This window comes from Gopherus evgoodei, chromosome 8 (assembly GCF_007399415.2).
Source record: "Gopherus evgoodei ecotype Sinaloan lineage chromosome 8, rGopEvg1_v1.p, whole genome shotgun sequence".
Taxonomy (NCBI): Eukaryota; Metazoa; Chordata; order Testudines; family Testudinidae; genus Gopherus; species Gopherus evgoodei.
In genome coordinates this window covers 84,153,037-84,406,226 of record NC_044329.1, presented here as the reverse complement: position 1 = coordinate 84,406,226, position 253,190 = coordinate 84,153,037, and the positions used below count along the sequence as shown (strand labels likewise).

Genomic DNA, 253,190 nt, shown 5'->3' with positions numbered 1-253,190 from the left:
GGGTCCTCACTCTCCCTACAACAACACACCTGAAAACATCTGAGGAACAAAGAGTGAACTGTGAGAAGTGATGGTCCCAGGCTAAGATCTTTAACCTGCGTATGAAAACCTGGGAAAGCCAAGGCAACTTATGCCTTAAGAATCTGCCAGCCTGTTTATCTCTCAGGGTGAGAATTTGCTAATGTGTATCCTACCTATCTAGTGTGTTAAATTCAGTTTGCAACTTTTGTTTATTTACTAAGGTAATCTGCTTTGTTATGTTTGCTATCCTTTTAACCACTAAAAATCTACCTTTTCTAGTTAATAAATGTATTTTGTTTATTATTGAACTCAGTTTATGTAATTTCTAACTGGGGGGGGCAAGAAGTTGTGCACATCTCTCTTCACATTGAGGAAGAAGGTGGATTTTTATGAGCTTGCGCTGTGCAGATTTTTCTATACAGTGCCAGACAGTATTATTTGGGGTTTATCTCCCAAAAGGGGTGTGCCTGTGAGGTGCTAAGGGAGTCCTTTCACAAAGAGCTTACTTCAGTCTGTGACTGCAGCAGGGTATGGCCCTATTTCTGTGTGTGTGTGTGTGCGATGCAAGAGGCCCTAGAGCCTAATTCAGAAAGCAGGGAGAGGAAACTCAGGCTGACTGAGCAAGAGAGGCTCAGCAAAATCCCAGATCCCAGTACGTCAGGTGGCATCCCAGAATGGGGCTCCAACCCATCACAAAGGTATTCAATGTGAGTAAACCTGATGGAATTGTGTTATGGTGTATCCTCACCTCTCATGAGCAACTGTTGGGTGGACACAAATCTGCACTCTCTTTTTTTGCAATGTCCCATGTAAGCTGTTGCCCTTATTATCCTTCCAGCTAAGTCACACAAAATCTAAAATGGATGAACCCTTTCTGGGGTAACACAGTCCAACAAACAGTTGGCCCTCTTCAGGGTCTTCAGCCCCATCTCTGGGCCTGTTTAAACTCTAGCCCCTTTTTGTCTCCTTCTCCGTGCTTTTCCACTCCACTCCAGTGGCAGGAGTCAGCACCACCAGGTCCTATCCCAAGGACCCTATAAATAGCAGTAATGTGCTGCTTCCTATAATAGTTGCTGCTATAATAGTTCCTTGGGCCACTTCCCACATAGCTCCTTCCTCTTCCTTATCTCAGGGCTGAAGTTCTCTATCTGTTCCCTGCCTGAGCAGGGCCTCACCCAGGCCTCCTCACCATAGCAGCCTTCCAATCTTTCCACATCCTTCTGGTCCCAGCCAACGCCTGATCTGCTCAGCTCCTGCAGCTTCTTTTAACGGACCCTGCTGAACTCTGACTGACTGCTTCCTTGCAGCCTCTCTTGGCAGGCCTGGAAGACCCATCTATACTGCTGCTTTTCTGGGGTGGGATATGGTAGGACTAGGAGGACTCCAGCAGTGGGGCTCAAAGTGCCTGGTACACCCCATCACAAATTGGATCTATAATTCTCTTGAAGTGAAAACACTTCCAGTCCACTGAGTCCCTCAAAGATGTTGCACAGGAATATAGTTCTAGAAACACTAGCTATAACTGCTTCTAATTTTGAAATTTTTGTGCAAATCTTCCTGGAGTAATTTATATAGGGCTGGATTTTGCCACCCTTGGTGTTGAATAGTAACTGTTACCTGGCTTGATCCATTGATTTCAATAGGACTAACTACAGAGTAAGGTATTATTCAAGGTGAGTAAAAGTGGCAAAATTTGGCCCTTAATGTGTTGAACAATTTTTCTCCTACTTTTTTATCTGGAGCTGCCTATTACTTTGCTATTTTCTCATTAATACATGAGAGTTTAGAAAACAACCTATGTGATTTTTTTTAACCCAATAATAGTTGTAAATTGTGAGAAACAATTTCCATAGTTTTTTTTTTTAGTTTTATGTGAAACAGACTAGAGTCATTAAAGAATCCTTATTATCAGTCTTAACGTTTCCCCTCAATTCATTTCTTCCTTATTATTTAGTTATTTGATGTCTCACTAATATTTGAAAATTCTTATTGTTCTTACCATTAGTATCTATGCTAATCTAATCCAGTGTGTTTCTAATGCATCTGTCATTATATTATCCAAGCACTATTAAAAGGAATTCTGGTTTGGTACAGGTTGAACCTCTCTAGTCCAGCACTCTTTGGTCCAGCAACATCTGTAGTCCAGCATGATTTTTTTTATGCTTTATCTACTTATTTTCTTGTGCCAATACAGTAAAATTGTGTAACAACACTTAACACTTTGTTATGAAGAGAGCTGGTAAGCCTTGGCTAGGTGGCATTGCAAACATTGTTCTGTTTATTTGCCTCGGCGAGATAAAAATAAAAAGAGACCTGCTTGCTACAATATTGATCTCCTGTGGTTTGGCAAATTCTCTGGTTCAGCACCAGTCAGGTCCCCAGGGTGCTGGACTAGAGAGGTTCAACCTGTATTTTAGAAAATAAAGAATAATACTGAGTAAATGGAGGAAAAGAGAGATTTGTTTAAATACTATTTTTGCACTATGATTAATCTTCATTCTCAAATAAAAGGTGAGTGAGGCAGAGCTAAGCTATAGTAAGGGCAAACAAGCATTAATTTTCAGCACCCCAAAGTGTGACAGGCACTTTACAATACAAATAGACATTTTCTCTGTCCCGAAGACCTTATCATCTAAGATCCTGATTCTACAGACAATTATGCATGTGATTAACTTTGAGAATGAGTGTAGTAGTTCCCTTGAAATCAGTGAGACTACTGGCTGAAGTTAAGCATGTGTTTGCAGGATTAGAACCTATTAAATATGACTCAACAAATGGGGAAACAACCATAAGCAGAGCCGCTGGGGGGGGCAAGTGAGGCAATTTGCCCCAGGCCCCGGGCCCCGCAGGGGCCCCCATGAGAATGTTGGAGGCTCCCCCCACCTCTGTCTTCCCACACCCTCCAGCGCCTCAGCACGCTGCATCCAGGAGCGGCCCTGGACAGAGCTAAAGCGGAGTGGCTCGGGCGGAGCCTGAGCTCCTCCCACTCGGAGCTGCATAGTAAGGTGGCGGGGCTGCGAGCTCTGGTCCCACCAGAGCCAGGCCGCTGCAGTGCTGTCCAGGGGCCAGGGCAGCTCCTGGACGCGGCGCGCTGAGGCCCCGGGAGAGGTGGGACTCTGGGAGGCAGGCATAAACAGCATGGTAAGCCCCTCTGAGCCGGACACCCCCTGAACCCTTTCTCTGAGCCCAGCCTCTCTGAACCGGACACCCCCGACCTCATCCCCCCACAGCCTGACCCCCAGCTCTGAGCCTAGCCCCTGTGAACCGGGCACCCCCTGACCCAGACCCCAGCTCCCCACCCAGCCCTGGGCAACAGCAGCGCCACTCCCAGGCAGCAACAGCCCATTGGCACCAACCATCATCATCACCCAGCAACAGCCCATTATGTAGTTGCAAATGTATACTTACCATTAAAGCATTTAATGTTTTTAAATCATGTATTTTGTGTACACCTCAACTCCGATCTAACATGACCCAATATAACACGAATTTGGCTATAACGTGGTAAAGCAGTGCTCAGGAGGGGTGGGGCTGCACACTCCAGTGGATCAAAGCAAGTTCAATATGACACGATTTCACCGATAATGTGGTAAGACTTTTTGGCTCCCGAGGACAGCATTATATCAAGGTACAGATGTATTCTCAAATTATTAAAAATTAATTTTTGAATGTATTTCAATGGTTATTTTTTACATTTCCAAATACATGATACTATAGTATTGCAACTTTTTTTTATGGAAGGGGCCCCCGAAATTGCTTTGCCCCAGGACCCCTGAATCCTCTGGGCAGCCCTGACCATCAGGGAGTAGATGGGGTGGGAAGAATAATGGTTACAGCAAAAAACTAACATGCACATGCACATCACAGTAATTCTACTTAGTTTTTTAAAATAAATATTATACAGAATAGTAACCGCTATTATAATGCATGGAAAGTAATAGTGATGTAAAAAGTTGTTTCAAATGTGCTAACAAATTTGGTTTAAATTTTGCTTAAGTTGTGACAAATTCCTTATCCAGCACTTCAAGTATATTGCTGAGCTAATAAAAATACAACAACAAAATATGCAAAGCAGTTTTAAAAATTGCTTTGTGTCTACTTTATCTACTATTAATTCTAGGCAATCAATTATTGTGAAGGAAGACAGATGGGAATATTAGGAAATATCATTATTATGGGCATCAATAGCAATGGCTATAATTAAAAATACTTTTCACTATAGCCCCTTGTTTTCACATGTTCATAATTTTTGAAAACATACACCATTTATTTTTCCATACTTGGTCTCTGTCCAAAGGTGAATTCTTTATAAAAAGTTTTGATAAAATTCATTCTATTATTTTTGACTGAGAGAATGACATACACTTTTCTTAATTCAAACAATTTTTTAAAAACATATTTTGTATTTAACACTGCCTTATCAAAATTGACTGAAGGTAAAAGTTGACATGGAAATAAGCCTTAACAACAATTAGCGCTTTTTGGGGGGTCGAAAAACATTGCTTTTTAACTAAAGTTTGAAAGCTGTGTACTGAGTATGCATGGCATATTTTTTTGTTTTGAAGTGTGCACTTAAAAAATGACAAATGTGTGTGTATTCATGTTCAGAAAGCATAAAAATAGTTGGAAGAGTAGATATATTAGTGCCCTCCCACCAGCTCCCTCCTCAGCCCTTCAAATTGTGGGGGGAAAGAGGTTAAGAGGCATAATATGATCTAAGGCCTTTGATTGGTTTAAAATCTTGAATGTAAACAGCTACTGTAGATGCCACAAAAACATTATACCATCACAAATGGAAACGGGTGTGCACAATTATGATTAAGTTATGTGGTGAAATGAGGTCCACATGAGGAAAAGGTTTGAGAACCCTTGCTCTCAGAGAAGCTTCTTTTGCTAAGCTTTCTTTAATTAAGACTGTAGGTTCCTTGATATGAAGCTATTTAGATTGTGGATTATACAAGTTCTCTCAGCTGTGCCACTGACATCTGTAAGCATCTTCAACTGGAGATACATACCTTGAGGAGTTTACAAACTGATTCAGCTTTGCCAGTGGAGAAGAATGTTCTTAACTAGGACATCCTTAATTGGGGGCATCTAACAATAAGCCTGGGGGAAATCTGCACCACTGTGCACACACATATTTCATGTACCACCCATATTTTAAATTTTTTTTCAGGAAACAGCTTCTGCTGGAAAGTTGCTGCAGTCCCGACTTTTACCCAACAGAGAGTGCTATGGTGCTAGAACAGAGCAGCCGCACCCAAAAGAAAATAACTTCTGCAGTTCTGCCTTTTGCCACCAGAGGGCATTGTGGTGCTAGAACACAGCAACTGCTCCTGGCCAGCCCCTGCTATGACAGGGAAGAGAAAGAGCCTGCCTTTTTCTATCGTTGGGCCACATTCTGAGACAAGGGATATGGAGAGACAGACAGCATGGGGCTGCTTGTGGGTCAGAAAGGGGTTCATAAGGGCTAGTGGAGGACAGACTGGGGCAGAGGCTGAATGGGAGTGGAGGCGCAGGGCCACATGGGCAGAGGGAAAGTGGGGACAGAGCTACAGGGGGAAGGGAGATGGCTAAGTGGGTGCACAGAGATGCATGGGGACAGAGGGTGCAGGGACACATGGAAATGAGGGGAAGGGGCTAGCTGAGGGGTGCAGGGACACATGGGTACATGGGGAGGGGTGTAGAGCCATGTGGGGACAGGGGATATGGCAGAGCAGGGCACAGGGACACATGTGGACAGGGGAGAGGGTGCACGGACATTTGGGGACACAGGAAGGGGTGCAGAGCCACATGGGAATGGGGGAGTGGGTGTCTGAGTGGGGCTGGAGGGACACATGTGGATAAGGGGTGCAAGGATACATGAGGATGCAGGAACTGATGTGTGTGACTGAATGGGAGAGGCTAGCAATCAGCCAGGGTCTGCATGAGTGATGCTCCCTAACAATCCCTTCCCGCCCCACTAAAAACCTATTCCATACTTTTCCCACTGATACCCAACAGCCCTTCAATTTCAAACCCACGCTCCTTCCGAGCAATTACTTTCCTCTCCCTCAGCTCCTCCATTACCCCCAACTCTCACAAGCCTTTGCATAGCTTTTGAAGGGTGTGGGAAATACGGTTCTGTACTATAGTTTAAACGAATTATTACTCAGAGTTCTGTATTAATATGCCTAGTAAGCATCTATTTGTCAAAAACATTTCTTGACTCTTTTTTGTTGTCTGTATTGTTACATACTTGCTGACAGGTATTTTGAAATAAATTACCAAAATAATTTAAACGGGTGTGATTATATTGTGTTATTTTGACAAATAAAATATGCAGAATTTTAAAACATTGGCAGCAGAATGTTGAAAATTTTGGCACTGAATTCCCCCAATAGTATAACAAGTATGTAGACAAAAACTGAATAGAAAAACTGTACTGGCCATGACTGAAACTGCTGATGTTAGATATGCATAACTCTAAAATAGCTGAATGGATTTTCTTTGAATTTAGCTATCTTTTACTTTGATGGAGATTACCAAAACAAGCTAAATTTGAGGTTTCTGTCTTTTGCTGTTATTGAAGCACAACTTTCTGCTGTAAAATATGGGAACAGTGTGTTTTTTATGTTAATGTGACTCAAAAACAACTCAACTAATTAAGCTGAAAAAACTTAACCCTCACACACACACACTTTTGAGATCAGTAGTGATATGGGCTATTTCAGCACAAAAGCAGTTTGTTTGAGAAAGCCAGAGCCAACGGAGGAGTAGGGGCTAAAATGAAAGTTGTCTTTCTAGGAGCTACTATAGTCACTATAATTTTAATTTGTTCTGCAACTAATGCATATAGAAAACTTTTAATTACAATCTGTTTTGTGTGTGATGAGACTGGTGCATGGGCACAGCTTGACAATGCATGCTCCTGCAACCTTCATTCAGGTGAGCAGTCAGTCTTTCATAATGAATGTTGTACCAAATTGAGTGCTTTGTGTTAGCCTGTGATAATATGCTGTATTTGTCCTACAAGAGTGTATATATGTATGTGATAGTGAGGTGTGAGTGTGTGTTCAAAGTGCATTTGGCTGGGAATTTGGTATGTATGTTTGTATATGTATATGAGAGTAATGTGTATGTGTGTATATATATGATACAATTGGAGTACATGGACAATGGGTCCAATCATTTCTCTCCAACAAGACCCAAAGAGTGGTAATGGGCAACTTGTCCCCTCAAAGGTCTTCACGTGAGATCTATCTTATCCCTTTTCCTTCAGTATCTATGTAGGACCAGTTGGGCAGGTGGTGAGAGCACATAGGCTTTGCTACCAAAAATATACTGATGACATCCTTTGATATAACTCATTTTCTTGTGATGCCACCAATGCCTTCTCAGGGATATCAAAAGGTCTGCAGAAGATCAGCACTGGCTGAAGATTAGATGGCTCAAACTCAATCTGGACAAGACCAAAGTGGTGGTGACTGGATTGGGAAAATAACTTGAGCTGGGAAAATATCCTTCCCTGACTTTGAGGGTATCTTCCCACATTTCTCAAAATACTACAGAGCCTAGGGATCCTATTAGACTCTTCAAGCTTCAGTAACCAAGTACTGTCCAGGCAACACTTTCTTCTACCTCCAGCTTGCTGGGAAAACTCCAACTTTTCCTCCTGGAATGAGGATTTGGCCACAGTACATCACCTCCTGACTGAATTACTGTAACTCACTGTACCTAGGAGTGGAAACAATAGAAATGCTCCATTGTTATGCAGAATGTTTTGGCCCACCCCCTTAACACTACACCACAATGAGCACATTATCTATGTGATCCACTTTCCCCACTGGCTTCCAGTTCACGGCCACGACCAGGTCAAAATCTTGGCCTTTATCTTAAGAGCAATAAAAAGGTCACAACCAGATTACATCACTGCTGCCTCTCTATACATAACCCAGAAAGACATTGGTGCCCCTCTGGGATAACGCAGCTCAGGACAAAACATGTACAAATCTGAGCAAAAGCTCCTATAGAGGATGGACTAATTCAAAGTCACTCCACCTTTAATGCATACTGAACAAACTTCCTGTTGCTAAACCTTTCCCACAATAACTAGATTAGAATCTGATGTGATAAAAATATACATTTACAGGGACATCAATTTGAAAAGCACATTTTCATCTAAAGATATCATAGCTTCTGTTGTTATCCACAGCATTCCCAGCGCAGCAAGAGATTAGAAGAATTACTGTTGTTCCTTTTCCCGTCAGGTAGCTTCCTTTGTGAATTTTTCAACACTTTGTAGAGAAATGTAAATATATCTTAGTACGATTGCTATAAAAGTGCTAAGTAATACCAGTCTAGGTTGTCTATGTAGGAGTGTGTTAATGTGCTTGTGAGTGTGTGCTACCTGTATGTGGGTGAGTACTGCATCAGGCAAGGGTGCACTCTGCATGGGGAGGCTCTGAGTGCTCTGGGGTGAGGGGGGCATGGGATTGGGTTAGCTCTGAGGGTGAAGGGGCACTCTGGGGGAACAGGATGGGAACTAGCTGTGTGGGAGAGGGTAGCAAGATGGGAGGTAGCCATGGTAGGGGATGCTCTGTAGGGTGCGAGGAGTGGGATGGGGGTAGATGTGGGGTGATGGGTCGCTCTGTGGGATGGGAAGAGCAGGATGGAGTAGCTGTGGGGTGCGGGGGTGCTCTGTGGGTCACAGGACGGCGGTAGCTATGAGGTGAGGGGGCATGCTGTGGGATGACAGGAGCAACACAGGGATAGCTGTGGGGTGAGTGGGAGGAGATAACTGTGGGGTGAGAGAGGCGCAGGGTGGGGTAGCTGTGAGATGAGGCGGCATAAGGCACGGCAGGGAATAGCTGTGGGGTGAGGAGGCATGAGGCACGAGACGGGATAGCTATGGGTGAGGGGCACGCTGTGGGGGGCACAGGACAGGGATAGCTGTGGGGTGACAGGATGTTCTTTGGGGTGGGAGGAGAAGGACGGGGATAGCTGTGGGATGAGAGGGCGCGAGGCACAGGATGGGGTTAGCTGTGAGGTGAGGGGGCACGAGGCACGGGACAGGGGTAGCTGTGGGGTGACGGGGCACGAGGCATTTGACAGGAGGTGGCTGTGGGGTGACGAGGCACGAGGCATTTGACAGGGGTAGCCGTGGGTGATAGAGCGTGAGGCACAGGATGGGGGTAACTGTGCAGTGATGGGGCGCTCTGTGGGGTAGGAGCAGCAGGGCAGGGGTAGCTGTGGGGTGACAGAGCATGAGGCACGGGATGGGGGTAACTGTGCAGTGACGGGGTGCTCTGTGGGGTGGGAGCAGTACAGCGGGAGTAGCTATGGGGTGAGGGGGCACGAAGGACGGGACGGGAGTAGCTGTGGGGTGGGAGGAGCAGGGCGGAGGTAGCTGTGGGGTGAGGGGGCACGAAGGAGGGACGGGAGTAGCTGTGGGGTGGGAGGAGCAGGGCGGGGGGAGCTGTGAGGTGAGGGGCGCGAGGCACGGGACGGGAGTAGCTGTGGGGTGGGAGGAGCAGTGCAGGGGTAGCTGCAGGGAGGACGCTCTCTGGGGTGGGAGCAGCAGGACGGGGATAGTTGTGAGGTGAGGGGGCGCGAGGCACGGGACGGGGGTAGCTGTGGGGGGACGGGGCTCTCTGTGGGGTGAGTGCAGCAGGGCGAGGGGAGCTCTGCCCCGTGTCACACAGCTGCGCGGCTCCTCGCCCTACGTAGCGCACCCCCGTGTCCCCAGCCGCCCTGGCCGCGCAGGACACCGGCGAGCGGGCCGTTGAGCACGGAGGAGGCGCCTCCTCGGCCGTCATTTCCGCCGTGTGTTTGAGTGGGGGTGGGGGGGCAGAGCGCTCTCCGCCTCCTCCTCCTCCGCGGCGGCCGGAGATACAGACCCAGCGCGGGTGAGGGAGGGGAGGCAGCCGAGCCAGCCGCAGCGCCCGCGGGCGGAGCCGCCAGACACCCCCTCCCGCCGGAGCGACACCGCACCCTCCCCCCAGCGCCCGGCCCGGCCCGGCCATGGGGAACGCAGCCACCGCCAAGAAGGGCAACGAGATCGAGAGCGGTGAGTGAGACAGACCCCGTCCCCTGGGGAGGGGGCCCAGCGGGCTTGGGCCCAGCGCGCACACAGGGCCGGCCCAGGCCCCGCGGCCTAGCGGGCTGCAGCGCGGAGCCCCCTGGCCAGCGCAGGCCTTGCAGCCAGGGCTCTGCCTAGCCAGGTGCCCGGTACCCTGCGGGGGAGGGAGGGGGGAGATCCAGGCTGTAAGGTGCCCGGGTCCACGTCTCCTCCAGCCTCGTAGCTGCTGGTGCATCGCCCATCCCTGGGTTTAGTGTTTTGAGCAGCATGGTTGTAAGCGGCTTAAATCGCCTTGTCCCAGCCTAGCGTAGCGCCGAGCCAATGCCGCGCCGACCCGCTGTGCCAGGCTGTCCCACAGCAGGTGTCTGTCACACTCACAAGCTGCTGCTCTACGAGCTTCTCCCATCTTAGTTGGCTTCCCAAAGAACCAGCCTCTGCTTCTGGAGGAGGAGGGGTTGATCTAGAGCAGTCTGTCATCCCCCTAGCCTTCAGCCTTTCAAGTGTTCCACAGCGTTTATTTCTCCACCCCTGTACACACCTTTGATTGCAGAGACGACATTGAGTTGGTATCATTATACAGCTTTCTGACTATGCTGTGATTTATCAGTGCATATGTATTTTTATCCTACTGGTGTGAATGTAGGACAGAAACTCCCCAGTCTTCCTGGATTGCTGAACATTGTCATCTCCTCCCCCACAAACTATGTAGGAATCTCATTTAGTGTGTCTGTATTGTTGGGATGTATACATTCTACTCATTGAAGTATTTATTTAGGTATATAGGTAAAACGTTTATTTTAAGTTTCTTTTGGTTTTTACAAATGAGCGAGGTAGCTCAATATTGAACTATGTGAATTTGTGGATTTTGGGGGTTTGTTCCAGGTATATCATCATGATCGTTAAATAATTTAAAGCTGATTAAATGCACCAAACTCTTTTTTGTTTAACTGGCTCTCTTACTACTTTATAACCTTGGATAAGTTTCTGTTGGGTAAATTGCATGGTAGGGTCCAGTGTAAAACTGCTTATTTAAAGAAATACTGAACGTTTACAAATGCTGTATTCTTACAACAGTGTCTTACCTCTATCACTAAAAACACCATTGGATTATTATAAATGAAGGAACTTTAAATTTGCTGTTGTCATTGTTTGTTTGTTTACTTTTTCCATTTATTTATCCCTTAAACGTAGTCTTGCAATCAGATTTATGCAGGTAGACCCCACCCACCACCACCACTACTCACACAGAGCTCCATTGATTTTTCTGGATTCATTTGCAGGATTGGACCTTTGCTTGGACAGTGAAACTAGACTGTTCAGTTTTAGTTTCTGGTTCAAAAGCACTAGTGTGTGATGGTAGAGTTTTTTGATTTACAAATATTTTATGAGATATTTAAAAACTATTTTGATCTTTTTAAAAGATCATATTTGTTTGGTTTTATAAACATAAAAATACCCTGCACCTGGACAACTTCTGAAATGCTAATGATAAAACATTGCATTATACTTCTTTGACAGCCATATTTCTGCTGGTTTATCTTGTTAAATTAAATCTTTGGTTAATGGGAATAATAAAGACTTGCATTAGTCTTTTACACACCACCAAATAAAGCATTTAGGAATTCTGAAGCACACAAACAGTGTATTTCAGAACTTCTCTCTCTCTCTCTCATTTTTGAAGTGTTTACTTATAAAATGAAAGTCCTGGATAGATTGCTGTAATTAGATTTGTAATTTGTCAGCATACTTAACACTAGGAATTTCTGTAGTGACATTACTTTTGTAATTAGGGGATGAAATAGTCCCTTTCTTCTCTACCACTTGTATAAGACCTGGATTTGTTAACTGTGTGGGATCAAATAATTGTAAATTTGTATGTAGTAAATTATTGGAAGCAAAAAGGGATATTCAGACTTGTTTATAGGAGTAAAAGTCTCTCAGGAAAAAGAGTGATTTGGATTTGTTGTTAAAGTCTGGTCTAAATTTTCTTTGATCCCCCAGTCTTTATGCTTCTTTTCTGAAGAGTATATGATGCTTGATTTGCATCATATACTCTAAACTCTAGAACACTTAATAATGTGGAATAAACTATGCAGGGTGGCAGCAGAAAAATACCCAGGGATTACTAAAGGGTGATAATATGCCCTTAATCCATGCATGCAACTCATGGCATTATGCATGTCAAGAGCATACTGAGGTTTTTGAAAGAACAATGGAGGGTAACTTGGCTTGTACTGATTACTACTTGCAAAAGCAAATGTAGTTTAGTTTAAGAGCTCTTTTACTGTCTCTGGTCAATTTAGATTATAACCATATGATTGAGTGGTCCATTTATGTAGCAGAACCTGATATGCTGAAATGTAGTCTTGGTGTTTTCTTTAGCTTTTTGTCTTTGTTACAAATGACTTCAGTAACTAATAATGAGCTTTGTATGGTTGCAGAATAAATAGTTGTATGTTAGTCGAAATAGTAGAATGCAAAACATAATCTTAAAAACTGCATCCAAACAAGACTTGCAAGTGAATGGAATCAAAATGGTAATTTCCAATCTACTGCACTATGTTGTAGAAGGTAGCATAAGATACCTTTTGTATCTGGGACTAAGAGGGAGTCATAAATTGGTGTGACTTACATCATATTGTTATCTAGTATGTAAGCAGGTGGATGTAAAAGTGGGATGTAGCCTACTTCACTTGATGTTTTATACTGTTAGTTCCTTTTTCTGCTATCCCCCTCTCTTCCAGGCTATCATTGCATATAGTAAACTTATGCCTGGTATACATCTAAAATTTAGGTTGATCTAGCCACGTGGCTCAGAGGTGTGGAAAAACTATTACCCTGAGTCACACAAACCTAAACCCTGCTATACATATCACAGGTCAACAGAAGAATTCTTCCACAGACTCAATCTACCTCCTCTCAAGTAGGTAGTTTAACTGTAGCAATGAAAAAATTCCTTCTGTTGCTGTAGCAAGTGTCTACACCAGGGGTTCTCAGGACAAATTTTTTTGGTGGCCTCAATGTGTGGCTCCCAGCTCTTTCTGGTGGCCACTCTCACAGTTTCCTGAAATACTTAATTAGCTTTAAGAAAAACAATTAAATATAAACATCCAAATCATTATAACTTATTTATTGCTAGCTAGTAAGTCTGTTGTGAAAGGTGATATTAACATACAAATATCACTTTTCACAGCAGACTTACTCAGCGCTGCCAAGCCTGGGGACAAATTAAGCCCTGGATAAGGGTTAGGGGGGGGTGGGGAGTGGAGCTAGAGCCTGAATCCTTGCTGCTGGAGCCTAGGGCCTACCACTGTGCAGCCGGAGCCTGGGATTGGAGCCCAAAGCCCCGCTGCCAGAGCCTGCCAGCCCACCACCCCAGAACTGATGCTCAAAGCCTGAGCCCCACCACCCTTGGGAAGGTGAGGAACTCGCTGGCTGCTTGGTCCTCCAGCATTGTGCCTCAGGTGTCTCCAGAAGAGGGCAGGGCCCAACCCCTGTTGGCAGCCCCAGCAACCAACACCAAAGTGGTGCATCCAGGAGCAACAGGGAGAGGGAGGGGCTGTTATTCCCCCACACACACACACCCCAGGGGGCTGTGGCCAAAAGAAAAGCCCCTGGTGGCCACGTTTGAGAAACACTGGCACACTGTGGTGCTACAGTTGTGCCACTGTTAATCTGTAGTATCATTGGGCCAAAATCAGAAGTGAGATAGAAAAAGTAAGCTGCTTTATCTGGGTGGACACCATTGACTTTAATGGGGCACCACATAGTATAAAAGTCTGTGATGGTTGAGAAGCTTGCAGGATAAAAGCATTCATAACTTGCATATTGAGTGGATCAGAAGATAATGTAAATTACACAAAGTTGGATTTCCTTAAATGCATTTCTGCGTTTGGCCTTTTGTCTTTGTATACGTTTAATAGGACACAATGGACTAAGTTTTTTTTTTTTTCTTTTTTTATCTATATGACCCCCATTGAATTTCCTGTATATGAGAGCAAAGTTTGCCCCACTGTCTAAATAGCTGAATCTGGTTTAGCGCAATTTTAAATATAACGTGGAGCAAATTAAATTTAAAAAGAACCCTTTGTTGATTTACCGTAACTTATAGCTATCTGTGGAAGAAAAGAGTTATGTTTTATTTATATTTTAACGTTAGTTTTATTAAGATGAATCTTTATCTTGGGTGCAGTTTTAATAAAGGAAATATGACTTTACTGTAGACTTCTAAATTAGAACAAGAACAACAAATGACATTTGGTCTCATAAATTGATCTCTTGCTCTAGAGCAGGGGTTCTCACAGTGGGGGTCAGGACCCCTCAGGCGATCACAAGGTTATTACATGGGGGGTCATGAGCTGTCAGCCTCTACCCCAAGCCTCACTTTGCCTCCTGCATTTATAATGGTGTTGAATATATTTTAAAGTGTTTTTAATTTACAAGGGGAGGTTGCACTCAGAGGCTTGCTATGTGAAAGGGGTCACCAGTACAAAAGTTTGAGAACCATTGCTCTAGAGTACATGATCAGTTTGATAATGTTTTAACATTATCTGGCCAGTCTAAATAGTGTTGAATAAGTTAACCACATCAATTGCAAAGTTTATAGGAAGTATTTGTTCTTTCTATAAATTATGAGAAATCTAGTGCTTTTGAGTAATATGTAAAGCTCTGCATTACTTGCTCTTTTTTTTTATCTGTGAAATAGTGCACACATGCAGTTACAACATTAATTAGTTTGGAAATTGGTTTTTAATCTTTTACCATCTTCTCTGAGGGAAGAAAGTTGTTGCAGTTTTGAATCTCAGAATAAAATCTTAAACTTACCCCCCCGCCCCAAAAAAAAACCCCAACTTTTTTTGGTTATTCTAATATTAGTTACTAAATTATATTAAAGAACACATAGGTGATTAGAATACTCTTTAACTGCTATTTAATTGAAAGTTTTGTACACTTTTTCTGTTCTTTATATTCATTTTGAAACAGCTCAATTTCAGTAGCTTTTAAGTTAGTCACTAGTCTTTGTCCTTGCCACTTTTTTTTAACAATAATGTGAGATATGGAGTTGCTTGATTTTTTTTTTTTTAACTTTTTTAGAGTTGATGTGGAAGCTTTGAAGATTAGGTGTAGTTTAATTTTGATTCCAAATACCTCCTCTCATTATCTGAGAACCATATATTGCATTTACAGGAATGGTTGGACTATGCTCTAACAGGTCTTACAAGCTCAAACTTCTGTGATCTTTAGATGTACACGTTTGGGATGGGGGGAGATGGATAGTGGCTCCTTTAAGGGTCCCCATCTCCAAAAGTTAGGAAGGATTGTCTCACTGGGGGTGGGATGGGAAGGTATCACCTGAGAGGGTGCTTTGGCTGGTTTGCTCAGATATGTCATTGGCCCTTATACAACTGAGAAAGTATATATAGACCCTGTGCCTCCAGCCTGAGCGCCCTCTCATTGATTAGCATAGTACCAGGATTTTAGGTCTGCTGTGGACATTTTGTTAGTAGCCTTTTTTGGGACAGGGAAGGAATTTTCACCTTATGGTGAGATTGGCCAGAATGGGGTGACTGTTCAGGTCTTCCCCACAGCTGTTCGGGGATACAGTGGAGTTAGGAGATAAAGGTCAAGTTGTGACACTTTAGCAGGTGTCTGATGCAGGTGTTCATTTCTTAAGGAGTCCTGTTCCCTGATTAAACTAGAATTATAAATAGACTTAAGGGAAGAAGCTGGGAAATGGGGCTGGGATTCCTAAGGTCTGGGGCAGTGAGGAAACAACCCAGTTCTTTAACCTTCATATGAGGGGAGGACATTGGGATCCTAACAATGTTTTTGGGGACCAGCTATGGAGAAGTAGGGGTTGAGGGGCATCTCTCCACCAGGTTGAAATTATTCATAATGTTGAGTGCCTGGTAATTCCCAGATGAATTAAGGTGATAAGGTTGTCATCAAATTAAACTATGGGCCTTGCATCTTGTGTTTATTTTTCCATGTGTCTGGGACAATGCGCGTCTGTCACATGCTCGCTCTCCCTCTCTCCAAACTAGTAACACTGCAATATCTTCTGTATGAGGGTGCGCCTATTACTGTCAGCCCTTCTTTGCATTCCCCTGAATTATTTGATGCATTGTTGTTATGTATTTGTTAGAAGTGCTTTGCCTTACCAGTCAATTTCAACAGTTCTGAAGAAGCTATCTTTGGGGGTGTGGAGGGTTGTTTATTCTTCATGTCCAGTCATTATTTGGTCCCTCCATTGAGGTTACCAATACACGTTAGTAATATAGTTGGCAGTTCCTGTAACATAGATGTTTGTTTACTAAGAATTGGACAGGCCATCAGTTCATTTCATACAGCCATTGGACAGCCATTCGCTGATACACGGCTGTGTCACTACTCACCAGTGGTATAGAGGTGAACAATTCTATACTCCATTTCTAATTTCCTGAGTCACTCAGTCCCCTGTAACGATAGTCTTTTGGACATTGGGATGTGATATTTAGGGTTTGACTGTAGTTTTGTTCAATGGTAATAATCCTTTTGTACAGTGAGTTTATGCTCTTTGACTTTGAAATTGCAAATTGACAACTTCTGAAGTCTTGTTTACACATTTAAATACAATAGATATAGGGAGTATATCCTGAAGGGTACATAAAAGGAAAATCTTTACTCCAGTGATGTTTCTTGTACATCTACCATCCACAAATAATAGATTTAAAATTGTAGTCCTATATTTTGTGCTCAAACTGATATTTATTAATGATTTTTTCAGCATTACTATTTCACCTTCTCAAAATCAATATTGGTTCCAGTTACTTGCTGAACTAACATTTGAAAATATCTTTAGTGGAATTATCCTAGTTAGTGTTTTGGGGATGGTCACATGTGAGAATCTCCTTTCAAAAGGGACTCAAGATTAGAGGAGCAGAGGTCTTACAGGTTAGCATTGAGCTAGATTTGCTGAAATGTGTGGGAAATCTTGTGCAATGCCAATTCATAGTTTGCCTGTCCATAAACTACAATTTATTTTGTTTTAGTGTAATTAAAAAAAAAAACCCAAAACTTTTCACAGCTCAAAATTCCCTAATAGCAATTTAAAATAATACATAGAAAAGATAGTCCTACAGCAGCATAACAAATTTATGTTAACATTTTGGAGTTGTTCCATCCTTTTGAACATTTAGCTACTGTCCGTTGTTCCTGTTTGTGGGCTCAGATTGTTTTCCACTTTAAAATATCTTAAGTCATTTGATGCATTGTTATGTATTTGTTAGTAGTGCCCATTCATTTACCCACCCATCCACTCTCAGAAGCATGTCAGTATCAAAAGTCATGAACATGTTTTGAAGAATCATTGAATACTTGGCTTTTGCAATTTTTAACGTAACTAAGGCTTTAGGCTTGTCTACACTTACATTTTATAGCGCTCTAACTTGCTGGCTCCGGGGTGTGAAAAATCACCCTCTTGAGCACAGTCAAGTCTGGGTGCTTTCAAGTGGTAGTGTAGAAAGGCACTGAGCGCTGGGAACCGCGCACAGAGCTAATCGCCTTGGGGAGAAGGATTACCAGGAGCATGACCATACTGCATTTCAAAGAGCTGTTGCAGGAGCGTTCCTGCGACAGCACTTTGAAGTTTCCAGTGTAGCCATGCCCTTTGTCTACCCTGCACAGTTATTGCAGTAATTGGTACCAACCACTGGGTGATTGAGCAACCAATCTGAACATCTAGATTAGCCTAGCCCAGGTGTTAGTATTCCTACAGCAAATCCCTACCTGCTTTCCTGTGTCCTGACTATTTGTACACTCACTGGCATGTACCTGTGGGCATATTCCGTGGTTCTTTGTGCTAAGACGCTTCAGTATTCTTACCCAGTAAAATGTGTCAATTGCAGGTCTTGCTGTAGGGATTGACAGCACAGTAGATGTAATCATGCCTTCACGAGTTAGGTTATCACAAGTTGATTAGCCCCATGATTGCTTACGCCATGGTGTATCTTCTGGCTCAGATCAAGTGCAGTGAAGATGCAGTCTAAAGGTTTGTCTTCACTGCTGTAAAAGGATGATGTTTTGCAGTGGGGTGACATTCATGAATTATCCTAAGGTAAAAATACAGTGAAGATAAGGTATTTTAGTTTTACTGCAAGATAAACTTGCTGAGGCCAAGTTCACCTCCATGAGTTTACATAGCAGTAAAACTAGAATGCCTTGTCTTCACAAATTTTTTTTTTTTAGGATAGCTAGTGCATGCTAATTACCCCAACATAAAAAATTCAGCTTTTTTAGCAGTGAAGACGGGCCCAAGGAGAATCTCAAGTACTGTAAATCAGTAATAGGTATTCTACAAGAAGACAATTGTCACGTCATAACACAGAGAAACATAAAATATGTCTCCTATGACATTTGCAGTGTTGCTGTAGCCATGTAGGTGCCAGGATATTAGAGGGACAAGGTGGGTGCGGATCCAATAAAAGGTATTTCAACTTCTGTTGGTCAAAGAGACAAGTGTAGCTGAAAAATGTCTCTCTTTCACCAATGCAAGTTGGTTCAATAAAAGAGATTTTCTCACCCACATTGTCTTTCTTCCATGACATGGTTGTTCTTTACCAGAGTAAATGTGACATCCTGATGATTATCCTGAACCAAGTTTTCTCCATAAGAACAATAGAGGAACTGTTGTTGTGCTTTGTAGTGGCTGTTTTTTTTGGTAGGCGTTGTATCTGCTTGATAGAATAAGGTAGGCTAAAATAATTAACCATCTTATCTAAGTTGTTGAAACAATCAAGAAAGCTAGAAAATCCTTTTTCAACTTGAAGCATCATTCTCAGATATACTAGCGTGTTCGGTCTATTTGATTGTTTGTAGGGGTACATTTTTGGTTTGTTATCACACTGTAGCTGATAAATTTTTATCTTACTGTTAAAAATTTAGGAATGTTTAACCACAGGGCGCCAGGAGTTCTGATTTCTTACTGCCAATAGCAAGTACATACTTGGTAAACTATTGCACTTGGGGTAAGCCTGTGCTACAGCAGCCGCACTACAGCTGTGTTGCTGTGGCACAGTAGTTTTGACATTTCCTACATAGATAGAAGGGGTTTGTCCATCAATGTACATCTCTACCCTGATATAACGCGGTCCTTGGGAGCCAAAAAATCTCACCACCTTATAGGTGAAATCACGTTATATCGAGTTCAGGCCGGTACAGGGTGCTGGACTGGACCGGCTTCCCCATGGTGATTTAAAGGGCCTGGTGCTCCAGCCGCTGCGGGGAGCCCTGGGCCCTTTATATCACCACCGGAGCTCTGACAGCAGGACTCTGGCGGGGATTTAAAGGTCCCGGGGCTCCTTTCAGCGGCTGAAGCCTCTGGCCCTTTAAATCATCGCCTGAGCCTGGCTGCCAGAGCCCTGATGAGGATTTAAAGGGCCTGGTGCTCCAGCTGCTGTGGGAAGCCCTGGTCCCTTTAAATCATCGCTAGAGCTCTGGCAGCGAGGTCGGGCGGTGATTTAAAGGGCCTGGGGCTCCACACAAATTCAGATATAATGCGTTAAAGCAGTGGGGCTCAGGTGGCGCTTTAAAAGGCCTGGGGCTCCCCGCTGCTTTACCGCGTTGTATCTGAATTTGTGTTATATTGGGTCGCATTCTGTCGGGGTAGAGGTTTAGTTAATCCACCTCTCTGAGATGTGGTAGGTTGGTCAACAGAATAATTATTTCCTTGATTTAGTTGCATCTACACCAGAGGGTTAGGTTGACCTAACTACAGAAATCAGGATGTGAAATTTTTCACGTCTGTGAGTGACGTAGTTTCTAGGTTGATTTAATTTTTAAGTGTAGCTCACGCCTTGCTGTTAGCACTGAAAAACAAACACACTAATTGTGGTTTTAAAGAAGGATGAAAGAAAAACCTGGCAGCCTGAGTAGCTATTGTATCAAAGGAGCAAACCTGAGATTTAAACACGAAAAATACTGTTACTTTCTCTGCACCTAGAATCCGTTTTTTGTTCTTGTCCCTGAGAAGTGAATTGGAGATGACATAATTAATGGTATATATGCATAGATGAATAGACAGATAAACTCCAGTAGTATTTATGGTGACTTTTGATTAATGTGATATTAAGCAGTTTGAATTTCTTTGTCTGTGTTACAATGGGTAGTGGAACAGTAGGTGATACGTTTAATTTAGGGCTGTCAAGCGATTGAAAAAAATTAATCTCGATTAATCGTGCTGTTAATAATAGAATGCCATTTATTTAAATATTTTTGGATGTTTTCTACATTTTCAAATATATTTCAATTACAACACAGAACACAACGTGTACAGTGCTCACTTTATATTTATTTTTATTACAAATATTTGCACTGTAAAAAACAAAAGAAATAGTAGTTTTCAGTTCACCTAATACGAAAACTGAAGTGCAATCTCTTTATCATGAAAATTGAACTTACAAATATAAAATTATGCATTAAAAAATAAAACAGTTTTTTTGTACAATGTAAAAGTTCAGAGCCTGCAAGTCCAGAGCCTGCAAGTCCACTCAGTCCTACTTCAGCCAATCGCTCAGACATACAAGTTTGGTTGCAATTTGTAGGAGATAATGTTGCCTGCTTCCTGTTTACATTGTCACCTGAAAGTGAGAACAGGCATTCACATGGCACTGTTGTAGCCAGTGTCACAAGATATTTACGTGCCAGAAGCGCTAAAGATTCCTAAGTCCCTTCATGCTTCAACCACCATTCCAGAGGATATGCGTCCTTGCTGATGATGGGTTCTGCTCAATAACAATCCAAAGCAAAGCGGACCGACGTATGTTCATTTTAATCATCTGAGTCAGATGCCACCGACAGAAGGTTGATTTTATATTTTGGTCGTTTGGGTTCTGTAGTTTCTGCATCAGAGTGTTGCTCTTTTAAGACTTCCGAAAGCATGTTCCACACCTCATCCCTCTCAGATTTTGGAGACACTTCAGATTCTTAAACTTTGGGTGGAGTACTGTAGCTATTTTTAGAAATCTCACATTGATACAGTCTTTTCATTTTGTCAGATCTGCTGTTAAAGTGTTCTTAAAACGAACATGTGCTGGGTTATCATCCGAGACTGCTTTAACATGAAGTATATGGCAGAATGAGGGTGAAACAGAACAGGAGACATACAGTTCTTCTCCAAGGAGTTCAGTCACAAATTTAGTTAATGCATTAATTAATGGAAGCATGTCCGCTGGAGTTGTGGCCAAAGCATGAAGAAGCATACTAATGTTTAGCATAACTGGCATGTAAATAATTGTAACGCCAGCTACAAAAGTGCCATGCAAATGCCTGTTCTCACTTTCAGATGACATTGTAAATAAGAAGCAGGCAGCAGTATTTCCCGTAAATGTAAACAAACTTGTTTGTCTTAGCGATTGGCTGAACAAAAAGTAATACTGAGTGGACTTGTAGGCACTAAAATTTTACATTGTTTTGTTTTTAAGTGCAGTTATGTAACAAAAAAATCTAGATTTGTAAGTTACACTTTCATAATAAAGAGATTGCACTACAGTACTTGTATGAGGTGAATTGAAAAATAGCATTGCTTTTGTTTATCATTTTCACAGTGCAAATATTTGTAATAAAAATAATATAAAGTGAGCACTGTACATTTTGTATTCTGTGTTGTAATAGAAATCAATATGTTTGAAAATGTAGAAAAATGTCCACAAATATTTAATAAATTTCAACTGATATTCTATTGTTTAACAGTGTAATTAATCGCAATAAATTTTTTTAATCACAATTAATTTTTTTGAGTTAACTATGATTAATCGACAGCCCTAGTTTAATTATTATAGTTTAAGCTTGCAATAAGTTTAATGTATTCATCTTCTAAATGGGTTTTATAGATGAGTGTAAAATATAACTTAATCACAGATAAAACACTTCTGTCTATAATAAGACAATAGTTTTATTCAAATTAGCAAGGTTCAGGCATTTCTGTGTTAACTGACACTTGAGTCAGTCTGGTACACAGAGGTTCTAGTCATATAATTCCAGTTGACAAAAATAGGGCAGGAGTGGAAAGGGAGAAGGTGTTGCAGGGCTAGAATCAGTGTGGGAGGTGGTACCAGTGTGAAGGTTTGAGACTCTTTTAACATGCACCAGTATGGCAAAGGCAAATGGTACACATTGAATTAATACAGTTGACAAGTCTATATCTTTAAAATGTCTGATGACTTCTGCTACAGCTTTGATATTTATTTTTTTTTAAATGAATATAGTTTTTAATGGCTAATTTATGTTTAGGTAATACATGCATTGATGGGAAATACACAAAGCTATAGTAGATTTATTGGACAAATAAACATTTAGCTGTACCAAAATAGCTTAGTGTATGTATGGTAAGGGTACAAGCTTGTGAATGCAGGTTATTTACCTGATTAAAATAATTGTTTTGAGCTTTGGAAGTCCTTTGAGCCTGATTGTCCCTCGCTTTCACTGGTGTGAAGAGAGAGTCAGGCCCATTTTGAATACATCTATATCGTTGTACTTTTCTACAGTGTTCTCTGCAAATCGGAAAAATAGTATTGTTCTTAGGGCTGCTGTTTTTAAAATTCTAGGCCTCAGTGACACAGTTGGATTAGTGTTGGAGCCCCATTGAAATCTGGCACAAGGGTCCATCCAAGCAAGGTGGTTTCTGAGACTGGAGCTCCAGTTTGTAAAGTTATTGGGAGAATAGATTATCAATAGTGCATTCCAACATTATAGCCTATCATCAAACTGGCTACTATGCATGTTTACTAAGTCTGTGCTCCAAATACTTTAGCTAAGTTACGTTTTTAAAAGTACTCATTTTCTGTAAACTGTATTTCAGAGTGAAATAATTTAAGACACCATTTCATATTACAGATTAATGTCCTGCATAAATATCAAATTGCAAAACAAAGCAGTTTTAGTTCCAGGAGTCTTCAATAGCTTCATATACAGCTAGGTGTCCTGGAAGGTTCATTGTGGATAGTGCTTCTGTAGAGTTGAACAATTATTTTTATATTCATTAGAGTTATGTTCTCCTTGGTGAATTTTTTGTATGCCAAGTTAATGATAAAACTTCAGAAACTAAAATGAAAATTGAATTTATCTTAGATATCTGTGCTGAATGCTCTTAATTATGGTGAAGAATGGTGTAATATTAGGTACGATAAGTTATGGCATATGGTACTTTATTTAAGGTAAATGTATCTCTCTGCCAAGTGATGGCCCCCACCCCTAATTGTCTACACTACTTTAAAGGCTATAAGTGGGTATTCAGTACACAAAAATGGTCTTAACTCAATATTCATTTCAAGTTGATGGCTTACTTTTAAGGTGGAACACTATTACAGTTTTAATCAAGAAACAATGTTAATGGGGAATGTTCAGACTCACAGTTTATGCCATCAGCTTCCTGAAAGTTTGCCCAGCTATCTGTACACCCCTTAACAGAACGTAATGCTTTGCGTCGTTACTCTAATTAGCTGCTATAGCATGGTTTTTTATTTGAGGTAGCAAATAATAGAAAATAAACTTGTAATCCAACAACATATTGTAGAAATGTTTTAACAAGTGAACTTCATATTGTTTTTTAATTACATTTATAAAACAAGAAAACTGAGGATTCCTCAAAAACCTGAGAGATGGAAATCCTACCAAGTGTTGTTATAGTACAACAATAATACTGCATTCTGACCTGTTTTCCCCTCTAATTTAATATATGTCTATGCTGCAAATAAACACAAAACAAAACCCACCCCATGGCAGCGAATCTCAGAGCCTGTGTCAACAGACTCAGGCTTGCAAGACTCGCTATTGGGCTGAAAAGAGCAGTTTAGATGTTCCCACTCGGGTTGGAACCCAGCCTCTGAAATCCACCCCACTTGCCTGGTTTCAGAGCGTAGGCTCCAGCCTGACAGGCTGCTCTGCTATTTTTACTCCTGTAGTGTAAGCCCCGCAAACCTTAGTCAGTTGAGCCTGGCTCTGAGACTTGCTGCTGCAGTGGGGGGTGGGGGCGTCTGTATTTTTGCAGCGTAGACATACCCATAGCGCTGATCTACACTACTGCAGCAAGTTGACCCAAGTTACGCTACTTCAGTTACGTCAATAACGTAACTGAAGTCAACGTAGCTTAGATTGACTTACCATGGTGTCTACACTACGCTGGGTTGATGGGAGATGCTCTGCCGCCAACTTCCCTTACTCTTCTTGGGGAGATGGAGTACCAGAGTCCACTTGCTAAATCGACACCACTGCATCGATCTACCAGTAAGTGTAGACATGGCCTTAGAAACATCTCCCTCTTTGTTCAGAACTGATCGTTTGCCCTCACTCTAAAATTAAATGTGCAACATTGAGGGGCGATTAAATGGCTTAAGCAAGGCCGGTAGTCGTCATCGTCTTCTTAGTGTACGCGCAATGTGCCTCAGGTGGCATATGACCAGAATTCATCACTGAATTTGGTCCCGCTGGTTGAATCATTAGCTTCCCTGGCTTGAACTGGGTACTGACGGGGAGTGCGACGTGTATGTTGATCTATGCCAGTAGTAATTGAGTGTCTGGTAAGATATGAAATACATTGAAAATTTTGGTCTAGATCACATTACAAAGCCATCCGTGCATTTAATCTAAATTTGTTAAAAATACATTATTTTCACCCAGGGAATTCATGCAGAGTAGCAAAAAGTCTTCTATTAGCAGATTGTCTCCAGATATTTAAGTAATACAGTATGGTTCCTTGTTAACTTGGCAAGCAAGCAAACTGGAAGAATAGAGAAAATACATTCCCCCTCCCCATCTCTTCAGTTATGGTAATTGTAGGTGTTTATAACAAACATAGATCAAATAGTTTCAGACAGAAGTAATTTTTTTTTAATTGACAGTCCCTTTAAAATCACGTTGTTTTCAGAAGCTGATAAGTGAATAAAAGTTTGTTTCATCTTCCAAGTGTAACCCCCAAAGAGATTACCTATATTCCTGGGGCTCTGTCTGCTGGCAGGTCAGGGAGAGGCACACTGTCCCTTGTAGGGAGGGGGAGCCAAGGCAGACTCAGTCTGCCCTGCAACCAATAGGGAGTGAGATGCCCTTCCCAAGGAGCTCAGGAAAGGGGAGAAACCATTTTTTGAGGCAGTCTAGAGCCAGCCAGGGCAAGGGCAGGACTGGCTGTGTGCGGAGCTGGTGAGTCCCAGGTCTGCAGGCAGCGTTCCTCCTGAGAACTGGCCTCTAGGGACCTGAAAGCAAGTTCTCTCAGCTGGGCTTTTCCCTCTCCACTGATGACTCCCAGTTTGTAGAATTTTGCTGGGAAGCTTCCCCAGCCAGGCTGAGTTAGCTCTCTTGCTCCCTAGGTGAGACCAGTCACCACATGGTCAACTCTGCTCTCTCTGCTAGTCCAGTGCTGCTGCCTGCTGTGAGTGTGGCCGGACACTGGGGTAGAAAACTAGAGTTTAAATTTTAGTATAGTTGTGTAATCTACACCTTGAGCCCTGCATCCGTTTGTGGTGAAGGGAAATCCTGGGACGAGAAGCAGTCTGACTCCTTCCTGAAGAGGATCCCTGCCAGCAGAGATCAGCCCCTCTGCAGTGACCGAGGAGTTCAGAGTCATCTCTGAACCTGAGGGTCACTCATGAAGTTTGTGAGCGCATCATCTTTTAGTTAGTCAGGGAAATTGTTTTGGGGACCCCCTGTTCCCTGAACTGTATCCTCAAGCCAGGAAGTAAGGGTTTGGGGATTTTATAACCTGCTGCATATTAAACCTGTGGAGGGACTTAAACCTCCTCCCACTTGTGAGTCCTTTGACTTGTACTGAAAACTGTCAGCCACACTGCTAAACCACTGCAAAAAAGATATGGTCATAGGTCATTAGGGCCTCAACAAAGTACATGTGCTAACAGGACACTAATCTTACATTTTTCTACCTCAGATCACATGTCTGGGAAAAGTCACGGGTATTGTCAGCATGGGCACCAGTGACCCTAAGAATAGTGTTTTTACCCTGTTATGTTATGTTTGTCTCCTGTTTAATATAATTACTGTGTCGAATATATTCTATGTGTTTGTTATTTCTTGGGAGTCTTCAACTATCTGTCAAGTAAGTGGGGGTTACCCTTTGGTTAGAATTTTCCGCCCAAGCTACCCTAGTAACCCTGCCAAGAAGGAGCAAGAGGGGTGGAGGCACCATCAAATAAATTCATAGGGGAAAAATAAAGAAGATACACCCTGCTGAGTGGGTTGCGGGATCCAAAAAACCCCAGACGTGTCCACCAAAACTTGTAAGCAGATTGGCATTAAAAAAGGTAATTGGGTGGAGAGAGGGCATTACATAAATTTGTCATATCTTTTTTCCTTTTAAAGCAGTTTTTTTCTAGCAGATGCTTAATACAATACATTTTTTGATGAAAAGCACCTACGTAATTTACAGCAGTATTCTAGGACCTGTTTGTTTGTCTGCATCAGAATAATAATAATAAAAACTGTGGCTATAACTTACACTGTTTGAAAAAATTGCTGTACCATTGCACTATTATAGTTTTTTAGCATGCAAGACTTGTGCTGTAAGAGCAGCTCCTGATTTTGCTGACAGTAGAATAGTCCCAGATTGTTAATGTCTCAAAAATAAGGTTTTAGCATATAGGGGGCTGCTAAATGAGATTCCTTTCAAGGTATTTCTCATTTAGTTTTGCATTGTAGAGAGGGAGAGATATTTAACACTCTCTCATGTTCCTCTGACATATTCACTTCCTTGATCCATGAAGCAGGGAAGATATTGATAACGTGAGGCCTTTGGGGATTTTGGGAGCTCTCCTAGACACTAATATGTCTACGCCTGCTCAGGGGAGTGAGATGAGGATGGTAGGAAGCCTGCTTCCCTTTCCAGCTGGGACCAAAATATCTCTAACTTTTTGTTCCTGCAAGCCTTATCCTTCCCTATAGTCAGGGTGTTGGGTGGGGATATTGTCTTCAAGGGATAACTTGGGCAAGGTCTTACTAGTTTTATTCTACAGTTAAATTAACTATAACCTTTCTTTTAAAATATGGATGAAACTGATTGTTTTCTGCAGCCAGTGGGAGCTGCGGGGGTGGGAGAGTGCAGAGCCGCCTGCCACACCTCTGCCTAGGAGCAGCAGGGACAGGTCAACATTTGCATGGAGTCACCTGAGGTGAGCGCTGCCCAGATCCGGCACCCCCTCCTGTGCCCCAACCCCGCACCTCTTCCCTCACTCTGAACCCCTCATGGTTGTTCCTCCACCTAGGAGCAGCAGGGACATGTTGCTGCTTCCAGGGAGCCACATGGAGCCAGCTAGGGAGCCTGCTGGCCCCGCGCCAACCGGACTATAAACTAGACTTTCTAGGAAGATTAGAAAGGTCAGTTGTTATTAGAGCTTTCTGGTTGGTACAGGGATGGATAACACAGCTTTTACTGTACAAGCTTTCCACATACTTTCAGTGTGCTTCAGTCATGCTGTGAAGAAAATGTAGTTCATTCTCCATACGTGGCATTGATAATGGCAATGTATTTGTGTCTCTCCTTTAATTTTCTTCCTTAAAATTGAGCTATCTTAATCTTGCAAAGGATTAGCACAATACTTCTGCATAGAAATACTTCACTTACGTTGCCTGGTGATAGACAAAGTTCATTAAGATCTCGTTATCTTAATCCAGTTATATCTCTCAGGTATGGAGATTATCATTAATTTAATTGGGCTATTGCTGATCCTGTTTTGAGGGGGAAGGAGTTTGTTTTTTATACTTCCTTTTACGTTCTTTTCGGGTTCTGTGGGTAATAAGAGACTGTATGCATCTGTGATATTAAGGATCTAATGTGGTGGGGAATCCTATGAATTGTGAGCAATGTCTAATAAGATGTTTTCTTTAACAAGACACATGCATCTGGTGCCAGCTTCTTGAGCACGACAATAGCAAATCTGTTGATCTTCAGAGTCAACTTGTTGTTTGTGGAACACTTGAGACAGGTTTATAGAAGTTGACTGTAATTCACAGTCAGGGGTCTGGTTCATTTATAGGAAATAAAGCAGCAGGTGGAATTTAGATTTCTGTGGGCAGAAGACAGAGTAGTATTTTCACTGAGGGAAGGTGTTAAATAGTATAGTGATGAAACCAATCTGTTCTTTGGGTAACCTGACGATGGAAAAAGCTTATATTTAATGAATTGCGGTTTAGGTAGAGTCTGTGCTTAATCATGCAGAAACTGGGTGTAGTAGAATACATGTTGTCATTATGGGAGTTGGAGTACTTTAAGTGCATTCTTGACCCCAAGTCATATACTGTAGGCTTTCTGGGAAAGCAAGGTAGTAAAATATTCCAGAAGGAAAAGCTCCTTTTAGAAGATGGAGATGCGCCAGCATTGGGCCCTATTTAGCATATTATTAGTGGACTAGGTAGTAAGCAGTAATGTTACATCATTAAGAATTATGGCTGTTGATTAGTTGCAGTTAACTCACATGATTAACTCAAATTTATCGCGATTTAAAAAAATTAATTGTGATTAATCGCAGTTTTAATTGCACTGTAAAGCAATATGTCCGTCCCTAATGCGGGTTCGGTGAATTTTTTAATTGAGAGAGGAAAATTAAAACCAGACAGACTGAAAATTTAAAACACCACGTGGCCATTTATTAACAGGGAGAAAATCACAACTTGGACTGGGGAGGAGCACTTCTACCAACTAACAGTACTATTAGAACAAAACATTCACACAACTTGAAGCAATCTATTTACATTCATTAACAAGGAACCAGATAATTCAAAATGAACTGCTCTTTAAAAATTAAGATAAATACACCAAATTAAATGAACTGTGTGCACACTAACCAAATACTACTATCAAATACACCAGTTAACTTCAGTAGCAGTTATTACAATGACTCAATTCTTATATACCGTATATACACAACTTTACATCAGATAACAATATATGCAGTTCTGTACCAAATAAGAGAGGGGAAAAGAGAAGAGGCTAAGCAAAGCACAGAAAGAAAAATTAGAAAGCAAGTACTGTATTCCAGGCACAGCTGACCAGCAGTGTAGACACCAGAAGCATACCGAATCCGTAGAAGATAACGTTGAAAAAGCAATAAACGACACGTCTCGAGCCGGCTATATCCGGAGGAGACCCCTGGCTGAAGGGTTGATCTGGTCCTTCAGTTAGTACATGGATACTCCCGCAGATCCTGGCACGAGGCATGGTTTTATTCAAAGGCCCTTTTACACTTGTTGAAATCTGATTGGTCCCTAGCTCCTTCACATTCCAGGCTCCGAGCTGGCGCCCTCTACGTAGATAGAATTTGCACACGGCACACTAGAAGCTGCTAGAAGCTGCACTCAGCACACTAGCATGGTTTTGCACACAATCCTAATCTGACCGTTTGAACTGAACTACGATTGGTCAGATTGAGCCCCTTTGCTCACGGCACCCTGGTGTTATGCACACAGCACTAACCTGACCCCTGGGTGGCCAGGCAAAAAGAGCGGGAAACTGTATATGGCACTATAATGTTGCACACCGCACCTTAAGATTGCACACAGCACCACGGTGTTGCACATGGTACCAGTGTGACCTTTAGATGACCGAAAATTGGCCATACAGACACCATGTTAGCTTTTGGGTTGCGACACAATAGAATACCAATTGAAAATTATTAAATATTTTTGACATTTTTCTACGTATATATTCTGTGTTTTGTAATTGAAATCAAAGTTTATATTATTTTTATTACAAATATTTGCACTGTTAAATGATAAACAAAAGAAATAATATTTTTCAATTCACCTAATACAAGTACTGTAGTGCAATCTCCTTATCATAAAAGGTGAACTTACAAATGTAGAATTATGTACAAAAGAAATCTGCATTAAAAAATAAAACTGTGTAAAATTTTAGCATCTGCAAGTCCACTCAGTCCTACTTCTTGTTCAGCCCATCACTCAGACAAACAAGTTTGTTTACATTTGCAGGAGATTATGCTGCCCGCTTTTTGTTTACCATGTCACCTGAAAGCAAGAACAGGAGTTCTCATGGCACTGTTGCAGCCGGCGTCACAAGATATTGATGTGCCAGATGTGTTAAAGATTCATTCTTCAGCCACCTTCAGGGGACATGCATCCATGCTGATGATGGGTTCTGCTCAATAAGAATCCAAAGCAGTGCAGACCGACGCATTTTCATTTTCATTATCTGAGTCAGACGCCACCAGCAGAAGGTTGATTTTCTTTTTTGGTGGTTTGGGTTCCGCAGTTTCCTCATTGGAGTGTTACTTTTTAAAGACTTTTGAAAGCATACTCCACACCTTGTCCCTCTCAGATTTTGGAAGGCGCTTCAGATTCTTAAACTTTGGGTCAAGTGCTGTAGCTTTCTTTAGAAATCTCATGTTGGAACCTTCTTTTTGTGTTGTCATTGAAACAACATGAACAATGTGTGTTGGGTCATCTGAGACTGCTATAACATGAAACATATGGCAGAATGCGGGTAAAACAGAGCAGGGGACATGCAATTCTCCCCCAAGGAGTTCAGTCACAAATTTAATTAACACAGTATTTTTTTTAATGAGCACCATCAGCATGGAAACATGTCTTCTGGAACAGTGGCCGAAGCATGAAGGAGCATATGGATGTTTAGCATATCTGGCACATAAATACCTTGCAGTGCTGTCTACAAAAGTGCCGTGCAAATGCCTGTTTTCACTTTTTGGTGGCGTTGTAAATAAGAAGAGGGCAGCATTATCTCCTATAAATGTAAATAGACTTGTTTGTCTTAGCGACTGGTTGAACAAGAAGTAGGACAGAATGGTCTTGTAGGCTCTGAAGTTTTATCTGGATTTGTTTTTAAGTGCAGTTATGTAACAAAAAAAAAAATTCCATTTGTATGTTGCACTTTCATAACAAAGACTGCACTACAGTACTTGTATTAGGTGAATTGAAAAATACTATTTCTGTTTTTTTACAGTGCAAATACTTGTAATCAAAAACACAAAGTAAGCACTGTACACTTTGTGTTCTGTGTTGTAATTAAAATCAATATATTTGAAAATGTAGAAAACATCCAAAATAGTTAAATAAATGGTATTCTATTATTGTTTAATAGTGCGATTAATTGCGATTAATTTTTTAATTTAAATTTAAATTTAATTTAATTGCAATTACTTTTTTTAATCATTTGACAACCCTATTAAGAATATTTTTCTCTCTCTCCCAAAATATTAACACTAAACACACAAGATTCATAACATGGAAGATAAAATTTTGTAATTTATTTCCACTCAATTTTTTTTTTTAAGATATTGTTACCAAGGGGAATTTCTTTTTGCCTTGGGTGAAAAAGATGTGGTTGATCATTTATTATACAAGTACCATAATGTCCCTCAACTTAAATCAGTTTGTATCCTGTAGTGGAGCCAAATCATTCCCTCTTGTGTAAGAACAACTACTCCCATTGTGGAATTTCTACTGTATTATCCCATTGTAGGGTACAATTTGTCTCTGTACTTGCTGTGACCCACAGCAGTGCCTTAGTAGCATGGTTATGTTGGTATTGCCCTAGCAGAGACTCCTTTTGGTTCTGGTTGCCTCTGAAACTGCCCAGGGGGAAACAGAGTAGGGTATATTATCTTTTCTGGTGATTTGTCACATGGTGGTAATATTGATGCTATTCATGTCTGCTTCTTTTGGGAGAGTCCTTCTGTGTGTGAAGCTTTGGGATATGTTCTGAGATTTTTGTTGCGGTAGCATACAGCTTCTTTACACTATTCTTTGGCAGCAGACAATCTTAAATCTAGGAGCACAAAAATAAAATATTTCTTATGTGATTCTCTCTTCTAATCGGTATGGTTCTGCAAGTATATACTCAGTTTAATTACCACAGCATTGGATAAAACCAAACATCCAGAATTGCTGTTTGAAGTACCAAAACACTGTATTTAAAGTCCTATTTAAAATCCTATATTAAATTTCTGTTAAAGTATTTTTAGAAATTAGTACTGTACAAGTAAGAGAGGCTAACTATTGGTTAGTGATGGTAGTTTTTAAAATAAAAGAATGATATTCATCTTTTGAATGTTGAATTCTAACAAAACAATTTGGTCATAAAAGATATTTTATTGTAGTTTAAAAGTAACCGATTAATAATAATAATAATGATGAATAAACAAGATCTTAAATTTTTGTAGCTTCTTTATCCAGAAGGATACTAAAGCACTTTACATACTGTATAGACAGGAATCACTTCATCAGCAACTGAAGGGCAGTCTCCATTTGAACAGTTAAAGAGGTAACCATGTCTGTAGTTTCTATTCCTATAATATGGCTTTTAAAGTTGGAGAAAGAGAGGTGAAGGAGAAAGACAAGTTTTAGTTCTTCATAAACAAGTAAAATATTATTTTAATTATCTTTTCATAAGAAATCTGGTTATTAGCATTCTCCTGTACTGATTTGTGTGAATGACAAATATGTTGCTGCTGTTCATTAAATGATCCATTAGAAGTTGGGAATAAAATAATGAAAGAAATTTTCAGTGAAGGTACTGAATATCATAGATAGCGCATATTCAGTTTTTCTAGTTAAAATGTCTAGTTCAAATATTGGTATCTTAGAAAACATGTAATATACAAAGTCCAAAACGAGGAAACTGCAAACCATGTTTTTTGGAAGTTTATACTTTGGTAGGTATGTGCATGGGACTGGAAATAGTGGTAACTGCTGTCCTGTTTAAATTTTGGAAGTATTGTTGTGTTTTAGTTTAGTATGGTTTTCAGATAGAGGTTAGACATTGTCAGTGAACAGACTTTTAACTCTATAGTGAATCAGATATGTAGGTTTATATATAAATGGAAGAAAAAAATAAATTTGAAATAATTATATTCTTGTTTAGAACAACTTTATTTATCTTTTCATTGGCTTCAAATGGATGCAGAGCTTGTAGAATACAACAGTCAAATTCATTTTGCAATGCATGATACCAGTAATATTTTCTTCTACTTCATATAAATATATTACTAAGACTTAGATATAAATGGAATGGCTTTGGAAAAGCAACTGAAAACCTACCTGTATGCATGTGATGAATTAAAGGCAAAATTAATCATGGGCAAAAAATTACATTTACTATATTGGCAGTTATACATTCTTGGTTTTCTGTTGAGCCATGTAAATAGAAAATTTCTATTACGTAGGTAATAGGATGCAGCACTATTTGGTTAAGTGTGTATGAATTACCATCTATTTTAGAGAGAAATGATTTTACAAATTTACAAGGCACTGCACTCCTAATATTTGTTTATATTTTGGCAAGATGACAAAAGATTAAAAATTATGACTTCATACTTATTTTATGAATGTACACTATTAAATTCTCAGATAATTTTTAATTATCTACAAGACTTCAGCAATAAGTCATTATTGTCAGTATAATAAAATTTACCAAGTTTAGGATTCATGTCTGCATTCTCTCTCTGTATTTTAATTAATAATGTTTTATTCTTTTCTGTGTATGGTGTTTTTCACCTGCTAAATTGTCGTACAGTACTACTCAGAATGTTGCTTCTTCTGAACCTGGACTCTTATACTGTACAAAAATAGCTGGAAGGGATTCCCAGTTGCATGGGGGAAAAATATTTTTTTTTGAGTAGAACACCCCTCTAAATTGCCTTGTATTTCTAGTCTCTCTCAAGATGCAGAAAAAGTACGTTATGGTGTGTGTGTGTGTATTTTTACTGCATGGACTATAGATTACATTAAAAAAAATCTGATTTATTTAGTGTTGAAGTAGGCATTACTGCACTATCTGATTTAAGAATAACCTGGATTATAACTTTATTCAGATCTGTGGAAGATCTTCTGTTGCTGCTTCTTCCTGATGCTGTATTTATTTAGTATGAAATAACAGCATCACAGTCCCCTTCTTACCCAGCTGACCTGAAGCTCCACTGGCATGTGGTGCCTCAGGACAGCATTACTGCTCTATTTTAGTTGTCTTTCTCAGGCTGTGACTGAAAGGTTTACTACTCACAAAGCAGGTTAAAAACTTTTCAAATGATGTATCAGGTTACTTTGCATGAGCAATTAACATCTATATAAATTTTCTCGGGGGGGGGGGGAATTAGCTTCTGAGAGCTCAGGCATGTCATCAGATAAACTGAGGCACAACATATATCATGCAAAATCAGGCATTCTGCTACAGCTAGGATTTGTTCAGGTTCACTTTTTAAGAATCGTGACACTATTTTTGTCAACCAGGACCAAAAAGAGAGCTTGCAAATTTAATTTTTATGGTCTTGGGGTCTTTTGAACTACCAGAGGATTCTTCAGAGTAGTTTGGATCAAGCAGTAGCTTATTAAATAGCCCTTTTTATTTTAACAGATTGAACTCACTTCTCCTATTCCTAAATCTCATGAGATAAATATTTTTAGTGGTACTGTTCTTCTAGGTCTGCCTTCAGATCTAGTTGTCTATTTTACTTTTATACATCTTACTTCAAGGTTCTTCCTGTCATTCTTCCTGATTCTAGTTCTCATCAGATAATAGGAAACAGTTTTGGGGATTTTAAATGTGTTAAATAGTAACAAATTATAAGCAAGATATTCCCTTGCAGACACTATTGGCTTTTAAAATTGCAAGCAAGTTTCCTTGGTTTGGTATTTTTACAAAAAGGATAGTAATATTGTGTATAGCATATAAACCAAGATCACTGGTTTCCCCTTTTTTACTGTCTTGGTAAGCTGTGTAAGCTTTATGTGGAGCAACAGACAATTTGATTGATGGTTCTGCACAGATATAATTGTAGGTTTCAGCACACCTACAATTGTGACAGTGAATGTTCTTATGGTCTCATAATCTACTCAATCAGAAGATGAATGAGTTCCTTGAATTAGTGTTTGTTTGCAGTTACTTTTTCTTATTGTCAAGTATCAGAGGGGTAGCCGTCTTAGTCTGTATTGACAAAAACAGCGAGGAGTCCGGTGGCACCTGAAAGACTAACAGATTTATTTGGGCATAAGCTTTTGTGGGTAAAAAAGCCCACTTCTTCAGATGTATGGAGTGAAAACTACAGATGCAGGCATAAATATACTGACACATGAAAAGAAGGGAGTTACCTTTCTCCATTTGTATTTATGCCTGCATCTGTAGTTTTCACTCCATGCATCTGAAGAAGTGGGCTTTTTTGCCCATGAAAGCTTATACCCAAATAAATCTGTTAGTCTTTAAGGTGCCACTGGACTCCTTTGTAGTATCCAGTGGAGGGATCAGGCATCTTTGAGGCCTTGTTTATTTCAGAAAACATTAAAGAATTCTTAAACTGGAATTTGTTTGGATTTTTGTGCTATGCTTTTTTATATTTTGGGAATATCTGATCACAGTATGCCATTTAAATCAGTACCCACACTCCAAAAATAATTGTCCTCCACTGTGGAGGGAAGCCAAGCAGTAATAAGACATATACACTGAAACTATTGGTACCATCTAGCTTCTATAGATAGTCCTTTCTGGTCAAGGTTGAGACATGTTAGTAAGGCCATGTGGGAAAACTTGCAGTCACAGTGAGTTTAGTCTCCAGTGTCTTCAGTAGGAAAAAATGGTGTTGTGATTTAAAGTACTGAACTGGGACTCGGGACATCTAGGTTCAGTTCCCAGCTCTACCCCAGACTTCTTGTGTGACTTTGGACAAATCATCATCTTAATGAATCTTAGTCTCTGAATATTTGTACAGTGTCTACTTCAATGGAGCCTTGATTGCTCTTTAGACCTCTAGGTGCTGCTGTAATCCAAGTAATACTAGTTTATTGAGAACTAATTTCATTTTGAAAAATAATTTAAATTTAAATACTTTTAAATGGTATGTTCACTTTATTTATGAGAATTGACTGTGAATCAGACTGTAATGAGCAAAAAAATCAACAGATGCAAAGAAAATAAGCAGAACTACAAATCTAACATTAAAAACATTAGAATAGTGACAATATGCACTTGGATGTCTTGCATTTGGTTGTTAAATTCTGTCCATATCTATCTGCAACAAATCTTGCTTTTAAACATGAATTTTAAAACAAATGATAGATAAAGCCTGGTCTACACTTAAAAGTTCGGTTGACGTAGCTATAGTGGACAGGAGTGTGGGGAAGAAAATTCGGACTGCCTGAGCACCACAGATGTGTTGACCTAACCTAGTGTGGAAGCAGCTATGTTGATAGAAGAATGCTTCTGTCTGTGTAGCTACTGTTGCTTGGGGAAGTGGGTTACTACAGTGGTGGAACAACCCCTTCTATTACTGTAGGAAACATCTACTTTACGGAGCTATGACACCATGGATGTGCAACTGTAGCTCCAGTAACAGCATACTTTGATAGTTAGATCATCTAAATTCTATTTTACTTTATTCATATATTTATTTTTAGAAACATAAGAATACCAATCTATAATTCTCATTGTCTTTGACAACATATGAAAACATAAATGCAATTACTGCATCAAATCTATGATTGTTATAATAGTTATGCTTAAGTAGTGGGAGTTGCACCCTGGTTTGTCACTCACTAACTTGCTGTGTAGCCAAGTCTTTAGTCAAAAGGAACTCCTTAAATTCTACCTAGAACACAATCTGTAAGCAATGCAGTTCATACAGCCACCACCAGTATAACATGCTCACAGTAAAATATACCACTTGACAAACAGGTAGCTGAATTCTGCACTAACATCAGTTTCTAGGGGGATTTAAAATGAATCCCTAAGGGAAGTAATCTTGTCTTGAGAAACAGAGACATAGATTACTATAGTGGTATCTGTATTTTAAAGTAGTAGTCCCAACTTCCATGTTTATATATAAAGGATTAAATACTGACCTTGCAGCTGCTGCAACAAAACCAGCGACAGTAATGGAAGAAAATGTTAAGAAAAAAAATCCTAGCGTAGACAAGGTCCAGGAAGAAGTGTATCAATGTGCTTGCCACAAATTTTCAGCATATGATCTCTTAAATAAAGTTGAATTTCCTCAAGATTTTTAAGTAAATTTGTTAGCTTTCTAGTCCTAATCAATTAATTAAAAATTGGCCTATAAAAAGTTAGAACCCACAAAATTATATTTTTGGGCCACTTTAAAAAAATTCAAATTGTAGAAAGTAATAAAAATTGGTACACCAGGGCAGGGTATCTATATGTCTAAACAGAGTTATGTGATTTCATTTTAACAGAAAGAAACAGTTATTAGTGTTGTTCATTGTAACTGAATCCTTATGTATTTCTGTTAACTGACAGATTGTGATTAAAGTTGGCTGCTTCTTTCTCTAACTCAGTGTGTGGAAGACTATATGAATAATGTAGGAGAGGAGAACCACACTAGCTTTTAGCACTTGCCCCCGATAATTTTCTCTGCATCTGAAACTGGGGACTAATTTGCTAAGCCAGAGGCTTTCGTGTTTTGTTGGACAAGATATTTGACAAAGGAATGGCTACTCTGTCTGAAACTAGGATCTTTGAGGAAGAAACATTGGTTTAATGAAGACCAGGGCCTCAGTGAAAGTGTGCAGTCATAAGACTCCAACTACCATAATAATTACATGAAGACCAAAGTTGTCAACAAAGTACCCTATTTTTTTGAAAATGTTGTTCTTTGTGAAAGCGTTCAGTGGCACTGTTAAAGAAAATGAACAAATGAAAAACAGATAAGTAGGTCCCCTTGTCAACCCAGGATACACATGACAATTGGTTCCCAAGATCCTCCTGGACTACATAGGCCACATAAGAAATGACAACCAAACATGAAGACCAAAAATGGAAAGCACAAAATTAAAACAATCTCACCAGACTTAAATTTTCATTTAGTAGTTTTTTAAAAAGTTTGAGACCATAATGGGTTTCATGGAACATACTTATTGTGGGATGAAAAACTCCATTGCTTGATAAGTGTTTTGTTTTTAAATGATTGAGATGAGCTCTGTTGTTCAGGATTGGATCTCTTGAGCCAACTGAACAGGTTCATAAAGGGCTACATCTTCAGTATAGCAGTGATTCCTTTCAAGAACGGGATCTTCATCAAAGAGACTTGCTGGCTTAGGAGCAGATCCAGTGGGGATTCTAGTATATCCACCCTCCTTTCTTCCCAAAACCTAAACGTGTATGTACTGTCACTGAATTGAACAAAAGAAATTATAGTGGGTGATGGGGGGAGTCTTTTCTGTTTGTGATGGTGTTGTTTAGGGAAGAAAGTGGTGGGAGGCTAGCATCTGTATTTGAAGCAGAGTTAAGGTTGTGTTCTTCGAGTGCTTGCTCATATCGATTCCAGTTAGGTGCGCACATGCTGCGTGTATGATTGTCGGGAGATTTTTACCCTAGCAACGCTCGGTGGGTCGGCTGAGGCGCCTCATGGAGTGGCACCTTTATGGCGCCGGATATATGCCCTGGCCGACCCAATGCCCCCTCAGTTCCTTCTTGCTGGCTACTCTGACAGAGGGGAAGGAAGGCGGATTTGGAATGGATATGAGCAACACATCTCAAAGAACAACAGTTACAAAGGTGAGTAACCGCCTTTTCTTCTTTGAGTGCTTGCTCATATCGATTCCAGTTAGGTGACTCCCAAGCCTTACGTAGGTGGTGGGGTCAGAGTGAGATGTCGCGGAGTGAAGGACTGCTGAACCAAATGCAATGTCACTCATGAAGGTCGTTGGAACTGTGGAGCGCAGCTTAGCTGACCTCCACTCTCCCTAGCATTCGCTTTAGTACCTGTTAATAGTTTCTAATTAATTGTTAATAGTTGGTTATAGTTGTTAATAGTTGTGAACTACTTAGTATTGGTATAGTTAGTTTAATTAGTGGAGGGGGAACAGGGTCTTCTCCCTTATTCCGGTACCAGGCCTATGCCTGGGTCTCAGGGCTTCAAACCCTGCTCAGCTTGCCAGAGGCCGATGCCAACAGGAGACCCCCATGACTCTTGCCTAAGATGTCTGGGGGAATCCCACCAAGCAGACAAGTGCCGCATTTGCAAAGCCTTCAAGCTGAGGACTAGAAAGGAGCGGGACTTTAGACTGAAGCAGCTCCTTATGGAAGAGGCACTTAGCCAGGTCCCTTCCTCCGTGCGCCGAGACTCGGCACCATTGTCCTCAGTGGGGAGTTTCCCTGTGGCACCAACTGGTCCAGCACTGCGTTCGGACTCTACCAAAGACTCGTGGCACCAGATCTCCCCAGCACCTCCACCACCCTGGTGCAAGTCTCTATCTCTGAGCCAGAAGAATAAGCATCCCAAGCAAGTGCCTGCCACTTCTTGTTTGTTGGTGCGAGAGCTGCCGACGCTTGCCACACCACAGTTGGAGCCACGTCCATTGCCGGAGCGGATAGGACAAATATCGGCTCCTGCTCCATCGAGCAAACGAAACCCTTCGGGAAAACGTCACAGCTGTTTGTTGCTGTGGCAAACCGGATGAAAGGCCTTCCGGTCTCCTCCCAGTGCATTTCGTCCCGGATCACATCGTGCATCCGTGCGTGCTATGACTTGGCTGGTGTCCTATCTCCGCACCTTACTGCCCTCGCCACGCGGGCTCAGGCTTTATCCTCTGCTTTCCTGGTGCACCTGCCCATTCAGGAGATATATGTAGGGCAGCGAATTGGTCATCAGTGAATACCTTTGCCGCCCACTATGTGATAGTGCTGCAGTCCAGGGGTGATACTGCATTTGGTTCAGTGGTCCTTCACTCCACGACATCTCACTCCGACCCCACCACCTAGGTAAGGTTTGGGAGTCACTTAACTGGAATCGTTATGAGCAAGCGCTCGAAGAAGAAAAGATGGTTACTCACCTTTGTAACTGTTGTTCTTCAAGATGTGTTGCTCATATCCATTCCAAACCCGCCCTCCTTCCCCTCCGTTGGAGTAGCCAGCAAGAAGGAACTGAAGGGGCGCTGGGTTGGCCGGTGCCATAAAGGCGCCATTCCAGAGGGCACCTCAGCTGACCCACCAAGTGTTGCTAGGGTAAAAATCTCCTGACGATCATGCACGTGGCGCACCCATACCTAATTGGAATCGATATGAGCAACAGATCTCAAAGAACAACAGTTACAAAGGTGAGTAACAGTCTTTTCTGTCATGTATGATGGTTGTGCCAGTGCTCAGGACCATCTCTCTGGATAGAAGAATAGAAAGTATGGGCTGTAGCCATCCTTAACTTTTCATTTTCTTGCTTTTTAGGCTTTCTGTCAGATTATAGGTGGGGGGATTGTGCCACCTATTATTAAGGCTGCTGAACATTTCCTGTTATAAAATATGGTTTTCAGTTGCTTACAAATTTGCCAAACGTAAATTGTTTTACATGCTGGATTTCTGTCTAAGGCTGATTTTTTTTTGGGGGGGGGGGAATTGTCAACCAAAGTAGTTCAGCCATTTCTGAGAATGAGGCTGGCAAAAAATATTTTAGTGACATTTTCTTTTAAAATCTCTAACCCCTTCGTGCTTTGGAGCAAAATCTTGAAATTTGGCCTTGTATGAAGGAAGTACCTTTTGCTATCCCGGTGAAAATCTGTCTAAATTTGGCCAAACTGTAAGCCTTTGAAAAATTGTAGTTTCTACATGCTGAGTAGACTTCTGAAAATTTAGCCGTTAAAAATCAAAGGTGATTTTGGCCTTACTGAATATGCTTGAGATTCCTGCATCTCCTTGTGCTGACCAGACTGTGCATGTGCCATTCCATCATAGCTCCTGCATATGATTTTGCCTGTAATGGTCGCTCCCAGATGTTCTGGACTGGGTTGGGGGTCTGGAAATGAGAACAGGAAGTCCGTCTCTCTAATGCTGTCAATGGCACTTCCCCCTGCTACACGACACTGGCCCCAAGGCAGTGTGGCAGAAGAAGTCTGATTTGAATGCAGAGAGGACAAACGCCAGATGAGGGAAAGGAGTAGATTGAGACAGGGAATCTGGCTTGCTGGTGTGATGAGGGCAGAACCTGAGATTGGCTGGGTGTGTGTGTGGTTGGGGAGGGGGAGAGAAGGGAACTGGGATTGGGAGCCAGAGTGGGGGAGGAGAGGTTGGAACTGGTTGGGCCAGAAGATTGGAGCTGAGAGCACCTGAGGGAAATGATGGGGAAGGCAACTGGGAGCCAAGTGGCTGGCAGGAGAACACTAAGATTGGGCAAGGAGCTAAGGTAGAGGGAGAGACTGGGACTAGATGAGGAACTTGGGGAGGGAGACTAGGACTTGGAGACACTGCAGGGGTGGGTAAAGAAACAGACAAGATTAGGAGCTGGCAGGGAGAACTGGGACTAGTCAAGCGAAGAGGGAGAGATTGGGGAAGGAGGAGGAAGTTGGGACAGCAAGGCCAGAGAAGGAGATCGAGGCTGGGATGAGAAGCCTGCAGAGTGGATACTGGATCTGGATAGGCAAAAAGAATGACACTGGAACAAGGAGCCAGGTGTGGAGATGAGACAGGACTGGCAGAGGGACAGGTTGGAGGTGAAGTGGTCAGGCTTTAGGGTAGCGGACAAATGTATCTGTGCCCACACACTCCCCTCCATTGGCTAGAAGTCTAAATACTAAGAAGAGTGAAGTGGAGAGCCTGTTGTTAAATGAGGATATTGCTATAATAGGCATTGGGAGAAAGTTGGTGGAATGAGGATAATCAATGGGATATGGTAATACCAAGGTGCAAAATATATAGGAGCAACAGAGTATGTCGTGCTGGTGGAGGAGTGGCACTATATGTGAAAGAAAGTATAGAGTCAAATATAGTAAAAATCTTAAACGAATCAGATCTCTATGAATAGAAATGCCATGCTTGAAAAGTAAGAGTTTAGCAGTAAGAATATACTTCTGACAAGGAGGAGGATGGTGACTGTGAAATGCTTATGGAGATTAGAGAGGCTACAAAGACAGAAAACACAATAATGGAGGATTTCAATTGTCCTCATGTTGCCTGGGTATGTGTCACCTCAACGAGAGATGCAGAGATAAAAGTTCAGGATACCATAAATGACTGCTTCGTGGAGCAGTTCATCCTGGAAACCACAAGATGAGAGGCAATTCCGGATTTAGTCCTAAATGGAGCACAGGATCTGCACCTATTGGGGGCTTGCAGTGGGGATCTCGGGGGGCTCAGGGCTGGGATCCCAGGGCTGGCAGCCAGGATCCTGAGGAGGTTTAATCGTTAAAAGAAACCAATAAGCATCAAGTTTATCTGTTAACTGGTTAAACTTTTACATACCTAATGGAAACTTTTTAAAAGCACCATAATAGGGCTCAAACTAAATGTATATCCCTAATAATAATAATAATAATAATAATAATTAATAAATAATAATAACAAAAAAGCCACCCTGACTAAACAGCAGAGTGAAAGAGGTGGCTATTTTTGAAGGATGAGTTTTTTGTCTCTAATGTCAAATCCTAGTGAGGAAAACAAAGGAACATAAACTCTGGCTAATCAAATGTAAAATATCATAAGGCAGGCCAAGAAAGAATTTGAAGAACAGCTAGCTAAGTACACAAACTAATAGCAACATTAAAAATAAATGGAAGCAGGAAGCCTACCAAACAGTCAATGGGGCCATTGAATAATCAAGGCGCTAAAGGAGCACGCAAGAAAGACAAGGCACTGCACAGAAACTAAATGAATTCTTGGTCTTCACTGTAGAGACCATGGGGAAGATTCCCACATCTGAGACATTCTTTTTAAGTGACAAATCTGAGAAACTGTTCTAGATTAAGGTATCAATAGCGGTGGTTTGGGAGCAAATTGATAAACTAAACAGTAATAAGTCAATAGGATAAGAAGGTATTCACCCAAGAGTTCTGAAGGAACTCAGATATGAAATTAGAGAACTACTATCTGTGCTATATAAGGTATCACTTACTCTCAATTCATCTGGTGCAGAGGTTGATTTATCTAATATAATGATGATTTTATTTTTTAAGAGAGGCCTAAACATTATTCTGACAATTACAGGCCAGTAAGCCTACCTTCGGTACCCGTCAAACTGTTTGAAGCTATTAGTAAAGAACAGAATTATCACATACGTAGGTAAACATGATATGCTGGGAAGAGTCAACATGGCTTTTGTAAAGGGAAATCATACCTCACCAATCTATTAAAGGATGGCAACAAGCATGTAGACAAGGGTGATCTAATTGCTATAGTGTTCTTGGAGTTTCAGAAAGCCTTCGACAAGGTCTCTCACCAAAGGCTCTCAAGTATACTAAGCAATCATGGGATCAGAGGTAGGGTCCTCTCGTGGATCAGTAACTGGTTACAAGAGCGGAAATAAATGATGGAGGAATAAATAGTTAGTTTTCACAATGCAGAAAGGTGAATAGCAGGTTTCCCCAAGGATCTCTGTGGGGACCTGTGCTATTCAACTTATTCATAAATGATCTGGACAAAGGGGTTGAACACTGAGTTAGCAGAATTTTCAGGTGATGCAAAATTACTCCAGGTTTGTTAAGTCCAAAGCAGACTATGAAGAGTTACACGTGGATCCCAATAAACTGGGTGACAAAAATGGCAGATGAAATTTATGTTAAGTACAAAGCAATACACATTGGAAAATGTAGTCCCACTACTCTCACTATATACGTACAAATGATTGGGTCTAAATTGGCTGTTACCACTGAAGAAAGAGAGAGTGTTAAATTCTCTGAAAACTACTCAATGTGTGGCAGCAGTCAAAATATTGAACAATGTTAGGAACCATTGGGAAAGGATAGATAATAAGACAGAAAATATCACAATGCCACTATATGAATCCATGATACGCCCACACTTTGATTATTGTGTTCAATTCTTGTTGACCCATCTCAAAAAAGACATTAGGGAACAAAAATGATTAAGGGTATGGAACAGCTTCTGTATGAGGAGAGATTAAAAAAAAGACTGGAACTGCATCTAAGAGATGATTTTAAGGGGGAATATGATGAAGGTCTGCACAATCATGAATGGTATGGAAGTAATGAATAGGGAATTATTTACCCTTTCACATAACACACAAATTAAGAGTTTTAGGGTGAATTTAATAGCAGGTTTAAAACAAGCATAAGGAAGTACTTAACACAACACATGATCAACCTGTGAAACTTGTTGCTAGAGGATGTTGTGAAGGCCAAAAGTGAGAGTTAAAAAAAGAATTTAGATAAGTTCATGGAGGAAAGGTCCATCAGTGTCTGTTAGCCAACATCGTCAGGGATGTAAACGCATGCTCTGAATGTTCCTAGCCTCTGATTGCCAGATGCTGGAACTGGATGACAGAGGATGGATCACTTGATAATTGCCCTGTTCGGTTCATCCCCTGTGAAGTATCAGGCATTAGTCACTGTTGGAAGGCAAGCCACTGGGGCAGATGGACCATTAGTCTGACCTAGTGGGGCCATTCTTATTTTCTTAACCTTCATTTTTGTCACTTCCTAACTTCAGAGTACTTGACCTTTCCAAACTGAATGATGATGTTTTAATGAAGGTGGCTTTTGTTTTTTTGTTTTTGTTTTTTTTTGTAGGTAGCATGTTAGAGTTATGTGACTTATCTAAATCCATACTTCTCAGTCACTTCAGTGATCTATTTGTGTATTCAGAGCAGGCAGCTCAGTCAATCTCTTCAAAGATGACATAGTTTTGAGACAATCATCCTTCTGCTATTAACTATTTCTGAATCTCCTACCAGAGAGAGCATATCTTGTGGAGAGTTTAATAGTAGCTTTTTTTAAATAATGAAGATGATGGCTGGCACTTTTTAATAGCACTTTCCATGTGAGGATCTTGAAACTCATTGCAAATGTTTATTAAACCTGTTAAGTAACTATTATGAAGTTGAATATGCAGAGACATACAGAGGAGACTTCTTGAGAATTGTATAGCAGTGTAGTACAGTTGCCAAATGACAGTGTGTATTTTGATTTTTGGCTCATCATATATTTAAAGTGGCAAGCCTCTTACAACAGAGAAACATAACTTCTTGTACCTCAATTAGGATATAAATTCACTTGACGTTTTTCTAAGTGCTTATTAAGTTAGTGCAAAAAGAGAAATTGCCCTACATGTGCCACATGCTAATAATAGTGATTTTAAAAAAAATTAAATTGCATTGCAAACTATTGCCTTTTTGTCACTATGTATTTCCAAGTAAATTGCCTCCAAAAGGGATCATAAATTATCCATTGGTCTCCTTGGCCCAGTTTCAAACAGTTGAAGTTGAACTGAAGTGACTTGTATAAATCCTTACTTCTCAATTACTGCTTCTGCAAAGTAAGCAAATTAAAGAGAATTCCTCTCATTTGTCATTTATGCTTTTGGAAGTATTTTGATATCTAAATGGAAATGGAATATACACTACTTTATAGTGAGCTCAGAATTACTTTGTGGTATTTCATTTTATGTAAACACTTCATGAGTTTTTCATTTATAATCTATAATGAAGGGATCACTATCACAATTTTCATTTTTATTTTTTTATCTGTAGATATATAAAGTGTACCTGTTGTAAGCACATACAAAATTTGTATAATGTATCTGTTAGTAAACAATAAAAAAACTTTAGCCAATAATAAAGAAACAAAACAAAACCAATTTATCTTACCAGCCATTCCAGCATAGTAAAACAGTGGGCCTTACAGCATTCCCCTGATGGTCAACAAACTGTTGCGCTTTTGAATCTGAAAGGGAAACAGATTCCATAACTGACACTCTTCCATTGAGCTCCTCCTATCCCCAGGAATCCAAGTTCAAATTTTGCAACTTGTAGCAGAAGCTCAACCCATTTGATCTCAATGATTATGAATGTATGTAAGGAAAGGCCATCTCTAAGGTAGCCAGGACCTAAATTATATAGGGCTTCCCAGATCAAAGTCCGCTCTGCACTTAGGAGCCGGTGCAGTCTTAGGAGAACAGATGAAGTGTCTGCATGGCTGGCACCGTGTTAGCATTTGAGTGAGCAGATATGTTCTACACTAATTTAAATAGGTTTATTCTGGAAGGATAGTCAAATGTAAATAATATTGTAGCAGTTTAATATGGGAGTCAGAAAAACAGGTATACTTGAGCTGAGTACTGCATCAGAGAGACTTGTTAACCACCTAACCCAAGCACATGATAAAAGGAATATTATTCACCCCAGGAGTACCTCTAGATTGCAAATATTTAGGTGAGTGTGATCACAGACCCCTTAATACAGAGTGCTGCCAACTGGTGTAGTTTCTCTTGCCAAACAGCATTAACACCCAAGTCTATTTTTTTACATATTTTTTTTACCTCCTTTGTGCTTCGGCCCTATGGCAAGAAGTTTCACAATTTAATTACACATTGTGTGAAAAAGTATTTCCTTTTAGTGGCTTTGAATTTCCCATCTTTAATTTCATAGACTGTCACCTTGTATTTGTGCTATGAGAATGGACAGTTCTGTTCTCCCAATTTACTTTCTCTATACCATTTAGTGTGTGTGTGTGTGTTTATATATCTATAAAAACAGATATAAATTTTCACATCTCTTGTCTAAGGTAAACCATCCCAAGCTTTTCAGTCTCTCTTCATATGAGAGTTTTTCCATGCTCATAATCCTCAGCAAAGGGGACTGGACTTGAAGATTTCAAGGTCCCATTAGCGCAACATTTCTATGATTCTGTGATTTTTTTTTTCAACTCCTTTCTGTGAATTCCCTCTAATTCTGTAATATTTCTTTTGAGATGGGGTGACTAGTACTGGATAGTGTTCAGATGCACCATTGATATATATGATATTAAAATATTGTCCATTCTGTTCCTTATATATTCTAACACCTTGTTTGAGTAGTTTGATTGATGTACTCATTTTGCATGCCATTGCACAGAATGCTTTTTCAGCTTGTAGCTATTTCATAATGCAGCTGTTTTTTAAAGCTCTGGGAACAAACTAAAAAATATGTTCCATACTAGGTGTACATGCAGTTCAATGATATTCTTTTGAAAGGAATGAATACAATCTATCTTGTGCACAGAAGTCAGTTTGGGGGGAAGTTACACCACACACAAAATAAACGTTTCCCCCATGAGGAGTCACTCAAATAGATTGTGCAGAGGTTGAAAAGATACTCGTGCATCCTTTCTGGCATCCTTGGGCTCAGGTCCAGCTCACTGGAGGAGAAAACATCCATGCAGTCGGGTGATCTCCTTGTGTTTGGCTTCCCCTTGGAGAAGCATGTATGCCCTTAGGAGCTGCAGGGATATATCGGTCAGAGCTGAGTAGGAAGCCTGCCAGCCCCACCAATCCTTCCCCCCCCCCCCCATCACCAGCAGGGGTCCCGGGCTGTGCGCTGCGGCGTGGCCCCCAGCCAGCATGGGTCCCAGGCCATGTGCCACTGCCTGCACCCCAGCCCAGTGTCAGTGGAGGTTCCAGACCACACGCTGCCTCCTCCCCAGCACCAGCAGGGACCCAGGCCATGCGCCACCACACATCTCACCTCAGCACCAGCAGGGGTCCAGGGCCACTCCTCAGCACTTACTGTGCCCACAGATTGCTCCCGCACCGAGCACCCTCAGCCCAAGTTTTTGTTAGGGATATATAGTAAAATCATAGACAGGTCACAGGCCATGAAGTTTTGTTCAGTGCCAGTGACCTGTCCATGACCTTTACTAAAAATAGCTGTGACTAAAATATAGCCTTACTGATGATTTACGAGCTTTCAGTACAGACTTCACATGCTATCCTTCATGGATAAATAACATGAAAATGGTGTATAGTGAGTCTGTCAGGTTTGAGACAGGAGTTGCTTGTAAAAACCTTTTGCCAACCACCTTCTCTCCCCCTCTCTCTGCTCCTTTTGGTATTGCAAAATGTTTTCTTTATTCCAGTGCAACGTCTTAAGGAACATTTAAAATTGAAATACCAACTCTGTAAGGGGCTTGTTAACAGCAGTATCTGATGAAGACCTGAACACCCATTTGTTCTCCAGAAGGAATGCAATCTTTGGCTTATTACAGAATTTTACATTTTCTTTCCCTCTGAGAATGGTGCTCAGTAAAATTATGATAATATCTTCCTTAACTTTTGTCCCCCAACCCTCTGCCAAACAGGAAAGAGTTTTTGCTTCCTAAGAACTCGAAGAACCCACAATGTGATGTAGTAAGATATAATTTAACTTTCCAGTCAAAGAAAGAAAATTCAGGGACACATTTGGTCTATCAAACCCAGGATGGCCAAGGTCCTAGATTCACTTTAGCTCCTGTAAAGAGATTAAGGTTTACGTTGCCCAGTTGTACAAATTAATCGGCAAGTACCCTATTTTGTTTCACTCTCCAAAACAATCAGGGCTTTTTTTAGCTCGTTTCTATGTCCACCTCCTGGAGTGTGGAAAAGCATTTGTTAAAAGACAATCCACATGGCAGTTGATTCACACCTTCACAAAACATTACAGAGCTAACATATTGGTAGACATCTCTGTTTGCATGCAGAGTCTTTGGGCGGTTGGTTCTGCTTTGATTTGGTAGGGTCGCACTCTTACCAGTCCATGCCTGATCTGCGGGGTTCATGATTCCACCCCCCACCCGTCAGAGTACTGGTAATAAGAACCTTTCTGCACAGACAGCAGCTGCACCATAGGAAAAAAAAAACAGTTTCTTAACAGGTACTTATTTTCTGTAGTCTGCCTATATCAGTGTAGACATCCACCAGATCATACAAGTTAGGATCAGAGATTTAATCTCCTTTTCACACATCTCTTATATGCAGAGAGGCTGCTTGGGGAGGTAGGTAGCCTTTTGTTCAAATTCTGAAGGAGATCTCCATTTTTTTTCTCACTCTCGCTCTTTAATCTCTAAGGGCGATAACATTAGTAAGAATGAGTTGTTACGCAGTTTTTCCAGCTATGAAATCTGTGGGCTAAGGACCTATGAGTCTGAGTCTATGAGCTGTTAGGAGGAGCTGAGTCAAAGGCATAGAAAGTATTCTGGTAGGTAACTGGCTGCCATTTTTCTAAATGTTACTCCTGGGGGAATTTTGCATCACTGCGTGCACAGAATTCATGTCCCCCACAGATTTCTTTGCGTCTCTGCAGAAAAATGACTTCTGGCGGGAAGGCAAAGGGAAGCCGCAAGAGCAGTCCCATTCCCCTCCCTGGCAGTGCAGATAGGTTGATTTGGGTGCCCAGAGCAGCTGGTAGAAATGTAAATTACCACTGGTGGGGATGGACAGTCATGTGTTTGAGAGAGTGACACTCTGCCCCTCTCACTCGCTATTGCGGCACGCTCGGCGTGGAGGGGCAGGAGTTCGGGGTGTTTCTGAAGAAGTAGGAGTGAGGCAGGCTATGTTCCCCTCAGAAGAGCAGAGTGTATACTCCAGAGGGAATTCTGCACAATGCAGAATTTTGCGGAAATTAACGTGTACACAGAATTTCCTTTCCCACACAGAAATGGACTGCAGTGCTGCTAGCTGCCACTAGACCTAGCAGAGCCCTGCTCACACATAGAAAACACTACTGGGGGAGGAGGGAGAGGAAGCAAGAGGGTTCCTGTGAGCTGCAGTTCCCAGCATGCCCTGATGAAGGGCGATGGTGGTGCGCAGGAAACTCTAGGCAAGCCTGGTACTGCATCAGGCTGTTTCTCCCTCTGGATCCCTGGGCTGTAGTAGGGGTGGGGGTAGGTATCTGGGCAGGAGTGTCTGCAGATGGGCTCTGAGGGGGACAGGGTTCAGGTGTATCGGCTGGGGGGGCGTAACTGGGCTCTGGGGCAAAGGGGTTGTGGGTGTCTAGCCCCCTTGGCTGGACTTTGGGGGATGGGGGGAGGACAGAGAAACAGGAACTGGGTTGTCATAGGGGTTTGTCTAACTCTCTACTCCTGAGGGAATTTTTGTGTGTCTATATTGTTACAGACATACTTGCTCAGAGGTATTTTGAATTAAATTACCAAAATAATTGAAACTGGCTTGATTATGTAATGTTATCTTGACAAATAAAATATGCAGAATTTTAAAATATTGCGTGCTGAATTTTGAATTTTTGATGCAGAATGCCCCCAGAAGTAAAATGTCAAAGGAATGCACTGCTCACTTTGGGCTCAGTTCTGCAAATCTTTGGTACTTGTATGAGTGCTAGAAGTCCCATTGAAGTAACTTCTCCACATGACACCAAAAGGGGTAATTATGCTTGCATGAGCAGTGACTAAGGTTGGCAACTTTCTAATCACACAAAACCAAATATTGCTGCCCTGCCCCTTCCCTGACACTCCGCCCCCACACGCTCCATCGCCCCTTCCTCTGTCACTCACTCTCCCCCACCCTCACTTTCACTGGGCTGGGGCAGGGAGTTGGCTTCAGGAGGGGGGCTGAGGGCTCCAGGTGCGGTCTGCGGGAGAGGGCTCCGGGCTGGGGTAGGGGGTTGGGGTGGTGGGGTATGGGCTGGGGGTGCGGGCTCCGGGTGGGACCAGAAATGAGGGGTTCAAGGTGTGGGAGAGAGCTCTGGGCGGGGGGTGCAGACTCTGGAGTGAGACTGGGGATGAGGTGTTTGGGGTGCAGGAGGGGGCTCCCGCTAGCGCAAGTGGTTGGGATGTGGGGGGGTGGGAGGGTTCCGGCTTGAGGTGCAGGCTCTAGAGTGAGGCTGGGGATAAGATGTTTGGGATGGAGGAGGAACTGAGGCAGGGGGCTGAGGTCCTGATGAGGGTTTAGAGTGCGGGGTCCTGGCAGCGCTTACCATAGCTTCCACAAAGCAGCTGCCAAGTCTCTGCAGCCCCTACACATATGGGGGGCTCGGGAGACTCTGTGTGCTGCCCTCGCACACACAGCTGCTACCCCCGCAGTCCCATTGGTTGTGGTTCCCAGCCATGGGAGCTGCGGAGCTGGCCCTCAGGGCAGCGGCAGCGTGCAGAGCCTCCCTGGCCACACATGCATGTAGGGGCTGCAGGGACCTGGTGGCTGCTTCCAGGAACCGCTTGGAGCTAGGGCAGGCAGGGAGCTCCACTGTGCCGCCGAGTGGACTTTAGCAGTGTGGTCTGTGGTGCCGATCAGAGCTGCCAGGGTCCCTTTTTGACCGGGCTTTCCAGTCTAAAACTGGACGCCTGACAACCCTAGCAATTATTATTTGAGTAAGAGTTTGCAGAATCATGCTCTGTATAACTAGTATACAATGCGACAACAGGCTGTATTTTCATTAAAAGGGAAATGGGGTTAGTGTTGACAATACTGTGAGATAACCTGTACTGAAAAGTTGTACACAGTGTGATGTAGGATGATTAGCTTTACAACATGAATTTTTAATTATTTTAGCCATGATATGCTATTGTGTTTTAAAAAGTGAAACTAATTATAAATATAATTTCAATTACTATGTGTTCTTGCAATTTAAAGAAGTGGGTGAATAGTTTCAAGGTTATTTGATGAGACCTCTCAGCTGAAAATTTAAGTTTTGTCAATTAATAACTGAATTACTTTTTGAACCAGATCAAATGCTATTTAAATAATTATGGAAAAATCAGTTTGTACAGTGTAACTGAAATAGTATAAATAAAAAGCTGTTCATTACAAAGTAAAGCAATGTTTTTATTTTAAAAAAAATAGATATTGTTCAGATTCCTTACTTTCCAAACTCTAGTAAGACTTGTAAAGTTCAAATACATGACCTTGTCGTGAAACATTGATCATCATAATAGGTTCTTTAGAATAAAACAAAATATTTATATTAATTATATAAAAACCAAACTTAATTTATTTTTCTCTAAACTGTGATGGAAAACACCAATAATCCCCTTTCATTGTTGCTAAAAACCTTTCATTGGCATTCTACAGGTTTAAAAGAGTAAAAGTAGAAATAACAGTTGATAGCCGTGGAGTGGGTAGATGCTGGCAAATTGTCTCTTTGCTAGGCTGTCATTCCATGTTACAGGATAAACTGACTAAGGACTGTTGTCTGCTCTCATGGTGAAGATATCAGCAGGGTTTCTTGAGTGAACTGCCTTAGTTTTGTAAGTTATTTAATACTGCTTGATATAAAGATTTTTACTTCAGTATGGCTTATTTTATGTGCATAATATGAAGATTTTTACAGAATCTTTTAGAACTATATTTTTATAATTTGTATTTATTTTCTTAATGTAAGCGCTGAAGCAATAGATGCTCTTTATAAATTAAATTACAAATGAAATATATAGTACCACAGCACCTTGGGCAGTTTACATTAAAGAAAAGAGATTAAAAATTTACAAAATATAAGTCTAAAAGATTCTCTCTATATTTGTATCCCTTTCCTGTACTAAGAATAAGTGACAGAATAAATTAATTACCCATTTTTGAATTGATTTTTTTTGTATTTTTGAATGAGTTCAAGAAAGAAAGATGATGTGTTTTGACTCTTGTAGCTTCTCCTAGTGGCAATTGAAACTTCCACTCAGAACTGTCTGACTTTCAGTCTATGGCTTTACTTGACTCCTTTTCAGATTTTACATAGCACTTTCTAAAAGCAGCTCTGACAGCCGCTAGTAGGAGCAAAAAAGCTGAAAACTTTAAATGCTTATCTTTCCAGTGAAGTCAGTAGCAGATAGAAAATAACATTCATAAACAGGAAAAATAGGATGTAAACATTTTTATGCTTTGTTTTTGTTATCTTAAGCTATTTCTTTAGAATAAATAATATACCTGCAAATACTAAGTTTAAATGATGAAAAGCCCTGTTTTGATTCTCCTTTATGTAATAAGCCCATGTAAACTTCACACTGAAATTTATTTTAACAGAAAAATCCCCCATTTTTGAAAATTGTAAGATTGATTACTTCATTTATTTTCGTTTCCTCCCCGTTTAGAAATTATTGAAGAATGTACTTAAAACATTTTACAAATGCGAAGATGGGTAAGGGAAAATGATGGTAGTGGGTGAGCGGGAAGGTTAGACCAAAGGCCCATCCACCTTTCTAGTTAGTATCTTATTAAGGAATATTGCACCCAAGTTGCTCATTGAGCAATTAGAAATTTCATAAGTGTTTCTGCCCTGTGAGTAAGCTGTTTAAATGATTGCCTAGCTGGTGTTTGTATAGGACTTTGAAGACATAGAATAGCAAATCAAAAATACATAAAGATTTTATAATAGAATATTGTTGACTCACACTTAATTAAATCATAAACCAAAAGTTAGTAGTAATAACTATTTTTTAAATTTTTATCTAAGTGCAGACTTGTAGTTGATTTATACATCCTAGAGTTGGGGACAGCAGCAACGCAAGTCAGTTAGCCCTGCCTTTTAATTGATCGATGTTGTATTGGGATGGTGTTTGTGCGTGTTAAGTGGCACTACCCAATTAGCAGGCGTAGTGGTTATTTTTTTCGGGCATGTAGAACCTAGAGGTGGCCTTGTTCATACCTATTATGTGTCAGGTATAGGTCCATAAAGCCACACCGTATTACAAGGAACACTGTCCAAGTTTTCTCTTCCACTTCTCAGGTGTTGGACAAGGTTGGATTGTAACAGCTTTACCTTTACTTGGAGAGAGCTCTGTTATTGTCACACACAATACCTAGAAAACACCAGTGGTGGTCAAAAGGGAGAGATGACAGTCCTTTCTAGAGGAGCCTGTTATATAGGGGTTAGGGTGGTGGGATAACAGGTTCTCTTTCCAATAACAGCAGGGAGGCCCAGATCTCCAGATCACAAAAGTAAATGTCCCGGGCTTCGGAGCAGTGAGAGACATGAGTGTACTTTCTAATGGGTGAAAAAGCACGTTTCCTTCCTTTTAATTTATGTACAAAACCCTTGTGAGCACCGACTTTTTCCTTTGGGTAACTTCACATTTTAATAGTTAAGTTTTTAAAAATGCCATATACATTATGGATTTCATATACATCATTCTATCATGGCATGCAGATATGTACAAATGTATGAAGGACGTACTCAAGTTTGAAAGAAAAACAAATTGTTTTTTTTAAATTATTTGGTCATAAACAGCTACCCTCTTTTCCTAGAGAATATGCCAGGGATTTAGGGTAATTCACAAACTAATATGCAAAAGCAACATTAAGGATCCTGTAGGACACTTTTCAATAGTATTTTGTTTCTTGTTTCTGGAGACAATAAAATGTTTACTCTGGCTGATGACACGATAGTTCTAGTTTATCTGGAATTTATCATGACACTTATGCACAAGGTTTAAGACTACAATTATAATTTAGTAGAATGTAGGTAGTCACTACTTCTAAACCTGGGAATTTTAGAACATTAAAAAACTGTTAAGACAGTTTCTTAATATCTTTTCCATTCAGCAGCTATTCAGACATTTGAAGTGGTTTACTGGATTTTGCTTCCCTCTAGTCCTGTCTTACGTACGCACTAAAAGTGACTGTTTCAAAGAGCAGATTATCTCCGTACAGCAGGTGAATTTCATGTCCTATTTCAAATTCTTATATTTAGTTGATTATGTTGGATAAGTATGGTTGCTTGAGTAAGATTTATTGACTGCTTTATCAGGAAGGTCTGATTATGACCTGAATTTATGACCCAAATTTGTGACCCAGTATTATTTCTAACTCCCGCTTTCACACACTTGGTTATGGAAACAAAACAATCTTTTGGAGCTTAACAGAAAAAAATACTGAAGATGATATGACAAGTGTTGCTTCACATCAGAGGTGGAGTACTCTACTTATTAGGATTTTTAGGAGACTTCAAATCAAGATTAAATGCTATTTCAGAATGTGTGCAACATGTTTTATGACAGAAGTCTGCATTACACCAGTTTCATTTTCAGTGCTTGTTAGAGGAGCGGACTTAATACAATGGACACAAAATATTACGACGAGTCAGAATGGATCAAAGCAAGCCATTTTTCACAGTTTGTTGCAGCTTCATCCAAGTTCTGCTATGCATTGAGAAAGTTCCTCCTTTTTATTATTGTACTTGCATTTCTTATCTACTTTGACTTGGTTCCACTCCACAGACTAATCATTCATCCAGTTTCAGTGACTTTTGCCAACTCAGAAAAGTCTGATTACCCACATGGCTTCATGGCTAAGCCTAATAATTAGAGCACTACCAAATTCATAGTCCATTTTGGTCAATTTCATGGTCATAAGTTTTTAAAAATGGTAAATTTCATGAGTTCATCTATTTAACATTGAAGTTTCACAGTGTTGTAATCGTAGCAGTAGCATAGCTGAGGGGGAGCAGGGCAGTGGCCTCTCTCCCACTGAGCCCAAGTGGTGCCTTTTCAATTTCTTGATGCTTTTAATTTTCTTAATTTTTATTCACTCGGCAGCACTCTGGGTCTTCGGTGGTGGACCCTTCACTCTCTCCGGATATCTTCGGCGGCACTGAAGGACCCACTGCTGAAATGCTGCTGAAGACCCACGAAGTGAGTGAAGGTCCCATTGCTGAGGTGCCACTGAAGACCCGGAGTGCCGCCTCATCAGTAAAATCGCCACTGGGTGAGTAAAAGCGCTGCAGCGGGTGGTGTGTCTTTTTTTTTTTTTTTTTTTTTTTTTAAATCGCTCCCCCTGTTCCCTCCACCTGGCTACTCTACTCCAAAGGTCCTGGCCCAAAAAGGAGTTGGGAGGGGGGTTACAAGGGTTTTTGTAGCTAGGGGGTTGCGATACTGCTACCCTTTCTTCTGTGCTGCTGCTGGCAGTGATGCTGCTGTCAGAGCTGGGCAGCTGGAGAGCAGCGGCTGCTGACTGAGAGTTCAGCTCTGAAGGCAGTGTCGCCACCAGCAGCAGCGCAGAAGCAAGGATGACATGGTATGATATTGCCACTCTTACTTTTGCACTGCACCCTGCAGAGCTGGGCCCTAAGTCATCAGCCGCCACTCTCAAGCCGCCCAGCTCTGAAGGCAGCAGTGCAGAAGCAAGGATGGCATGGTATGGTATTGTCACCCTTACTTCTGCACTGCTGCTGACAGGGTGCAGCCTTCAGAGCTGGACATCTGGCCAATAGCCATTGCTCCTCTCTGGCTGCCCAGCTCTGAAGTCAGCACAGAAGTAAGGGTGGCAATACCGCGACGCCTCTACAATAACCCTGTGACACCCCCTCCCCACAACTCTCTTTTTGGTCAGGACCCCCAATTTGAGAAACACTGGTTTCCCGCTGAAATCTGTATAGTATAGGGTAAAAGCACACACAAGACCAGATTTAACGGTCCATGATGCATTTTTCATGGCCGTGAGTTTGGTAGGGCTCTACTAATAATATCTGGGTTCACAGGTCACCTGACAGGACCCATAGTAGTTTCATTAAATGTACACAGTACTGTTCACCCACTTGTAAATGTTACACATTTTGTTTAAATATTAAAAACATGTAAATCTCTTTTGATAAGAAACAGCGCAAAGCAGAATGAAAAATGGATTTAACTTTTTATATCAGACTCCCATGTTGCTGAGTCACAAGCATCTTTTCAGAAATAGGCTCTGAAATGCAAGTTTTAATTAAAACAATCCTTTATTTTAAAATTTCAGTTTGCAGATAAAAGGGAAGGCTTTGTATATTAATTTTGTTTACCTTGTTGAGCAAAATAGGTACAGTTTTCTGTAGAAATTGAACCACTGCCAAGAAAGGTCAATAGTTAAGCCTATTATGCTGCACCACATTCCCTATAAAACCGTATCTAGTTTATATTATTAACTGATTTTAAGGTCAGTTTTAAAGTTTTGTATTAATTTTATTGACTCTTATTTGAATGTTTGTGCCACTTGTAATGCTTTGCGTGCCATGGAATGTGGCACTTGTATTCTTAAATTGTCAGTGATAATCTAAGAAACAGAAATGTTGACTGAATATTGGAAATCCCAAGTATTTAAACAATTATTGTGGAGGTATTCTGCTACCTCTTTGATGACTCTGAGAATTTTTCTTTTACAGTGTGGATATGCAAGTTTAAGTAGTTAAATTTAAGATATCTTCCTATGATAAAATTTATTTTAATCCTCCTGACTTCATCCAAACTGAAGTAATCCATCTGAAGTTTCATAGGCATGGTCGTCTTATGGGGTAGAACTTCTCTGGAAAGTTGTGGGGCATTGTACAACGCATTGGTAAGACCTCATTTGGAATACTTTGTACATTTCTGGTCATCCATGTTCAAGAAAAATGAATTTAAACTGGAACAGGGCAGAGAAGAGCTACTGAGATGATTGGGGAATGGAGGGCCTATTTTATGAGAGGCGCCTGGAAAAGCTTGGCTTTCACAAAAAGAAGGCTGATAGGGGTTATGATTGCTCACTGTAAATACACTTAGGGGTGAGGGGGTGGGAGGAAGGAGTAAATGCCAGAGAGGGAGAAGAGCTATTTAAGCTAAAGGACAGTGTTGGCACAAGAACAAATGGGTGTTAGCTGATCATGAACAAATTCAGGCTGGAAATTAGAAGAATGTCTCTCACTGTTAGAGGGTAACATTCAGAAATAGATACCTGATAGGAGTTGTGGGGGTAAATAGCTTAATTATTTTTTAGAAAAAGCTGGAAAAATTTGAGTGCAGTTGTACAACGGCATTGGTCAACAACACTGCGGCTCGCTTCCAGTTTATATCTTATGTCCCTAAAGCTCGTGTCATAGGGTACGTCTACACTACAGGGTAATTTTGAATTAACTTAAACCGATTTTATAAAACAGATATTATAAAGTCGATTGCACGCATCCACACTAGGCACATTAATTCAGCGGTGTGCATCCATGGTCCGAGGCTAGCGTTGATTTCCGGAGCTTTGCACTGTGGGTAGCTGCCCCTTGGAATTCTGGGTTGAGATCCCAGTGCCTGATGGGGCAAAAATCATTGTCGCGGGTGGTTCTGGGTACAGCCTCACCCCTCCCTTCCTGAAAGCAGCAGACAACCATTTCGCGCCTTTTTTCCTGGGTGAACTGAAAGCAGATGCCATAGCACAGGAAGCATGGACCCTGCTCAGATCAATAGCACAATCGTGGACGTTGTAAACACCTCGCGCATTCTCGTGCAGTCTGTGGTGAACCATGAACTGCAAAGGCAGGCAAGGAGGAGGCAGCTACGACAGCGCGGCGACAAGAGTGGTGAGGACATGGACACTGATTTCTCCCTAACCACGGGCCCCCGCACTTTGGAGCTCATGCTGGTAATGGGGGAGGTTCTACCCATTGAACGCCGATTTTTGGTCCCGGGAAACAAGCACAGACTAGTGGGACCACCTGCGTAAGAGCACTTTCTTTGAACTTTGTGACTTGCTTTTCCCTGCCCTGAAACGCCATAATACCAAGATGAGAGCAGCCCTCACAGTGAAGAAGCGAGTGGCAATAGCCCTCTGGAAGCTTGCAACGCCAGACAGCTACTGGTCAGTCGGGAATCAATTTGGAGTGGGAAAATCTACTGTAGGGGCTGCTGTGTTGCAAGTAGCCAAAGCAATCATTAAGCTGCTGCTACAAAAGGTTGTGACTCTGGGAAACGTGCAGGTCATAGTGGATGGCTTTGCTGCAATGGGATTCCCTAACTGGGGGGGGGGGGGGGCGATAGATGGAACTCATATCCCTATCTTGGCACCGGAGCACCACGGCACCCAGTACATAAACCGCAAGGGGTACTTTTCAATGGTGCTGCAAGCACTGGTGGATCACAAGGGACGTTTCACCAACATCCACGTGAGATGGCCAGGAAGGGTTCATGACGCTCGCGTCTTCAGAAGCACTGTTCCGTTTAAACGGCTGCAGCAAGGGACTTACTTCCCAGACCAGAAAATAACACTTAGGGATGTTGAAATGCCTGTCGTTATCCTGGGGGACCCAGCCTACCCCTTGATGCCATGGCTCATGAAGCCTTACACAGGCAGCCTGGACAGTGGTCAGGAGCTGTTCAGCTACAGGCTGAGCAAGTGCAGGATGGTGGTAGAATGTGCATTTGGCCGTTTAAAGGCTCGCTGGCGAATGTTACTCACTCGCTCAGACCTCAGCCAATCCAATGTCCCCTTTGTTATTGCTGCTTGCTGTGTGCTCCACAATCTCTGTGAGAGTAAGAGGGAGACCTTTATGGGGTGGTGGGAGGCTGAGGCAAATCACCTGGCTGCTGATTACGCACAGCCAGACACCAGGACGATTAGAAGAGCTCACCAGGAAGCGGTGCGCATCAGAGAAGCCTTGAAAACGAGTTTCGTCACGGGCCAGGGTACGGTGTGACTGCTGTGTTTGTTTCCCCTTCATGAACCTCCCCCCCTTTATTGACTCCTCCTGTAACCAACCCACCCTCCCCCTTCGATTACAGCTTGCTTATGGAAATAAAATCACTATCGTTTAAAAAGCATGTATTCTTTCTTAAAAGTCATTCCCTGTAAGCAACCCACCCTTCCCCTTCATTTAAAAAGCCTGTAATTATAAAAAGAGGAAGAGAAATAACAAGGTATCCCAGGAGTGGTTTGGGAGGAGGATAGGAGGGAAGGAAAAGACCATTAAGCACATTTCAATGTAATGACAGACTTTTGGTTGGACTGTCCAGGGGGCTGGTGCACAAAGCCTTCCCCCACGCGTTCTTACACGTCTGGGTGAGAAAGACATGGAACATGGTGAGTACTGAGGGTGGTTAAACATGGGCTGCAGCGGCACTCTGTGACCCCACTGCTCCTCCTGAAGATCCACCAGACGTCGGAAGATGTCAGTTGGATCACGCAGCAGCTCCAACATTGCATCCCGCCACCGCTGATCTTCCTGCCTACACCTCCCAAGCGTCCCTCCTATCCTCACGTTTGTCCCTCCTGTCCTCACGTTCACTGGCATCTTTCCTGTACTTTGCTACTACGTCCTTCCACTCCCTCAGATGAGCTCTTTCATTGCGGGTTACTTCCGTGATTTCTGAGAACATTTCATCTCGTGTCCTCTTCTTCCTCCGCCTTATCTGAGCTAGCCTTCAGGATGGAATAGGGAGGCTTGAAAAATGTGCAGCTGCATGAGTGGGGGAAAATAGTGAGAGAAGGATTATAAAAGATACATTTTACAGAACAATGGTTATATTCTTTCACAGTGAACAACACTATTCACCTTACATAGCACATGTGATTTCACTACAAGGTCGCATTTGGATTCTTTTAGTATTGAGTGCCTGCGGCTCTGGTGTAACAGATCAACACAGACGCAGGTCCAGGCATCACAATTCAGCTTGCATGCTGTCATGGTAAGGCATATAAGGCATATAGCTTCTCCCTGTGCTGCTTGTTTCCTGTTAACAAGGAGCAGCAGACACCAACCCCTCCCATCCACAATCCAATTCTCTAGAATTGCTTTACCCCTCCCCCCACCGCATGGCATTCATGGTATCATGGAAGATCACTGCTAATCACCCCCCTTTCCCCCCCCCCCACCGCGTGGCTGGTAGCTGGGAAGATTCCTGCTGGCCAAACGCTAAAAAGCTCAGCGCTATCCTTTCTCCCCTCCCCCATCTCTCTGTCCCCTTACTTAAATTCCTTAATTTCAACCAGGTTACCATGAACAATATCACTCTGCTGAGGATAACAGAGCGAGATAAAGAACGGATGTTTCTTGAATGCCTGCAATCACCGGGACCATACGCAGCTAGGCTTTGTCATGCAATGATACCCAATTACTTGCTACATGCATGGCATGGTAAAGTGTCCTACCATGGTGGACGGAACAAGGCTGCCTTGCCCAGAAACCTTCTGCAAAGGCTTTTGGAGTACCTCCAGGAGCGCTTCATGGAGATGTCCCTGGAGGATTTCCACTCCATCCCCAGACATGTTAACAAACTTTTCCAGTGACTTTACTACCTGGTAATGCATCACAAGCCCTCATGGCAAATCAATCATTCAAAAACTCTTGCTTTTAAACCGTGTTTTATATTTACAAAGATACACTCACCAGAGGTCGCTTCCATGGCTTCACTGTCTGGGCTAGTGGCTTGGGAGGGCTGGGAGGATAATTCCGTCTGGGTCACAATAAGCTCCTGGCTGCTGGGGAGAATGGAGTGCTGTGTACTCTCTGCAAGCTCTTCCTCCTCTTCCTCTTCCCCCTCCGCTGAATCCTCATCCATGGTTGAGATTATAACCCCCACCTCGGAATCCACGGACAAGGAGGGGGTAGTGGTGACACAGCCCCCTAAAATTGCATGCAGCTCAGCGTGGAAGCGTCATGTTTTTGGCCCTGACCCAGATCTTCCGTTTTGCTGCTTTGGTTTTCTGGTAGGCTTGTCTGAGCTCCTTCACTTTCACTCTGCACTGCACTGAGTCCCTGGTCTGGCCTTTTCCCATCATAGCCTTGGAAATTTTTTCAAATATTTTTTCATTTCGTCTTTTGGAACGGAGTTCTGTTAGCACTGAATCTCTCCCCATACAGCAATCAGATCCAATACCTACCATGAGGCCATGCTGGAGCTCTTTTTCTATTCCCAGGAGACTGCATTGTTACCTGTGCTGATGAGCTCTGCGTGGTCACCTGTGCTGATGAAACACCACGCTGGCCAAACAGGAAATACAATTCAAAAGTTCGCGGGGCTTTTCCTGTATACCTGGCCAGTGCATTAGAGTTCAGATTCCTGTCCAGAGCGGCCAGTGCTGCACTGTGGGATACCACCTGGAGGCTAATAACTTCGATTTGCGGCCACACTAACCCTAAATCGATATGCTAATATCGGTTTTAGCGTTACTCCTCTCGTCGGGGAGGAGTACAGAAATCGATTTTAAAAGCTCTTTAAATCAATATAAAGTTCATTGTAGTGTGGACGGGTACAGCGTTAAATCGATTTAACGCTGTTAAAATCAATTTAACTGCGTAGTGTGGACCAGGCCATAGTGTCAGCTGGCCACCAGCAGGGGTCAGGAAGAGACTCCTCTTCCCCAATATACTTTGGGAGGCTGCAACAGACTGTACCCCTGTATTCATGCCTTGCACACTATTGTAATAATTTTTGTACAAAGTATGCCTGTGAGGTATCATTTGAAAACTCATTATTTGCTGGTCACTATTGTCCTGGTAAAACGTGTAGCAACACTGTATGTAATGTTATAATATTTTATTGTACAAGTATTACTAAAACATGTTCCAAGTCTGGAGAGTGGCCTCACCAGTTCCTCAGGGTATGGCTACACTTGAAATTTGGGGGCGCTTTGAAGTGTGTGTGTGGTCGGAACGCCAGCGCTGGGAGAGAGCTCTCTCAGCGCTGCACGTAAACCACATCCTCTACGGATGTAGCTTGCAGCGCTGGGAGCCAGGCTCCCAGTGCTGCGGCACTGATTACATTGAGGCTTTACAGCACGGTATCTTGCAGCGCTCAGGGGGGTGTTTTTTCACACCCCTGAGTGCGAAAGTTGCAGCACTGTAAAGTGCCAATGTAGCCAATGCCTCACCAAGGTGTAAACAAGGTCAATGGGCCATTACCTGCTAAATGGCCATTCTTTGGCAGGAAATGGGGAAGGGGGCCTGGGAGGAAAATCTACATTTTAGAAAGAAACAGCATGGTGTTCCTATCCAAATGGACTTTTGTCTCCCAAATCTCAGTTGGAGATGCTTCTCAAAGGACATGGAGGACTATAAACATGAGGTGACTATACATCCCATTTTTAAAGGGACAGTCCTGCATTTAAGCCCTCCTCCAAATGTCCTGACTTTTTCTTAAAAATGAGTAAATTGTCCCATATTTTCTCTCTCTCTACCCTATCAGTGCTGGCAGTTCCTGCTGCTGGCTGGATCCTTGTTTGCCAGACGCCCACCCACCAGCAGTGAGCGGGGAGGGTCCAGTGGCCGATGATGGGGGTGTGTGTGCAAGGCTGGTGACAAAGCAAAGCTGCAGCATGCGGGGCCAGGCCTCTTCCCCTGCTGGTCCATCAGCGCAGCTCCTGCTGCATGCTGGCTCTTGGCCAGCAGTGCCCCACTCCCCCACTGGCTGTGCACTGTGAGCTGCAGTGGCTGATGAGTGCTGGCAGTCGGCATCCGGTTAAGTGTTGCCTCTGCTGCCCACTCATCAGCCCTTTATGTGCTTTCTCTCTCCCTGTCCTCTCCCTGCTTTGCTCCTTCACCTCCCCAGCCCTGCTGCTCTTCCATATCCCCCCAGCAGGGCGCATCCCGCTCCCAGTGCTGTGCGGAGAACCAGCCACTGGTCAGAGCACTCAGCTCACCAGCAGCCTGGCTGATAGGCTCTTTCCTTCCCCCACTGTCTCTGGCTGGGCCAGTGCCATGGGAAAGCCCAGGACCCTCTGGCCTGGGGCACTGGTCAGGAGGAGTGTGTGCCAAAGTAGGTGGTACTAGGCATTATCTCTTTCAGGAACTTGGCTGGCTGCTTCTTGCTCACATTCTCAGGGTCTAATTGGTTTGCCATATTTGTAGTAAGGAAGGAATTTTCTCCTAGGTCAGACTGGCAGAGTGCTTTGGGTTTTATCACCTTCTCTTTAGCATGTGGGTGCTGGTCACTTGCCAGGATTATCTGGATATATCTTTATCATAACCTTATTCCCAGATTTGGACCTTAGCGTCCAAAATATGGGGGTTAGCATGAAAACCTCCAAGCTTAGTTACCAGCTTGGACCTGGTACTTGCTGCCACCACCCAAAAAATTAGAGTGTTTTGGGGCACTCTGGTCCCCCTGAAAAACCTTCCCTGGGGACCCCAAGACCCAAATCCCTTGAGTCTCACAACAAAGGGAAATAATCCTTTTTCCCTTCCCCCCTCCAGGTGCTCCTGGAGAGATACACAGACACAAGCTCTGTGAATCCAAACAGAGTGACTCCCCCTCTCTGTTCCCAGTCCTGGAACAAAAAGTACTTTCCTCTTCACCCAGAGGGAATGCAAAATCAGGCTAGCCACTTCAACACACACAGATCTCCCCTGATTTCTTCCTCCCACCAATTCCCTGGTGAGTACAGACTCAATTTCCCTGAAGTAAAGAAAAACTCCAACAGGTCTTAAAAGAAAGCTTTATATAAAAAGAAAGAAAAATACATACAAATGGTCTCTCTGTTTTAAGATGACACAACACAGGGCAATTGCTTAAAAGAATATTGAATAAACAGCCTTATTCAAAAAGAATACAAATTAAAGCACTCCAGCACTTATATTCATGCAAATACCAAAGAAAAGAAACCATATAACTTACTATCTGATCTCTTTGTCCTTACACTTAGAAACAGAAGACTAGAAAGTAGAAACTACTTCTCCAAAACTCAGAGAAAGCAGGCAGCCAGAAAACAAAGACCTCAGACACACAATTCCCTCCACCCAAAGTTGAAAAAATCCGGTGTCCTGATTGGTCCTCTGGTCAGGTGCTCCAGGTGAAAGAGACATTAACTCTTAGCTATCTGTTTATGACACGCCCCTCAAATTGCAGACAGTGGGGAAGCTCACTGGCGGCGATTTCCTTCTAGAACTTGAAAATAAACAGATTAATACAACACATGCACCTTTACATATACTACTAAGTATATAACTAACAGACTTTTACATTTTAAGAACACTTTTTAACTACTGAATTCTGGGAAACTCTCACGGGAGAGTGTATCAGCAACTTTGTTAGAAGCTCCGGTGATGTGTTGAATTTCAAAATCAAAATCTTGGAGAGCTAAACTCCAACGAAGAAGTTTCTTGTTGTTCCCCTTGGCAGTATGAAGCCACTTTAGTGCAGCATGGTCAGTTTGTAGTTGGAACCGCCGTCCCCAAACATATGGGCGTAGCTTTTCCAGGGCGTACACAATGGCATAGCATTCCTTTTCACTGACTGACCAGTGACTTTCCCTCTCAGACAGTTTCTTGCTGAGAAACACGATAGGATGGAAGTTGTGATCTGTTGCTTCCTGCATGAGCACTGCTCCTATACCACGCTCAGATGCATCTGTGGTTACTAGGAATGGCTTGTCAAAGTCCGGGGCCCTGAGCACAGGGTCAGACATGAGCATCGCCTTAAGCTGGGTAAAGGCCTTTTGACACTCATCAGTCCACTTAACGGCATTTGGCTGGGTCTTTTTGGTCAGGTCGGTCAATGGGGCAGCGATTTGGCTGTAGTGTGGTACAAATCGCCTGTAGTATCCGGCCAAGCCTAAGAAGGATTGGACCTGTTTCTTTGACCTTGGGACAGGCCACTTTTGGATAGCATCCACCTTGGCCTGTAGGGGGTTTATGGTTCCTCGACCCACCTGGTGCCCCAGGTAAGTCACTCTGTTTTGGCCTATTTGACACTTTTTGGCCTTAACAGTTAGTCCTGCCTGCCTGATGCGCTGAAAGACCTTTTCCAGTTGTAGTAAGTGTTCGGGCCAGGAGTCTGAAAAAATGGCCACATCATCGAGGTAGGCAACTGCAAATTCTCCCAGTCCAGCTAGTAGACCATCTACCAGCCTCTGGAAGGTGGCGGGTGCATTTCGAAGGCCGAAAGGAAGGACATTGAATTCATACACCCCCGCATGGGTGACGAATGCTGACCTCTCCTTGGCAGGTTCATCTAGCGGTACTTGCCAGTACCCCTTGGTTAAGTCTATTGTAGAGATGAACTGGGCACGTCCCAACTTCTCCAATAGCTCATCGGTGCATGGCATTGGATAGTTGTCCGGACGAGTTACCGCATTTAGCTTACGGTAGTCCACGCAAAAGCGTATTTCCCCATCTGGTTTGGGTACCAGAACCACTGGAGATGCCCATGCACTGGTAGATGAGCGGATTATACCCATCTGTAGCATGTTCTGGATCTCCTGTTCTATAGCAGCTTGGGCATGAGGAGACACCCGGTAGGGTGGGGTTCTGATTGGGTGAGCATTACCTGTATCAATGGAGTGGTATGCCCGTTCAGTCCGTCCTGGGGTGGCTGAGAACAATGGGGCGAAGCTAGTGCACAGCTCCTTAATTTGTTGCCGCTGCAGACGTTCCAGGGTGGTTGAGAGGTTCACCTCTTCCACGCCATCGTCTTTTCTCCCGTCGTAGTAGACACCGTCAGGCCACTCAGCCTCATCTCCCTGGACTGTAAACTGACAAACCTGTAAGTCTCTGGAATAGAAAGGCTTGAGAGAATTAACATGGTACACTTTAGGCTTTAGTGAGGAATTGGGAAATGCTATGAGGTAGTTTACAGCTCCCAGGCGCTCTTGGACCGGGAATGGCCCTTCCCATGATGCTTCCATCTTATGGGCCTGTTGCGCCTTCAAGACCATAACCTGGTCTCCTACCCTGAAAGAACGTTCTCTGGCATGTCTGTCATACCAGGCCTTTTGCTCTTCCTGAGCATCCTTTAGGTTCTCTCTAGCAAGGGCTAAAGACTGTCGGAGGGTGCTTTGTAGGTTGCTTACAAAGTCCAGAATGTTAGTTCCGGGAGAAGGCGTAAACCCCTCCCATTGCTGCTTCACCAACTGTAATGGCCCCTTAACCTCGTGACCATACACAAGTTCAAATGGTGAAAACCCTAAACTGGGATGTGGTACAGCCCTGTAGGCAAACAGCAACTGCTGCAACACTAGGTCCCAATTATTGGAGAATTCGTTGATGAATTTACGTATCATGGCCCCCAAAGTTCCATTGAACCTTTCCACCAGGCCATTGGTTTGATGGTGGTACGGGGTGGCAACCAAGTGATTCACCCCATGAGTTTCCCACAGTTTTTCCATGGTTCCTGCCAGGAAATTAGACCCTGAATCTGTAAGGATGTCGGAGGGCCAACCTACCCTGGCAAAGATGTCTGTTAGGGCCAGGCACACAGTGTTAGCCCTGGTGTTGCCTAGAGCCACTGCTTCTGGCCATCGGGTAGCAAAGTCCACTAAAGTCAGTACGTACTGCTTTCCTCTGGGCGTCTTTTTTGGGAAAGGGCCCAGAATATCCACAGCTACTCGCTGAAATGGGACCTCAATTATGGGGAGTGGCTGGAGAGGGGCCTTGACCTGGTCTTGAGGCTTACCCACTCTTTGGCATACCTCATAAGACCGGACATACTTGGCAACATCCTTGCCCATCCCCTCCCAGTGGAAGGACTTCCCCAACCGGTCCTTGGTTCTGTTCACCCCAGCATGGCCACTGGGATGATCATGGGCTAAGCTTAAGAGCTTCCCCCGGTACTTAGTTGGAACCACCAACTGTTTTTGCGGCTGCCATTCTTCCCGGTGTCCACCAGAAAGAATTTCCTTGTATAAAAGTCCTTGGTCTATAACAAACCGGGATCGATTAGAAGAGCTGAGAGGCGGTGGGGTGCTCCGTGCCGCCGCCCAAGCTTTCTGAAGGCTGCCATCCGCTTCCTGCTCAGCCTGGAACTGTTCCCTTGAGGCTGGGGTCACCAGTTTTTCCTCAGACTGTGGACTTGGGCTTGGTCCCTCTGGAGCGATGTAGGTGATGGGGTGGTTTCCGTTGCTGGTGAACCGCTCTCCGCTGGTGCACCTGAGGATATTTCAGGCTCTGGCTGAGCCTTTTGGGTATGGTTGTCTTGTGCTTCTGCCAGTTCTGGCTCGCTGGCGCCCTCTGGCGTTGAGTTTGAAGATGTGGTTGCACTTGCTGGTACTGGTTGCTGTTCCAGTTCCGGGCCTGGGACTGGAGATGCTGTGGCTGTTTCAGTGGTAGGCATGGAATCCGGGTCCACTACCTCTGTCTGGGTCTCTGGTAACACAGATGGTGCCTCTGTGGACGGCTCAGGAACAGGAATGGGTCTGGAAGCTTGCCTGGTTTGGCTACGGGTAACCATTCCCACTCTCTTGGCCCGCCTCACCTGATTGGCCAAGTCTTCCCCCAGTAGCATGGGGATAGGATAATTGTCATAGACTGCAAAAGTCCACATTCCTGACCAGCCTTTGTACTGGACAGGAAGTTCAGCTGTAGGCAAGTCTACAGCTTGTGACATGAAGGGGTAAATTGTAACTTTGGCCTTTGGGTTGATGAATTTGGGGTCTACGAAGGATTGGTGGATAGCTGACACTTGTGCCCCCGTGTCTCTCCACGCAGTAACCTTCTTTCCGCCCACTCTCAAATTTTCCCTTCGCTCCAAGGGTATTTGAGAGGCATCTGGGCCTGGGGATCTTTGGTGTGATGGAGGGGTAATGAATTGCACTCGCATGGTGTTCTTTGGACAGTTGGCCTTGATATGTCCCAGTTCATTACACTTAAAGCATCTTCCATCTGATGGGTCACTGGGCCGAGGTGAGTTACTGGAGACTGGTGAGGTTGAAGGGTAGGGTATCTGTGGCTTTACTTGGGTGGTATGTGGGGTCTTTGGCTGTCCTCGGTTGTAGGGTTTATAGTCTGTGTGCCCCCTGGGGTAATCGTTCCCTTGACAGTAGCTTTCTTGCTTTCTGCCAGTTCCATCCATTTGGCTCCAATCTCCCCCGCCTCAGCGAGATCTTTGGGTTTTCCATCTTGTATGTACCGTGTGATGTCTTCAGGAACACCATCCAAGAACTGCTCCATTTGTATGAGGAGGTTCAGTTCTTCCAAGGTTTGAATGTTGTTTCCTGTTATCCAGGCCTCATAGTTTTTTGCAATGTAGTAGGCGTGTTTGGGAAATGACACCTCTGGTTTCCACTTTGGGTTCTGAAGCGCCGACGGGCATGATCTGGGGTTATCCCCATTCTGTATCTGGCCTTGGTTTGAAAAAGTTTATAGTCATTCATTTGCTGCTTAGGCATTTCAGCTGCCACCTCTGCTAAAGGTCCACTGAGTTGTGGCCTTAATTCTACCATGTACTGGTCTTCGGGGATGCTGTATCCAAGACAGGCTCTTTCAAAATTTTCCAAGAAGGCCTCGGTGTCATCACCTGCCTTGTAGGTGGGAAATTTCCTGTGCTGTGGAGCAATAATTGGCGCCGGGTTGTTAGGGTTGGCTGGAGTCTGTTGCTTAGCCTTTTCTAATTCCATGGCCTGTTGGTGGGCTTCCCTCTGGAGTTCTATCTGTCTTCTGTGGGCTGCCTCTTCTTCTTCGTGCTTTCTTCTGTGGGCCAACTCTTCTTCTGCTTGTTTCCTTCGGTGGGCCACCTCTTCTTCTTCTATTTTTCTTTTGTGTGCTGCCTCTTTGATTTGTTCTTCTCTTTCTTTCATCTCCATTTGTCGCCTGTGTTCAGCTTCTTTGAATTGCTCTTTGGCCTTAATTTTTGCCTTAGAAGTCATGATTCCTGTTTTCTTGTGTTGGGGTGCCCTCCGGTGTTTATCCTCTGAACTGCAGGTTCTCTGTTGCCTCCTGAAGTCTGCCTAGCAACAGTGCCTTTAGCTAATCTTCAATGTTACGTAAACCTGAAAAACCACTTTATTTGCATTTATATAGTGCTGGTATGACTCTCAATGGGAGTGCTATTGTGTGACAAAAGACTGTTAATAGTCTGGTAATGGCTTCTTGCTTAACATGCAAGCCACAACTGCCAGAGAGAGCAGAAAAAAAAATTCTCTCTGGTTCCCTTTTAAAACCAACTGTTTCTCTCTGCTAAAAAGCCCTTAGCAGAGAAAAGAAAAATATAATATTCCTACTGGCTTCTGGATTCTGTCTATATCCCAACCGCTGCTACACCATATCATAACCTTATTCCCAGATTTGGACCTTAGCGTCCAAAATATGGGGGTTAGCATGAAAACCTCCAAGCTTAGTTACCAGCTTGGACCTGGTACTTGCTGCCACCACCCAAAAAATTAGAGTGTTTTGGGGCACTCTGGTCCCCCTGAAAAACCTTCCCTGGGGACCCCAAGACCCAAATCCCTTGAGTCTCACAACAAAGGGAAATAATCCTTTTTCCCTTCCCCCCCTCCAGGTGCTCCTGGAGAGATACACAGACACAAGCTCTGTGAATCCAAACAGAGTGACTCCCCCTCTCTGTTCCCAGTCCTGGAACAAAAGTACTTTCCTCTTCACCCAGAGGGAATGCATAATCAGGCTAGCCAATTCAACACACACAGATCTCCCCTGATTTCTTCCTCCCACCAATTCCCTGGTGAGTACAGACTCAATTTCCCTGAAGTAAAGAAAAACTCCAACAGGTCTTAAAAGAAAGCTTTATATAAAAAGAAAGAAAAATACATACAAATGGTCTCTCTGTATTAAGATGACACAACACAGGGCAATTGCTTAAAAGAATATTGAATAAACAGCCTTATTCAAAAAGAATACAAATTAAAGCACTCCAGCACTTATATTCATGCAAATACCAAAGAAAAGAAACCATATAACTTACTATCTGATCTCTTTGTCCTTACACTTAGAAACAGAAGACTAGAAAGTAGAAACTACTTCTCCAAAGCTCAGAGAAAGCAGGCAGCCAGAAAACAAAGACCTCAGACACACAATTCCCTCCACCCAAAGTTGAAAAAATCCGGTTTCCTGATTGGTCCTCTGATCAGGTGCTCCAGGTGAAAGAGACATTAACCCTTAGCTATCTGTTTATGACAATCTTATTTAATAATTTCCCTGCCATGGCAGGTGCCTCAAGAAGTGGTGCACCTCAGTTCCTCCTATTTTCTGCTTGTGGCACATAATAATCTAGCCTCCTGTGGGTGTCTCTTACTTTGGTATTATTTCCATTGTTGGGTTTAGTGTGCGGATGCTAAGTGATGCTGGTGACCTATGATATACAGGACAAGATGATTCTGGTGGTCACTTCTGGCCTTGAACTGATTCTGACTACAAAGAATTGAGAAATTCCCAAGCAAAAAACAATTTTTAAGCTTAAGTTAAGGTTCTAGATGTCTGAGTTTCTTTTGGGGGTGAAAAAACCTTGATCGTGGAAACTTTCTTAAAATAAGTTATCCTGGAAACAGACAATTGAAGGATGCTGAATAGCCTTAACTTCCCCCTACATCACTGCTTACAGGTCAGTCAGTTACAAGGAAGAGAATCCTGTCCTCAGAGATCACATACTGTCTTCACAGCACTGACTGCATACTAAGAAATGATCTAATGGTAGTACTTTTAGTCATTATTAGGTTGACTGTACACTACTATAACAGTTTAAAATTAATATTCAAAATAATAAATTTGAAGTACTTATTTGCTTTCTGGGTCTTGAGTCTAGGGTTCATGTTTTCAAGGTTTCACCACTTGAAGGCTATAAATTTAAATGTATTTTAAAATGAATGGTTGGATTCTCATGTAATTACTTGACTCTAGTAGCAGGGGTTTTAAGAACACCAATATCAGACGAAAAAGTTGCAGAAGTTCGCAGCACTGTTAGGGACTAAAAATTAAATGAGTTGATGGTATTAGTTCATTTTCCAATAGGTATGTGTCCATACCTCATTTCATACAAACTAGAATTATGGACAACCTCAGTAGAGTGTCGGATGATTGAATTGTCCTGGAGATGGAACTGATGCCTAGAGCAGATTTCTCAACTTTTCTCTACCTGTCCACCCAATTCTTGTTTTTTCCTAAAACCCAATTCCACAATACTTTGTGATTGCATTCCACAGTCATTTGGAGTTGCTGCAGGAGACAGTGCTGTAGGTGAGATATTGGATGGTGCTGGAAAACGAATGCTGGATTTGTGCTACTAAGTGGGTACTGGGTTGTGGTATGCTGCATGCAATAGATGCTGGGTTAGGGTTTGAGGAAATACTTGATGTGGAGGTTACTAAGTCACAGGTGGTAGGTGCTACAGGTGGGGTCAGAGTTCATGGGTGCTGGGCGTTTTGGAGAGGAGGAAATAGGAAGGACATCCTAGCTTCCGTCTCTTGCCAGAGTTGACTCTTTCAATTGTAGATTTCTTTTTCTTCTCCATCCTACTGAAGTGTGAGGAATGTATCGCTTAAGTAAGGTGTAGAGCAGTCTTCAGTGATACTGCCACAGGAGCCAGGCATGGTTGGGGGAATCATGTTAAAGCTGAGGTGGCAGTTTTAAGAGGCAGTGACATTCTCGTTGGGTGCTAGTGGCCATCTTCTAACAAACAGGTCAGGGTTTTTTTCTTTTTAATGGGGGATTTTGCCTACAACCCAGCTACCCACATGTGACTAAACTTGGGATCATGATTCCTAGGTAGACAACCTCCGTCTTAAAGGCTATTTCCTTCAAGACAGAAGTGAAGCCCATTAGTAGAGCTGTGGATGAGGAAACTTATACTCCTGCTGTTTGGGTTGTAATGTTCTGTGGGCAAATGAAGAGCCTAATTGTCTTGGATTGTAAATTTAGCAAATTCTTAAGAGCTAAACTGAAAGGGAAAATAATGCAAATAACTATTAGCTTGCTGTTTATTATCACATCCTGAACACTATACAGTTCAGGTTTTCCTTTTTTTAGCTTCTGTATGTTCTTAGCTATTCAAAATTATCTTATTCATTCCTTCTGTAGTCATATGTAAAACCGAAATGTTTAATGCTACTGGAACATGGCAGCCTGTATGCTCCCCTAGCATAAGTGGATTTACCAAGTAAGCATTTTTTGTCACTGACTGCTGTAGTTAAGCTTCCTTGCAGTAGATGCCAGTAGAGCTCTTCCAAATTAAAACAGAAATATGATCACCATTTCCATAGCAACAGTTTCCTCTGAGCATTACTATTTGTAGAAGTACTGCTTTACATTACTCATCACAGTGAAACTTTCTAACAAGGGTTAAAATCTTTGTGGAAAAGATACTTTTTGATCTAAAACTGCATGGATTTAATCTCAGGCATGATTAAATAGTGGGATTATTTATTTTGCTGTATGTATTTTACTTTATAGGTATTTCTGTACCACTCATTACTGTAGTATTTTTATTTTTATATTAAACAGTCTTTTAAAAACCTACTTGAACAGATTAATAGGTTGATTATAAATCTTGATTGGAGCTGAAATTTGGCATGTTGTGTCTAAAAAGGGGAAAATATTATGTACAGATAATCTTTGCTAGGATTTGGGTTTTATTACCATGTTTAATTACTAATACTTTTATAGTATGCCAAAACCAGCATGCCAACTTTGGGCATTATTTTCATGCATTTAAAATGGAAAACAATTAAAATGTAGAGTGTTAGCAAATACTGTCCATTTTGCATACAAAAAAGCAAACTCCACTCTCTCAGAAATGAAGCACTCTTTGTAGATAAGCAGTATCTGCCTCTCCAAAGAGTAGCCTACCTCTTCCCCCCTACTCTCTCTAGTCTCTTTTGTAAATTGACAGCTTTGTTAAGCATAAGGAAGGTTGCACTTGTTCAGATACTTGCTACTAACACTCACCCAAATTTTCTAAGAATTGTTATTCTCAGTTATAAAACAGTAATGTAACTATTTTGGCTTTATATGACTTCCTCAGGGCTTTCAAACACAACTGGGAAGAGATTATTACATAAAGACATGAGTAAACATATATTATCGCACACACACTTTAGTAGTAGTATTATACAGTATACAAAATGTTATGAAATTAGGGCATATAATATTGCCTATGCTTTAACAAGTTGTGATTGTGTTAACGCTGCTTGTAAAGGGACCCCACAGCATTTCGTAATTCAGGGATGTTAAACAATTTCCCCCTTTTTATGATTTCCCATTATTATATAATTCGGTGGTGATAAGTGTTGATATCTTTTAAGCAATAAAATGTTTTATCAGTCAATGGGAGATTTGCTAAATTGGCAAGATTCATGGGTTTTCAAAAATTCATGAGCCTTAACCAACATAAATTTGATTGTGTACATGAACTAATATATTTGAATCGTTGTTCTACCCACATGGCTTTTTTGTTTTGTTTTGTTTAATGGAAAGCCTTTGCCCTGTCCTGTAAGGCCTAGGAACAATTGTACCTTAAAGTGAAGAGAGAGATGCTTAATCAAGGAATAAAACTATTTATCTTCAACAAACAAACAAAAATACAACCTCAAAACCGTCCCCTTTGCAGGAACCCTTCAGTATGAACAACTGGACGATTCACCTTCCTCAAATTCCGGGTATAGGATAGGTCCACTTGAGAAAAATGCAGATATCCAAGAAGTGCCACAGTATCTCTTTCTTTACTTGTGGATGAGGGCAGAAGTTGACAAAAGAAACCTAATGATTTTAACTGGAAGGAAAAGAAACTGAAATGGGTATACAGTTTCAGTTTGAGGGGAAGGGATAGCTCAGTGGTTTGAGCATTGGCCTGCTAAACCCAGGGTTGTGAGTTCAGTCCTTGAGGGGGCCACTTAGGGATCTGGGGCAAAAATCAGTACTTGGTCCTGCTAGTGAACGCAAGGGGCTGGACTCAATGACCTTTGCTCCCTTCCAGTTATGGGAGATAGGTATATCTCCAATTATTATTAGTAGTAGTACTTCTCCCCTACAATAAAACTAAAATATACACAAATAACGTAGGCAGTCATGTGGTGATTCAAAATGTTGTATGCATCCACCAAAATAATAAGATTCAGGAGCAGACTAAAGATCTACAGATCAGTTAATTAAAGCTGAACAGAAATTATTTTACAGCCCTCACTGTTTAAGAACCTGACAATTAACATATACCATTTTTCAAAGTAAACTGGAGGATATTTCTTATTGGAGGATATCACAAACACCTACTGGAGCAAAGAGCTGCCTTTATCACATAACTTAAGTGTTTGCTATGTCAGCTGTTCTTGTAGATGAAACAGTGAACTTTGAAATTAACTCCTGGCCAGTAAAATACCTTTGCTGGTTTTGATTTATGGATGTATTTGTAACTGTTAAGTCTACTTGTGTGTTCTGTTTACAATTTAGGGCTTTCTTTTTTGACAGTGTTGGTATTTATTGAAAAAACATTTTATATCGTTTAAGATATGAGTACGTAACAATGAATCTTAATGTTTATGTATACTTTTATGGTGAGAGTCTGCGGATGGTGCTGTTCACACATAGCTGTACAAGTTGCTGCAACTATTATATTGTAATTAAGATTCGTTGTGGGGAGCTGTTGCAAGCATTAGGAGAGTTTGCTGTCTGCCTTTGTCTTTAATTGGATTCAGTTCTTGGGGGAGATCTGCTCCCTAAAATTGGGCATTGTATTTTTCGGTTGAGTTACCTGAAAGAAAATTGCCTGTGTGTGTGTCTGTTCAAAGGCTGGGGTATTTATAGTGGGAGTAAAATAAACTAAGGAAATACTTGGACTCCTTGTCACTGATTTCTCCTTCAACAGGAGACTGACCCTGCAAAGACACAAAACCCTTTACCATTCAGAAGATGGGGCAACAATATATTTGTGAGTTGCTTGGGGTGTGTGTGTGTGTGTGTGTGTGTGTGTGTGTGTATAGGCTTTGCAGAATTCAATTCATATTTTTTATAATTGTGATAGTTAATAGCAATGTTTATTTTTAAACATTTTTTTTAATTTTTATCAATTTAAATTTTCACAGTTGCAGGAAATTGAGGAGGGTTAGACAATAATTAATTATTTAATGACAGGCATTGAGATACAATAAATTTAAAGCTTTATAACTATTAAAACACACATTGTCAAAATATACAAAGTAAATATCGTTAAACTCTTAGGTTAGCAGTTTCCTTACTTTGCCTGTCTGTACATTTCAGTTATCATCAATAAAAATTTTGTTTTGTTGGTTTGTGAGTGCACAGCAAAATCAAGGTATAGTAACAAAAATCTAATCCTTCCAAACGCGCACATATGCAAGGAGGTCCCTTTAGTCATCTACTGGACGATGTTTGGAGGGAGTTGGGTATAGGATCAAGAAAGGTGCAAATAGTTCCTGACTTCCTTCAGGCTAAATGAGCCATTGATAACTTCCTCCTACAGCTGTTAGCATTGTGAAAGTTTTGTAAAGACCTAAAGAACTTTTGCCTTAGATCTAGCAGAAATTTTTATTTAAAATCTCATTAATGCCAACAGCTTTCATTTTCAGTATTGATAAACCTTTTTCCCATCAATTTTGGAATATGTTAAAAATATTCTTAAATGCTCATAAATAGAGCTGATTGAAATTCACAATTTCTGTCTCATGGGAAATTTTGACATTTCAATATTTGTTTTCCCACAATACAAAATGTTGGAATTGAGATTTTTTTTTTAAAATGCAGATTCTCAAGAATTTTGATTTGGAAATGTTGAAACATTATTGTTGACATATTCAATTGCAACAAAATATTTTGACATTCCTGAAATTGAAGTACTTTGTTTTATTGATCCAGGTCAACATTCAGTTGCATTTCTCTTGCTTTACTGGAGTTATAATTCAGGCCCTTGTTGCTTCCTGTGGGCTGGACTCCTTGGAGAACTATATCTCCCACAATGCAGTATGGCTCCAGGTGACCACATCAGGGGAGTTGTGTGTCCTTCTAGGTGCATCATGGGAGATGTAGTCCAGCCAAGTAGCCTGTCCCCATTCTCACCTATACACCAGGCTCTCTGTTAAATTTCAATTATTTGTAAGGAAAAAGTGTTGATTGACAAACTGAAATCCTGGTACAAGCAAAGCCAAATATGTTGCACGTTCAGGAGAGCACCACCTCTTAAGTAACCTATTGAAACCCAGTGCCTGCTAGCCAGAATCGAAACTATCTGTGCTACCAAGTTCCCCCAAACCCTGTCCCTTCTTCATTCTCCATCAAATAATTTTAAGGATTTAGTTGTGTGCCACTTATTAATGTAACACACTGGTGTTGAACTTTCTCTGTAACTTTAAAAAAAAGTAACATTCTACATAATTCTTGGGTTTATTACGCCTTCATACCATTCATGACTTCACAATCTTTCTTTTAAAATACATTAATCTCATTTTAACTTGTGCTACACAATCTCTTTCTCCTAAATAAATCCATCCATCTCCACATTCCATCAATCCTCTCCACTGACAAATAGTTTGGAAACTTGAGCAGAGGACTAAAATAAATAATTAGCTCAAGATTGTATGAAAGATGGGCTTGTAAGGTGGAGGGGGTGTCCAGAAAGGAGACCTGGGAAAAAAACACTCTCCCCTAGTTACTAGGAAAGAGAAGGATGCTGGGATTTCTGCTAGCTTGCTGATCTAGATTCTTTCTGGGAGCACAATAGGTTCCTGGAATATTTTAAACCAACCTGTTGTATTTAGGTATGTGCAGATACAAACACAACCTGGGGTAGCTAAGTTTGTTCCTAGGTGGTTCCTTTAGCTTTGAGTCCAGGAATTACAGTTCTCAGGATGCACCAGGGGAGTGGGAGGAGAGAGAAGAGGAGGAGGAAAGGAAGAATGTGAGCTCTGTAGAAAAAGTGCAGGGAATAAACCTTACCTTTGCTGTTAATCAAGCTTTCTGAGAAGGACTTCCCCCATCAACCCTCAAATGCCACCTGTTTCTGTTCTTCCCCTCAATTCTAGAGTCACTTGGTTACTACAGTAGCAGATAGGATGTCTTTACTGGTTTACCTTTCCTTGACTGCTGGCTGCTTTGAGGAATGTATAAGTTTATGTTCTTGAAGTTGATGATAGTCACTCAAAAACTCGTCTTACTTACCCGGGGCCAATGGAATTTTCAAGCTCTATGCAAACAGCCCTCCAAATATCAAACCAAAACCCTTTTCCTCCAAATGTTTGGCTACATTGTCTTGATCTTGTTTTGTTAAAAATATATCCATTCTGTCATAGATTGTGTTGTTCAAAAGTTGTCTGATATTATAAAATGGATTTAAAGCAGGGGTGGGCAAACTTTTTCAACGGAGGGCCACATCGGGTTTCTGAAACTGTACGGAGGGCTGGGTAGGGAAGGCTGTGCCTCCCTAAACAACGTGGCCCCCATCCCCTGACTGCCCCCCTCAGAACTCCCGACCCATCCAACCCCCCCTGCTCTTTGTCCCCTGACTTCCCCAACCCCTATCCACACCCTGCCCCTTGGGACTCTCATGCCTATCCAAGTGCCCCCTGTCCCCTGACTGCCCCCTTCCGGGACCTCCTGCCCCTTATCCAAGCCCCCCACTCCCCACCCCCTTACCGTGCCACTCAGAGCAGCAGGACTGGCAGCTGCACCAGCATGGCCAGAGCCAGCCATGCCGCCGTGCTGCCCAGCAGGATCCCACAGTCCTGCCACCCAGAGTGCTAGCGGCATGGTGAGCTGAGGCTGCAGGGAAGAGGGGACAGCAGGGGAGGAGCCGGGGGCTAGCCTCTCCGGCCGAGAGCTCAAAGGCTGGGCAGGACAGTCCCACGGGCCGGATATTGGTAGTTTGCCCACCTCTGATTTAAAGTAAGGTCCCAGAATGTGTCATAGAATCATAGGACTGGAAGGGATTTGTATATCTGCAAACATTTGAAAGCTATAGATAGGGCTTTATGGGGAGAAAAATAGGGGCAGATCTTTTAACAGAGTTGAACTAGAAGTATGCAGTGCAGTTGTAGTTTTGTCATTCCCAGGATAGTAGACGAACAAGATGGGTGAGGTAATATCTTTTATTGGATCAACTTCTGTTGGTGAGAGAGACCAGTTTTCAAGTTGCACAGAGTTCTTCAGGCCTGGGAAAGGTATTCTGAGCAGGACAGCTAAATGGAAGGTGGAACTGATTGTTTAGCAGAAGTAGTTAGAGTGGCCCAGAATATGTGCTATCTTGAATGGTCCCTTAAAACAGTGGTTCTGGGTACACAGAGGTCTTCCAGGAGGTATGTCAAATCACTTATATTGTTGCCTAGTTTTACAACATAGTACATGAAAAGCACTAGTGAAGTCAGTATAAACTAAAATTTCATACAAACAATGACTTGTTTATACTGCTCTATATATTATATCAGTGTTCCTCAACCTGGGGGTTGTGATTTATTTTATAATTATATGGTTAAAATGAGAACGTGAGCAATTTTTTAGTAATAGCGTCCTGTGACACTTGTGACTTTGTGTCTAATTTTGTAAGTAAGTAGTTTTTAAGTGAGGTGAAACTTGAGGTACACAAGACAAATTAGCTTCCTGAAAGAGATACAGTAGTCTGAGAAGGTTGAGAAACCACTGCCTTAGAATATGTGCTAGCTACTTATGCTAAACAGTTTGTTCCATCTTGCATTTAGCTGTGACGCTCAAGGTACCTTTCACAGACTCGTAGAAGAACTCTGTGTAAGCATGAAAGTTTGTCTGTTTCACCAACAGCAGTTGGTCCAATAGAAGGTATTACCTCACCCACTTTATCTCTCTGAACTAGAAGAGCATTTTGAGGGAAAAGTGGAAACATTTATTTATTTATATCTTGAGCAATCTACATCATCTTTCCTAAATAGGGACATTTGATGTATGAATTAGACATTGAAAATACATTCTATTCTGAGACTTGCCTGATGGATATCTCTTATTTCTCTCAAAAATGAATTTCCAATATTGCCTACCTAAAGTGTTCAAAAATTGTATGTCAGGACACAAAAATGTGAGATTAACTGAATAAATAATTATTTGGTTTTAAAAGTAATAAATTTTGGTTGCCTTGGTTTTGGTTCTCTAGGGATCAGATTTTTCAAACTTTATACACAACCAGGAATACTAAAAACTCCTTTAAAATGAAAACTGAGATTCCCATGTAGTTCTGGGAGCTGGGGCTTTAAAATAAACAATGTTATGAGAGTTGGTAACATTACATTTCTGATTGTCCTTTCACCTATCTTGTGAGCAAATGGAGAGGATAGGGAAAGTTGACCTGGACAGCATAGGGAGGAACAGAAAGTGGCTGGGACCAAGAGTGGGAAGGTGTGATCACTGGCCTTCCAGGGGAGGTGGAAATATTTTATACCAGGGGCAGTTCTGGGGAAGCCTTCTCTCACTGAAGTTGAGCTGGTTAGCACCTGCCCTCCCACCAATGGAATTAGAGTGGGAGTGGATTTCTTCTTCATGATCTACTGTGGGTTTTATACTAATAACCTTTTTCTTAGGGCCTAGAAAGGAATTTTCCCCTCAAAGCCCGATTTGTCTAAGGTGGAGTGGAGTGTGTGTTTGTTTGCTTTCCCCACAGCAGGTCAAGATTCTGGTAGGGTAGGCAGGGAGTTTTGGTTAAAATATTGCAGCTTAGTAATTTAAAAAATGTGGCAGATGTCCAGTGCAGGTATGGGTTATGGAAGGGGACAGCAGGAAACCAATCCCATCCACCCTCCTTTTACAGTCCCCTGAACTCTCATAGAGGGGAGAGCGATGGGGTCTAGCTAGGACCAGGTGTGTTTCAGGTGAAGACTGATAGCAGCCCTCGCAAATAAGTGGAAATCACTAAGAAAAGAACTATGACCAGCACTGTACAACTTATTGCCTGGTATTCCCAGATATGTTAAGTGTATAAAGTTTCAGGCTAACTAAGTCATTCTATTGCCTTCTGTTTTTCTTCTGGGATGGCTGGAAAATGGATTTCTTTCTTTACTAAGGGCTGGGATCTGCCAGCAGTACTCTGACTGGGTAATACCTTACTCAGCAAGTGGCCCCACTGACTTGTTGATAGACACTTGGGATAAGGTAAAACTCAGCATGAGTAAGATTGGAAGAATCTGGCTTCTTGTTCTTATATACACAAGAACTATTCTGTATCATACTCCATTCTGGCTTTCTAAACGTAAAAGGAAAAAAGTGGTGACTTTGTTCAGTTTTGTTTAGTACAAACCATCGTTTGTTTTAACAAGTAACCTCCTTGCTTAGAAAATTATACTCTTGTAGAAAATATAGGGATACCATAATTTAATTAACTACCTATAATGTAATTACAGTAGTACTAAAACTATCTTAAGAGAAGGATGTATAGAACGAGTCATTTGCTTTTTTCCAGCAACTCACTTAGTTTGTATGTTTATGGTAACTATTTTTTAATTTTATCTGGCTTCTGATTCTTTCCTCCACTTTATATCCCATGCGTTGTGTATTTTCATTATCTCATCATGTGTTTTTATATGAAAAAAGCTGTTAAACTGAGAGTTTAAGGCAAATATTGCAGCTCTCCTAGTTGCCACCTTTAGCTGATACAAAATAGTTTTGCAAAGAAAAACACTATAATGTGCTGTTTTATATTAACAGGAAGTAGAACAGCAGTAGTGGTTAGAAAACATTGCATTCAGGAAGTTTGACACATGCATAGCTCTTAGCTTCTGTGTAAGTTGTTTCAGCTCCTTTTTAGATTTTCTTTTGGTTGGTTGGTTGGGTTTTTGTTTTTTTTTTAAAGTAAATTATCAATGTATATAGATGGCAGCGCAGCGGGAGTTACCTTGTAACCAGTGCACAGGAACATCCACAGCTTTGCAGAAACTTGAAGGATTTGCTAACCGACTTTTTCATAGGCACTCTAAGGGTGCTTTACAAGAACAGAAAGTGGCTCTGGAAAATGAGAGCCATCATTTCTCCGAACTAGCTGCCCTGTGGGACAGATCAAGTAAGTGTTCTGTAGATATTCAAAATTCAGTTCATATTTCTAATTAAAAGATTTTATGTAGTAAATAGACAAACTAGAGTATATTCTATCAGACTTTTTGTAGTATAACACAAAGTATTGGTTTAAAGAAAGAGCTATTGCAACATGGAGGTGGAAATCTGATTCTCTTTGGCAAGGACTTGGTATCTGGTAACAGAGTTTCACTTGTGAGTTTGCTTTCCTTTTTGCTAGGCAAATGTTAACTTAAGTTAATTTATGTATTTTTTGTGAACTTCTCTTCCCAGTATTTCAGATCTAAATTTGCTAGTTTTAGCAGTAATAGATAGTTAGTTTGTTTTAAATTGTTGGTTTTCTTTGCCGTAAACTTTGGAAGCATGGCTATTATGTTTTGCTGATTAGGTCCTTAATTACATGGCTTTTATTTAATATTTATAGTGTCCTTTTATTTTTAATGGATATTTCAAAATCCATTTTATGATGAGAGTTTGAACACTAAAACTGGTGCAGACATTTACAGTTTACTATTTCAAATTAATTCAGTGTAGTAACTTTGATTTATAACACTAGTTATCAATAATTTTGATTTTAATATATTCCTAATTTGTGGGAGAGAAAGGGGCAAACTTATTTGTATTGCATAAAACACGCTTGATCAGAAATATGGCTCAGGCGGTGCACCCTCTCTCCCCATTACTTTCTAAATTACACAAAATATGCAAAGTTCATAATTATAGGAAAAAAATAATAAAGTTAATGAGATCAAAATCATCCTCACTACTCTGTACATATTCCACTTCAAAACAAACAGTTAATTTAGTAATTTGTATCCATACTTTTTGCAATCATATTTTTGAGTGAGTGGAGTTGAGAGGTACCAGGTATTTTGCAATCTAAGTAAATTATCCCTATTTCCTATTTTTGGAGCAACTTTTTATAATTAATGTAAGTAAATAATGTGTTATCTTATTATTATATACCTTAAAATTGTTTTTTAAATATAACTTGTATTAATTTCATACATGAATTTGGATACAGCAATAGGTTGGAATACCACAAGCAATTTTGACTATTGAAAGTAATAGGCCTTAACAAAAAATGCTTGTCATAATATTGTATCATCATGTGAAAAAGGCCAAGTTAACACATGTGCCTACTGTGAATTTGAATTTATGAATGTGTCTGATTAGGAATGTCCCTAACCTCAAAAGATGGAAAATGGAAGATAAATATGGAAACCAGAAAGTTGTTTATGCTTGTATTGAAGATAAATTAAATCAAAATCTCCCAACTCAGGTGGAGATGGACAGACTAGTTTTGTGGGGTGGCAAGCAAGAGGATTGGTGTTGTGAGGGCGGGGAGAAATGGCATGACCTCAGATGCCTAAAACTTTTCAGCTCACCTTTATACATAAAAAGTAAAAACGGTGCATAAACTAATTTTTTTTCTTTACAGGTAACTTCACAGGTTCTTCTCTGTGATATGAAATTCACTGTGGTTCCACAGGCATTGGGGTAGGCCTTCTCAGTATTGCTCTGTCAGAATCATGCTGCTGTTTATCAAGGGAGGCAGAATGGAAGCGTAGGACCTTGATATTAATGGTCCTTGATTCTGTTCTCTCCCTGAGATCCGCGTGATTTGGATGGGCCAAATGTCTGACACTTTGAGATGGAAGGATAGCTTTGTCATTAAGGCACAAGAATGGGAATTGGGAGGTAGGGGTCCCATTCTTGGCTGTGCCATAAGCTCTCTATGGGAACCTTAGCAAGTCACTTGACTACTCTGTGCCTCAGAGTTGCCCTTTGCAAAATGAGGCTACTTCTTCTCTACGTCCTTACACTTCCCTCGCTTGTGTTGTGAGGCTTTATTTATTAATGTATATGGCACAGTCAGATACTCGAAAAACAACTTAATATGAAACCCCATCTATTGATAGAAGAATGAGTTTTGAGGGAAACTGAGTAGAAACTACCAAACATAATGAACCACTGAGCCCTAGGATCCCTAAATGTGTCTGTACCACTCCAAACAAGTGTGTATTCACAAGAGGGAGAGAATACATTTCATCAGACACTATTTCAAGCTTCCAATAAATTATTATAATGTTGAGAACACTGCTTGAAAAATACTGCAGCACTGTCATTTAATAAAATGAAAAAACGGTATTGACCTACTATCTTCACAAACTGGGTCCTGTTTGCATACAAGCCTGTATTTTAGGGCAAGCTTGATTGCATGACTTGTTTGAAGAGGAAATGGAATGTCATGTCTGATGATAAACAAAGTGAATGAGTGCTTGTTCTTAAAGTAATATTTTAAGCAATAATTATGCATGTTGGTTGTAGCATTTTTGTATCAGCAAAGTTTGTGAACTAGTAGCCAAGCAGTCATGGATATGTGTGTCATTTTAAGTTGAAATTTGCAGATATTAATTCTAAATCTTTGCTCTCAGTTTAGATCATCTATAGACAAAGAATAATGCCAAGCCACGTATGGGTTTGTGTCTATATGGTAAATTTAGGACTCTTAATTCACTACTATCACTACTAACAGTGAATGCAGTGGTGTAGTCAGAATGCCTGTCTACACCTGAGTAGAAAATTGTCTTGCTTTTCCTCTTAAGAGTCAAATATTTTTAGTATTTTCTTCTCTCGTTGTGCTTTCACAGAGTACAGCAGAAAGTAGAAGAGGAGTAGTCTTGATCATATCTGGCTGCATAATCACTTTCCTTCATGTTCTAGAATAATGTAGCATAAAATTTAAGTTTATTGATAAGCACTTATCTAAATAAGCAGCATAATGTAATTTTTTGATAAGGGATTTTTAAATGTTCGTAAATGTCCTCCTACCTGTGTCTCTGCAGTTGTAGTGTTCTTATTAACTGCTTAGGTGACACCAAATTCTGCAGACCTGGTAATTTGTTCCTGAACTCTCCCAAGCAAATATACTCTATAATTCTAGAAAGAAACATGAACAAGAGAACCCTTATAAATATATTAAGTACTGAAGTGGCATCAATTTTAAAGTACATTTAGTTAATATAATACCCTCTACTATAATGGAATGTCGTGAATGCTCTGTTTCTCTTGTACCTCTTTTGTAAAGCAATTTCTGATGCAACTACTGCACTTAAAGAGGAAGTTGCTTCTTTGTGGTTTTTTAGTGCCTTTAGTTATCTAGGCTTGTGGTTTAGTGCTATGAGTAAGGTAATGGGGTATGTATTCTGAACCCGGGTTTTCTTCCTGGCTCTGCCATTAACTCAGTGTTTGGCCTTGAACAAATCATTTGTCCTCTCTGTGTTTCAGTTTCTCAATCTGTAAAATAGATAAAATGTTTCTAAAAGCGTATTTAGATCCTCAGATGGTGTATGAGATTATTTTATGTCATTTTTAGATTCCTATGAGAGGAAATTTTGATTCTTCATACTGCACAGCTTTAATTTTATAGGGGAAAATTGACAGAGTGTATATGTGTTTGAATAATTTAAACTGGCCATTAGCCAACATTTATAATGATGTAAAACCTTCAGTACCAAATTAATATTATTTTAGTATTCAGAATTGTATATTTCATTTTCAGTTCCAGATATATTTAACATGATCAGTTGAGCATCTACTCTATATTTTTAATATGAAGATAGGAGTGGTTAAGATATGTCTTACTGCTGCAAATCCCAGTCTCCAAATCACCTACCTCCATTACTCACACTAACCTTCCATTTTCCAAAAATTATGAAAAATTAGATGACATTAGCAATCTTAGTAACACAACTCATTAGAAGAATCACTAACATTACATTGTTTTAATAGATGTGAATACTGGGATTCTCACTAAAATGTGAGTGTATGGGTGATTAATAGTGGAGAGAATTTAATTTAGGTTGCTGATTCAGCATGACACTAAATATATTTAAAAGACGTTATATGCATTAACGTAGAACGTCTTGTAAGCCTTTGGAAAAACACAATAGAGCTTCAGCAGGATAAATGCTAACTGTGTGGGGAGAAATGTTAAATCTTAAATATAGAGGTGTACGTTGTGTGGATTGATTAAAGCTTTAGAGTAACTACTGGTTGAGTAGAACTCAACAGATAATTCTGGTCTAAGGTTGCCATGGAAACAACCAGTGCTTGATAGAATTGAGAACATCTTAAAACATCCTGGCTTTTTAGTGCTTTTTCCCCCCTGCCATTTTCAGTTGCTTTAGACATGTAGAGGTAATGCTGGGTAGAAAACAAGTAGTTTAATGAGCAAACTTGAGCATCCACATCCTGAATATTGATCTGGTGTTCATTACTGGTATTTTGTATTTGATAGTTGTTTCACATCTCAAGGAGTTCTTAATGAAGACAAGATTTCTGGATTTCTGTGTGCTATCTATTACAGTTCGTGTGTGTGTGTGTGTTTACTGGATCAGTTCTTGTATTTCTAGAGATGAACATAACTTCCTCAAATGTTGGATTAATATTATGAGCAATATGTTTCTGAAAGCTGGCTTTTCACTATGAATGGTAAGTCTTTTTATTACCTGTGACATTACAGTCTGTTTTTATTTAATAATACTGTCTTCACAATATGGAAAAAATCTACCCTGTTCCTCAATCTTTTCCACATATACAACATTAATTAATATATTAAATTAATATATTAAGCTTTTTTTCATAATTGAGTCAGTATGAGTAATACAAAATGACAAATCATAAAGGTTTGTTTTGTATCAAACATGAGGATGCATCTTCTTTTCTTTGCATAATAGAGATTTAATTAATATTTTAAATTTTAATATTGCTAAAGCTTTCTTATTAGAAATAATCTGATTCCAAATCAGTAAATAGAAGGCATCAAATTTCAGATGAGGAATTTGTAATGTGATCCTGAATTAAATCACTTTATTTAAAGCTTATCTTTTCCTTTGGTATAGTTCATTAAGTTGTTCTATTACAATTTTATGTGAATGTATGCAAAGCAGTACTTCAAACTGCAGAGTCTTCTGAAATTTTTGTAATTATAATTTTCAAATTCTAGACATTTTTGGTCTTTTACTACTGAATTCCATGAACAAACTTGTTCTGCGATAGCTTTTATTCTGTCTAAATGGGACAGCAGAATTGTTGCAGTCATTCATGGAGGGAATGAGAGTCTGTCTTAAATCAAGGTATTTGGCACTTAGAATTACAACATATTTAGTAAATTAGTCAGGCAATATTTGTTTACCAAAAACTTGATGATTGTTAATATTGTTAATGATCTTTTATATAAATGTAAATTGAGATAAAGATTTGTGAAGCAGTCTATTCCATTTTGGCATACCAGTCAAAGTTGAATCAAAATATATAAACCCAAAATACACACCATTTTATTTCTCAGAAATAATTTGTTTTGAAAGTTGGAGAATGGAGGAATTTTTAAATAATCTATATCTTTCTTGAGCTTTTTCTTTAAATTTACCGTTTTTTTTTTTAAAAAAAGGGATTTTATTTACTCCACAAATTGAGATTACAGTAGAACTTCAGAGTTACGAACACCTGGGGAATGGAGGTTATTCGTATCTCTGGACTGTTTGTAACTCTGAACAAAACATTATGCTTATTCTTTGAAAAGTTTACAACTGAACAATGACTTAATACAGCTTTGAAATGTAACTCTGAACAAAACATTATGCTTATTCTTTGAAAAGTTTACAACTGAACAATGACTTAATACAGCTTTGAAACTACTATGCAGAAAAAAACGCTGCTTTCACTTTAATTCTTTTTTTTTTAGTAGTTTACATTTAACAGGGTACTATACTGTATTCCCCTCCCCCTCCCCTTTTTTTTTGTTTTTTTTGGTCTCTGCTGCTGCCTGATTGCGTATTTCTGGTTCCAAATGAGGTGTGTGGTTCATAACTCTGGCATTCATAACTCTGAGGTTCTACTGTATTCAGAGTACTAGTACTGCTGAGATTTATCCCACATAGATGACATAGGATATGGGAAAGACAGGTGAAGTTACAGTATGCCTGCCAGATATAACTTCAGTTTAGATACGCTGTGTAACATTATTTGTTTTGTGGGCATCTTCCCCGAAATGAAATGCTTTGTTGCCAGCTCCCCATTGGCATAAAGTTTTTTACAACATAAGGCCAGATTTCAGAACACTGCATGTGCAGATGTGAGACATATATTTACTGAGTTTGATCAGTATCATGTGGTCATGGTAATAATTATGTGTGAAATTGCCTGTGCTGATTTAACATACAAATGGCCAAACTGGGTCAGACCAATTACCATCTAGCCCAGTGTCCTGTCTTCCAACAGTGGCGAATGCCTGATGCTTCAGAGGGAATAAATAGAACAGGTAGATTGTGGAGTGATCCATACCCTGCTGTCCACTACAAGCTTCTGGCACTCAGAGGCTTAAAACACCCAGAGCATGGGGTTGCATCCATGACCATCTTGGTTAATAGCCATTGATGGACCTATCCTCCATGAAATGATCAAGTTCTTTTTTGAACCCACTTATAGTTTGGCCTTCACAACATCCCCTGGCAATGAGTTCCCCAGGTTGACTATGCATTGTGTGAAGAAGTACTTCCTTTTATCTGTTTTAAACCTGCTGATTATTAATTTGAGTGAGTGACCCCTGGTTCTTGTGTTATGTGAAGGGGTAGATGACACTTAGTTACTCCACAACATTTATGATTTTATAGATCTCTATCATATCCCTCCTTAGTCATCTCTTCACCAAGCTGAACGGTCCCAGTCTCAATTTTTCATCATACAGAAGTTGTTCCGTACCCCTAATAATTTTTCTCTGTACCTTTTCCAATTCTCACATATCTTTTTTGAGATGGGGCATCCAGGATGGCACACAGTCTTCAAGGTGTGGGTGTACCATCAATTTATGTAGTAGTGTGATATTTTCTGTCTTATTATCTGACTCTTTCCTTATGGTTCTTAGTTTTTGTTTTTTTTTTTGACTGCCACCATACGTGGAGCGAATGTTTTCAGAAAACTATCTGCAGTGACACAAGAAAGAGATCTTGGAAAAAGCTAATTTAGACCCCACGATTTTGTGTGTATAGTTGGATTATGTTTTCCAATATGCATTACTTTGCATTTATTAACATTGAATTTCATCTCCCATTTTGTTGCCCAGGCACCCAGTATCATGAGATACGTTTGTAACTTTTCTCAGTCTGCTTTCGACTTAACCATCTTGAAAAACTTTGTATCTGCAGATCAATTATGAATACGTTGAACAGCGCAGGTCCCAAAACAGATTATTGGAAGCCCAGGAAAATTACCTCTCTTCATTCCTGTCTTTTAACCAGTTACTGATCTGTGAGAAGACCTTCCTTCCTTATCCATTACTGCTTACTTTGCTTAAGAGCCTTAGGGACCTTGTCAAGGGCTTTCTGAAAGTGCAGGTACAGGAACTCCTCACTTAAAGTCGTCCCGGTTAATGTTGTTTCGATGTTAAGTTGCTGATCAATTAGGGAACATGCTTGTTTAAAGTTGTGAAATGCTCCCTTCTAATGTCATTTGGCAGCCGCCTGTTTTGTCCACTGCTTGCAGGAAGAGCAGCCCCTTGCAGCTAGCTGGTGGGTGGTTGGAACTAGGGTGGACCAGCAGCCCCTCCACCAGCTCTCCTTTCCCCTAAGTTCCCTGTGCAGGAGCTGTCCCTCCCCCCACTGCCATGTGCCGCTCCTGCCCTTTGCCTTAGAGCTGCTCCTGCTTGCTGTATGGGTGGAAGAGGGGAACTACTGTCAAGATGTCTCCCCCTCCCCCCTGCTCCTGCACCCCGCTTACATCATCTTCCATAAAGCAGGGGGGACACATGACAGAGGGAGAGAGCTGCTAGGCAGTAGCTGCTGTCTCAGGTCTCAACAAGCTGATTTAATTAGCAAGGCAGTGTACTGAGGCCTGGGGTCAGCTACTTAAAGGGAAAATGCACATTTTCTCTCTCCCAAACAGGCTGGGTGTCTGTCTTCCCTCCCTCCTTTCCTGCTGCCTTGTAGAGTGTTGAGAGTTAACCCTTGAGGGCTCAGTCAATTGCTAGTTCATTTAGCAGTAAGGCATTCCCTGGGAAATATCTCACCCTCACACTCCTCCACCTCAACCAAACTTCACAATCATCATCACTGTGTACCAGTATTAAATTGTTTGTTTAAAACTTATACTGTGTGTGTGTAAGTGTGTGTATGAGTCTTTTGTCTGGTGAAAAAAATTTCCCTGGAACCTAAACCCCTCATTTACATTAATTCTTATGGGGGAAATTGGGTTTGCTTGACATCGTTTCGCTTAAAGTCGCATTTTTCAGGAACATAACTACAACTTTAAGTGAGGAGTTCCTGTATACTGTGTCCACTGGATCACCCTTGTCCACACGTTTCTTGACACTCTCAAAGAATTCTAATAGATTGGGGAGGCATGATTTCCCTTTACAAAAGCCATGTTGACTCTTCCCCAACATATCGTGTTAATTTATGTGTCTGATAATTCTTTTCTTTACTGTGGTGTCAAGCAATTTGCCTGGTACTGAAATTTGGCTTACTGACCTGTAATTGTCAGGATCGCCTATGGAGCATTTAAAAAATATATATATTACATTAGCATACCACAGTTAACCTTTGCAATTTCACATTTGAGTTCCTTCAGAACTCTTGGATGAATACCATCTTGTCCTGATGACTACTTATTGTTTAGTTTATCAATTTGTTCCAAAACCACCTCTATTGACACCTTAATCTAGGCTAGTCCTTCAGATTTGTCACCTAAAACAAATGGCTCAGGTGTGGGAATCTCCCTCACATCCTCTGCAATGAAGACCAACACAAATAATTCATTTAGCTTCTCTGCAACAGCCTTGTCTGCCTTGAATGCTCCTGTTAGTTCTAAAAATCTTGCCCAGAATGTCCCTTCTATGTCTTTTAATACCCCGCCTCCCCCAGACACACACATGCACACACACACACATACCCCTTGTAGGCTGATGGGTAGCTCCTCCTCCTGTCTCCCAGTTTGATTTGTGATATCACAAAGATTAGATTGATGGAATCAGTTATATCAGCTTTGAATTTTGTTACTCAAGTACGTTATTTTATTGCATTTTATCATAGATTTTGTTGGGGTTTTTTGAAAAGTTTTGTTCATAAATTAGAATAAAAAAAGCTGCATATTCTGTTTGTGGATGGATTCCACAAACCTACATTTCCATATTCTTTTGCATCGGGCATAGAGAAAGTCCCAAACCCATCAAAAGAATGGCCCACAACCTCCACTAAGGCCATTTCCCCATCACAGCACTACACAAGCTGGAAGAACAATTTGGCGCCCAAACAGAGGTGGCAGCTAATTTCTCAAGCTCAAGCATACAAGTGCTACCGCAACTGTCTGGATGGTGCAGATACTTCCTGCATTTGCATCACCTTTTCTTTTCCATGGCTCTTTCCTTCTGAAGGACTTGTCTTGCCTACAACATTTAGCTTGAGTTAGTATGTTTTAGTTGCTCCACTGAAGGTAACCTAGCTTCAGTGTGTGGCGTTAAAATTGACCATACTCCGAAACAGCACTCAAACTACACAAAGTAATTGGACTAGCAGAACAAGGAGATTGGATTAGCATATTATGAGGTAATGTAACTGAAACTGCTGCATCACCATTGCATTACTAGTTCCAGCACTGACAGCACTCATGCTTCAATCCCATATTCTCACAAGGCAGTTAGCTTGAGTTTAAGGTAGGGCTGTCAAACTATTTAAAAAAATAAGTTATTAATCGTAAGATTACAAAATTGTGATTAATAGCAGTTATATCGCACTGTTGAACAATGAGAATACCAATTTTAATATTTGTGGATGTTTTTCTAAATTTTCAAATATACTGATTTCAGTTACAACCCAGAATACAAGGTGTACAGTGCTCACTTTAGATTATTTTTATTACAAATATTTGCACTGTAAAACTTCTGTAAGTCATAGCATGAAGGGGCAAACAAATGTTCAGCATTTCTGGCATGTAAATACCTTGCAACACTGACTACAACAGTGCCATGCAAATGCCTGTTCTCACTTTCAGGTGACATTGTAAATAAGCAGGCAGCATTATCTCCCGTAAATGTAAACATACTTGTTTGTCTTAGTGATTGGCTGAAGAAGTGGGACTGAGTGGACTTGTAGGCACTAAAGTTTTACATTGTTACATTCTGAGTGCAGTTATATAAAAAAAATTCTACATTTGTAAGTTGCACTGTCACAATAAGGAGATTGCACTACAGTACTTGTATGAGATGAATTGAAAAATACTATTTTTTTTTGTTTCTGTTTTTTAATCAAACAGAAGGTGAGCCAAGGTGAGGGGCAAGGTCACAATGTATTTTGTCAGTTTTCCCTTGGTGAGGTCCTGTGTTGAGAGAAGCAGAGGCCGGAAGAGCAGTGGGGAGGTTTTGAGGAGTGAGTTAAAGGTGGTATAGTAAAAACAGCTGAGATGGAGGACATGGGATTCAGTTAAGTTGAAGAAAGTTGTTTAGCTAAGAAGATAGAAGAAGAGAAGGAGGAGAGAACGAATTCGTAGTATAAGGAATCAGTCTGGTCATGGATTTTCACCAAAGACACTTTGCAACATAAGAGGAGGAGCAAAAGACATGGGTTTTGGGGGTGAACCTGGGCTGTGGGGTGGCAGGATGGACCTTGCTATGGGAGAGGGGACAAAGAATCAAGGGTGGAGAACAAGGAGGTGTGGAGAGAGCCAACAGCCAAATCAGTGGAAGAGAAGGCAGAGAAGAGAGGGCTGTGAACAGATGCGAAATCACAAGAAGGCTGATGACAGTGTGATGGACAGGGGGAACGCAGTAACAGAGAGATTGAAGGAGAGAGAGCAGAGCTTGGTGAAGACCAAATCAAGTGAATGTCACTTTTGGTGAGTAGGATAGTTGAAACAGCAGGATAGTTGAAACAGCATAACTTAGGCCCCTTCCAAATTCATAGTCCATTTTGGTCAATTTCATGGTCATAGCATTTTAAAAATCTTAAATTTCATGATTGTGGTTATTTAAATCTGAAATATCAAGGTCTTATAATTGTAAGGATCCTGATCCGAAAAAAAGGACTCGTGGGAGGAGTCGCAAAGTTATTGTAGGGGGTGTTGCAGTACTGTTCCCCTTACTTCTGCACTGCTGCTGGTGGCAATAATGCCTTCAGAGCTGGGCAGCTGGAGAGTGGTGGCTGCTGGGCGGGTGCCCAGTTCTGAAGGCAGAGCCGCTGCCAGCCTCAGCGTGGAAGTAAGGATGGCATGGGTATGGTATTACCAGCCTTACTTCTGCGCTCCTGCCTGCAGAGCTGGGCCCTCAGTCAGCAACCTCCGTTCTCTGGGCAACCAGCTCTGAAGGCAGCAGTGCAGAAGTAAGGGTGGCATAATATGGTATCACTACCCTTATTATGCACTGCTGCTGGCTGGGTACTGCCTTCAAAGCTGGGCACCCAGCCAGCCACTGTTGCTCTCCAGCTGCCCAGATATGAAGACTGCGCAGAAGTAAGGGTAGCAATACTTCTAGCAGCAGTGCAGAAGTAAGGGTGCAAACCCCACCTGCAACTCCCTTTTGGGTCAGTTTGAGAAATGCTGGTCTCCTCTGTGAAATCTGTATAGTACATGGTAAAAGCACACACAAGACTAGATTTCACGGAGACCAGATTTCATGGGTCTGTGATGTATTTTTCATGGCCGTGAATTCTGTAGGGCCCTAAGCATAACTTTTCAAAACTTGTAAAACATTTTAAATTCAAGTTCCTATCTATTCTTTTTGGAAGATTGGACAGTCATTTGGCACCTTTACTGAGACTAAAAAAAATCCAAAACTAGGCAAACGCTTATTCTGACAATTTCTCCTTCTCTGAGATGCACCCCTATGGGGAAGGAACATACCAGATTTAACAGCCAGTTTGGGCTTTGATCAGGTTAGATAAATGGTTATTTCAATACGAAAAAAGAGATATTTAATAGAATTCCTGATTGTCCTTCATGCATCCAGGATAGTTGTTTGTTTTGTGTCCCTTTTCAGATAGAGAGCTCTGTTTCTGGAGGTTGCTAAGTACTTCATTGCCGTGAAGGGGTCAGTTCCAGAGAAGCCAGGTTTGAGGAACTTGGTGCACGTACCTGCTATTGGACCTAAAATAGCTGAATCAAAACATATACTGTAGGATTCAAGATGAACTCTCAAGTGGATGCTAGGAGCAGTCAGCTAAGGAGACTACACAGGTGTCAGAGTTCCCAGTCATCAGATACTGAGATTCACTGCACTTAGTCTGGAGTATGAGAGAGAAAATGGTTACATTAAATAAAGTTATTCTTGTTTTCTAGAAAGAAAGGTACCTCTGTGGCATTCTTGTAAAGTCTAGGGCTTAATCAATCACTCATGCATCTCTTAAATATTCTCCATCAAAAGAGTTGTTTCCTCCAGCTTACAGTTTTTACATGGGCCCGTTTGTTTTTATGAATGCTTTGCCTTAAGAGTATGTCTATATGGGTATAAAAGCGCCACATCACGGCCACTGCTGGCCTGGGTTAGCTAAAATAATTTGATCTTGCGGGACTCAGGCTGCTAGGCTAAACTCTGCTGTATAGACATTTGGGCTTGAGCTCCAGTCCAAACTCTGGGACCCTCTGCCCTCACAGGGTCCCAGGGCTCTGGCTCCTGCCCAAGCCTGACTGTCTAGACAGCAGTTTTTCAGTCCAGAGCCCAAACTTCACAGGCCTGACTCAGGCTAGCCATGGGCTTTTTATCCCCAGGTAGACATACCCTAACAGTGCAGGTAATTACTTATTATGCTATTTAAAGGCACAATACATAACTGAAGTTTCCTGTTCCCCATTATTCAGATTCTTTAGAGCAGTCTTCTACATTAGACACCATATTATATCTCCTTGAGTCCCCTGTAGATAATTTGGTTCTTTCCTTATTTATATTTCACTTGCAAGATAATTTTTCTAACAGCAGTCATTTCTAGCAGGATAGCATGTGAGCTTGCAGTTCTTTTCTGTTCTACTCATGCCTTTCCTCTTATCAGGACAGTCTCATACTATGGCTTTATCCTATTTCTCTCTCTAAAGTAGTTGCTCTATTATCAATACAGTATAATAAGTAGCCTTGTCTAGTTTCTGCCTAACCCTTTCTCACGTAGATGAAGACAAATTGTGATGTGTACTTGATGTGCATAGAAATGTGAAAATTTGTTTATTTACACATGACTTCCTTCTTCAGGAAGTCAGAGTCCCTGTGCTATTTAAGGGCTGTAAACGGACCGCTAATACTTCTCAGTTTGTCACTGTAGGCAACCATTTCCTTTAAAGATTAAAAGTACACTCCACAAGGGATATTTCAGCATTTGGGCATGATGTGAATTGCTGAAACCCTACATAGAGGTGCAGAGCTTTTATACTGATTTACCCTGGTAGCCTAACCAGACTTGTCCTCTTAGCTTGAAGTGACATATGAGAGTTTGTGTTTATCTGAGGCAGAGGTATCTATGGATTGGGGGAGAGGGGTTTTCCAAGGAGCAACCTGAGAAACAAGCAAGTTCTAAAGCAAGTTCTGGCTGAATTTTTTCTCTCTGTTTAAGTTAACAGTCAGATAAATCCCAAGAAAGGTGTAAATTTGGACTGTATGTAATGTACTGTGTTAGAAGTGGGATACAAATGTCACCTGCTTTCAGGATGTTAATCAGTGAGTGACATACACAGATCAGCTACCTGTAGGTCTTTACACATGTTCTCTAATACAGTAACCTTAAATAATGGTCTCTGTGACAGCAGACCAACAAGTCCTCCAAGCTATAGTTCTTTAATTTCTGTATTTTCAAGAGACAGTCTAGCCCTTAGTACAGAGATGGTATAGTACTATAGAAAAGAAAAAGATTGCATTGGCCCACATCTTTTGGTGTGGGAAATTTTGGGGGATGGATGGCTCAAATAAATAGAAATTCAATCTAATTTGTGTATACATTTTATCTGCTAAATGCTTCTGTCTGTACTAGAAAACCTGATTGGCTTGTTTTGTATTCATATATATCTGGGATAGGCAAGCAGTTTAAACAACCTCCACCCAAGAGAGATCACCTAGCCAAAAAAATATAGCCAGTGTTTCCAGGGCATCACTACAATATGTACCTGTATTGTAGAAAAAAGTGCTTGAGATGTCAAGAGGATTGATATAAAGCTAGGTGGGAGGGTTGTGAAAACTGATGACAGTCATATTTCCCACAGGAAATCTTCAACTCTCAATATTCTGGGCTAGCTGCAACATTTAGATTATGAATGCCTTCCTTTTTTTAAAGCTAGGATTAAGTGACTAATATGATTTCTTTTAGATTAGACTTTTTAATATTTGATAAAGTATATTCATCCTGTTTGAAGTATTAATGTTTTTAGTTTTAGATCCTTTGTAATCTTAGAACTGAAGAAAATAATCACTTTTTCATCTTTACTGTTCATTTGTAATATATTTAAATTTAAATTTTTTATTAAGGGTAGTGGTTGAAACATACTGAAGTGTACAACAAATGTCCTTTAAGGAAAGCTGCCATTTTATTCTCCTTTCCCCCTTACTTCATCACTGTATCTTGCCTCCCTCTCCTTCGCTGTTCCTCATATTTTTCCGTTACATTTTCTCTCTCTGCTCCTTACTCCCTACCTTAGCCCTCTGTCTCCATCTGAGGTGGTTCAGAATGGTGTAATTAGATTAGTTAATATCGCTATCCCTTTACTATTAGTTATATGCAGTGAAGTATTCTTGGCCCAGCCATTCTCTTGCTAATTTTTTTGTTTTGTATTTGTATTCCAGCACATGGGTGACTTGCAGACATTCCCTGTATGTGTTTTGGTTTAAGAGTCCCATTCATCTATGTCAGAGCTTGAAATTGTGACTGGCAAGCTGCAAGTTTGCTCTGACTAGTGAGGGAAGCTACTCTGTTAATTACTGCAGAATTTTAAACAAATTCTGGCCCTTTATAGATTATGTCTTCACTGCAGAGTTAGCTCAGGCTCTTGCCTGAGTGGTTGTCCCTAACCCTTGTCCATTCACACAGAAAACCCTCCATCATGGATTTGAGGGTTCTTTAAGCCTGGGCTAGCTGGCACAGCTGAGGATATAGGCTTGAGCTTTGGTTTTACTTCAGCCCAGGCTTGCAACCTGCCTACTTTTCAGTGAGAAGGGAGGCTAATCAAGCCTGAGTTCTGTTAGTCCTCTAATTATAACCTACAATTTTACCTGGGCTGTGCTGTACTTGTGTACTTCCTCCCTTCTTCACTGGAAGTTATCCTCGCTGGCTAGTATTTTCATCTCAGATTTGCCTGCCCCATTTCTACAACATATGAACAGAAGGGCTATCCAAGAAATCCACCTCCCATGCTGACAGTAGCCTTTTGGTAAATCTGTGGTGTGATATCGATAAGATGCATAATTTTGGGAAATGTACCCCAAATGATACTTTTTTTTTTTCCATGTTTAGTGGACAGGAAAGAAACAGGCAGAGAAGTCATTTGAGTGCCCAACAAAACAGTTTGTGGTTTGAAGACTGAATTCCTTAATGACATTTTAATTAAAAGTTCTTGCTTCCAAATGCTATTTGCTTTCACCTTCAGAACTTCATTAGTAATAATTAACTCCAGTTATAAGTTTATTTACTTTAAGTATTGTTCTCACGTCACTGCCACAGCCTTCAGCACCATGCCAGACAGGAGAGAGAGCACAATCTGCAGATTAATACTTAAAGTGGCACAGTTTCATTGACTGCGAGAACCATGGGACTGGGAGAACCCAGCAGACTGTTTTAATACAGCACTATTGTGGAGACATTTATGCTGGCATGAGTAGGATTTTCACTGAGGATTCTTCACCCATGCTAGGCTAGCCTGGTTTAATTCTACAGTGAAGATGTATCCATAGTTGTGAAGATCTTAATTCAAAATGCTGAATTGATGCAGAGCTAGCTGTCTTTCTGAGACTATAGATAACCATAGAGCCCTGCCATTGCTTGTTGTTTTTTCAAGCAGCAACTGAATAAAATTAAAACAATACTATGGCTAATTTCACTGCTGCTGTTTCAAAATCTTGTGGGCAGCTCTGAAGCTTACCAGAATTATGTCATTTTCAGTCTGCTGCAGTTTGGGGAAGCTTGAGCACTAGAGCTTGAAAAGCGGTAACTCTAGGAAAGGCAGAGACTGAAGTATTCATGAGAGAGAGAGAGAGAGACCCCCCACTGCACCTCCAAAAAGGACTGTGGTACAGGAGCAATACAGGGACAGGGAGAGAGAGAGATCATAAACCAATTCTTCCGGCAGGCAGATTTGGGGATTAAGAAAGGCTTCAAATTTATGAGGCACCCAAAAGACCTAGGTTGATACGAAAGACAGAATTCACTAGCAGGGTTCTCAGGGAAGCATTCTTGTAAAACCCCAGCATCCTTTCCTAGCAGCCTAGAGTGAATGCTGTACTTCTTACCATGGTATTGTCTAAGGAACTTGCTGGTGTGACCCCTGCACGTCTTTCATAACAATATATGAATAGTAAGTGTCTTGTATATTTTAATTTTCAAGATGTGATTTAGGTACTGTATTTAAAGTGAACCAGTCACCATGGTGCTTGAGTGCTAAACCCACTAATTTAAGGAAGTCTATCATGATAGGACTAGGAACTCTCCGGGCTTACATGGCTCAAAGAGCATGTTTTGTGGATTGCGAAGTAGTTCAGTCTAGTGTTCTACATTTACAGGTTTGCCTAAAACTCTGTTACTTTTAAAATAAAATAATTTACTAACTTCAAAATGGCAGTATTTTTAAACAGAAGTTTTTCCTTTAGGAAACCACCATGTGTATATCACTTATTTCTAGCCACCCATTAAAATTTTGGATACTTTCCAGAAAAGACCACCATGGAAGACCCTGACCAAAATTCTAGAAGCCACAGAACTGTCTTTTCATGAGCTGACTAGCTTGCCCATACCATGCTCCAATCTGGCATTGGTGTTTTATTTTTTACCAACTATCTTTCACATTGTCAAAACTCAGATATTTTGCTTTTGTTCAGGTCATCAGTTGAGTGAGGTCATTTGGTTTCTATTTGGAGAAGATTAATTGAAAAGCTAATTCATCTCCTGGGACGTAGCACTTATGTCTGTTTTCATCTGCAAAGACTTTTACAGGGATTAACAAATCCACATTTCAGCCACATGCATTTTCGAATTATGCCCATTTCATAGATGGAAGACTGAGATAATGAGGTTATGACTTGGTCAAGACCACAGAGTGAGTGGGTGTAAGAGTTGGACTTAGGACTGGAATTCTCCAATGTTCTATATTTAGACCATACCGCTCTTCCAGTTATTAGTGTACCATGTTTCACTCATAAAACATTCATATTTATCTGTATAAAGGGTAGCTCTAGGGCTGTAAAATTAAGCATTCATTCACAGAATGAACTAAGTAAATATATTATTTTCTGAAACAAGATTAGCCTGTGCATTCTCTGTATGTATTTGTATATTGTGTCAGTAATTGGAGAGTAGAGATTTCATAGAGTATTTCATTTTATGACACTGATTATCTTTGCAGATTTTAAATTATTATATCACAGTCCCTGGAATTGAAATTAAATTGTGTGTTGATAAAGGGCATGCTAAATGCCAAACAGAAACTGGCATTTAGCACAGCAGATGGGATGTTTGTAGTAGTGCTCAGTGTTTAGGTTTGATCAGTTTAATTTTTGCTTTCTTTCCATGCATCCTATCCATAAAATTGCCTCCCCCACCCCACCCCCAAATTTCTGGCTTGTTGGCTCATGAGGGTAGGTGGGTTGTACTTGAGAAAAACAAATACTTATCTCTCAGTGTTTGTGTGGGGGAGGCAGGGGAAGAAAGGCAGAGTAATTCAGATTGTCATAGTTCAGTACTAGCTGTACCTGTGACCCCTTCTGTAGTGTCTGAGTGCACCCCCAATGTGTGAGACCTCAAGCCTTCATCTCTGAGTGAAATCCCCACAGTTCTCCCACTCTTACACCACGTCCTAGGATGCAGTACCCTGTGTATTAATCGTGCTTACTCCAGCAGGCCTGACTTGGCTCAGGATTCAGGAGCTTGTGACCAGCAGTGAATACAGAGACCCAGATTGTCTCCTTAAAACAGAATATTATTTAATCTTAACATGAGGAAAAAAGCATAACACAAGAGAAAAGGGATTTTAAAAAAACTCCAAAAGGTCTGCACACGTTTGTCTTACATAGAATCTTGGGTAGGTCTCGCTTACCTCGGACGCTTGACCTCTGGGAGACCCAGGTCTCAGTCTGTTCCTGTTAAGTGTCTCTGACAATTCCCACACCCCAGGAGAGAGCGTGTCCTTTTAAATTTAGTCATTCGTTGTTCTCTCTTCCCAGGCATTTGTTAGCCCTGATAGTCCAAAACCATTTAGGTGAATTCTGCAGTTGGTCAAGCATGAGCATCAAAATGAATGTCATTGTCTATGAAGTGTTGGAAAAATGTATATTAGGATCCACCTCCAACTTCCTGAGTGCATTTCCTGACAATTCTGCTATTGAATTAACTATGTATATGCATATAGTAATCAAACAGAACATATAATATTCATAAATTATTACAGAGCAACTGAATATCAGTCACACACACACCTCAAATTAGGTTCACTCATGCAAATCAGTGTGTTGAAGTAGTTTGTTGCTCTACTGTGCGATAATGGGACTGAAATTTTTATTATGAATTATTTTGGTGATATTGCCTTCTATTCTGTGCTAACCAACACCCACTGTACCATTCACATAAAAAGTCTTTAGAACAAGGTAAAGGGCAGGAAAAAAATCATATGCTTTAAGGTCAGAAGGGACCATCATGATCGTCATGTGACCTGCACATTGCAGGACACAGAACCTCGCCTATAGACCCACAAACTCTGGCTGAGTTACTGAAGTCCTCAAATCAAGATTTAAAGACTTCAAGTTGCAGAGAATCCACCATTAATACTAGTTTAAACCTGCAAGTGGCCTGTTCGCTGTGCTGCAGAGAAAGGTGAAGCTCCCTCCCCCTGCCCCCATTTCCGGAAGATTATAGTACTTGTAATCCAACAAAATGCAGTACATCTAGTTTTTATTTATTATTATTTGTTTGTTATATGATTGGGTTGGGACTGACTAACTTAAACAAAAACACTCAATCACCTTAGAAATTTTGCAAACAGCTTATTTCTATGACTTTTCACTTTCACTTTTTAATGCAGCCTTCTCTTCCTAGATGAGAGCATTTAGCTGTGTGAGTTGTGTTGTGGTTTTTTTGTGTGTTGCTTTAGTACCTTCTACTCAAACATTCATGATATAGCATGATTCATTTTCTCTATGTGAGGAAAGATTGGTTCTTTCTAGAGTCTATTCTTGGGAGATTAAGGGGGTAGGTTAGAATTAATCTGTTTTCTCCGTGTGTTTGTTGTGGAAATGCATAAAACTTTTTTTTCTTTCTTTCTTTCCTCTCTTGATCATCTCATCTCTGTGGGTGAATGTTCCTGCAAACCCTTGGTGAACGTATAGAGACCTTTGGTATGCTCATTCTTCCATTAGAGCCCAAAGTCACAGATTGTTATAAAAACAATGAAGAATAAAAAAAAAAAAGTCCAATCATAACATTGAAAAATGGCTAAAATGTGCACTTGAGGGAAACTTGGAAGTAGTCATTTGATAAATCTATCACTTTACATGGTCTTGTCACAGTTTGGTAGTCCAAAAAGTGATTTTTGTATGATATTTTCCTGGTACTGGCCACTGGTATCAACCCATTAACATGAATGTTGCTTATGTATTTAAAGAAGAATATCTACAAAACTTAAATGCCAGTGTTGGTGTTCTGAGACCAGGGTTAAAATTTTCAAAAGTGCCTAACTCCCATTTTTCCAAAGTTTCTTTGATATTTAAGTGGTTAAGTCACACTGACAATCATTTGTGTTTTACTGGGGCTGTGGAGTGTTGGTTGGGCTGGAAAATGGGACCTAGGTTATGTCTACACTAAAAGTGCTTTACCAGTGTAGGAATATCAGTATACTATGCTGGCAAAACACTGCTAGTATAGATGCAGCAATACTCATAAAGTTGAGCTCTTCACCTGTCTAGTAAAACCAACTTCAATGAGCTAAACAAGCTATATTGGTAAAAGCACAGCTTTGCTGGTATAGCTACATTTACAGTAGGGGCTTTTGTTAGCATGTTGGTCAGGGATCACCTCTCTTCTCTCCCCTGACCAACACAGAAGCCTGTAGGGTAGATATAGTCTTAGGCTCCTAAGTCACTTAGGTGCTTTTGAAAATTCTACCTCCAGATGTTTTTATGGTAGGGGCTTTTTTTTTTTTTCAGTTAATTATAACATACTATATGTAACACTGTAACATACTATAAACATGAAGAATGTTATAATATGCATATTTAAAGAATAAATAAGTGGGATCCAGAAACTTTGTTTAAAGAAACTATTTTTAACATTGCCTCTGAAGAGAGCAATAGATAAATAGATCAAAAGCAACATAGGGTAAGGTAGAGGATTTATATGAAGAAGAACTCCCATGGCCTCTTGGGTTGAACAGCATTTTTTTTTTTTTTTTGTGTTTCAGGCAACTTGAATCTCTCTCCAGAATGCTATATATTTTTTTAATATTTAGCATGTTTTATTTCATAATTAGAATAGAGTAGAAAGGGATGATTACTTGTAAAATGCTCTAATTCATAAAGTCTCTGTGACATTAAATATGAAAGAATTTAAAATATAATAATATATAAAATAAAGCCAAAAATGTCAATGAAAGAATATGATTCAGTGAAGAATTACAAAACATATAAAATTTTGTCAATTTTTTGGATCTGCTCTGCAGTAGAGGGATGAGGTGCTTTATGTAATAATGCTACGTGCTCCGTAAGTTTTTATGTTCTTCCACCTACTCCAAAAAAACCTAAAATAAAACAAAACCTGAACTGTTTTTTTTTTCTTATCTTTATTAACATGAAATATTTTTTCAGGTTACTTGAATGTAATTCAAAGTTAGGTTTATAAAACTGTCAAAAAGTGACTGCCTTATTCTTCTTTGCCTACTGGTTCAAAGACAATCAGGTGTGAAATCAGATGTTCATAGTTCCTCTTGTAGTAAGGAGGAGTTTCATGCCAGGGGAAGCCCTATGCATTACTCTCCTTAAATGAGATTAGGTGAAAGAGTTCTGTCATCATGTTTACATAATTTTAGTTTACACTAATGTGTAATTAGACAATACTGGACGTAGAAACAACCAATGTAAATACATACAAAACAAGCTGAACTTAAAATGTAAATCAACCCAGATGACTTTAAATCTTGTTAAAATATGTAGAATCTGTTTGCCCCACACAAGGTGGTGCTTAGGTTTACGTGGCCCTCCTGCGCAATAAAGTTGGGCAACACTGTTTTAAACATTGCTCATATCTTTAAGACTGTATCTGCTCTGAGGATTTTCTGAATTTCCCCCTGCACTGATGCCTCTCCCCCTGTGCCAACAGTGCAAACCAGCCACTGGCATTTTTATCCTAGTTTTGTCTGACTTCAGATCTAGGTGGCATGGTGGTAAAAATACCAATGGCTAGTCTGCTTTAGGGATCCTACCATTTGCTGGCATCGCTGAAGCTGCACCAGTACTACAGCAATGGTAGGGGAATTTTAAAAAATATTTTGTATAGATGAGGCATATCCTTTGAGTAAGCAAACAATAGGAACATCCTGACTGATCACATGATTGTTTTTAGCCAATCATAAAACAATGTTTTCTTTTTTAGCCGCAGAAATGACAATATAGTTGTTAAAATATGTTTCTGCATACTACTTGGAAAACGCTTGATTATGTTGCATTTTTTTAGAAATTACCTATAGCAAAACTTATCAATACAGAAAACCTACCACTGCTAATCTCGTGTTATGTGGAGTGACTCCAAGAAAACAAAACAAACATGAATTATTAATAGTGATTCTTTGAATGTTTCAGAATAACAATAAAAACTGAAAGTCCATTTTTCATTGCATCTATAAAATATCCTGCACTGATTTGGCTGATAAAGATGTAGGATTAAAATATCTGAAAAGTGATCCTGGATTACAATATGCTAGTGCACATTTAAAACAGTCATCCAGAACCGTACTGTTGCTACATTGCTTTAATTTCAAATGGGAAATTAATACCTTAAAAGTTTATTCTCTGACTGTGGGCATGTCTAATGTGCCGTGTTGTAGCCCTATGTTTTATCTTTGCTTGCAATAATGTTGTACAATTTGTACTTCTGCTTGCAACCAGCCTTTAAATAAAGGTGATGGGGCGGGGAAAAAGGCAATGAGAACTATTTTGTTCTCCTGTTATTGAAAGTATAACTTTAAAAAAAACTTTGCCTTAGGTGAATGTAGATTATTTGCAAAGTGCAGGTTTTTTCCAATCAATTTGAAAATGCTTAACATCACCTTAAAGACTGCTTGCGTGTACAGTATTGTGGGTCATTAGATTTCAAGTAGATTAAGTAATTTATATAGAAATATGTAGTATTCCAAAAGAATTAGGGGTCTACTGGAGATACTGTAGAAATCTTAGAGATGCTGGTGCTTGCTTTGTGTTTAGTAAAGGCAATTCTACTGTTTAGTGTACGAGAACTGAAGAGGAGTTTATCATGTACTTTTATTTAAAGAAGCCATACTTAATAGATACATGTTTCAAACAGCTGCGTTACATGTTTAGTGAATTGAACTTGAGAACATTTTTTGTATTTTCAGTGAAAGAGTTCCTCGCTAAAGCCAAAGAAGATTTCTTAAGAAAATGGGAAAGCCCCCCTCAGGTAAGGAATTATTATTTAAAATACAAATACATTACATGACTCTGACTAGTAGCTTTTCTGGAAATGAGTTCAGTATCCAATACTCAGATACTACGGTGGTGGGCACTACAGAAAATTGAAGATATTTTCAGTACAAAAACTGTTGAGGGAGTGTCCATGCAAAGAATTTAACCCTATTATTTGTAATTGCAGTTGAGATCAGCAATGATGCTTTGATTGTTGGTCTCAGAAGCTTGGGAAAGAGCATTTTTAGTGATTAGGTTAGTTGCTATGAAATTAATTCTCACTGACAATTTGATAGTTTGAATCTCGCCACTCCTATGTCCTATTGCAACTGGCTTTTTGTAACAGGACACGTTGGTATATCCTGGACATTTCCCTTGGAAATTTCTCTCCTGGTTGGTAATCCTGTGGCTTTAGGGAGAAGTTTCTCTCTTGATGAGTGAGAGTGCATAGTTTATGCTTCCTATTTGGAGAAAAAGTTGTAATTTTACTGACTTTTCAAATAGCATTCAAATATTGAGGTGATAGATCTCTTCTATAAATGTGTTCAAATATGAATTCTAGATAATATGTGGATAGTAGTTCCTCAACACTTTGCCACATAGAATTCTCTTTAGCACTTAATTTTGGAAACTTGATGATGACTGTAATCTTGCAGGTTTTGTTTTCTTTTTTCTTTTGTTAACATCATGATCTCTTTGCAGCTAAATTCTCACTGCTTGCTGCATAACATCTTGATAACAATATTTCTGTCATTTTTAAACATAAATTAAGTCCCTTTCTATTTTAATGCAAGCACTATTGCAATTCTCTCAATCCAGGTTCATTGTGTGAAATTTATATTACGTTAGTTAGCGCTCTAGTTTTTTCGTTTTGACAGAAGAAATTGAATCCATCTTCTTTGATAAATGACTACATTTCCCATCACTAAGTGTCTCTGTGTACCAAAACTGTAATAATTATTTATTAATCTGTTATACTTCTTTGTGTACGTGTAGAATACTGCTGGCCTAGATGATTTTGAGAGACAAAAAACCCTTGGAACAGGATCATTTGGGCGAGTTATGTTGGTGAAATATAAATCCACAGAACAGTATTATGCTATGAAGATACTGGATAAACAGAAGGTTGGAGCATTTTATAATTATAATAATTTGTGTGGTTTAAAAACTGTCTTTGCCAGCAGAGAGCATGCTGTTCATTGAAATCATTATCTGTGGTCTGAAAAAATGTTGCATCCTATTATTTTCACATTTCATGCTGTTACGGTGGGTTTTAGCTGGCACTTCTGCCTCTGACAGGAAAATAGAGTTGTTGCTTTTCTTTAACAACTCTGCGACAGAATTACCCTGTCCTAAGGATTTAGTTTTTTTTAAAAGGCATAAGTAAAAAATAAATCCTGTAGTCTAGTCATAGCATTCCATACTTGTATGTGGATGCTCATAGTTCGTTCCCTGGCTCTTTGGATTTGTAGTGTTTTGAAAAGAATATGTTTTGTTCACCCGTCTTTTTTTTTTTTTCCTTCTTTTTTTTTTTGGTCCATTGTCCTATTGTCTTTTCTCATGTTTTCTTTTTTTATTGTGTGGATTTTTTCTTTCTTTTTTATAACTTATTTTGATTACGGCTGTTAATTAATCACGGTTAACGCCTGCAATTAACTTAAAGCAAAATTAATGCATTAATCGCATACCTGGGGGCAGGGTGAGAGGCATCAGCAGCAGAAGGGCTGTGCAGTTCTGGAGTCGGGGGAGGGAGGGCTAGAGCAATCCCAGCCTGCAGCTTCCCAGGCAGGAGGGGGACTGGAGCAACCCCAGCCTGAAGCTTCCTAGGCCCCAGAACAGAATGGCTGGTCGAAAATGGACCCTGGCAGCTCCAGTCAGGCTGCTATAAGTCCGATTGGCCACAGTGACCGGCTCCACACAGCTCACGGAAGTGGACTGCATGTCCCGTTGGCTCCTAGGCACAGGGGTGGCCTGGGGGCTCTGCACATTGCCCTTGTCCATGGTTCCCGGCCAGTGGAAACTGCAGAGTCGGCACTTGGGGCGCAGGCAGTGCATGGAGCTCTCCTGGCTGCCCCAGTGCCTAGGAGCTGGTGGGACATGCTGGCCACTGTGGCCAACCGGGAACTGCGGCCAATGGGAGCTGCAGGGATGGACAGTGCCTGTGGATAGAGGCAGTGCATGGAGACCCTTGGCCACCCCTATGCCTAGGAGCTGGAAGGACATGTCACCGCTTCCCAGGAGCCGCCTGAGATAAGCACCACTCATAGCCTGCATTCCCTCCCGCACCCAAATCCTCTACCCCAGCCCTGAGCCCCCTCCCATACCCAAACTCCCTCCTGGAGCCCGCACCCCCTCACACACTCCAGCCCTCTCCCAGAGCCCGAACCCCTACTCCTTGTACCAGCCCACAGCCCCCTCCTGCAACCCAAACCCCTCATCCCTGACCCCACCCCAGAGCCCACACCCCACAGCTGGAACCCTCACTCCCCACACACACACACTAACACCCTGCCCTAGCCTGGAGCCCCCTCCCATACTCAGAACCCCTTGGCCCCACCCCCCAGTCAGGAGCCCCCCTCCTGGACCACAAACTCCTCATCTCCAGCCCCACCCTAGAGCCCTCACCCCCAGCCAGAGCCCTCACCCCCTCCCACACTCCAACTCAGTGTCTCAACCCGGATTCCCCGCCCAGAGCCCCCTCCTGTACCCCAAACCCCTCATCCCTAGCACCACCACAGAGACTGCATCTCAGCTGCAGCCCTCACCCCCTCTTGCACCCCAGCCTCTGCCCAAGCCCAGTTAAAATGAGTGAGCAAGGGTGGAGCAGAGCGAGTGAAGGAGGGAGGGGGGATGGAGTGAGCAGTAGCGTGTCCTGGGGAAGAGGTGGGGAAAGGGTGTTCAGTTTTCTGCAATCAGAAATTTGGCAACCCTAGTGTGTGTGGGGGGGGGGGTGGCTGGAGTCCCACTCCCTGAGTGGGGCTGAAGCCCAGAGCCCCCAGCCATGAGCTTATATTTGAAAATATATAACCCCCTGAAAAAAATTAAATAAATGGTATTCTAATATTATTTAACAGTGTGATTAAAACTGATTAATCATAATTATTTTTTTAATTGCTTGACAGCCCTAATTTTTATTATTTTCTTGGATTTTGCCCATCCTTGTTTCCCCACTCAACAGAAGGCTGCATGGACAGGTGAACGTAGTGCCAAGGGAACACAGATGAGCAGCATGGGCCAGTTGGCTGTTTGAATTTGCAGCTCTGTATGCGTGAGCTACTCCTATGTCTCTTGCTGGAGTTCTGACTGTTGGAAAGGCAGTCATTTTTGAAGGAGTTGTCTGCTGTATGTCCTGTATCCAGGGTGATGCAGCTTTCATGGCTTCACTGCTCCTACTCTGCCCACTAAAATAGTCTGGTATCACTAGATTGGGTAATCCTATATGTGTGCAAAATATATATTGTACTGGCACTACATTTTAAAGAGTAAAACTTTTCAAGTTCAGAGAATTTGACACATAATTTATTAGCTAGATATTACTAAGAGATTTTATTTTGGCTTGAGTCTGATTAAATATATACTATGTGTAAAGTACTCTTTGCTTACTACAATTAGTACTATCGACAGTTCAAATAGTGTGTAAAGAAAGTCTAATTAGTTGTTTCTTATTAGGTAGTTCCCACATTTTTCAATTATGATTGTTCAGGAATGTCTTTGCTTTATAGCAACCCTTAGCAATGATGTTTCACAGAAAGATCATGTTAAAAAGTACAGAAACAGCTGCTTTTAAAGATAACATTTTTGCTTTTAATTATCTTTTGCTCAGATGTAACTGACTAGGGTTTGGATGGAATCTGCTCAAACATTCTTGCATAAGCAAACTTATTGTGCATAGCAGTGGTTCTCAAACTTTTGTACTGGTTATCCCTTTCACATAGCAAGTCTCTGAGTGCACCCCCCAGTATACATTAAAAACATTTGTTTATATATTTAACACCATTATAAATTCTGGAAGCAAAGCGGTGTTTGGGGTGGAGGCGTAAAGCTCATGACCCACCATGTAATAACCTCACAACCCTCTTAGGGGTCCCGACCTCCCATTTGAGAACACCTGGTGTATATTGAGCTTCTAAAATTGAAAATTATCTTGCTACATGTTGGTACAATGTAGCTCAAGAACTTTGAAGGACACTGTGGATCAAGAGTCCACAAATTGTTCATAGCGTGGACCACAAGCTAATAGAGGTGGCCTAGTTGGATCATTTCATCTCCATTCTTTATACCATAGTCAACCTCCATATTCATTCATGATCATATATACATACCTGTAGCAGCTAAAATAATAGCTTAATTAGAGTGTCTACACTGGCAAGTTTCTGCGCCACAAGTTATGCCACTTTTATTAAAACACTGGAATTAAGTCACTGTTGTATGTCCACACTGTGGTCCTTGTGATGCTGGAGCGCATCCACATTAGCAGCTCTTGCAACGGCAAAGACAGCGGTGCACTGTGGTAGCTATCCCACTGTGCAACTGGCCGCAGGGTGCTTTGGGAAAGGTTTGCAATGCCTCGTTGGGAAGGCACAACGTCACATGCTGCAGGTTTCCCAATCCCATTGTTCCGTGGGCATCCTACTACATTGCCAGCTGCTTTTCAACTAAAGTGTGTTGCGGGGAGAGACTGTGTAACAGGGAGTGTACGTGTGTATGGAGGAGAGGAGAGAGACTGTGTGTTTGGGGGGACAGAGTGAGTGTCAGCATGCTTTCTTGTAAGTTCAGACAGCAGCAGGAAGCAACCAGTCCTGGGGGTGGGGGAAACCCCAAATCAGCCCCCGCCTTCCTCTTTCTACAGCTCATTCTCTCTTAATCTCACACACACAACATCAGCCCCTGCCTTTCTCCCTGGCCATGCGTGCTCTCCCCCGCCCCCACACACACACACTTAAGGGGAGGGGCGTTTATCTCCAGGGCAGCTGAGTTCAAAACAGTGAGCAGAGCGGTCACTTGAGGCATTATGGGACAGCTCCAGAGGCCAATTACAGCGCAGAAAGCAATCAACTGTCTACACTGGCAATAGAGCACTGGAGCCTCTGTGCAAATAGCCTTATGACTCTCGTCGAGGTGGGTTCTTTTGCAGTACTGCAACTGAGGAGTTTCTGCGCACAAAGTGGCTTGGTAATGTGTGCACGGCTGCAGTTTGAGCGCAAAAAGCTGCTTTACTGCGTAGAAACTTCTCAGTGTAGACAAGCCCTTAGGTGGAGCAGTAAATCTAGGAAAGAATTGAAAATATTTTTAGCTCTCTGATTTAGCGGCTGGAAATAAAGAGGAGAGCCAACACTATGCACAGTTTTCCACAGGCTACAGAGAGAGCTGCTGTTTTATACACATTTGTTATCTACTGAAAATTGAAATGCCTTGCTAAGGTTTGACTCACTTCTGTTATGCCACTCTACATTTTATTAATCGTTGTTTTTTATCACATCTGCTTTAGAGTCAATAAACAGTATCATTTGTTTAAATTTCATTTTAAACAAAGTTGGAATTTTAGGATGTATAGTAATATTGTTAAAATCTATAACTTTTGTTTATTTTTTATGGTAAAGCATCTTTTATGGTGACAGGGTTTTATGGTTTGCAGATAATTTTTCATCTAGAACTTGTTCAGGAATATAACACTTGTAATTCAGATTGTAAGGTCCTAAGACTAAGCCTTCTCATATTTGTTTGTAAGGCACCATAACACACTTATGATGCTGTAGAAGTAATTGAATGGAAAAAAATACATTAAAAGAACATTACAAAGTGAAGGGCTCCAAAATTAGGAAATGTCAGAATTAAGGTCGCCCATGCAATTTTAATTCAGTTTCTTGCACATACACATTATCTATATAATAAGATTCCAGAAATGTCAATCCGTGTATCACACTGAAGCCTAAAATGGCTGAGTCAGTGTGAAGAAATGGAAACAGCTACAAACATGGCTGAGAGCAGTTTTTGTTGAGCATATTACCAGGTTGTCATCACTGGGATTTGCAGTCTGTTAACTTAAAACCTGGATGGTCTCAGCCATTTTGACTTTAGAAATTACATAACTATGACAGCAGAGTGTATATCTGTGCCATGCCAACAGTTCTTAGATCATTATGATATTAGAGGTCAGTCAAACAATCACCACCCTTACTCCATGTTGAATTCTCATTACCATCTTGCTACTGTGTGTGATGTCCTGTCATCTAAGAGAGAGGGGAGGAGATCTGACTGATTAAAAAAGAGAATTGTGTGCAGTTTTCAGTCAGCTGAAGAAAGTTGCCCTCCATTCCACAGACAAATGAATTTGATATATTTCCTTCTCAAAAACTCCACCAGATTCAGCAGTTACAAATCCCTTGGAAGTCCACAGAGTTTGTGGTCATGGAAGCAGCTTTTGTCTAGAGCAGGGGTCGGCAACCCGTGGCACGCGTGCCAAAGACGGCACGCGAGCCAATTTCTAATGGCATGCTGGAGCCTGCCGGGACTCCAGTGTGCCATTAAAAATCCTGCCGACGCTGCAAGCTGCAGGGTCCGCGCTACCTGCCTGGAACGCGGACAGAGCGCAGCAAGCTTCTGGCCCCTCCCCCGCCTTCCCCTGGAGCCCTGCCACCGCGCGCTGCGCTCTGGGGGCCGAGGCTGCGCGCTCCTGCGGGGCAAAGTTTGGCTCTGTGGGGAGAGAAAACCGCTTCCTGCTCATCCAGAGCAACGCCACGGTGCGCACAGCACTCTGAGGGGCAGGGCGGAGCTGCGCTCGCGGCACTCTGAGGGGCACGGCTGTGCTCACGCACACAAGCGCAGCGGCAACAAAACTCCGGATGAGCAGGGAGCCTCATGGTAAGGGGTCCGGATCCGGGGCTGGGGTTGGATAAGAAGTGGGAGCAGTCAGGGGACAGGGAGCAGGGTGGGTTGGATTGGGGGGATTGTTAGGGGCGGGGTCTCTAGAAGGGGCAGTCAGGGAGCAGCGGGGTGCATGGGGCATGGGAGTCCCAGGGTCTGTTGGGGGTGAGGGGTGGATAGGGGACGGGGAGCAAGGAGGGTCCAGGGGGCGGGGGGTCTCTGGAGGGGGTAGTCAGGGGACAAGGAGCTGTGGGGGGTTGGATGAGTTGGGAGTTCTGGCCGGGGGGGGCTGTCAGGAGGTAGGGATGTGGAGAGGGGTTGAGGCAGGCAGGGAGTGGGGGAGGGGGGTTGTATGGGTCCAGAATTCTGGGGGTCCTGTCGGGGGCAGGGAGCAGTTAGATAGGCATGGGAGTCCAGGGAGTTCTGTCTGGGGGCAGGGATGTGGATAAGGGTTGGAGCAGTCAGGGGACAGGTAGGGGGTAGGTTCGTAGGGGGGCAGTCAGAGGACAAGGGGCAGGGAGGCTTAGATAGGGGGTGGGGTCCCAGGAGGGAGTAGTCGGGACAAGGAGCGGGGGGGTTGGGGGTTCTGGGGGGGGCAGTCACCCAGCCCTCTGCCCTGAGCCCTAACCCCCACACACAAACACACACGCCCCAGGCCCCTGCCCTGAGCCCTGTACCACCCAGCCTTCTGACTCCTTCAGCCCCCCATGACCCCAGCCCTGACTCTGGCACCTCCACACATACCCAGCCCCCCTACCCTGACACCTACACCCCCCTCACATGCCCCCAGCCCTCTGCCTTGACTCGTACACCCTGTACATCCCCAGCCCTCCCACATTACATGCACCCTGCAGATCCCCACCGCCATCCTGAGCACCAAACAGGAGCTCCTGCACCCCCACTCACATTCCCACCTGCACTCCTCACATCAAATGGGAGCTGACCAGGTAAGTGCCCCCACACCCAAACCTCCTGAGTCCCCTCCCTCATTCTAGCTCCTGGCCAGACCTTCCACCCCCAGCCCTGTGCTCAGTCCACTCCCACCCTCAACTCAGTGCAGAGAGAGGAAGAGAATGGGCCAGAACCAGGGAGAAGGTAGGTACCCACTGTATGTGGGCAGGGCCGGGATCCCAGACCGGCAGCAGGGTGAGCAGGTCTGGCAGCCGGGATGCCGGCTGGCAGGAGCCGGCAGATGGAACCCCTGAGTGGCAGTGGGCTGAGCCGCTCAGTCCACTGTCGGTCTGGGGTCCTGGCTGCTGGCCCCGCACAGCCCGCTGCCGATCTGGGGTTCTGGCTGCCAGACCCTTCCCAGCTGGGGTCCCGGTTGCAGGCCCCATTCAGCCCACTGCTGGCCTAGGTGAACAGAACCCCAGACCAGCAGCGAGCTGGCAGCGTAAGATCAACATTTTAATTTAATTTAAAATGAAGCTTTTTAAATATTTGAAAACTTTGTTTATTTTGCAATACAACACTAGTTTAGTTATATAATATATAGACTTGGAGAGAGAGAGACCTTCTAAAAAACATTAAAATGTATTACCAGCGTGCGAAACCTTAAATTAGAGTGAATAAATGAAGACTCGGCACACCACTTTTGAAAGGTCTAGAGTCAATAACAACATAACATATTGGACCCTGAATGTCAGGGGTGATTCAGTGTTTCCTTTCTGTATTCTAATTCAGCGTTCATCAAAGCTTAAAAATGTGATGATAAAACTTGGAAGTATGTCCTTTCTTGGTACAGCATATCTGTAAAGTGATGTTGCTTGGTTATTTTCATTACATAATTACTTTTTTTGAAAGGGTATACTGAGTTGATTTGGTGAGTATAAATATCTGGGTTTGTGATTTTTCGCGGAAGAAACATTTAAAACAAAACAACCCCCCACCCCCCGAAAAGAGAGCTTTCTCATACAAAATTTTGAGGGGGTAGGGGGAAGAGTGCACTTCTACATATTACAGCTATTTTGCAACCAAAATAACTAATACAAGTAAATTTTAAGACTTGGCTGGGAACCTAGCATATCAGTTATTTACAATAGTAAGATCAGATTTCTGTTTAACAAAACACTGTTTTTGAGTGGCTCCAATTTTATCCTGGTTTTTGTGGGCTTGTTTGCTCCGTTTTGTATTTTTTTAAAAAGTCTTTACATGCTACCTAACATTGCTTTAGAAAGCCTATATTATCTGATAAAAGTAATGCACCTTAGAGAGACTTTAATAACTTAGTACCTTGATAATGAGATGGGGTACAAAGCCTTTCACATTTAGGTAACCAGTTCAAAGCTAACCCAGAGCATTAGTAACCGAAAGTAATTCTCAAGTCATACGCACGTCCATCAGTTCTCACAATGGGGTATTGATAAATTGGATGATTACTTAATTCTGGAGTTAAATAAAAGGAAATAGAATTATTTCCTATTAGCAATAGAAGAGCAGAGAGCTGGAACCTACCATTTACTGCCTTTCACTGTAAAGCATTTATAGTAGCCTCCAAGCAGAGGACAAGACTCAGATTTTGACACTGTTGTTAGGAGGCCTTGGAATTACTGTATACAGCAGAATATACGAAACTCATTGTGAAGTGTGGCAGATGCGACTCTTCTGTGTAAGGAAATTATTAATTAAACCCAGATTTTCCATTATCTTTTCCTGGCTGTGGGTTTTGCAAAATGAGGGTTTCAGTCCTGTTCTTTGTGAGTAAGTATGTTTCACCAACAACTCATCATTAGACTGATCGACACCCTTACTGATAGTCTCAACATGGAATGGCTATGGAGATTCACTACCCTGTCACTGCTACAGGTGACTGCCATCAGGTCAGGTAGGTACATTGTCATGGATGTGTTAAGTTTGCCCCATTGGTTCCTATGCTCCACTTTTGGGCATATAAAAAGTCCTCCACTTACTAAAGATATCCATTTTCCATGTTTTAAGAATTGTAAAGTCTCTTAACATTTTAAGGAAAGAAATTCTAAATATGACTTGTACTAGAAAGCGTTTCATTTAGCCATTTGTATCTACATGTTTTGCAATTCAGTTCAATAACTTTAATATGTTTATTGGAAAACATAAGATCTGTTTAGACTGAAAAATTTAAAAATTATTTATTTGTTAGGTTGTCAAACTGAAGCAAATAGAACACACGCTGAATGAAAAGAGAATATTGCAAGCAGTGAACTTTCCTTTCCTTGTGAGACTGGAGTATTCTTTTAAGGTAAATATTTTGAAAGCAGTTGTTTCAAAATGTGAATGAAGTATATGCTCAAATTTTAGATATGTACAGATAACTTTCTTGCTCAGTCTGTAAAGCCATTGCACTATAATGCAGTTACGATAAAGTACATCATATCCTCCAAAGAATTATTAATGCAAAATTATTTTTCTTCTCTGCGATGGTTAATATAAAGTATGTGCTTTGTTTTCAAAATACTAAGTAAATTATGACTAATAGCCAGTAATTCATGCTTTTGGTAAAATGTACTTTGCATAAAACCTTTCCATGAAGGGACACTATCAATTTGAAATGTAGCCAATTATTTTTAATGCGTTGTGTTAAGCTTTGCATTTTTAGTGTAATTTCTCTAATCTCTTCCAGTCATAATAATCTAAATGATAATTGTAAAAATCATTAGTAAAACTTTCAGATAGAAGTAACATTTAAAGTTCATGCTATCCCTTTAACTATGTACTTCTGAGAATTATGCTAAAGCAGAAAAAAATTGGTCTTTCTCCATTATTCTTCTTTCCACTATCAACACCAGCCTATATATATATATAACCAATAAAGTAAGTATATGTGTTCCATGAAGAAGCATATTATCTAGTGTGTGTGTGTATGTTGGCATTTTGGCTGTTTTTGAAAAAGACACAAAGCCTTGTGCCTCTGCTCCTATCTGCTAGGTTAAAGTCTTTTTTCTCCTTAGGGAGAATAAGGCCTTGTCTATACTACACAATTTGTTGGCAAAAGGCAGCTTTTGTCAATAAAATAGTGGAGGTGTACCACTACAATGCTCCTCCCATCAACAAAACTCTCCTGCTTTGATAACCAAATAAAATCACCTTGATGAGAGTCGTAGAGCTTTTTTGTGGCAAAGTTAGATTAACAAAGTCAGTGTAGACACTGCATTCATTACATCACTGTAACTGCCCTCCAGGATGCATCCCACCATGACCGCTCTGCTCACTGTTTTGAACTCCGCTGCCCTGCAGCCAGCTACACAGGCAGGCTACTGGCAGCAAGCGCCCTCCTGCCTGGACTACAGGGAAGTGGGTGGATCTCCTTGGTCTGTGGGGAGAGGAGGCCATGCTAGTTGTCTGTGCATCAGCTTCTGTCTCAGGATTGGTTGTTTCTGTCTGAATTTATAGACAGCATGCCAACACACTAACTCTCCCCCAACACACACTCTGTCTCTGTAACTCTGTCTCACACATTGTCTCACACTCAACCACATACACACTTATGTGGTCTTCTTGTGTTAGTGTTCAGCAGTGTCAGTTTGGTCATATTACTGGTGCTACTTTAAAAAGGGATTTAAAATGTGTCACTTTTCGGGCACACACAGTTCATAGCAAACTATGCCAGGCTCAGTACACTGCAGCAGCACACATTACTGAGGCTCAGTGTTAATATTCTCCTCCAGCCAAATAGCCCCCCATTGTGTTACTCTTATATAATTGTGTTCATAATGCACAGCACAATACTGAATAGCAGTGCAGAATCCATGCTTTCTGACACAGATGATTGGGTTGCAGGTTACCAGGGCAGTTGACAAGTAGTTGTCAATCTAGTAGGATGCCCGTGGAATGATGCAATTGAGAAGCCGCCATCATGTGACACTGCACTTGCCCCTGCCCCCATCAGGCCTTGCAAAACTTTCCAAAAGCTCCCTGAGTCCAGTTGCACAGCAGGATAGCTACCCATAGTGCATTGCTCTGTGTCGATGCAAGAGGTGCTATTGTGGATGCACTCCATTGACAAAAGGAGCATTGTGTGGACATGAAACAGCAGTTTAATTACAGCAGTGGCTGTCTGTCGGTGTAACTTGTGTCAACAAAACTCTGTAGTGTAGACAAGGCCCAAAATTCAGTAAGTATCAGAGAGATCTATGTTACGCATTTTTTCATGATGACACTTCATAACATCTAAAATGAGGCAGACATACAAGAAATAGAAGCTATAGAGAATATGAGGGAACTTAATATTATGATCTTGTTGATTAGGTGACATTTTAAATTCCTTCTCAGATTATTTTAACAAGAGGTGCTTCTTAACTATGAAAAGTGTGTATATAGATGGGTGGTGCGCAGTGTGTGGTGTATGCTTCAGAAGCTTGAGCTTTCCAAGAGTCAGTTATGTATCAGCATCTTGGGAATTGAGGATGCCCTCTCTATATTAGAAAGGTCGTCAAAATATTGTTGTAAACTAGCCATATACCCGACATGAAATTCAATATAATTCCAAGTATCCAAATTCCCTTTATCTGACCATCCTAGTTACCTGAATGCACAGCATGTCCTCCATGTAGCCCTGTGTTAGTGAGTAGCACTTCTGTGTGTTCAAATGCCCCATTATCTGAAACTTTTGGGTGTCCGCAAGCCAGACAGAGCAGAAAAGGTGGAGGAGTTGTGTGTAAGAGAGCAGTATGACTGCTCAAATCTCCGGTATAAAACTACAGAGAAACCTGAGCGTCTCTGGATTAAGTTTAGAAGTGTGAGCAACAAAGGTGATGTGGTAGGAGTCTGCTAAAGACCATCAGTTCATAGGGATGAGGTGGATGAGGCTTTCGAGACAAATTAGAGGATTAGGCCAAGAGAAATCTGATGAGGTTCAACAAGGACAACTGCAGAGTCCTGCACTTAGGACGGAAGAATCTCATGCGCTGCTACAGACTAGGGACGAATGGCTATGCAGCAGCAGTTCTGCAGAAAAGGACCTAGGGGTTACAGTGGACGAGAAGCTGGATGAGAGTCAATAGTGTGTCCTTGTTGCCAAGAACGCTAACAGCATTTTGGGCTGTATAAGTAGGGGCATTGCCAGCGGATCGAGGGATGTGATCATTCCCCTCTATTCGACATTGGTGAGGCCTCATCTGGAGTACTGTGTCCAGTTTTGGGCCCTACACTACAAGAAGGATGTGGAAAAATTGGAAAGAGTCCAGCGGAGGGCAACAAAAATGGATGAGGGGGCTGGAGCACATGACTTACAAGGAGAGGCTGAGGGAACTGGGATTGTTTTTAGTCTGCAGAAGAGAAGAATTGTTGGGGGGGTTTGATAGCTGCTTTCAGCTACCTGAAAGGGGGTTCCAAAGAGTATGGATCTAGACTGTTCTCAGTGTTAGAAAATAACAGAACAAAGAGTAATGGTCTCAAGTTGTAGTGGGGGAGGTTTAGGTTGGATATTAGGAAAAACTTTTTCAGTAGAAGGGTGGTAAAACACTGGAGTGGGTTACCTAGGGAGATGGTGAAATTTCCTTCCTTAAAGGTTTTTAAGGTCAGGCTTGACAAAGCCCTGGCTGGGATGATTTAGTTGGGGATTGGTCCTGCTTTGAGCAGGGGGTTGGACTAGATGACCTCCTGAAGTCCCTTCCAACTGTGATATTCTATTCTATTCAGATGAACAAGCACGTGTTGTAAACTGATGAGCAAAGGAGAACTTGAAAATAACTTGAGAAATTTTCAGCTTCCAGTGCAATGGAATGTTTCAAACGAACATCAGTTACTTTAATGACAATCTTTATGCTCCATTTGGAAGAATGTCTTAAGTTCAGGCTAACGTCGTCTGCATGTATGTTTTCTGAGATACATTTATATATCTCATGGAGGTATGGCCCTAATGAGAATAATAGAATCACAAAAGTGTAGGGCTGGACGGGATCTCGAGAGATTATGTAGTCCATCCCCCTGCACTGAGCCAAGGCCCACTAAACCTAGGCCATCCCCTAAAGGTGTTTGTCTAACCTGTTCTTAAACTTCATTACCTCCCTTTGTTACATATTCCTGTACTTTCAGAAAGCTTTTCCTAGTATCTAACCCAAGTCTCCCTTGCTGCAGATAAATTCCGTTAATACTTGTCCTACCTTCAGTGGACATGGAGAGCAATTGATCGCTGTCTTCTTTATAATTATCCTTAACATATTGGAAGACTGTTAGCAGGTCCCCACTCAGGCATCTTTTTTTTTTTTTTCCAAGTTTAAACATACCCAGTATTTTTAATCTTTCCTCATAGGTCAGGTTTCCTAAACCTTTTATCATGTTTGTTGCTCTCCTCTAGTTTCTCCAGTTTGTCTATGTATTTCTTAGTGTGGCACCCAGAATTGGACACACTACTCCAGCGAGGATGTAACTAGTGTTAAATAGAGCAGGACAGTAATACTTTGCACTTACCTTTATTTAATTTCATTTTATCAAAGTCCTTTTTCATTCTAATCCTGTCCTCCAAAATGCTTCCAATGCTTTCCAGCTTGGTATCATCCACAGATTTTATAAACATACTTCCCAGTCCATTATCCAAGTCATTAATGAAAATATTGATTAGTTCTAGACCCAGGACAGACCCCTGTTGGACCCCACTGGATATGTCCTCCCATTTTGACAGCAAACCATTGATAACTACTCTCTGAGCATGAAGAACAGGAGTACTTGTGGCACCTTAGAGACTAACAAATTTATTTGAGCATAAGCTTCCGTGGGCATGGTTTGTCAACCAGTTATGCACTCACTTTATAGTGATTTCTTCTAGACTACATTTCCATAGTTTGCTTACAAGAATATTGTGGGAGAGCCTCAAAAGCTTTACTACAATCATATCTACAGCTTCCCTCCTATCCACTAGGCCAGTAATCGTGTCAAAGAAAGAAATTAGGTTAGTTTGGCATGAGCTGTTCCTGACAAATCGAAGCTGGCTATTACTTATCACCCTATTACCCTCTTCATGCTTACAAATTGATTGTTTAATAACTTGTTCCAGTGTCTTTCCAGGCATTGACATTATGCTAACTGGTCTATAACCCCCTGTCCTTTTTGTTCCCCTTTTAAAGATAAGTATATACTATGTTTGCCCTTTTCCAGTTCTCTGGTACCTCACCCATTCTCCAGGAGTTCTTGAAGATAATTGCTAATGATTCTGAGATTACTTTTGCTAGTTCCCTAAGTAAATTGGGTGAATTTCATCAGGCCCTGCCAATTTGAATATATCTAATTTGTCTAATTATTCTTTATTCTGTTCTCTCCCTGTTCTGGCTCATGCTCCAGATTGCAATTAATCACAATTAACTTTTTTAACAGAGGACTGAAGCAGAATAGGTATTAAACTAACCATTGGACCACTGCATGAACTGAAGTGCATTCCCTGGGTTAGTTCTATTTTCCAAACAATTGTTAGAGGTCCACTAGAAGGAGCTGCCCTCTCTTTCTAAACAGTTGTGGGAATATACTTCTCTAAAGATATCAGACCAGATCCTCAACTAGTTTATTTCTATGTAGTTTCATTGATTTCAGTGGTGCTGTGTTAGTTTATTCCAGGTAAGGATCCAGCCAAGCATTGTACAGGATTCGCACTCCTGGATCTTACAATTTACCATGAGACTGGTTGAACTCTCCTCTTGTTTACGGCTTTTAAGCCTTTCAGATCAGTGGTAGCAGGGCAGAACATAAACTAAGCCTTTTCTGGTTATTATATGCCACCTTTTGTTGAGTACAATTACAATCTACTCAATAGATTATAAGCTTTGTAATGATATCTTATAAGAGACCTTTTGCATAAAGCATATTCCAGTAACATTATAGTCACACTCATTAGCATATTTCCATAAAACATATGGAGTGGAACGTCACAGTGGTGATGTCTGTTTCCTATGTCTGACTTTTCCACCAACTACTGTATGCTGTTTTGTGTTGAGTATGTGGTTAGAGATTAATCTTTTACTTCTTTAGTAAAAAGTAAAATGTGCTTTACTTGAAAAATTGTTTTCTATAGAGATTCTAGAATGTTGAATACTTAATATTTATATGTATCTTTTTATTTGATTTTTAGGACAATTCTAATTTATACATGATTATGGAATATGTCCCTGGTGGTGAAATGTTCTCACATCTAAGAAGAATTGGAAGATTCAGGTAAGATACTTAATTAGATTATTCCTTCAGAAGTAAAAATCTTAAATTTCTAGTTTGTGTATATTTTTTCTTGAAACTGTAATCATTAAGAAAAAGAGTTTTAATTACATAATATGGGTACATGCCATTTAATTTTTTCCCTTGTCATTGAGCTGAAATCATGCAATGGAAGTCTCCTAATTACATTTATTAGTTTGCAATTAGTTAATAAAGGCTTTCATAATCTGTACAAGAGAGAATCCTGGGACGGGTGTATAGATTGTCATTGGCAATGTTTTTGGTTTCTAAAAGTTAGTCCAAAAGACCAGGTGAAATGAAAACATCATTTTGCAACAAAGGAGAAATTAAATAAACAGAAAGATTTATCCTATGGAGCACATTACCCCTTGGCTTGCATGTGCAATTTTAAATGTTATAAATCCTGGAGGATTGAGATTACGGGCATTTGGATACTAAAATCTTGTTGGTTCCCTTTGTTCTTTTTCTATCACATAAATAAGCAGGAAACAATTGTTTGATATTTAAATTGTCTACAGCTTTAAGAATGTGACGTTTTATACTGTAACTACGTAAAGCTATTGTTAAAGGCATAATAATGTTTTAATTCATTGCAGTGAACCACATGCACGGTTTTATGCAGCTCAAATAGTGCTAACATTTGAGTACCTCCATTCACTAGACCTCATCTACCGAGATCTAAAGCCTGAAAATCTTTTAATTGACCAGCAGGGATATATCCAGGTATGATGCAGGTGAACATTTATGTATTTCAGAGTTTTGTATTATGCTGGAGGTTGGGTATTTCCTAGCAAGTGCATCTGTGAATTATGGGCAGTCACAAACCTTGTTGAAGCTGGTAGACGTGACAGTCATCTTCCATTCTGGCTAAATGAGGGAGTGATTAAATGCCTATATGTTTAGTTACGGCTGAAATAATAAGAAGCCACTGCCCAAATCTCTGACCATCGTGGGAAGGCTAGAGTAGGAGCTGAACTATGCAGTTTGAAAAGTTTTTCCTTGGATCTGAATGCAAGTGAAGGGGTGGGTATTGTGTGGTGGAGCTGTTTCTGGCTCACAATCACAAACAACAGGAAAGCAAGCAAAGAGCCGAAGAGACAATAAGTGAAGCACTGGTGACTTGGCCTTCAGAGAACCAAAAGAGAGCTTTTGGGGCAAAGTTCTGAATGGGAAGAGGCTTGGAATTGTGAGCAAAGAAACTGCCTCCTGTTGTTTGATTCTACTGTGTTTAAGGAAACAGAACTTTGTGTACATTATTTATAAATATACAGGATGGCATCAGAGAAATAACTCACTATCATCAATTTTGCCTCCTAATGGAAACAACCTGCAAGACCCCAAATATTGGCTAACTGCTCACACTAAAAAGGGGTAAAAACTTAGGTTTATACAAACATTAATATTTGAATCTCACAGTACAACTGTTGAACTCAAATAGCAAGTTCTTGAAGTTTCAGGAAAACTCCCATAAGGCACCATATGCCTCAAGAGTGTTAACTGTGCATTGCTTCAAACAACATAACTGCAAATATAAGTTCTCTCTTGATAAGTTTGATTGATTAACAGTGTGACTGAAATTATAAAACAAAAAACCTCAATAGTTTGTCCACTCAGCCTGAAAGCATGAATGGAAAAGATCAAAGATCAGTGTTTGTGATTTGGCTATTTCCAGTAAAGTCTTCGTAACAGCCGTCTGTCTTTGCACAAAAGAAGAATATATATTTGTCTTATACTGAATAAATAGTTTTGGGATTATTGTAAATTATTTTTTTGAGCAGTGGCAGATCAGATTATTTTATTTTATTTATTTATTTTTGGTGGAGGAAGAAATGCTAACAAAGATATATGCCCTATTTATCTAGGTGAAAGTTCCAGTCTTCTTCCACGTAAAGAAATACCATAGTAGTGGAGCTATGGAAACGTTCCTCTTCCATTTTGCATCTCTTTGCGTCTGAAGGAGTTTGTACTGAATAGTATATAATATCTGAGAAAGTGTTTCAGAGGGATTGTATCAGAAGTTACTATCATCTGAAAAGACCTCCTTTATGATAGCTTACTCTATGACAAATGTTACATTGATGATGCCAAAAGGGTACTGTGACAACGTTCTCCTCTACCTTGGTGGTCCTGCGCTTATTGGCAGATTTGCTCGCCTCACAGTTTCACCCTGTGGGTCGAGAAACAGCCCAGAGACCTTCCCCTCTGGTAGAAGCCACAGTCCAGGTCAATTCCTCCTGTGTTTGGTCAGGACTTGGGAGGTTTGGGGGGAACCCGGGCCCACCTTCTACTCCAGGTTCCAGCCCAGGGCCCTGTGGACTACAGCTGTCTAGAGAACCTCCTGGTACAGTTGCACGACAGCTGCAACTCCCTGGGCTACTTCTCCATGGCCTCCTCCCAACACCTTTTTTGTCATCACCACCGGACCTTCTTCCTGATGTCTGATAACATTTGTACTTCTCAGTTCTCCAGCAGTATGCCTACTCACTCTCGGCTTCTTGCACGCCTCTTGCTCCCAGTTCCTCACGTGCACTTGCTCTCCTCTGACTCCCTTTGGCCTGACTAGAGTGAGCTCTTTTATAGCATCAGAGAGGCCTTAATTAGAGTCAGGTGCTTAACAGCCTCACCTGACTCTTAGCAGGTTAATTGGAGTCAGATGTTCTTATTAGCCTGGAGCAGCCCCTGCTCTGGTCACTCAGGGAACAGAAAACTGCATATCCAGTGGCCAGTATATCTCCCTTCTACTACTCTGCTGTTCCCAACTGGCCTGGCTCTATCACAGTACATATAATCCTTATGCAACTTTGCAGTAAAAATCTCCCAGATTTTCAAGAAGTTCCTGATAGTTTGACCAACTTTTTTTTTTCTGATCCAGTTCGTAAGTTATTAGTGGCATCTACAGAAGTTGTGACCCATTATCAATAATCACATTTTCAGCTATATTTAATAAGACTGAAGTAACAGTAAGAACTAATATTTAATACAAGTATAATTCATCTGTAAAATAATAATCCATGGTTATGTCTCATTGCTTTGCATTTTTTAATACAGTGGCTTGTGCTAAGGGTGGAGTACCTGCCATATCTTTCTTTTGTTTAGTTTTATCAATTTTTTCATAAGGTTTTGTCCTAATTAAAGGATCAAAATAACTGGCTAAACAAGATGAAGTCTTACACCATATTGAACAAGACATAAATGGTGAATTGCTTCTGTGGATGAAGATATTGTTCAAAACATCTCCCAAATTGAATTTTTTTTAAACTACACTTAAAAATAATTACAAGTACTTTTCTTTGTGCTCCAGGTCACAGACTTCGGGTTTGCAAAAAGAGTAAAAGGAAGGACTTGGACGTTATGTGGAACTCCAGAATACTTGGCTCCTGAAATAATTCTCAGCAAGGTATTTCTGTATATAATCTTAAGAACAAGCACTGTCTTGTTGTTCAGGCTTGACGTTTGATCCAATTTAGATTTATTTATTTTAATGATCAGCATCTGAGGCAGTTGCAGTAGCTAGGCACTTGTGAAAATCAGTCCCTGAATTGCCAGTCCTTCGTAAAGTATACAAAATGCTATCCTCTGTGTTAATTAGAGATTATTAAAAAATACTCCAAATTATCTTAGTACACACTCTTAATGCAACTTTGCAAAATTCTTTTCTCACCTTTGCAAGTAACTTTTTGCAGGGCAGGAAGCAAATTATAATTAGGAGGGTTTTTTTCACTAGCATTTTTCATAAGCGTATGCCAGTTTTGCCTGCTCTGGTATATTTTCATGTTTTAATGAACTAGTTAAAAAATTCCAGAAGGTAACCAAACCTGCATACTGGATAAACCAATAGACATTTGGGAATCACCCCTCTGAGCGAGTGTTTCAACCTGTAAGCATTATGCATTAGATCGTCTTCCTTTTTAAGTCTTTTTAAGTATAAATTAAAAAAATCAAATGTGACTTTACTTTTTAAGCATAACTGGCTTATCTCACATCATCTCTTTCTTCAAATAATATAACAGGTATCTGAATGGCGAAGGAATTATTATAAATACTCGGCTTTTATGTAAAACTTTTTATCCATGTATCTCAAAGTGCTTAACAAAGGAAAGCAAGTATCATTATCCCTGTTTTACCGATGCCCCCTTATTACACAATATCTTATCTATTGTCTGTAAAAGTGAATTGAAAATACTTGTAACCTTCCAAGGCCTTGGTGCAGGGTGATGGTTCTCTTGAAACTTTTGGTGGTGATAATAGTTCTTAGCCCGTGTATCTTAATACACTTAACATGTAAAGCAGCACAGGAAGCTGTGTTCCTTCCTCTCTCACTTTAGCATATTGATATTAATTTTTTCAGGGAACACACTGAAGCTTGCGCTTAGGTCCTGGTAAGATCTCAGCAAAAGAAATTTTTTAAGTTTACTGTTTGCAAATGTATTTGTAATTTAAGTAATAGTAATCTATATTTTCAGAGTAAACAGCTTTTTTTAAAAAACAACTTTTCAGATAAATTTTAAGTACAGGTCAGTTAATAGATGAATCAGTAACAGCTAAATAACTAAATATTTTAAAACTGGTTTCTACTAAAAGCTTTGAGAGGTTCCATTTTAACTTAACTAATAAGTTTTAAGATGCTAAAATAATAAGAATGAAACAGTATGTACATTGCTAGAGGCATGATTTTACTTAATGAAATGTCTTTAATTCGCTCTGAAACTAAGTTTCATGTGATGAGACTGCATTCAGATAAAGATCTGGGCCTCAATATTTCTGCTCTGTGGGTGGGTTGCTATGTGGGTGCTATTTGTGCTTTCTTCTGGGTGGGTGGGTACCTTGCTGCACCTGTGCAGAGTCCCACTGGTTTCACGGGACAGGTATCTGTGCAAGAAGTTTCAAGTACTGAGCCATGAATAAATATCATAGTGCATCATCCATGTGTGTTTTAAGTCATCTACAAACTGGAAGTCATGAGGCAATTAATTTTGAACAATTCTTTGTTTTAGTGTTTTATACGAATACTATATATTTTGTATTTATAAGTGTATAGGAACTCTTAAATCTTATTAGCTATGGTAAAACAGTAATATTTCTCCTTTATCTCGCAGGGCTACAACAAAGCAGTGGACTGGTGGGCATTAGGAGTGTTAATCTATGAAATGGCTGCTGGATATCCTCCATTCTTTGCAGATCAACCAATTCAAATTTATGAAAAGATAGTTTCTGGAAAGGTATGCAAAAAGGGTCTATTTTTAAAAAATCTTTGTTTTGTACCATTGTCCTTGCAGAGCTTTTCCTGTGTCCTAATTGTCTACTGAGTAGATCTGCAATTCACTGATTTATTAGAAGATGATCCATTTAAACAGAGAATTAGAAAAGTCCATTACATGTACTTTTGAATCCATGGACATCCTTACTGCAATAATAATTTTTTAAAAGTGCAAACATTTTTTAAATCTCTGAAATATTGCTGTGTTTACAGTTTAAAAACTCAGTTTCTTGCATTCCTACACCCCAATTTTATGTTTTTGTGTTTAAAAGAAAATGGCTAAATAATCCAGTAAGTATATGTCACAAATCCACAGGATCAGTGCTACACCCCGAACTTTGAACAGTCTCTAGGAGGCACCGCTTCAGTGTGCCAAACCTGCAAAGGGTCTCCCTCTTCCTGCACAGAGTAGGCCACGTGGCCTCATTGCCTCCTTTAGACCAAAAGTCCGGGGCCCCAGCACTCCTCTTTCACACCAGGAGGTCTGCTGAGAAAATCCAACTGAGAGAGACTCCTGGTAGAGACGTGTGTATTCTTCAGGGACTAATGAATATCACCAAGCATTTGCAGTGACACTCAAAGTGTTGTCAAAACAATGGTGTTTATTAGTCAACACAGCAATGGGAATCCTTAGATTAGCACAGAGAAAAGAAGGTTAAAGCATAGCCAATTCCGGTTAGCCCTACCAAATTCATGGTCCCTTATGGTCAATCTCATAGGATTTTTAAAATAGTAAATTTCATTATTTCAGCTATTTAAATCTGAAATTTCGCCGTATTGTTATTGTAGGGATCTAGACACAAAAAAGAGTTGTGGGGGGTTGCAAGGTTATTGTGGGGGGGGGGAGAGGGGTTGTGGTACTGCTGCCATTATTTTTGTGCTGCTGCTGGCAGCAGCGCTGCCTGCAGAGCTGAGCAGGTAGAGGTGGTAGCGGCTGGCTGGGAGCCCAGCTCTGAAGCCAGAGCTGCCGCCAGCAGCAGCACTGTAGAAGTAAGGGTGGCATGGTATGGTATTGCCACCCATACTTCTGTGCTGCTACTGGTGAGGAGCTGTCTTCAGAGCCTGGTGCCTTGCCAACAGCCACCTCTCTCTGGTTGCCCAGTACTGGAGGCAGCACAGAAGTAAGGGTGGCAATACCATGAACCCCCTAAAATAACCTTGCGAAACCACCACCACCACCACTCCACAACTCCCTGTTGGTTCAGGATCCAATTTGAGAAACGCTGGTCTCCTCCGTGAAATCTTTATAGTACAGGGTAAAAGCAAACAAAAGACATTGACATGATGAACAGCCATATCACTTCATTCAGTGATCTCATCAGATCTCCTAACTTAAACAGATTTAACTGGTTCACCACTTGGACAAAAGATCTTGGAGAAAACCCAGGTGGTGCTGGTGATTTAAATACTGGCATTCCTCCTTCTAAGTCAGTATGGAACCAATGTTGTAGCATGGTGTTACAGAATATTGCTTCTGAGGAGTCTATCTTTTGGATGAAATATAAAATTGAGGACACTCGTGATTACTAAATTCACTGTGGCTCTTCCTGTAAAAATATGTTATTAATTTCCTTGGTTACATTTTGCCTAAAGTATTGACTTTTAGATTGACCACAAATGTCAATAAAACTCTCTTTACTAAAAGATTCTTTAAACTACCTAATCATTAAAGATTTATCTTCATATTGGAAAAAGAAGATTGATTTTTGCAGTCATTGTACGTAAATTTTCTCTAATTTTATCATTCGATATTTTTACTGACTCTGGGAAGGAAGGATGGTCTAGTGCATTGGGCACTGGATTTTAAACTCAAGAGAATTGTGTTCAGTTCTCAGTTCAACTACAGATTTCCTATGTGACCGTGGGCTAGTCATTTTATCTACCCTTTGCCTCAGTTCCCCATCAGTAAAATGGGAGTAATATTTTCCTGCCTTTCAGAGTGTTTTGAGGATAATATTCATTAGTAATTGTGATGCACTCAGATACTACACTAATGAGAGCCATACACATGCCTACACAGATAAATCGGAAGAACATACTTATCTATCAGAGCTAGCTATCAGAGCTACCACATCTCTTCACTTAATTATTCAATTAAATAATTCTGTGCACTGCATTTAACTCTTAAGTTAATTATTTAATGACATTTCATAGCTACAGAATACCGTTGACCAACTGGGCATAGCGAGTGCCAAATTCTGGAAGCGTGGACGTGGCAAGACACTTCTTTTCAATTTCAGATCTGCATTAGATTTTCTGATGGTTCTTCTTGGATCATTTAAAGTCCTGTAAAACTATGCAGTGAAACCTGTATCAACTGGATCTTTTTTAAACACTATTGAAGCACAGTTCATGCTAACCTGGTTTACCTTGCCAGTGCAGACTGGATATGACTATTTTGTGTTTGAGATGGTCTGTTAAATAGTCACAAATTTACTTTGACAAGGTAAACAAACTTTCATGTGTTTAAAAAATGCTCAGAATTGTTCAGCTAAGAGTTTGATTGGCAGTATATGGGTATCTATAGAGAGATTATAGTATAAATAAATTTCTAGATTGAATTCTCACATATGACTTCTGAGTGTGCAGTTAGCAACTAATTAGAAACTAATTAGATGCATCTGACGAAGTGGGTATTCACCCACAAAAGCTTATACTCCAATACTTCTGTTAGTCTGTAAGGAGCCACAGGACTCTTTGTTGCTTTTTACAGATCCAGACTAACACGGCTACCCCTCTGATACTAGAAGTGTAGAATGACTCCACAATTTTAATTTATATGAGCATTGTTCTCTTAACTTCACAAAGGGGGAGAAAAAACAAATGTAATCTATATTGTGGTGGTAATTTATGGGTGTGGTTTTTTAGGTACGGTTCCCATCACACTTCAGCTCAGACCTGAAGGACCTACTAAGAAATTTACTCCAGGTAGACTTGACCAAACGATATGGAAATCTAAAGAATGGTGTAAATGACATAAAGAACCACAAGTGGTTTGCTACAACAGATTGGATTGCCATTTATCAGAGAAAGGTAAGGCACTTTGTCACCTAAATAATTAAAATTATATGCATTTCTGATTTCATTAAGCAAAGTCAAAGTTGGCTATTTTAAATTGTATTATGAATGGAAAAGTTAGCAAATTTGGCCCATCAAATTCAGATGTTCTGAGAAAAGCATGATATTCTTTGAATCCTGAGGATTGCATTAAATTACAAAGGACCAGTATACTTATCCTAGGCACCTCATAAACATCCATGCTGCCCTAATGCATGGTTCATGCTCTGCTCTAATTCCTTTCTTGCCCATCTTCAAAATGAGCGATTTCTTGCACCTCTAACTTCTACTTAATTTTTAACATATTATGGCTACTGAAATTGTCTCTCCCACTAAGAAATCTTTGTTATTTGCCTACTTGTTCTCAGAAGCCAGCCTGTTCTTCAGCATGGAGATGCTCTGGTCTTGTTGCTCTTCTTTGGAGAGGGTCCAGAGAAGAGCAACAAGAATGATTATAGGTCTTGAGAACATGGCCTATGAAGGAAGGCTGAAAGAATTGGGTTTGTTTAGTTTGGAAAAGAGAAGAATGAGAGGAGACATGATAGCAGTTTTCAGGTATCTAAAAGGGTGTCATAAGGCGGAGGGAGAAAAATTTTTCACCTTAGCCTCTAAGGATAGAACAAGAAGCAATGGGCTTAAACTGCAGCAAGGGAGGTTTAGGTTGGACATTAGGAAAAAGTTCCTAACTGTCAGGGTGGTTAAGCACTGGAATACTGGTTAAACACTTGCCTAGGGAGGTTTTAGAATCTCCAGCTCTGGAGATATTTAAGAGTAGGTTAAATAAATGTCTATCCAGGATGGTCTAGACAGTATTTGGTCCTGCCATGAGGGCAGGGGACTGGATTCGATGACCTCTCAAGGTCCCTTCCAGTCCTAGAATCAATGAATCTGTAATTTAGGGATTTGTCTCCAGCCTCTGCTATTACGCACCCAGCCTTTGCTGTCACATACCTTTCCTCTGCTGTCATCTTCTGAGGCAGAGGACAGGATTCAACAGCAGAGGTTTATCTCGTTAATCTTGACTACATAGAAGATGTCTTCTAAATTGTCCAATTGTTTTTCTAGCACTAGTGCAGTTCCATCAGTGGTAGCAATGTTGAGAGCTCTTCTAGTGGTTGGATGCAGGGCTGGATTTACACTTTACACGTACCTAGGCACAGCATGTTCAGTGTCCCTGTCCCCTATCCCATCTCCCCCCACTCGCCTGCCTACAGCATGTTTTCTTTAAAAAATGAAACTTTTAACCCACTTTTCACTTTTAGGTGCCCCTAGAACTCTGGTGCCCCTAGGCACATGCCTACTGTACCTAATTGGAAATCCGGCCCTGGTTGGGTGTCAGCATTTTTACCATAGTGTTTTCTAGACCACTCAGCTTCTGAGCGCGTCAGAAAATGCTGGCAGCAAGCCTATGCTAGGGCTCCCATTATTGCTCCCACTGTTGGAGTTGTACCAGAATGAGACCTTTAGAAAATTCTCGTTATAGACACAACTGCCGAGAAGGGTGGTAGAAGGGGAAGATTTGGTTCCTGACAGAGTGAGTGAAGCAGGGTGGGAGTTACTGCAGGCCCTGCCTTCCAGCAGCTCCCAAAGTCTGCTCTGCTCTGGCATAGTGCCACTTTTGTAGCATCACTAAGCACCTGGAAATTAGCCAGTTCCCAGATGACATACACCCAGGAAATGAACAGTTTCTTAGGTTAAACCAGTATTTTTCTGTCTTGTAAATAGGAAGTAGTAAAATTTTAAAATCTCATTGGTTTTGAAAATTTTGAGAGCAGAAATAATTTATTTTGAGACATTTGTCACAAATGAGTTTTTACAGTCAGGTGACATACTTCAGTGAATATTAGTGTCTTATTCAAATGCTAATAGAGGTGTGAAAGTGCTGCTATAATAATAATAATTTAAAAAATTCTTTTAAAGGCCGAACCTAAAATCTAACAATAGTTTATAAAAAGAAACTGGTTGTTTGGTTACACAAGTTGACAGAACAGTAGTTGTTGTAATCACTAACGTATTAATTACTATGAGACAGGGTACTATTAACACATCTTGCATTCTTTGTGTTAAGTGGAGACATTTTAAGAAAAGATTTAACATTACAGAATTGTAATTAACTCTTCTCTGTGTTTTTAAATGCCCATTTAGAACACAATTTATATGCAGTGGGGATTCATCTATGATTTTTTTTCCTATAATAATAAATTAAATATTTTAATATTTTGTTACATGTGCTTAACCTCACCATCCTATTGTTATCGAAAACTTTTTTTTTTCAAAAGCAAGAAATATCACTACTTTATATTTCCATTTATAAAGGATTTGGAATACTACTGAAGAATGGTTTTGCAATTAATTATTATAGGAAATATTATTAGAAGGCTAAAACAATAATAATAATAATAGAGTACAATATTAATATTTCAGGGTGTATTGAAATCTAGAGGTCAACTCTTATGTTTGATGCCATCTTTCCACAGACTGTTTTCACCAGTGCTTTCTTATAGTAAAGTCACTTGCCTAAACTGGACCTACTCTGCATAATGAAAAAATAGTTCCTTAGCAACTAAAATGGTACGAATTATACCGTTGTGTTACAGTTGTGCATAATACAGTCAGTATTTAATATTTCTGAAAAGATCAGAGCCTCTTTTTCTTTTTATACATGCATAGGTATTTATTAAACTGTGCCTGGTAATATGGCTTTAATTAAGGCTGAGCAGTATTTCCGTTGCATATCCCTGTTTTCTTGTGAGCTCACCTTCAGAGATTTCCTCTGGTAGGGATCTGAGAATAGTATTGTGAAAAATAACTCTGTATTGCAAGGGCAAGTAAACATTTTGGGCTTTTCATTTGAACTAGCAGGGGTTCCTAGGACAAATTTTTTGGGGGCACTCAGAGTGCGGCCACCAACTCTTGCTGGTGGCCACTCTCACACTTTTTCCTAAAATACTTTATTAGCTTTAAGAAAAACAATTAAATATGCACACATACACATCCAAATCATTGTAATTTATTGCTAGCTAGTAAGTTCATTGCAGAAAAGTGATATCAGCATACAAATATCACTTTTCACAGCAGACTTACTCAGCCCTGCCAAGCCTCGGGACAAATTAAGCCCTGGATAAGAGGTTAGGGAAAGCAGGAGGGGCTAGAACCTGAAGCCCCGTTACCGGAGCCTAGGGCCTGCCACTGTGCTGCTGGAGCCTGGGACTCGAGCCCAAAGCCTGAGCCCCACTGGCCTTGGGAAGATAGGGAACTCACTGGCTGCCTACTCCTTCAGCATTGTGCCTCAAGTGTCTCCAGACGGGAGCAGGGCCCAACCCCTGCTGGCGGCCCTGCAACCAACACCATGGTGGTGCATCCAGGAGCAACAGGGAGATGGAGGGACTGTTACTACACACACACACATACACACAGAGCCCAAGGGGCTGTGACCTCAGAAAAGCCCCATGTTTTAATAAACACTGCTTAAAATCCCAATTTTAGTCTGTTTGTTTAGATTTTTTGGTTAGGGAATAATTTGGGAACAGCTGGAGAGAGAATGAGGGTAATGGCAATAGGAACATGTGGTTACATAGGTTAGGTATATACTCAGGCTATTGAGCACCCACTTTTTCCTTCCTGTCTTGAGGGCACAGATGTATGTTTGTAGAAAAGCCATGTGCAATGCAGCCCTGTTCCTATTCGTGGTTTCTAGCTTCACAAATCTTAGTGAGTATTACTGTGGTCCAGACATGCATATATCTACACCAAAGGTGGCAATATAGGAAAGGAAGCAGAGCTGCTACTTCTCTCCATCCCAATGCAGGTATGGGGCAGGAAGTTGGAGCCTTCCTATGCTGCACTGGGTATAAACACAAAATAGTTTCCTCCCTCCCCAGCATAGCAAGGAGTCACTGTCTCCCTCCCAGGATGTTCCAAGTCAGTGCAATAACATGCCACCCCTTGCACTATGCAGATCATAATGTCATGATCTAACACTAAATAATAATAGCTAATGTTTTCAGCTCGCAATCTCTTTAAATATTTGGCAGTCTGTCAGATTCACTGACACAAATTCCAGCAGGCAGATTTGTTGTGATCCTCAGAGGTCCCTGTGATTTGGGGTCTAAAATAAGATTAACCCTTGCAAGGTTTAAAGGCAACAAAAAAATGTCAAAAACACTATTTGGTCACCAGTGTGTTGCACAGGCACATTCTGGCTCTTAACACCAGGAGTAGGCAACCTGTGGCACAGGTGCCGAAGGCGGCACGTGAACTGATTTTCAGTGGCACTCACACTGCGTGGGTCCTGGCCACTGGTCCGGGGGGCTCTGCATTTTAATTTAATTTTAAATGAAGCTTCTTAAACATTTTAAAAACCTTATTTACTTTATATACAACAGTAGTTTAGTTATATATTATAGACTTCTAGAAAGAGGCCTTTTGAAAAGGTTAAAATGAATTACTGGCACGTGAAACCTTAAACTAGAGTGAATAAATGAAGACTTGGCACACCACTTCTGAAAGGTTGCCTACCCCTGCTCTAACATATAAAATGTTCGGAGGAAACATCACCATACAAAATCATATAAGACAGTATAAAATTTTGCAAAAATGTTACTCTTCTCCATTAAATATAAGGATTTCACTATAGGAAAAGGTTGATACCAAACCTGAATAGGTATCTTTTGAGTTGTATGATCTCACAAACCACTTCAGCTTTACTTTCTTGGTGATTGTGAGATATTAGAATCCTTTGATATCAACAAAGAATCCACCATAGTGGTCACCTCTGCAGTATGTCCTTTGTATAAAGCTGCGTGATTTATTTTTGTCCTGCATACCTTCCCTCCATTCCGAAAGCCCTCACATTGCAGTGACAGTCCTTTGGGCGAAAGAAGATGGTTTCAACTCCCTTTGGAACTTGTCAACTTTGTTTCGAACATGGCCATAGGAGGATATCACGTAATATACAAGTGTGCTGCTCTTGCCACTCCACAGGAAACAAACATAGGCCTTGATGTTCAGGACTGATTTACTTGATTCCCACATGGCAGCATGTTGTGCTTTTACTAGGCCTCTGGGGTGCACTGTAATCATAGAAATGTTGAGCTGGAAGGGACCTTGGGAGGTCAGCTAGCATCCACTGTGGGACAGAATTAAGTATACCTAAACTATCATGACAGCTGTTTGTCTAACCTGTTCTTAAAAAAATAATATGATGGAGATTCCTCAACCCCCACTAAGCAATTTATTCCAGTGCCTAACTACCCTCACAGGAAGTTTTTCCTAATATACAACCTAAACCATCTCTGCTGTAATTTAAGTCCATTGCTTCTTGTTCTATCTTCAAAGATTAAAGAGAACAATTTTTCTCCCTCCTCATTGTAACAGCCTTTTATGTACGTGAAAAGTGGTATCATGTTCCCCTCTGTCTTCTCTTCTCCAGACTAAACAAACACAATTTGTTTTCAATCTTCCCTCATAGGTAATTTTTTTTTTTTACCTTTAATCTTTGTTGCTCTTGTCATGGACAAAATGGAGACAGTCCAATCTTTCCTGAAAGGTGGCATCCAGAACTCGACATAGTACTCCACTGAAGCCTACTCAGCACAGAGTAGGGTGGAAAAATTACTTGTCATGTCTTTCTTACACCATTCCTGCTAATACATCCTGGAATGATGTCTGCTTTTATTATTATTATTATTATTATTATTATTATTATTAGCAACCGTGTTACACTGTTGACTCATATTTAGCTTGTGATCCATTATGACTCCCGGATGCCTTTCTGCAGTACTCCTGCCTAGGCAGTCATTTCCCATTTTGTATGTGTGCAACTGATTGTTCCTTCCTAAGTGTAGTATTTTGCATTTATCCTTATTGAAGTTCATTCTGTCCACTTCAGACCATTTCTCCAGGTTGCCCAGACATTTTGAATTTTAATCCTATCCTTGAAAGCACTTGCAACCCCTCCCAGCTTGGTGTTGTCCTCAAACTGTGTAAGTGTACACTCGATACCATTATCTAAATCATTGATGAAAATATTGAACAGAACTGGACCCAGAACTGATCCCTGCAGGACCCCACTCAATATGCCCTTCCAGTTTGACTGTGAACCACTGATGATTACTCTCTGAGAACAGTCTTCCAACCAGTTATGCACCCACTTTATAGTGGCTCCATCTAGGTTGTATTTCCCTAGTTTGTTTAGGTGAAGGTCTTGCAAGACAGTATCAAAAGCCATACTAAAGTCAAGATATACCACATCTACTGCTTGCCCTGCTCCTCCACAAGGCTTGTTACCCTGACAAAGAAAGCTCTTGGGTTGCTTTAACGCAGTTTGTTCTTGATAAATCCATGCTGACTTACTTATCACCTTATTATCTTCTAGGTGTTTGCAAACTGATTGCTTAATTATTTTCTCTATTTATCTTTCTGGGTACTGAAGTTGAGCTGACCGGTCTGTAATTCCTTGGGTTGTCCTTATTTCCCTTTTTATAGATTGGCATTATATTTGCCCTTTTCCAGTCTTCCAGAATCTCTCATGTCTTCCATGACTTTTCAAAGATAGTTGCTAATGGCTCAGATATCTCCTGTGTCAGCTCCTTGAGTATTCTAAGATGTAGTTCATCAGGCCCTGGTAACTTGAAGACATCTAACTTGTCTAACTAATTTTTAAGTCGTTCTTTCCCTATTTTAGCCTCTGATCCGTCCTCATTTTCACTAGCTTTCATTAAGTTAGATGTCCAATTGGTACTAAATTTTTTGGTGAAAACTGAAACAAAAAAGTCATTTGGCACTTCTGTCATGTCAACATTTTATGTTATTCCCTCTCTCCCCCCCCCCACCTACAACTCCCTGAATTTGCTAATCTGCCTAATTGCAATCCAGAGTCTTTATTGTGCTCTTTTCCCTTCTACCATTCCTTAGAATCATAAACTCAATCATTTCATGGTCACTGACCCAAAGTGTCTCCCACTTTCAAATTCTCAACTAGTTCCTTCCTATTTGTCAAACTCAGATCTAGAACAGCCTCTCCCTTAGTAGCTGTGTCTACCTTCTGACATAAAAAAAATTCTCTCTAATACATTCCAAGAATTTATTGGATAATCTGTGCCCTGCTGTGTTGTTTTCTCAACAGATGTTTGGTTTTGATCACTGTCCTCTTTCTAACAACCTTTATCTATTTGAAGACTGTTATCATGCCCTCCCTCGACTAAACATGCTCAGTTCTTTCAAACTTCCCTCATAAATCATATTTTCTAACCTCAAATATACCTCTTTCTAATATCCATCTTTAATGCTCTTCGTTCACAAGAGGCAGTAATGTGTCTTTTGGAGCATCTGCAAAAAGGAGCTGATCATTGAACTTACATGGATGAGGTGAATCTGCTCATTCATTTCAATTTTACTCTTAGAATTAACTGTAGGGAAAATTACAGTGGAGTCTGAGTTTATTTATATTTAATAGTGCGAATAATATCTTTGGAAGGAATAGAAACAACCTTGTGGGGTTTTTTTAAGTGTAGTCTGATCTATCTAACTGTTAAACCCAACCAATTACCATATATACTCATTCATTAGTCCATTTGTTTATAAGCCGACCCCCCCCCAAGATGGTTAGATAAAAATAGCAAAAACTGTATGGCCCTTTCATAAGCTGACCCTGTGTTTCAGGGGTTGGCAAACTTTGGCTCCTGGCCTGCTTGGGTAAGCCGCTAGCGGGCCTGGACGTTTTGTCTACCTGGAGCATTCACAGGCACCAAGTCCCTCAGCTCCCAGCGTCTGCAGTTTGCTGTTCCCAGCCAATGGGAGCTGCGGGAACTGGCACGCCACTTCCTGTAGCTCCCACTGGCTGGGAACGGCGAACTGCAGCCACAGGGAGCTGAGGGGCTCTATGCCTGCAAACACTCCAGGTAAACAAAACGATGATATATTAGATATTCAATTCAGTGATTCCATAGCATTTAAAATCATGAAATTTTGGTGTAGACCCGTTTATAAGCTGACCCCTGCTCTTTGATGCGTTACTTTTTTACCAGAAATATTCGGCTTATGAACAAGTATATACGGTACTTCATCTAATCACAGGAGTCAGCCTTTTGAAACATGCTAAAGCTAGACTGCTGTGTGTGTGTCATGGAGATGACATCATTGTTCTCATAAAAATAACTACAGCGAAGGAGTTCATTGGATTTTTTTAAATCTTTCAGTAGCCCTTCATATAATTGATTATGTTCCAATTCTAGGACTGGTTGGATGGGCTCTCTCCTTATTTAAACAGACTTTTTTCATCTTTGGGAGATCTCTTGGTAATGTGGAACAATTGTCATGGGGGGACCTGAAAGTTATATTTGAACAACGTGTTTGTGAAGCTGTTGGGGGAGATAGTGAAAAGATGTGGATTTTGAGCCGGTATATATGCTGATGATTCACAATACCCACCCCCCACATACACACAGACACACACACACCCTTCCATTATACTCAGTGCCAGCTCTCTTCTTTCCTCATACCTGGCTGAGATTGGGGCATGAACAAGAGCAAACTAGTTGATGTTCAATGCAGGCAAGGTACTAGTAACTAAGAGAAATGTCAGGGAGCTTCAGCTGAAGTGATGTGTGCTCCGGTTATTGGGTATTGCCCAGTCTTTTGGATGCATTTTTTTTTAATCTGGGAGGTTTGGATCCCAAATTGTCCCAGGATTCCTAGGTAGTGCTGCTAGACAGGAGTCCATTTTCCATCTCTTCAACCATTGTGATAGATTCTCTTGTGTGCAGCCCTCACTGAATTATCTCTACTTTTATCATCTCCCGGAAACAGAATATTCTCAACAGGGAATTCATTTTCCCCTGTTGTCTGTTGGAATCTGAGTTTTTTGACCTTCCAAGTGCAGCATAAGAAATAGCTGTATTTGCTTAGGCTTTTGTCTGAGATGGTGACCGAGAAGGGTAGTAATCTTTCTCTGAACGAAAGTAATTTTTGTTGGACGTTTGTCAATAAGTGATATGATTTTAAATTTCTATGTATACATCTAAACGCTTCTTGATATTTTCATTTTAGAAAGCCCTAAGTAAATGTGGTGATGGATTATATTGGGTAAAGTAATTCTGATTAAGCTTTCTCACTTGTCAGTGCTAAAGAACAGCTAGTGGAGGATCAAGATTTTTTAATGCTTGTTACCATATCAGTAAATCTAAAAGGTAGATTTTTACTTGTCTGCTCTTTTAAACTGACATCTTACATGATTTTTCTCTCAAATATAGGTAGAAGCACCATTTATACCAAAGTGCAGAGGACCCGGAGATACCAGCAACTTTGATGACTATGAAGAAGAAGATATTCGTGTGTCTCTAACAGAGAAATGTGCAAAAGAATTTGCTGATTTTTAGTATGTGTAAGAGGACAAGATGACATCAGGACTTACATTGGGATCTTTGCACTCTATTAACTGATGAGGTGAAGCTGAGACAGTCATATGTCAAAACAGTTACCTAGTTACTTCATTCCACAAAGCTGACTGAGGTCTTTATTGCCATCTTCCATGTGTGCAGTTTGCACCAACCCTTATGACTAGGCACAATTAAGCAAGCACTGTTTTGCTGTATCACAGAATACTAGACCACTTTCCTACTTATCTTTTGGTTTCTGTCGTTTCATTTGTTTCTGTGTAATGTTCAGTTCCCCCTTTTAAAATGAAGTAGTTTTTTACCCAAGAATGCTCCATTTTATTTTGAAAAATGTATTTGTGTGAGTGAAATGGAAGGTGTTGCGGCTACTGTGATTTAGACTGAAGTGAAAGATAAGTGTTGCTTCTAGTCTGTGCCAGCCAATACTTCTTGTCTGTCTTGTATCTGAGACTACAGTTGATTATTTATATATATATATATATATTTTTTTTGGTAGCTCAGACTAAATCTAGCCAACATTTTTAGCATTTTTGAAGGTAGTATTTATCGCCACATAAGTCTATGCTAAATTAACTTAAAAACATTACTACTTGGAGCCTGACCAAAATTAGCATAAATTGGACAGCTTAAGTAGCTAGACCCTGTGTCTTGGTTTTCTACATACCTGCAGTTCTCTTCACTGCCTCCTTCCTTTGTATTCCTCAGCTGGGCAGTAGGTAAATATGCCATAACCTGACTGTCCCATTGGAAGTACACAATCTCATTGAGCAGGAACAGTTCCACCAGGTCCCAGGCCATATTTAACCAAGTAAATTATCAGCATTTCAGTCAGTAGGTATTAAATGGGTTTTTAACACCATAAACCCTAAACTCGTAAAAGAAGTTTTGGTCAGTATTGTAACAGAATATGGCTAACTAAAAAAAAAAGTCAGTGTTGTGTCTCCTAAAGTATTCCTAGTTTAATACCCTTTTTTTAACTTAAGGCATTGGTTTAAAAACCAAAATCAAAAAGTGCTCTGCCATTAGCTATGAGGAAACAAGTGGGTTTAGCAAATCCAAAGTAATATGGATGCATTGCTAGATTAATACAGATTTTTTGTTTTGTTTTGTTAGCTGTTAAAATAAGAGGTTATTGCCAAGTTTTTATTCTGGTATACTATATTAGTAAACTGAGGATGGAGAACTGCTGTGATCATTTTTGATTTTTAATTACAGTGCTTCATTCATGTGTAAAAGAGACATAGTTAAAAACTGCCACAGTTATTTTCTTAGTTACGTTGCGTCTTCATTTCTAACCTACTTCCTTTCAATGAAACAGAATGTATGATCACACAGATGTAAGAATTTGGGCTTGTATACTCTCACCAACTGACTTAAGATACTGCTGCCATGTACTAGCTTTTGGCACTTTTACACATTTATTTCAGTGTTTATTAATAATCAGTCGCTCAGCACATTATTTTTTGCTTTTAAATTTATTCATTCTATTTTTATTTGTACACTTGATGCTGGATATCTCAGTGACCTGTCTTTAAAACAGCACATCTAAACAGTTTAAAATAAAGTAGGCTCATATTTTATGATCAATTTACATGCATACAAGGATGACTCGTTTTTATTAAAACTGATCTATATTGATACATAGCTATTGTATTTGTTTGAATGTCAGTGCAGATGAACCATTGACATTACATCCTTTTAATCTGTATGACACTCCTTTAAGAAAAGCCTTTGTAGACATTTTACAAACCAGTATGAGCTGTACCATCCAACATTCTGTATGTCTTTAGGTTGTCAAGCATTTTTGCACAACGTCATTAGGAGGTTGACACTGATTGCAGCCTTTGTCCACCCAAATTTACATATGTACAAGAAAAGTATAAGATACTTTGCTGTAGCAAATTTTATGTAATAAAAATATATCATCACAATAATAAGTTAAAGAAAAACTCTTTGTATAAAAAAATGTTAAAATCTTTTGTATTTCATTTAGACTGAGGACATGCTGTTGTATGCTAGTTGTATGCGATAAATTCTACAGTAACTTTGTTGTCGTTTATGAACTTTAAAAGATTTTAATAAATGCTGGAGATCACAGTTTGATTGTTCATTATTTTAATTTTCAGTCATTTATAACCTAATATGGTTCAGAGATTTTCTATTCTGTGACGTACAGTGATCATTCAACCTGGGTGTACAGTAAAACAGAGGACTGTAGGGCATTGATTCTAACATGTCTATTTGATATCCAGATTAAACTCCAGATAGGCATAAATTGAAGTGGCCTCTTAATAATTCCATGATAATATGCTGTTTCTGAATTGTATGAACAACCAGTTAACTATGGGAAGTAAAATAAATTTCCAACATGACATAGTGAACGTCAGTAAGGAAATGAGACTTTATTTGGGGGTGGGGGGAGGAGAAGGAGCATAGTTTCCATGGCATTAGTGAGTACATTTGACAATGTGAATATTATGCAATCCTTTCCTTTAAACACAGCCATAAAAATATAACCACAAGAATATCATACTTGTTTTTAATTTCAAAAATTTCTCTTTACCATTTGAAAAATTGTATATCTAAAAATAAAGGCTTGTTAATTTTATACAATTGAGGAGTTAAGTGTTGAACTATATGGTGTATTTGAACTGTACTCTAGTTATATGCAATTTCATTTCCAACCTAAAGGATTGTATCTCATTAAGTAAATTGCTTTTTTATTCTCTTGTCAGTGGCATTAAACCCTTATTTTTGAATAGCATGGAAAATATTTCCTCTTTTTGCAAATTATTAGATGTTAAGTGCTGAAGTAGTGTGAAATATAGTAAAAATTGATATACAAAAGTGCAAATTATCTGTAACACTGCATGCAATATTGTGCTGTTTCTTTTTGAACCAGAATGTTGTATGTTAATTAATTGTAGGACATCACATGCATGGTTTCTTAAAATTGAATTTACTAATATCAGGGAAAGACTCTGAGTAATGTACTGAACATACTAGGTTGGGCCTATTAAATTTCATGCTAAACTTGGGTGTTTTGAAGAGGATGGTACTGATTGAAGGCACTGCCAGAATGCAATGAAAGTTGGATTTTTTAAAACAGAGACACCAAGCTGGTCATTAAATGCAAATAATTTTCCATATTTATCATCTCACATTTATTTCTTATTTCTTTAAAATAATTCTCTTATGAAATAATCTCTGTGGATTCTTGCTGTAGAGACTGTGTGCCTTATAAGCCATGAAACTATTGATAAAAGTAAGAACTGTTATGGGAACTGGCTATCATTTGTCCACAGAGCATTCTGCAATTCATGTTTTAAAAGGCACGGCTGTCTGTCTGTACCTCGGCGCCTCTTTTCACAGGGTTGTGGTCACAGAACTTGAAAAGGCTTATTTTATGCTGCTGTAGGCCTATTGACTTTGGTTTTGTATTTGTTAGTTTCCTAGTGTAAACACCACATTACAGTTTAAAGATTTTTGTTTGTGCTTTTTTTAGACAAGTTTGTTGCAGTCTTCTAGATCACGCGTGTCTTATGCTTCGTCTGCACTGTGTTGAATGAACACAGCCTGTCAAGCAGCAGATTAGAAGATGTCATCCTAATCTGGAAATGACTCCTGTAATTTTTTACCATTTAGAAAGGGACTATTTGCCATCAGACTTGGGACAGTCACTTTTTACTACGGGTTCCAAAGATTATAGAATGAGGCTATGCTTTTCAGTTGCCAAACTGAATTCCCCTTTCTCATCTCTTATTAAGGGAAACCGCCTTTTGTAAGAAATTGCTAAGTGACTTGCAGATGGGAATCTATAGAGCTGGTCTGGCAGGGATAATATGGAAGTTGCCTTGGACAGCTGGCTCAATTGGGTCAAGGTGTGATCTAGTTTCTCAGGATAACTTTCCCTTCTCACTTTTTGAGGTTGAGGGTGAATGAGTAAAAATCTGTGTTGAATCTGACAGCTACTGTGTAACATTAACAGGGGTTTCTGCAGACTCCAGAAGGGCCTGTCTGCTTCAAAGAAATTTGTAGATCTATTTAGCGCCATCATCCTTGCATCATCAGGACACTGCATAAAGGTGCTAGACTAGGTTGCTACTTACACTTTTTCCTCTGAAGTCATGCAAATGATAACATGAATCTATTTCAGTTTTAAAAATTTGTTATGCTTATATAAAAAGATCTTTTTATGGGGAAAAGGCAACACGCCACGTTTATTGAGAATACAGCAATTAGCATATGCTTTTCAGTCACACACACACACACCATGCACCCAGTCCTGCCAGTTGATGTTATAGTTACCAGTCCAGAGTCTGGATCAGTCTAGTGGCCAGCCAGATTGATTGCAGAAGGGAACCGGGCTCTGTTGGTTGTGATCTGATGCTCCTAGAGTTGTTGGCAAGATGAACCCAAAGCCCCATGAAGCCTCCGTTGAAGTCTATGGATTTTGCTGTGTCAGTTTATGACCAGCTACTCCTCAGTGGGTGTTATCTTTTGGCCCAAAACACTTCCGGGAGGGTCAACCTGTCTGGTTTCAATTTAATGAATTATCTTGTGTTTTAAGGGTGCTAGCCTTCACCTCAGGGTCATCAATCTGCCCCTCCTGAACCATGGATGCGTGTTGATGGTTCTCTGATGTCTTTAAGTCTCTTCACTTCTCCTCCCTTGGCCATCTGGCTTCAACAATGGCCTTCACACCTTATCTTTGCCTGATGCATGCAGTCCTCACTCACAGAAATAGTTCTTTACAGAGACCTTGAAAAGGTAACAAATAGCAGTGTTTTATGTTGAGCAAGAAAGGCATCGTAAATTAGGCCTTACTAAATCTTGCAACTATCTTTTCCTGCATTGGGGCCTAGGCCTTCAACATTCCTCTAATCTAGACACAGACAAGATCCTGTCTGTTACTTGCAAGGCATGAATAAAGAGAAAATGGCTAATATTAGTATCCACTATCCTATTCATTTATTCTAATGCCTTAATTCTTACTATAAAACATACGTAACCAATTATATAGCCGAGTACCCACAGTACAGCACGTTGGTGACTCTCAGTCTGGATGTGGTTCTATGATCTGAGGCGGTCAAGACATCACTCCTGAGGTGGACCTGTACAAAACCCTTTCTTTTTGGATTGTTGAGATGACATGTTTGTGGTACTCATTTGAGTCAGCTTGTGACCCATGAAATGTGTAAGCAGAAAGAGACTCAGTTACTTCCGCACACACAAAGCCACCCCCTACCTGTTAGAGATTTTGGTTGTAAGGTTTGTCCTAAAAGTATTCCTCCTTGTAGTCAGAGGCAAGATGGTGCAGATTGTCCCTGTGTTATCTGTGAAAATCTAGTATCTGATTTGCCAAGTTTGGCCTCTATTTCCCCTGTCATATCAACAAGTAGCCTGACTGAGTATGGTGCATCCAGAACAATGACTCCTTTGGCTTTGTGGGTGGCAGAAGTGAAGAACACTTGGCCCAACAGTACAAGATGAGTGGATAGAGACCAACTAGAATGGTTTCTCAAGGACAGTGACATTTTCAATCTTTGTCAAATGGAAATATCCAGCTATTATTCTGCTTGCACGAAATATAAACACACAAGGCCTGAGGTCTATTCATGAGCACACTGGAGTCCAAACTCAGTCACAGATGCTTTTCTTCTTCGCTGGGAGATACGGTTATAGTTATGTCTCCATTTCCTTTGCTTCCAAGGTCCTATAGAAGAATTGACAAAGCACCTCTTGAGATGCATTTGGGCTACCAAAGGGAAGCTGAACATTCAGCTCAGTAGTGTTTGCGTGTCTAATGTGATAGCTTTTGAAGACCACATCTGATCAATTCCAAAATTTCAGGGAATATGTTAGGCATCACTGGTGGTTTTGGTGACAGTGAGAAAACCAGAACACCAGAAATGCCTGATTTCCACACAGTACCATTTGACGCTGCAGGCAGAGGAGCATTTTGACATCATAAGGTCTGCTGAGGAGGAGGTCTTGTGGGAAGAGATGGGATCCAGCTGACCAAGAAGGGGAAGAGCATCTTTGTGTAGAAACTCACCAACCTAGTGAGGAGGGCTTTAAACTGTGTTCAAAGGGCGCATATGACACAATCCCACAAGTAGATCTTTTTTTTAAAAAAAAGATGACCTTAATAGAGGGCTAGATGTTGGGAGGAGAGAGGCATGAAAAATTACAATGGGTCATTGGAGCAACAGGAGGGAAATCAGTGGGGGAATTTCTGTTCATAGAGATGTCTATACACAGTTGCAACAAGTACGGGGAATAAACAGGAAGAACTGGAAGTATTAGTACATAAGCTAAATTATAACTTAATTGGCAACACAGAGATATGGTGGGACAAATCTTGTTACTGAAATATTGACATAACCAGGAATAACTTATTCAGGGAAGGACAGGAAAGGAGAATGGGGAAAAGAAAGAGGTGTTGTATTATACACCAAGAATATATGTGGTCCAGAAGGAGAGGAAGACAAGTTGAAAGTCTCTGAGAAAGGATGAAGGGGTGGGGGTAGGGAGGAGAGACAGGGATTTCAGTGTAATGAGGCCAGTAATATTGACTATATCCTTATTTGAAGTATTCTCAGTTTCTCACATTGATTTTTTTTTTAATTCTCTAGCCTTCCTTTCACCCAAATCTAAAATGTTAGTGAAATTGACAAGCTATATTTTATGTTCATCTTTCTGCAGCTAACAGTTATGAGATGTTTAACTCTGTCAGCTTTGCATTCCACTGATATAGATAGATTGGCCTCAGCCACTCGTACCACAGGGCTGCCATATAGTTATTAACGACTAGCGTTGGTTGGAAAATAGGATTTCTCCACAGAAAACTTTGACTTTTCATTTGAAAAAAGAGGAAGTGAGAAAAGAAAACTGTCAAAGACCAACGTTTTTGGAAACTGCTGAAGCTGGAAATCTTTTGGCCCCAAACTGATGGGGGGTTTTCCCTCCAATTTTCAGCTAAAATTTTTTTGGTTTTCCAGTGTGAAAAAATTAAACATTTTCAAGGAAAGCAGAAACTTTCAGTGCACTTTTTCATTTAGTCAAAAATCCAATTTTTCATTAAAATTTTTTAGTAAATTTTGACCAGTCCTATTACTGACCTCTAGCTGTTGTTTCTCAACTGTCATTTCCTGCACTTTTAGTGGATGAAGGGTTCTTATTTCTTTAATAACTCTACAGTTATGTTAGAACTATACAGTGCAGATGACAGAGGATATTGTTAGTCAATTGGGAAACAGGGATTTGAATAGTCACTGTCTGGTTATTTCTCATGTTTATGGTGAATTATGCAAGTATCTCCCTTCAGGCCACTCCTATAAAATCTCACCATGTGTGTGCCTCCAATAAATACGAGTGCCTCAACCTCCAGCCACTTCTAAGCTTGTCTCCTAACCTGAATCCAGGTATTAAATGCAATTGCTTTTAAAAGAGTTACTCTTAATCTGAGATTAATCCTGAACCATTTAAATCAGTAATAGTTTTGCTATTTACTTCATTGGAAACAGAATTGGACTTTCTTTGGGGAGCAGGGAAGAGCTTGGGTGGAGAAGAAAATGATTTGATTGTGTGATGTGGAGGGGGGAGCTTGGATTGAGAAGGGTGAAGCTAATTAGATTGTGTGATGAGGTGAGGAGGGTGTCAAACTGAGACAGCCGTGTTGGTTGTGACAAACAGATGCAAGCAGTAACCAACTGGAACATAGGCGTGAGAGGATGGTGAGCACATTTCAGTGTAACTGGGAAAAGGTGCCCCCCGTCTGAGTTCATAATTGTATTCTGGGCTAATAAACTTTGAGGCTCAGGATATTGCTCCTGCAAGGAAGCAACCTAGCATTACTATTACCATACTGGGCAAGTGTAATGTGCAGGGAGACAAGGCATGTCAAATCATGTTGTTTTATTATTGTCTGAGGGTGTAATTCTCACACATTGCTCAGAGTAATTGGGCTCTGTGGAAAAATCCAATAGGTTCATCTAAAATGGAATGCGCCCCACCCCTCAGCCTTTGAACAGGGCACTGTCCACAGCTACTATATGATGCTATTCCAGCCCTATCCCTGAATTCTTCCTATAAGGTGGTTCCTGTCTATTGGATCTAACTGCTGATCACTGTCCCCTTCCTCTAGTGTTCCATTGTGTACTAGCACATCTGGAGTTGGCATGAAACCTCCCTCCCCCGCAGTCAAGGGTAGAGAGGCCCCTTTCATGGCCACCTCCTTCCCACCCAGTATCCCTCACTGCATAAAGACACATTGGGGAACTCCATAGCATGGGGTGCCTTATGTGGAAGCCCAACATCAGGAGGTGCATTTCACCCTAACTAGACAACCATTGATGAGACTACCATGTAATCTTTCAATCTAACATATCTCAAAGCAGCTGAACCCATTTTGCTTTGCAAAGTACTTGAGTGTAAATTTTACTTGAATTTTTAAAAAGTCAGTATTAATATTTGAGTCTGTTAGAGCAGTCAGCGATCAGCAAGTCACATGGTACAAAATTAGGGCCAGAGTCAGAGAAGTCATTAAGTGGCCTTCATTCTGCTATTGCTTGTTAATTAGTAATAACCAATTTTAATTTTCAGTGCTTCAAATTTTAATACATACTAGTCTAGTGTTGCTTCTGTTGTAATAGACCTGTACTGTTCGCCACCTTGATCTTAGCACAAGCAATACTTCAGTAATTATAGCTGTGCCTGTAAAGTTTCTAGAATTCATAAAGAACCTTGGCAAAGCTTTGTTTGGAATTAAAACCAGCTAGTAAAGATTTGATTTGGGAATAAGCTTGTTGAGATGCATAATATGTCTGATCAATTGCTTAATCAACAGCCCTGTGGAGAGCTAGACAGCAGACTGGGCAACAAGCAAGCAGTTAGGGTAAGTGTCTACAAGACATGATCAGATAAGAGCTGTGGCCTTTCAACTCAAAGGGGTAGAAATTGCAAATCCATTTTTTAACATTGGTTTGGAGTCAGCTCTAACTATCTCTCAATACATAGGAAACTCAATCAAAATGGTATTGTTAGTATGTGCACTTTCCTTAGCTTTTTCTTCTTAGAAAAGAAGTTTTTCCTTGCAGTTACTCAGTTTAGTCCTCTTAATGAATCGTATAATAGTCCAGCTAATACCAAATACTATTTGTGCAATTAAGACACAATTTAAGATTCTCTGTGCTCTTCTCATAAATGGTCTGCAAATAGTTTTAAAAAAATCTGATTTTCCCACTTTAATAAATGCCAAGGGAATTCTTAGAGTGAATTGATTCTTCATGTCTTTTTATTACTTCAACTATTTTATAGAGAAAAACTTGGTCGTTTCAACCTCCAGGCCCTGGCAAACATATTATACAGTAAATGGGGCATACTGTGGAAATGAAGTTCCAAAATACTTTAGCATCCAATCAAAACAAAAACCATACTTCTATTTCTGCTTAGCTTCTCTGTAACAAGATGATACAATTTAAATAAACTGAATTGGCCAGTAGGTGGCATATTCATTAAGGTCTGGATCAGGACAAATAGGAGAAGTTCACATATTAACTATGTGTGGAACAAACAAACCTGTGTTGAAGAATCGTAGGGAACAGAAATTTGCCTCCCTGGACATGTATGTCATATAACATACTACACACAGCCCGAGAGGAAAGTAAGCTGGTACTCTGTGCCAGACTGGACCAGCTTCCCCAGCCCTGCAATTTAACGGGCTTCCACTACCTCAGTGGACCCCTAGGCCCTTTAAATCTCCGCCCAAGCCTTGGGGTAGCAGCGGCAGCCAGGAGCCCCAAGGGTTCCATTGGTGCTGTGGTAGTGGCGGCTGGAGCCCTAGGCCCTTTAAATTGCCCCTGAACCCCGGGGCTCCCAGCCGCCTCTGCAGCTGGTAGCTTTGGGGGTGATTTAAATGGCCCGGAGTTCCCAGTCACCACTGCCGGAGCCCCAGGCCCTTTAAATCTTGATTTAAAGGGCCCAGGGATTTAAAGCCCCCTCCTCTTTCGGTTGAGGGAGATCCGGAGTATCGGTAAGTTCTTTAAGTTACTTTCACCTCTACACAGAGCATTAATAATTAATACTTAGTGCTTACATATCAATAGCTTCAAAATGTTTTTTAAATATTAACTTATCCTCACAATACTCAGAAGTAGGCAGACATTTTCCTTGTAGGGCAACTGTGTTAGAAAAGTTAGTGACATCACTAGAATTCCTGGGTGCTAGCCTTGGACCCAATCTTCCAATTCACACTAATGTATTTATTCCAAGCTACAACTTCTGTGACTACAGTATGCCTTTGTAATTATCTGCATCATTATAAAACATGTTATAGCTCACAAACGAGGCCAGCCTCTTCTGGCTATCAGTGACACGAAATATACATTTCTAAGGTGATATTTTATTAATAAAGTATAATTGTATCTAGCAACAGATATTATAGCAATATTTGTATTTAAACTGCAATCATGCATTCTTATACCAATAACCATCTTTAAAAAGGAAGCATTTGAGTCCAATTTGGACAAAAGCAGCTCTTCATATTTCATTCCATCAATCATAATAAAACTGGATATTCCCCGATTGGTAAATCTTCTTGGAATAAGTGGCCCAGCCCACCTTTCTTTTATTTAAGCAGCATGTGATCCCATTACTGTTACATGCACTTCAAAGGTCAGGTGCTGACTGGCATTTGACTGGCAGACTTGTATTTGTTCTTCAGCTTTCGTCCCAAGACATATAATAACCTTGCCATGAGCAGAGAACCTTAAAGAAAAACAATGAAAATCTCAGTGCTATGCTGTCCTCAGTTCAGACAGCTCTGTACCAAGCAGCCAGTGCAGAGGATGAAAAGGCAATATTCAGAAGGCCTCAGTGCCATGATCTTGGTTTTATTTATATGTAAAATTACAGTAATGCTCAGAGACCACAATCAGAATTGGGTCTCCATTGTGGTAGGCATGGTCTGAATGCGTAAGGCTGGTCCCTGCTAACTCTGCTTTCTCAGTGTGTTAATTTTGAGGCCATCCTGAGCCCTGAAAGTTAACTGTGAAGAAGGGGGAGCCTGCATTAAACCCCCAAATAACATCGTTGTTGTTCAATAAGCATCTGTGGTAGGAATGGGAAGCAAACTAAGCTCTAAGACTGCAGAAAAGAGATGTCTGGCTTGAACTCCAAAAACAGCACTTGCGTTTTATTGATTTATAGTGATGTATTACAAAAAGGTGCTTCTCTGGGCACCTTTATTTAAAATAATGCAACAAAGGGGTTGCCAGGTTCTAGAGGCTGAGAGAAGGGAAGGATAGAGTGACAGAAAACACCCGCAAAACTAAGCCCACAACCACCAATATTCGTATATCTCTTATTTTGATTTGGTCAGGCTCTGACCTTAAAACAACACTTTAAGGCCCAAAATTTCAAATATAAGAGCCTAAAATTAGGTTCTAAATCCACATTTAAGAATTTAATAAGTGGCCAGATATTCAAAAGTGTTCAGCTACCACTGAGTTAAAAATCTGGCCGCTTGGACCTTAGTCCAAGGCCCAGTGAAACGAGTGAGAATCTTCCAATTGGTTTCAGTATGTTTTTGGATCATGCCTTTATTAAAGAGACCAAATGTGCACTTAGGCACCAAACCTTAGGTTCCTGCATTGAAAATGTTAGCCTAGACACGTCATATATTTCTTTGGTCTTTCATAAAATACATTCTAACCCCACATCTTTTTTATCTTGGAAATCTTTTCATTTTAAAGGTATTTTGCTTACCAGGTGGTCTTGCCTTACCCTTTGTTCTGAAACTTACTGCATTTTGTCTGCTTTGTGTTTACCATACCTGTTCTTAATTTTACAGTCAAATAGGTGTGATAGGGGAGAATCAACATATCTTGTGTCTCTGTTGTAGAGTCTGGGGGTGATGCACTCAGGAGATCACATCAGCAAACTCTTTGGAAATTTTAAATGATTATTTCAAAGCTGGACACCAAACAATATGAAATCCTTCAGTATAAGAATGAATGGAAAACTTATGGAGAAAGTGTTTGCAAACTGGCTGAGTAAAAAACGTCCTACAAACAGCTGAATGTTAATCAAACTTAGATTTATCTATATTTGGCCATGTAATTATTTGGATAATTATTACAGGCAAAAAGCATAAATCAATGTTAATCTAAATGCTAAAAGACCCAAAGCACTTGGAGGGGAGAAAATTAAGAACAGAACAGTAACTGAAGAGGGGCTTAAAATTATCCATTTAATTTTTTCGCATCAATATTGCACAAATGTATATTTACATAACATAAGAACAGAAGAACATCCGTACTGGGTCAGACCAAAGGTCCATCCAGCCCAGTATCCTGTCTACTGACAGTGGCCAATGCCAGATGCCGCAGAGGGAGTGAACCTAACAGGTAATGATCAAGTGATGTCTCTCCTCCCATCCATCATCATCCTCTGACAAACAGAGGCTAGGGACACCATTCCTTACCCATCCTGCCTAATAGCCATTAATGGATTTAACCTCCTTGAATTTATCTAGTTCTCTTTTAAACCCTATTATAGTCCTAGCCTTCACAACCTCCTCAGGCAGGGAGTTCCACAAGTTGACTATGCGCTGTGTGAAGAACTTCCTTTTATTTGTTTTAAACCTGCTGCCCATTAATTTCATTTGGTGCTCCCTAGTTCTTATATTATGGAAACAAGTAAATAACTTTTCCTTATTCATTTTCTCCACATCACTCATAATTTTATATACCTCTATCATCTCCTGCCCCCCTTAGTCTCCTCTTTTCAAAGCTGAAAACTCCTAGCCTCTTTAATCTCTCCTCATATGGGACCCGTTCCAAACCCCTAATCATTTTAGTTGCCCTTCTCTGAACCTTTTCTAATGCCAGGATATCTTTTTTGAGATGTGGGCGTTCCACGGATTTATATAAGTGCAATAAGATATTCTCCATCTATTCTATCCCCTTTTTAATGATTCCTAACATCCTGTTTGCTTTTTTGACTGCCACTGTACACTGCGTGGACATCTTCAGAGAATTATCCATGATGACTCCAAGATCTTTTTCCTGAGTAGTTGTTGCTAAATTAGCCCCCATCATATTGTATGTATAGTTGGGATTATTTTCCCCAATGTGCATTACTTTACATTTATCCACATTAAATTTCATTTGCCATTTTGTTGCCCAATCACTTAGTTTTGTGAGATCTTTTTGAAGTTCTTCACAGTTTGCTTTGGTCTTAACCAACTTGAGTAGTTTAGTATCATCTGCAAACTTTGCCACCTCACTTTTTACCCTTTCTCCAGATTATTTATGAGTAAGTTGAATAGGACTTGTCCTAGCACTGACCCTTGGGGAACACCACTAATTACCTCTCTCCATTCTGAACATTTACCATTTATTCCTACCCTTTATTCCCTGTCTTTTAACCAGCTCTCAATCCATGAAAGGATCTTCACTCTTATCCCATGACAACTTAGTTTATGTAAGAGCCTTTGGTGAGGACCTTGTCAAAGGCTTTCTGGAAATCTAAGTACACTATGTCCACTGGATGTCCTTTGTCCACATGTTTGTTTGACCCCTTCAAAAAACTCTAATAGATTAGTAAGACATGATTTCCCTTTACAGAAACCATGTTGACTTTTGCCCAACAATTTATGTTCTTCTATGTGACAATAATCGTTTCAACTAATTTGCCTGGTACCAATGTTAGACTTTGCAGTCTGTAATTGCCGGGATCACCTCTAGAGCCCTTTTTAAATATTGGCATTACATTAGCTATCTTCCAGTCATTGGGAACAGAAGCCGATTTAAAGGACAGGTTGCTAAACCATATTTGGTAGTTTCACAATTTCACATTTGAATTCTTTCAGAACTCTTGGGTGAATGCCATCTGGTCCTGGTGACTTGTTACTGTTAAGTTTATCAATTAATTCCAAAACGTCCTCTAGTGACACCTCAATCTGTGACAATCCTCAGATTTGTCACCTACAAAAGCCGGCTCAGGTTTGGGAATCTCCCTAACATCCTCAGCTATGAAGACTGAAGCAAAGAATTCATTTAGTTTCTTCGCAATGACTTTATCATCTTTCAGTGCTCCTTTTGTATCTCGATCGTTTGGGGCCCTACTGGTTGTTTAGTGGGCTTCCTGCTTCTAATGTACTTAAAAAACATTTTGTTTTTACCTTTTGAGTTTTTGGCAAGCTGTTCTTCAAACTCCTTTTTGGCTTTTCTTATTATATTTTTACACTTAATTTGGCCGTGATTATGGTCCTTTCTATTTACCTTACTATTTTAAACAGTAAATTACAGAAAACAGTAATATTGGCTTTTGAATATCATTTCTGATTAAGATAATGCCTATTATGTTTTGGTGGGGTTTTTTTTAAGAAGGGGCTGGTGAGAGAAGACAGGACAATAGATTAAATTTCTAACATATAACCAGCATTTCTGTCATAGCAGCTAATGACCATCTATAAGCTCTTCTTTGACTGACTGCACATGTCCATTCCACTGTAGGGTTTGTGTGCTTCAGTGCACAGCTGTCCGAGCAGTACTCGTCGTGGGCCTGAGCACCCTCTGCTGTCTCACACATGTCACACAAGCATAAAGGGCTGAATCTCCCTAGAGCCCCCCGTCAGTTTCTTCCTACGGCCAGTGACAGTTGGTGTTCTCTGTCCTTTCTACTGCAAGTCTTTCTTGATATATGGAACCCAGGTATAGTTAATAGTTTGTTTGTTAGTAATATCTATCCATCTATAGGTAGAGAGGTAGGTGGTTTTTGATGTTTATGTGGGTTCCCAGCACTCAGTTTGGGGTACTGGCCCCGGTACTGGAAGTATGCCATGTTCTCTGGGCTTCAAGCCCTGCCACTCTTGCACCAAGGCTAGGGGCCCTCACCCCAGCTGCCTGAAGTGGTTGAGGGAGGCTCATGTGAGCAACAAGTGCAGCATTTATAAGGGCTTTAAACCCTGTATGAAAAAAGACAGGGCAGACAGATTAAAATATCTGATTGTGGAACTGCACTACAGCCACCATCTGAGCCCTCTGTATTGATCTGAGCACTGAGCACTTCAGTGTCAGTCAGTAGCGCACCTCTGGTGCTACAGGTGCCAAGCAGCAGATCAGGTCCCCAGTACCAAAAAGGCAGCCTCGAAAATCAGGTTGTCAATGGAATTAAAGAGGATGAGCTCTGATAAAGATGTTCAAAGAAGAAGCACTCCCCAGAACATACTTCTAAACAGAGTTTGCGGTCTCAAGAGCCCAATGTGAGCCTGTTGAGACCAGCTTCCAAAGCACCTTCCCTGGCATCTCCTCGTGCCATGGTACCCCAGAGTATCTGCCTGGTGCTGTCTACTCTTGACACATCTGAGGCTGCAAGAAAGTTGTTGAGCCTCTTGGTGCTGCCATCACCACCGGTTCAAAAGTCCTACCTGGCACTGGTGCCCACAGTACCGCCCCTAATGCCTTCACCTCCACACCAAGCAGCTCCACTGGAAGCACTTTCCAGGGTAACAGCAAGGCCAGAACCATGTAGGGAAAAGCCACACATGATCTCTCTGGCTCCCCTTTCTTCAGTTTCTTCTTTGGTACCAGCAGGTACATGCTGCCGTGGTCTCAAGAAGAAACATCACCCTCATGAGATTCTGAAGTGTGTTCCTATGTATCATTGCCTTGCTGGTCCCATCAGGAAGTCATGTGACTGGTTTCCGCCCCAGTACCAGCAGGGAGTTTACAGGAAGGATTCTTGGGCTATGCATTGTGGGAGTCTGGGGATGTACTAGTGGCCATTGTGGGACCTGTGTGGTTTCTCCTCAGACAGGAACATACCCACAGCCATCTCAGCTGGCTCCATCTTCTGGACATCATGAATATCATTGCCACAAGCATTGTTGCATCGGTATTGAGTCTGGAACTGAGCAAACCTGGGATACCTCACACGAGCAGCTGCAAAAAGGCCAGAAACTGGACCCACCCCCAGTACCATCAGCATCCTCTTTTTCATCTTCCGACAAGGTAGTTGTGGTAGTTTCTCCACCTCCAGATAATTTTAAGACTCATCAGGAGTTGTTGAGGTGGATGGCTGTGGCTCTTGATATCCACCTGGAGAAGGACTGGAAAAATCTTGGAAGCCAGTGGGCATGCTAACATCTGGAGCCCAACTAGAACATTTCTGCCAATAAATGAAACTATATTACAGCCTTCCGAGATCCTTTGGCAGACCGCAGCTTTCCTGTCTCTGGCTGGGAAAAGGGTAGAGAGAAGGTACTATGTCACCTCCCAGGGGTTCAAGCACCTGCATAACAATCCTCCTCTAGGTTCCCTTGTAGTTGCCGCGGCCAATGAAAGGGGAAAATGGGACACCAGGCCTCAACACCAAAGAATAAAGAGGACAAGAAGTTGGACTTATTGGGGAGGAAGCTTTATTCCACAGATGAATAACGGCTTCACATTGTGGATCAGCAAGCTTTGCTGGGACGTTATCTTTTCACTCTGTGGGATATGATTTGATATTTAAAGACAAACTCCTAGATGAGGTGTGTGACAGAGTGCTGGAGGCTAACAAGTGAGCCAGCCCTCTGATCTCTTAGGCACCAGTTAGTTCTCCTGGAGAAGGCTGACTGGGGAATATGATCTCAAAAGAGGGAGATCTCTGTTCCTTTCTGCCCCTCTGGGAAAGGGCAAGAAACCACTGAAAATACTTGGCTGCATAAAACTGTATTAGTGGGAATATAAATAGATAATATGGAAGTGCTGCTCACTGGAGAGTCTGAGATGGTTTGGGGCATCAGGGGGTATGGATGGAGCCAGTGCATCCTGTTACAAGGTGAGATGAAAATTCCTCATTTCTGCATCTGCATCTGCTGGTTCATCACGGCAGGTGGCATCTTCCAGAGATAATTTTGATGGCAGATCGAGAACAGTCTACCAGTTCCGAATGCACCATGCTCTTTTGTTCCAATTTCTGCAAACTGCTTGTCCCATTTCAGCCATGCTTGGACCCACATCGCAACAGATTGGTGGGTTCTAAGCATGGTGGAAGTGGGATATTTGCTCCATTTTAATCCTGACCCACCTTCCCATACCCCTTCAGGGACCCCTCTCACAGGAAAGCACTTTTGCATAAGACCCAATAGCTTCTCCATGTAGAAGCTGTAGAGGATCTCTCCATTATTCAGGGGAAAGGGGTTTTACTCCCTATTGTTATGGTATTTTTCCCCAATTTGAACCTTAGAGTCCAAAAGTTGGGGTACTAGCATGAATTCCCCTAAGCTTAATTACCAGCTTAGATCTGATAGTTGCCACCAATCAAGATTAGGAGTGCCTAATACACTCTGGTCCCCCCAAAACCTTGCTCGGGGGACCCCCCAAGACCCAGACCCCCTGGATCTTAACACAAGGAAAGTAAACTCTTTCCCTCACCAGTGCCTCTCATAGGCTTTTCCTCCCGGGGTTACCCTGGAAGATCACTGTGATTCAAACTCCTTGAATCACAACACAGAGAAATCAAGTTTGTTTTCCCCCCCACCTTCCCCTCCAGGTGTTCCCTCCCTGGGCTCCTGGAGAGATAGACAGATTCAAGCTCCGTGAATCTAAAACACAGAGGAAATTCACCTTTCTTCCCCCACTCCTCCTTCTCCCTTCTCCCCACCAGTTCCCTGGTGAGTACAGACTCAGTTCCTTTGAGCCTCAACAAGGGAAAAAATCAGACAGGTCTTAAAAGCAAAACTTTTCATAAAAAAGAGAGAAAAAAATAAAAGTTGTCTCTGTAATTTAGATGGTAAAAGTTACAGGGTCTTTCAGCTTATAGACACTAGAAAGAAAAACCTCCTCCAGCAGAAATACAATTTAACATACTTCTAGCAAACTACATGTTTGCAAATACAGAAAACAATCAAAAGACTATAACCACCTGTTTTACTTAATACTCACTATTCTGAATATATAAGAGACTGTAGCAGGGAGATTGGCAAGAAACCTGGTTGCACGTCTAGTCCCTTTCAGGACCCAGAGAGAACAAAGCAAAACCCAAAAAACACAAACAAAGGCTTCCCTCCACCGAGATTTGAAAGTATCTTGTTTCCTGATTGGTCCTCTGGTCAGGTGTCCGGTTCACTGTTTGCTAACCCTTTACAGGTAAAAGAGATATTAACCCTTAACTATCTGTTTATGACACCTATGCTTCCTGATCCTGAAGGAAAAGGAAGATCTCAGGCCTATTTTTGATTTTAACGTAGTTAAACAGGTCCTTAAAAAATATTAATAATAATAATTCTGGGTGCTCACTTCAGCTTCCATTATTCGTTCCCTGGAGCTGGGGAACTGGTATGCTGCTCTCTACTTAAAGAACACCTAATTTCTCATGGTAATTCAGCGGTGCCACAGAAAATATCTAAGGTTCACCATTGACACCCACCATTATAAATTCATAGTCCTCCCTTTTGGTCTCCTGGCTGCCCCTTGTGTCTTTACAAAGTATATGGCAGTGGAAGCAGCTTCCCTTTGAAGACTAGGAATTCATGTATTCCCTTGCCAGGATGACTGGCTGATAGGAGGTCAATCCAGGTCACTAGTCATGCCCAGTATCTACATAATCTGGTCCACCTTTGAAGTGCTTGGCCTGCTAATCAACACAGACAAGTGAGTCCTGTCCTCAGTTCAGAAAATAGAATATGTAGGAGCTGTCCTGGATTCAACAGCAGCCAGGGCCTTGCTACCACAGATGAGATTTCTTGCAATGGAAAGCCTCATTCTAGACCTGAAGACTGATCCTCTCACCACAGTGAGGAACTGTTTAAGGCTTCTCGGGCATATGGCAGTGCGCACTTGTGGTCCATTACACCAGACTGTGCCTCAGACTCCTTCTGGGCTGGATGACAGAGGTTTATTTTCCAAGAAGGCACCACATAGACATCTTAGTGCACGTACTAAGTCACATCTCCTCTCTAGATTGGTGGTTGGACCCAACCAATGTATGCAGGGGAGTTCCTTTCGCCCCACCTCAGTGTTTGCTTACCTTGGTTTCAGATGCCTCAGAGCTGGAGTAGGAGGCACCTGAGAACACAAAGTCTCTGGTCTCCCCTGATCTTAGTTTGCACATAAATATCAGGGAGCTGCAGGCTAGCCATTTAGCTTGCATGGCATTCCTTCTTCACGTCAAGGGAAGGGGTGTAGTGGCACTGACTAACAATACAACTGCCATGTTTTACATAAACAAGCAAGGAGGAGCCCAGGCTTCACTACTCTGTTTGGAAGCAATCCTGATCTGAGACTTCTGCATCAGCAACTCTATTGGTCTGAAGGTAGCCAACCTCCCAGGGGCTCAGAACACACTGGCAGACCATTTAAACAGGCTGTATATCAATCAGCATGAATGATCCCTTCGCCCAGACATAACAAGGTCCATTCTTCAGCTCTGGGGAACTCCCTAAGTGGATCTGTTTTCAACAAAGGACAACAAGCAGGTCACAGCCCAGGTTCACTAATGAACACTTTTCTACTGGTCAAAGGGTCTGCTGTATGCTTCCCCACCCCTCAGGGCCGGCGCTTCCATTTAGGAGACCTAGGAGGTCACCTAAGGCGCTAGGATTTGGGGGGGGTGGCATTTTGCCACCCTCTGCGGCAATTCGGAGGAGGGGGGTCCTTCCGCACTCCGGGTCTTCGGCAGCAATTCTGCGGCGGGTCCTTCACTCACTCCGGGACCCGCCGCCAAAGTGCCCCGAAGACCGGGAGCCGCAGAAGGACCTACCCCCACAGCAGAATTGCCGCCAACGACAGGGAGCGCTGAAGGACCCTCGCCTAGGGAGCCAAAAACCCTGGTGCCGCTCCTGCCACCCCTCCCTCATCCCTCTTCTGCCCAGAGTTGTGTGGAAGGTCAATCAGGATGTGGTGAAGCAGCGAAATTTCCTGCCAGCACAGAAGGGGTTGATAAGAGCTTTTGGGCCCAGCTAACCCCTCCCTGTTATACCTGTGGCCATGCCAGGCCTGGAAGAGAGAGAAAAGGAGGGAGCCTGGCTCAGTTTGGAGATGACTGGAAAAGAGGCAGGAGCTAGTTGCCTTCCCACCTGAGGGGAAGGTTGTCTGCCAGCTTAGGTAGCCACTAGGAACCAACTGTCCAAAGGAGATGGAGAAAGAGGCCTGAGAGCATCTGGCCTGAGAGAAACCCAGATGAGCAAAGCTCAGAGACCTTGTGGGGTTGCTTCCCTGCCGAGAGGAACCTGGTACCACAACAGGATAACACCCAGGGTCCACCAGGGGGCACTACTAGCAACAAGCCACCCCAGGAACTTGGACTGTAGGGGACACACCCCAAACTGAAGAGACAGCAGTAGAAAGTAGCCCAGAGCAGTGGATATAGATTCACTGCTGGGAGGTCCCCTACTCTGGGATTAACATACACAAGGCTGTGGAGTGGGATGGTCAATGTCCTCCTGCCTTTAAGACTGAGGTGCCTCAACCATAGAAACAGAGGGCTGGAAGTCAAGTTCTCCAAACCCCTGTTACACAGAATAAGGTCCACCTTATACTAATTGCCACAGCCTACCCCATTCAATACTCTTTTTCACAGCTCTTGGACCTCTCAATCAGTTCCCCTGTTACTCCGACTTCACACACACCTAGTTTCACAGAATAGCAGCTGCTTTCTCCACCCCAACCTCCAGGCTCTTCACCTGATGGCCTATGGACTGGGCTAACAACAATGGAGGAGTCCTGCTCCAGAGATGTGCAAAAGGTACTGCTGAATAATAGAAAATCATCAAGGACAACTTAGTTGTCTCCGTAGAGGAGGTTTTCTGTTTGGTCGAGACTTAAAGGGGTCTCCCGTTCTTGCTTCTACGCAGCATGTGCTGGACTATCGTTTGTGTCTGAAACATCAAGAATTAGCAACTAGCTCAATTAGGGCACACCTGGAAGCTAAATCAGCCTTTCACCTTCCTGTGGATAACCATTCCCTCTTTTTCCAGTGGTTGTAAGAATTTTTTTAAGTGTTTGGACAGCATGTTTCCACATGGATAGAGCCCTATTCCACCATGGAGTCTGAATTGTGTTATCAAAGCTGATGGATCCCCCCTTTAAGCCTCTAGCAACTTGCTCTTTGTATTACTTTTCAATGAAGATAGCATTTTTAGTAGCCATTACATTGGCCAGGAGAATAGAGGAGTTGAGGCCACTCGTTTCACATCCTTCAGATACGGTGTTTTACACAGATAAAGTCCACCTTTGCCCCCATATAAGGTTCCTTATGAAAGATCTCTTTTCATATCAACCAGACAATTTACTTATCAATCTTCTTCTCAAAGCCTCATGGTAACAAGGGAGAGGAGTCATTGCATACTCTAGATGTTAGAGCATTAGCATATTATCTGGAGCAGACTAAGCCTTTCAAGTCTTCATCTTCACTGTGTGTTGCATTTGTGAACAGAATGAAGAGCAGCCCAGTTTCCACACAGAAGATTTTGGTTTGGATATCCAATTGTAAGCCATGTTGCCAATTGGCTAACATGGAGCTGCTGGATACAGTATTGGGTCATTTGACCAGATCTCAGGTGGTCTCTGTGGCATTTCTGGCCCATGTGCCAATATTAAACATTTGCAGGACAGCAACCTGGTCATCAAGCATTTGCCTTGCACTACATAATCTCTCAACAATCTAGAGAAGATGCTAAATTTCGATGAGTGATCCTCCAGTCTTTGTTCAAATAGACTCTGATCCTGCCTCCAAATAGAACTGCTTGGGAGTCACTTACAGTGGAATAGACAAGAGCAATCACTTGAAGAAAAAAAAATGAATACTAGCCTTTCAATAACTGTTGTTTTTTGAGATATGCTGCATGTGTCTATTCCCTGTCCAGCCCTCCTTCCTCTCTGTATTCAAGTTGTTCTGGTAGGAAGGAATGAAGGTGAGTCTGGGGTGGTTTGGCCCTTTATGTCTGTGCAATGTCCATGAGACAGCAGAGTGCACTCAGGCTACCCGACAGGTACTGCTAAGGGTGAAAAATCTCCAACAACTGTGCACTGGAGCACACAAACACGTACAGTGGAATGGACAAGTGCAACACAACTTGAAGAACAACCGTTACAGAAGGATGTAAAACACAGTTATTAACCCATGCCAACAAATTTAAACGTTAATGGCTGGCTCCTGCAATCCCTTCTTGCCTGGAACTCCCATGGAAACCAATGAGAGATTTGTGTGTGTGCAAGAAAAGTAGAACTGGTCTCTGGGTACAATTAACATTCAACCTACCATTTATACAGAAGCTTTATTCACAGTTAAGTAAAAATGAAATATTTTAGTATAACATAACTATTTCACCCACTCCCACTTCTGAGTCAGGTTAGATTACAACTAAGCACAAAAATGGAAGGTAAGATTTTATAGAAGAGATATGCAAATCTTCTTAACTTGGGGCATGAGCCCACCACTAACTGACTGAGTTATGAGAAACTGTATCTGCATGCTGTTCCAGAGTGTTTCTTGCACCTTCTTCAGAAGCATCTGGTACTGGTCACTGTCAGAAACAGGCTAGTAAACTAGACGAATCACTGGACTGATCTTGCTATGGCAATTCCTATGTTCCTAAATTAACCATTTCTTCATTCGGTAATTTAACTGCTGTACATCAACCTAGAAATTAACAGAACAATTCACTTGCAGTTTTAAAAGCAGTACTAATTATACTGATTCAGCATATTTAAGACAAGTATAACACTTGTGACATGAACATTTGAATTGACTCAGAGCCCACATCCAGACTAACCCGTGGCATCAGCGGGTTAAAATCGATTGCTCGGGGATCGATATATCGCGTCTAGTCTGGCCGCGATGTATCGATCCCCGAGCGCGCTTACATCGATTCCGGAACTCCATCAACCCGAACGGAGTTCCGGAATCGACACGGAGAGCCGCGGACATCGATGCCGCGCCGTCCAGACTGGTGAGTACCTCAATTTTAGAAATTCGACTTCAGCTACGTTATTCACGTAGCTGAAGTTGCGTATCTAAAATCGATTTTAATACCCTAGTCTGGACGTGGCCTGACTGTATTGTTGCTGCTGCTAATGAAGAGGCTACATTTGAAAAAAATTGGAATTAAGCTACATTGTTAACTATTTTTGCATCTAATTGTTATGGTTATAGCGAGAGCCAAGTCAACAGTTTCATGTCATTCATAAATAGTGACATTTGAACAATATAGGTGACCCAGTGATAGAAGACCTAACGTACCAAATTTTTTCTCAATGCAAAGAAAAATGAATACAGAAAAAAGACAACATAGGATATCCCCCAAAGCAGAATGTCCAATAACTCTCCAAAGAGAAACCCAAAGACTTTGGTAAAGATTGTGCTATCCTTGCTCCTTGTTTTCTGTGTCTATCAGCTTGTGATGAGATGTTTACCCCACATTTGCCTGGAAGGGGTTAATAAAGACAAGAAGGAGGCTAATTAACCCAACAAGCCAGGGCTGAGGAGAATCAGGTGGCTAAGCAATCCCCTGATTGAATGAGAAGCCCAGCTGAGGAGGAAAAAGCTGGGCTGGGACTATAAAGGTAGGACATTCAAAGCAGAAAGGGCTGCTGGGAAAAACTGCAGTCACTCCCTGGGAGAAGAGAGGTGCATCTGTGCTGGCAAACCCAGAGAGAGGGGAAGCCAGGAAGGTAGCACAGGGCTCAGGGAAAGGCAGTAAGGTCTAGAAGGGAACAGACCTTGACAGCTGGCTAGAGGGTCTCTGAGCTGGAACCTGGAGTAGAGAGCAGGCCCGTGTTCAGAGCCACTGTGGGAGTAGCTCTACAAGGCAATGAATGGGAAAACTGCCTAGAACTGCTAGCAAGGAAAGACTTTCCAACCCTGGAAGGGGTAAACATGTGTAAGTGACCAGGCCAGAGGGCTACGACATGAAGAGGCAGCAGCAGCTCGTGGAGCGAGAGAGGGGTCACAGGGCAGAGAGAGAGTCAGAGAGACGGAAAGGACATTGACCTTGTGAGCTATTCCCCAGAATGATCAGGAGAAGGCAATATCCTGGCAGCGAGTGGAGCACCCCTTCACATAGCTGTCATCACATAACTTAAGGTAATGAAAAAAAATAGTCAACTCATAACTAATAAACTACACTGTGAGACAGTTACTGTTGCCTAAGCTACATAACACCATGAATACAAATATTCACAAACAGGGAGGTGAACAGTTAAGACATGAGAAATCACTATCCATGCTGAAATATCAACCAGAATGCATGTTCCAGAGAACACATTCCCTATAACTCTCTGCAATCTGAATAAAATCAGTTGTTAACTCTGAATCCAATAAGTGTCCTGTATGTGGCTCATGTGTTGTGTTTAAAAATAAATTATATACGTCTCTTAATTATATTTACAGGGCATGCTGTGTTCCTATGTGTGTTTAAGATTTCTCTGCTGCTAATATACTTCCTAGTTCAGGACAGCATGTTAAGCGCGTGCTTAAGCCCCATTTCAATCAATGAGATTTAAGCATGTGTTTAAAATTAACCAGGTACTTAAGTGTGTCCTGAATCAAACTCTTACTAGGAACAAGTTAACCACATCTCTGTTTTCCTGCATACATAGGAGGGTCTGTATTTTTTCAGTTCAATCACAAGCCAGTAATGATGTGGAAAATAACATTTTTTATTTCCTTAACTATTGTGTCATGATTATTAGGTTGAAACATAAATAGTTATCTTTCCATTTAGGGTTATGATGATTATTTTAAAATTTTAGATTTTTTTTAAGTTAGAAGAGATATTCATGAATATTCGTTAGTTACATTTCATGTTATTATTTAGATTGCTAAGATACACCTCTGTAGTATAAGGAATATGTTCTGAGGTGCATACAGGAGGCTTGAGATTTTTGCTTGGATGTTGATGGTAGTAACTTACCTATTTGTTTTCCTGATTATTTATTTATTTATTTATTTTTATTTTACTTGCGTTGGTGATGTTACATACAGGTTAGCAGCCTTATTGTCTCCCAAGGTAGTTTTTTTATTAATTCCAAATACATTAAGGTTTTGATCCAGCAAAGCACTTAAGCACGTGCTTAGCTTTAAGTCCATACTTAACTGTTTTGCTGGATCAGGGCCACGGGGCCTAATTTTAAAGGCACTGGTCACCACAACTCCAAGTAGAAAGAACAGGCATACTTGTGGCACCTTAGAGACTAACAAATTTATTTGAGCATAAGCTTTTGTGGGCAACAGCCCACTTCATCGGATGCATGCAGCGGCAAATACAGTAGGAAGATATATATACACACACACACACCATGAAACAATGGGTGTTACCATACACACTATAAAGAGAGTGATCAGTTAAGGTGAGCTATTATCAACAGGAGAGAAAAAGAACTGTTTGTAGTGGCCCATTTCCAGCAATTGACAAGGAGATTAAGGAACTGTGGGGGGGGGGGGGCGGTGTGAGGAAATAAGCTTGGGGAAATAGTTACTTCGTGTAATGGCCCATCCTATCCCAGTCTAAGTGAAGTCAATGAGAGTTGCAAGTACCCAACACCATTCAAAATCAGGCTCCAGGTTATTTCTTTACTTGATTGCCAGATATTTATTTTCATGAGATGCTCATGCAGCTGAAAATAATAGCAATTTCTAACTTCAACATATAGACTATCTTGTCCTGCTAGTGCATCTTTATTTGGCATTAGCAGGACAAGTTCCCAATTGCCAGTTCAGGGAGATAAGACTGAGATTTCTTCTGTATTCTGTGTTTTTTATACAGTCGATTGTGTGTGTCCCCACAAAAAATGCTCTAAGTGCATTAAATCGGTGAACTGCATCCGCAGTACCAAGGCTAGCATCGACTTCTGGACGTCCCACAGTTCCTGCAGTCTCTGCCGCCCATTGGAATTCTGGATGGAGATCCCAATGCCTGATGGGGCAAAAACAGCGTTGCGGGTACATGTCGTCAGGCCCCCCATCCCTCCGTCCGTGAAAGCAACAGCAGACAATCATTTTGCGCCTTTTTTCCTGGGTTACCTGTGCAGATGCCATACCACGGCAAGCATGGAGCCCGCACAGCTGACCATCACCGTAAGTCTCCTGAGTGCTGGCAGACGTTGGACTGCATTGCTACACAGCAGCAGCTCATTGCCTTTTGCCAGCAGACGGTGCGTTAGGACTGGTGGCCATCGTCGTCATACTCCTGGGTGCTCTTTTAACCAACCTTGGTGAGGTCAGTCAGGGGCATCTGGGAAGACATGGGAGTGACTCAGTCAGGTCATTCCCATCTTCTGCCGAGCACCTAGATGACGATGGCTACCAGTCCTACTGCACCATCCTCTGGCAAACAGCGAGGGGATGATGATGGCTAGCAGTCGTAATGCAGCATCTTCTGTCAAGCACCCAGGAGATGATGATGGCTAGCAGTCGAACTGCACCATCTGCTGCCAGCCTAAAGATGTATAAAATAGATGGAGTGGATCAAAACAAGAAATAGACCTGATTTGTTTTGTATTAATTTGCTTCCTCCCTCCTTCCTTCTGTGAAATCAACGGCCTGCTAAACCCAGGATTTTGAGTTCAATCCTTGAGGGGGCCATTCTGTGTCACAGTTGTTTGTGTTTATCCTTGATGCAAAGCCAACCCCTTTGTAGATTTTAATTCCCTGTAAGCCACGTCGTCCATCACCCCTCCCTCTGTCAGAGCGGACAATCGTTTTGTGCCTTTTTTCAGCCCAGATGCCATAGCACTGGGATCATGGAGCCCGCTCAGATCACCGCAACAATTATGAGCACTGTAAACACCACGCGCATTATCCTGGAGTATATGCAGAATCAGAACCTGCAAAAGCAAAACCAGGCAAAGAGGCGATGGCAGCGTGGTGACGAGAGTGATGAGGACATAAACATGGACACAGACTTCTCACAAAATATGGGCCCCGGCAATGTGCACATCATGGTGTTAGTGGGGCAGGCTCATGCGATGGAACGCTGATTCTGGGCCCAGGAAACAAGCACAGACTGGTGAGACTGCATAGTGTTGCAGGTCTGGGACAATTCCCAGCAGCTGTGAAACTTTCGCATGTGTAAGGGCACTTTCATGGAATTTTGTGACTTGTTTTCCCCTACCCCGTAGCGCCAGAATACCAAGATGAGAGAAACCCTCACAGTTGAGAAGTGAGTGGCGATAGCCCTCTGGAAGCTTGCAACACCAGACAGCTACCGATCAGTCAGGCATCAATTTGGAATGGGCAAATCTACTGTGGGGGCTGCTGTGATCCAAGTAGCCAACACAATCCAAAAGCTGCTGTTATCAAGAGTAGTGACTCTGGGAAATGTGCAGGTCTTAGTGGACGGCTTTGCTACAATGGGATTCCCTAACTGTGGTGGGGCAATAAACAGAACCCATATCCCTATCTTGGCACCGGAGCACCAAGCCAGTGAATACATAAACCGAAGGGGGTACTTTTCAATGCTGCTGCAAACACTGGTGGATCACAAGGGATGTTTCACCAGCATCAATGTGGGATGGCCGGGAAAGGTACATGATGCTCACCTCTTCAGGAACTCTGGTCTGTTTCAAAAGCTTCAGGAAGGGACTTTCTTCCCAGACCAGAAAATAATTGTTGGGGATGTTGAAATGCCTATAGTTACCCTTGGGGACTCAGCCTACCCCTTAATGCCATGGCTCATGAAGCCATACACAGGCAGCCTGGATAGTAGTCAGGAGCTGTTCAATTAAAGGCTGACAAGTGCAGAATGGTGATAGAATGTGCATTTGGACCTTTAAAAGCACGCTGGCGCAGTTTACTGACTCAGATAGACCTCAGTGAAACCAATATTCCCGTTGTTATTGCTTGCTGTGCTATCCCAGTGCTTGCTGTGTGCTCCACAATATCTGTGAGAGTAAGGGGGAGACATTTATGGTGGGGTAGGAGGTTGAGGCAAATCACCTGGCTGCTGATTACGCGCAGCCAGACATCAGGGCGGTTAGAAGAGTACAGGAGGGCGCACTGTGCGTCAGAGAAGCTTTGAAAACCAGTTTCATGACTGGCCAGGCTAAGGTGTGAAAGTTCTGTTTGCTTCTCTTTGATGAATCACCCCCCCGCCGGGTTCACTCTACTTCCCTGTAAGCCAATCACCCTCCCCCCCCTTCTATCACCACTTGCAGAGGCAATAAAGTCATTGTTCCTTCAGATTCATGCATTCTTTATTAATTCATCACACAAATAGGGGGATAACTGCCAAGGTAGCCAGGGAAGGGTGGAGAAGGAGGGAAGCACAAGGCCACACTGCACTTTAAAACTTTAAAACTTCAAAATTTATTGAAGGCCAGCCTTCTGTTGCTTGGGCAATCCTCTGGGGTGGAGTAGCTGGGTGGCCAGAGGCCCCCCCCCCACCGCATTCTTGGGTGTCTGGGTGGCCAGGGGCTCCAGCAGCAGGGCTCGGGTGGCGATTTAAAGGACCCAGGGCGGCAGTGGCGGTCAGAACCCCGGACCCTTTAAATCTCTGCCAGAGTCCTTAGCCTGGAGTAGTGGCAGCAGCGGGGAGCCCCTGGGGCTCCGTCGTCAATTTAAAGGGCCTGGAGCTCCGCTGTGGTAGTGGCAGCTGGAACCCCAGGCCCTTTAAATCACCTCTTAGCCCCGGGGCTCCCAGCTGCCTCTGCCTGGTAGCTCCAGGGATGATTTAAAGGTCCTGCCTCTTCCAGTTGAGGCCATGCCTCTTCTGGTTGAGGCCCTGGCCCCTGCTCAGGACGCCGGAGTACCAGTAAGTCTTTTAAGTTACTTTCACCTCTGACTACAGGAGAACCTTTTGAAGTGGCTCAGGGACTATGGTGTACCTATTATTCTGCAAAGCACAGTCAGGACTGGCATAGCCCAGATGAGAATGCTTGGGTGGCTAACAGGCCAGTTGTGTCAGGGAGCTGATACCTAGTTAAGCACAAGCAGGTCTCCCTCTCATTGGAGGTAGGGGTAACAAGGTGACCCACAGTTCTGGGTACCCCAAGAACCAACATAGAATGACTCTTCACCAGGGAAGAATAGGGCCCTTCATTGACATCTTTCTGGATTTTAGTATGTAGCTATCAAAACATTACGTGCAGGAAAAAGGGCCCTCTGGTGGAGTGAATGAACAAAGACAATCGTGGGCTCTCATCCTTTCTGTAAGGCCTATAATAAAACATTTACTGCAGCAAGTTCTAAATTGTAATTATGGTCAAAGGGTCTAAAAACCATTCTTAGCTCAATCTCTGTTTCTTTAGGGAATGTGTTGACAAGTGAAGGTCTGTCTCTAAGGTAAAAGGAAGATACTTGAAGGTGCATTTTGTCAAAAGAAATTAGCAATTGCTGTTTAGTTTTTCAGGAGCCAGGAGCAGTTCTTACCTCAACAACCTTCAATCATGGCATCAAACTAGCTAAGACAAGTACAGTGCAGTGGAAGGGAACAATGAGTGAGAAAATGGCAGGACTCCTTATTCACCCCCTTCTACCTCCACACACAATGTGCATATAATGCAACAGGAAACACACCCACTTTCCCATGTGTTGAGTGGAAGAAGGGGGCGGACATGATCAGAGCTACCAGGGAGGAAGGGGTGAGCAGGAGTCGAAGAGAACTCAGCAATGAGTAAAATGGCTACCAAGACTACAAATGTAAAAATGAATAGACAAGATGAAAGACCAAAAGAGGAGAATAGACAGAGAAGAGAAATGAGAGAGAAAATGGATGGGGAAAAAAGAGAAACAGCAACTATTGTCTCAGGGAAAGGTGAGAAGAAATAGGGGGACAAGACCCTCCCTTGAGCTTAATCCTTCCAACACCAACAAAACAGGTGTAAGATATAGCCGGAGCCCCTTTCCTTTATCTTCCTCTGTGACTGAGCACACACTTGTATTCACACCAGACATACCATCATAATAATCTTGTAATAAACCGCCTGAGGCTTAGGGATGGCACCAGCCTCTTCCAGTGGGGAAGGGGAGCAGTTAACTGAGGTGGGCCTTAGCCTCCCCTCACCATGAGGCCTCTCCCCTCACAAGGCCCTGCCTCCTGGCAAAGCCAGGAGCCGGGCACTAGTAAGAGCTGCTCAGGGAGCCCAGGCCTCTGTGAGGTGTCCCAGACCCTCCACCTTCCCTGGGGTGCACCCTGGGGAACGGGGATACAGGCCAGGAGCTTGCTCTTGGTCACCCCAGCCCCCCACTCAGAGCAGGTAAAGGATCTGGGGGCTCCCACAGTGGCCCGGGGTCCCTGGACAGCTCTTACCACAGCCTGGCTCTGGTTTCCCGCCTGGCCAGGGTGCGGGGCCTCAGAGGGAAGAGGAGGAGCAGGGGTGGGGCTCTTACATGTGTCCCACTTTTGCCTTTTGAAAAGGCAGTCGCCCTAGTTGGGAGCAACAGCAGCAAAACGTTGTGAGACACCTGGGATGCAGGGAAGGTGGTAACACAACCCCTCACTGGTGTAGATTGCACCCCAGAACGTGATATCCTCCTGCTTGTTCGTTGCTGTTCCTTCAATACCTCTTCCCTTCTGCCCTGATTTACACCATGTGTCACTCCATTGAAGTAGCTGCACAGAGTGTAAATCAGAGTCGACGATCTTGGCCCCTGACCCAGCAACACATTATAAGCACATACTTAACTTTAAACATGGAAGTATCCTAAGCATCTAATTAATTTTGCTGGATCAGGGCCTTGGTGTAGACGTTTGCACTCATTATGCACACCAGCTGAATGCCAGATTCGTGCAAGTTACACTACTGTATTCTTCACACGTTTTCTACTTGAGAAGTGCCCCACAAAACCACTGACGCCTCTGCTGCCATTGGCTTTTAGCCAGCTCACTACACACACTTGCTCAGCAGCAGCACAACACTCAGCCAGCAGGGGACCTCAGGGAAGAGAGCGTGCCTCATGCTCCTCCACAGTGACCACTTCATCCAATTCAGGAACAGCAGTTTTTGATCCTGGCACATGTAATGGCATATGTGGCTTGGGATATTAACATTCATGAAGGCATGGTAGGGCAAGGCAACCAATGTTAAAGTCTCAAAGCTATGTACCAAGGTAAGTAACAGATTCTATCCTAATGCAATTAAGGAATGATAATCAAACTATAGGAAAATAGGGAGCTGAGAGGGAAATGCAGCCCCATGCTGGCAAGTTAATGAATATTTAGAGTCAGAGAACAGATAGTTTGGAGGGGGATGAGAAAGCAAGTTGTGTGAATTAGGACTCTTGTTGTTGTTGCTATTAATGATCTAAGAGATAATTATGGGTATTATGCAGGTAGACTGGCAATGGATTGGCCTAAATCTGTGCCACTTTCAAATTGCCATCTTCATCTTGGCAAGAATTAATTTTAACAACAACAAAACCGCCAGATGATTTCTTCACTGTCAGATATTTTTCATCTTCTACAGGGTTGTGGAAGATTCTTATTAAGAAAGGGAATTTGGGATTTTTGCCTTCTTTTTAAATTTGGATAAAATCTCTGAGCATTTTTGCTCTTTGGTTAAACTCCTAATTTGTGAGTTGTCTAACTGCAAGGAAATATAAGGAAAACCAATATGAAGATTTTAAATATCCACTTGACACACACACACACACACACCCCAAAATCCTCCATTCCTGGAGTCCCAGTCTCTTTCTTATAATAATTTATTGCATGATCATAAGTGTATTTTAAATAGTTATAGTAAAAATAACTTATACAGTGCTAATGTACTAGGTTGTTTACAAGTAAAGAGTAAATTAGGTTCCCTGCCCCTTTAATCAATGCTTTAAAAATTAATGCAACATGGAGGAAGTCTCCTTCCCAACTAGTGAGTCTCAGATGTAGGTCTGCACATTTTTATCGAGAGGTCATAGTGACAGTAAAATCTTGATTGCTACTCTTGCTCTGGAGTTATGGACTACAGCTCCCAGCATGCCACACTACCTGACAGATTGTCTGTGATTGGCCAGAGCATCTTCTATTTGGAGCTCTGCATGTGGGTGCAGCTGTGTTGGAGGAAGGCAGCCTTTTGCTGGCTATGAAGAAAGGTAAGTGAGGTCTGCTGTGCACTTCAGAGGGAATGGGATTTTTTTAATATTCAGTTTTCTTCCTCTGACTCAGTTACTGCTGTATTCCTCTCCTAAGCAGCTTCCTTAAAAATGCATGCTTTGCCCTGAAGTATATTTAGAGTAACTTACAACAGTCCTGTGTGGAGAGCCAGGACTTGCTGCTGGATTGAAGATGGACTCAAAAAGGATCATGCATTTTTTTTAAAAAGAAGAATAAAAGAGGGGATTGTCACAGTTTTAAGAGCTTACATTCCGCATAGCTTAACACTAACTGTTTCATTCTTTCAAGAGAAGTTTGCCTAGCTAGTCCAGCAGAAAACTGGAGTTCCAAAGTGAAAGTGATTTGATTTTTTGTTTCACTTGATTTTCTCTTTGAACAAATTTGCTGACATTTTCTCCCCCATGTCATTGCAAAAGAAAAGACATAGGCTGTGTCTTGCTCTCCCAGATCTAAATTCCAACATCTCTCTCTTCCACTGAAAGATTGCTGGACTGTGCTGCCAAGCATGTGTGAGGTATTTGGTTTTCTTGTATTGCAGACTCTTCCAGGAACATGGAAAGCTTCTCAGTAGAAAGCTGACGTTTGGATATTAATAAATGTACAATGTCTGCACTGATTTCTGAATGTTTGATCTTGTGCAGATAAAATAAACTTAGGGCCACCCAGGGCTGACCCCATGACATGGAACTGAGAACTACCTAGTTCACTTCATTCCCAGTGTGGCCTGGAAAATACCTTTCGCCAGTAACAGAAACCAAACAGTCCGACAAGTCTCCATGTCCATCCCGTGCCTGCCCCCACCCTCTCCACCAATATTTCTCCAAACAGTATCTCCTTGTTAATTGAATTAAGTTACCTCATAACTGATTAAAAACAACAGAATCTGGGGATTAGGGCTCAACATCAAACTCTTCCATAGGCCATTAATGTATTAGATTCATATCTCTTCTTCTAAAGGACTTTTAGGCAGAACATGTGTGCAGTGTGAACTCTATTTTAAATACTCTACGGATTAATTGAACAGCATAATGGAAGGAATGAGAGGGTGTGAGGGAATAGCTGCCTGATGTTTGGATCCTCAAATGTCAGTTCATTACCACAGTTAGAAACGAACTGATGCAGCAAATTCAAGATGTCCTCATTTAGAACTTGCTCACTTCTTGAAACAAAGAGAATTGCTTTGTGCAGCTAAACTGTCTAACAAACACGTATTTATGCCATGTTTTCCAGTACATTAAGTGAGATGTGAAATGGCGGTGGGGTCCTTTGCTGTGTAACACTGCCCAGTAAGTGTCTACTACTATATTTGATTTATCTGTGTGTATTTATTTATTCTAAATAAATTCTAAAAAACAAAAAAAGCATGTACTACCACCACTTGCAATGTCTTAACACAAAATTGTACTGTTTGAATGGTTTATGTGTACTTTTTTTATTTACCTGTCATTGCATAATGCAGGCAAAGTGAAATTGCCAGGGAAATGGACTTTAACTCTTGCATACAATACTTTGGCCAAAACCACTAATACCACGTTTTCAGTGACTGGAGTGTTCATGAAGATGTCAGATTAATAGCCTGGAGACCAAAGTGTGCCATTCACACAGTATTTATGACACAGATAACAGTAGTGCAAAATTTGCCCCTTACCATCTAGCCAGGGGGCATCAGGACTGCTCTGGAGAGACCATCTTTGGAGTGGGAATTGAGCAGAGGTTCTTAATAGTTAGTCTTGACCTCTTTTTTGGATCAGCTACTTTACAGTTTGAGCAGCGTTGCTCCTAACAGAATTTACTGTTACTAAATACATTGCATTTGGTTGTAGGGGTGAGTGGGAAAGGTTTACAGTGTTGAGGTCGCAAGAAGCAAATCACGAATCTTACACTGCATATTAAGTATGTTACTCCCCTGTATAATGATTTGGGAGGATTTTCTACTCTCCTTGCAGGAACTCTTTCCTAAAAAAGAAATGGCTAAAACTGGACTCTCTGAGATTCTTTCCAAGGGCAAGTGTTGTTAGAGCCTCAGCAGTACATTTGTTCCTGCAATATCTGAAATGTGCTTTCTCCTTATTTTCACTCAGGTTAAACTAGTTGGAAACTGCTCCTGAATATTTAACAGTGTAAGCAATTGTGAGGAAGCAATTGTTTGATAAAAGAGGGTAGGGGAAAAGATTAATTAATTTCAAAAGAGTTGTGGCTCTTTTACAAGGCAGTTGTTAAGTGGATTCTGCAGCAGGAGATGTGTGATTTATAGCATTAAATAATTATGCTGAAGGTATTTAGCTAAAATGAGCAGGCAAAAGAACACTGTGTCTTTAAAAAGTCAGCCATGAAACAGAAGGCAGTTGGTGCAGCTTGTATGTAGTTCCTAACGTCATGCTGGCACTGAGCCAGCCTGATCTTATTTCACTGTGTCAAATTGTACCTCCTTATTGAATTCCTTTGCCAGCCTACTTTATGAAAGAAATCCTTGGGGGTTCTTTTGCTGTTCTTGATAAGCTTGTAAAAATGATTTGTTTTAGTTGCTTGTAGGTAGGTTTTTCTTTTTTACTTTTTTTCTAGAAAAATGACAGTGTGGTGTAATGTTGCCTAGTGAATGATTTCTGAGATGCTTATAAAATGGTGAATGTGTGTAACTCAGTTTCCAAAATCTTTCCTTGTATATTGCAAAAAAAGAAAGCAACTCTCAACAGATCATCTCAGTAATTAAGAACTGCAAGTTTTTGTCTGTCTGTGTGTGCTGTAAATGAAAATACTACACACCTGCAGCTTTATTTCTTCTTTTCATCTTGGTTCACTGTATGAGGAGAGAACATTTTGCTAATAGTATAATTGTTGCACTTGTCATTTTGCAATAATCTCCTTAGATGGAGTGAGACGTGATTGGGGGGAATTGTGTTAAATGATCTGATTTACAGTACACAAAGGAACACCTTTTTGATTAGTTTGCAATAGTTGTATTTGGTGTTCTGCATCCTGTTAATTATATATTAAATATAGTAGTGGTTTTTCAAATGGTGTTTTTAAACGTTAATTTATGTCCTAGATTTTTGTAAACTTTACATAGATGTAATGGTTTCCCGTTCTTTTCCCCTTCAAAGGGCTCTGTGACATGTCATAGGCATCCATTAATGCCACAGCAAGAACATCTTGAATATTTAGGTAGTTACCCAGTGCTCTGTGAAACAGGAGTGAATTCCTCTGGGGGGGAGGGAAGTCTTGGGTCACCTCTGCACTTCTCCCATGAAGATAATAGTGGTGCAAAAATATGTACTGCAAAAATATCCCTGCATACTGCGGGGGGGGGGGGGGAGAATAAATCGGATTTTCTTCAATTTCACTCTAACTATGAGTCCCTGCTTCTCTCCTCTGCACTCACTACAGCTACTGAAGACACTTCACTAGCTCAGGAAGGATAGCTGTGTGGGAAAAGCACAGAAGTAGGCCTCAGTAGACATGGATTTAATTCCTGGTTCTGCCACAAACCTCTTGGGTAACCTCGGGTAAATCACCCAGCTCATCTGTGCCGAAGTTTCCCCACCTGTAAAGTGAGGCACCGATACTTCCTTCCTCACAGGGATGTTGTGAGAATAAATTCTAGATGCTAGAGTAATGGGAAGGGGGCATAGAAAACCCTATAAATAAATATTAGAAAGCACTTATTTTGGAAATGGGTCAAACTGAATGTTCAGTCCCTGTCTGTAGAGCAGAGAGAACCTCTGGAGTTTGCTCATCAGCTTTTCCTAGTTTATAAGATGTTATCAGCTTCTGAGGAAAGCAGGGTCCTAACTGCACTTATTCTCTCCAAAGGGAAGGTGGTTTTGTGCAGGAGAACACTCATTTCTGTTACATTATATTTCTCTTTTGTATTTACTGATTATTAAACACAGCTTTTTCCCCCCTCCTTGTTGATTAGTTGCTGAACTTAAAGAAACCTCTACTCTCTCCATGCTGTCTGTTGACATGGAAAACAAGGAGAGTGGCTCTCTGGATGTCAAAAAGTAAGTGAATTCCTGGAGTATGTTATATGTAGACAAAAAACTAAAACCAAAATTACTTTAAATTCCTCCATTAGTTTTAATGGTTGAGGGTGGAGGGAACTGGTGTATTTATTGGTTTGCAAGCCTTCCCCATTTGCAGTTGTCTTTATTGCATTCCAGCTGGGAAACAGCGGTCTCAGACATTACATTGGTTAAAGGGGGCATCCTGCTGTGTTTTTTTCAATCAAGACCATTATGGAATTCCTTTCTGCACTCTGCATGTGGAAAACAAACATAGAGCAAATATGCACCGTGTACCTGATTATGTTAAGTTCATAATGGTCTGTGGGGGAAAATGCTTTGTTCTTCTTTGAGTAACTGCCCCTATGAGTTCTCCATCCCAGGAGCATGTGTGCCCATGCACTTTCGATTGGAAATTTTTCATCAGCAGTGCCCATGGATCTGCACCTGTGCCCTACCCATCCCGATGCTCTGGTCCAGAGGTATATAGGGAGGGTCTGACCTGTCACTGCTCCAGTTCTTTCTCAGCCCATTGCGGCTTCAGTCGGAATATCACAGTGTTTGCTTTCTAGCCTTAATCCTGCCTGCTTGTTTTCTTCTTTTATATTTTAGTATTTTCTTTATTTACTTTGCTGTTTTCTTATTTTAATTTCTAGCACAGAATTGTGCTTTCTGGGGCGGGGGATCATCCCACACTTTTGTTTGCGGTCAGGACCACCATCACCCTTGGCCTCTGCTGGTTTGTGGCCCTTATTCCTATGTAGGTTATACCCAAAACCTCAGTCTACAAACCCTGCCAGACCTGCCACAGGTCTTTTCCCCTCAGCGATGGGCATTCCAGCTGCCTCGGCACATCTTACATCACATCAAAGGGTAAGGTCTTCTTCAGCTTTAAGAGTAGATCCAAGAACCTAAGGGAGGACAGATTGAAACTACTTTTTAAGGTGGGCTCCTTAACTTTGAACTTTGAAACCCCTCCTCTCCCTCCAGTACATCAGCATCAGCCTCTTAGAGTGCTCGAGCTTCTTTGGTTCTGGCTCTGATAAACACAGAGGGTCAAGGGGCAGCTTCAGAGGCTTCAAAGCCTTCTAAAAATGAAAGCTACCATTCTCCTGACAGGGAATCTGAAAGAAAGGCAAAGTCACCCCAAAGTCCAGAGAGCAAGGAAACCCCTCATCCCAGTATGGGTACTGCCAAGCCTTCTACCTCTTCCAGTATCAACATGCCAGTACCACCGAAAAAACTTCCAGCAGACTTACTGAGGAGTCTATCGGCAAGCATCCTAGTGCAGCATTGTCATGGGTACCTGGATTGGAGCCCTCCAAACACAGATTCCTCTTGGTCCCTGCTCTGATACTGTCTGTCTTAGGTTCTAAAGACTGCCCATCCAAGACTCCATCATCTTCCCATTCCAGCTTCCTGCTCCCCTAGGTATATCCCAAAGATGAGACCCCAGGAACCAGTTGATAGTTGTCCCATCAACCTTGGCAGGACCTCACCATAGTGAGCTCGTGAACCCTGGGGCCCTGTGATGGAGCATGTTTCCCATACTCATCCTGAAGGGGTTAATGTAGTCCTATTAGGCTGCAAGCTGGGGGGATAGTTGGACTGAAAGGAAAGCCTTAATTACAGTAAGCTCATCTATGCAGGAACAGATGCGGCTTCTATGAAGCCAGGGAGCTGATAACAGAAAGGGGCTGCAAGAAGTAGTCTGCAGTCACTGCCGTTGGGAAAGGAGGCATGTTTGGAGCTATAGAATTTAGTTAGCAGTTACTCCGGGCTGGTCCACACTACGGGGGGAAATCGATCTTAGATATGCAACTTCAGCTACGTGAATAACGTAGCTGAAGTCGAATATCTAAGATCGGATTACTCACCCGTCCTCACCGTGCAGGATCGATGTTCGCGGCTCTCCCTGTCGATTCCGCAACTCCATTGGGGTTGATGGAGTTCCGGAATCGATATAAGCGCGCTCGGGGATCGATATATCGCGTCTAGATGAGACGCGATATATCGATCCCCGAGCAATCGATTTTAACCTGCTGATACGGCAGGTAGTCTGAACGTAGCCTCCCTAGGAAGAAGGAATTTGGGTGGCAAACCCAGAACTGGGGAGCCAGAAGGAGTAAGAAAGGCACAGGGAAAAGACAGCAAGATTCAGGATGGTGCAGACCTTGGCTGCTGATTAGCGGGTCCCTGAGCTGGAACCTGGAATAGAGGGCAGGCCTGGGTTCCCCTACCAGCTACTAGGGGAGTGACACCATTGGGGCAGTGAATGAGAAGAGTTCCTGAGACTGTAAGAAAAAACATTGATACCCTGGAACGGGAGGACTATAGTGACCAGGCTGGTGGGCCAAGCCATGAAGACAGAGCACCCTGAGTAGCACCTAGGAGAGACAGTGGCAGCAAGGTGTTGAGCGAGCAGCAGAAGGGAGCTTTGGACCTGAAAAGAGCTAATCCCCGGGAGGAGGCACCTCAAGCAGTGAGTAGAGCACGCTGTGGCAGACCCCTTATAGTGATCAGCTGTACAGACTGCTATCACGTAGTGGGACTCACCAGAACAGCCGCCACTGGTACCTAGGGACCCTCTTCAGCCAGACCCTCTTGGGGCACAAGAGTTAAGGTCAGAGGAGGAGGTATCTCCTCAGTGAAGTCCTCCTCCTCAACAAGTAGGGCTGTTATGCCCCCTCCATCATCTCATGTAGATGACTTTAAGACCTTCCAAGAGCTAATGAAGAGAATATCAGAGTCACTCCCCTTGGAGAAGAAATAGGAACCTCAGCACCCCCTGGTTTGCAAACCATCCCTCAAAGAAAGAGTGCCTTGCCTAGCAGTGATGCTCTACTGTTACCAGCCTGTACAATATGACAGACTCTAGTGATCAACCTGCCTACCTGCAAGAGGACTAACAAAAACTACTAAATACCAGCCAAGCGTTCAGAGTATCTCTTTCTCCCATCCCATCTCAAACTCTCTAGTGGTCAACATTGTTAACAAAAAAAAAATAGTACTGGTCCAGATGGACCCTTCACGATAAAGAGCTCAAACCCCTCAGCTAGCAGCAACTTCATTGGATCCAGAGGAATTGTTTGTTGTCCTCAACTTCCAAGACAAGTATTTCCATATGGCTTGTAATCCAGCTCACTGATGAGTCTTGTGGTTTGTTGTAGGCAACAACCATTGCCAGCACTGGGTTCTTCCCTTTGGCCTTTCAGCCAGCAAGAGAGTCTTCACAAAAGTCCTCTTGGTCATCACAATCCATCTTCGACAAGTGAGAATCATCATTCTCCCCTATCTGGATGACTCGCTCTTCAAGGGTTGCTCCTTCCTCTAGGTACAGTCAGTAACCAACAAGGGCCTACCCTTCTTCCACTCTTTGGGACTTCATCTCAATTCCAGAAAGTCTGTCTTGATACTTGTCCACACATAGACTGCATTGGAGCCACTCTAGACTGCAGCTGCCAGAGCATACCTTCTCCCTAGACAGGTTCCCCACAAAGTCACTCTCATTGCTACACTATATCAGAGCTCCCAAACCACAGCAAGCCCTTCAACTTTTGGGACAGAGGGCAGCTTGTGACACTCCATGCAAGACTGGACTTTTGGTGTCTTCAAACCTGGCTCAAATCTGTCTATACTCCCAACAAGCACAAGCTGTTTGTTCCTCATAGAGTCCTCAACTCTCTCAACTGATTAAGGGACCCCCCCCACAAGCTCTGTGTGGGAGTTCCATTCTTGCTCTGACCTCCCACAAAGATCATCACTATTTGCCTCCATGTTAAGTTAGGGTACCCACTTTCAGAACTGCACAGCTCAAGGCAAATGGACTCTTGTTCCAATCAGCATCCTCGAACTCAGAGCAGTTAGATATGCTTGCTAGCACTGCCTACCCAAGACTAAAGATTCTCTGAGTCAAACTAATGACAGTCTACAGAGTGGTCAATTTACCATGTAAATTGCCAAGGAGGAGCAAGATCCAGAGCCTAGTGCATCGCCCACCACATAGACATCGGAGCCATTTATCTGACAGGCCAGAATTCAGTCCTGAATTTTCACTCAAAATGTGTGTTCTGCACTGTCCAGCCCTCTCCTGGACAGTTTAGATATCTTAGGTCTATTGCCTCTGTAAGGGAATCAATATCCAACAGTTTGTTACTTCAAATGGAGAGTTACCCACACAATTCAGTTTAAACACAACACTGGATTGGTTTTGATTAAAGAATAAAAAAAGTTTATTTAACTAGAAAGGCATTTTAAGTGACTACAAGTTCCAGGCATTAAAGTCAGAAATGGTTACAACAGAAATAAAGATAAAGCACTTTCTTGTGCTAAAACTTAATAAACCAGACTTGGTCAAGGTGAAATCTGTACCACATGTTCCCAGGAACATTGCTGACCAAATTCTCAGGCCAGGATCTGCTCCCAAAGGTTGTTTCTTTTGTTGTCTTAGGTGAAAGAGAGAAAGTCGAATAGGAGGAGATACTTTGGGGTGTTTTTGCCCCTCACTTTACTGTTCAGTCCCCTTTTGAAATGGATTTTCCTGAGGGTTACCACTAGATAAAGTTCACTCCCACTGTGAGGCTGGAGTCATGGAGTGTTGAGGTGAAAGAGGTTTCATACTGTTGTTTGCTGTTCATGCTGTTGTTTGCTTATTTTTTTTGTTCCTGCCCCCTTCCTTGCCAATAAATGGCCACTTGAGAGGTTTTTGCCCACCAGCTTTGATGACATTTGGCTGGAGGTGTCATTTTGTCCTTTGTCTTTGAGAAACTAGTTTACCCAGACTTATCTGCTAAACACGCTTCAGACCTCATTTCAGGTTGTGTTTATGACTTTACATAGAAAGTTACTACAAACATTTTACCATGGTATTATTGACCAGTGAGTTCTTAGTTTTCAGATGGCACAAGGCATATTATGTACACAGATTATTACAGTACTGTGTAGGTGTGACTACAGTGGTGCCTTCAGTCACCCCCATACTAGTTGGGTAATTGGGAGTATGTTCTAGTCAGAAAACCACCACTGAAACCTTACCGGCAAAAGTAGAAGCGTTTGCAATCCTGGTGCGCAGAGCAGCCACTCTGCCCTTCTGAGTCTCTCCACACGTACATACTTGATCACTGGCTAAATTTAAAAACTATGGTCCTGTCTCTGAGCTCCAGTAAGGTCCACCTAGCTACCATTACAAATTTCTGCCCACCGGTCCAGAGATGTCTAGTATTCACACGTCTTCCTGCTGCCAAGTTTATTAAGGGCTTCTCTAACCATTTTTATATCATACAAAAACAAACTACACCTTGGAACCTTAATCTCCTTCTCACTGCCTTGAGAAAACCCCCATTTGAATCCATGTGGAGCTGTTCCCTCCTTGTTCAGTTACCTCATTCCTCATAGTCATTGTGATGTTCCCCTGGTGTTATCTGGACCGGTGATCTGCTAGGTCACTGCAGTCCTTGACTCTGGGAGCCAGACTTACCCTGCTCTGCTGTGAGAACCCCCACTCCTGGGCTGTTCATGCACAGCCTCTGGCATGTAAGCTGCTTGGATTGTGCAACCAAATGACACTAGCCAATATCTTCAGTCCCAGACACAACCCTAGGAACCTCTGTCTTGCAATGTCCAGTTACGCCTGCTGGATGCTGCAAGCTTATATGAGTTTGTCAATTTAACAAAGAAGTTGATATGTACCAGGCTTGTTATCCCAAGTAGAGTCTCTGACACGCTTCAAACCAACGCACTGCTTCAGGTAGAATAAACAAACAGATTTATTAACTACAAAGATGGATTTTAAGTGATTATAAGTCAATGCACAAAAGTCAGATTTGTCATTTGGTCAAATGAAATAAAAGCAAAATGCATTCTAAGCTGATCTTAACACTTTCAGCGCCCTTGTAAACTTAGATGCTGGCTGGTTGCCCTGCAGCCAGGCTCTCCCCTTTGATCAGCGTTTCAGTTGCTTGGTGGTGACGTCTGTAGATGGAGATGGAAGAGAGAGAAAGAGCATGGCAAACGTCTCTTCCTTTTATCATGTTCTTTCTTCCCTCTTGGCTTTGCCCCCCTCCCTTCAGGGTCAGGTGAGTATTATCTCATCGTAGTCCCTGACTGACCAAGGGAAGGGGGATGACTCACTTAAAAGTCCACCAGATCCTTTGTTGCTGCCTAGGCCAGTGTCCCTTGTTTCTATGAGACTTGGCTGGGCTTGTCCCATACAGACCCTGATGAGGTGTGAACTGCCCATCTGTTCCTGGAGAGTTTTGCCTAGGCTTGTTTTAAGACACGAGGCCATATTTTTAGCCTCATAACTATATACATGAAATTACAACCTATAACATTTCTATAACAACAAAGCGCAGTGCATCATGAGCCTTCCAAAGACAGCTGACCTGACAAACTTTTCATTGGATACCACACAGTCCTATTATAAGAATGAACATGGGGCTGCAGGGTGTTCCCCTGAGATACAGTGTGTCACAATCATCACCTTGGCCAGAAGGACAGGGGAACTGGAAGTACTTATGGGGAATATCCATTCTACATGGTATTCTACCAGGACAAGGTAACCTTATATCCCCATTCTTGTTTCTTACCTAAGATTTCATTAGACTTCCATATAAACAAAGACATTCAGTTACCACCTTTCTACCCAAAACTTCATGCCTCATAGGAGGAAACCAGTCTTCACATTTTAGACATGAGAGGCGCTCTTGCCTTTTATCCCGATAGGAGTAACCTCTTCAGAGCTTCTCCCAGACTTTGTCGCCTTCTCAGAGAGAGTGATGGGATGTTTGATCTCCACCCAAACACTATAAAAATGGGTTTCAGGATGCATTTTAGCATGTTACAAGGCTTTGGAAATGCATCCACACCTAGGGTCACTACCTATTCCACTAGGGCACAATCCACTTCTGTAGCCCTACTTAAGAATTTACCCGTCACAGACATTTGCAATGGCACCACCTGGTCACCTGTGTGCACCTTTTCCCAGCACTGTGCTATTGTGTATGCTCCTAGGGTAGATGCAGCCACTGGTCATGCTGTTCTCCAATCTGTAGTGAATCTGCCGCCTCAGAAGCATAAATCCTATTGACAGTAGATGTTCCTAAATCCCTTTTGAAAATGAAATTCAGGCTCCTAAATCATTTTAGTGTTGCACTGCTGAGCACAGCAACGCCTACCTACCTTTAAAATTCTGGGCCTTAATCTTTGCAGTTCATTGCACTTTTCTTTTCTTATTTATGTTTGCTGTTTGCATGACCAGTCGTATAGAGCTTTCATGAATTTGTTTGTACAAATGCTGAGAGTAAGCATCTAAAGTTGCAGTTACACAGCACCTTCCATCCTTACAACCAGGGATTGAAGAAGAAGATAGCATGAGGGGAGCTCCTCCTCTGTTGAGGGGGTGAGAACTGCTCAGGCAGGGACTCAGAAGAGGGGTAGTTGGCAGGCCAGGTACCTGCCTGAGGCTTCCAGGCTTCCTGCCAGTGGGTGGCACAGCAGCCTGATGGGAGAAGTGTCCCAGCTGGGAGGCACCTATCCACCTGTTCCAAAGAGAGTTCTGTTCCCCTGCTGGCTTCTCTGCCCATCTAGAGATGATAATAGGTGGAGATGATATATACATTTGGTGCAATGTCTTGTCTGAAATAACATAGTTCCAACTTTCTTGTCTAAAAACCTCTAGGACCTGCTATTTTTATTCCTTTTGACATCAGTGCAGGTTCTTCACCCTGGTCAAATCTAAATAGTGGCACTGGGTGGGACAATAAGCTGCGTACATGCGTGTACACACGCAGACACATACTTTGGCTCGGTTGGCTGCAGGCCTGTTGCTTGGGGACATAAACTACTTTCAGACACATTCCTTCTCATTTCCCCCAAAGGAAATAGACTGCACGGTGATGGGCACGATATAAAACCAGGTAGATAAATTAGATAAATGGTTCCTAATCTCTCCCCACATGCTCCATCTCATCGCTACAAGATGATGATGCAACACCTTATTACCACGTAACATCAAGATCTTTGATGACAACTATCAAAACTGGTGAGCTTCCCCTCCTATTTAGATCTACTTTAAGCACTGGTTACAGCACATCAATATGCAATTATGCAGTAACTATACATCGATCATATCATGTATGTCCATTCGGAAACCACCCTCAATTAGAAGCCTCACCTTTCCCATAGGTGTTGCAGGGGGAAAGTAATCAAAACAAGGACAGCTTATATTTAATTATTTTCCCTTTTGGCTCAAATGGTAGAGACTCAGCTACTAATTGAAGGTGGCTATTTAAAGCTGGTGGGTAATGTAATTAAATTGAACAGAAGCTGTGGTTTCCAAGTGAATGTATACAGCATGTGTGTGCTTATGTACAAAATAAGCATTTGGCACTATGTTAAAGAGATTATAAGTAGCTTTAGTAAAAGCTGTTTTTTCAAGATGCTGCTGTATCTTTCCAGACCTTTCTGCTTCTACCACATGATGGCAATAAAGGCACAATACACAGACCCTGGTGAAAAGCAAACAGGCCACAACTTTATTCGTAATCAGTGCATCTGGTACTGGGCAATTCAGCCTGTCAGGTCATAAAACACCAGCCTCTTTAAGGTTTTAAGGCACCCTGTGTGCCGGACATAAATCCGTATTTATGGCTTAAGCTATGATTCTCGCACGTTCCCTTTCCTTGTCTAAAGAATTGAGCTTTGCGCAATTTTAAGGCAATGAGGAAACTGTTCAGTCCACAATCTGGGAGCCAAGAAAGGTTACAAATGCAGCCAGTCTCAACTGGATTCTGCCACACTCCTTCCAAGCTTTCAATTCTGTAGTTTTTTAAACCACCTCTCACTTGAGGTCCAGCAAGATGCTGCCACTTGTAAGGCAGGAGCTTGCATTTACTGGGACCAGTTAATCACCAGTGTAGCTCCACTGAAGTTAGTATATTTATACCTGGCGTGAGTCTGGACTGTTGTGCATAAATATTTAAGAGAAATAGCATGGAGAACTAAAACCTAAAAATAAAATGTTTTAAAACACGCCTTAAAGCACAATAAGCTTGATATTAAAATGTATTTGTTAGTGAACAAAATGTTAATAGGCATTTTTGCACATTAAATCTTTTGTTTACTGTATAGAAAGAATATGGAAAATTAAGCACTTTTAAAATTCACCATACTTTTTTAATGCTCAATTTTTATTTTAAGTGGCACGATGATGCAGATTGTAAATGTGATGTGAGAGGCATATTCTGCACCTTGGGGAAAATGCAGAGATTTATGTAAAAATCTTAAACTAAAATGAATTCTGTATTTAAGAGAAATACTACAAGTATTCTGCAGTACTCATCTCAGTTAGCAAATCCTTTGTTTGCACTGAATAGTTTCTTACTCCACAAGTGGCCCCACTGAAATCAGTGGATCTGTTTGTGAAGGGCTCTCAGCCTGGCCCTTAACTTACTGTGGTTTTTGGGCTATTGCTGTGGAATGCTTTTGTATTATATTTAATGAGTGACAAAACATTTTAAAGGGGGTAAAATCCTAATGTGCAAGCAATGTTACCATGCAACTCCAAAGATCCAGAATTCTGTTGTCATATACAAATATAGGCTCCAGGAGTCAGAGGAGAAGCAACAGGCAGTCACACCGCTGGGAGACCCCCGAAGCACTCAGTGAAGTTTCAGCCACCATCTGCAGTTCTGCCCCTGTTCTTTGTGGCTGGTCAAAAGCAGTTAGGAGACCGTGGACCCTGTGCTGACAGAGATGATTACCGCCTCTTTCTGTGAAATCAGTCTTCCTGCCACTCTGAAATGCACAGTGGTCTAGCATTGCTCCCTGACTAAGCCCGTGCAAGATGGAAGCAGTGATAGTGGGAAGAGGAACCTTTGGAAGAATAGGCCAAAATCAATCTCCTGAGCACACCACCTGGTGCTCAGCATGCTGTTTTGACTCTGTCCAATACTGGCCACAATCTACAACTTGAATCCCGACTGCCAAGGCCCGAAATGGACTTGGCCTTTGCTATTTTAGGGATCATATAGCTCACTAAGACCACAAGCAATCACTATAGTCATCAGAAATGGTGGAGCCCTTCTGCTGCTATGGTGATGGGGGCCGTATAGATATCTAGACAGATACTTTTGCTGTGGTAAGCTAACGCTCTTCGGGGCAGGGACTAGACCTTCTCAGCAGCAGAAACTCCCTTCCATCACAGTGATCCTGAACCTCACAAGTTTTGAGGTCAGACGCAAGATTCACCACTTGGGCATTGCTCTCCCTATTAGCAATCCAAACATAGCTCAGTATCGACAGATGCAGGAAGAGGTGAGAGAAGGAAAAGTGAAGTAAGAGAATTAATTTTTTAAATTTCTAAATCCACTCCTATAGATAGTACAGTCTTCTTGAGTACTTTTATGCCCACATAAGCTTTGATAGCCTTTGCATTCCATAGTGACTAGTGAATTATAAATACATGGATATGCATATATGTTCTGTGCACCTGGGATTAGACTCCAGGGCTAAACACTGCCCAAAGATGAAAGATACTGTAAATGTCCTTGTCTTTCATGTTCAAACTAAAGGAAGCTAGAGCAGTAAGTCTCTGGGCCAGATTTCTGACCTGGGACACATGCATGCAAATCCCAGTGGTTACAATGAGATCTTGGGCAGCGTATCTAAAGGCTGAATGTTAGCTTCTAATTATTTATATTCATATTCAAAATATGTATTATAAAGAACCTTTGGCTATGGCTCTGTTTCTCTCTTGGGAACCCCTTTAATCATTTGAGACCATGGAAGCGTTTTGCCGAATTTCAGAAATATATATATATATATATATATAAATTAGTTCTTGTTATTTCCTCATTGATGCTACAACTGAGCCATGGACAGGGATGGCACAGTTAAAATGGAAAATATCTGTGGCTGAACTTCTTTTGTACATTGAAAGCTGTAACTGTAGAAGCATTTTATAAAAGCAGGTGTTTCCTGTGAGTGACTACTTGCTGTTCATCTCCTTAAATTACTGGATGAAAGCCAGAGTCAAGCTAGTTATGTGCAAGTTTTAATAACAACTTGCAGAGCCAAAAAGGTTATCTGAGATAAGAAGGTAGGTTAGGGATAAGCAATGGTGTCTGGAATCACTCTGAATTAATAACTAATGGGTAACATTCTGAATGATTTGTTGTTTTTGATGCTGCTGAAAGCAATTGGCTGAGGTCAGCCACAGAAAGGAATCAATTCTGACTGTGTTTAACAGATGTTTTCAAAGATTCTTAGCTGATTAGAAAATCCATAGATTTGTTAAATCTTAAAGGCAATGTTGAAAGACGTGGATAATGGGAGCACGTAGAGTGCTTAACGGTGCAGATGCATCCCTGATTCATAAGAGAGTTTATGTATATAGTCCATTGGGGATATGCACATTGGAAAATACTGAAATCATCTGAACAGAGTCTGGTAGGAGAAAACAAATAGCAGACCAAGTCTTGGGAGACTGATGTTCAATCCCAAACTTGGTACGTCTTGTGCTCCAAGGCCAATAGGGGGCTGGGGAGAGCTGTGAAGGCAGCATCTTCAGCCCCTGCATGAGGAGAAGTCTCTATTGACCCCGTCTGGCCAATTTGAGGACTAGTGTTAATGTATTCTCAAGGGAGAGGAATCCCGCCTTTCTCTGGGAAGAATGTGAGTGACTGTCATTTACTTAAGAGTGTCCTGAAGGATGCCTTCCTCTGGGGGAAAGAGTACATGGGCTGCACACACAGAAGCAGCATACAATATGCACACATATAGTGATTACCTGTCTACATTTGCATTTTGTAGTTCAGTAGAGAATGGGAGACCTCCTGACCCTGCTGACTGGGCTGTCACTGATGTCGTAAATTACTTCAGAACAGCAGGATTTGAAGAACAAGCCAGTGCTTTTCAAGAACAGGTAAATGGGATTGGATTGACTGTCACTGCCCTTTGACTCCTCACATTTTCATTATATGGACTGGTTGTACAAAGGTTAGTGCATGGTAAGTCTCCTAGAAAGGGAACATTCTGGGTGGCAACCACTGGGATTATCATCTTTAAACAATATCCTCATTTTACAGGACATGCACTGTAGCTGGAGGAAGGCTGCTCTTGTGATCTAAAGCATTAGACTGGGAGCTGAAGAATCTGAGCTCTATTCCTGTCTTGGCCACAGCCCTTTCTGTGTGATCTCAGGAAAGTCACTTAAATGCTCTGTGCCTGAGCTTCACCATATGTAAAATGGGACTAGTACTTCCGTACTTCCTAAGGGTATGGGGACGATAAGTTTGTTTATGTTTATAAAATGCTGAATTCCTCAGAAGGAAGGTGCTATCAAAGAATTATGTCCACAAGTTCAGTTGCATGCTGCTTTGTTGCCTGGGAGTCTTGCTCTCTTGGTTTGAGGAAAAGCTCTTTCATTAAAGTCATTACAAGTTATCAGGAAACAGAGAAATTGAATGTAGGGGGGAAAGCAGTGGCCTTCTTGCACAGCAACAGCACGTTGCTCTGCTACATGAACATAAGAATGGCCATAATGGGTCAGACCAAAGGTCCATCTAGCCTAGTATTCTGTCTTCCACAGTGGCCAATGTCAGGTGCCCCAGAGGGAACAGAACAGGTAATCAAGTGATCCATCCCCTGTCGCCCATTCCTGGCAAACAGAGGCTAGGCACAACCATACCTGCCCATCCTGGTTAATAGCCAGTGATGGACCTATCCTCCATGAATTTATCTAGTTCTTTTTCTAACCCTGATATAGTCTTGGCCTTCACAACCTCCTCTGGCAAAGAGTTCAGCAGGTGGACTGTGCGTTGTGTGAAGAAATACTTCCTTTTGTTTGTTTTAAACCTGCTGCCAATTAATTTCATTTGGTGACCTCTAGTTCTTATGTTATCAGAAGAAATAAATAATACTTCCTTATTTACTTTCTCCACATCAGTCATGATTTTATAGACCTCTTTCATATCACCCATTCGTTATCTCTTTTCTAAGATGAGAAGTCCCAATCTTTTTATTCTCTCCTCATAATAATAAAAATAATAATAATAATTTTCTTTGCCCTTTTCTGAACCTTTTCCAAGTCCAATATATCTTTTTTGAGGCAGGGTGACCATATCTGCACACAGTATTCAAGATGTGGGTGTACCATGGATTTATATAGAGGCAGTATGGTATTTTCTGTCTTATTATTTATCTCTTTCTTAAAATTTCCCAGCATTCTGTTTGCTTTTTTGTCTGCCGCTGCACATTGAGTGGATGTTTTCAGAAAGCTATTCACAATGACTCCAAGATCTCTTTCTTGAGTAGTAACAGCTAATTTACACCCCATCATTTTATATGTATAGTTGGGATTATGCTTTCCAATGTGCATTACTTTGCATTTTTCAACACTGAATTTCATCTGCCATTTTGTTAACCAATCATCCAGTTTTGTGAGATCTTTTTGTAGCTCTTTGCAGTCTGCTTTGGACTGAACTATCTTGAGTAGTTTTGTATCTTCTACAAATTTTTCCACCTCACTCTTTATCCTTTTGTCTGGATCATTTATGAATATGTTGAGTAGTACTGGACTCAGTGCCAGCCCATGGAGGACACTACTATTTACCTCTCTCCATTCTGAAAACTGATCATTTATTCCTATCCTTTGTTTCCTACCTTTTAACCAGTTACTGATCCATGAGAGGATCTTCCCTCTTATCCCATGGTAGCTTACTTTGCTTTAGAGCTTTTGGTGAGGGACCTTGTCAAAGGATTTCTTGAAAATTTAAGAGTCCTGTGGCACCTTATAGATTAACAGACATTCTGGAGCATGAGCTTTCGTGGGTGAATACCCACTTTGTTGGATGCCCACTTCATATTCAGGCACGAAAGCTCATGCTCCAAAATGTCTTGTTAGACTGTATGGTGCCACAGGACTCTTTGCTGCTTTTACAGATCCAGACTAACACGGCTACCCCTCTAATACTTGAAAATCTAAGTACACTATATCCACTGGATTCCCCCTTGTTCACATGTTTGTTGACACCCTCAAAGAATTCTAGTAGATTGGTGCGGCATGATTTCCCTTTACAAAAACCATGTTGACTCTTCCCCAACAAATTATGTTCATCTGTGAGTCTGACAATTCTATTCTTTACTGTAGTTTCAACCAGCTTACCTGGTACTGAAGTCAGGCTTACCGGCCTATAACTGCCTTGAGAAAGATGTTGGAGCTTCATTTGTTGGGCTGCTGGAGAGGAGGCACAAGACACTGGTATGCTTTTTATCTCAGGGGAAACAAGGTGATGGCTGGAACAGCCTACTCCTACAGCATTTCTGCCATCTGAATAGAAGCAGTGAAGCCAAGGTGACACTTCCCCCTTGGATGAAAGGTTCCACAGTAGCTGTCTTGACCTGACAGGGAAGGATCAGTGAAGAAGAATCAATTAAAAAGGTAGCCAGGGACTGATCACTTCGTAAGCTGTTAATGCAATATGGATCCTTTCTCTTACAGGTCACTGTTTCATGGTTCAGTGCCGACAAAAGTCACAACAATGACCTAAAGTCAAACAAATAACAATGTTGTCTTCTGTGAAAATCTCTCCATAATGAAGATATGGGAACGTACCTTCTTGGAAACAGTTTCATTTTTATTCTCTGCATCCTTCGAGAGATGTTTTTCTTAAAAGCTGCTTATTTCATTTTGTTGAGGATCTGATAAATTACAAAACATTGGCCAGATAGAAATTACAGCTATGAAAACTGCATAGTAATACTCTCTTCCTGACATTCTATTTCTGCCTATTTTCTTTGCTTGATTTTGCAAAAATTGTAAAAAATCAATGTTTTTTGCAGCTGATAAGAACAATTTTGAAGGGGAGGATAGAAATCTGGAATCTTTTTTATATATGTAACATATATATATATATTGTGACTGACCCAGGCCAGTGGGGTGCAGGAGTCTGGTAGCGGGCAAATATACTGGTCACTGGGTGAGTAGTTTTCTGTTCCCTGAGTGACCAGAGCAGGGTCTGCATGAGAGTGGTCAGAAACTTGATAGAACCAATTAAGGCAGACAGGCTGATTAGAACACCTGCAGCCAATCAAGGCAGGCTAATCAGGGCACCTGGGTTTTAAAAGGAGCTCACTCCAGTCAGGGAGGGAGGAGCCAGAGGAGAGGAAGTGTGTGTGAGGACCTGGGAGCAAGAGGCACAAGGAGCTGACACTGTGGCCATGTCTACATCTAAAATTTTGCAGCGCTGGTTGTTACAGCTGTATTAGTACAGCTGTATAGGGCCAGCGCTGCAGAGTGGCCACACTTACAGCAACCAGCGCTGCAAGTGGTGTTAGATGTGGCCACACTGCAGCGCTGTTGGGCGGCTTCAAGGGGGGTTCCGGGAACGCGAGAGCAAACCGGGAAAGGAGACCAGCTTCGTCGCGGTTTGCTCTCGCGTTCCCGGAGCCACCCAGCAAACCGCAGGGAAGGAGACCTGCTTGCTCGGGGTCCCGGGAACGAGAGAGCAAACCGGGAAAGGAGACCCGCTTCGCCGCGGTTTGCTCTCGCGTTCCCGGAGCCACCCAGCAAACCGCAGGGAAGGAGACCTGCTTGCTCGGGGTTCCGGGAACGAGAGAGCAAACCGGGAAAGGAGACCAGCTTCGCCGCGGTTTGCTCTCGCGTTCCCGGAGCCACCCAGCAAACCGCAGGGAAGGAGACCTGCTTGCTCGGGGTTCCGGGAACGAGAGAGCAAACCGGGAAAGGAGACCAGCTTCGCCGCGGTTTGCTCTCGCGTTCCCCGAACCACCCTGCAAACCGCAGGGAAGGAGACCTGCTTGCTCGGGGTTCCGGGAACGCGAGAGCAAACCGGGAAAGGAGACCAGCTTCGCCGCGGTTTGCTCTCGCGTTCCCCGAACCACCCTGCAAACCGCAGGGAAGGAGACCTGCTTGCTCGGGGTTCCCGGAATGAGAGAGCAAACCGGGAAAGGAGACCAGCTTCGTCGCGGTTTGCTCTCGCGTTCCCGGAGCCACCCAGCAAACCGCAGGGAAGGAGACCTGCTTGCTCGGGGTCCCGGGAACGAGAGAGCAAACCGGGAAAGGAGACCCGCTTCGCCGCGGTTTGCTCTCGCGTTCCCGGAGCCACCCAGCAAACCGCAGGGAAGGAGACCTGCTTGCTCGGGGTTCCGGGAACGAGAGAGCAAACCGGGAAAGGAGACCAGCTTCGCCGCAGTTTGCTCTCGCGTTCCCCGAACCACCCTGCAAACCGCAGGGAAGGAGACCTGCTTGCTCGGGGTTCCGGGAACGAGAGAGCAAACCGGGAAAGGAGACCAGCTTGATTACCAGAGGCTTCCTCCTTCCACAGAGGTCAAGAAAAGCGCTGGTAAGTGTCTACATTGGATTACCAGCGCTGGATCACCAGCGCTGGATCCTCTACACCCGAGACAAAACGGGAGTACGGCCAGCGCTGCAAACAGGGAGTTGCAGCGCTGGTGATGCCCTGCAGATGTGTACACCTTCAAAGTTGCAGCGCTGTAACTCCCTCACCAGCGCTGCAACTTTCTGATGTAGACAAGCCCTGAGAGGGTGTGCTGCTGGAGGACTAAGGAGTACAAGCGTTATCAGACACCAGGAGGAAGGTCCTGTGGTGAGGATAAGGAAGGTGTTTGGAGGAGGCCTTGGGGAAGTAGCCCAGGGAGGTGTAGCTGTCACACGGCTGTTACAAGAGGCACTATAGACAGCTGCAAATCCATAGGGCCCTGGGCTGGAACCCGGAGTAGAGGGCGGGCCCGGGTTCCCCTCAAACCTCCCAACTCCTGATCAGACACAGGAGGAGTTGATCCAGACTGTGGGGGAGATCACTGAGGTGAGCAAATCTGCCAATAAGCGCAGGACCCACCAAGGTAGAGGAGGAGCTTTGTCACTATATACATATATATATATATATATATATATATATATATATATATATATATATATATATATATATATATATATATATATATATATATAAAACCATATTTTAAAAAAATCATACAATTCAGCAACCTCCTTTTTAATTTGGCTTAAAAGATATATTTATAGCATGCATGTTTTAGCAAAGATTTAACAGATTTCAGGACCTGTAGGCTGCCTCTTTGCCTGTTACATTCTGATGTACCTGAAATCTTTGCACTAAAGACTTTGGTCATTTAATGGCAATGGTTCTTAACTTTGATACAAAACTCCTGTCTCTCACGTCATCCATCCGTCCTTTCAGGACCTCTATAAGGCTGTTCAAACGTTGCAGCTCTAAACTTTTCCTCTCACAGACAAGAAGCCTATCAAAATTCCGTTCTAGCCTTCTTTGTTTGGCATAGCACCGTCCAGTGCTACAATGAAATGCAGGCTTTCCACACAAAAAAAAGTGGTATTCAAAAAGGAATAAAATTAGCTTCTTGCTACTGAATTAATCTAACTGACCTTAAAGCCTGAGAAATGAAGTCCCAGCTGATGATGATTTATGAGTGCAGCCTGGTGGCTAAATTTAGTCTCATTCTTGTGGGAAAAAGCCTTGTTTAGGGTAATTCTCTGGAAGGGCTCGAGGAGCCTCTTTCTACAGCTGCTGCTAACTGTTCAGCATATTTTACATTTAAAGATGAGGAATTGGACAGACAAGAGATTTGACTGAGTCTGTTACTTCTCTAACACCATCAAGAACATCACCTGTGACTCCTTTCCATCACCCCACGAAGGGTGGTTTTATGATTAAGGAAGAGACAGTCTAAGGAGTCAGGGGCTCTGGCTTTTCGTCCTCTGACAGACGTGCCTAGGTGAGTTCCATCAAGAATCTTACCCTCTCTGTGCCTCCGTTGCCTTGTCAATAATGCGGCAGGAATAATTGCCAACTTTACTGCACTCTTGTGAGGCTGACTCTCAAGAATATCTGCAGAGCTTCTGAGATCACCTGATGGAAGGCAGTATAGAAGTGCTAAGTGCTGTTTTTATTATGAGTAAGGTAGGACAGCTGTTGTGGTTTTCGGAGGAAAGTTGCTAGTTCAGGTTCCATTTATCTGTGTGTGTGTCTCTGTTAATTGTTGGATCTCTGCAGGTCCTCAGATCTTTATCATCAGGAACCCAGCTATGGCAACACAAAGGGATCCCTAGCTGTGCTGACATTGGTTGCTGCCACCGGCTATCCTGTGTGAAATTGCACCAGGAGTTAATGCTATCTCAGGACTTTCCACCCTACTTATGTACTCACCTGAGGGCAGGACTGGGCAGGCACGCATATAATGTGGCTCTCTTCCCCACATCTCTAGCCATGCACACTTGTAAGGGGAAAGTAACTGTGTGTTTGTAGTGGAAAGCGTCCCACATAACCCCTTGCCTTACCTTTGCCATGGAAAATTGGTCTCCACTATACTGCTTCCATTAAGTAGAGGGAACACGTGGGCCATTCTTTTGTATTTTGGTTGGCTACAACATATGTATTAGGGAATTGTTGGAAAATGTGATTGCTTGCTTTGTTCTCGAATCCCACCTTTTGCATAATAGTAACTGAGTCCACGCTTTTTTGTAATGAGATGTATAATACATTTCTCGATACGCATCCATAAAATACACTGATAACTGGCTCCAAGCTGCTCTAAAACCTGAACATGTCTTACAGATGAGGAAAAAGATCTGAGGAAGAGCTCTGGGAAGCTCAAAAGCCTGTCTGTTCTACCAACAGAAGTTGGTCCAATAAAAGATATTACCTCACCCCACTTGTCTCTCTCAGATGAATAAAAGACATTTTTTAAAAAACTGTATTGTGACTACTAGTGTAAGTGATTAATTATAAGGTGATTATACTTCTGCTGGTATTATTAAATCTTAATATCTCTCTGATTTCAGTGGATGTAAGTCGATTTCAGTGGAAGAAATTACTACAAAAAAGTGAAAATAGCAAATTAGCAGGGAACAGGGTTGCTGTAACTGTGAGGGAGTTGAGGATAGAGGAGAATTAGAGAAGCAGGAAGATCCAAAATATGGAGACAGAAAATCTGAGTCATAAACATTCTGAACAATTGGCTCAAAGAGCAAGACACTAAAATAGACTGCAACACATTGCAAGGCTGAATTAGAAGAGCTTTGCTAGCATGTCTGCATTGCTTCATCAGATGAAAACACAAGTCCTGACAATGCAGCTGGTGTGTGTGGGTGACTTGATGCATGTAGCCCTTTGCCGCATGTTACGATTTTGTATATTTAACAGAGAAAGCAAAACTTTCAGTGCCAGCTACCAGAAACAATAATAATATTCATGGCTGTCATGTAGCCAGAGGGTTATGTTTCAATAATGCTAAATTTGACTCTTCATAACCAATGTCACAGCACCATAAGCAATGAGATTGCAGTATGCAAATGAACTGAAGTCCTCAGCATGGTTATTAGCTGACTTATCTCTGATGTCACAATCCCCACTCCAACAAAGGCCTCTTCATAGCTATCCTGAAAGCAGACTGTTGGTTGAAAAATAGCTAGTTTTCCATGTCTCTCTTTAATGAAGATACCTTAACAAAAACATGGAGGAGCACAGAGAGATATTTTGTAAATCACTTTAATATAAACATGTTTTCCTTTTAAAAAAATTGTGATATTACTCAACAATATTAAACTTGAGGGACAGCGAGAGTGCCGAGAGGAATCAGAGTTTCACTGGATTGCCAATGGTTGCTGAGGACAGAACTCAATTTTGCTGCTGAGGACATCTGGACAAGATGGTGAATTATTATGACATTCTAGGAGTGCAAAGAAATGCCTCTGCAGATGACATTAAAAAGGCATACCGAAAACTGGCATTGAAGATGCACCCTGATAAAAACCCAGAGAACAGAGAGGCAGCAGAGAGGAAATTCATACAAGTCTCTAAGGCATATGAGATTTTATCTGATGCCAGAAAACGGGATGTCTATGACATGTCTAGTGAAGGAGGTATAAGTGAAAAAGACAGAAGAGGTAGAGGTGAAGGTGGAGAGGAAGGTAGAGGTAGAGAGAGAGGCAGGGGTGGGAGTCACTTTGATTCTGAATTCCCATTCAGTAACCCCCACACAGATGTGTTGAGAGGAATGGACTGCTTTACAGTGAAACTCTGGGATGATCTACTTGATGGAATTTCTGGCATTCGGCGAGGACTCCATGGAAGAAGAAGCAGAAGTGGTGAAGGATATTCTGTCTCTATTGCTGGAGTGTCTCCTATTTCAGGGACTGGATTTACTTCATTTGGTTCCCAGCGAGTTGGAGGCTGCTCTTCATCCTCCATCATGTCACTGAACAACAGTGGGAAAGGCAACTTCAAATCAGTCATAACGACCAGCAAAATAGTTAATGGCATCAAAATCACTACAAAGAGAATTGTGATGAATGGAGAAGAAAGAGTAGACACCATTATTGACCATTAAAATTCTCAACAATTGGTAAGAGGCAGCTACTATACTTGGATAATGAGATATTGAAAACACACATTTATCAGAAATATTAAATGATTACAAGCTTCATTTGAGGGATTAACCAGAGTAATGAGGCTGTGGGGGAAGTTTCAACCAAAATCTACTTTTGATTTGCTGCAGCCTAATTGAAAATATTTATAAACAGTTCTTCCAAAGTTATTGTGTGTGGGTGCCATAGACTGGTCAGTTAATTCTTGGGCTATCATTAATGCATATATTTTGTCTATAAAATTGTTGTGAATTCTCTGTGAACTTTGCATTTATTAATAGTTATCCAAAGTGAAGAATGATCAGAGTTCAGGCCAATCAATACTTACACTAGCATGAATCTTATGTTTTTTCCTTTTGTTTGAAGTGTGAACCCAATGGCTAATATGCTCTGAAGTTGACATTCTCAGGACAGACTTTGTTCACTTCAATTAGTAAGGAAAAATGTGTAGTACTGGAAGATGTAAATACAAAATAACATTGCATTTCTGGTGGGTCGTTTTCTTGCTTCACCTAAATGCTGGCAGCTTAGTACATTTTGACAACTAGCTATGTATATTTATATTACTGTATAGGCAAATAGCAATGAGTATAGGGTGTGAACTGGGTCTAAGTTATTTGCTAACAAATTCTGAATCAGTAAATGCTGTTTTTTTGTGGAAAAAAGAACATAAAACAGTTTAGGCAAACTGTGTAAAGCTATAAACTTCTCTGGGACTTGCTGACGTCAGAAAGCACTCCAGCTACACCATGTGATGCCAGAAAGGTATTGCTCTTTACAATGAGTATAGGGTGTGAACTGGGTCTAAGTTATTTGCTAACAAATTCTGAATCAGTAAATGCTGTTTTTTTGTGGAAAAAAGAACATAAAACAGTTTAGGCAAACTGTGTAAAGCTATAAACTTCTCTGGGACTTGCTGACGTCAGAAAGCACTCCAGCTACACCATGTGATGCCAGAAAGGTATTGCTCTTTACACTTCTTCGATGCATGTATAGAGCCTTGTAGGTGCAGCTTGCATTCAGTGGATTGTGCCACACAGTACCATTGCAGTCAGTGCTTAATTTGTAATGAAAGAGGTGCCAGGGCTCAAGCAACTTATTTACATTCATAACTGATGCAGCAAGCCCAAAGGTGCTGGGGCTATGAATTGCCAACCCCAAAGGTGCTGGGGCTATGAATTGCCAAGCCCAAAGGTGCTGGGGCTATGAATTTCCAAGCCTAAAGGTGCTGGGGCTCAGCCCTGGCAAGCCTTGGCACAAATTAAGCACTGCCTACAGTATTGTGAGGGGAAGGATGGTCTTGTGATGAAAGCACAGGACTGGGACACAAGAGATGTGGATTCTGTTCCTGGCTCTGTGACCTTAGAGAAGTCACTTAGAGGCAAATTTTTAAAAGTGGCCTCAGATTTTGGGGTGGGATTTTCAAAAACACCACAGTGACATACACTCTAAATAGACAGGGCAGACAAAGCAAGGGAGAAAGGAAATATTATCATCTTCTTTTAAAAAGCAGGGAACTGCAGCACAGAGAGATCAAGTGACTTGCCAAAGATCATACAAAACAATCTATGGTGGAACTGAGACTTGAACTCAGATCTTCTGCACCAGAGGTCACTGCATTAGCCACAAGACCACCCTTCCTGCTGTACCTAATAATTAAAACATTTACCAGCATCTGTGAATTTGAAACAAATAACTTGGAAAAATTTCAAATGCGGATGCTTCTAGTTAGACACCTGAATAAATAGCGTGATTTCTAGAGGTCCTGAAGTCAATAGATGCTGCAGGGGGTGAGCACTTTTGAAAATCAGCCCATCAGCAGATGTCGTCATTTGTTTGCAGATGTTTACAGTTTATGAAAAAACAGAGCACAGTATTTCTGTTTTTCATGAATGATCCTCTTTAGTGAGCCCTTGTCTATTGAGAATAGTTTTGTAATCTCTTAGATGTGTATATTACCCTTAATTACTCGTTAATTCTTTTTCTAGGAAATTGACGGCAAATCATTGCTACTGATGACAAGAAATGATGTATTGACTGGACTTGCGTTAAAACTGGGGCCAGCTCTGAAAATCTATGAATATCATGTAAAACCTCTACAGACACAACATCTAAAGAACAATTCTTTATAGCGAATGGTCTAGTTGGGGTCCTGTTGTGCCTCCAATAACAATAAATAAGCAATTTGGTTTCACGTGATGGAACTTTGTCAAGAGAGAATATATGTCTTAAGAATTTAAACCAAATGGAAATGATATATATCCTATTGGATAGATTTTGCAATATACTGTACTGTGACTGAACTGAGAGGGATAGTGTGGATTTTCACATTGTACATAATGACTTTCTCTTCCAGCTCCCTAAACAGAATACATTGAGATGATAAAGTCAGATTCTGAACAAAAAGTGAAGAAAGGGAGTTCTTCATTTCTAAGCCAAACAAGAGGTTAATTTTCAAGAATTACTTAAAGTACTCTTAAAAGTTTACATGTATTTGGGGAGCGGAACCAAAAGTAGATTCTTATTTATGTCAAATATGTACTGAAGTTACTGCTCCTTGTAACTTGTGCGACTGGATTGGGATTTGCCAACTCACCCCTTTTTGCAAAGGGTCCTATTTTTGACCTTATTAAGGTTTATTTGTGGTATATTGCAATGTTTAAAGCTGTATGTACAATTAACATAGCACCTTCTATAGCAGAAGGCCTTCCTAAGAGGTGAAGGTTGGGTGTGTATTTTTGGTGGTCATATTTTCAGCTTGTTTTCACCCAGTTTTATTTGCAGTTAAGTAAGGTGTACTTGTTTTTAAACAGCGTGTGTTGCTTTATAAAACAAAAATAAAGTTCATTTTATTATTTTAATTTATAAAATTTCTTACAGATTTTGCAGAACATTGTATAAAGAGTAGAATTCTGCCGTTTTTAAAAAAATATTGTATTTCATGGTGTTGCAATGAATAATGTTGATGTTTTATTTGATTTATGGTTTAAATATTTGTTTCCAAAAATGTGAAAGAAGTTGTCTTGTTACCATAGATCTCTGTTAAAAGAGAGTCTCATTCAATCTGTTTGTACTAGTTCCCAGTTTATTTGGCTACTGGCTACCGCAATAAAGCATTGCTTATGTTTTGATTCCGTTTTCTTCAAAGCTATCTGTTCTCTCTATATTTTGTTTGTTGTGGTATAGGAGGGATCACATGTCTTTTTCTCCATCCAGCCAATAGTAGGGGTCAGGAGACTTCTTACTGTTCAGTGATGTAGAATTTATTTAATGTTTGTGCTTTCTTATCTGTCCATCCATACTTTTGGATCAGATGTGCAGCTGGCATAACTCCATTGACATCTAAGTAATCAGACACAGAGATATTCTTTCTTACCCTCTAAGGATAAAATACTTACATAGGTAACTTTTTCCTTCTGTTTTGATGTTCCCAGTGAGGATTTATGAAAAGTGGAGCTCAATACACAAGGGATGCTTAGGATCTTTTGTCTTTCCTAACTGGGATCGTCTTTAAGAGGAAGGGAAAACTGTAGAAGTAGTGAACTGAGATTAAGGGGGGAAGATGACGCATATGTATCACAGTTTTTTAAAATCACTTGCCTATGTATTAATGGATTTGATTCTCTTTCCTCTCACTGACATGATTATTTATTGATTAACAGTGTAGAGAGGTCAATTTTAAAGTTCCCACAAAGGTCCTTTGTTCCACTTTACTTCTCTTAAACCCCGTTTATGCAGTGCAGATACTTCATGCTGGCCCTCCGCAGAAGGTGAATTTCACCCTGAGCCCCTATGACCATTCTAGACACCTTCCAAAAGTATAAGACAGCTACCATCCCTGCTACAAAGAGTTCTCTGAGCATTTCATAAAGTCTAGGACACTCTCTGAACACACAATGTGAGATACAGCAGACGAGGTGAAGTAGAGGAGGTAGAGCAAGAAGACACTATAGGCAGTGTGGTGGGAAACTAGGAGGAGAGTGATGTAGTGGAAGGAGATTGTGAGTAAGACGTTGCATGGCTGGGAAGAAGGTGAGGAGGAGTGGAGGAGGAAGAAGGTACCTGTCAGCCAAGTTGGAGGAAGGCTGGGGCACAGGAGAGAAGGGATGGAATTCTGTAGAAGACTGCAGGAAACAGATGTTCATAATCCAGCAACGATGGTGCCCCAGGCCTAGACCACACTAAGGCTGGAAAGAGGTGTGGAATGGTCACCGCTTTGACTCCAGGAGAGTTACTCCTCATTTACGCCAATAAAAATGAAAGGAGAATCAGGCCCTGCATATTTAGTTATATCTGGGCTGTTGGCTAAACTCATACGATGATATGCATAACTGCGTGATTGCAACCCGACTGTATTACATTTATATTTGGATCTTGAGACTCTGAGAATGTGCTGTATGAATCAAGCTTTTAAACTAATAGATCACTTTCTATCCCTCATCCTTTATTCACTGCAGAGATTGGGCTATGGGAGCAGGGAAGTACTTACTCACTCTCGCTAACATCACCAGTGTTGAGGCAAAGATGATGAAATATCAACTTTGCTGGGCAGGCCATTGTGTACAGATGGCTGATATTCGTCTTCCGAAGCAAGTCTTCTTTTCTCAACTTAGTCATGGTAAGACGACCTGCAGGGGACAGAGGAGATGCTACAAGGACACCCTGAAAGTATATCTTAAGAAGGGAAGCATTGACCCCACAAATTGGGAAAAGCTGGCTGACCATAAACTAGAGTGGCATTGCATCATACATCAAGCCTCAGCCCGTTTTGAAGAGAATCACCTTTCTCAAAAGGCTGAGAAATGGCAGAGGAGGAAGGAAAGTGTACAGCATTCCAGCCAGAAGTTGTGCTCTCTCCAAGCAACCTTCTTTCACGTATGTGGAATAACTTGTAGAGCACAGAATGGACTTCTCAGCCATCTTAAGTCTCATCAGTGACATTTTCCCCTCAGCAGACATGATCCTTGTGTCAAGGGATAGCCAGTGATGATGATATAATTACATTAATCATTTCATATCTGTATAAATCCGTGATTAATACACATATAAAAAGAATCATGTAGGTTTGTTAATAAAATTAAGCGCTCACTCCAAAGTGAGACGTGAAAATGTCCACAGTGCAATGATGTTAGCCTGTCCATAATGCTTTGCAGTTGTCCTTGCCATGTTTTAGTGAGACAATAACCCTTTGTCTTTATCAGGCCTTTATAATAAGGCATGCAAGATTTTCAAGGGCCAGCTGAAATGACTTGGATTCAAAACCGGATGTATTTAATTTCTGTTCCTCTTTTAATAAATGCTGCTAACTGTTTCATACAAGCCAGAACCTAATGGAAAGCATGAAAGAAGATTTGGTGGGAGAATGTACAGTATAGAAGCAAGTTTGCTACTGTCCATGGTTTTTACTGTGTTTGTCTCTTCCTGTTAGCATTGGGGTTTTTTGTGATATCACAGTTTTTACACAACAGTTCATTCTGTGTTTGTTTTGCTAAATTCTTATTGGTGCCTCTGAAAAAATCTATTTAACAACAGATTGGGAATGTTTTGAAAGAGGAAGCCAAGGCCAGATGTTTTTCAGCTAACCACCCCTCCTTTTCCCCTCACTAAAAATGTAACTGAGGTAATGTAGAGAATGGACTATTCACCTCTATGTAGTTACAGACACATATAGACTGGCATAGACCATTTAATCTTGGGGGGAGGGGTGCATATACAGTACATATTCTGTGTGTATATGTAGATAAATACTATATACCACATAAATATTGGCTGAAATTTAGATTCACAGTAGAAAACTATTGCCCCGCGATTTAAAAAGGCAACCAGCAGTGAGGTATTATGTGAAAAGCTGCCAGCTAATAACCCATTTGGGGTCACTCTATCTACCCATAGGACAAGGTGTTTTCTCTGTACATTACATATATTTTTATTCCCTTTTTAAAAGGCTCATTGTCCTAATGTGCTGCAGTTTAACCTGCCATCTTGAAGAAGGTTCTCTCCTTTTACTCACAGGGTGACATTCAGAGGTGATGTGGAAGGGAATGTAAGTTACACGTCACACAGGGATTTCAAGGCTCAGGTCAAAATGTAAAACTGGGGCCTCGCAATGAATCATCAGTTTTAAATGAACAACTTCTCACATTCCATTGCATCCACGACTATTTTCATTTCCCCACTCAGTCCCATCCCCTTTCTTTTTTCTTTTTTGTTGTTGTTTTATCAGCTTCTTTAACTTGGTCTTTTTCCCCCCTCTCCCTTCACATTCCACACCAACATCTCCCGCTTTCACTCTCAGTCCCTCCCCCTTGGTCCTGGCACTCTTGGGTGTTATGTAAAATATCAGTTATTGTATTTGTTGAAAACCGTGATTCAGACCTGTCATAAACAGATAGCTAAGGGTTAATGTCGCTTACACCTGGAAAGAAGTAACCTGAAACACCTGACCAGAGGACCAATCAGGAAACAAGACTTTTTCAAATCTGGTTGGAGGGAAGTTTGTGCGTGAGTCTTTTGTTCTTGGTCTTGTGCCTATCTCTCTCTCGGCTATGAGAGGATCTCTGTTTCCTGCCTTTCTAATCTTCTGTTTTCCAGTTGTAAGTACAAAAGATCAGATAGTGATTTATATGTTTTTTTGTATTTACATGTGTGTAGTTGCTCGTGTTTTGAATTGTATTCTTTTTGAATAAGGCTGTTTATTCATATTTCTTTTAAGCAATTGACCCTGTATTTGTCACCTTAATACAGAGAGACCATTTTTATGTATTTTTCTTTCTTTTTACATAAAGCTTTCTTTTAAGACCTGTTGGAGTTTTTCTTTGGGGGGGGGCAACTCCAGGAAATTGAGTCTGTACTCACCAGGGAATTGGTGGGAGGAAGGAGTCAGGGGGGAAAATCTCTGTGTGTTAGATTTACTAGCCTGACTTTGCATACCCTCTGGGTGAAGAGGGAAGTGCTTGTGTTTTCCGGGACTGGAAATAGAGAGGGTGGAATCCCTCTGTTTAGATTCACGGAGTTTGCTTCTGTGTATCTCTCCAGGAACCCAGGGAGGGAATACCTGGAAGGGAGAAGGGAAGGGAAATGGTTTATTCCCCTTTGCTGTGAGACTGAAGGAATATGGGTCTTGGGGTCCCCAGGGAAGGTTTTTTGGGGGACCAGAGTGCCCCAAAACACTCTAATTTTTTTGGTGGTGGCAGCTTTACTAGGTCCAAACTGGTAACTAAGCTTGGAGGTTTTCATGCTAACCCCCATATTTTGGACGCTAAGGTCCAAATCTGGGAATAGGTTATGACAAGACCCGTTTCTCATTTTTAGGGAAATGTCATTTAAAATGGCTCAAAATAATTGTTGACAGGTGCATATTCCTTATATTTGTATGTCAACCAGCTTTTGCCTTTGGTTTCAAATCTAAATTGAAATGTTGAAGTATGAGGCTGAGCTGAGGCAGAGAAACTTTGTTCTAGTCAGTATTCCAGTCTGCGCATTGGTGTGCAGAAGAGCAGCTCTGGCTCCCATGGACTGATTTTAATTCAAAAGCACCATGTGAGTAGGGAGGAGACTCTGAGCCTGATGTATGCAACAGCATTTGTGGGGTTGTACGTTGCTGCCTCGGCAGAGACACAAGGACTGACTGGGCATAGAGAGTGAGCTACTGTGCCCTCTCGCTGTCCAGTGCCCAGCTCCGTGGATGACTTGAGGTGTTCAGGTGCCAAGGTTCAGTCCAGCACCTTTCACCAACACGCTAGTCTAATGAAAGGCTGGTAAATTAAAACAGTTTGCTAGCACGTCATTCTGATGAAACAATAGCTCCACCTTGGGGTCATTCAGTGTAGTTGTGAGAGCCCTCGGGCAGTACGCAAGTTGAGTCATCCATCTGAATAATGGGGACAGATTGATTTGGTAAGTTGCTTTTCTTTCCTGTTGGCAATGGCTGCATTTTGTTGAGCATGCTAATGGAAAATGTCATTTTAAAATGTTTTGCTTAAACCCTTATAATTAGGAACATTGTGTGAGGGAAACCTTGTGCTGTTCTTTAGGCTCCCAGCTGCATGTTCACACTTACCCCCAAATAATACTATCTCCTAGAAAGAGTAAATCTTGTGGACATGGACATGACTGTAAACTCCAAGCACCTGGAAAACCCAAGGGTAACATCACTAAGGCCTTAAGCAGCTCGTGATCTCTGTGTGTGAGACTTTCATTGCTACTGGAGAATGGGGCTATGGCCTCTAGTGAGTTTGCCTGTGAGCACTAGTAGGAATGCTTAGTGGAATTGTAGCGCTGATATGCCTAGTTATTATATGAACAGACCATCTGTTAGATCATAGAATCATATGGTTAAAGGGACTGCAAAGGTCATCTAAGCTCCAGCCAAGATGCAGGATTTGTTGTGTCTAAACAGTCCAAGACAGATGGCTATGTGCCCTCCTTTAAAAAAGCTCCAGTGAAGGAGCTTCCACACCGTCCCGAGGCATCTGTTCCATTGTCCTACTGTTCTTACAGTTAGGAAGTTTTTCCTGAGATTTAATCTAAATCTGCTATGCTGTTGTTTGAAGCCACTGCCTCTTGTCCTGCCCACTGTGGCAAGAGAGAACAACTTTTCTCCATCTTTTTCATGGCAGCCTTTAAAGTATTTGAAAACCACTATTATATCCTTCCTTAATCTCCTCTTTTCCAAACTAAACACCCAGTTCCTTCAGTCTGTGCTCAGATGGCCTGCATTCCATCCTTTTGATCATCTTTGTCCCTCACCTCTGGATCCTTTCCAGTTTTTCTATATCCTTTCTATACATTTGTGACCAAAATTGGACACAGTACTCCAGCTGAGGCCTAACCAGCGCAGAGTAGAGCGGTACTATCACTGCCCGTGATTTGCATACTATGCCTCTGTTAATGCAACCTAGAATTGCATTTACTTTTTCTTTTTCCCCCCAACAGCATTGCATTGCTGACTCATGTTGAGGCTGTGATCCACCACAACTCCCAGATCCTTCTCAGCAGTGCTGCTGCCAAGCCAGTTATCTCCCATGCTGTTTGTGCATTTGGTTTTTCTTCCTAAGTCTCGCACCTTATATTTGTTTTTATTGAATTTATTTTCTTGTCTACAGCCCAGGACTCGAGGTCCCTCTGAATTTTAGCTCTATTCTCCAAAGTGTTGGCAACCACCCCAGCTTTGTGTCATCTGCAGATTTGATCAGTATGCTCTCTATTCCTCCCTCAAGGTCATTAATAACAATGTTAAACAACACCAGACCCAGAACAGATCCCCAGGTAACCCCACTTGAGACCTCCTTCCAATCTGACGTCTTTCCATTAATAGTTACTCTTTGTTTGGGGTTGTTTAACCAATTATATATCCACTTAATGGTGGTTCTGTTGAGCCCGCATTTCTCTAGCTTATTTATCAAAATGTCATGTAGGCACTGTGTCAAAAGCCTTGCTGAAGTCCAGGCATATTATAAAATTTTACCTGCTAGTAAGGCAACAGCAAACGTGCTGACATGGGCATTCCTATATTAATCTCATTGCATCCCTCATTTTGAATGGCTTGCATCTAGTATTTGCATGTGGTTTTCTTCTGTATTAACCCAATGTGCTATTCCGTAAGCTGAAGATGCCCAAATCTGTGCAATGGTTAAAGTGGATCAGAGTAGAAGGGAGAGCTGACCAATTTGGTGACTGTCATGATAGGTCTCAGAATTGTCATCTGATGCAGGGTTGTGTCCTCTCATGGTGATGGATTTGCCACAGGAAGAAGAGAATGGAGATGAGAGAAATGTATCTGAATTAATATCTCCAAGCAGAGCCATAGTCAGCAAAAACAAAGGGTGCAGAGGGGTATGTGCTCATAGTGCCTGAGCTGCTCAGGGACACATCCCTGCTATTTCTGGTCCCTACTTCCATAAATATGCTACCATTTAAACATGACCAAGGTTGAAAGTTGCTACTGATGTACAATCAATAGAAATGGGGCTCTGGGATTCCCTCACCTAGACATTCTGGAAATATCTGAAACAATTTCCTATAGTTTAGAAGAGTTAAAGACATTGCAGAAGCACCAAAGCAATTAAGGCCCAAACTCTCTAACATTTCCCATCAGACATGCACATTAAAACACAGAAAACCACACTAAGTGCCAGCATTTTGATGTGAAAAACTCCTCCCCTATAGGTAAGAATATTGGGCTCATCTGCTTCCCACGCTCAGCTATCTCAAGCCCTTTTTGAGTCCCTGAAATATAAATCAAATGCCAGTATTTACTTTGGTAACAGATCTTCTACATACCAAAAACTTTTCTCCCCTCACTGTGTCTCTTGGATTCTCTGTCGTCCTCTTTCTTTTCCTAATTCTCTTCCCTTTTTACCGTCCCCTGTTCTGCCTCTTTCTTCCATAGTCTTTCACTTTTCCCTCTGGACTGAGGGAACTAACTAGAAGAGTTGACCGATCTTGTATCAGTGCCCATATTGGAGGGTGTTGAACTGCCAGATGTGACAAAGGTGCTTGCTGCTAAGCTGTTTTATTAGCTCGGGGGCTGGTCATCCAAGTAGAAGAGGAAGCCAAGAGCACTTTTTTCCATCTGTGCTTGGTGGGGCAAACGTGCAGCGGCGGCTCCAGGCACTAGCGCTCCAAGTGCGTGCCTGGGGCAGCAAGCCGTGGGGTGCACCCTGCTGGTCCCTGCAAGGGCGACAGTCAGGCAGCCTTTGGCGGTGTGCCTCTGGGAGGTCCGCCAGTCCTGCGGATTCAGCAGCAATTCGGTGGCAGGTACACCGAAGCCGTGGGACTGGTGGACCCCCCCCCCCCCCCGCAGGCAAGCCGCCAAATCCACGGGACTCGGGACCTCCTGCAGGCAAGCTGCCGAAGGCTGCCTGACTGCCGTGCTTGGGGCAGCAAAAAAGCTAGAGCCGCCCCTGCAAATGTGAACTTCTCTCACTGACCTTGCCATCGTTTCCCATGCTTTTCTCAAGTGATTATGTTGCTGCAGTGCTTGCTATAAGGGATGGCATGGTGAGTGACTCAGAAACAGAAGCAAGAGCAGCTGAATGCTTATAGTGCTGCCAGCTCTCATGATTTTTCACCTGTGACATGATTTTGGCTGGGGCTGGAACCATCTGGTGATGACAGATGGGCCAGAGGGGGTGAAGAGGCCCTGGGGCGGACACCCCCTGCCCCCAGCTGGGAAAACGGCAAGGGAACCCCACTCATCTCCTCCCATCCTCGGAAAGAGAAGGGAAGAACCCCTAGAGGGAAGAGAAGGGAGCTGAATTTGAGGGTGGGAGTAGGAGATGAGGAGATGTGGCAGTGAGAGCTCCTGAAGCAGGGAGCATCGTATCCAATAAATTGGGGACAATGGGCAACAGTAATTGTCACACATACACTGGGGATGGACATGGATTTCAAAAATCAAAGGACAGACCAAAAAACCACAGAATATCTTTTTTTTGTAAATATCTGGTTATTTTGGGAGTCCAGCTCATGATTTTTGATCTCTGGAAGTTGTGAATGATGATCTTAGTAAGTAATGTTCTACATTAAGAACATAGAGTGGTGCAGTAGAGGGAAGTTGAAAACCTTTCCCTCATTCTTTTTGTCTCTTAAAAATATAAGATGGATTGCTGTGGATGAGAGTAAAGGGGTTGCAAAAGGAGCTTGTACATTTCAGCAACTGTGGGCTTGGCAGAGTAAAGGTATGTGTGTGAATAGGGTGTACTCAGGCATTGCTGACATAAGGCAGAGTTAAGGATGCATGAACAACCTGAACTATACATTTCCTGGTTTTCAGAAATTTGAGTTTTGCTCAATTTATGGGATGACATAACATTAAACAACCTTAACTCTGTTAACCTATTTTTTGCCATTGAATTATACCAGTGCTCTGGCTGCCAATCAGCTTCCAAGTGGAATCCTTGTTGACTTTGGGCTTGGCTACACTCAAAACTCCAAAGCGCTGCTGCGGGAGGGCTCCCACAGCAGCACTTTGAAGTGCGAGTGTGGTCGCGATGCCAGTGCTGGGAGAGAGCTCTCCCAGCGCTGCAGGTACTCCACCTCCCCAAAGGGATTAGCTTACAGCGCTGGGATCCGAGCTCCCAGTGCTGGGGCACTGTTTACACTGGCACTTTACAGCACTGTAACTTGCTGCGCTCAGGGGTGTGTTTTTTCACACCCCTGAGTGAGAAAGTTGCAGCGCTGTAAAGCGCCAGTGTAGCCACGGCCATAAACTTATAAGGCCCTAAATGTTTTGGCAGCTGGTTACCTGGTGAGAGATCATCTCCCTCCCTGTGCTATCGTTCTGCATTTGAGATCAACAGAGGCACCTGAGTTGGAGCACTCTCAATATTAAAGAATGGAAGCTGCTGACAGCGTGTTCTTCATGAGAGGTCCTTGACTTAGGAACTTGTCCATGGTCCACCACAGCCTGAATTAGTTAACCTCCAGGCCAGCTGCAGGCTCATCTTTGCTTGCAATGTACTTGCACTGCCTCTGGTCTGGAGTTGATGGGGTTTGTGACCTCACAGTTCCTTCACTGGCTTTTCCTCTAGACTAATACCAGATTATGATCTCCTCCATTCCAGCCTATGCTTTGGGAGTGGTTGGAGTTAACATGTCACCCCTTGCCCACCCCCGCCTGCCCACTCATCACCTGCCCACAGGGGAGAGGAAGAAGTGGCCTCATGGAGTATACTCCCTTCTCTGTGCTGTGACCCATGATGGAGGCAGCCTGTAAAGGGGAGTAAAACGGCCTTTCTTCTCCTCCCTTACACAGGTGCATAAGGCAAACCACAGTCTTGTCCAATATAAACTCAGCCTCCCAAAATTGTCTTAAAAATTTATCAGCCCTGTCTCAAAATCTACTTACTCACCCTTTATGATGATGATTGATAATAAAGGTAAAAATAATGAGAATTTACTCACCTGTCCAAACAAACAAAAACACACAACAGCGAACCTCACCCCATGTGAGCAGGCAAGGAGAATTTTGCAAAGCTGTGGGAATCCTACACATAAAAGTCCTTCCTAACACCACTGCAATTTGTACCTTGCCTGTTTCGCATAAGTCAGTGCCCTGCTGAGGGAGAGAATGAATTTCCTTCCTTTCCAGGCGTGTTTTGATCTGCAAGGTATTCATTCTGAGATGCACAGATACAGTTCACATTCTAATTATTACTGAGTTCTGTGTAATATTTGTACTCCTGTAGCTAGATACAACTAACAGTTTTTCCTCTTGTATACACTATAAGCTATCAACTTCCCATGAGAGAGCTGGCTGGTTATTTGATGTGCCCCAAACAGCAGGTAGTTTTATCTTAACAAAGTTTTCCTATTGATATTTGAAGCCAACAGTTTTATTGATTATTGGAAATCTCGGAGCAGTTTGCTTCATTTTAGTATTATGCTTCTAGCATTTAGAAAAAAATATGAGGGCACGAGATTGCTTTGATTTTACTTTTTTTTGGCTTCATGTGGAAGTGATATTCTAATGTCCAAAAATAAAAAGGAGGATGGAAGAGACTTGGATTTTTTCTTTAAAGGTTGAAGCAGCTGCAATAGACTTGCCCGATTATATTAAAAAGGTAAGAAATTATATTTTATTTTAGAAAGGGGAAATTTTCTTTGTATCACACTTAGCTATGCACAAGAATTCCGCTATAGAATTCCGCACTGTGATATGATCAATTTATAGAGAGTAATTGTACTGGTTTTGAAAATGGAATTTCAGCTCTATGTTCTTAGCCCATTTAACAAAAGATGTCTGTGCACACACATCTTATATAAAATTGTAGTGAAACCTTCCTGGCCAGCTACCAGGATTGACCGCATGTTGGATGGTATAGGAATGGAAATCAAAATGATAGGAACTTATGTGCATATCTGAGACTACCAGTTAATTTTTAATTGTAGGTTATGCAGTCTAGTCTGCAAGCCTCCATAGGTAGGTCCCTACCAAATTCACAGCTGTGAAAAATACATCACAGACTGTGAAATCTGGTCTTTTGTGTGCTTTTATCCTATACTATATAGATTTCATGGGGGAGACCAACATTTCTCAAATTGGGTCCTGACCCAAAAGGGAGCTGCGGGGGGGGGGGGGGGGGGGGGGGGGGGGATGTTACAGTATTGCCACCCTTACTTCTGCACTGCCTTCAGAGCTGGGTGGCCAGAGAGCGATGGCTGTTAGCTGGGTGCCCAGCTCTGAAGGCTGCGCCCTGCCAGCAGCAGCACAGAATTAAGGGTGAGAATACTATACCATGCCATCCTTACTTCTGCATTGCTGCCTTCAGAGCTGGACAGCCAGAGAGTGGCAGTTGTTGACCGAGGGCCCAGCTCGGCAGGCAGCAGGGCAGAAGTCAGGGTGGCAATGCCATACCATGCCATCCTTATTTCTGCACTGCTGCCGGCAACAGATCTGCCTTCAGAGTTAGGTTCCTGGCCAGCAGCTGCCTCTCTCCAGCTGCACAGCTCTGAAGGCAGCACTGCTGCCAACAGCGGCGCAGAAGTAAGGGGAGCAGTACTGCAACCCCCACTATAATAACCTTATGACTCCTCCATAACTTTTTTAAAATAACAGCACCATAAAATTTCAGATTTACATTTTTTTAAATCTATGACTATGAAATTGACCAAAATGGACTGTGAATATGGTAGGGCCCTATCCATAGGCCACTAGTGAACTATGTGGGAGGATGAACCACAGATGCAAGGTCCAATCCCCAGCCAACTTGCAGGGGCGCTGGAACAATTGTACAATGGGGGTACTGACAGCCATTGAACCAAACTCTAACCACTGTATATGATGGAAACCACTTCAAGCCAGGGTTGGCATCCAATGACCTATCCAAGTCATTCACCCACCACAGAAATACAGCTAACAGTCAACTCTGAGTGAAACCTGTGCAGTCAACCTCCACAACCCTTTAGGACCAGGGAGGAAGAATTATTCTGCAAGAAAAAACTTAATGGGAGTCTATGTAGATAGAAAGTAATGATCCAGATTGGAGTTTTATCAGGACCTCAGATATAACACCTCTTCTCGCATGAGTTCTTGCTGGATGTTTGGCACTTTTCTACTCATCAGTCTATTGCCTGCCTAAGAGTCACACACAAAGGCCAGATTTGTAACAGTTTTCAGATGTTGCTCGGCTCAACGTTGCAAAGTCTAAGTGATTTAGATGGCTAAATCCCAGTGTGACTTTTAATGAAACTTATGCTCCCAAGTCACTTTTGAAAATGGGACTTAGCCATCTAAGTCACCTGGGGACAGATTTTTAAAGATATTTAGGGGCCTAACTTTGATTGAAATCCATGAAAGTTAGACATCTAAATGCCTTTAAAAATCCAGCTCTTCTTAGGCATTGCAGTTGCAAGCAGAGCACTGTTTAAATACCTTTTCAAAGCTGGGCTGAAATGCCTGCACGACTACAGAGTTCTAGAGAGACTGCATGGCGTGAGCAATGATGTGTGTTCCGAACCAATGGGAGGTCTGAATAGGGATTTTGTTGTCTTCTTTATGTCTTATGGCGTCCGTTAAGTTTGTCAAACCACAATGAGCAGGCTGTCCACACACAATGAACTACCTGCTTTACCTAGGAAGAGGTGGATAATGTAATGGTCAGAGGAATCCTTTTTTTAGCTTAAATGGAAGGGGTGGATCATTTTGGGGGGACTGATCTGAATTTAATATTAGTAATGTTATCTGGTATGTATTCATATTAATGAAATCCATATGGGCTCTTCCCTAATTCAATATAATAGTCAAAAAGCAGTTTTCTTTTAAACTTTGCTTTTTATTTTTCCATTCAAAGATACATAGATAATCTCCAAGACCATTCAGTCATAAAATAATAAGGTAGCAGAAATAGAAAAGAGATGAGACCCTCAAATGTAATGCAATAAACTTCACACAAGGAAGAAAGTAATGTCCAACACAGAACTACAGACCAATTAGTTGGGTCAACTAGTTACCAGTTCAGGCAAATAAAAGCACACCTGGAACAAATCCATCCCATGATATAAATTGTCGTATTGTCTTTAAGAAGATGTCACATTTTGATGAGCAATAGCTGCCTTCCAATTTTATGTGGTGTTTAAGATAAGCAGATGAATCCTTTTGTGGAAGAGAGAGGGAGAGATGCTTCTATGTTGCAAGCAACCTCAGTTTCCTAAATGCCCATTCAGGTTGTGTTCCCTAATTTTAGTGTTACCCAAAGCACGTGATCAGATCCAGCAGGGCAAAATAGGTCTAAATGTATTGAGTGAGGAGTTTAATGCCCAAAGACTTTTGGGGTGAGGTTTTAAAAAGTGCCTAAGTGATTTGGGCACAAGTCACATTGGATTTAAGGTCCTATGTCATTTAGTAGTTTTTAAAATCCTGCCCTTGGAAACTAAAGGCAGTAGTTTCAAGCTAATGGAATTTGAGCAGGTTTTATATTGTGGCTGTGTTAGTGACAGGTTGGGAACACATAGGTCTAAGATGTGCTGATTTTGCTATTTAATATCTGTGCTCAAAGGTATGCCCTGGAGTTGTAAATAAAGTGGAATTTGCCTACCCATTTTTCTCCCCAAAAAGCTATAGCTTACTTTTTGGGTTGACTTCTGCCTGCTCAAAAATCATGATAGTACTGTTAAATTAAAGAATAAGACCTAAATAACCCCACAGAGCATTAACCCCTTAAGCATTTCAGTGATTAACACAGAAGCAGTTATATAGCTGTATAATCCCCATAGCTGGTTGTTTGATGAGCATTAATGCAGCAGCCATCTAACTAGAACCCTTAAATAGAAATTAATCAACATCTGTACTATTAATATTGTAAGGAAGATATAATATATAAGTAGGTAGAATGTGGTTTTATTTCCTCATTGCTTCATGAAGAAATCAGGATCTAATTGAATTTACATTGTCAATATGTAAATTAGAGAATTATTACTTATGTATTGGGCCAGATTCATTGCAGTCCATTGAAGTCATACCAGTTTACACCACCTAAAAATTTGGTCTCATGCCAGTAAATTAATTTTAGTGTTAATAGGAAGAATGAATTAATGCATGCACATTAATAAATAATGCATAAAACCTATTTAGGATTATAAATGTGCAAAGCACATTACAGACATTAACTAATTAACTGGAACTTTCATAATAAGCCTAAAAATAATTGTCTTCTAATGAACTGATTTTAATGTTTCTGGCTGGGATTTCCAAAGGAACCGAAGGGAATTAGGTGCGCAAATCCTATTGAGATTCATTGGGATTTGGATAGCTGAATTCCTTAGGCTCTTTTCAAAATCCCAATCTCTGTAATTTGTAGAGGGAAAAGTCAGGTCAATGAATGGAATGGATACATTCTGAAAAGAAAGCCACATGGTAAGTGTGTCTTATATGGGTGAATAGAGCCCATATGTTCAGTTGGTCCCTTGTCAAAACATCCAGCCAATTGACTTGCTGCTCATCTTTTGCATCTTAGGCTTGCTCTCTTAAGCACTTCTTCCTTCCGAGGGTGCATGTATAAGAAGCGTAGGGAATGTCCACTGGGACCAGAACCTGAACATAAATGACATATACATCAGTAGCTCTCCTCCAACTGGAGTATCCATCAACCTCAGTGGCATCATTGAACTAAAATCAATATTCAGTAGAACCTGAGGGCACTCAACATGTCAAAAGATCAAGCCACCAGGTACCATTCCTGCCGTTATTGAAATCAATGGGATTTTTTATATGAAGTTAAATGGGAGCAGGAGCAGACCTATACTGGCTATTTAAAGATGGGGGCAGGATAAGAGTAGTGAGGGCAGGGGACCCAGATCCAGGGGAAGGAGAACAGAGCATAAGGGAAGACTAATTCATCTGTCTAAAGTGGCAATCGTAAAATCAAATACTCTCATTTTCCTCTCATTTATACCAGGTTTATACTAGTGTAAGTTCATCAGGCCAGCTCCTCAGACACACCTGGGCACCTCTCTTAGCAGCTGAGGGGGAGGAAGACAAATGCTGTACAGCTTCCACCCTTGTCCCCCTCCCATCCCAGAGTTGTGCCCAGGTCTAAATTGTATCCAGCTGCAACAAAACAGCAAGAGGCTGTTCTAGCAGCTGGGGATTTCTGGAGCATAGCCAGGCTCTGACCACATCCCCTTTCCTTCACCACACCCTCAACACACTGGCCCTACATCACAAGAGGGAATCCATAGGAACCTGGTTAACTAGCTTTTGTAGCCAATATGCACCACCAGAGCAGTGCAAAGGAAACACATCTCTAGTGGGCTGGGTTTTTCTAAATGACCCCATGCATTTAATATTTTAAAAGTTCCCTCACCTCCTTGTCATTGGTCAATCCAAATTTCTTCAGGTCTATGACATCATAATAAATGTTGTTCAAGGTGACTTCAATCTCCTGTATCTGAAATGATAAAAATCTGAAACTGTCAGTTTGTCACCATACTTTCCTGCATGACAGTCTGATAAAGTATTTAAACAAAGTTCACAAAAGGAAGTAGAGCAAAGAGGATAAAATGGGCCCATTTTAGAAACACCTGAACACTATTCTGTAGCATTCTTCCCTTTCGTTTCTGAGTCTGCTCCTGTGAAGTGCTGAATGCCCTTCATGTCCATTATCCTCATAGGAAGTGCTCTGCATTTTCTCTGCATTCTGATTTTTCCAAAACAGCTAGCTGCCTCTTCAAGCAGTTTCATGTTTTACTTAGGTTATCTAGACAAATAGGCTCAGCCTGAACATCTCAGTGGGTCCTATGACTGTATTTATGACCTAAATATTAAATGATGAAAAAGATACCTGTGGAACTCTCGCCAGGATGAGCATCTGAATATTGTTGACAGTCTTCTGGTGAGAGGGTGAGTATTCCCCGCAGTCAGGTGGCCCAGAAAATGCCTCAAGGACACACTCATGAACAATGTCCCTTAAAAATATTGTTTGAAAGTAAAGCTCTAAAATTACTGGTGAAACATGTTATTAATTGCCGTTATGCTTGTTTTTTATCTGTAATATTTTATTTTCATTTCCTCTGTCTCTTTCTAACAACAATATAACACAGAGTTTGTACTAAGCCCTTCCCTTACTAATTTCCCCTCCCACTCCAATCCCCCAACCCTGTAATATTGCAAATCAGCATTTTATTTAAGCTATTAGCTTATTATGCTGAGGGCAGCTGTGTTCAAATATGAACTACTCAGTCCAGAACATCAGCTGGTGTAAATCAACAGAGCTCTGAATTGGAACTACACCAGTTGACAATCGACCACTCAGAGCCTTATCTTCAGAAGTACTGAACACTCATAACTTCAGCTGAAGTCAGTGGGAGCTGTGGGTGCTCAGCAACTGAAAATCAGGCCTAGAGAATTTAAATAAGACGGTTTTAATGGTAACAAAAAGCAAACTGCGGTTGCTTTTAGAGCACAGTCTGTGCAGTGCCTACTGCATGTGGAGGGTGGGTTTGTTTGTTTTTGAGGGAGTCTAGGATAATACATTTGCCAGCAGACATAATTCAATTCAGTACGTACCATACGCAGTCAAAGTCGATATCTTGACACTCGCCATAGGACCACTTGCAGAATAGTTCTGCACTAAAAACTCTGTCGGTCCGTTCAGGAATTGTGGTGTATTTGTCCCTGTGGAAGCCTTGAAATCCAGACTGTGTTGTTTTCTTAAGTTTCAGCTCTTTAATTCCAGAGATAACAAGTGGACAACCTGTGACCCAAAAACATTAGAGGGGAAAGATCAGCTCCTATTCATGCAGGGAGATGGGAACTCTGTGCTGGGGTGACGTACTGCCATACAGCATTCACCCAGAGGTGTAATTTTTTGCATTTGTGTGATACTTAGGTATTCAACGTTATTGTCTGCACACAGACATACAGAGCTGAGAGCCAACTTCTATAAAGTTAGAGTTTGATCTTGAAAGGTGTTGTAGGTCCTTTCCCTAAGGAGTGGCACACTCCCAATCCAATTCCTATTAAAATCAATGGGAGTTAAAGGCATTCCACATCTCACCTTTTTGATCAGCCCCTTAGCCATGTCTGTGCCACAGACTTTATTTCACACAATGTACATCAGTATGCAGACTTCAAACTTAGTATATCACTCATGTGCATGCATACTTGGCTGCTTGCACCAGCACTGCACATACTCACCAGGACTGCTTGTGTCAATGCAAAGTGCAGTGTGCCATGCGCCATTGTCTGGCGCAATGCCTACTGAGAAATTTTTGTCCATGGATCACTGAGAACTAAGGGCCAAGTTCCCAGCATGCAAGTGTCTTCACCCCATAATGCCAGCCATACCCCATAATTTTTGCTCCTTATTTTTAAACCTCACAATCCCGCATGTCACTTTTTGGTTTCCACCATCTCTGACAGAAGCATGGAGCGTACAGAGCTCTGCACTATTCTTATAAACATCACAAATACAGAACACATGATTCTCCTGTATTTGCAGAGGCACAGAAGTACCACACTTTAGCAGTCAGCCATACATGTGATCTGTGCTGAACTGTTCTCTCTGCTTTGAGCTGTAGTTGCTGTTAGGACGTGTTTGGTGTTTGCTGTCTAGTTACAGCTATGACCATTTTCCTCAGCCTCTGAGTTATGTGGCTTTGAGTACTGTAATGCATTCTGCAATGTGTTGTGTACTATTAATGATAATTGTATTCTCCAAAAATAGAAAATTGAGTGGCAAAAACAGCATAGAAAAAACATGAGCAAAAAACTGCAGGCTCTGCAATAGAAACTTTAAACATATATTAACAGAATGGGACTTTGAAATTGGAAAGGCGGCTAACATTTCTGTCCATTTCAGTGTACAAATATAATCCTTTGTGCCTACAGATATGCCGCCTGTGGCTCTCAGAGGTCAGTGTACATGAAGCTGTGGTTTTCCTTGCTGGCACCCTGTGCGGAGTGGTAGGAATACAGATGTGGCTGTTATGCCACATGGAAAGTAGGATTGTGCATGGAGCTGCTAGAATGGAGTTCTCTCAGGACTGCAAGGGGTGCGGAGTCCAGGATTTTTGGATCTGTACATCAACAGGTCTGCAAAAGCATTTGTATTTGCTGCCTGAGAAGACCCATTATATCCTGGTGCATCTCCTTCTCCTTTTCCTGGGCCCATCTCCTGTCCACTCTCTCTTGCTTCATGCCATCTGCCATGGTAGCCCTCCAGACCCTTTGTTCAGGGTCTGATGCAGCACTGGCTTGCAGGAACTTGCTGAACATGTCCTTCCTAGTCCTCTTCTTTCTCCTCCTCCTCCTCAGGACCTGGCATTCTGTGAGTGAGGAAGGCATAGCAAAGTAGCAACAGCAGCAACTGCTGATAAAAACAGACAAACCTACCATGGATTTACAGTCACAATGGAAAGGGAAAGATAAGTTTCAAAACTTCCTCCCTTATTCCAATAAAAATTTTTAATAAGACATTCTTACTGGCCCTTTGGCTTCGGAGCGCCTCTGCACAGCACCATTCTCCAGCCCCAGTGGTGGTGAATATGGCCTGCCAGAGGCAAGGAGGGGTGGGTGGAAAGGTATTTTGGTTTCATGAAACAACAGACTTTCTGTCCCTATTCCATGGGTCTGCGCATAGGGCGACGGCACTGATTATTGGCACTATTTTTCTCAAGTGGTCATGATTTTAGCTGATATCTCACTCCTGGGGGTAACAAAGGCACAGAGAGCACAGCTGCTACTGGTGTCCCAAAGCCACCCGAGCCCATATGCTGCTAGTCTATATACTGCAATGGTGCCAGCCAAACTCATCATGGAGTGGTGTGGGAAAGGAGGGAAAAACAAGACAGCCATCCCCAGAAGCTTAAGGGAGAAGTGTAGAGCACCTCCATGAAAGTTTCATAGAGCTCTCTCAGAAGGTACATAAAAAAATACCACTTTGCCTGCCCCTCTGCCAATGAAAGCATATACAACTCTTACTTTTGTTTGTTCTGCCTTTTGCCTCTTCTACAAGTTAACCAATGAAAAGATGATACTTGTGTCTTCTTAGCTTGGGGATGGGCTGGGTACCATCTTTAAACTTAAACATTGTAAAGAAAATGCATAAACACACTTACCCAAGATCCCTTCCCCTTCTTGATTCATCCGCGCTTAGCTGATGGGACTGACTAGACTGCAGCAGATTCTCAAACAGGTCCTGGCTTGGGGCATGGCTGGAGCCCCCCTGCTGCATCTCCCCACTTCTTCTCCAGCTGCTCACTGTTCATGCCTGAGGTCTCTGTCTCAGGCTCAGGCTCCTCCAAGGTATCCATGGTGGTCTGCAGTGTGCAGGTAGGGTCTTGGCCAAGTATGACATACATCTCATTGTAAAAGTAGCAGCTCAGCACCAGATCAATTGTTGCACTCCCTGTCCTTGTGGTATGCCAGGTGCTGTTACTTTGCTTTCATGCAGCACTGGTTCTCATCCCTGTCATACCTCCTAGCCTGCGCCCCTGCACAATCTGCTGGTAGAGGTCCATGTTTCTCTGACTGGTCCGTGGCTGTGCTTGCACAACCTCTTTTCCCCACACCCAGGAGATCCAGATCTCCTGTCTACTCCAGGCAGGAGCATGTCTAATGTCTAGACCCAACATGGTTATCTGGGCAAAAAGGAAAAGGCATTTCAAAAATACGTGACGTGAGGGCAGCTTCCAGTCTTTGTGATTCACAGACAGCAGAGTTCACAATTGTGACCAAAGTGGTCTGTGTCGCAGGGAATAAGGCGTTGTGGGACAGCTGCTGGAGAATTGTTAGGGTCGAGCCAGGTCACATAGTGTCTACACTCCCACTGCATGACCATGGTTCATGCTGCTCAGGGAGATGGTTTTACTGCGTCGCTGTAATGGAGTGCTTATGTCAATGGGAGACACATTTTAGTACAGACACATGCACAAATAGGTTGATGCAAGGGGCCTTATGTTGACCTAATTTTGTAGTGTAAACAAAGCCTTAGACAGAGCTAGGACTTGTTTCAGCTATCATTGAAGAGAATGGAAGGACTCCTATTGATTTCAGTGGGAACTGAATTGAGCCATAAGTGATGTGGCCTAAGAGAATGATGAGGTCAGTTTTTTCCTAAGTAACAGCAGGCAGTATTGTAGGAAATCTGCTATATATAGACTGGAACCCTTCTGAAAGTCCCTCTTTCACATCTGTCTCAGTGTGAGTTCTGCATGTGTTACATTTGGAGGCAAGCAGCCAATGTGAACACTTGCAATTTGGATAACTTACAGACATTGGTTTTTGTACCCGCAGCTTCAAGTTGACAGTAGGTACTTTCAGATTTGACTGCTACATCTAAAACGTATTAGTGCAGATGTGAGGATCACAACTTTCATCTGAATACCAACCAGAAGATTTCTTGACTTTATATTTGAGAAGCTCTTTTGGATGATACCACTGGGAAATTTCATGTGTCTAATCCTTTGGATTACACTGACAACTGAACATTTAACTTTTGTTTCCCTATGCAATAGAAAAAATTTTCTAAGCTAGAGTTTTTTTTGTTTGGTCCCAGGTAACAATCAAATCTGTTCCGTGTGTGAGTTGTTGCTGTATCACAAATCTTTCTATTAAGATACTTGAGAGTTATCACTAGTGACAGTTGAGAGGTATTTCATTTTTTTAAGCATTGGAAAAGCGCATACCCCACATACATAGCAATATCACGTCTGTATGACATGTGAAACCAGCCTTGTGTCTACACCCAGATGTCCCCAAAACTGAGACTCTACAGGTCCAAAAGAGAGTCTACTCTTCTAGACCAGATAAGGAAAAATTTCCTTCTGCTGACTCAGGAGATTGGCCAGGAGACATAGTCTTTCAAGGTGCTTATGCTCTGAAAAGTGATTGTATAAAAATAGCATCATGAATAGGGATGGCTGAAACTTTTCCATCAAACTGGTTTTTTGACAGAAAATTTAGGTTTTGTCAAAACAAAATTTTTCATGAAAAGTATCTGCTTTCCACCCAAAATGTTGCTTTTGTTGAAAACATTTTGCTGAAAACAAAAATATTTTTTTTATTAGCATTTAACATTTTTATTGGGGAAAAAAATCTTCTGACCAGTTCTGATAATGAAATTTCATACTTATTCTGTGTCAGTGATTTTCACACCATGTTGGTCAGTTGAAAAAGATAGCATTTTCTAGCTGCCAGCTTTGTGTAGAATCTGAAAGGCAAGGTGGGTTGTTTCTGACTGTGAGTTCTTTAATAACATGGATTCTGCAGCTGGGTCTTAGTCAGTAATTCTGCTGATAATGTGCAAGCCAGAATAGGCTCTGATTCACTCTCCCTTACTTGTATTAGCTCTTGCCTTTATAAGACAATATTTAAAGAACAGCCTGTAATAGAATTTCTTAATTTTTAAAAATTTGATACAGGAGATATTTAAAATGGATTCCCTCATCTGAAATAATAATCATATTTTATTTTGCAGATACAGATCTCTCATTTTTATTCTTTGCATTCTTTTTGTTGTTGTCTTAAACTTGTCTAAGGAGTTGTATCTCTAATTTCCAGGGGATTCCCCTCTTTTTCATACCAGGACACTGGAGCAATTAAAGAAAAGACTGCCCTCAGTAATACTTCCCAGGTTTCATACAGAGCCTTGTGTGCTGGGACAGGACTTGAGGAGTTTAGTCAGTGCTGTGTAAGTAGTCATGCACTGGAGGCACATTAGCAATGAAACTCCGAATTTATATATTTTACTGTCAAGTATCACTGCCTCAGTTTAAGGAACTCCCCTATAACCTGGGATATAGATATTTGATATATCTTTTGTTTTAAGCCAGAGGTCCCAAAACTGTGGGGCATGCCCCATAGGGGGCACGGAGGAAAACGGGGGGGACCTTGCGGGGCCCAAACCAGCTCCCACAAGGAGCGGGAAGGGAGCACCACCCAGTCCCTCCCCACCTTCACCTCTGCTCTGGTCCTGCCTCAACTGCATCCCTGGCTCCTGGCCCTGTACCCAGCCTCAGTTCAGCTCCGCTCCCAGCCCTGTGCCAGCCCCCAGCCTCGGCCGCTGGGCGCAGCTCTGTTCCAGGCCAGGACTGGGCCAAGACCACGATTGGAGCTGCACCTAGCCACGGGCCCAGATGCTGGATCCCACCACAGCCCAGCTGTGGCTCCGCTCCTGCCCCCACCACAGCCCCAGTCTCGGACCCCATATCCCTGTCCATGATCCTTCCCCCCGGCCCTGGCTCCAGAGGGTTCGGGGTAGTGGCCACTAATGAGGTAAGCAGGGTGGAACCCTCAAAAGTTTGGGGACCACTGTCTTAAGCTCATTACAGTGGGTGACTGAGCATCTATGCAATGTTTATTGAAAGCATAAAATAAGGTATTTTATCTATCAGTTTATATAGGTTTTATGTTTTCTTTTCAGTTGCCAGATATTGAATCAATTAAATCAACCAAGACCTTTATTGACTCACAATAGCTCGATGCTTGTTAACATTCGATATGTTGATAATGAAATATGCTTATGATTATATTAATTCTCACAGAGCTCTTTTTACTAGCAGAGTGAAAGGGTGAAATGCAAGGGTTTCCAGAGGTAAATTTCGAAGTCTAGTTAATAGGTGTGTCGGAGGAACATTAAAGATAGCGACAATTATCGTGCCAGAAATTAAAAAGGAAATAGTTGAAAACCATCTCTGGTGTTACTCCTCACCTATGCAGGAAATCCAGAGAAAACTATTAAAGGGTTGCATGATAGCAAGACTGAAAATTGAAGGTAAGTCATTTTGGTGAGTTCTGGTACATGCTTTTTGTCTGCAATATCTCATAGGGTGCTTCCTCCAGCATGGCCTTTTGTGGGCCCTGCAAATGCAGTGCACTCAGCACCCCTTCAGGTTCTCTCAGTCAATTATCCAGACTTGAGTTGGTTCAAAACATGTACCCCCTTCATGGGATCTAATTTATAAAGTCTTTCTATGGACGGGAACTTACTTCACTAGTGACCCTAAGTTACCCCGCTCTGGGTTCATATGAGTGTCCTGGTCAGCTCTTGTTCTTGTTCAAGAGTTCCTACCCAACCTCCACCCCTACCCCCCTTTGAGGACCTGGGGTTGTGCTTCAGATGGTGACTTTCTCAAAACAGGAATCCTCAGCTCTCCTCCTTGGAGCTGGGTTGTAAATGTAACCCTTCTGCCCGGCAACAGCAACGAGGGCTAGGTTCAATATCTGTTAACATTACAAAACAACTGTCTCGAGCGCTCACCCAGAAATCTGGGAAAGCTAAACGCCATACCTGGGTTCTGCTAAGAGATAATACTTCCCCGCTCGCAAGCGCTAAGTCTGTCTATAGCAAAAGGAAACTTTTATTAAAAGGAACAGGGAACTTAGTAACTTTAACACACTACTCCCCTTTCCCTCTGCTGCACCCTGCTCATGGCTGGTTGTCCAAAATCAGTGACATCCCCAAATTCAGGGGTGCATTCAAAAGGATTCACCTCCCACTCCAGAAAGGGTGTGGGTGTCAAGCAACACCTCTGCTGCAGCCACTGCTCCCCAGTGCTGCTGCTGATGGCCACCACCGCAGTCCCTGCTTCTGCTTGTGCTGCTCACTGTCACCTCTTCCTCTAGCTGGGATGTAGTGTTCTGAGGTTACACTGCTAAAAGGTATCAGTGGGTAGTGGGGAACCGCACTTCTGCTGCGTCCTCTGTGTTATCTTTCATCACAACACCATACCCACACCAGGTCTAAGGCTCAGCCCCCAAAACTGCTCATCAGTGATTTCAACTCTAGTGATCACTGAACAGAAACGCAGTCTCTAATTTGAGTCTGATCAGCTCTGTCTTTAAACACCAGAGGGAAAGGATCAAATGGTATCTAGGACTCTTTAAACAAAGTCTGCACCACCACCACTTATCCCATCACCCGCTCACGTTCACATGGATTTGGCATCACTACCTCCTGCTTGTGCATGAAGTGCAAGTAAGGGTGGCCCTCTCAGCTGAGGCATGTTGGGTTCAGTTCTGCTGCCCTTTAGTCATACAACAAGGAAAAAATTTAATTACTCCCTCACTCAAAATGACAGTGCATTTTAACCCAGAACAGCTGGAATTGATCGCTTTGGCAAAGCCAGTATGTCTGCTGATCACCTAAGCCCAATAGGTGTGTCTATGCAAATACCATCTGCTTCTGAAGTACTTTCCCCCAGCTCATCAGTAGATGACAAGGGAGAGAGCTCACTCAGGCCCTGGCTCAACACTAGGTAGCCAGTCCCTCCGTCTCTCCTTAAACAGGAGTTCCCACTCTTGTCCTTGGAGCTGGGTTGTACTTTAGCCAGGTTCTCCATCAACTGGCCTCTTTTTCCCCAGTTAGTCCTCAGGCTCAGTGTGTTAAGCAGGTCAGCCTTCTCCATCTGCTATCAGCCCTATTGTGAGGGAGGAGGCAGAATTTATGCTGGTTCTCTTCTCTCAGTTCATCCCCAATTGATTGTGCGAAATGATAACTTTGCCCCACCCACTCTGCAAGGCTCCTGTGCCCTTAAAAACAGTGTAATGGCATTTCTTCCCAAGCACCATTTATTCCTGGCACTGCTTCTGCTCTATCAATGTCTCCTAGGTCCTTGTATATACATTGGACCATTCAAAATCTTAAAAGGCAATGCCACGTAACAGGGATGGACTGATCCCATAGGCGCCACAATCCTTAAGGGACAGACTGCTCCCTCACACAAACATTTATAGTTTTTATGCATGTTGTGTACAAGGTCTGATCATGAGTCTTTACGCATAGAAAAATATGCAATACTATCAGTGTATTTAAAAGCAGGAACTTTTTCCAGAAAATGATATAAACTCTTTAATTTCATTTAGGTTTCTTTTTTCATTTCCTTGTAGAAGTTAAGAAAGGATGTGGAAACCCAAGTCAGAATTGCTCATGCTGCCAAAAATGTGGCATTGGTTAAATGTCCTCAGGATCATAAAACATGTCTTCTTATAGACAACTGAGGCCAAAATTCACGGGAAATTTGTGTCTGATGCTGCCCGTTCTACTGGTTGAAATACTAGAAAAAACACTCAGAATGAGCCTTTCAGAGCTCTTTGCTGTTCACAAAGGAAATGAGTTGTGCCAAGATACAAGGAGACATGCTAGCTAACCCATAGAGGTGCCTTCCAATTCTAACAACCCTGTGAACCAGGAAAGGGACTTGATGGGTCTTAAGACTGATAATGAGCTACACAGACTTTCATCTCTAGATTATGAATTTGAATACAGCCTCAGTCAGTAGCAATTAAAAGTTGTTACTATCTGATGATTGTTCAGTACTAAGGACCCTATAGTTACTTATTTCTATCTCAGCAGTGCCTAGAAACTATAGTCCCATTGTGCTTAACACTGTACTGATCTCAGTCTAGTTCCTGGCATTACATCCTCATGTTACATAAAACAAAATTTGGATCTAAGTGGCATTCTTGTTGGCAGTCACAGCAATGAGGTGGAATTTGTAGATTCAAATTGGTAGCTAGATATCTAACATGCTAGTTTACATATGTAGGTGCAGCTTTAAATCCTACATTACTTGAGCACTCCAAAACTGTCACTGACCTCAGTGGGACTTTTGGTGATGCAAGGAATTCAGAATTTGTGCACACACATTTCAGTGTTTGCACATGAAAAATTGCTTGCACAGAGATATGGGTGCAATTTTAGAGCTTAGGCTGAGGTCCTCTAACAGCCTGACCTAATTTGTAATGCAGAAACTGAATCTTTTTAGAAGCAAAGCCAAGCCATATTCGTGGGGTTTTGCAGTGTTACTGTAAATTAGTCAGTTGGACTAAAATACTACGTCTTTGGGAGTGACTATTAGAGTAACACTAATATTCAGAATATAGGCTTTACTATGATGTATTAGTTGAAGCAGATCATTTTCAGAAGCCAGTTCAGTCCTGTGAGTTTATGTAATAGTAATGCTTTGTGAACAATTGTAATTATGATGTGTTTAGGAGAACTCTATAAATATAAGGCTGGATTCTGCTCACCCATGATTCAGTGAGCAAGGACAAAGGATCAAACCTATCTTAAAAACTTTCAGGGTGCCCCTTTCTTTGTTTTAGCACTGTGGATAATCTTTGATGTTCTAAGCCTTTAACTCCTGCAACTATCTCTAAACCTGTGTTTGTCTTTAATCAATGGAGACGTTAAGGAAGGAATAATGATGCTGAAGGAAAATTAGCAATTATTTTCTCACCATTCTGACACTGTTCGGCTTCACAAAAGCGAATTCCTTCAGGAACACAGATAAAGGAATGGACATGGGGAATTCCATTCTACAGATTTAAAACACACTTGTAAGTAAAACTGTAATGCGTTGTAATATAACTTTTAAAAAATGAACTGAGAGAGAAACATCCAGAAAAACACATTAGTATTTTTTTAGGACTGTCAAGTAATTGCAGTTAAATCACGTGATCAACTCAAAAAAAGAATCATGATTAAAAAAATTAATAGCAATTAATAGCACTTTTAAACAATAGAATACCAATTGAAATTTATTAAATATTTTGGATGTTTTCTACATTTTTATATATATATAGTATTCTGTGTTGCAATTGAAATCAAAGTGTACATTATTTTTTATTACAAATATTTGCACTGTAAAAATGATAAACAAAAGAAATAGTATTTTTCAATTCACCTCATACAAGTATGGTAGTGCAATCTCTTTGTCATGAAAGTGCAACTTATGAAGTAGATTTTTTTTGTTACATAACTGCACTCATATACAAAACAATGTAAAACTTCAGAGCCTGCAAGTCCACTCAGTCCTCCTACTTGTTCAGCCAAGTAGACAAACAAGTTTGTTTACATTTGCAGGACATAATGCTGCCCACTTCTTGTTTACGTCACCTGAAAGTGAGAACAGGCGTTTGCGTGGCACTTTTGTAGCTGGCATTGCAAGGTATTTACTTGTCAGATATGCTAAACATTCATTTGCCCCTTCATGCTTTGGCCACCATTCCAGAGGACATGCTTCTATGCTAATGATGCTCATTTAAAAAAATGCATTAATTAAATTTGTGACTGAACTCCTTGAGGGAGAATTGCATGTCCCCAGTCCTGTTTTTCCGCATTCTGCCATATATTTCATGTTATAGCAGTCTTGGATGATGACCCAGCACATGTTGTTCATTTTAAGAACACTTTCACTGCAGATCTGACGAAAACGCAAAGAAGGTACCAATGTGAGATTTTAAAGATAGCTACAGCACTTGACCCAAGGTTTAAGAATCTGAAGTGCCTTCCAAAATCTGAATGGGATGAGGTGTGGAGCATGGTTTCAGAAGTCTTAGAAGAGCAACACTCTGATGCGGAAACTACAGAACCCGAACCACCAAAAAAGAAAATCAACCTTCTGCTGGTGGCATCTGACTCAGATGATGATAATGAACATGTGTCAGTCCGCACTGCTTTGGATTGTTATCGAACAGAACCCGTCATCAGCATGGACGCATGTCCCCGGGAATGGTGGCTGAAGCATGAAGGGACATATGAATCTTTAGTGCATCTGACACACAAATATCTTGTGACACTAAGAACAACAGTGCCATGAGAACTCCTGTTCTCACTTTCAGGTGACATTGTAAACAAGAAGCGGGCAGCATTATCTCCTCCAAATGTAAACAAACTTGTTTGTCTGAGCAATTGGCTGAACAAGAAGTAGACTGAGTGGACTAGCAGGCTCTAAAATTTTACTTTGTTTTATTTTTAATGCTGTTTTTTGTACATAATTCTATGTTTGTAAGTTCAACTTTCATTATAAAGAGATTGCACTTCAGTACTTGTATTAGGTGAATTGAAAAATACTATTTTGGTTTTTTTCAGTGCAAATACTTGTAATCAAAATAAATATCAAGTGAGCACTGTACGATCTGTATTCTATGTTGTAATTGAAGTTAATATATTTGAAAATGTAGAAAACATTCAAAAATATTTAAATAAATGGTATTCTATTATTGTTTAACAGGGCAATTAATCATGATTAATTTTTTTAATCACTCCATTAATTGTGATTAATTTTTTTAATCACTTAACAGCCCTAGTACTTTTCAATACCTTTTCTAGACGCCGCCATGGTACCTCTTGAACATAGGCCTTGACATACACCACATGACAATATGATGAAATTAAGTGATTGCAGATATCCAGGGCAAATTGTTCTATAGTTTGGATCTAAGAAAACAAATAACACATTAGAGAGCACCAATTATCAGAACACAAGATGCACAGTTTGTCTGGATCACTAAATATTTTGAGTGAAAATGGATTTTGTGGATGATATGGATGCCATTCAATTCTGGGTTTATAAAGACTGTCTTTCTACCCACCTAGTCAGCATGCACGGTAAACTACAATAGGAGCTAAAGATTCACATTCATCAGCGATCCCTTTTTCCTTAGATATAGTATCATCCACACAAAGGAAAGGAGAGGTAGAATAACTGGATTGAGAGAAGCCACCACTGGTATCTGATCCTTAGAAAATGTAATATCAGAACATTCCTGGTAGATGGTCTCATTGAACAATAAAAACTGCAGAACGCTAAAGGGTAAAGATGAGATTTCATAATGAGACTGAGAATTTGGTCCATAGTGTGGTATAATTAGGCTATATGGAATAAGCAGATTAAAAGAACAGCTGAAGCCACTGAACTGGGGGTAATGATACTTATTTTCTTTGAAAAGCTTTTTGAGATCTGCTGATGGAAAGCACTATATAAGAGCTAGGTATTATTCTTATTATTATTATTATTTATTATGAAAGAGTGCACAGATGTCCTACTACAAAAGGTACCTGAAGACAGGTGTGAGAACAGTGCTGCCTTTGTCAGACAAAAGACTACACCAGAAAACTGAAGGGAGGCCCAAATTCCAAGTTTAAGATTCAGAATTGGATTCATACTTTTTCAAAGTTCGGGGGTATCAGATCCAAGAGGTCCAAATGGAAAAAAAAAGATTCCATTGTTGTCAACCAAACCTAAAAATGTCTTCCACATATAAAATAAAGATTATCCACACTTGTGCACCAAATAGCAGCTGAGAAAGTCAATGTTGTGTATGAAGAATTAGTACTGGAAAAAGGAAATATCCAGTTCAAAACCTTGAAGGGAGCTTCAGTGCCAAACTGGAAAGCAGGAAGCAGGAAAAACATATGAAAGAGAGTAGGAATTTTACATTAGCCAAACCCTCTTCAACTTTTGCCTAGAGACGAGCTTCTTGACCTGGATGAGCTTTGGAAGCAGATAGGACAGGGCAATGCAAGATGAGAGAGGATTTTTTGAAATAGGTTGACAATAGAAAAGGAAGAAAAATGATCACTTCCAAACAAATCTGGGGCAGCATCATAAATACCAATCAGTAAAATATTAAATAGAATAGTTTAAAAATACCCCTTTGCATTTTGCCAAAGCTAAGACAATGTTCTTCATGGTGTCAGTAGGGATAACAGCAGAATTGTCTCCATGCAAGTACTCATTGACAGAATCCAGTCTAAGATGTACACAAGCTTCCACTTCTTTAATGCAGTGTTTCTTGTCATCTCTTCTAATGCGAAGGAGTTTAATCACATTCTTTCCATACTCGGAATTCAGGACTTCCACATCTTCATTCTGCAGTGAAAACACAGGCATTTCTTACACAGTGGAGATCACAATTATAAAGGAAGCCAGAGCCAGGCTCAGCTGGATTAAATACCTGTTCCTTTATCAATGGCGATCATTTTATTTTTGTGTTTACCCTGGAATACTACAATCAGTAAGGTCACACCCAGAAGAAGGTGTGAGGTTCTGGCAAGAAGAAAGAAACCATTTTAAGGAGATACTATTATTAATAGTAGTAGTGGTATTTAATGTTTTTATTGTAAAAGCCTCAACTGTTATAGACCCTGTTGCGCTGGGCACTGTACAAATACCCCATGTAATCTGTCTGTTGTCTGAACAAGGAGAGAGATAATATGCCATTACAGCTATTAGACTTGATTCACCACTGTGTTACTTTTGGTTTATATGGAGTGTCACATGTTAGGCTGAAATCAATGGAGTAACTCCAGCTTAAAACAGAAATTATGCACTGCTGAATGAGGCCCATTATTATTATTGTTTGTTATCTGTATTGTGGTAGTACCAAGGGACCCTAATCATGAAACAGGACCCCACTGTGCTACACACTATGCAAACACATAAAAACAGACAGTCCCTGCCTCAAGGAGCGTACAATCTAAGTATAAGACACGAGACAATAAATGGATACAACAAATAGGAGAGGAAAAGGAAATAATGAGACCAGATATTATGGCTCTCTCCGCACATTGCTCAGATGTTTGAGTAACAAACACCTCAGGCTGTAAATCTAAGTGACTACAAAGTATTTGATGAAGTGACTGGATTTATCTTCCTGTAGCTGAGATCATCCCTCACTCTGGAGCCTCAAGCCATGCCATTGGCTCAGATCTACACACTCATTTTCTGGCTTTCTCCTGGAAATAATGAATGCAACCAGCCAAAAGGTGTCAAACTCCTTTTAAACCTCTCCCCAGAACCAGTAGGGTCTTGCATTATTTCAAAGCTACTAATTCCCTGGAACACACTTATTTCTCAGACTAAGGTTTTCTTTCTACATATTAACTTGGTTTATTTTTCTGGTTGGCATATTTTCCCTATTACCTTTAAAAATATATTTATGGTTTTCAATTACTGCTGAGGTTTCTAGTAACAATCCAACTAAGTATTTAAAATAACATATTATAATTATTATTAGTTATTATTTCAAAGCATCCACAGCCTACTGAGTACTTCACAGAAAAGGTGTAAATGACAAGTCTTTACTCCAAAGTCCTTGCTGTGTAAGTGGTAGATCTGTTACACAAATGAGACTATAACATACACCAGGAAAAGAGGTGGTCAGAAAAGACTCATGTTGCCAATGTGTGAGGATATTGTTACTCCAGTTAGGCATACAAATATGTACTGATCCAAAAACGGTGGAGTGGGTGGGTGGGATTTTGGGAGATCATAGGGTCCTAAGTTGTGATTTGAATGGATCAAGGATGGAGGTTTGACAAATGGATTTCAAAAAGGTATGCCAAGCTATGGGGCAGGATGGAGGAAGGGGTGGAAGCACTTGTGAAAAAAAGAGGCAAAAGGGGTATGAGATTGGCAGAGCAGAGGGTATGGCAAGAATGCAGAGGAAGATCAGGTGAGATATTTAGGCAGGTTTGTGCCACACTGTGCCCCATGTTACACTCTGTGCTCCATGTTCACCAGTTTTATATGATTTTGATATATCCTGTACAAAGTATACCTTGTGTGGTATCATGTGAAAACTCATAATCTGCTGACCATTATTATCTTGGTAAAATGTGTGTGGCAACTTTTCATGTAAAGTTATGAAACTACTGTATAGCAATGATTTTATAGTAACATGTTACAAAGTTAGAAAAGAAGGCTCAAACAAGTTTTTCAGAGACAGACACACTTGCAGGTCTGCAGAATGCTAAAGAGTCATTACTAAGGTCTTCTTGAATCATGGGATGATTGTCAAATAATTGCAGCTGAGTTGCGGACAAGATATGGAAAACTGCAGAAAAGTAATAAAGGACCTTTATTAATTGCGGTAATTTGGAAAAGCCAGAGAAGACTTACTTATTCAAGAAAAGTTTTCTGGAACGATATAAACACTCAAGAATTATGTTATGCCTGATAATTTTTTTGATAACCAGACATTTTGCTGCAACCATAATGTAGTCATTAATGTGCAGGGCTGATAGCCCGAGCACCGCATGCACAGGGCTGGCAGCCTGAGCCCCAGCTGCTGGCAGCTCAGATAAATTAGGTTCTATTGCACTAGTGGGGAAAAAAGTGTGTGTTGCAAATGCCAAAATGTACGCAAAATTGTGGACTGTGAAAAGTAAGCTAATTAAAATCAAAATTGTGGTGGAAGCCTAATATTGCGGGATCTGCAATTTCCACAATATTGGAAATTAAGTAGGGCCTTAGTCACTACCTGTTTAATTGGAGATTCCCCAGCAGCAATGATGTAAACAAAGTATTTACAATTCATCTGAAGGACAGCTGGCAGATCACAAATGGAACTGCTGACCCCATGACCCAGCAAAGACTTTTCCAGTACAAAGGGTAAGAGTATAAAAAAGAGAGACATTGACCACCTCAGTACCTCTCCTCCCCCATCTCTACTCACGGCAGCGAGATCACTTGAAAGACGATATCAGCATCATTGGACTAGGGGGAGTGGTCCTAATTGGTAATCTTTCCAGTTAGTATAGACTGCTGAAAGTTTCTGGGGGGAGAGAAACCTTTTTGATTTCAAATCTTATTTAGCTTGGTAAAGTTTAGGAATTAGTTTGCAGTTTTATCCCTTGTGTAACCACTTCTGACTTTTATGCCTTTTATCACTTATAATCATTTCAAAAACATTTTTCTCTAGTTCATAAACTTTTTATTCTTTTACCTAATCCAGTGTATATTTGGATTGAAGTGCTTTGGGACTCCACTTCAGCCAATAAGACTTGAGCATATAAACATTACCCTTTGTTGGAATGCCGGACCAATATGAGTTCATGCTCAGGGGTCTACTGAGCAGTATAAGACGCACGTTCCTGGGATGCAAAGCTGGGGTTGGGGAATTTGCAGGTGTTGCCCTGTATGTAGTTCATGAATGGCTGGGAGAGCATTCATGTAACTTTGCTAGGAATGACTTTAAATGCTAATGGCTGTGCGTGAGCAGAGCTTGGAGAGGCCACTTGTTCTTAGCAAGGCAGAGTAAAAGGCACCCTGGGCTGGAGGGTTAAAGGGACAAATAATACTCTGTATTACATTGCTTTCTTTGTACTATAGCATAAGATGTAAGTGCTATATTGTAGTGTATTCAGTAAGAAGTAGAAGATGATGAAGAAATGCTAAAGATACATATTCAGTGTCCTTGAGGTAGCACGGTATAGGACAATGATACCACTACAAGAGACTACCTCAAACACACAACTTCCTGGCTCAGTAAATTATCCTAAATTACTGCCAGCTGTTTGCAGTACAATTCTGCCTCACCTTTAACAAAAGGGAAAACCTCTAATAATGAGCCAATTTTTGTTGGTTGCTTTAAAACAGTTTTGACTGTAAATGCTTTATCTGTACAACAACATGGACAAAAAGGTTGCAAGCTCTAATATAAGGTTGCAATTTTTTCTGTACTACTGGTCATGCTGGTCATACGATATACTTTGCATGGTATATTCATCCTATTCCTTCAGTATAGAATACAATATAATAATGAGAAAATAGGCTATTTCCATAGATTTTGCAACAGATGCATTACATTAAGTGTAATGCTGAGCACAGCTGGTACTAATTTTATATTTTATAATTATAATTTTATATTTCTATTTTAAAACTATCAATCAAATTGTTTTATTATTGAGATTAATTACTAAGATTAATGTGAACTTGAAGATGAAGTTCAAACTTCCAGTTGTCATAGTACCATTTGCTTTCCTACATATTCTTTGTATGGTGAGTTATTGCAGAGGGAGTGGAGGGGCATGGTGCAAACAGCTGCCAGAAGCAGCGTCTGACTTTAATGGAGCTAATCCCTGTCGATTACAGCTATCCCCCTATTCCATCTTGTTTCTTACAGCTGTCCCCATACTCCATTTTGTTTTTGTTGTCCTGTGGCTGCCCTTCCCTGGCTGTTAAGTTGTTTACCAGGGCCACTGCCCTTCTCAAAGGGATGGCCACTTGTGCTGCGTGCTAAGTGGGACCACTGCCCTGTTCAAAGGGTTAGTCCTGTTATCACCTTGTTGAACCTGGGCTTGGTGTAGGGCAGGCAATGTCCAGAGCTGCAAGACCTATTGTGTTTTTAAGATCCTGGGCATGAGTCATAGGCCTCATGTGCTTTTGAGTCACCTATTGCACAGGACTCTGCCCAGGCATGTCTCTGTGCTCACCTGCAGTTTTTCCCTGTGCCTCCTCCCCTGTGACAGAGGGAGCCTAGCAGGATCACTGGCGGGAAACTGCCTAAGTTTGCCTTTAAAAACAGACATTTTTGAAACAAACATCAGAAAGGTTCCTGCATTGCTGCCTGGTCTGATCAGCCAGGGGTTTTGGGGGGTCCTTTCTCTGCTCTCGTTTTATTTTTGAGCGTACCCCCGGTTTTTAACCCCCCCCCACAAAGAACGAATTGCTGCCTGAGAGATCTCCTGATTATCAAGACCCTACCGAGCCCTCCTTGCTTCTTCTGATGTTACTGCTGCTTCTGCATTTACTGCTGCCTTGGGGACTGGTAAGAATCCCTCTGTAAAACTTTCCATACTTTTATTTTATTACTTTAGCTGCTGGCTCTGTTTCCCTAGCACACTGACTCAAGCTAAACCTTGGTCTGTGTCTTAAAACCTCCCTTAAACTCCGGGTGCTTTGCTGCTAAAAATAAGTTTGTGCCGCTGCTAAGCTCTGCTCCCTGCTTTCAGCTGTATCCACTACTGCAGCCACCATCCCTTGGCTTCCTTGAGGGCTGCCTTGGGAGCTGTATCCTGGGCACATACCACTCTGCCCTCTGTGACTTCCCCATAGCATAAGGTGCACCATAGGTTTTGCTTTTTAATTTCATAAGTCATAGTTTGCTAAGATTGTAGAGCTTGTAAATTTCACCTGCCTTGTTATAGTTTGTTGCTCTGTATAGTTGCTTGTTATAGTTTGCTTAGAATTGTGATATTTGTTGTTTTGCCTAGTCGTTGATTAAGACATTTTAAAAAGCCATTGCCTGGTTGTATTCTGTACCTGTTTTATTACTTTGTATAAGCTGCTTGTAATTTATATAAGTTTAATTAAGTTAGAGGATAGATAAGGTTTTTACTTCTTGAATTCGTCTTCCCGCTGTCCCAATCTCTCCTTGAACTTTCCCGTGTCTGTTTTTCCCCCGCTGCAATCCCCCCCTCTGTGTACTTCTCCGTGTCTCCCTGTGGTAACCCCTTGCTGCTCCCCCCCCCCCGCGTGTAACTTCCCAAACCCTTTGCTGCTTCTTTCCCTTTTTTTTTTTTGGGTGTCCCTCTAGCCCTTCTTTACACCTCTCTGCTGCCTCTCCCTGTATCCCCTGTGTTCGTGCCTCCGCTGCCCCTCCCCTACTGAAGATCACCATCACACTGCTCCATTCGTCTTCACCCCGCTGCTCCGCAACTTCCCTGACGTGCTCTCCACTGCTGCAACCTGCTTCTTCCCTCAGCCGTCTCCCCCATTCTCCACGTGCCTTCCCATCGCTTACACGTTCAGCGCCCTCCCCTCTTGCTGCTCCCAGACTCCCCTTAAATGTGCTCCAGCTGCTCTTGTCTCCCGTACCTCCAGCCCGCAGGCTCCTGAAGACTGCTCTGGGCTTCAGAGTCTCTCGCTGCTTGCAGCTGCACTCTCCTCTCCTTAGTTACCACTAATCACTCACACCCCTCCCGCTTCTTGACCCAGCTTTTAGGCACACTCTTGCTATCACAGCCTCACAAATTAAGTCAGTCATTTTCTACATTGCATAATTTTACTTATCACCCATACAGTATTATTGCACTGTGACTCACATTTTACTTGTGGTTATAACACCCCATTAGTTGCCTCCATTTTTCTAATATACTTTGTAAAACATTTTTATATAGAAGCTACCATTTTATTTTGCGTTCCACACTGTATCTAGAGTTGTTCCTATATAAAGTTGAGTTGCTTATTGACTGTACTGTATCCCATTGTGCTGAACCCCACTTACTGTACTCCACTGTTAAAACTCCCTACATTGTTCAGTAATAAGCCCCCCTTATCATTGTCTATTGTAAACACCTTATACACCCCATCCCATCGCATTTCATTGTTAAATTCCCACCACTTCCTTTTTCCTTTAATAAAGAAATTAATTGGCACCCCACCTGTGTGGTAATTGCTCCCCAAGATCCCATATACCTGCAGGCAGGGACAATCCCCAGATGCAGCTACCACAAGGTGCCCAAACTGTAAGTGAACCCTGTTACAGGAGGCTGAGGGTGTTTAACACCTCATGAGGGACATTCATCAGTTTGCTGGATTAGACCCAAAGGTAGTTGAAGCTGCTTAGCACTAGAGCTGCTCAGGCAATGTGTTTTTATTTCTGCAAGTAAATACAACAAAAATGAAAACATTTTGGCGGTGTCAGCACTTTTCATGAAGTCTTTCAGGTTTCTGTCAGAAAACTGAAGTTCCCAGTGGTCAAAAACAAAGAGAAACAATCAGAATGTATATATAAATAAAAATCTAGCCTTCAGGTTTGGTTGTTTTTGTTCATTAACGAAAACCAGAAAAAAATGATGAAAACTGAAATTTTCCCACAAAAATTTCCATTTTGTCAAAAGTAAAATGTTTGTTGCAAAAAAAAATTAATTAAAAAAATTCAAGCAACTCTTTTCAGCACATTGAGCTCTCAGGGACGCAACTGGCAATCGCTTTGAGTGTATCTGAAACATTCCTCATTCCATCAACATCTGTTGAACAATTTCAATTTCATCTGTTCAAAACAACTCCTTTAAAATCTGGTATTTGCTCATTCTGTGCAGCTGACAGAGAGACTCTTTAGAGAGTTGCTTTTCTTTGCTGTTACTTAGTTCCTCCATTATCCCTGTGGGCTGCTGAAATTTCCTGCAGAAGTGAAGATGGCAACCAGGATGACGGTAAGTAAAGAACATATGCAGAGATGTTTGGGAATGTGAAATTATTAAATAGCTGGATTACAGAACTGTACTGCACATCGATCAGTGTTTTCATCTTTTCTACTTACTTTGTAGGTAACCTTCGAGCTGTATGTCAGAGTCAAATGTAGATTACTGAAACCTGATTGAATTTCTTTGTAAATAACCCATCACTGCATTATGACTAACTGCAAAATTGTCATTGGTTTACAAAGTATTAATTTCTTATGTCCACAGAGCTTATAGGGTCTGAAAAGTTCCTGTGAAGGCAGACTCAGTTTTACAAAGTATCCTTTTTTTTCTTGTCCTTGTGATTCAGCAAAGATTTTTTTTTTATTTTACTCATGCACTGAACCATTTGTGAATCACTCAGACCATGCTTAGTTCTGCTTCATGTTTGCTTGCAGGCACTCCTACCCCTACCTCATCTGGCCATTGTACCTCAGCAGTTCACATGCTCTCCAGCAGAAACCTGGGTCTCTGTACTGTCATGGACTGATACAGGAAGAATCATTTCTGTGAAGAACTTACAGTTGACATTCTGGACAGGGCCAACAAGCAGGTGCAATACCACAGAGAGAGGATTCAGAGCAAGTGGAAAGGCACAGGCAGGCTGCGGAGTGCAGACTTCTGCTGTGCCTTCATCAGGGCCTAAGTCTCCTCCATGTTACCATGCGCTGCATGCCAGTAACACTATGGACAATTCGGTGGTTGGATGGCTCATGCAACCAGTACTTAGCAGAAGCTGGACAGGACAAATCTATGCCTAGCATACCTCCAACCTCATGCTGGTCCCCTCCTCACTGCATGCCTCCCCCTCTACGCACACACTCCTGCTGGTCTCCACAGCTGTGCAATTGTGGCAAGCGCATGCTAAACACACAAGAAAGGGAAAGGAGAACGTGCTAGAGGACACACAGAATTAGGGGATTTTTTTTTTGATGGCACTGTTTGCACTGTTCAATGTTTGGTTTATACAGTTTACTTTGTCACTGGTTGTGGTCATAGCTCATTATTATTGTTTTGGTGCTCTAGGGAATCTGGTTTGCCTGGCAATGCTGTGAGAGTGTATTTGTAATACAAGTAAAGGCTTTTATTTTATTAAGAAATGTTATTACTGTCACAGTATCATCTTCTAGTGTGTGTTTTGAATAATACACACAAACACAGGATACAGCACTAGTGGCAGGCTGTATCCAAACACAAATTCTCATTATAGCTACGTAGAGTACAGCACAGTCCCCCTCATTACATCCAACCTGAGCATGGGTGGCACAATTGAGTCTTATGTGTACAGCTGTTTTTTGCCATCCATATATTTGCTTATGTAAGGTTTCCTCCTTATTCTTCTGAGCATAATTGTTCTTAGACCCTACATTTCTAAGCAACTTCAACTGTCCATAATCTACAGACAGTATTGTCACTTCCTTCCCTTACCACATCTCTGACCATAAAGAAATGAGTTAGAGACTGTTAATTTACACTGTGTCTTGGCATTTTTCCTGTGGGTTCAGGTTAGAACTGTAACTTTTTTCATATGTGTTTACTGTATTTGAACATCTGTGTGGGAGAGATTTCAAGAAACCAATCAAGTACTGGAAATCTGTTCATCTCTTCTATTTGCATTATCCTTGTGTTCTATAATGGGAAGATGCTGTTTACAGTCTCACACTGTAGCCAAGCAGCAAGCAGAAATGTTCTGTGTATGCTAGAGAAAAAATATGGGGAATGCAAAAATAGGTATCTATTTAAAGGCAAGTGTCAGTTCATTTGCAATTTCAGTAGAGATTGTCCAAACCCACACAGTTTGGATCTGGGTTTTCAGCACTTCAAATTTAGGGATTATTTGAATCTGAAGTTTTGGGATCATTTGCAAAATTTGGATACAGATTTGGATTCCGATTTCAGAAATCCAGCAGTCTTTAGACCTTAGGTTTGGGTGCAGGCTGATATCTCAGTTGCAGGATTATACACTATTTGAGTTGTCACTATTAGTTACTGGCATAGGGGCTGTCACCACTACTAATGTTTCTATGCCTTCGTATGGGTCCACTCAGTCTGAACCACTGATTCCCCCACGAGAATGTCTGCAAAGGAAGCTGATATTGCAAAAGCCAATGTCCACCATCTCTAACTAGATATAGATTTCCTTCCCTTTTCCTCCTCAGAAATAAAAACCAAACTATTACACAGCACTCGAAAGTGTACAAGGTGCTTCACTGAAGAAGTGGATGCTTGGTTTATGAATCACACATTTGGGGGGCATAGAAACAGGTGTAGCTGCAATGCTGGTTCTTTTTTATTTTAAACAGCTTTGATTATTTTTGCTTTCATTGTGTATATTTGCATGATAAATGGAAGGTATCTAGTGTCAACATAGACAAATATTAAGAAAAAATAGAACTCTGTGAAGAATTCTAGGATCAATGAGATAAACTTTATAGATCTTTTTAAGGGATAGGACCTCAGGCAACCGGAGTGAAGCTCAGATTGTACTTCGTTGATTCAGAAAGCCAGTACATGTTATATTCAGTCATCTAGACTTGAAATATCTACATTTTTTAAAATACATATGTGTACATTTTTCTTTTTAAATCTGCCACTCTGTTGTCAAGCAGTTAAACACTGAACACAACATTATCTTCTGTTCTGGTGATTTTACAAAATATCCCAACTTTTGTTCTCCCTCTCCTGCCCACCTCATCCTCTGCCATGGAGTGAAGGTTCTGCTGCTGGAGGAGAAACCCAGTAGCATCCTCTTTCAGCTGCCTCTGAGAGGAGCCTGTTGAGATGAGGCTGCTGCTTCAAGAAGGCTGATGCCTCAGACCCGTGGCCTGGAGATGGGGGAGAGCTGATTGCTTGGCCCCTTTTCTAGGAACCCCGGAGTCTACTTCTCCTCAGAGCCCAGGTGAACGTGGCTGTTCTGGCAGGGAGGCACTGTACCCCTCAGACAAAATGAGAACATGAAAACAAAGTAAAACTGGCAGTGTCAAAATCAGACACAAGAGGGCAGATCCTTTAGTCGGAATAAACTTTGCTATGACAATTTACACTGGTTGAGGATCTGTCCCAACATGTCTGACACAAATTCACAAAAGCAAGGAAATGTAAAGTTAAGCCACCTCACAGTACATACCTTCTTCTTGTCTTCTCATAAGCACACACCTTACTGTGACCACAACTACTGCACACCACTCATTACACACCACAGCTTGAGCACTGCCTCCCCACACCCTTTCTGCACACATGCCTTTACCAGATTATTTTCCCCTGCACTGGTGGTTGTGGATGTTTTGTGTAGTAGTTAATTGTGTTGGGCGAGGGAAGTTTGGCAAATGGGCAGTTAAATGGGAGTGATGGATGGTTGCCATCCTTTGCTGGGGAAGGGAGAGTTAAGCAAATTCAAAGCACAGAAAAACTAAAAGTGCATGAAATTTCACACCCATTGGTCACCTACTTTTAAAGAGAAGCAAGAATTTATTTCCCCTTTTAAGCCTATTTTAAAACGTAATCCTAACTCCTGATTTGCTGTGAGGTGCCTCCAGAATAACAGAAACTATACTGCAGATTTAACAATGGAAGCATTCAGCGATGAGCTGGAGGGCTCACAGGGGCTCCTTGCTAAAATTCTGTCACCAAATGGAAGGAAGTTATGAGGAAATTTCCCCTGCTTTAGATGGGGTCAGCCCCTCTCCACTGATGATTGTACCAACTTTCAGGCATTTAAAAAAGCAAAAAATCCAGGGAAGGACAGTGTGGACCCCCCTTATAGGCTCCCTCCCCCATTTCAAACTATATGAACTGAACACTCCACTTCACTATCAGTTCACTTAGTGCAATTCTCAGGACCAAAGCAGAAACATTTTCAGTGAACTGCATGTCACGTAAGTTTCTTTCCTAAGCAGTGATTCTGCTCTGGCTGCGGTTATGACAGACGGTTATTCCTGAAGTGAGCAATGAATGGATTCTTGGCCCATCTATTCTCTCCAAGAGTAAACACCCGTGGCTTCCATTTAGCCAGGGAGAAGGAAGAACAACTTAGTAGGAGCCCCTTGTTTGAATATTAGCAGCACATGCCCGGAGACATCACCACGTTCCATAATTATCCCCAGAAACCACTCCACCTGCATATTAATTTCTATTAACTGTTGTGTGGCTCTGATTATACCTTTCCTTTTTAGTTTCTGAGAAAAGTACCTCACTGGATTACTCAGCCCCTAATTTTATTAAAAGGCATGAAGCTATCAGTGCCCAGGAGCTGGTGGTACAGCATTGTCAGCAGTTTGCCTAGTCTGTGTGCTAGGGAAAAAGAACAACAACTTAGTGGGAGCCTCTTGTTTGAATATTAGCAACACATTCTTGGAGACATCACCATGCTCCATAATTATCCCCAGAAACAACTCCACCCATATATTAATTTCTATTAACTGTTGTGTGGCTCTGATTATACCTTTCCTTTTTAGGTTCTGAGAAAAATACTTCACTGGATTATTCAGCCCCTAATTTTATTAAAAGGCATGAAGCTATCAGTGTCCAGGAGCTGGTGGTACAGCATTGTCAGCAGTCTGCCTACTCTGTGTGATTTCTCACCGCAGGAGATCAAGAACAGCCCAAGCCTAACTGTGTACAGCACATGATGCAAGACTTGCTTTTTCACAACATCCTTCCTACAATGATAAGGCTACAGAAAATCCAGACTCCATAGATACAGATAGAAAATGACAGACAGAGAAGGGGAAACGAAATTAAAAACACAAGGAAAAGTGTGGGGAAAAATCTAGCAGTAGAGTGTAGAGACCATTCAATATACTATGATCCCAAACTGGATCTTCATACCTTGATTAGGTACTTTATAAATATCAGTTTAGATTAGATAGTCTTATACTGAGTTATTGGACAAAGACACCTGTATCTTCATGGTCAGAATGGATTAAAAGACCAGTTCTTCCAGGCTATGAGCAGAAAGTCCTCAAAATCTTTCTGGCATTTGCCTGAGGGCATGTATACTTGTACCCTATAGAACATACTACTTATCAGCTCAGGGATCCACCAAAGACATTTAAGACTTGGGATCTATATATGAGCTAAATTTGATCATTTCTATTTTAAGTAGGTTAAATTGTTGAGTATATATTTTTCCATAGGGTTTTTAATTCATTTACCTAAGTGTAAAGCACCTTCCATATTTATATTAGATATATGAGGTATGTTTTATAAGATATATTTGATGTGTTAAATGTTTTTAATGAAATTGTAAAATAATAAAAATGAGCATAAGGAAAAAAATTATCCAACTTGTTGTTGACAAAAGGTTAATGTACAGTGTAAGTGATGTCAGTGATGCCTGTTGATTTTAGTCTTTCTTCATTGTTTTTACAATTCTGCTGATCTTAGATTTGCACATGAGATGTTTGGGGACAATGATGAGTTTCTTGAAAGATAAGTAAAAGTAAGGAATGTGCTCCCATCCAACCAGCCAGTTTGCAGTGCTGGAACAAAGTTAAAATAGTGCAGGCTTCTAAGAGCAGAATATTGTCCTCACTGCTACCCAGGACCATTCAAAGCTGGGTGTGAAAGGAGGCAACTCTAATTCAGATTCCTACCCGCTGTTCATTGCAGAAGTGAACAGAGATGTGAGGGGGATGGTGGTGGTGTGTGTGTTTTAAGTCACGTAGGAGGCATTTTACAGTATTGAAACTTCACTGGAGTGTGATGCAACTCATTAGAAGGGACACCCCTCTCTTAAAACCCAGATTGGCCTCCATCCCAGACTGATACTGGGAAAACTTGCTTTCTGTAATTTGGTGGCATCAGAAAAGTTGACTCATGACAATGGAGTGATAGACAATGTTATTTATATATATTTTTAAAGTCCTTCAATGTTTAAAGATTCTTGTGTTCTTTTGATTCTCGCATCTCTTGTTTTGGGTCATTGTCCTGCAATGTGTCCCAGATTTGGGCTTTGGCGACTGAGAGGTGTTGAATACTATCTGAACTGCCTGTGATATACTCTAAAACTCAGAGGGCAGCAGCTTAAGAACATCCTCATTATAGAACAGTCCTATAGAATATAATAGAGATGAAACCAGCATGGTTCTATAGAGATGTAATAGGGTTCTGTACAACATATAGACTTAATGAATGATCTCCCTTCCATTGGTGCTGCAATATGATCTGTTCCCCAATCTCTGAAGGAGGCAGGTCATTCTCGATACTGATTTAGCAGCCCTGAATCTGGAAGGATTTTCTTCTCCCTGCTTTCCTCTCTGGCTTTTAAGGGTAGCATGGCAGAATCAGGATCAGGAAACCACTAACTTCTGCTGTGATCACTGTGTGCGCAGGAGAGAGCAGTTACTACAATTGTTCCCTGCTGCCCAGGAGCCCTGCCTCCCTTTCTGCTCTGCAGTCACCTCTGCAAGTGTAACACTGACAGACCTCGGTTGACAGCAGCAGGAAAGAACTGGGGACCTCTGGAGTTTAGTGCATGAGCCTCTACCGCATGAGCTAAAAGTCAACTCTAGAGCAGACTCATTTATCTCTCTCTTTAAGTGGTCTTGGTGCCACTAGATGGGACAGAGCACCACACCCAGGAGGTGTGTGGGTTACACAAGAAGGCAAGGGATTGGGGAAATGAGAGTGAAGAGGAGAGTAGAATGAAGAGGAGAACTCAGGAGATGAGAACTGGAGGAGGAGAGAGCAAGTCAGGGAAACAAAAACAAGAGGAGAAGACAACTGATGGAGAGAGAGAATCAAGAGGATGGGAGTGAGGTTGCAGGAGGCAGGAGAGGTGAAGGGCCAATAGCAGTGGAGGTGGAGAATGAGAGTGAGAGAGCTACAGATGGGCAATGTGGGAAATAGAAAACCAAAGAGTGGGGAAGAGAACAAGATGGAAAGGGGAGGCCTCCCTGAAGAGGGGAAAATGTAACAGAGAATCCAAGGAAGGAGTGAAAAGAACTGAACCTGGGAAGAGAAAGTGCTCTTGGAGAGAGCAGAGAGAGAGCAGACTCAGAAGGGGAGCAGAAGACCCAAAGAAAAGAAAAATGAAGGTGATGTACAGGCTGGCGGGGAATGGCAGAGGTTAGAGGTCATGGGGCAGGATAGCAAAGAACCAGAAGAAGTAGAAACAATTAGCACTAGCTGTTTATTGTACTTTCCTTCTCTATAACTCACTGCACTTAACAAAAATGGTTAAGAATCATTCACCCCATTTTAATGATGGAGAAGCTTAGGCAGAGAGGAGATTACAATGAAAGACATAAACTTAAAGTAACTTGTGCTGCTCAGTGGCAGATTCAGAGGTAGAACCCAGACCTCTCCACATAAACATCTTGGAGAAAGAGAGAAAAGGTTTCACATGGAGAAATAAATACAGAAATAAATACCTGAAAAGAATGTAAGATCAGAAAAAGCTAAATGGGGGGGGGATGACATCAAGAAACAGGAACCAAATCAACTGAGGTATAGATGAAATTGTCTAGAACCCCAAATCCTCCTTTTTATATTTGCAAGCACCAGTGATAATTGAATTTGCTAAAAATAAGAGGGAAAAGTCCATGACTTAAATAGTGACGCAAACCAATTCATTAGCATGAACTTAGATTGACCCAAATGTAAAATCTTGTAATAATAAGCTTAAACTCGACAGATAGGTTTTATAAACATTCCAGTGACAGCCGTTGGTTTTAAAGAAATAAAGCACTCCCCTGCAGTGTTTTGCAACTCAAATGTTACTTTCATTTTCAGATTCTCTGCTGTAACTTCATTTATTTTCACTGCCCAAGCTGAGAGAAATGCACAAATTAAATAAAGAGCACAAATAATGATAAGCAAGCTGGGTTCTTTACATTCTTTCATTTGGGCATTGTTAGTAAATGCCTTTGTTTACAACGGGTAGCTTTTTAGGTTACAGATAAAAATGAAAGTCAGGTTATAAACACTGCTGTTTAGAAGTTTTATCTTATTTCATCTTATCCTCCTAACACATTCTTTTCCACTCAGTTTTAGATGCTAAATAGGTCAAGTTTAATTGCCAATGAACTATGTTGCTAAACTGATTTGACCGCTTTAAAGTAAATAGGTGAACACAAAAATATACCTTAACATTTAACATCACTGCTTCTCACTGCATTGAGAGAACATTTGTAAAACTTCTACAAACTTACTGGCAGGTGACAGACTGTAGGCTGCTGCATTGTTAGCTCTTGGATGGCTGAGAAGAGTAAAGCCACTACAGCAGCTGCTGCACTATAAGAAGTGTCATCTTAATGTCAGAGGAGGAGCAATGATGGAGGGGTTGGCTTCACAAATGCAAATATTTCACAATTTATTCAGCCACACAACATTTTTTTCTGCCCTGGGCAGAAACTTTAATGAAAGAAAATATCTATGACAAAAAAGAAAGCTAAAGCCAAATATAGAGACAAGGGGGCTGATCTAATCTAATTAAAGTAAATGAGAATTTACCCTCCATTTAAATGGGAGCAGCACTTCAAAGACAATGCAAACACTATTAAAAATTCCAAGGGTGAAATCCTCACTCTGTTGTGATCTGTGACACAAGCTAAGGTCTTGTCTACATTGGCAAGTTTTGTTGCCAAAAACTGCCTTTTGGTGACAAACCAGTGATAGCGTACACACTGCAAGGTCCCGTTTTCCAAAAAAAAAAAAAAAGGCCTAGATTTGGTGACAAAAAACTTTCATCCCTGTGAGAGACTTTTGTCTTTTCCCCTCCCTTTATGTCAACAACTAGCCAGTGTAACCACCACAGGGTTTTTTTTCGATTTTATTGGCCTCCAGAAAGTATCCCACAATTCCCATGCTGCCGCTCTGGTCAGCGGTTTGAACTGCGCTGCCCTGCAGCCAACCTGCCCCTCCCCCTTGCAAGCCCGTGGAATTTTAAATCTAATTTCCTGTTTGCTGGCTTCCCAGAGGAGTTTCCCAGGTGAGCATGCCTGGCTATCGCCCCAGATGCACTCCTGCTTGGACCACCTCTGAGTTGTTGAATTTGATCAGTATATTTGATGAGTTTCCAAGAGATACTTGTTAATCCTCTGCCGCAGATTCCAAGGGATTGCAGACTTGTTAGTTCCCCCATTGTAGGAAACTGAACCATGCCATTTAACAATCACTGGAGCTGCGACCAAAGTGGCACATAGCTGAGCTGCATATAGACCAGGGTGAAAGCTGCAAGCATTCAGCAGCTGAACCCTGGTTTCCCGGGTCACCCTCAGCGGTGAGATGTCAGCCAGCAGGTTAGCCACCTGTGAAAAAGTGTGAGATAATTTTAGGATGAGTCCCCTGCAAGCCGTGACCTTTTTGTCCATATGCATAACTGCCTTCCCCGCATTCCCAAAACTCATCATGATTGGGGTGCTTGCAGAACTGTGTGCCTGCCTAGAGTCTCACCAGAGAGAATGTGATTTCTACTAGGAAAATACCCTTTTATTAAAATATTTCAGTCGTTTGCTGGAATGTAAGAATCCTTCTTCCGTTCAGCACAGACCTGGAAGAACACACCACACACACACCCCGGACAGGAGCGGCAGATAAGAAAAAACCCTTGGCGCAGTGAAGACTTGCTCCGCGAGGTTATATAGCAGGATGAGAGACAGACCAGGGAATGGAAAGAGTGCTGGGAAGCCTAAAGGCAGGACAGAAAAGAGAATGCTGCTTTTGCTAGGCAAGCGACAGAGCGTATGATAAAAGTTATGGGGAATTAAACAGATGCTCAAGTCTCTGATACAGCTGTAAGACTGAGGCCATGTCTACACTTACAGTTTTGCAGCGCTGGTAGTTATAGCTGTGTTCGTACAGCTGTGTAGGGCCAGCACTGCAGTGTGGCCACACTGACAGCTACCAGCACTGCAGTGTGGCCACATTTGCAGCACTGGCAGCGCTGTTGGGAGTGGTGCATTGTGGGCAGCTATCCCACAGAGCACCTCGTCCCATTTTGGCGCTGTGGCTTGTGGGAAGGGGAAGGAAGTGTGCGGGTCTTTCCGCTTCCTGTTCCAACGCCCTGTGTTGCATTGCTGCACATTCTGAGCAGTTTGGCAGCATTGTGAGTCTGCAGCGCAATTTCTGAGATTTCTGTTACAAATGGAGCCTGAGCTGCTGAGGACCTTGCTGATGAATGTTGCCAGCACATCACGCATGGCAGTGGAGCTATTCCTTCAGCTGCAAAGTGACAGTGAGGAGTCAGATGATGATATTGAAACGCCTGACGCTCAAGACACGCAATTGCTTGTGGCAGTAACAGACGTGCTCAGCACCGTGGAACGGCACCTTTGGGCTCGGGAAACCAGCACTGAGTGGTGGGATCACATCGTCCTGCAAGCCTGGGATGACGAGCAGTGGCTGCAGAACTTTCGGATGAGAAAAGCCACTTTCATGGGACTGTGTGCTGAGCTCGCCCCTACCCTGCGGCGCAGGGACACGAGTTTGAGAGCTGCCCTGCCAGTGGAGAAGCGGGTGGCTATTGCAATCTGGAAGCTGGCAACTCCAGACAGCTACCAATTGGTGGCGAACCAGTCTGGAGTGGGAAAGTCCACCGCTGGAATGGTGCTGATGCAAGTTTGCACAGCCATTAATCACACCCTGCTAAGAAGAACTGTGACTCTGGGGAACGTGCAGGACATTGTGGATGGCTTTGCACAAATGGGTTTCCCTAACTGTGGAGGGGCAATAGATGGGACGCATATTCCTATTCTGTCCCCACCCCACCTGGCATCAGAATACGTTAATCGCAAGGGGTATTTCTCCGTGGTTCTGCAAGCGCTTGTGGATCACCGTGGGCGTTTCACTGACATTTACTCAGGATGGCCTGGAAAGGTGCATGATGCACGCATCTTTCGGAACAGTGCCCTGTTCAGGAGGCTGAGGGCCTGGACTTTTTTCCCAGACCGCAAGATCACAGTAGAGGACGTCGAAATGCCCACTGTGATCCTTGAAGACCCCGCTTACCCCTTAATGCCATGGCTTATGAAACCATATACAGGGAAGCTTGACAGGAGCAAGGAGCGGTTCAACTATAGGCTGAGCCGGTGCAGAATGACTGTGGAGTGTGCTTTTGGCCGTTTGAAAGGGCGCTGGAGGTGTCTTTATGGGAAGCTAGATTTGGGGGAAAGCAGCATCTCTGCTATTATATCCGCGTGCTGTACCCTCCATAATATTTGTGAAGGGAAGGGTGAAAGATTCAGTGAGGAATGGACCTCCGAGGTTCGACGCCTAGAGGATGAATTTGCACAGCCAGAGAGCAGGGCTACTAGAGAGGCCCAGGAAAGGGCTTCAAGGATTAGGGATGCCTTAAGGGAGCAATTTGATGCAGAGAGCCAACAGTAATGTTTGGTGCCTTTGCTGTGCTCCTTTCTACCTTGGGGTACAATATTTACCACTTCCTGCAATAATAAAACTTATTGTAAAAGCCATAAAATCCTTTATTCAAAGTACAGTACATAAAAGGCCAGGGGTGTTAGGGTGGTGGACTGTACATTCAGAGGTTTGAATATGTCCTGTTTGGATTACTGTTCAATGTCTGCTGCACTTCACGATTACTATGCTGCAGAGTAATGGGGGTGGAGTGCACAGGGTAAGAATTGTAGTTATCAGGACTGGTAGGTGATCGTACAGGTGTTGGGGGCAGCTGGGGGTAATAAGAAACTGGCTGCTGGAGAAAGGTGTTTTGTGCAAATACTGGGGAACAAGAAAGAGAGCTTTGGGAGGGGTGTGGGTTACCACAGTACAGATCTGCCTGCATGGCTACGAGAGACTCGAAAGATTCAGTTTTTCGAGCCAGGAGGCTTATCATCTGCTTTGAGGTTTTTTTGGTAGCCAATTCCTTTCTCCTGCTTTCTGTTTGCCTCCACTCATACATTTTCTCTCTCCATTCCTGTGTCTTCCTACTTTCTCTGTTGTAGTGAATCATAACTGCTTTGATCAATTCTTCTTTTGATTTTCACGGATTTTTTCTCAAGTTCTGCAAGCGACGTGAGGCTGGTGATCCGGCTGCATTAGTCAAGATCACTAAAAAAACCATAGATAGAAACATGTAATACACAGAGGCTACATTGTTTATTATCACACAGTGAAGGAGTTTTTAGACTTTTTGTAGCATCCTTCCCACATACCTAACATAACACAGAGAGGCCAGGGAAGCGATGGCATGGCGAGCAATGGGGTGAGTGTTTCTGCCCCGACTGCATCTGGGAGGGGGAATTGACCGATGGGTCACTGGGGTTTATCTGCACTGGCTACAGGAGGTAGCTGGTGTCCTGCACAGGGGACAGTAGTGAACAGGAAGGTGGCGAGCTGCTGGTGGGGGGGGGCGGTCCGCATAACTGCCGGCCTGCTGGTTGGGGGGGGAAGCACAGTTGGGCTGGCATCCTGCTGGGAAGGGGGGGGAGAGACCGGAGCACACCGCGGTGCTGGCTGCCTGCTGGGAAGGGGAGGGGGGAAGACTGGAGCGCACCGCGGGGCTGGCTACGTGCTGGAAGCGGGTAGGGAGACCAGAACGCACCGCGGGGCTGGGGGGGACGACCGCGAACCTGGTGCCCTGCACTCAAGTATCCCTAAATTCTCAACAGGGTTTCCTACTGCCAGATATATCACTGCTGCATGTTACCAGGGAAGAGAGGGAGGGTCTTCTACAGCAATGTGGATTCCGCCCTGGCTCATATGCAGCTTGCCTGTGTGCAGCCATGGTACCCCGACCCCTCGCGGCACAGTGGATCGGACGAGTTAGCCTGACCGGGACAAGGACCACGGTGGCTCTCCCTATAAACTTGCGAAAGCACATTGCCCATGCTCTGGCTGCAACTTTTCAGAAGATTACCGAGACAGATTACAGAGACGTGATAGAGCAAATCAATGGGCTATTCCACGTTTAGGCATGCATGCAGGCAGCCATAACCCAAACCGTCCTCTCCCAAAACATAAAAATCTGCTTACCCCGAGCACACTCCTCAGCTTCTTCCTCACCAGCAACTTCCAGCTGCTGCGACTGGCTAGCCTCCTCCTGGCTTGAGAAGAGCTCCTGGCTGCATGCCTCCTGGGACTCCGGGGTGTCTCCCTCCACCCCAGTAGCCTCACTGTCGGCTTCCTCTACACCCTCCCCCACTTCTCCCTGCTCTGAACTCTCCATCGTGGTCCTCGGATTGGCAGTGGGGTCACACCCAAGTATGGCATCCAGCTCCTTGTAAAAATGGCAGGTAGTGGGGGCAGCTCCTGAGCGGCGATTTCCCTCACGGGCTTTGCAGTAAGCACTCCTCAGCTCTTTTATTTTGACCCTGCACTGCAACGCGTCCCGTTCATGGCCCCTTCTCAGCAAGGACTTTGATATCTGCCCATAGGTATCATAATTTCTCCTTCTGGAGCGCAGCTGTGCTTGCACAGCTTCCTCACCCCAAACACTGATGAGGTCCTGCAGCTCAGAATTGTTCCATGCTGGGGCTCGTCTGGGGCGTGGAGGCATGGTTGCTGATTGATTGAATGATTGATTGCACTCCACACCTGGCTGAGCAAACAGGAAGGGGATTTTTAAAATTCCCGGGGCATTTAAAGGTGGGGTCAGCTGAGCCCAGGGCAGTGGAGTGTGCATGATTACCAGAGAGGCTTCTAAGGTATGCTGGGATACCTCCTTATACCCCGAAGGTCAATAAAAGCGCTGGTGGGCGTCCACACTTGCTGACCAGCGCTGGATCACCAGCGCTGGAATCCCTACACCCGAGGTTCGACCGGGTGTACAGCCAGCGCTGCAACCAGGGAGTTGCAGCGCTGGCCGTGCTTTGCAAGTGTGGCCACATCCTAAGTTGCAGCGCTGTAACCCCCTCACCAGCGCTGCAACTCTCTAGTGTAGCCATGGCCTGAGCAGATTCGAGTTTGAATGGCACTGCAGCAGATGCACAATTCTTTGCCAACCCCACACCCCCTTTGCCCACACATTCCTTTTCACTTCACAGCACTCCTGCGTTTCCCCATCACTCCACCCCCTCTCACAGCTTGCACGATGATAGCTGGAGCTACACACAGTTGTGAGGTTTTACCCTTTTTAACAATAAATAAATGCTAAGTTATTTAATAGTATAGCATTTTTATTCTGTGTTCTACAAAAGCATAGAGCAATCAACTCACTCTCAGGAACAGGTTCCTAAAGCATTGTGTTGCATGCATCTTGGGCCCCAAAATTGTACATGAATGCAACAGGGAAGCAACTCCAAAGCAGGCACTTGTTACTGCCCCTCATTGTCAAAGTGGTTCCTCAAAGCCTCTCTGATGTTAATAACAGCCCTCTGGGCTCCTCTGACAGCCCTAGCATCCGGCTGTTCAAACTGCCTCAGTGCTCCACACCTGAGCAAACATTTCACTCTTAGATTCACACAGATTATGCAAAGTGCAGCACATGGCTATGACCATGGGAATATTATCCTTGGTAAGGTCTAGCCTGCATTTAAACACCTCCAGCAGGCTTTCAAAAGGCCAAAGGCACATTCGACTGACATGCAGCACTACTCAGCCTGTTGTTAAAATGCTCCTTGCTGCTGCGCAGTTGTCCTGTGTAAGGTTTCATGAGCCAGGGCTGTAAAGGGTAAGCAGGGTCTCCCAGGATTACTATGGGCTCTGGTGAATCACAGGTGGTGTTTCACTGACATCAACGTGGGATGGTCAGGAAAGGTGCATGACATGCACATCTTTAGTAAAATGGATTTGTTCAGAAAGCTGCAATCAGGGACTTTCTTTCCAGACTGCAAAATAACCACTGATAATGTTGAAATGCCAATAGTGATCCTGGGAGACCCAGTCTACCCCTTGCTCCCATGGCTCACGAAGCCACTGGTCAGCAGTAAGGAGCAGTTCAACAATAGGCTGAGCAGGTGAGAATGGTGGTGGAATGTGCCTTTGGGCATTTCAAGGGTTGCTGGCGCAGTTTGCTCACTAGTTTAGGCCTCAGTGAAAGCGTGGTTAAGGAACCCAGAAGTCACCATGAGTAGTGGATCACATGCTGTATTGTTTGTGGTCCAAGCACTCGTAATGAAAACTTCCCCCATTTCCACTAGGTGACCCTATGTGATCTGAGTCTCCTGAGGATGAAAGAGCAGATGCTGTGAGCATTTGGGAGCAGACCTGGTCCTTATGCTGCTATGCTGTGTACTGCAATGATGCCAGCAGAGCTAATACTGGAGTGGTGTGGGAAAGTATCCTACTATGGTGGAAGAAGACAAGACAGCCCTTCCCAGAAACCTTCTGCAAAGGATTGTAGAGTGCCTCCATTAAAGTTTCCTAGAAATCTCCATGGAGGATTCCCAGGCCATCCCCATACACATAAACAGTCTTTTCCGAGGGGCACCCTCTGCATAGCTGGAATGGCCACTGTGAAGCAGATACCCACTGCACTTCAATTTTTCTTCAGATTATAAATATACTATAAGAGCATGGAACCCCTACAGTCTGACTGGAATTGCATACTCACCAGAGGTGTCTTCCCTAGCATCACGCTCAGCCACCATGCTGTCCTGTGACCGGGTGGGCTCTGGGGTTAAAAACAGCTCCTAGCTCTCGGGGAGAATGGATCCACCACTCGCCTGTCTCTCATTTTCCTCTTCCTCATCCATAATGTCTTCCTTGTTGTTGCCTCAGGTGACTCTGGACTCAGACTCCTGGGTGATGTACATGATGCCTTTGGGTTGCTGCCGAGAGTCAAATGCACCTCATTGTAGAAGCAGCATGTCTGTGATGCAGAACCAGAATGACTGTTCGCCTCCCTTGTCATCGGGTGCAGCTGCCAAAGTACTTTGATTTTCACACAGCCCTGCTGGATGTCTCTGCTGTATCTCTTCTTCTCCACTTCCCATGTGATCTTTTCATAGATATCTACATTTCGTCTGCTGGATCAGAGCTGTGCCTACACAGACTCTTCTCCCTACAGACCAGTAAAGTCCGCCTCCAGACTGGTGCATTTTTGGGGTGTTGAGTCACCATGATCAGCTGAGCTGGCAAGCTCTCCACACTGCTCAAACAGAAAATGGAAATTCAAAAGTTCCCAGGGCTTTAATAGGGGATGAGCTGTGTCCTGTGTACCTGGCTGCCAAGCAGCAGAGTTGAAAACTATCTCCAGAGCCGTCACAGCAGAGCACTGAGAGACACCACTTGGAGGCCAATTCAGTTGATTTATGCAAGGCTGCATCTACACCACCTCTCTGTCAGCTCATCAACATCAAAGTGTTCTGTCTCTCACAGAGGTGGAGTAATTAAGTTAACATTAGAGGTGAGTTAAGCTGGTGGAAGGTACCTGGCTCTGCCATGCTGGCTGCTAGGAATGACATCAGAGAGGCCCTACGCACGTGGAGTTTCCGTGGTTCTGGAGAGGGGCAGGTTACTCTGATGCTGAGCCATGATGAAGTTCAGAGGGGTGCATGTCCTTTATCTGCCCCCATTACCATAGTATCTGAGCATTTCACAAACATTAATTGTATTTACCCTCACAACACCCCAGGGAGGAAGGAAGGAATTATGAACCCTATTTTGCAGATGGGGAACGGAGGCACAGAGCAGCTAAATGACTTGCCAAGGACACACACCCCAACATCTCCATCCAATGCTTCCCACTGGCACTTCCCTCCTTTTCGGGAACCATCCTCATCCACTTTTCTTCTTGCCCAGTTCTTCTGCAGGCCTTGTTCCCAGGAGCTGTGCAAGGATAAATTGGAATGAAGATCTGTGGAGGAGTCCTTGGGAAAAATTCAAGGGCAGGTGCTCATTTGAAAGATCTCCCCACCTTCCTGAGCATCTCTGTGGGTCCCATCATGCAGTAGGCATGGACAGCAAGGAGAAATGTGGAGGAGCCCAGCTCCCCCTCCTCTGCTAAAAGCAAAGTTAAAGTCCCCCATCCACCCCATCCTGTGCTTCCCCTTGTCCCATTCTCTTCCCTATGTCATGCAAGATGATACAATGTCATCACCGCATGATGGCAACACCCACAACTACTTACAGCCAATAGAACTGTTGAGCTCCCCCTTCTATTGGACTTTACTTTAACCACTCACTACAGAGTCTCTGTGTGACCTCTTCTGTCAGTGCAGTACAGGAGGGGACTCTTTGGGGCACCCAGAAGGCCCTTGTTAAAATTCTGCCACCAAATTGTGTGAGGACTGGGATGATTTCCAGGCCCCTTAAGGAGTTCTCTCTTCCCTGGATACTACTAAAGCTTTTCCAGAGAGATTTGTGTCTCTTGCTCATAAAATATTTCTGAAGAGCTAGTTCTATTTCCTTAGAATGAGCTTGACTCCACTCTGGGGGTATTTATTAAAAAAATGCTTAGGGCAGAGTACACCTCATCTGTCTCCTCTATACTCCTTTCAAATGAGACGTGTTTCATATGGTGCTGCACTATCAGTCCACTCATTGGAGTTTTCAGGGGGAAAGTACAAACATTTCCAGAACAAGTTTGCCAAGTGCTGCTGCTTGCTAATTCAAAGCCCCCATGTGCTCCATAGCAAGCTTGACCTAAATTATCTGGTAAGGCCTCCAAGTTTCCCTGGGGCTCTTGCAGATTCAGTGGCATCTTTAGATACATTAAAATGGAGGCTATTAATGAAATAAATAAGGGAATGAATACTAATATCAGTGCCTCATTCCTTTGGTTATTTAATTTGATATTAGATTTCATTTGTTTCATGGACTTTAAATGTTTAAGTTTCATTGTGTTGCAGGGTTGTATTGAATATGCATAATTGTATGCTGAGAATCGAGGAGAGGAAGAGTTGGACTGCTGGTGAGGGAACAGCTGGATATTTCTGGTGCATTGAAAGGTGCGTGAAGCAGTTTGGGTTTGCATGGTCAGCTAAATGTTTTGCCTAAAATAAATTATTAGTGAAATAGATAACAATATTAAAGCAATAAAGGTGTGAGATATACAAGTGTTGCTAAGAAACTCATTTATTTCATGGTCTCAGTCTCAAAATGATTCTTGGTTACATAAGGTTGATACCACTATCACATAGCAGGGGTCACCATTCACTCCCTCCTGTGGTTCCTCTTACATTTGCCCTATTTTTGAAAACCAAATCCAAAGAAAACATATCTACTAAAAATAACAGCCACAAACTAATATGGATACTTCATAAACTTCACAAATACAGATGTCTAGACTGGCAGTCTGGGCATTGGACATCTGTCAATAACTACCATCTGATTGTCTGTGGCTTTTTGCTCATGTGGCAACTTCTTCTTCTCCTAACAGGTCCTGGATTTCCTGAAGGGCAGGTGCGGCTTTATATGTGGGAGGCAAATGCCAGTAACTTTCTGTTAGTGGTAATTAGGTATAGCTTGAGCTTTATTAATAAATACATGTGCATTACATGTGTACACTAGGAGCATTACATGTTTCCATAAATGTTTTACACCGTTTACTATTTTTCGTTATTTCAGTATTAGTATTAATGTCAAAAAGTGTACCTGGGACTTTACAGAAACATAAGAAAGGTCCTGCCACAATGAGTTTACATTTTAAATAGACAACATACAAACTACACAGAGAAGAGCAATGGGTTATACATTTAGAGTTTTCACCCCAATTTTGTTTTGTTTTTAAAACTGTTTTCCCCTGCCTAGTTTGTTCATTTGTTTTTATTAACCTTTGCCTTTTTATTGTCAGTTTATTTGTAACCATTTCCAAAAATTGATATTTACTTCACCCCTGTCCCTTCTCTGCCCCCACCCCTTGACCGTCATAATTAGCCTGATGCAAACACCCAACAGGGAAAATTTCAGTGTAAACAGTTACAATTTGAGAAAGTTATGAGCAACTGAAAACGAGATCTTATAATGGGAAATGTAGACAACCTTAACTCTAGGAGGCACTGCCATCTTCACCTATAATTCCCCCACAGAAAACTTTAACATAGTTAAAGAAACTCTGTTAAGTTGAAGATGCTATAGAAGCAATTAAGTCTGGGAGACTCCATAAGACACCAGGAACCAGTTAAGAATGGATTAGAGGGAATCAAAGGAAACAGGCTAATCAGATCACCTGAAGCCCATTTAGAACTGGCTGGGACTAGTTTAAAAGGAAGCTCCTTCAGAGAGGCTAGCTGGTGGGAGCTGGGAGCAAGAAGGTGTGTTGTGGAAAGACTGGAAGAAAGAAGGTGTGCAGTGAAAGAGCTGGGAGGACAAGGGTCTCTTTGGGGAAGTAGCCTAGGGAAGGTCAATAGCTCCGATAGTATAGGAAAACTACTTGTTGTCGGTGCCATTAGGGTTCCTGGGCTGGAACCTGGAGAAGAGGGCAGGCCTAGGTTCCCCCAACCCTTCCCACACCTCTACAAAAATGCTCCCTGAGTAGGAAGACAGGGACTAAAGAGGGCTCTTACACCAAACCCATTGACTGGCT

General features: G+C 41.8%; 3 protein-coding genes across 10 annotated transcripts; 2 read left to right on the top strand and 1 right to left on the bottom strand.

The window, feature by feature from the left end:
• The first annotated feature begins 9,935 nt into the window (after positions 1-9,935).
• On the top strand, positions 9,936-139,747 carry PRKACB (protein kinase cAMP-activated catalytic subunit beta). 4 transcript variants are annotated; one of them, XM_030572331.1, is made up of 10 exons: positions 9,936-10,069; positions 103,876-103,937; positions 104,939-105,067; positions 113,925-114,023; positions 119,841-119,923; positions 120,538-120,664; positions 123,243-123,338; positions 125,038-125,160; positions 128,067-128,231; positions 137,507-139,747. In XM_030572331.1, the coding sequence occupies exons 1-10, from the start codon at positions 10,024-10,026 to the stop codon at positions 137,630-137,632; spliced, it is 1,056 nt and encodes a 351-aa protein (XP_030428191.1). In that variant the 5' UTR covers positions 9,936-10,023; the 3' UTR covers positions 137,633-139,747. The 4 variants fall into 4 exon arrangements, with proteins under 4 accessions (XP_030428191.1, XP_030428192.1, XP_030428190.1 ...); XM_030572332.1 differs by lacking the exon at positions 9,936-10,069 and adding an exon at positions 74,924-74,986; XM_030572330.1 differs by lacking the exon at positions 9,936-10,069 and adding an exon at positions 80,791-81,082.
• Positions 139,748-169,588: 29,841 nt separating this feature from the next.
• SAMD13 (sterile alpha motif domain containing 13) lies at positions 169,589-197,686 on the top strand. Of its 4 annotated transcripts, XM_030573647.1 has the most exons (7): positions 169,589-169,666; positions 170,919-170,974; positions 173,605-173,689; positions 181,668-181,730; positions 185,501-185,612; positions 192,546-194,107; positions 196,118-196,197. In XM_030573647.1, the coding sequence occupies exon 6, from the start codon at positions 193,412-193,414 to the stop codon at positions 194,090-194,092; it is 681 nt and encodes a 226-aa protein (XP_030429507.1). In that variant the 5' UTR covers positions 169,589-169,666; positions 170,919-170,974; positions 173,605-173,689; positions 181,668-181,730; positions 185,501-185,612; positions 192,546-193,411; the 3' UTR covers positions 194,093-194,107; positions 196,118-196,197. The 4 variants fall into 4 exon arrangements, with proteins under 4 accessions (XP_030429507.1, XP_030429510.1, XP_030429508.1 ...); XM_030573648.1 differs by lacking the exons at positions 169,589-169,666; positions 170,919-170,974 and adding an exon at positions 172,135-172,220; XM_030573650.1 differs by lacking the exons at positions 181,668-181,730; positions 192,546-194,107 and having other exon boundaries at positions 196,118-197,686.
• Positions 197,687-209,890: 12,204 nt separating this feature from the next.
• Positions 209,891-242,048, bottom strand: LOC115656425 (uricase-like). Of its 2 annotated transcripts, XM_030573135.1 has the most exons (9): positions 241,978-242,038; positions 236,515-236,760; positions 226,509-226,727; positions 225,176-225,292; positions 223,311-223,389; positions 213,637-213,823; positions 212,912-213,035; positions 212,435-212,518; positions 209,891-211,662 (listed from the first exon to the last, which is right to left on the bottom strand). In XM_030573135.1, the coding sequence occupies exons 2-9, from the start codon at positions 236,527-236,529 to the stop codon at positions 211,582-211,584; spliced, it is 906 nt and encodes a 301-aa protein (XP_030428995.1). In that variant the 5' UTR covers positions 236,530-236,760; positions 241,978-242,038; the 3' UTR covers positions 209,891-211,581. The 2 variants fall into 2 exon arrangements, with proteins under 2 accessions (XP_030428995.1, XP_030428994.1); XM_030573134.1 differs by lacking the exon at positions 236,515-236,760 and having other exon boundaries at positions 241,978-242,048.
• Between the last annotated feature and the right edge of the window lie 11,142 nt (positions 242,049-253,190).

What these genes read in the sequence shown, in the direction of transcription:
- SAMD13 (XM_030573647.1), top strand. Translation starts at nt 193,412, where the DNA reads ATGGTGAATTATTATGACATTCTAGGAGTGCAAAGAAATGCCTCTGCA.
- PRKACB (XM_030572330.1), top strand. Translation starts at nt 80,896, where the DNA reads ATGGCAGCGCAGCGGGAGTTACCTTGTAACCAGTGCACAGGAACATCC. An exon ending in GACTGGAGTATTCTTTTAAG is followed by an intron (nt 114,024 to 119,840) that starts GTAAATATTTTG and finishes TTTGATTTTTAG; the next exon opens with GACAATTCTAATTTATACAT. An exon ending in CTGAAATAATTCTCAGCAAG is followed by an intron (nt 123,339 to 125,037) that starts GTATTTCTGTAT and finishes TTTATCTCGCAG; the next exon opens with GGCTACAACAAAGCAGTGGA.
- LOC115656425 (XM_030573134.1), bottom strand. Translation starts at nt 242,007, where the DNA reads ATGCAGCAGCCTACAGTCTGTCACCTGCCA. An exon ending in CTACAGTCTGTCACCTGCCA is followed by an intron (nt 226,728 to 241,977) that starts GTAAGTTTGTAG and finishes TTTTCACTGCAG; the next exon opens with AATGAAGATGTGGAAGTCCT. An exon ending in ATCGACTTTGACTGCGTATG is followed by an intron (nt 213,036 to 213,636) that starts GTACGTACTGAA and finishes AATATTTTTAAG; the next exon opens with GGACATTGTTCATGAGTGTG.